The 288,358-nt window shown below is 39.6% G+C and overlaps 3 protein-coding genes, 3 non-coding genes and 4 pseudogenes across 8 annotated transcripts; 2 read left to right on the top strand and 8 right to left on the bottom strand.

The window, feature by feature from the left end:
- Nucleotides 1–50,303: 50,303 nt before the first annotated feature.
- On the bottom strand, nt 50,304–51,250 carry LOC129250870 (putative nuclease HARBI1). Its single transcript, XM_054890480.1, has 4 exons — nt 51,127–51,250; nt 50,980–51,074; nt 50,769–50,916; nt 50,304–50,705 (listed from the first exon to the last, which is right to left on the bottom strand). Exons 1-4 carry the CDS (start codon nt 51,221–51,223, stop codon nt 50,323–50,325), a joined length of 723 nt encoding a protein of 240 aa, XP_054746455.1. The 5' UTR covers nt 51,224–51,250; the 3' UTR covers nt 50,304–50,322.
- A 2,046-nt stretch (nt 51,251–53,296) lies between these two features.
- On the top strand, nt 53,297–205,287 carry LOC129249817 (TBC1 domain family member 10B-like). Of its 2 annotated transcripts, none has more exons than XM_054889478.1 (8): nt 53,297–53,419; nt 86,903–87,083; nt 87,145–87,306; nt 109,017–109,661; nt 109,720–109,822; nt 110,367–110,481; nt 124,272–124,321; nt 205,247–205,287. In XM_054889478.1, the coding sequence occupies exons 3-8, from the start codon at nt 87,229–87,231 to the stop codon at nt 205,270–205,272; spliced, it is 1,017 nt and encodes a 338-aa protein (XP_054745453.1). In that variant the 5' UTR covers nt 53,297–53,419; nt 86,903–87,083; nt 87,145–87,228; the 3' UTR covers nt 205,273–205,287. The 2 variants fall into 2 exon arrangements, with proteins under 2 accessions (XP_054745453.1, XP_054745450.1); XM_054889475.1 differs by lacking the exon at nt 205,247–205,287 and adding an exon at nt 149,305–149,378.
- On the bottom strand, nt 91,460–91,585 carry LOC129251023 (U2 spliceosomal RNA; annotated as a pseudogene).
- Nucleotides 94,285–94,480, bottom strand: LOC129250906 (U2 spliceosomal RNA). Its single transcript, XR_008582842.1, has one exon. It is a non-coding gene; the product is annotated as a U2 spliceosomal RNA (small nuclear RNA).
- LOC129250925 (U2 spliceosomal RNA) lies at nt 94,715–94,910 on the bottom strand. The gene has a single exon (XR_008582856.1). It is a non-coding gene; the product is annotated as a U2 spliceosomal RNA (small nuclear RNA).
- On the bottom strand, nt 127,955–128,139 carry LOC129250997 (U2 spliceosomal RNA; annotated as a pseudogene).
- Nucleotides 128,754–128,939, bottom strand: LOC129250891 (U2 spliceosomal RNA; annotated as a pseudogene).
- Nucleotides 129,180–129,372, bottom strand: LOC129250878 (U2 spliceosomal RNA). The gene has a single exon (XR_008582828.1). It is a non-coding gene; the product is annotated as a U2 spliceosomal RNA (small nuclear RNA).
- Nucleotides 205,288–205,302: 15 nt separating the features above from the next.
- LOC129249816 (eukaryotic translation initiation factor 4 gamma 3) lies at nt 205,303–266,801 on the top strand. 2 transcript variants are annotated; one of them, XM_054889473.1, is made up of 11 exons: nt 205,303–205,453; nt 254,899–256,425; nt 262,758–264,034; nt 264,102–264,339; nt 264,405–264,568; nt 264,625–265,099; nt 265,157–265,380; nt 265,455–265,601; nt 265,673–265,895; nt 265,948–266,049; nt 266,114–266,801. In XM_054889473.1, the coding sequence occupies exons 1-11, from the start codon at nt 205,318–205,320 to the stop codon at nt 266,185–266,187; spliced, it is 4,587 nt and encodes a 1,528-aa protein (XP_054745448.1). In that variant the 5' UTR covers nt 205,303–205,317; the 3' UTR covers nt 266,188–266,801. The 2 variants fall into 2 exon arrangements, with proteins under 2 accessions (XP_054745448.1, XP_054745449.1); XM_054889474.1 differs by lacking the exon at nt 205,303–205,453 and adding an exon at nt 205,645–205,664.
- Nucleotides 266,802–285,676: 18,875 nt separating this feature from the next.
- LOC129250684 (uncharacterized) lies at nt 285,677–286,901 on the bottom strand (annotated as a pseudogene).
- Nucleotides 286,902–288,358: the final 1,457 nt, after the last annotated feature.

Here is a 288,358-nt window from a genome sequence, read left to right as displayed (position 1 = left end):
GTAGTGCTGATATCCCCAACAGGTCGCCGTTGTTGTTGTTGTTGTTGTTTTAACAGTAATGGTAGCCCTGTCAGTGTAGGGTATATCAACGGTCATTTTCGTCTAGCTCATCTAGGGGTAGGCCCAGGAAACATGCTGTTTCGACAGGTTGGGTCCAGAGGGAGAGGGGTGGTGGATGAGTCGGTTTTAGGGGGCATGTGAAGAGGTGGTTAGTGTCGTGCGGGGTACCTTCACATGCCGGACATGTGTTTGGAATGTCGGGGTGAATTCTGGATATGTAGGAGTTTAACCAGTTACAGTATCCAGAACGTAGTTGTGCCAGTGTTACACGAGTCTCACTTGGAAGCTGGAGCTCTTCGTCTGCAATATGTGGTGGTTGGACTCCGATTACGGCATAACATTCCCATGGCAGCCGGTTCTACGTTACCGGAATGACTCGGGTTTTTCCCGACTAAGGGCTGCCGCCCCAGTATACTAGGCTTGTCTAGTGAACCGTATAACAGGTCGCCGTCCTGGGCACGGGTGTCAGCTGAGCCCTTCAAGCCGGAAGACCGCCACGTTGGTCTTGTCATCAAGCTCTTGTTGTTGTATCAGCATAAACATTCCACATTCTTACATACGGGGAATGCTGCTGGAGTGGCAATCCTTGGCCGGATATAAATACGGGTCGTTCCGGTAACGTAGAACCGACTGTCATCAAGCTCTCGAGGGCTGTGGTGTAGTAAGTAATCTTAAACTCTGTCAACTCTACCCATTGTGTGGGCATCTCTTTATCTTCAAACACTCAAGTCAGTCTTTATCGCTCGAACTAACAGTAGATGGACCATGGATCCAACTAGATTGATCCCTTAGGTTACACAGAACTAGATCTCTCATAAATTTAGACAGCCGCTCGTAAACGACCAAATTAAAGCAAAGATGTAAGTAAATTGTAAAAATATATAATTAAATATGGTTTTTATAATAAATGTATTATAGGACGAATTTTAATAAACTCAACCCCACCCAAAAAGATCTGATGGCGGAGTTTATGGCCTACAACCCCGGCTTGGCAAAAAACCAACTGCCGAATACCGCGCAAGGCAGATATACGACAGGTAGACTGTGGGAGGAGCTGGCAACGAAATTGAATGCTATTGGGCCCCCAGTTAACGATGCCAAGATGTGGAGAAAGGTGTGTATATAAATGATATACAATACTTTGAAAACTTATTATTAGTCTTGGGTTTTATAGGTTTTTGCTGATCAGAAGTATCAGGCAAAAAAAAAGCTTTCTTTCAACAAGGCTTCTAAACAGCGGACTGGTGGAGGACCTTTTACCGAAAAGGTGATTACTGCCAGTGAGGAGATACTAATCGAAGCAGCTGGACTTGAAGCTTGTGTAGAGAGAATCCAAAATGTTCCAGCATTTGGAAGTTTCCCAAGTGCGCGAACACCACACACTACCAGTGGTAGTGAATGCAATGATGATTTCAACGGTACATCCTAGTGCTTCCATAAGTTACAGCCTAAAAGATCTCTACAATCTCCATGAGGTCAATATAGCCGCATCTACAGAGGGGGTATACTTCATCCAAACATCACTAGTGTTCGAACCAATGAACAGCTTTCCGTTGTAAAGTAATTTTTACTAGTGATTCAATAGCTGCACTTAAAGTACAAACTTATCGCGAATTCCTGTGTCCGATAACGGACTTAGAATTGAGAACTATATTATCGCTATCAACAGATGAGATCGAGAAAAATCTTGAAGCTCATTAAGGACTTGCGAAACGTAAACAAAATCGATGATAGGGTTTGCGTTAGGACTATTGGTTTCGAGAACTTGTACATCGTCACTGGGCATAGCAAGATGACACACAGTTATTGAATTTTATTTAACGTTCGTATAGCTGTGGTGGTTCACAAAACAAAGATAGTGGAAAGTAAGTAGGTGGCATGTACGATTTAAATTAACCATTTCAAAAGTCCTTTGAGAATGTAGCCTCTGCTCGGCTCGGTAATGAGCCCTATACATTATTTTCTAACAGAAGTCAAAGGCAGGATAAAACTGTTACGATTGTATGGACCAGTATATTAGGCCTCTTTCCGAAGCGTTAGCGTTGGCGAACAAATGAAGCAACTGGTATAAATACACATATCTTGACGTTTTCTCTCTGTCTTAACATTTGATTTTCAAAAGGCCATAAAAAATTGAGTTGTCAAATTACGTGAATACAGCTGATGTTAAGAAAGTGATGGCGTATCATTTTATAGCTGATACGAACATATTTTATATACATATTTATTATATGGCCATATACAAAGCAGCAAATTTCGCGCAGAGTAATAAAGGAAATTTCTCATTTGTACGGATAGCATGTCGTCTATTAAAGCCATACAAAACATTTATAGTAGTAGCAAATTGGTTGACAAAATAAAAGACCTTTGTATTCGGAACTTAAAAAACATCAACATTATGTGGGTAACAGGCCATAAAGGCATCCGAGGCAACGAGCGAGCCGACGAAACGGCTCAACGTTTCCACGACAGTCGGTTCTACGTTACCGAAACGACCCGGATTTATATCCGGCCAAGGATTGTCACTCCAGCAGCATTCCCCGTATGTAAGTAAGGGGAATGTTTATGCTGCTACAACAACAACAAAAACGAAACAGCTCGACTTATGCCAGCAACAAACTCATTGTTTCCAGTTTATTGAGCGAATGATTTATATAAGCATATAAAAAAATAATATATATTGACTCGATTAAGCTGACAGAATGGTATACGTTTAGGCATCGGTATACTGAATTCAACGACAGGCGCAAACCATCTCTATACCCAAGCAATACACCTCGATATTTATCAAACCAGTTCGCCAGACTCAGAATCGGACATACTAAACTCACACACCAACACCTCCTCAACAACAATGTCCATTTTGTGATAATAACGCATCAGCTGACCATCTTTTAAACGATTGTCGTACCTCAGAAAGTTTCAGGAAAAAACACTTCGGATCCACCAAACCTTCTGCTCTGCTGGCTACGGTTTCTGCCACCAATTTACTGCTTTAAATAATTTTTTGAAAGATTGTAACTTAACTACTACATATGATTTAATATGATTTGCTAATAATAACACAGACTGTTCTATCTATCTATCGAGTTGTAGGCCCTGGCAGCTAGTACTCGTTCTTGTATTAGTTTTATTATTATATATTAATTCTAATAAATAAATCAATTTTTTAAATTGTAAATAAGTAAAACAAACAATACACTTAGTCAATCCATCAAATAATGATAAAGTTTGAAGTGCAGCTGGACTATCACTTAGAATGGTAATAAGATTTATCTCTGCGCGTATACCGCTCGTATATATGTACTTCCTCACAGAAGATGCTCAGAAAGCTGCCCATCGGCACCATTTAATGATACTAACACTGTGCAATTAGGAAAGCTGAAGCTGTACGCTCAGTGCTTTCGTATTTCTTCATGATAACTTTCCTTTTTGTGCAAAATCTTCCCTAGTTTTGTTTAACAGATTTCGTCTGACTGACTACTCTATACCGCGTATTACCTCAGTGGAAGATGCAGAGTACGTGCGCATTGAAGTCGTGCTCATGGAATTTTCAAGCAGCTACCCAAAGATTCATTTTTGATGTGTGTGTCCAAAAAATAAGTGGCTTTGCTCTGTCAATTGAAAATATGAATATACGAGAATGCATAATACAGTAGGTTCTGTTTTTATGCGGTATATACGTTCCGCAAGAAACAGCATAAACAAAGCTACCAGTTCTATAGTAAAACTATAGATACGTTTCAAAAGTGCTAAGAACCGCATAAATCTGAAATAATGTAATAAAATCGCATAAAAAAGGGTACTAGTCCCATATTATAACTATAGATACGTTCCATAGACCGCATGAATCTGAAATAATTAAATAAAATCGCATAAACAAAAAATTGTATTTTTGAAAATTATATCTTTATTTAAGAGACGTCAGAATTGAAAAATAAATTTACATCGTCAGAAATAGAATCAGACAATACCCGCTTGTTGCGCATTCGTTTAGGATTTGGCGTAAAATCACTTCCGTCACTTGAGCAAATGTACACGTCTGATCTGGTGATGCAGGCGGTTCATACTTGTACGGTTAGCATTTTTGATATGATGAGTTTTTGTTTAGCTGCTTTAGAATCTTGTTTATACATATGTACAATTCCCGATAGGTCGACATGCATTTTATAATTTAAAAAAAACCGCACTATTTCAAAACCGCATAAGAAAATACCGCATAAAAACAGAATCTACTGTATATTTAATATATGCCAAATTTATCTGATTTTGTGTATTTCTAATATATTTTTCATAAGGATTCATTTGACGAAGTGAAGGGGCAGACAAGTATACCGGCAAAAAAAGATAACTTTGTATCTAATCACAAAAATCCTACTATTTGCTCAGCAGATATAAAAAACATTGCAGATGCGGTAATTCGTGGTTGTACGTCATATAAACAAAACGAAGTGGCACAAAATTCTCTCACCAGAACTTTTACCAGAAAGAAAGTCGGTCAAATATTAAATACTTCACTAAACCCAAATGAGATTCCAAAAACGTCTGCACAATCATTTAAACTTAACGTTACTAGTGATGAAACAGATGAAAGTGATGATCGAAATATTTCAGCAGTTCCAGCAGATGTCACTAAAGTATGTGAGGACGAAATTAATGATATACAAGACTGTCACCAGAATCTATACCACAAAGATAACTCCTCCGTACATGACTACGAAGAATTTAGCGATTGTCCAAATTTTTCCCAATTGATTGATATATCAGACATGCTGCTTTCATCTGAGTGTGAGTCAACAGTTCTACCTGGTGAAATAACACACCCGTCCAATACTTTGAAGTCGTCTAATAAACAAAAATCCTCTGATTTACCTATTAAAATTTATGATTTTAACATGTTGAAGCCTCATAAATCTAGTATATACCGTTCACGGTCTGATAATAACAGTGATTGCGAACAATCAGTCAATTCAAGTGATAGATTCGAACCAACTACGCAGCCCTTGGAGCCACCACAAACCTTATTTGTTACGCCACAAGTGCCGTTAAAAAAATTGCAAACGACCACCAGCGTAACTAAAGGCCAAGTCACCACCACATCAACGTCGATAGTCACCCAGCAAAGCCCTGTTGTACAGCAAAAATGTGTCGTCAATTTACCAGCCTCATCGAACACACCCATAAACCTCTCAAAAAGCTGTTCGCGAGCCACTACAACAACTACAAAAACAATAGTACAGGAAAAAAAAGAATATAGTTTGAATAATTCCATCCAGAGGCCCGTGAAATTTATGACACTAACACCAGAAGCCTTAAGACAAGGTATTTTTGGTATAGGTATTATTCTTAAAGAATTTATTCAGTTATTGTAGTAACATTACTTAACCCCTGATCAAACTATCTATAAGGCCCGAAGGAAACGTTTAGTTTCGGAAGGGTCACACCAGAATGCAAATCATTGTTACATCTGCATTAAATTTTTTGACCTGCTTTTGACGGGAACAATCAATTTAATGGGCGTAGATAATTAGATGAGAAACACGCACGCGGACTTAAGAGGAAGCTCCATATTTTCACCTTCAATCATTAGTTAGTGGTCTGCCATGATTGCTCTCACAACGTTATATATTAAGCTCTTATTGTCATTGCCGATCCTGCCTCCTCTTTTTTGTTCTTGAAAGTTTTTTATTTTTTTATAAAAGCATAAGTCTTTGTCAAACAAAATCTATATAAGTAAATCCAAGTTTCAAACTTTGTACAAAAAGAAAAAAATTGGAAAAATTGTTCAAACTTTGCATCACACTCCCTAGCTTTTAACTTGATTCTAACAAATGTAGGAATAAAAATGACGGACACAATTCCAAATTAGCACTGTCCCGTAAAATGACTTAGTGGTCACTTACCACTGTCACTTATCCTGCTTTCGGATGATAACCTAAAACCAGGCAAAGAGCTGGAAAAACTAAATTAAGTAAATTGCTAAGATTGGTGTGCATCGACATTACTGGGGCGATGAGCACCTACACCACGAATGCCCTCATTACATTTATAGAAATACCCTATCATGATAGAGAAGGAGGCTACCTTAGGAGCACTAAGGCTTAACAATATTCCTGACCGAAAAACCTTAAGTTTCATTTTCGCAATAAAAGATAACCATTTTATATCGGGCACTCTGGGAGTCAGTAACCCATAATGAGTATAAAGATAGGTAGAAGATGGGTATAGAGATAGGTCAAAGCTAACGGATGGTGGGCTTAGTGCGGGTGTTTTTGGGATGAACTTTACAAGATCGATACCCATGGGCGGTCCGATACTATTTCAATGGTATAGAAATCTATCGCAAAGAATACCTTAAGAGACGTACTCCTTCGAGGTTTATTTGGATTTTATTGTATAGTCAAGCAGCCAAGCAAAGAACACCGTTTTGTTGGATTGAGTACGACGACGTGAAGGTTATAATCGTACCAAACAGGTGAACTACCTTGGAAAATACGCGCTACTTCAAAACTGCATGGACTAGGTCCCGTTTGTGGGCTTACCAAATTCGCACGACACTGAATGGAGAGTCCAGAACAGAGACAGATTAAACAGTTTCTCATTGGCTCCCTCAACTTAAACCTCGATAGAGTGGGCGTTGTAGTCCTCGTTATCATTTCAGGAAACTAGAATTAGTGGAATTAAGTGTGTACCGTTTTTGCAAAGTGGATGATGAAACTTCACTATTTGTTTAATTTAAATTTGCAAAAATTAAGAAGATATGTTGTGTTTATAATCTAAAGCACTATTTCGCAAAATGTGTGGGTATCAGACGGTTTTTCGAATAACCGGCGCCCCGCGGCAGGCAATGGCTAATCTCCGAGTGTATTTCTGTCATGAAAAAGCTCCTTGTAAAAAACGATCTGATCTGAACATCAGGCAGCCAATTATTTATATATTCTCCACAGCTAGATTTTAACCATGAAACTTTAATGTTTTTAAAAGAAAACCAAAGAGCCAACCAAAAAACTTGTATTGCTTTGTGGACATAGCAGCATCCAAAAGCTTTTAATTACATCCTAAAATGATTTTGGACTTTTGTCAAAGAGACTTTCTAATCCTGCTTACTTAAAAAATACCTTTAATGATGCATTAATTAAAATAAAAATTTTACTTGAAAAAAAATTACTTCCTTACAAAAATATTTATGTATGTATGTAAATAGGTTTGCTTAATTGTAATTTCGTTTACTTATTATCTTATTGCAGAATCCTAAATATGATCAGCACATATACATACGTGGCTAGGGATCCATAGAATCTTTATTTTGTTATTTTTTTTTTTTAATTTATCCCTGATTCGACAAACTAATTGATTATCATTAAAGATATTTTTTATCGCTAGACAGACTGACAAGCTGTCTGTACATATTAAGAATTTTCCCTTATTATTTGTTGCATGCTCTGACGCTTGAAGGATAGCCAATGCCTCGGCAGAAAAAATTTAGCTATTCGGAGCCAGCAAACCACTGGATATTAGGCTTCCGTCAGGAATTTAACTTAGATGCATTTCGCACTTTCAAAAAAACAAAAACAGCCTTCAAGCAATGCGCGGCAACTAAGAAAACTTCGAAATAGCATACAATTTATATATGTATGTACGCGTGTATGTGTAAGTGTGGATGTGTGGAAATTATTGAAGATTTAAAATTTCAAAGCCTACTAGAGCCAGTTTTATTTATTTGCTCAAATCTAACCGTGAGTTTGTACAGAAAAAAAATCAAAGGAACGGAATAAATTTGAAATGAAAAATTTCAAACTCAAAGGTTACTTGATTATTTAGATTATTTAAAAGTATTGAAATGCATATTTAACGATGTTCGAGCTGATATGGGTTCAAAATTTTTCAATTTCTTATCCTATTAAATTTTGTATTATTTTTTTCATTTATTAGAAAAAATTACAAACTTTTCCCATGGAAATAATTTTTTTTAATTTTGTATTTATTTATTCTTTTACTTTGAAAATAATTTTAAATTAAATTTAACTTAATTTTCAATTACCGGTTCTTTTGGATGAAATACACCCCCAAACCATCACATGCCCACTGCCGTTTTTGATCATCGGTTTCAGATGCTGCGGTTTCAGCACTTTATTGAGCTTCCGTCAAACCGTGACTTTCCCGTCATTACCGAATAAATTAGATTTGCTCTCATCCAAGAAAATGCAGAATTCACCCGATCTTAACCCTATAGAAAACTTGCGGGAAGAGTTGGAGCGAGGTGTGCGACAGACGCCAGTTTTGTCTAACTAAACTGTGAACTAAAAGAGAGGTTTAAGGAAGAATGGCCGAAAATTAGGGCAGTTTATACGCAAAGAATATTTCAAAACATGCCAAAAAATGTATCCGAAATGTATATTAGAAATGGAGTTAGTACTAAATATTAATTTAGTTAATTTCAAACATTTTCGTGTAATTAATTTGAATTGTTCACTTTTTGTGTTTTCTTGTCCTATTTTTTTAGAGCAATTAAATTTTTTACTCATCCCCAATTTAGTGAATTGAAATAAGTACATAAGTGTAATTTAAATTTACTGTTAGAACATATGGAGACAAATATAAATAGAAATTCTGCAAACGCATATATTAAAAAAATTTGCGATGTTGCCGAATGTATGATCAACGAGGTTGAACGGGAGCGTAAGTCATTATTAGAGCTGCTGAACGACTCGCGCGTCAATTAGATTGGCAATATGATGCTTATCGACGAAAAACACAACAGTTTGAATGGTACTTATTTCCATAATTCAAATTCAGTTGTTATGGTTATAATTCTTCTCTCTTTTACAGTTTTAAACAAAACATTGATACTCTTTTACGGGAAATAGATAATATCAATATATTGGAAGAAGTTGAAACGGATACGCAGAATAAAATTCAGCACCTTCAACAATCATCTCACTCCATAACTACGCAACAATGGCGTAATTTTATTAACGAAACCACAACGAATTTTCTCAAAGATATTGCCACGGTATCGGATTTGTAGTATAACAACATTTCATTTTTTTTTCATTTTCTTTTTCATAATGAAGTATTAATAATTAAAGATATGTTTATGGACTTCCATCACGAGTCGTGAACCAGGGTATCAACAACTGAAACTCGGTTCTACCGGGTATCTGTAAAACCTATAACACTATACTTAGGAAACCCATCTCCTCTTGGAGAAAGCTGTGTCCTGGGGAAAGCCTTGCGGCTATTCGTAGTGCTGATATCCCCAACAGGTCGCCGTTGTTGTTGTTGTTGTTGTTTTAACAGTAATGGTAGCCCTGTCAGTGTAGGGTATATCAACGGTCATTTTCGTCTAGCTCATCTAGGGGTAGGCCCAGGAAACATGCTGTTTCGACAGGTTGGGTCCAGAGGGAGAGGGGTGGTGGATGAGTCGGTTTTAGGCATGTGAAGAGGTGGTTAGTGTCGTGCGGGGTACCTTCACATGCCGGACATGTGTTTGGAATGTCGGGGTGAATTCTGGATATGTAGGAGTTTAACCAGTTACAGTATCCAGAACGTAGTTGTGCCAGTGTTACACGAGTCTCACTTGGAAGCTGGAGCTCTTCGTCTGCAATATGTGGTGGTTGGACTCCGATTACGGCATAACATTCCCATGGCAGCCGGTTCTACGTTACCGGAATGACTCGGGTTTTTCCCGACTAAGGGCTGCCGCCCCAGTATACTAGGCTTGTCTAGTGAACCGTATAACAGGTCGCCGTCCTGGGCACGGGTGTCAGCTGAGCTCTTCAATCCGGAAGACCGCCACGTTGGTCTTGTCATCAAGCTCTTGTTGTTGTATCAACATAAACATTCCACATTCTTACATACGGGGAATGCTGCTGGAGTGGCAATCCTTGGCCGGATATAAATACGGGTCGTTCCGGTAACGTAGAACCGACTGTCATCAAGCTCTCGAGGGCTGTGGTGTAGTAAGTAATCTTAAACTCTGTCAACTCTACCCATTGTGTGGGCATCTCTTTATCTTCAAACACTCAAGTCAGTCTTTATCGCTCGAACTAACAGTAGATGGACCATGGATCCAACTAGATTGATCCCTTAGGTTACACAGAACTAGATCTCTCATAAATTTAGACAGCCGCTCGTAAACGACCAAATTAAAGCAAAGATGTAAGTAAATTGTAAAAATATATAATTAAATATGGTTTTTATAATAAATGTATTATAGGACGAATTTTAATAAACTCAACCCCACCCAAAAAGATCTGATGGCGGAGTTTATGGCCTACAACCCCGGCTTGGCAAAAAACCAACTGCCGAATACCGCGCAAGGCAGATATACGACAGGTAGACTGTGGGAGGAGCTGGCAACGAAATTGAATGCTATTGGGCCCCCAGTTAAAGATGCCAAGATGTGGAGAAAGGTGTGTATATAAATGATATACAATACTTTGAAAGCTTATTATTAGTCTTGGGTTTTATAGGTTTTTGCTGATCAGAAGTATCAGGCAAAAAAAAAGCTTTCTTTCAACAAGGCTTCTAAACAGCGGACTGGTGGAGGACCTTTTACCGAAAAGGTGATTACTGCCAGTGAGGAGATACTAATCGAAGCAGCTGGACTTGAAACTTGTGGACTTGAAAATGTTCCAGCATTTGGAAGTTTCCCAAGTGCGCGAACACCACACAACACCAGTGGTAGTGAATGCAATGATGATTTCAACGGTACATCCTAGTGCTTCCATAAGTTACAGCCTAAAAGATCTCTACAATCTCCATGAGGTCAATATAGCCGCATCTACAGAGGGGGTATACTTCATCCAAACATCACTAGTGTTCGAACCAATGAACAGCTTTCCGTTGTAAAGTAATTTTTACTAGTGATTCAATAGCTGCACTTAAAGTACAAAAGTCGTAAAATTACTGCTTGATTTTGTAGCAGCAGTTCTTATAAGTCGACTACGAACTGCTGCTTAAACTTATGCTTCTGGAAATGCTTACTGCGACTGGTAGTTGAATCAAAACCATAACACGATCGCTGAAGAACTGCAAAGCCTTTCCGCGGTCGGCTACTTCGACAGCTTTTCGCAACCATCGAATATGTACTCATTGGCGAATATGAACTTATCGCGAATTCCTGTGTCCGATAACGGACTTAGAATTGAGAACTATATTATCGCTATCAACAGATGAGATCGAGAAAAATCTTGAAGCTCATTAAGGACTTGCGAAACGTAAACAAAATCGGTGATAGGGTTTGCGTTAGGACTATTGGTTTCGAGAACTTGTACATCGTCACTGGGCATAGCAAGATGACACACAGTTATTGAATTTTATTTAACGTTCGTATAGCTGTGGTGGTTCACAAAACAAAGATAGTGGAAAGTAAGTAGGTGGCATGTACGATTTAAATTAACCATTTCAAAAGTCCTTTGAGAATGTAGCCTCTGCTCGGCTCGGTAATGAGCCCTATACATTATTTTCTAACAGAAGTCAAAGGCAGGATAAAACTGTTACGATTGTATGGACCAGTATATTAGGCCTCTTTCCGAAGCGTTAGCGTTGGCGAACAAATGAAGCAACTGGTATAAATACACATATCTTGACGTTTTCTCTCTGTCTTAACATTTGATTTTCAAAAGGCCATAAAAAAATTGAGTTGTCAAATTACGTGAATACAGCTGATGTTAAGAAAGTGATGGCGTATCATTTTATAGCTGATACGAACATATTTTATATACATATTTATTATATGGCCATATACAAAGCAGCAAATTTCGCGCAGAGTAATAAAGGAAAATTCTCATTTGTACGGATAGCATGTCGTCTATTAAAGCCATACAAAACATTTATAGTAGTAGCAAATTGGTTGACAAAATAAAAGACCTTTGTATTCGGAACTTAAAAAACATCAACATTATGTGGGTAACAGGCCATAAAGGCATCCGAGGCAACGAGCGAGCCGACGAAACGGCTCAACGTTTCCACGACAGTCGGTTCTACGTTACCGAAACGACCCGGATTTATATCCGGCCAAGGATTGTCACTCCAGCAGCATTCCCCGTATGTAAGTAAGGGGAATGTTTATGCTGCTACAACAACAACAAAAACGAAACAGCTCGACTTATGCCAGCAACAAACTCATTGTTTCCAGTTTATTGAGAGAATGATTTACATAAGCATATACAAAAATAATATATATTGACTCGATTAAGCTGACAGAATGGTATACGTTTAGGCATCGGTATACTGAATTCAACGACAGGCGCAAACCATCTCTATACCCAAGCAATACACCTCGATATTTATCAAACCAGTTCGCCAGACTCAGAATCGGACATACTAAACTCACACACCAACACCTCCTCAACAACAATGTCCATTTTGTGATAATAACGCATCAGCTGACCATCTTTTAAACGATTGTCGTACCTCAGAAAGTTTCAGGAAAAAACACTTCGGATCCACCAAACCTTCTGCTCTGCTGGCTACGGTTTCTGCCACCAATTTACTGCTTTAAATAATTTTTTGAAAGATTGTAACTTAACTACATACTATGATTTAATATGATTTGCTAATAATAACACAGACTGTTCTATCTATCTATCGAGTTGTAGGCCCTGGCAGCTAGTACTCGTTCTTGTATTAGTTTTATTATTATATATTAATTCTAATAAATAAATCAATTTTTTAAATTGTAAATAAGTAAAACAAACAATACACTTAGTCAATCCATCAAATAATGATAAAGTTTGAAGTGCAGCTGGACTATCACTTAGAATGGTAATAAGATTTATCTCTGCGCGTATACCGCTCGTATACATGTACTTCCTCACAGAAGATGCTCAGAAAGCTGCCCATCGGCACCATTTAATGATACTAATACTGTGCAATTGGGAAAGCTGAAGCTGTACGCTCAGTGCTTTCGTATTTCTTCATGATAACTTTCCTTTTTGTGCAAAATCTTCCCTAGTTTTGTTTAACAGATTTCGTCTGACTGACTACTCTATACCGCGTATTACCTCAGTGGAAGATGCAGAGTACGTGCGCATTGAAGTCGTGCTCATGGAATTTTCAAGCAGCTACCCAAAGATTCATTTTTCCCATTACTTTGTCCTAGCAGCGACTGTGTTTTAAAAGCATATGATGTGTGTGTCCAAAAAATAAGTGGCTTTGCTCTGTCAATTGAAAATATGAATATACGAGAATGCATAATACAGTAGGTTCTGTTTTTATGCGGTATATACGTTCCGCAAGAAACAGCATAAACAAAGCTACCAGTTCTATAGTAAAACTATAGATACGTTTCAAAAGTGCTAAGAACCGCATAAATCTGAAATAATGTAATAAAATCGCATAAAAAAGGGTACTAGTCCCATATTATAACTATAGATACGTTCCATAGACCGCATGAATCTGAAATAATTAAATAAAATCGCATAAACAAAAAATTGTATTTTTGAAAATTATATCTTTATTTAAGAGACGTCAGAATTGAAAAATAAATTTACATCGTCAGAAATAGAATCAGACAATACCCGCTTGTTGCGCATTCGTTTAGGATTTGGCGTAAAATCACTTCCGTCACTTGAGCAAATGTACACGTCTGATCTGGTGATGCAGGCGGTTCATACTTGTACGGTTAGCATTTTTGATATGATGAGTTTTTGTTTAGCTGCTTTAGAATCTTGTTTATACATATGTACAATTCCCGATAGGTCGACATGCATTTTATAATTTAAAAAAAACCGCACTATTTCAAAACCGCATAAGAAAATACCGCATAAAAACAGAATCTACTGTATATTTAATATATGCCAAATTTATCTGATTTTGTGTATTTCTAATATATTTTTCATAAGGATTCATTTGACGAAGTGAAGGGGCAGACAAGTATACCGGCAAAAAAAGATAACTTTGTATCTAATCACAAAAATCTTACTATTTGCTCAGCAGATATAAAAAACATTGCAGATGCGGTAATTCGTGGTTGTACGTCATATAAACAAAACGAAGTGGCACAAAATTCTCTCACCAGAACTTTTACCAGAAAGAAAGTCGGTCAAATATTAAATACTTCACTAAACCCAAATGAGATTCCAAAAAGGTCTGCACAATCATTTAAACTTAACGTTACTAGTGATGAAACAGATGAAAGTGATGATCGAAATATTTCAGCAGTTCCAGCAGATGTCACTAAAGTATGTGAGGACGAAATTAATGATATACAAGACTGTCACCAGAATCTATACCACAAAGATAACTCCTCCGTACATGACTACGAAGAATTTAGCGATTGTCCAAATTTTTCCCAATTGATTGATATATCAGACATGCTGCTTTCATCTGAGTGTGAGTCAACAGTTCTACCTGGTGAAATAACACACCCGTCCAATACTTTGAAGTCGTCTAATAAACAAAAATCCTCTGATTTACCTATTAAAATTTATGATTTTAACATGTTGAAGCCTCATAAATCTAGTATATACCGTTCACGGTCTGATAATAACAGTGATTGCGAACAATCAGTCAATTCAAGTGATAGATTCGAACCAACTACGCAGCCCTTGGAGCCACCACAAACCTTATTTGTTACGCCACAAGTGCCGTTAAAAAAATTGCAAACGACCACCAGCGTAACTAAAGGCCAAGTCACCACCACATCAACGTCGATAGTCACCCAGCAAAGCCCTGTTGTACAGCAAAAATGTGTCGTCAATTTACCAGCCTCATCGAATACACCCATAAACCTCTCAAAAAGCTGTTCGCGAGCCACTACAACAACTACAAAAACAATAGTACAGGAAAAAAAAGAATATAGTTTGAATAGATCCATCCAGAGGCCCGTGAAATTTATGACACTAACACCAGAAGCCTTAAGACAAGGTATTTTTGGTATAGGTATTATTCTTAAAGAATTTATTCAGTTATTGTAGTAACATTACTTAACCCCTGATCAAACTATCTATAAGGCCCGAAGGAAACGTTTAGTTTCGGAAGGGTCACACCAGAATGCAAATCATTGTTACATCTGCATTAAATTTTTTGACCTGCTTTTGACGGGAACAATCAATTTAATGGGCGTAGATAATTAGATGAGAAACACGCACGCGGACTTAAGAGGAAGCTCCATATTTTCACCTTCAATCATTAGTTAGTGGTCTGCCATGATTGCTCTCACAACGTTATATATTAAGCTCTTATTGTCATTGCCGATCCTGCCTCCTCTTTTTTGTTCTTGAAAGTTTTTTATTTTTTTATAAAAGCATAAGTCTTTGTCAAACAAAATCTATATAAGTAAATCCAAGTTTCAAACTTTGTACAAAAAGAAAAAAATTGGAAAAATTGTTCAAACTTTGCATCACACTCCCTAGCTTTTAACTTGATTCTAACAAATGTAGGAATAAAAATGACGGACACAATTCCAAATTAGCACTGTCCCGTAAAATGACTTAGTGGTCACTTACCACTGTCACTTATTCTGCTTTCGGATGATAACCTAAAACCAGGCAAAGAGCTGGAAAAACTAAATTAAGTAAATTGCTAAGATTGGTGTGCATCGATATTACTGGGGCGATGAGCACCTACACCACGAATGCCCTCATTACATTTATAGAAATACCCTATCATGATAGAGAAGGAGGCTACCTTAGGAGCACTAAGGCTTAACAATATTCCTGACCGAAAAACCTTAAGTTTCATTTTCGCAATAAAAGATAACCATTTTATATCAGGCACTCTGGGAGTCAGTAACCCATAATGAGTATAAAGATAGGTAGAAGATGGGTATAGAGATAGGTCAAAGCTAACGGATGGTGGGCTTAGTGCGGGTGTTTTTGGGATGAACTTTACAAGATCGATACCCATGGGCGGTCCGATACTATTTCAATGGTATAGAAATCTATCGCAAAGAATACCTTAAGAGACGTACTCCTTCGAGGTTTATTTGGATTTTATTGTATAGTCAAGCAGCCAAGCAAAGAACACCGTTTTGTTGGATTGAGTACGACGACGTGAAGGTTATAATCGTACCAAACAGGTGAACTACCTTGGAAAATACGCGCTACTTCAAAACTGCATGGACTAAATTCGCACGACACTGAATGGAGAGTCCAGAACAGAGACAGATTAAACAGTTTCTCATTGGCTCCCTCAACTTAAACCTCGATAGAGTGGGCGTTGTAGTCCTCGTTATCATTTCAGGAAACTAGAATTAGTGGAATTAAGTGTGTACCGTTTTTGCAAAGTGGATGATGAAACTTCACTATTTGTTTAATTTAAATTTGCAAAAATTAAGAAGATATGTTGTGTTTATAATCTAAAGCACTATTTCGCAAAATGTGTGGGTATCAGACGGTTTTTCGAATAACCGGCGCCCCGCGGCAGGCAATGGCTAATCTCCGAGTGTATTTCTGTCATGAAAAAGCTCCTTGTAAAAAACGATCTGATCTGAACATCAGGCAGCCAATTATTTATATATTCTCCACAGCTAGATTTTAACCATGAAACTTTAATGTTTTTAAAAGAAAACCAAAGAGCCAACCAAAAAACTTGTATTGCTTTGTGGACATAGCAGCATCCAAAAGCTTTTAATTACATCCTAAAATGATTTTGGACTTTTGTCAAAGAGACTTTCTAATCCTGCTTACTTAAAAAAATACCTTTAATGATGCATTAATTAAAATAAAAATTTTACTTGAAAAAAAATTACTTCCTTACAAAAATATTTATGTATGTATGTAAATAGGTTTGCTTAATTGTAATTTCGTTTACTTATTATCTTATTGCAGAATCCTAAATATGATCAGCACATATACATATGTGGCTAGGGATCCATAGAATCTTTATTTTGTTATTTTTTTTTTTAATTTATCCCTGATTCGACAAACTAATTGATTATCATTAAAGATATTTTTTATCGCTAGACAGACTGACAAGCTGTCTGTACATATTAAGAATTTTCCCTTATTATTTGTTGCATGCTCTGACGCTTGAAGGATAGCCAATGCCTCGGCAGAAAAAATTTAGCTATTCGGAGCCAGCAAACCACTGGATATTAGGCTTCCGTCAGGAATTTAACTTAGATGCATTTCGCACTTTCAAAAAAACAAAAACAGCCTTCAAGCAATGCGCGGCAACTAAGAAAACTTCGAAATAGCATACAATTTATATATGTATGTACGCGTGTATGTGTAAGTGTGGATGTGTGGAAATTATTGAAGATTTAAAATTTCAAAGCCTACTAGAGCCAGTTTTATTTATTTGCTCAAATCTAACCGTGAGTTTGTACAGAAAAAAAATCAAAGGAACGGAATAAATTTGAAATGAAAAATTTCAAACTCAAAGGTTACTTGATTATTTAGATTATTTAAAAGTATTGAAATGCATATTTAACGATGTTCGAGCTGATATGGGTTCAAAATTTTTCAATTTCTTATCCTATTAAATTTTGTATTATTTTTTTCATTTATTAGAAAAAATTACAAACTTTTCCCATGGAAATAATTTTTTTTAATTTTGTATTTATTTATTCTTTTACTTTGAAAATAATTTTAAATTAAATTTAACTTAATTTTCAATTACCGGTTCTTTTGGATGAAATACACCCCCAAACCATCACATGCCCACTGCCGTTTTTGATCATCGGTTTCAGATGCTGCGGTTTCAGCACTTTATTGAGCTTCCGTCAAACCGTGACTTTCCCGTCATTACCGAATAAATTAGATTTGCTCTCATCCAAGAAAATGCAGAATTCACCCGATCTTAACCCTATAGAAAACTTGCGGGAAGAGTTGGAGCGAGGTGTGCGACAGACGCCAGTTTTGTCTAACTAAACTGTGAACTAAAAGAGAGGTTTAAGGAAGAATGGCCGAAAATTAGGGCAGTTTATACGCAAAGAATATTTCAAAACATGCCAAAAAATGTATCCGAAATGTATATTAGAAATGGAGTTAGTACTAAATATTAATTTAGTTAATTTCAAACATTTTCGTGTAATTAATTTGAATTGTTCACTTTTTGTGTTTTCTTGTCCTATTTTTTTAGAGCAATTAAATTTTTTACTCATCCCCAATTTAGTGAATTGAAATAAGTACATAAGTGTAATTTAAATTTACTGTTAGAACATATGGAGACAAATATAAATAGAAATTCTGCAAACGCATATATTAAAAAAATTTGCGATGTTGCCGAATGTATGATCAACGAGGTTGAACGGGAGCGTAAGTCATTATTAGAGCTGCTGAACGACTCGCGCGTCAATTAGATTGGCAATATGATGCTTATCGACGAAAAACACAACAGTTTGAATGGTACTTATTTCCATAATTCAAATTCAGTTGTTATGGTTATAATTCTTCTCTCTTTTACAGTTTTAAACAAAACATTGATACTCTTTTACGTGAAATAGATAATATCAATATATTGGAAGAAGTTGAAACGGATACGCAGAATAAAATTCAGCACCTTCAACAATCATCTCACTCCATAACTACGCAACAATGGCGTAATTTTATTAACGAAATCACAACGAATTTTCTCAAAGATATTGCCACGGTATCGGATTTGTAGTATAACAACATTTCATTTTTTTTTCATTTTCTTTTTCATAATGAAGTATTAATAATTAAAGATATGTTTATGGACTTCCATCACGAGTCGTGAACCAGGGTATCAACAACTGAAACTCGGTTCTACCGGGTATCTGTAAAACCTATAACACTATACTTAGGAAACCCATCTCTTCTTGGAGAAAGCTGTGTCCTGGGGAAAGCCTTGCGGCTATTCGTAGTGCTGATATCCCCAACAGGTCGCCGTTGTTGTTGTTGTTGTTGTTTTAACAGTAATGGTAGCCCTGTCAGTGTAGGGTATATCAACGGTCATTTTCGTCTAGCTCATCTAGGGGTAGGCCCAGGAAACATGCTGTTTCGACAGGTTGGGTCCAGAGGGAGAGGGGTGGTGGATGAGTCGGTTTTAGGGGGCATGTGAAGAGGTGGTTAGTGTCGTGCGGGGTACCTTCACATGCCGGACATGTGTTTGGAATGTCGGGGTGAATTCTGGATATGTAGGAGTTTAACCAGTTACAGTATCCAGAACGTAGTTGTGCCAGTGTTACACGAGTCTCACTTGGAAGCTGGAGCTCTTCGTCTGCAATATGTGGTGGTTGGACTCCGATTACGGCATAACATTCCCATGGCAGCCGGTTCTACGTTACCGGAATGACTCGGGTTTTTCCCGACTAAGGGCTGCCGCCCCAGTATACTAGGCTTGTCTAGTGAACCGTATAACAGGTCGCCGTCCTGGGCACGGGTGTCAGCTGAACCCTTCAAGCCGGAAGACCGCCACGTTGGTCTTGTCATCAAGCTCTTGTTGTTGTATCAGCATAAACATTCCACATTCTTACATACGGGGAATGCTGCTGGAGTAGCAATCCTTGGCCGGATATAAATACGGGTCGTTCCGGTAACGTAGAACCGACTGTCATCAAGCTCTCGAGGGCTGTGGTGTAGTAAGTAATCTTAAACTCTGTCAACTCTACCCATTGTGTGGGCATCTCTTTATCTTCAAACACTCAAGTCAGTCTTTATCGCTCGAACTAACAGTAGATGGACCATGGATCCAACTAGATTGATCCCTTAGGTTACACAGAACTAGATCTCTCATAAATTTAGACAGCCGCTCGTAAACGACCAAATTAAAGCAAAGATGTAAGTAAATTGTAAAAATATATAATTAAATATGGTTTTTATAATAAATGTATTATAGGACGAATTTTAATAAACTCAACCCCACCCAAAAAGATCTGATGGCGGAGTTTATGGCCTACAACCCCGGCTTGGCAAAAAACCAACTGCCGAATACCGCGCAAGGCAGATATACGACAGGTAGACTGTGGGAGGAGCTGGCAACGAAATTGAATGCTATTGGGCCCCCAGTTAACGATGCCAAGATGTGGATAAAGGTGTGTATATAAATGATATACAATACTTTGAAAACTTATTATTAGTCTTGGGTTTTATAGGTTTTTGCTGATCAGAAGTATCAGGCAAAAAAAAAGCTTTCTTTCAACAAGGCTTCTAAACAGCGGACTGGTGGAGGACCTTTTACCGAAAAGGTGATTACTGCCAGTGAGGAGATACTAATCGAAGCAGCTGGACTTGAAGCTTGTGTAGAGAGAATCCAAAATGTTCCAGCATTTGGAAGTTTCCCAAGTGCGCGAACACCACACAACACCAGTGGTAGTGAATGCAATGATGATTTCAACGGTACATCCTAGTGCTTCCATAAGTTACAGCCTAAAAGATCTCTACAATCTCCATGAGGTCAATATAGCCGCATCTACAGAGGGGGTATACTTCATCCAAACATCACTAGTGTTCGAACCAATGAACAGCTTTCCGTTGTAAAGTAATTTTTACTAGTGATTCAATAGCTGCACTTAAAGTACAAAAGTCGTAAAATTACTGCTTGATTTTGTAGCAGCAGTTCTTATAAGTCGACTACGAACTGCTGCTTAAACTTATGCTTCTGGAAATGCTTACTGCGACTGGTAGTTGAATCAAAACCATAACACGATCGCTGAAGAACTGCAAAGCCTTTCCGCGGTCGGCTACTTCGACAGCTTTTCGCAACCATCGAATATGTACTCATTGGCGAATATGAACTTATCGCGAATTCCTGTGTCCGATAACGGACTTAGAATTGAGAACTATATTATCGCTATCAATAGATGAGATCGAGAAAAATCTTGAAGCTCATTAAGGACTTGCGAAACGTAAACAAAATCGATGATAGGGTTTGCGTTAGGACTATTGGTTTCGAGAACTTGTACATCGTCACTGGGCATAGCAAGATGACACACAGTTATTGAATTTTATTTAACGTTCGTATAGCTGTGGTGGTTCACAAAACAAAGATAGTGGAAAGTAAGTAGGTGGCATGTACGATTTAAATTAACCATTTCAAAAGTCCTTTGAGAATGTAGCCTCTGCTCGGCTCGGTAATGAGCCCTATACATTATTTTCTAACAGAAGTCAAAGGCAGGATAAAACTGTTACGATTGTATGGACCAGTATATTAGGCCTCTTTCCGAAGCGTTAGCGTTGGCGAACAAATGAAGCAACTGGTATAAATACACATATCTTGACGTTTTCTCTCTGTCTTAACATTTGATTTTCAAAAGGCCATAAAAAAATTGAGTTGTCAAATTACGTGAATACAGCTGATGTTAAGAAAGTGATGGCGTATCATTTTATAGCTGATACGAACATATTTTATATACATATTTATTATATGGCCATATACAAAGCAGCAAATTTCGCGCAGAGTAATAAAGGAAATTTCTCATTTGTACGGATAGCATGTCGTCTATTAAAGCCATACAAAACATTTATAGTAGTAGCAAATTGGTTGACAAAATAAAAGACCTTTGTATTCGGAACTTAAAAAACATCAACATTATGTGGGTAACAGGCCATAAAGGCATCCGAGGCAACGAGCGAGCCGACGAAACGGCTCAACGTTTCCACGACAGTCGGTTCTGCGTTACCGAAACGACCCGGATTTATATCCGGCCAAGGATTGTCACTCCAGCAGCATTCCCCGTATGTAAGTAAGGGGAATGTTTATGCTGCTACAACAACAACAAAAACGAAACAGCTCGACTTATGCCAGCAACAAACTCATTGTTTCCAGTTTATTGAGAGAATGATTTATATAAGCATATAAAAAAATAATATATATTGACTCGATTAAGCTGACAGAATGGTATACGTTTAGGCATCGGTATACTGAATTCAACGACAGGCGCAAACCATCTCTATACCCAAGCAATACACCTCGATATTTATCAAACCAGTTCGCCAGACTCAGAATCGGACATACTAAACTCACACACCAACACCTCCTCAACAACAATGTCCATTTTGTGATAATAACGCATCAGCTGACCATCTTTTAAACGATTGTCGTACCTCAGAAAGTTTCAGGAAAAAACACTTCGGATCCACCAAACCTTCTGCTCTGCTGGCTACGGTTTCTGCCACCAATTTACTGCTTTAAATAATTTTTTGAAAGATTGTAACTTAACTACTACATATGATTTAATATGATTTGCTAATAATAACACAGACTGTTCTATCTATCTATCGAGTTGTAGGCCCTGGCAGCTAGTACTCGTTCTTGTATTAGTTTTATTATTATATATTAATTCTAATAAATAAATCAATTTTTTAAATTGTAAATAAGTAAAACAAACAATACACTTAGTCAATCCATCAAATAATGATAAAGTTTGAAGTGCAGCTGGACTATCACTTAGAATGGTAATAAGATTTATCTCTGCGCGTATACCGCTCGTATATATGTACTTCCTCAGAAAGCTGCCCATCGGCACCATTTAATGATACTAACACTGTGCAATTAGGAAAGCTGAAGCTGTACGCTCAGTGCTTTCGTATTTCTTCATGATAACTTTCCTTTTTGTGCAAAATCTTCCCTAGTTTTGTTTAACAGATTTCGTCTGACTGACTACTCTATACCGCGTATTACCTCAGTGGAAGATGCAGAGTACGTGCGCATTGAAGTCGTGCTCATGGAATTTTCAAGCAGCTACCCAAAGATTCATTTTTGATGTGTGTGTCCAAAAAATAAGTGGCTTTGCTCTGTCAATTGAAAATATGAATATACGAGAATGCATAATACAGTAGGTTCTGTTTTTATGCGGTATATACGTTCCGCAAGAAACAGCATAAACAAAGCTACCAGTTCTATAGTAAAACTATAGATACGTTTCAAAAGTGCTAAGAACCGCATAAATCTGAAATAATGTAATAAAATCGCATAAAAAAGGGTACTAGTCCCATATTATAACTATAGATACGTTCCATAGACCGCATGAATCTGAAATAATTAAATAAAATCGCATAAACAAAAAATTGTATTTTTGAAAATTATATCTTTATTTAAGAGACGTCAGAATTGAAAAATAAATTTACATCGTCAGAAATAGAATCAGACAATACCCGCTTGTTGCGCATTCGTTTAGGATTTGGCGTAAAATCACTTCCGTCACTTGAGCAAATGTACACGTCTGATCTGGTGATGCAGGCGGTTCATACTTGTACGGTTAGCATTTTTGATATGATGAGTTTTTGTTTAGCTGCTTTAGAATCTTGTTTATACATATGTACAATTCCCGATAGGTCGACATGCATTTTATAATTTAAAAAAAACCGCACTATTTCAAAACCGCATAAGAAAATACCGCATAAAAACAGAATCTACTGTATATTTAATATATGCCAAATTTATCTGATTTTGTGTATTTCTAATATATTTTTCATAAGGATTCATTTGACGAAGTGAAGGGGCAGACAAGTATACCGGCAAAAAAAGATAACTTTGTATCTAATCACAAAAATCCTACTATTTGCTCAGCAGATATAAAAAACATTGCAGATGCGGTAATTCGTGGTTGTACGTCATATAAACAAAACGAAGTGGCACAAAATTCTCTCACCAGAACTTTTACCAGAAAGAAAGTCGGTCAAATATTAAATACTTCACTAAACCCAAATGAGATTCCAAAAACGTCTGCACAATCATTTAAACTTAACGTTACTAGTGATGAAACAGATGAAAGTGATGATCGAAATATTTCAGCAGTTCCAGCAGATGTCACTAAAGTATGTGAGGACGAAATTAATGATATACAAGACTGTCACCAGAATCTATACCACAAAGATAACTCCTCCGTACATGACTACGAAGAATTTAGCGATTGTCCAAATTTTTCCCAATTGATTGATATATCAGACATGCTGCTTTCATCTGAGTGTGAGTCAACAGTTCTACCTGGTGAAATAACACACCCGTCCAATACTTTGAAGTCGTCTAATAAACAAAAATCCTCTGATTTACCTATTAAAATTTATGATTTTAACATGTTGAAGCCTCATAAATCTAGTATATACCGTTCACGGTCTGATAATAACAGTGATTGCGAACAATCAGTCAATTCAAGTGATAGATTCGAACCAACTACGCAGCCCTTGGAGCCACCACAAACCTTATTTGTTACGCCACAAGTGCCGTTAAAAAAATTGCAAACGACCACCAGCGTAACTAAAGGCCAAGTCACCACCACATCAACGTCGATAGTCACCCAGCAAAGCCCTGTTGTACAGCAAAAATGTGTCGTCAATTTACCAGCCTCATCGAACACACCCATAAACCTCTCAAAAAGCTGTTCGCGAGCCACTACAACAACTACAAAAACAATAGTACAGGAAAAAAAAGAATATAGTTTGAATAGATCCATCCAGAGGCCCGTGAAATTTATGACACTAACACCAGAAGCCTTAAGACAAGGTATTTTTGGTATAGGTATTATTCTTAAAGAATTTATTCAGTTATTGTAGTAACATTACTTAACCCCTGATCAAACTATCTATAAGGCCCGAAGGAAACGTTTAGTTTCGGAAGGGTCACACCAGAATGCAAATCATTGTTACATCTGCATTAAATTTTTTGACCTGCTTTTGACGGGAACAATCAATTTAATGGGCGTAGATAATTAGATGAGAAACACGCACGCGGACTTAAGAGGAAGCTCCATATTTTCACCTTCAATCATTAGTTAGTGGTCTGCCATGATTGCTCTCACAACGTTATATATTAAGCTCTTATTGTCATTGCCGATCCTGCCTCCTCTTTTTTGTTCTTGAAAGTTTTTTATTTTTTTATAAAAGCATAAGTCTTTGTCAAACAAAATCTATATAAGTAAATCCAAGTTTCAAACTTTGTACAAAAAGAAAAAAATTGGAAAAATTGTTCAAACTTTGCATCACACTCCCTAGCTTTTAACTTGATTCTAACAAATGTAGGAATAAAAATGACGGACACAATTCCAAATTAGCACTGTCCCGTAAAATGACTTAGTGGTCACTTACCACTGTCACTTATCCTGCTTTCGGATGATAACCTAAAACCAGGCAAAGAGCTGGAAAAACTAAATTAAGTAAATTGCTAAGATTGGTGTGCATCGACATTACTGGGGCGATGAGCACCTACACCACGAATGCCCTCATTACATTTATAGAAATACCCTATCACGATAGAGAAGGAGGCTACCTTAGGAGCACTAAGGCTTAACAATATTCCTGACCGAAAAACCTTAAGTTTCATTTTCGCAATAAAAGATAACCATTTTATATCGGGCACTCTGGGAGTCAGTAACCCATAATGAGTATAAAGATAGGTAGAAGATGGGTATAGAGATAGGTCAAAGCTAACGGATGGTGGGCTTAGTGCGGGTGTTTTTGGGATGAACTTTACAAGATCGATACCCATGGGCGGTCCGATACTATTTCAATGGTATAGAAATCTATCGCAAAGAATACCTTAAGAGACGTACTCCTTCGAGGTTTATTTGGATTTTATTGTATAGTCAAGCAGCCAAGCAAAGAACACCGTTTTGTTGGATTGAGTACGACGACGTGAAGGTTATAATCGTACCAAACAGGTGAACTACCTTGGAAAATACGCGCTACTTCAAAACTGCATGGACTAGGTCCCGTTTGTGGGCTTACCAAATTCGCACGACACTGAATGGAGAGTCCAGAACAGAGACAGATTAAACAGTTTCTCATTGGCTCCCTCAACTTAAACCTCGATAGAGTGGGCGTTGTAGTCCTCGTTATCATTTCAGGAAACTAGAATTAGTGGAATTAAGTGTGTACCGTTTTTGCAAAGTGGATGATGAAACTTCACTATTTGTTTAATTTAAATTTGCAAAAATTAAGAAGATATGTTGTGTTTATAATCTAAAGCACTATTTCGCAAAATGTGTGGGTATCAGACGGTTTTTCGAATAACCGGCGCCCCGCGGCAGGCAATGGCTAATCTCCGAGTGTATTTCTGTCATGAAAAAGCTCCTTGTAAAAAACGATCTGATCTGAACATCAGGCAGCCAATTATTTATATATTCTCCACAGCTAGATTTTAACCATGAAACTTTAATGTTTTTAAAAGAAAACCAAAGAGCCAACCAAAAAACTTGTATTGCTTTGTGGACATAGCAGCATCCAAAAGCTTTTAATTACATCCTAAAATGATTTTGGACTTTTGTCAAAGAGACTTTCTAATCCTGCTTACTTAAAAAATACCTTTAATGATGCATTAATTAAAATAAAAATTTTACTTGAAAAAAAATTACTTCCTTACAAAAATATTTATGTATGTATGTAAATAGGTTTGCTTAATTGTAATTTCGTTTACTTATTATCTTATTGCAGAATCCTAAATATGATCAGCACATATACATATGTGGCTAGGGATCCATAGAATCTTTATTTTGTTATTTTTTTTTTTAATTTATCCCTGATTCGACAAACTAATTGATTATCATTAAAGATATTTTTTATCGCTAGACAGACTGACAAGCTGTCTGTACATATTAAGAATTTTCCCTTATTATTTGTTGCATGCTCTGACGCTTGAAGGATAGCCAATGCCTCGGCAGAAAAAATTTAGCTATTCGGAGCCAGCAAACCACTGGATATTAGGCTTCCGTCAGGAATTTAACTTAGATGCATTTCGCACTTTCAAAAAAACAAAAACAGCCTTCAAGCAATGCGCGGCAACTAAGAAAACTTCGAAATAGCATACAATTTATATATGTATGTACGCGTGTATGTGTAAGTGTGGATGTGTGGAAATTATTGAAGATTTAAAATTTCAAAGCCTACTAGAGCCAGTTTTATTTATTTGCTCAAATCTAACCGTGAGTTTGTACAGAAAAAAAATCAAAGGAACGGAATAAATTTGAAATGAAAAATTTCAAACTCAAAGGTTACTTGATTATTTAGATTATTTAAAAGTATTGAAATGCATATTTAACGATGTTCGAGCTGATATGGGTTCAAAATTTTTCAATTTCTTATCCTATTAAATTTTGTATTATTTTTTTCATTTATTAGAAAAAATTACAAACTTTTCCCATGGAAATAATTTTTTTTAATTTTGTATTTATTTATTCTTTTACTTTGAAAATAATTTTAAATTAAATTTAACTTAATTTTCAATTACCGGTTCTTTTGGATGAAATACACCCCCAAACCATCACATGCCCACTGCCGTTTTTGATCATCGGTTTCAGATGCTGCGGTTTCAGCACTTTATTGAGCTTCCGTCAAACCGTGACTTTCCCGTCATTACCGAATAAATTAGATTTGCTCTCATCCAAGAAAATGCAGAATTCACCCGATCTTAACCCTATAGAAAACTTGCGGGAAGAGTTGGAGCGAGGTGTGCGACAGACGCCAGTTTTTTCTAACTAAACTGTGAACTAAAAGAGAGGTTTAAGGAAGAATGGCCGAAAATTAGGGCAGTTTATACGCAAAAAATAATTCAAAACATGCCAAAAAATGTATATTAGAAATGGAGTTAGTACTAAATATTAATTTAGTTAATTTCAAACATTTTCGTGTAATTAATTTGAATGTAAGTGTAATTTAAATTTTCTGTTAGAACATATGGAGACAAATATAAATAGAAATTCTGCAAACGCATATATTAAAAAAATTTGCGATGTTGCCGAACGTATGATCAACGAGGTTGAACGGGAGCGTAAGTCATTATTAGAGCTGCTGAACGACTCGCGCGTCAATTAGATTGGCAACATGATGCTTATCGACGAAAAACACAACAGTTTGAATGGTACTTATTTCCATAATTCAAATTCAGTTGTTATGGTTATAATTCTTCTCTCTTTTACAGTTTTAAACAAAACATTGATACTCTTTTACGTGAAATAGATAATATCAATATATTGGAAGAAGTTGAAACGGATACGCAGAATAAAATTCAGCACCTTCAACAATCATCTAACTCCATAACTACGCAACAATGGCGTAATTTTATTAACGAAACCACAACGAATTTTCTCAAAGATATTGCCACGGTATCGGATTTGTAGTATAACAACATTTCATTTTTTTTTTTTTTCATTTTCATTTTTTCATAATGAAGTATTAATAATTAAAGATATGTTTATGGACTTCCATCACGAGTGGTGAACCCTGTTTTTCACTGAGCATTGGCCTAGGAGGGTATCAACAACTGAAACTCGGTTCTACCGGGTATCTGTAAAACCTATAACACTATACTTAGGAAACCCATCTCCTCTTGGAGAAAGCTGTGTCCTGGGGAAAGCCTTGCGGCTATTCGTAGTGCTGATATCCCCAACAGGTCGCCGTTGTTGTTGTTGTTGTTGTTTTAACAGTAATGGTAGCCCTGTCAGTGTAGGGTATATCACCGGTAATTTTCGTCTAGCTCATCTAGGGGTAGGCCCAGGAAACATGCTGTTTCGACAGGTTGGGTCCAGAGGGAGAGGGGTGTTGGATGAGTCGGTTTTAGGGGGCATATGAAGAGGTGGTTAGTGTCGTGCGGGCTACCTTCACATGCCGGACATGTGTTTGGAATGTCGAGGTCGATTCTGGATATGTAGGAGTTTAACCTGCTACAGTATCCAGAACGTAGTTGTGCCAGTGTTACACGAGTCTCACTTGGAAGCTGGAGCTCTTCGTCTGCAATATGTGGTGGTTGGACTCCGATTACGGCATAACATTCCCATGGCAGCCGGTTCTACGTTACCGGAATGACTCGGGTTTTCCCCGACTAAGGGCTGCCGCCCCAGTATACTAGGCTTGTCTAGTGAACCGTATAACAGGTCGCCGTCCTGGGCACGGGTGTCAGCTGAGCCCTCCAAGCCGGAAGACCGCCACGTTGGTCTTGTCATCAAGCTCTTGTTGTTGTTTCAGCATAAACATTCCACATTCTTACATACGGGGAATGCTGCTGGAGTGGCAATCCTTGGCCGGATATAAATCCGGGTCGTTTTGGTAACGTAGAACCGACTGTCATAAAGCTCTCGAGGGCTGTGGTGTAGTAAATAATCTTAAACTCTGTCAACTCTACCCATTGTGTGGGCATCTCTTTATCTTCAAGCACTCAAGTCAGTCTATATCGCTCGAATTAACAGTAGATGGACCATGGATCCCACTAGATTGATCCCTTAGGTTACACAGAACTAGATCTCTCATAAATTTAGAACACGACAGTCCGTTCTACGTTACCGAAACGACCCGGATTTACATCCGGCCAAGGCATTCCCCGTATGTAAGTATGGGGATTCTTTATGCTGTTACAACAACAACCAGTATAGTGGTTGGTATCATCGCGCGACATCGCTGTCTAAACTCTTCTTTAGATGTCCGGCAGCCTTGAAATCAGAAACTATCAACAATATTTTATCGTCTATCAGAGAGACCAAGTGGTTTCAATACATTGAGATTTACAAGAGGATACGTTGAGTCTAAACATGTGATATCAAAATGTCCTCCAGGCCTAAGTGGGTCTCTCTACATTATTATGGCTAAAATATTTTGTGATTTTAGAAATACAAAATGCACGACAAAAGATAACGAAAAACGAACCCAACTTTAACGAGGACAGGAGCACAGGATTTTCTTTAGAGGGGTTTTGTAAAAAATCGTATCACTGTTTAAAAAAAATTGTATAATACAGCAACAAAAAAACATTTTTTACTCGCCACCTATGTGCAAATTAGCAAATTTTTATAAAATTCTTTCCCCCGTCGGACTTGAGTCTTATATATATAGATAAGCTGCCCCATTCAACCACTCTTGTGCCATCATACTTCTTCAGTGCACTCCATCAACGCCCGAAAATTCTAACAGAAAGTTTCGAGACTTGCAGAAGCTTTCAGGTTTGTAAGAACAAAGATGGCGGTCTGGTGACTGACATCCAGAGCAACCTTAAATTAAGGAAGAGACACTTCTCGAAGTTGTTAAATAGCGACAACTGTGTATATCACAGAGAATGTGAGGATTCCCGTCGTCAACGATTGGGAACTGTCGTTCCGATACCCGACCATGACGAGGTGAGAATAACGATAACGCTAAAGAACAACAAAGCCGCGGAAGCCAACAGACTGCCGATGCATGCATCAACTCCTATGCAAAATATGGTCGGATAAAAGCATGACTTCCGATTGGAATTTAAGTGTGCTCTGCCCAATCCATAAGAAGGGTGATCCTGCAATCTGTGCCAATTATCCCTGGATTAGTATTCTAAATATCGCCTATAAGGTTCTAGCGAGCATATTGTGTAAAAGGATGAAGCCACCACCATGGCTTTAAACCTGGGCTCGAATCATCACATTCGGAAACGTACCACTCGTCACTGAGAAATGCATATTTCGGAGTATGGCGTACATGAACGTACCTTCTTTCGTATCATGCCAATTGTGAACGAGTGCTGAACGTACTCGATTGATCGTACTGTCATTCGAGCACCGACAGCCGCTCGTAAACGACCAAATTAAAGCAAAGATGTAAGTAAATTGTAAAAATATATATTTAAATATGGTTTTTATAATAAATTTATTATAGGACGAATTTTAATAAACTCAACCCCACCCAAAAAGATCTTATGGCGGAGTTTATGGCCAACAATCCCGGCTTGGATGTGGAGGAAGGTGTGTATATAAATGATATACAATACTTTGAAAACTTATTATTACTCTTGGGTTTTATAGGTTTTTGCTGATCAGAAGTATCAGGCAAAAAAAAGCTTTCTTTCAACAAGGCTTCTAAACAGCGGACTGGTGGAGGACCTTTTACCGAAAAGGTGATTACTGCCAGTGAGGAGATACTAATCGAAGCAGCTGGACTTGAAGCTTGTGTAGAGAGAATCCAAAATGTTCCAGCATTTGGAAGTTTCCCAAGTGCGCGAACACCACACAACACCAGTGGCAGTGAATGCAATGATGATTTCAACGGTACATCCTAGTGCTTCCATAAGTTACAGTCTAAAAGATCTCTACAATCTCCATGAGGTCAATATAGCCGCATCTACAGAGGGGGTATACTTCATCCAAACATCACTAGTGTTCGAACCAATGCGCAGCTTTCCGTTGTAAAGTAATTTTTACTAGTGATTCAATAGCTGCAGTTAAAGTACAAAAGTCGTAAAACTACTGCTTGATTTTGTAGCAGCAGTTCTTATAAGTCGACTACGAACTGCTGCTTAAACTTATGCTTCTGGAAATGCTTACTGCGACTGGTAGTTGAATCAAAACCATAACACGATCGCTGAAGAACTGCAAAGCCTTTCCGCAGTCGGCTACTTCGACAGCTTTTCGCAACCATCGAATATGTACTCATTGGCGAATATGAACTTATCGCGAATTCCTGTGTCCGATAACGGACTTAGAATTGAGAACTATATTATCGCTATCAACAGATGAGATCGAGAAAAATCTTGAAGCTCATTAAGGACTTGCGAAACGTAAACAAAATCGGTGATAGGGTTTGCGTTAGGACTATTGGTTTCGAGAACTTGTACATCGTCACTGGGCATAGCAAGATGACACACAGTTATTGAATTTTATTTAACGTTCGTATAGCTGTGGTGGTTCACAAAACAAAGATAGTGGAAAGTAAGTAGGTGGCATGTACGATTTAAATTAACCATTTCAAAAGTCCTTTGAGAGTGTAGCCTCTGCTCGGCTCGGTAATGAGCCCTATACATTATTTTCTAACAGAAGTCAAAGGCAGGGTAAAACTGTTACGATTGTATGGACCAGTATATTAGGCCTCTTCCCGAAGCGTTAGCGTTGGCGAACAAATGAAGCAACTGGTATAAATACACATATCTTGACGTTTTCTCTCTGTCTTAACATTTGATTTTCAAAAGGCCATAAAAAAATTGAGTTGTCAAATTACGTGAATACAGCTGATGTTAAGAAAGTGATAGGGTATCATTTTATAGCTGATACGAACATATTTTATATACATATTTATTATATGGCCATATACAAAGCAGCAAATTTCGCGCAGTGTAATAAAGGAAAATTCTCATTTGTACGGATAGCATGTCGTCTATTAAAGCCATACAAAACATTTATAGTAGTAGCAAATTGGTTGACAAAATAAAAGATCTTTGTATTCGGAACTTAAAAAACATCAACATTATGTGGGTAACAGGCCATAAAGGCATCCGAGGCAACGAGCGAGCCGACGAAACAGCTCAACGTTTCCACGACAGTCGGTTCTACGTTACCGAAACGACCCGGATTTATATCCGGCCAAGGATTGTCACTCCAGCAGCATTCCCCGTATGTAAGTAAGGGGAATGTTTATGCTGCTACAACAACAACAAAAACGAAACAGCTCGACTTATGCCAGCAACAAACTCATTGTTTCCAGTTTATTGAGAGAATGATTTACATAAGCATATAAAAAAATAATATATATTGACTCGATTAAGCTGACAGAATGGTATACGTTTAGGCATCGGTATACTGAATTCAACGACAGGCGCAAACCATCTCTATACCCAAGCAATACAACTCGATATTTATCAAACCAGTTCGCCAGACTCAGAATCGGACATACTAAACTCACACACCAACACCTCCTCAACAACAATGTCCATTTTGTGATAATAACGCATCAGCTGACCATATTTTAAACGATTGTCGTACCTCAGAAAGTTTCAGGAAAAAACTCTTCGGATCCACCAAACCTTCTGCTCTGCTGGCTACGGTTTCTGCCACCAATTTACTGCTTTAAATAATTTTTTGAAAGATTGTAACTTAACTACTATGATTTAATATGATTTGCTAATAATAACACAGACTATTCTATCTATCTATCGAGTTGTAGGCCCTGGCAGCTAGTACTCGTTCTTGTATTAGTTTTATTATTATATATTAATTCTAATAAATAAATCAATTTTTTAAATTGTAAATAAGTAAAACAAACAATACACTTAGTCAATCCATCAAATAATGATAAAGTTTGAAGTGCAGCTGGACTATCACTTAGAATGGTAATAAGATTTATCTCTGCGCGTATACCGCTCGTATATATGTACTTCCTCACAGAAGATGCTCAGAAAGCTGGCCATTGGCACCATTTAATGATACTAACACTGTGCAATTGGGAAAGCTGAAGCTGTACGCTCAGTGCTTTCGTATTTCTTCATAATAACTTTCCTTTTTGTACAAAATCTTCCCTAGTTTTGTTTAACAGATTTCGTCTGACTGACTACTCTATACCGCGTATTACCTCAGTGGAAGATGCAGAGTACGTGCGCATTGAAGTCGTGCTCAAGGAATTTTCAAGCAGCTACCCAAAGATTCATTTTTCCCATTACTTTGTCCTAGCAGCGACTGTGTTTTAAAAGCATATGATGTGTGTGTCCAAAAAATAAGTGGCTTTGGTCTGTCAATTGAAAATATGAATATACGAGAATGCATAATACAGTAGGTTCTGTTTTTATGCGGTATATACGTTCCGCAAGAAACAGCATAAACAAAGCTACCAGTTCTATAGTAAAACTATAGATACGTTTCAAAAGTGCTAAGAACCGCATAAATCTGAAATAATGTAATAAAATCGCATAAAAAAGGGTACTAGTCCCATATTATAACTATAGATACGTTCCATAGACCGCATGAATCTGAAATAATTAAATAAAATCGCATAAACAAAAAATTGTATTTTTGAAAATTATATCTTTATTTAAGAGACGTCAGAATTGAAAAATAAATTTACATCGTCAGAAATAGAATCAGACAATACCCGCTTGTTGCGCATTCGTTTAGGATTTGGCGTAAAATCACTTCCGTCACTTGAGCAAATGTACACGTCTGATCTGGTGATGCAGGCGGTTCATACTTGTACGGTTAGCATTTTTGATATGATGAGTTTTTGTTTAGCTGCTTTAGAATCTTGTTTATATGTACAATTCCCGCACTATTTCAAAACCGCATAAGAAAATACCGCATAAAAACAGAATCTACTGTATATTTAATATATGCCAAATTTATCTGATTTTGTGTATTTCTAATATATTTTTCATAAGGATTCATTTGACGAAGTGAAGGGGCAGACAAGTATACCGGCAAAAAAAGATAACTTTGTATCTAATCACAAAAATCCTACTATTTGCTCAGCAGATATAAAAAACATTGCAGATGCGGTAATTCGTGGTTGTACGTCATATAAACAAAACGAAGTGGCACAAAATTCTCTCACCAGAACTTTTACCAGAAAGAAAGTCGGTCAAATATTAAATACTTCACTAAACCCAAATGAGATTCCAAAAACGTCTGCACAATCATTTAAACTTAACGTTACTAGTGATGAAACAGATGAAAGTGATGATCGAAATATTTCAGCAGTTCCAGCAGATGTCACTAAAGTATGTGAGGACGAAATTAATGATATACAAGACTGTCACCAGAATCTATACCACAAAGATAACTCCTCCGTACATGACTACGAAGAATTTAGCGATTGTCCAAATTTTTCCCAATTGATTGATATATCAGACATGCTGCTTTCATCTGAGTGTGAGTCAACAGTTCTACCTGGTGAAATAACACACCCGTCCAATACTTTGAAGTCGTCTAATAAACAAAAATCCTCTGATTTACCTATTAAAATTTATGATTTTAACATGTTGAAGCCTCATAAATCTAGTATATACCGTTCACGGTCTGATAATAACAGTGATTGCGAACAATCAGTCAATTCAAGTGATAGATTCGAACCAACTACGCAGCCTTTGGAGCCACCACAAACCTTATTTGTTACGCCACAAGTGCCGTTAAAAAAATAGCAAACGACCACCAGCGTAACTAAAGGCCAAGTCACCACCACATCAACGTCGATAGTCACCCAGCAAAGCCCTGTTGTACAGCAAAAATGTGTCGTCAATTTACCAGCCTCATCGAACACACCCATAAACCTCTCAAAAAGCTGTTCGCGAGCCACTACAACAACTACAAAAACAATAGTACAGGAAAAAAAAGAATATAGTTTGAATAATTCCATCCAGAGGCCCGTGAAATTTATGACACTAACACCAGAAGCCATAAGACAAGGTATTTTTGGTATAGGTATTATTCTTAAAGAATTTATTCAGTTATTGTAGTAACATTACTTAACCCCTGATCAAACTATCTATAAGGCCCGAAGGAAACGTTTAGTTTCGGAAGGGTCATTGTTACATCTGCATTAAATTTTTTGACCTGCTTTTGACGGGAACAATCAATTTAATGGGCGTAGATAATTAGATGAGAAACACGCACGCGGACTTAAGAGGAAGCTCCATATTTTCACCTTCAATCATTAGTTAGTGGTCTGCCATGATTGCTCTCACAACGTTATATATTAAGCTCTTATTGTCATTGCCGATCCTGCCTCCTCTTTTTTGATCTTGAAAGTTTTTTATTTTTTTATAAAAGCATAAGTCTTTGTCAAACAAAATCCATATAAGTAAATCCAAGTTTCAAACTTTGTACAAAAAGAAAAAAATTGGAAAAATTCCTCAAACTTTGCATCACAATCCCTAGCTTTTAACTTGATTCTAACAAATGCACGATTTTTTTTTAATAAAAAATTGACGGACACAATTCCAAATTAGCACTGTCCCTTAAAATGACTTAGTGGTCATTTACCACTGTCACTTATCCTGCTTTCGGATGATGACCTAAAACCAGGCAAAGAGCTGGAAAAACTAAATTAAGTAAATTGCTAAGATTGGTGTGCATCGACATTACTGGGGCGATGAGCACCTACTTCACGAATGCCCTCATTACATTTATAGAAATACCCTATCATGATAGAGAAGGAGGCTACCTTAGGAGCACTAAGGCTTAACAATATTCCTGACCGAAAAACCTTAAGTTTCATTTTCGCAATAAAAGATAACCATTTTATATCGGGCACTCTGGGAGTCAGTAACCCATAATGAGTATAGAGATAGGTAGAAGATGGGTATAGAGATAGGTCAAAGCTAACGGATGGTGGGCTTAGTGCGGGTGTTTTTGGGATGAACTTTACAAGATCGATACCCATGAACGGTCCGATACTATTTCAATGGCATAGAAATCTGTCGCAAAGAATACCTTAAGAGACGTACTCCTTCAAAGTTTATTTGGATTTTATTGTATAGTCAAGCAGCCAAGCAAAGAACACGACGACGTGAAGGTTACGATCGTACCAAACAGGTGAACTACCTTGGAAAATACGCGCTACTTCAAAACTGCATGGACTAGGTCCCGTTTGTGGGCTTACCAAATTCGCACGACACTGAATGGAGAGTCCAGAACAGAGACAGATTAAACAGTTTCTCATTGGCTCCCTCAACTTAAACCTCGATAGAGTGGGCGTTGTAGTCCTCGTTATCATTTCAGGAAACTAGAATTAGTGGAATTAAGTGTGTACCGTTTTTGCAAAGTGGATGATGAAACTTCACTATTTGTTTAATTTAAATTTGCAAAAATTAAGAAGATATGTTGTGTTTATAATCTAAAGCACTATTTCGCAAAATGTGTGGGTATCTGACGGTTTTTCGAATAACCGGCACCCCGCGGCAGGCAATGGCTAACCTCCGAGTGTATTTCTGTCATGAAAAAGCTCCTTGTATAAAACGATCTGATGTTCAGAGGCAGCCAATTATTTATATATTCCCCACAGCTAGATTTTAACCATGCAACTTTAATGTTTTTAAAAGAAAACCAAAGAGTCAACCAAAAAACTTGTATTGCTTTGTGGACATAGCAGCATCCAAAAGCTTTTAATTACATCCTAAAATGATTTTGGACTTTTGTCAAAGAGACCTTCTAATCCTGCTTACTTAAAAAAATACCTTTAATGATGCATTAATTAAAATAAAAATTTTACTTGAAAAATTACTTCCTTACAAAAATATTTATGTATGTATGTAAATAGGTTTGCTTAATTGTAATTTCGTTTACTTATTATCTTATTGCAGAATCCTCAAATATGATCAGCACATATACATATGTGGCTAGGGATCCATAGAATCTTAATTTTGTAATTTTTTTTTTTTAATTTATCCCTGATTCGACAAACTAATTGATTATCATTAAAGATATTTTTTATCGCTAGACAGACTGACAAGCGTTTTTCAATAGGTACGCTTCAACTTTTTTCCGATAGGGAGGGCGAACGACGCAATATTTTTTATTTTTCGCTTGTTATTTGTAAACTTCGTTAGTTTACATTTCATCATGGAACGCTACACACTTGAGCAACGATTGCAAATCGTGCAAATTTTTTATGAAAATAATCGTTCTGTTGCTGCTACTTTAATCCAGATTTTTTCCAAAAAATCATCTTCAGTGATGAAGCTCACTTTTGGCTCAATGGCTTTGTCAACAAGCAAAATATGCGTTACTGGGCAGAAAGCAATCCACACTTGATTCATGAGGCACCCTTGCATCCCGAAAAAATCACTGTTTGGTGCGGTTTACATACATGCCGGCGGCGTAATTGGCCCATATTTTTTCGTTGACGAGAACGATCGCCACGGTACTGTGAATGGAAATCGATACCGCGACATGATAAACGATTATTTTTGGCCGCAATTGAATGGTATGAACTTAGACGACATGTTGTTTCAACAGGACGGGGCCACAAGCCACACAGCACACACTACAATTTATTTGTTGAAGAGTAAGTTCGATGAGCGCATTATTTCCAGAAATGGACCGGTCGAATGACCGCCGCACTCGTGTGATTTGACGCCTCTAGACTATTTTCTATGGGGTTATATGAAGTCATTGGTCTACAGTAACAAGCCGGCGGCGATTTGTTAGCTCAGAGCCAATAAACACGAAATTGCTGGAATTTCGGCCGATTTATGCAAAAGAGTGGTCGAAAATTGGGTTCAACGACTGGACTTCCTAAAACGTGCACGCGGTGGTCATTCAAAAGAAATCGAATTTCATACTTAAATTTATATGTTCAAACTCGATAATAAAAAAAAAATTAGTTAAAAAAGTCAAACCGTTTGTGTTTTATTCAAAAAAAAAGTTGAAGCGCTCTTACTGAAATACGCTTTATTAAGAATTTTCCCTTATTATTTGTTGCATGCTCTGACGCTTGAAGGATAGCCAATGCCTCGGCAGAAAAAAATTAGCTATTCGGAGCCAGCAAACCACTGGATATTAGGCTTCCGTCAGGAATTTAACTTAGATGCATTTCGCACTTTCAAAAAAACAAAAACAGCCTTCATGCAATGCGCGGCAACTAAGAAAACTTCGAAATAGCATACAATTTATATATGTATGTACGCGTGTATGTGTAAGTGTGGATGTGTGGAAATTATTGAAGATTTAAAATTTCAAAGCCTACTAGAGCCAGTTTTATTTATTTGCTCAAATCTAACCGTGAGTTTGTACAGAAAAAAAAACAAAGGAACGGAATAAATTTGAAATGAAAAATTTCAAACTCAAAGGTTACTTGATTATTTAGATTATTTAAAAGTATTGAAATGCGTATTTAACGATGTTCGAGCTGATATGAGATCAAAATTTTTCAATTTCTTATCCTATTAAATTTTGTATTATTTTTTTCATTTATTAGAAAAAATTACAAACTTTTCCCATGGAAATAATTTTTGTTAATTTTGTATTTATTTATTCTTTTACTTTGAAAATAATTTTAAATTAATTTTAACTTCATTTTCAATTACCGGTTCTTTTGGATGAAATACACCCCCAAACCATCACATGCCCACTGCCGTTTTTGATCATCGGTTTCAGATGCTGCGGTTTCAGCACTTTATTGAGCTTCCGTCAAGCCGTGACTTTCCCGTCACTACTGAATAAATTAGATTTGCTCTCATCCAAGAAAATGCAGAATTCACCCGATCTTAACCCTATAGAAAACTTGCAGGAAGAGTTGGAGCGAGGTGTGCGACAGACGCCAGTTTTGTCTAACTAAACTGTGAACTAAAAGAGAGGTTTAAGGAAGAATGGCCGAAAATTAGGGCAGTTTATACGCAAAGAATATTTCAAAACATGCCAAAAAATGTATCCGAAATGTATATCAGAAATGGAGTTAGTACTAAATATTAATTTAGTTAATTTCAAACATTTTCGTGTAATTAATTTGAATTGTTCACTTTTTGTGTTTTCTTGTCCTATTTTTTTAGAGCAATTAAATTTTTTACTCATCCCCAATTTAGTGAATTGAAATAAGTACATAAGTGTAATTTAAATTTACTGTTAGAACATATGGAGACAAATATAAATAGAAATTCTGCAAACGCATATATTAAAAAAATTTGCGATGTTGCCGAATGTATGATCAACGAGGTTGAACGGGAGCGTAAGTCATTATTAGAGCTGCTGAACGACTCGCGCGTCAATTAGATTGGCAATATGATGCTTATCGACGAAAAACACAACAGTTTGAATGGTACTTATTTCCATAATTCAAATTCAGTTGTTATAGTTATAATTCTTCTCTCTTTTACAGTTTTAAAGAAAACATTGATACTCTTTTACGTGAAATAGATAATATCAATATATTGGAAGAAATTGAAACGGATACGCAGAATGAAATTCAGCACCTTCAACAATCATCTAACTCCATAACTACGCAACAATGGCGTAATTTTATTAACGAAACCACAACGAATTTTCTCAAAGATATTGCCACGGTATCGGATTTGTAGTATAACAACATTTCATTTTTTTTTTCATTTTCATTTTTTCATAATGAAGTATTAATAATTAAAGATATGTTTATGGAATTCCATCACGAGTGGTGAACCCGGTTTTTCACAGAGCATTGGCCTAGGAGGGTATCAACAATTGATACTCGGTTCTACCGGGTATCTGCAAAACCTATAACACTATACTTAGGAAACCCATCTCCTATTGTAGAAAGCTGTGTCCTGGGGAAAGCCTTGCGGCTATTCGTAGTGCTGATATCCCCAACAGGTCGCCGTTGTTGTTGTTGTTGTTTTAACAGTAATGGTATCCCTGTCAGTGTAGGGTAGGTTAGGTTAGGTTATGGTGGTAGTCGGTCTGCACGACCAACTCACTTAGACCTTACAGGTCCGTTGTGATACCACTGTGCTACACGGGAACCTCATTTATCTTCCTTCGTGGAACCATTTCGTGGCTCTTATGAAGCGTAGTATTGATGCCAACCCCACGCCAGACAGTTCTGTAAGAGAATTAAAAAAGTATTTACCTAGACAACCTGCTCTGATTTTAGCTAGGGCTGAACAATTGCAAAGGAAGTGCTCAACTGTTTCTTCCTCTTCCTCATCTCTACAACTTCTGCAATATTCATGGGAGAAAACTCCTAGTCTCGAGGAATGCCTGCCAAATAGCCAGTGACCGGTTAGACAAGCCACGACCTTCGAGATATTGTCTCTTGAGAGACTAAGCAATTCCTTTGTTCTTTTCTTGTTTATTTGCGGCCATAGTAGCCTAGCTGTTAGACACGTATCCTCATTTCTCCATGACCTATTGGCCTCTTGGATGAAGTGGTTTTTTATCATTAGTTTACTCGGGGCCATGGGTATTCCGATGGTACTTTTATCACTCAGCAGTTAGAGAGCAGTACCCTTTCTGGCTAGCTCATCTGCTTTACAGTTTCCCTCAATATCTCTATGTCCCGGAACCCAAATAAGGCTGACCTTGAATACGTCACTAATGTCATTTAGGGCTGCCCGGCATTCCTGTGCAACCTTCGATCTTAGTAAAGCCGCATTCATTGATTTGATGGCCGCCTGGCTATCCGAGAATATGTTTATAATCGTTTTTGTTACGGCGTGCGTATTTAGGTATATAGCCACTTCTTTTATAGCTAGTACCTCTGCCTGATAGACGCTGCAGTAGTCTGGTAGTCGAACGAATAGTTCCAGTCCTAATTCCTTCGAGAAAACTCCGTAGCCAACCTTATCGTCTAGCTTGGAGCCATCTGTGTAAAAGTTTAATTCCCCCCTTCTCCATGGCCTTGTTGTATGCCACTCACTTCTTGACGGTATACTCGTCTTGAAGAGCCTTTCAAAGGTGAGTCTAGGGATAGAGTAGTCTATTTCTTGTTTATTACTATTCAGAGAGTGCAAAATGGAAGCGTGGCCAAAGCACCGGTCTTTCCATAGCGCCATACTTTTTAGCCAGATTTAGGGCAGGTAAGTTGATTAGCACTTCCAGCGCTTTGTTTGGAGTAGTCCTTAAAGCGCCAGAGATGCATAAAAAAGCTGTTCTTTGAACCTTACTCATGATTTTAGCGTAAGTCGCCTTTTGAGCAGATGGCCACCATACAAGTATTCCGTACATTAGGATTGGCCTAACTACCGAAGTATAGAGCCAGTGCGTAATACGGGGTGTTAGTCCCCATTTGATACCGACCGCTTTTTTGCAAGTGTATAATGCAACGTTGGCCTTCTTTACTCTTTCCTCAATATTAGATTTCCACGTAAGTTTCCTGTCTAATATGAGTCCTAGGTACTTGACATTCTCTTTCAAAGGAATCTCCACACCCTTAAAAATTAGCGGGGAGATTGCAGGGAGCCTATGTTTCTTTGTAAAGAGAATTATTTGAGTTTTTGAGGGGTTTATATCGAGTCCCCTGTTCTCAGTCCAGCTTCTAAGCGTGGCCATGTTAGAGCGCAGAATATCCATAAGGGTATTAGGATATTTGCCTTTAACGGCGATTGCTACGTCATCTGCGTAAGCTGTGACGTGGCAACCCCCTCTTTCCAGGGTCAGCAACAGGGAGTTTACTGCCAGGATCCAAAGAAGAGGGGAGAGGACTCCACCTTGCGGTGTGCCTCTGCAGACCTGTCTGCTTAGAGTAGTGCTTCCTAATTTAGCCGTTACCTTTCTTTTGATGAGTATATCTTCTATCAGGGCTACGACGTGTGGTTCAACTCCAAAATCTTCTAATGAATCTACTATGGCGTTTGCATTTATATTGTTGAAGGCGCCTTCTATGTCTACGAAAGCAGCCAATGCAAACTCTTTGTCTGATAAGCTTTTTTCCACCAACCCGACGAGTGAGTGTAAGGCGGTTTCTGTGGACTTCCCTTTAGTATAGGCGTGTTCCGCCGAAGAGAGCCTATTTAAAGGCACGACACTCCGTATGTATTCATCTATTATTCTCTCCAGGATCTTGAGAAGAAAAGACGTTAGACTAATGGGTCTGAAGTCTTTAGGGTTAGTGTGTGAGGACCTACCTGCCTTGGGTATGAAGGAGACTTTCGTCTCCCTCCATCCTAGCGGGATGTAGCCCATGTTAAGACAGCTTCTAATGACAATTTTGATAAACGGTAGTACAATGCCCCGTGATTGCTGTAGTTCAGCGGGGTAGATACCGTCCATTCCTGGCGATTTATAAGGACCAAAAGTATTAATAGCCCAATCGATTTTTGAGTGTGTAACTAAGAGATTTCCTAGGTCGGATTGCCTTTCATTATTGGCGGAATGGTTTTGTTCCACCGGCGTGTTACCTGGAAAGTGTGTGTCTAGAAGAAGACCTAACGATTCCTCACTTGACGTAGTCCATGTATTCCCTTGACCTTGTAGGTAGCCTAGGTTGCATGGCGTCTTTGAGAGAATTTTTCTTAATCTGGCCGCTTCTGAAGTCTCTTCAATTTCTTTGCAATAATTTTGCCATGATTCACGCTGCGCAGTTCTAACTGCTTTTTTGTAGTTTTTCAATTCAGCCTTATAGGCTTGCCAGTCCTCTGACCTTCTCGTGGCCTTGGCCAGATTAAATAGTTTTCTATGGGATTCTCGTAGTGAGGTTAGCTGCTCGGACCACCAGGGTGGTTTAGACTTCCCTCTGGGTCGGACAACCGGACAGCTGGCTGCTAACGAGCTATTCATTGCTTTAGTTACCTGATTAACCAGTTTATCCAACTCCCCACGAGTAGTGGGGTTTTTGGGGGCTTTCTTTGGCAGTAAAGCTCTTAATTTTTTATTGTAAACTCCCCAGTCAGTTTTCCGTATATTCCTGAACTGGCTAACTTGGGGAGACCTAGTTTCGATTTCGAATTCAATATACCGATGGTTTGAGAACGAATTTTCGTTTGAAACTCGCCATCTTTTAATGTGATTAGAGAACATGTCGGAAGCCAGGGTGATGTCCAAAACTTCCTCTCTGTTCATAGTAACAAAAGTCGGCTCTGAGCCTAAATTCAAAACACTAATTTTATTTTCTAAGATAAAGTCCAGTAGTGACTCACCTCTAGAGTTAGTGTCGCTGCTCCCCCACAGGGTATTGTGGGCATTTGCGTCGCAGGAGACAACCAAATTTTTGTTCTTCCGGGCTGCCTCTTGCACCAGAGTGCGGACTTCGTCCGGCGGAGCTTCTCTGTCATAGGCCATGTAGGCGGAGGCTAGCCAAAAACCGGTTTTCCCGAGCTCGATGCTTGCCGTCACCATGTCGCCGCTACTAAGCTGTGGGAGCAAGAAGATATTTATATTATTTTTAGCGAGGATGCAGCTACGAATCTTACCTCTGTGTTGTACGGCAATCATTTTAAATCCCTTCACTCCGAGGCCGCAGATTTTATTGCCGTATATCCACGGCTCTTGAATGAGGGCTATGTCAAGTCCACCGGCAGCCAAGCGGACGGAGAGATGCGCGGACGCAAGTTTGGAGTGGTGGAGATTAATTTGGATCAGCTTCATGAGAATCTGTCCGTTTCATCTCCACCATCGTGACCTCGACGTCCTCCTCTGAGATCTCCCCACCCTCAATGTCAGCGAGGAGATCATCTTCGTTAAAAAGCGGCCCCACACCGGTCAGCCTCTCCGAGTCGGTTGAGCATTGGCTGTTGGCCAACCCTTCTTCAGTATCGCTCCGCAAGCTGGCTTTGTCACTCTCCTCGTCTGAGTTCAAAGCTGGCTCGTCGCTGCGATAGATTCGAATGGTTGCATCAACGAACCCGAACCTCACGACATTGTTTTTCTGCGCCAGTGGGCCGAGCGATTCTCCATTGAGGATGAGCATCACCTGTCGCCTACCTTCTACTGGCTCCTCTATTCTCCCTACCTTCCAATTATGTGTTGGCAGGTCTCTGTTGCAAGACTTGAACATCTCTTCAATTTTGTTTGGCTCTGCCGGCTTGGCCGGAATCCAAACTCGTGCTCGAGGCCTGCTTGGAATTTCATCCTTGCTGACCGCATCGAGTTTGGCACCCGGCCAAACCTCTCCTATCTTGTTTACGGCCAACCTGTAGAGCGTGGCTGACCTAGTGTCTTCGCAGGCGATGAGTTTTGCTCTACCTTGATACCAGCCTGCGTCATGACAAAGGGGAGGGGGTCCGGGGTGTTCCTCTAGGATCTGAAGGTACACTTCGGCGATAGCCTCCTCGATCCACCTCCATTTTTCCTTAGGAATCACTCCTTCCTCCTCTCCTTTGTCGATGACGGCCAGTATCTCACCGCCGCCTTTTGTAGGGTATATCCCCGGTCATTTTCGTCTAGCTCATCTAGGTTGGGTCCAGAGGGAGAGGAGTGTTAGATGAGTCGGTTTTAGGGGGCATGTGAAGAGGTGGTTAGTGTCGTGCGGGGTACCTTCACATGCCGGACATGTGTTTGGAATGTCGGGGTGAATTCTGGATATGTAGGAGTTTAACCTGCTACAGTATCCAGAACATAGTTGTGCCAGTGTTACACGAGTCTCACGGGGAAGCTGGAGCTCTTCGTCTGCAATATGTGGTGGTTGGACTCCGATTACGGCATAACATTCCCACGGCAGCCGGTTCTACGTTACCGGAATGACTCGGGTTTTTCCCGACTAAGGGCTGCCGCCCCAGTATACTAGGCTTGTCTAGTGAACCGTATAACAGGTCGCCGTCCTGGGCACGGGTATCAGCTGAGCCCTCCAAGCCGGAAGACCGCCACGTTGGTCTTGTCATCAAGCTCTTGTTGTTGTATCAGCATAAACATTCCACATTCTTACATACGGGGAATGCTGCTGGAGTGGCAATCCTTGGCCGGATATAAATACGGGTCGTTCCGGTAACGTAGAACCGACTGTCATCAAGCTCTCGAGGGCTGTGGTGTAGTAAGTAATCTTAAACTCTGTCAACTCTACCCATTGTGTAGGCATCTCTTTATCTTCAAGCACTCAAGTCAGTCTATATCGCTCGAACTAACAGTAGATGGACCATGGACCCCACTAGATTGATCCCTTAGGTTACACAGAACTAGATCTCTCATAAATTTAGAACACCACAGTCCGTTCTACGTTACCGAAACGACCCGGATTTACATCCGGCCAAGGCATTCCCCGTATATAAGTATGGGGATTCTTTATGCTGCTACAACAACAACCAGTATAGTGGTTGGTATCTTCGCGCGACATCGCTGTCTAAACTCTTCTTTAGATGTCCGGCAGCCTTGAAATCAGAAACTATCAACAATATTTTATCGTGTATCAGAGGACCAAGTGGTTTCAATACATTGAGTTTTACAAGAGGATACGTTGAGTCTAAACATGTGATATCAAAATGTCCTCCAGGCCTAAGTGGGTCTCTCTACATTATTATGGCTAAAATATTTTGTGATTTTAGAAATACAAAATGCACGACAAAAGATAACGAAAAACGAACCCAACTTTAACGATTTCAGCAGACACAGGATTTTCTTTAGAGGGGTTTTGTAAAAAATCTTATCAGTGCTTAAAAAAAATTGTATAATACAGCAACAAAAAAAACATTTTTTACTCGGCACCTATGTGCAAATTAGCAAATTTTTATAAAATTCTTTCCCCCGTCGGACTTGAGTCTTATATATAAAGATAAGCTGCCCCATTCAACCACTCTTGTGCCATCGTACTTCTTCAGTGCACGCCATCAACGCCCGAAAATTTTAACAGAAAGTTTCGAGACTTGCAGAAGGTTTCAAGACCGGGGCGCTTACCTGTAAGAACAAAGATGGCGGTCTGGTGACTGACATCTAGAGCAACCTTAAATTAAGGAAGAGACACTTCTCGAAGTTGTTAAATAGCGACAACTGTGTATATCACAGAGAATGTGAGGATTCCCGTCGTTAAACTCAGACCATTCGGCAATAGTATTAACACTAAGCGAAACTATAATTTCTAAGCCAACAAATCCAACTTTAGTCAACAAAAAAACGGACTGGGAAAGCTTTAGAATAACATTGGAAAATAGAATTGAACTAGCGGTTCCACTACAAACCGAAGAACAACTGGACCTTGAGGTGGAAAAACTAGTCAACGATATACAGTACTCAGCATGGGAAAATACACCTGAAGTCAAAAGAAAACTGAAAGGCAATTGCTATCCTAAAGAAATAGTAGAGCTTATTTCAGAAAAAAGAAAAGCGAGAAAAAAATGGCATCAAACCAGAAACCCGCGGGATAAAACAATACTGAATAATTTAACATCACAATTAACAAATGAAATTAGGCAGTTAAAAAATGACTCTATAAGTGACTTTCTTCGTGAGCTTACTAACGACTCCAGTACTGAATATTCGCTTTGGAAGACTACAAAAAATCTAAAGAGACCAATCATACAAACACCTCCAATTAAAAATGTGGATGGAAGCTGGGCCAGAAATAATGAGCAAAAAGCAACAATATTTGCAAATCATCTTGAAAACATATTTCAACCAAATGCAGCTAATGACATTAATCCCTTACCATACATTGCAGAACAAATGGACGGGATAATACCATTCGTCACTCCGGCTGAAGTCAAAAAAGAGATCAAGAGTAATATCAACCCTAAGAAAGCACCTGGCTTTGATCTTATCACTGGCCAAATACTAAAAGAACTTCCAAAAAAAGCGTTAATGAAAATAACCAACATAATTAATGCATCACTTCGGTTACAATATGTTCCACAACTTTGGAAAGTTGCCGAAGTTATAATTATACCAAAGCCAGGGAAGCCGCCACATGAAACAACCTCATATCGACCAATATCATTGCTGCCGATTATGTCAAAGTTGTTCGAGAAACTTCTCTTGAAAAGGTTAAAACCAATTATCGAAGAGAAACACCTCATTCCTGATCATCAGTTTGGTTTCCGAAATCAGCACTCTACAATTGATCAGATACACCGAATCACCGACATAATTGAAAAGGCGACAGAAGAGAAAAAAGTTTGTTCGACAATATTTCTGGATGTTGCACAAGCTTTTGACAAGGTTTGGCATGAAGGATTAAATCATAAATTACAAATACTTCTTCCTGCTCAATACTCAAAAATTTTAAAATCATACATAAAAGAACGTTACTTCAGAATAAAACAAGAAGACACCTATTCTGACCTGAAAAAAATTCAAGCGGGAGTACCACAAGGAAGTGTACTAGGACCAATCCTATATCTCCTATACACTAGTGATATCCCTACATTTACAAATAATACCGTTGCTACGTTTGCTGATGACACTGCAATAATGGCCACTGGTGAAAACAACATTGAATCAACAGAAAAATTACAAACAGCCATTACTGAGATACAGCGCTGGACAGTCAAATGGCGTATAAAACTCAACGAAACCAAATCTGTGCACGTCGACTTCACTAATAAAAGAATCGACCATAAACCAGTATACATCAATCAACAAATCATTCCGTACGAGAATTCAGCGAAATATCTTGGCATGACCCTTGACGCAAAACTCAGGTGGAAACCGCATGTCAAGAAAAAACAAGAAGAGTTGAAAATGAAGTACAGAAAGATGTACTGGCTATTGGGTAGACATTCTGCCTTGTCAACATACAACAAGCTGCTCTTGTATCAGCAAGTCCTTAAGCCAATCTGGACTTATGGTATTCAGCTCTGGGGATGTACCAGTCAAAGCAACAGAATGAACATTCAACGATTTCAAAATAAAGTGCTCCGTGCTATTGTTAATGCTCCGTGGTACATCAGAAATGACAATTTACATAAGGATTTGGATGTTGAAATTGCCGACAACGTTATCAAAAAGTTTGCGCAAAGTCATGAACAACGACTTCAACAACATGTCAACATTGAGGCCCTCCAGCTCCTCGAAAACGATGACTTAACCAGAAGATTAAAACGAGTGAAAAACAAAACAAAAGTAGTGACCAAAACATTTACAGAAACAAAAAGTGCATATATCATAGGATAAGTACTTTGCAATTTTAACCGTATCAAATTAAGTCAAATTCAAATAGCTTATTAGTATTTGTGCTAGATTGCTATATAATAAATACACCAATAGGTGTTTTACAAAACAAAAAAAAAAAAGTTCCCGTCGTCAACGATTGAGCTATTCAAACATGGCGTCCAGGAGCTGGTAAGGTGCATGCATCAATTCCTATGCAAAATATGGTCGGATAAAAGCATGACTTCCGATTGGAATTTAAGTGTGATCTGCCCAATCCATAAGAAGGGTGATCCTGCAATCTGTGCCAATTATCCCTGGATTAGTATTCTAAATATCGCCTATAAGGTTCTAGCGAGCATATTGTGTAAAAGGATGAAGCCACCATCAACCAACTGATTGGACTTTATAAGCGTGGCTTTAGACCTGGGCTTGAATCATCACATTCGGAAACGTACCACTCGTCACTGAGAAATGCATATTTCGGAGTATGGCGTACGTGAACGTACCTTCTTTCGTATCATGACAATTGTGAACAAGTGCTGAACGTACTCGATTGATCGTACTGTCATTCGAACACCGACCGCCGCTCGTAAACGACCAAATTAAAGCAAAGATGTAAGTAAATGCTCATCGATCGAGAATTTCACAGCATTGCTGATCGGAGGTGGCGAGTGGAAACTACTTGCGTTACGACCAGACAAATCTGGCCATCCTACAATCTGAAACAGACAAAAACCCTTATAAGTCTTTCGAAACACGAACTAAGGCATATAACATCTCTTATCACCGGCCACTGCCTTTTGGGCACTCACGCACGTCGGCTCGGGGTTCCTCAACACGACCTGTGCAGATACTGCGAGGACGAAGATGAGGAAGTATCGAGCAGACATTTGCTGTGCAGTTGTCCGGGTCTAGCCAGAAGTCGACTCGCTCTTCTAGGCTCTCCAACAAGTGACAATCTTTCAGTACTCTCGGACCTGAAAATCGAATCTCTCATCAAATTTTCGAAACGAATTAATATCTTTGACCAAAATCTACAATAAAAATCTCGGTTAGGTGGGGAAATCATTTAAAATAATGAGCTCTAGGGCAACACAACGGACCCAACTTGCGGTCTATGTGGCACTCCGATGCGGGGTCACCCTTAAACCAACCAACCAAGTAAATTGTAAAAATATCTATATAATTAAATATGGTTTTTATAATAAATTTATTATAGGACGAATTTTTATAAACTCAACTCCACCCGAAAAGATCTGATGGCGGAGTTTATGGCCAACAACCCCGGCTTCGCAAAAAACCAACTGCCGAATACCGCACAAGGCAGATATACGACAGGTAGACTGTGGGAGGAGCTGGCAACGAAATTGAATGCTATTGGGCCCCCAGTTAAAGATGCCAAGATGTGGAGGAAGGTGTGTATATAAATGATATACAATATTTTGAAAACTTATTATTATGTATTATGTATTATTATATTATGATTTTATAGGTTTTTGCTGATCAGAAGTATCAGGCAAAAAAAAAGCTTTCTTTCAACAAGGCTTCTAAACAGCGGACTGGTGGAGGACCTTTTACCGAAAAGGTGATTACTGCCAGTGAGGAGATACTAATCGAAGCAGCTGGACTTGAAGCTTGTGTAGAGAGAATCCAAAATGTTCCAGCATTTGGAAGTTTCCCAAGTGCGCGAACACCACACAACATCAGTGGCAGTGAATGCAATGAGGAGGAGGCAAACTCTTGTCACAGCTCCTTACCAGGCCTACCAATATACACTCCTATCTGCACCAAAACTCCGCGAAGCAGAACACCGGGGAAAAAGAGTGCAAGTGACGAGAAGCTGGCGTTGCTCCAAGAAAATTTTAAATTTATGCATGAATTCCAAAGGTGTTTGGACTCAAAATTGGACAGACTGGTGCTAGCGCAAGAGAGAATGCTGGCAATAAAAGAGGAGAAACATCGCATCCAGCAAGCAACGCGCGAGATTGACCTTGAAATTAAAAGACTGCAACTAGAAGCCCTACGCGACAGATTAGGGAAATAAGTACCTGTTATTTTATATTTTAGTTTTAAGTATTCATTGGAGTTTTTTTTTATTTTATAAGGTTTTGGATTTTATGTGATTTACTTTTGTATTCTTTAGTATTTAAGTATTTACGACTGACGAACATTTTTATGTGATGAATTAAGTATGTGATAAAAATAAATAAAAAATTAATTTGCATATGTTTATATTTCACTTTAAGTATAGTACAAAGGCATATGTATGTGTACATATATTTTTAATTTCGAGAAAAATTTAGTAAGGAATATCTTATTTGGTCTCTAATTGTTTGGCCTATTGTAGTGAGATGATTTGCTTCACCGGCGTCGATTTCAAGTGAATGGTCAGAGTCATAATTCTGAGGATTGTTAATTTTAAATTTAATGCAGACGTTGTGTAATGCAGCACATACGTTAGCAAATCTTGCCACTTTTGTAGGATAGTATCGTGCTCTCTTGCCATATCCTAAAATTCTCCAGCGCCCTTTTAGAATTCCAATGCTTCTTTCAATAATGCATCTTGCCTTGGAGTGAATGTCATTGAAAATTGCTTCACTTGAACCATCGAAAGCGTTTCTATAAGGGGTTATGCACCATGGTTCAAAGGGGTAGCCAGAATCCCCTGTTACAAAGTAAAAAATCAGTGGAATACACGTTGCGAAGATTTGAAGGATTGGGAACATACCTAAAAGACATGAGTTATCCTGCCTATTGTCCTGAAATCCTTCTTCCAAAACTCTTCTCTGGTCTGAATGTTTCCAAATGAAGGAGTCGTGAGCTGCACCACCGTATTGGCAATTGATTGCCAAAATTTTGTAGGTGTGGTCACATACCTGGTAAAAAGATTGTAACAAATATCACATTTATTCAAGCAATATATTGTAATAGCTACTTACTACCATTGCGTTGATGCTTTTCCTATTCAAGAACATGTGCTCGTTTGCTGTAGGCTTTTGCAAGCCGATGTGAGTGCCATCAACGCACCCTATAACTAAAACTTTACTATAATTAATAAAAATATAATTTAAGTTGTCTGTATTTACCTCCAGGTATTTTGTACTGCTCCACGTACCACTCCTTGCAGCTAAGTGAATCTTCTGGCGCAAATCGTATTAACTGCGGGCATAACATCCTTTCCATTTCTTTCAGTACGTGGGATGTTATCTTCGAAACAGTGCTCTGGCCCATACCTATCAAATAGTCGCTGCCAACATTGTGTTGGTACCCACCGCTAGCCAAAAGTGAAAGTGGTGCTGCCAATTGTAGCACTGGAGGCACCGCTTTGGTGTCTGATTTTGTTAAATTTATTTCCTGTACAACAAATTCGAAGGCCTCTTTGGTCAGACGGAATCGTTTAAGGAACCTGCAACGAAAAGTTCCTAATTGAGCTAGGATAATTAACTATTTACATACTTACGCTATGTTTGGGAGTGCCAAAGGATTGCGCTTTTCTCTAAGCTGCCTCTGCCTCAGCACTCTTCTCCATCACTTTCACTGGAACTCACATATAAAAAAAAAGTCGGATCCATGGTTATATTTTATTTGTTATATTATATTTGTATTTCATTTGCAATTTTATAGTTCTTCAGCAGTTTTGACAGTTCCACATCTATTGTGACCTAAAAATACGATCCAAAGCAATGTGGAACTCGTAAATTATTGTGAATTGAAAATAAACTACGACCCGTCTGCATTCGTTTATTTCAATGCGATTCAGCTTATACGATTGACGTGTCGCGTAATTTTCTTTCGTATGGTTGTTGATCGGTGCACGAATGTTATGATTCGAGCCCTGTGTTTTTTGTGTTATCGATAATTATTATTGCGAATGTAAAGAGAAACATCAAAATAAAAACTGAATGAAATGTATGCCGGCAAAGAAAACAGGTCTGTAAACATAATTCTAATAAAATTTTTGGTAAATATTATTAATTAGGGACTCATTTTACAGAAAAAGGCATGTGTACATTAACGTTTTGTCCTCTTATTACCTATTATAAAATGTAATATAGAATTTCCCATGCGCATTACTGTCATAATGTTTTGCAACCTCAGTAAACGTCGCATACGGATTTCCTCCAACTGTTTATTATCATATTAGCAGCCATAAATAAATATTATTAATTAGGAATTCATTTTACAGAAAACGGCATGTGTCCATAAATTTTGTCCTCTTATTACTTATTATCAAATGTAATATAGAATTTCACATGCGCATTGCTGCCATAATTTTTTGCAACCTCAGTAAACGTCGCATACGGATTTCCTCCAACTTTTTATTGTCATATTAGAAGCCATTTAATTGCGCAATGAAATTAGCCTTTCCTTCTCCTTGTATTTTCTTCACATCGTTAATAATAATTAAAGAACCCAAAAACACTGAAATATTCCAACAAAATAATTTCTATAAAGAAAAACCTCTCAAAGCAGTATTGACAGCTGATTGTCAATGTTGGGCAATACTGCTGTTTCCGTGGCGCCGCAATTTAATGGCGGATTCTTATAGAACTCGACAAAAGAAAACGAAATGACGGAGTAAAATTTTTTGATATCTCGCTTAGTTTTCGAAATATTAACAAAAAAAGAAATAATAAATAATAATAATTTTTTATTCAGTTTCGATAAAATTCGGCGAGATAAGACAAAATATAGGAGTAAAATTTTTCGATATCCCGCGTTTCAAAAAAATAACCCTCATCAGTCCGACTCCGGCTACGCAATCCACCGTATTTTTGCGTAGTACTTCTTTTCGCGTGGGCCGCCTTCGGCCGCGCTTCAAAAAAATAACCCTCATCAGTCCAACTCCGGCTACGCAACCCACAGTAGAACTCCTTTTCGCGTGGGCGGCCTTCGGCCGCGCTTCAAAAAAATAACCCTCATCAGTCCAACTCCGGCTACGCAATCCACAGTATTTTTATTCAATATCTCGAAAACTAAGCGAGGTATCAAAAAATTTTACTCACTGAATTCGTTTTCTTTTGTCGAGTTCTATAAGAATCCGCCATAAGATTGCGGCGCCACGGAAACAGCAGAATCCCCCAATGTTGCAGGTAATCTATCATATGTGAACGGGTAGATTAATTTGGTGGTTTTATAGATGATTAATGCATATGTGAACGTATTATTATATAGTGTTAAAGTTTGTGATACATGTGATACTTTTATGCATCGATACCATACTATATCGATACTTTTTGCTTGTTTCCACGAATCAGTAGTTGTGGTAACTTCGCATGAAACCACGGAGGCAATGGAATTCTAAAGTTGTTTTACATAAAAAGAATTTAAAGTTTTGTATATATTCTTTCCACAAAGTTTCGAGCTAAAAATCCTTGTGTAAGTGTCATGCATTATTTGCTTTAAAAGATTTTGATTTCAAGAAACGAAGGAAAGTGTTAGTTAGATTCTGCACCACAGCCTCAAATAATTTTTGTGACAATAGTTTAAGTTTTTTAGCGCACTTGAAGAATGAAAAGCAAACATAAGACCTTTTCTGTTCCACGCCTTTCTTATTGGGTGGTTGCGGGGCAAGGCGCAATGTTAGTTGCTGATAATGCAACATATGTATATATGTTACTTATGCCGAAATTCTACACAAGTTCGATATTTTGTAAGCCAATTTTCATTAGTTATAAATATACAGGTTTTGGTAGAATGCAAATATGTTTCTATATTGCAATAAAATTTTCAACTGTATAAAGGACGGAGATTTTTCACGATATAAACGTCGGTTCCGGAAATAAAAAATAGAATTTTATAAAATACCATAGATACGGGTTTGAATAAAATCTATACATATGTGCAAAATCTAATAATTGTAGAATTTGTTCGTCCCATCAAGTAGCATATACATTAATATTATTTTTTTGTCTTCACAAACTTTATAACGTACAGTAACTCGTATACACGTGTCATGAAACAAATCTTAGCAACGCCCGTTTTTCGTGACGTCGCCGTTACTTTGGTAAACTTTCTAAGTAAAATTCATCTATATTATTAATTGCAAATAAACTTGATTATTTTTTTTTTTTTTTTCAAATTCAATTAATTTATGTTTTTGAATCTTCAAGAGATTTTTCTACCAGAGAATGACAAATCTTTGATTAAGTTTTTGCGACTAAAACATCTGCGAACTGAATTGGAGGCGGCATAAAAGCATCAAAATATACTTGTTCCACAGTTAAGAGCTGTCTCCATCTGAATCTTGTTGATGCTCAGCGGGTTACAAACAAAATTAGTTAAAAGAAAAGCTTATGCGAGGACAAATAGACGCATTCTGAGACTCAGTACGAAAGGGGGGAAAATAGTGCTTTTAACCGTTCAAAGTTTATTAAATTAAAACACTTCGAAAATACCGAAGTTCAATACTTTAGTTTTCAGAATTTTATGTAATTAAGAAATTGGCGTCAAAATTTGTATGCCTACATTTTACGTTAAAGTTTACCAGATTATATATTAATCTTTTTCTAGCATGTTCACAATTTCGGGTAATTTTTGCGTGTTAAGAAAAAGTGGAATAATTTATCATATAAATCTTAATAAATTTTAGTTGCCGAAAATGGTTACAACTTCTAATACCACAAATCTGGTGCACTGGTATAATATAAAACCGGCATAAACAATTTCGTTCTGTGGTGAAAATAAACTCGGAAACAACTCTGATTTTAATTCGATTGAATGCGATGCCAATATTTTAAGTCTGGGCATTGTTATGTTATGTTATCGTCATTTCGAAAATAATATACATTGTGCCCGAGCTCTTGAGTGTTTGAAAGCATTGTTTGATGTATACAACGAAGAGGAAAACGGACACCGAAATTCTGGGTTAATCCTTTTTTTCCAAAAAAAGGAAATGCACAGTCTGTGCTCAATTAGCAGTTTGCATGCTTCTTTCAACTTGAGAAAATGTTGTATATAGGTGAAGTTTATTCGTAAATACACATAGTTAATACAAGCAGAGTCCATACTGCGGGATATTTTTGCAGCCAATGCAGTAAATAAGTTGCTGCTGCAAAACAGTGAAGCCAAGATGTAAGAGTCAATCAAGCAGTAAAACTAAAATACTGCTTTTACGGAAAAGTCCATGTTCCTGGGTAAATTAAAAGGATCACTACTGTCCCGAATATGTCACAATTACCGTCTCGCAGATGTTTTTTTTTATCTTCATAAATTAGCAACAACAAAAGCCATGTACTTGACATTATGATAATGTATAAACTTAAACAAATATTTTGAATTGTCTTAAGGGGTTAGGTGGGTTTGAAAATTTCAAAAAATCGATTTTTTTTTTTTTGTCTTATTAAATAGTATAATATGTTTAAAATATTCTCCTAAAATTTCAAATTGATCCGAGTAAAATTCTACGAGATAGACCCTTCAGAAGTTCCGCCCATCAGGCCATGTCAGTGCAGCGTTTCGCAGGTATACGCGTTTATCTCAAAACTCGATTTTTTAAGTCGGTGGACACGATTTCTCGAAAAGTTATGAAGCGATTTTGTTCAAATTTTGCACACATCTTTGGAATAACATTATCAAGTTAGTGAACGAAGGATTTTTTTTTATTTTTATTACAACTAATTTTTTCGAGCCAACACATGACGAAAATTTGACCAAAAAATGTGTTTTTTTGTTCAAAGTCTGTCAAAAATTCAAATTAAATTTTATTTTTTTTTCCTTCGTCCAGTAACGAGATTTATCCATGTACTAACGAAATATTTTTGGTTTTTTGATTTTAAATGAACCAATAATGAGTTATGCTGTCCACGGCAAGAGCATTTTTTTGTGAGACGTTAAGGGAGATGAGGTACCAACGGCTGAGTTTTCGGAATTTTTAAATAAAAATTTCACAAAATACTGTTTAAATATGTATCTTTGATATGCTGAATTGTTTAAATAAAATATATGATTGTATATATTAAAAAAAAAATAGTAAAAATACCCTTTTTTTGAACCTCTGTAACCCACCTAACCCCTTAACTGAAATTCTTTTTATTTTCGAAAAGTAAGTAAATGCCAGCTGTTCTCGGTACAACGTAATATACCGCTAAAGCTGCGCACAGACGGAAAACAAATCCAAACAATCTGTTCAAACTCACTTTGCTACACACGTGTGCATTTGTTGACAATTTTAGTTTCACCCTTATCGTCGATGAGTAAACATGGAATGCGAAAAAAAAAATTTTATAATGTATGGTATTTATTTGTGCATGAAAAGAAGAGAGGGGAAAAAATGCGATCAATTTAGGTGCAGGACTACTTAATGTTGTCATTTATTTGCTTATAAACATGTGAAAAATCGTCAACTTCGCAACACATATGCAACAATTGCAAGTTGTCAAAAATATTTTGTCAATTTTGGATCGGTTTGCTAGCTGCGCCACACGCATACATATATAAGTTAAGAACTTGTAAAATATAAGTTCTAAAAAAATAAATTTTTTTATTACCGGTCCAACTGACCGCACTTTATTCACTTACTTCCAAAACCAAAAAAGCCGCTTAAACAAGTAAACTACTTAATTTATATTAATAAAAATTGTGGCGAGACTTAATTCTAGGAACTTAAATAAGCAACTTTATAATACTTGCATTATTGCAGAAATCAATATGAAAATTGAGTAAGCAATTTTATTAAAAAGAATATAAGAAGCAAAGAGTTCGTTAACTTGGTTTGGGTTAACTTATATATACAGTGCTGGACTTAAGTATAGGAACAATCCGCTTTATAAAAGGAACTGCAGTTTTATTTGTATTCAGAAAAACGATATATTTATTTTGTAGGTATATTATAGGTGTAGAGTTTATACATTAAAAAATAGCTATGAAAACTAAATACATTTTCTTTGCAAATAAAGTTCAAAAATAAAAAAATTAAAATTAATTCGATATTTTTCTGGACAAAAGTATAGGTACAACTACTTGCATAATTTTTTGTGCGCGTCTGTTTCAGTATCTGTTTCAATTATCTGGCAACACTTTTTTATATTCAGCACATTCCTATGTGTACCGTTATTATTTTTTATTGATTCAAACAAGCGAAAAGTTGATAATATTTTTGAAAATAATTATTTTGTTTGTAAACTCTTTATAATGACCCCAAAAAAAACTGAAACAACAGTATCGGAGCGTGAAATCATTTTACACTTGCATAGCCAAGGAAAATCGTTTGCAGAGATCGGGGAATTAATGGATCGTAGTCGTTTTCCCATACGGACCATTGTAAATCGCTTCAAAGGTGAAACAAACTTTGAAAGTGCAAGTCGCTGTGGTCGTCCGCGCAAATTAACAGAGAGAGAACGTGCTCAGGTCATACGAAAAGTGAAACGTGATCCAAAAATTACATCTTCACAGGTTGCTGCAGAGGTAAAGGCAGAAATTAGCAAAGATGTACACTTTAAAACTGTACAAAGAGTGTTGCATGAGGCTGGTTATAACTCTCGTGTGGCTAGACGAAAGCCCTTGACATCTGCCATCAATCAGAAGAAGCGATTGGAGTATGCCAAAGAGTTTGAAAACAAGCCAAGCGATTTCTGGGATCAAGTATTGTTTTTTGATGAAAGCAAGTTCAACATTTTCCGGCCTGATGAACACACAAGGGTATGGCGAAAACGTAACACTGCAATGGAATCTCGAAATCTTTTGCCAACGGTTAAGTATGGTGGTGGGGGGATGTTGGTATGGGGCTGTATGTCATCTGCGGGTGTGGGAGAGCTTGTTTTCATTAATGAGATTATGGACAAGACAGTTTACTTAAACATCTTAAAGGAAAATGTGAAGAAAAGCGCTGAAAAACTGAACTTACCCGGGTCGTTCACATTTCAACATGACAACGACCGGAAGCATACAGCCCATGACGTCAAGATGTGGCTCGCTTATAACGTTTCACACGTCTTACCACACCCCCCGCAGTCACCAGACTTAAATCCGATAGAACATTTGTGGGAGGAATTGGAGAGAAGAATTCGAAAACGCACAATTTCATATAAGGTTGAGCTAAAAGCAGCTTTAATGGAAGAGTGGCTAAATATTGGCGAAAATGTAACAAAAAAACTTGTCCACTCAATGCCAAATAGACTTAAGGCCGTCATAAAACAGAAAGGGTTACCAACCAAATATTAAATTAAAATTTCAACGCATTTTGGTTATCGTTTAAGTAGTTGTGCCTATACTTTTGTCCAGTAAAATATTGAATGAATTTTAATTTTTTTATTTTTGAACTTTATTTGCAAAGAAAATGTATTTAGTTTTCATAGCTATTTTTTAATGTATAAGCTCTACACCTATAATATACCCCAAACAATTTCACAGGTTGAGAGAGTACAGACGTGTTTAATAGTCGCACCGTATTCTTTTATTTAAAAACTAAATAAGCAATTATTAATTGTTAAAAAGTGAACTGCGAGGGTAAAACAACAAAACTGAACTGAACCACAAATCGAAATCTGTAAAATTCTTAATAAATATTTCCTATATCTCGCTTTATATATATATATATATACAGTGGTTCAAACGTCTAATCGTACATGCAGAGAGCTCATCTTAAATATTAGTTTTAAAAGAGAAAATTTGTTTAATTTAAAATAATATACACTGATTTTATTTCATAATAACTTAATTTATTTCGTCATATACAAAAGTTTTAAGTTTTCACAACATTTTCTTAAAAAAAAACAAAAACAAATAAAACAAAAGAAATTCATGTCCAAACGAATAATCGTACAATACTGAATTTATGCTCTCAAACTAAATATTTTTAAAATTAATACTTAGTAGAGAGTCCTTTAGCTTTAAGCACAGCAATCAAACGTTTTGGCACCGATTATACTAAGTTTTTACATACTTCTGGTGAAATATTATACCACTCAGTTCGTAGAGTTTCTTTTAACTCATTAACATTTCGAAAGACTTTGTTCTTTAATCTTTTAGACAATTCCTCCCATACATGCTCAATTATGTTAGGATCAGGTGATTGTGCGGGGGTTTGGAGTAGTTTTGGACAATTATAAATAAGCCACATCCTCGCAACCATTGATGTATGTTTCGGATCGTTGTCCTGGTAGAAAGCAAAATTGTCTATTATCCCCAAACGCTCGGCAATTTGCTTCACATTATTTTTTAAAATATCTAAATACTTGTATTTATCCATATTGCCTTCAATAAATTCAATATTTCCAACACCTCAACTCGAAATACACCCCCACACCATCACTGATCCACCACCGTGTTTCACAGTAGGCTTTGTATTTTTACAATCAAATTCTGCATTGGGTTTTCGTCATACGTAGCACTTCCCATCGGACCCTTTTAAATTAAATTTACTTTCGTCTGTGAATAATACCTGTCAAAAAAGAAATTTAGTGCCAATAATTTAAATTTTATTTTGTTTTTACCGTTTTCCAGAAGTTAATATATTTTGTAATATAGTCTGTAGCAAATTTCATGCGAGCGTTTTTGTTTTTAGGACTTATGTATGGCTTTTTTCGTGCTATTTTGCCATGATAATTGTTTCTTTTCAAAACATTTCGGATTGTCTCATCACAAACTATCTTATCAGTCTTTTTTTAATGTTCTGTTAATTTCTACTGCTGTTACAAAAGAATTTTTTTCACTTCCCTTAAAATCAAACGTTCATCGCGCTTCTTGCCTTGGCCAACACGACTTTTATTTACAATAGAGAGGTCATTTTTATATCTTTTAATGATATATTGCACGGTAGAATGAGCTCTATTACTAAAACTGCGATTTCCCTAAAAGTTTTTCCGGATTCGTGCAATTTAATTATTAATTTTCGTTCTTCTACCGTTGTCTGTTTTTCTGAAGGTGCCATTACGTACCGATTAAGTTTATCACTTAAAGCAATCTGGATAACTAAATAAGTATTTATTTATAGTCCAGTGCAAAACACAATTTGAAAAAAATGCTTATAGGCTAACTGTATCCAGTCGACGTCTACTTATGTACGATTATTCGTTTGGACATGAATTTCTTTTGTTTTGTTTGTTTTTGTTTTTTTTTTAAGAAAATGTTGTGAAAACTTAAAACTTTTGTATATGACGAAATAAATTAAGTTATTATTAAATAAAATGAGTGTATATTATTTTAAATTAAACAAATTTTCTCTTTTAAAACTAATATTTAAGATGAGCCCTCTGCATGTACGATTAGGCGTTTGAACCACTGTATATATATATATAGCGAGATGAGTGTGTGCGCTAAATGCAAATCCTCGATTAGAGGAGAAAGCGGTATTAGATGTGAAGGTGTATGTGGCAAAAATTACCATGAAAGCAAAACCTGCTCAGGAGTGGATAAATACAGCACAAAAATTTTGGGAGAGAATAATATGATTCGTTTTATGTGTGATGAGTGCATTACCTATGTTCAAAATGTTGATCTTGTATTACAAGACATGCATATGAGTGTTAAAAAGAACAACTCGATTTTGAATGAGTATAAAAATGAATTTAATGGAGTAATAAAAAATAGCCAAGATGAGTTAAAACTACTATTAGAGGCCATTGAAGTTCGTTACGCTCAGCGCATGTTGATGATGGAAAAATCTCAAGAGTTATTCGAGAAGAAAATTGGTGAAGTTAAGAGTTTATATGAAATGATAGAAGAGGTAAAAATTAGAACGGAAAAAATTGGAAAAGAGAGCGAAAAAGTACAAAATGAAATGAAGCGTCCTATAAACACATTGCAATGTGATGAAAAAATAATTGAAACAATAGCCAAAGACCAACTGCTACAGTATCTTGATGACCATCAAATTATAATACAGGAACAATCTGGGTTTAGATCTAAGCACTCGTGTGAATCGGCAATAAACTTGGTAATTACAGAGTGGAAAGAAAATTTGTCAAAGAAGGAGATCACAATATCAGTTTTTTTAGACTTGAAAAGAGCTTTTGAAACCGTAGACAGAGACAATTTAATAAAGAAGCTACACAATGTTGGCGTACAAAACCAATCTTTAAATTGGTTTGAAAGTTATCTAAGCGGTAGAAGACAAAAAACGATAATAGGAGATGCGGTCTCTTCAGAAATAGATGTTCCAATAGGATTACACCAATATTATTCATAGTATACATCAATGATGTTATTAAATACCTAAAATTTTGTAAAATTCGTCTATTCGCGGATGATGCCTTATTAACTCTGAGTGCTCCAACAATGGAAGAAGCTATATCTAAAGTGCAAACAGATTTAAATATGATATACATATGGCTGTGCCGTAACAAACTGAAAATTAACATCGATAAGACAAAATATATGCTGATGACAAGAAGAACAGTGGATCCAGACATTATAACGCTGAATATTGCAAATAATCCCTTGCAAAGAGTTGATAAAATAAAGTATTTGGGAATAATAATTGATGATAAGCTAAAATTCGATGAGCACTTGAAATATACAGAGGCGAAACTAGGTAAAAAGATAGGTACTATGTTCCGCTCATGTAAATTTATCAGCAAGAAATACAAAATTATGGTGTATAGATCAATGATTGAGCCTCACTTCATTTACTGTCCGACAATTCTATTTACGTTCACCGACACTCAAATCTCGAATCTACAAAAGAAACAAAATAAAGCGATGCGTTTTATTTTAAGAAAACGATACGACACGCCAATTCTAGAAATGCTCAGAGAATTGAATTGGCTCAGTGTGAAACAACTAGTGACATACTACACTTTGAAATTCATACATAATATAAAATTAGGCAATCTACCTGGATATCTAAGTAATAGAATGATATACAACAGTGAAATTCACAACTACCAAACAAGGAACAGAAATAATTTTCACGTCCCAATAGCCAGAAATGAATTGGACAGGAGGAGCTTATACTGTAGAGGAGTTAGAGCATATAATGAATTACCTGTACACTTAAAAAACTGTGAGAGTCCAGAAATATTTAAGAAACTTTTATATGAGTATTCTAAGCTTTCCATAGCATTTAGATAGTTAGAAATATATAATTGAAATTTATTGTGCCAATAATACCCACCTTATATACTTGAAGTTTGTTCAGTATATACTTTATATCTTTTAGTAGTTTTAATGTAATTTTGCCAATAATACCTAGGTCTATAAGACCGTAATAAATAAATAAAAAAAAAAAATAAATACATAAATATATCGTTTTTCTGAATACAAATAAAACTGCAGTTCTTTTTATAAAGCGGATTGTGCCTATACTTAAGTCCAGCACTGTATACAATTTGGCGCGTGCACCCTTTTTGGGTGTTTGGCCGAGCTCCTCCTCCTATTTGTGGTGTGCGTCTTGATGTTGTTCCACAAATGGAGGGACCTACAGTTTCAAGCCGACTCCGAACGGCAAATATGTTTATGAGAAGGTTTTTCATAGCAGAAATAAACTCGGAGGTTTACCATTGTCTGCCGAGGGGCGACCGCTATTAGAAAAATGTTTTTCTTAACTTGTTGTTTCACCGACACTCGAACCTACGTTCTCTCTCTGCATTCCGAATGGTAATCACGCACCAACCCATTCGGCTACGGCGGCCTCCACACGCATCAATCTGTGGAAATTTCAACCGATTGTTTGGATTTTTTTTCCGTCTGTGTCCAGGGGATTATAATGTCGCGATAAAAGAATACTGAAGATATCATCTTCCCAAAACAGTTAAGGGGGAAGTCTACTGTGACAAGGGAAAAAACAGGCTTATTTTCCGGATTTTATTTCTAACAAAATATTGCTCGTACATAAAATCTATTTAAACTCTTATCTTTATTATATATTTAAGTTTTTGAAAAAAAAAGTTCAAGTCAAAATTTTCAAAATGGCCGCTGTGGCACTTCTGCAAGCGCAGGTCCGCTTTTCTTAGGTGCCTAAACGGTGTACATGAAATCTTACGTTTCGGTGATCTAAAACAAAAAAACAAAATATTGTTATCATATACATAGTATTGACTCTCGTCTGACGTAGGATTATGTCAATAAAAAATTTTGGCGTTGAAAAAAAAATTCTTGAAATTTTTTTCTTTTTTTTTTGTTTTTTGCCTAAAATTGATGTTACTATTGTTTATAACAATTTAACAAATAACGATATCAAAAAAATCCTATGTCAGACGAGAGACACTATTACAGAGAATATATAATTAAATTTTTAAGCTGATTCATATATCAGAACTCGAGATATCGTGTACACCGTATAGAAAAGCGGACCTGTGCTTGCAGAAGTGCCACAGCGGCCATTTTGAATATTTTGACTTAAAATTTTTTTTTTCAAAAACTTAAATATATAATAAAGATAAGAGTTTAAATAGATTTTATGTACGAGCAATATTTTGTTAGAAATAAAATCCGGAAAATAAGCCTGTTTTTCCCCTTGTCACAGTAGACTTCCCCCTTAATTTAATTTCAGCTATTTTGAAAAGTCTGACATCAAGCTTCTTACCAATACAAAACCAACAAAAGGAAGAGAGCTTGCATTTTTGTGAAAATTCAGTGATTGACTTGGTAGTATTGTGATTTGTGACATTTAAACTAAACAAACTAATGAGATCGAAGTGCCGCGTGTTAAATTGTGAAGCTCAAATTAATATAAAACCTCAAAATGCTATTATTTTCGCGTTTTGTGGGCATGACGCCGTAGCACGAATGTGTATGTGAGTGTATATATCATTTCGTATGCTTGATAGATTTTATTGCTTTCGCCTACTCTTCCTCTTCACAAACAAGTAGTTCCCCTTCCCTATAGTAAATTCGGAATCCGCGATCTTGTATTCTAAGATTATCGCAATAGATGGGCCTGTTGTTGTAGCAGTAATAGAAGCCCCGTCAGTGTATCATCTAAAAGTAGGCCCATCAAACATGCTGTTTCGACAGGTTGGATCCAGAGGGAGAGAGGTGTTAGATGAGTAGGTTTGATGGGCATGTGAAAAGGTGGTTAGTGTCATGCGGGGTGCCTTCACATGCCGGACATATGTTTAGTATGTCGGGGTCAATAGAAGGACTCTTCGTTATGCTGTTCTAACAGCACAAGCATTCCCCATAAATGTTTGGGAAATTCTGCTGGAGCGACAATTCAGATGTAAACCCGGGGCGTTCCGGTAGCGTAGAACTGACAGTCGTGCTGGCATAACATTTTCTTCTGACACCCTAACGTTTAAGACGAAAGAAAAAAATATCAGACGCTCTATTCATATCACCTCATATAGATTCGCCCTGACCAAAACGGCGTAACAGTTGCCTGTATATTTAATTACCGGTAACAAAATATTCATCAGCTCAGAAGAGACTCTTAAGAGCTATATTCTTTAAATTCAGTTTAAGTCTGCTAAATTTACTTTACCTGGCTTTACCTGGAAAACATAGCTATACTAGCACTGTAAAACTTGTGTATTTATATTCGTGAAATTACTGATAGGAGAAATATTTCGAAAAATGATTGTTATGGTCTAAGTAAATTGCAACTGGGGTGACGCGTCAACCCACAACTTTTTACGATTTAAACAATATTGTACAGAAAATTCCATCTTATTTATTATGAGTTCGTTTGCCTGATTCAATACAAATCTAAAAACATTTTTTTATATATATAATATAACAATCTTAGTACAAAGGTCTAAAATTTTGTGTACAACTATATTAAAGGTAGTTTTCAAAGTTCTTGTGTTGCAATAAGATACAGAAATAGTTGCCGCCTGTTTTCTCAAATCGTTCATAAAAAGTTTATTGCATATACTTCAGAGAGTAAATTACTAACAATGCCCTGTTTGGAAGCAACTTCGATTATCATTAATGAAATAGATATTCTGTCTCATATTTGTCATAAATTTGGACTTGTAATATAAATACATTGTATGTATATATGATTTTGAAGTTGGCAAAAATCGATCCGTACAAAGCCTTAATGATGGTCGTGATTAACCATTTGATTTTTCTTTAATTTTACAACAGCTTTATGAAAAATGTTTTATAATTACATCAAAATTAAAATATGAATGAATAATAACTAATGCATAAACAACAACATAACGTACAAAAATTTGTGCAGCGTTCTAATAAGGCGTTAATTTATTTTAAATGGCAACTCTAGTTGTGCTATTGAAAGAGAGCTAACAGAAAAACTTGTAATCATAGATGACTAGATGTGAAACTCTTTCTCGTGAGAGCGCTGAAAAATGTGCATTTTTTATAATAGGACTATGAATAAGTTCGTGCGGTTTTACAATAGATGGCGTAACTTGATTATTATTCCATCGATCCACATTTCCAAACATTCATTGGAGAGCTACTGTCGTAAGGCACAAACGTCAGTATAAGTTTTTTATTTCAAGCGTAAACAACAATATTTTTACCACACTTGAAAATGTCGAATTTCGTGCCAAATAATGTGTTTTTGCGGGGAATTGTTTAATATGAAGAAAAAAGCAGCCGAAAGTCATCGTATCTTGGTGGAAGTTTATGGTGAGCATGCTCTAGCTGAGCGAACGTGCCAGAAGTGGTTTGCACGCTTTAAAAGTGGTGATTTTGGCTTGGAAGACGAAGAACGCGAGGGTGCGCCGCCAAAGTTCATGGATACCGAATTGGAGGAATTGCTCGATCAAGATCCGGCTCAAACGCAAGAAGAGGTTGCAAAAACTTTGGGAGTTGATCAATCAACCATTTCCAAACGTTTAAAAGCCATGGGAATGATCCGAAAGGTAGGCCATTGGGTGCCGTATGAATTGAAGCCAAGAGACGTTGAACGCCGTTTTATGGCATGCGAACAACTGCTTCAACGGCACAAAAGAAAGGGTTTTTTGCATCGAATTGTGACTGGCGATGAAAAGTGGGTCCATTACGACAATCCAAAACGTCGGGCAACGTATGGATACCCTGGCCATGCTTCAACATCGACGTCGGCGCAGAATATTCATGGCCTGAAGGTTATGCTGTGTATCTGGTAGGACCAGCTGGGTGTTGTGTATTATGAGCTACTGAAACCGAATGAAACGATTACGGGGGATGTCTACCGACGACAATTGATGCGTTTGAGCCGAGCACTGCGAGAAAAACGGCCGCAATACGCCGATAGACACGACAAAGTTATTTTGCAACATGACAATGCTCGGCCACATGTTGCACAAGTGGTCAAAACATACTTAGAAACGCTCAAATGGGATGTCCTACCCCACCCGCCGTATAGTCCAGACCTTGCGCCATCCGATTACTATCTCTTCCGATCGATGCAACATGGCCTGGCTGACCAGCACTTCCGTAATTACGATGAAGTCAAAAAATGGATCGATTCGTGGATTGCGGCAAAACCGACCGAATTTTTCACAAAGGGAATCCGTGAATTGCCAGAAAGATGGGAAAAAGTAGTAGTAAGCGATGGACAATACTTTGAATATTAAATTTGTAACCATTTTACGTCAATAAAGTTTCAAATTTCGAAAAAAAACCGCACGAACTTATTCATAGTCCTATTAACATTTTCCAATATTGCCACACCGGTAGAAACATGAATTTGGTACTTTTTTTACCAAAAATTGGAAAATTTTAGTTTCCACACCACCATTGAGGTTAGTATTTAGTGTGCGGTTGCCCAATAGTATATTACTCGTAAACACCTACATATGTATACTAAAAATAAGCAAAATCCGTATGAAATATGTACATAAATAAGCAAAAAATGTATATGTAAATGAAATTATTTAAAACTGAAATACAAAAGTAATTTAATAATAATAAAGTAATGAACACGAAAAACATAAGTTATAATTAAAAACATGACATATTGCGATTGTTTAATAAAACACAGAAAGTGGGTAACAAAAAAAACATTCTCAAACAACGAACAGAATAAGTTAAAGCACATTACGTTTAATTTTTGTAAAATATCTCAAAACTCAAATTCAATTCCCTTGCCTACGCTTTTCAACCATAGAATATTTACGTATATACAAATTTACATAAACCAACACACAGTTTTCAATAAAATTACATTATGTACATAAGACTAATTAAAAGTAAAAGTCGAAAAGGATATAACGAGCTTTGAATTCTACAAACTCATTTCAATTCAAATTATTACATTTCAATTTAATTAATTTTAAGACAAATAATTATAAACATTTAAACACGCAATTTCTCCATTAAGCAAAAACGAACTGTTTTCGTCTGTTATTTTTGGCGCGTTTCTTCTGGCAGTCTGCCATTTCGCCTATCAGCTGTTCAAAATCCCATAATGTGTGAGTGCTGCCAAGTTTTTAAACGTCCTCATAGGCGCGCTCTCTCTCAAAATGAAGAAGTTTCACATCTTATTATCTATGCAACGTCGCTTCTTAATGTAAACGAATGTCGAGTGTTTCTGATATTTGAGGCTACGTTTAGATTGTGTTTCAATCATTTTAAATTATAAACATGGTTTTTGATTTCACGTTTGTATTTTTTTTCGAAAAGGACGTACACATTTCTTTTGATAACGACCAGCCCTAGCATGTAAGTATTCCAGTAATTTAAACAATCTACAAAGTTTGTGAATTTGTGATCCGATTGGGAAAAAGTATAACATAAAAAACAAATAATTATAAACTGTGTGCTTTTCGTTTGTTCACTACTCGTTTCCCTGCCACGTGTAATATGTGCATCTTTGCATACATTCCGCAAAGAAGTGTCTGTAGTAAGAGTAACCGCTATGTTGGCTCAATACAAACGGAGCCTGTCAGCACGTCGCCGGTCAGTTGTTCTCATTTGCACCTGTGTCATAATATACCTGGAAGCCTAGTTGTTGTTGTAGCAGTATCTTCGCCCTGTCAGTGTAGTGTAATCACCGGTCGTCTTCGTCTAGCTCATCTAACGGTACGCCTAGGAAACATGCTGTTTCGATGGGTTGGGTCCAGAGGGAGAGAGGTGTTAGGTCAGTGGGTTTGATGGGGCGTGTGAAAAGGTGGTTAGTGTCGTGCGGGGTACCTTCACATCCCGGACATATCGCACTTGTTACGTTAAAGCGTAACAACTCAAAATCTGAACATTTTCAGTAGAGACGAAAAACTGTTTCCGTAAATATTAATAATATAGGTATTACAAGGGGAAAAATATGTAATTGCACGAAAATATCATTAAAAACAATATAACGGTTGTTTCATTCTTATTTGTTTAGTAGTTGCGCTAAAATAACAAATTTTTGAGTGGTTACTCTTTTGCTTTTCTTTTTGAGTTGTTACGCTTTAACGTAACAAGTGCGATATGTTTAGTATGTCTGGGTCGATTCTGCATAAGTAGGAGTTTAACCTGCTACAGTATCCAGAACGTAATTGTGCCAAGGTTTTGCGGGACTCTCGGGGAAGCTGGAGCTCTTCGTCTGCAATAGGTGGTGGTTGGACTCCGATAACGGCATTCGGGGGTCGGGAGCTTAACACGGTGGTAAGGGTCTCCCGATGAATGTCGTTTATGGCCTGTCTGTACACTGTCTGATCCTGGAGTGGTCTGTCCGTTTAAGGAAGTGTTATTGTTGTTGTTGTTTTAACAGCATAGGTAGACCTGTCTGTGTAGGCATATCATCGGTCGTCTTCATCTAGCTCATCTCGGGGTAGGCCCAGGAAACATGCTGTTTCGACAGGTTGGGTCCAGAGGTAGAGGCGTGTTAGGTGAGTGGGTTTGATGGGGCATGTGAAAAGCCATGGGGCCGTGAGGCTCATCATCCGGCTACGCCATCCACAGTACTTTTGTATAGAACTTCCGTGTTGAAACATTTCGAATCCAAGTATAAAAACGTTAAAAACACGTGTGTAAGTGTATGTTTAGTGAAGTGTGGAAAAAAATATATATTATAATGGGCCAAACTATAATGAAGTTCCCCGGGGGCAGCACTACAATATTATTTCCGGAATAATTGGGCGTTATAAAGTCCACCAAGCTTCATTAAATAAGTCATTATAGTTTGCCTAAAATTGCACATGTTACATTATAGGCAAAACAGATTGCAAACGTGAACGGTCGTAGTTTTGATTGCTCCGCTATCGAAGTTATTAAATATGGTCATAAACCATCAACTATTAGAAATTGTGTAATTTTCTTTATGAGGCAGTGACTCTATTACATTTATTCTTTTTGGCTATTGTATATTATACCGAACTAACAATGGCGTGTCTATGTGCCAACAAAGTTGAGCGTACACAAGAGAAAGTGCAGTGCGACAAGTGCAATGATATTTTTCACTTAAATTGTGTCAACCTAAAACTTGTTGACTTAGAATTTTTGCTTAAAACGGGTAAGCAATTTATCTGTGATAAGTGTGCCGCTGTTCGACGTCAATCCCTTCGAGCACCATCAGCTCCCATCAACCTGGATGATGAAATTGCCATTGCTGATAGTGTACCAGTGAATCTCGCTAACCTAAGTGCACAGTTAACACTACATCAACAAGTGCCGAAATCAACATCAGCCGATGATGTAAACAAATCAGATATCAGTCTGAAAACAATTATCAGAAAAATTGCTGCTCTGAAATCAGAAAATGCTCGTGGGATAGCTGCAATTAGCTCTCTTAAAGAGGATAAGCAGTTGCTGATTTCGCAAATAATTGAACTGTGTGCAGAAGTAAAGGAATTACGAAAACATCAAACGGTTGATGTCTCCTCTGCTCTTGTACAGCTAACCGCTAAGGTGAAGAACCTTCGTGCTTGTGTCCTTGCATGTGAGTGTCATGCAAGGAACACAAAAAATGCGAAAAGCAAATCTAAGAGACAGGAGCCACTCTACCAGTGACTGCTGCTACGTCGCATGTAAACGTGTCTATTGTTGCTGCTCCGCATGGTGAGACTAACTCGTTTTCCTCTGCTTCGCACTCTCATGCAACGGCGATGCGCCGCTCTCTTATAGCGCTGCTGTTACTAATACAGCTTAAGTGAAGCTGACGCCAATTCCTGCTGCTGCTGCTACTACGTCCGTTCTCCCATCAACATCAACTTACAAAAAGGCGTCGGCAATGCCGACTTCTCAAATCGCATTCAACTGGAAGTGCCAGCTCAATTAGCCATGACTGATGGGTCGAATGTTCTCTCTAATCGCACACGTGATAGAAAAAAGGTTAAACAACCTTTAGTTATCGGTTCAAGCGAAAATAATGAATTAAGTATAGTTCCTAACATGAAGCGGCTGCACATATCGTCATTATCAGCAGCCGATATTGTGGACTATGTTGCGAAACATGCAGAAATTTACCGCAAACTTCTTTCCTGATATATGCTTATCAGAAAGGATACCCTCGTAAAGGATTTCAAGAAAATCAACTTTAAGCTAGGCGTTTCTGAGTTTTCTTATGACAAGCTTTTAAATGCGGATATGTGGCCTACGAACGTAAAAATTCGGCCATTCACTCGAAAGTCACTCCACCTCTATTTCCGTAACTGCTGCAGCTAACTCCATCGTTAGTAATAAATTACTAAAATTGTATTTTTAAAATATATTTGGACTTCGGACTAAATGCTCGACGGTGTATATGAAAAGTTCTTTCTTAGACTTTGCTAATTTTGTATTCGTTGAATCTTGGCTGAATGAAAATTTTTTCGACTGTGAAATTTTTGACCTCAATTTGTACGATGTTTTCCGTAAAGACCGTGACCCTGTCAAATCTGGATGTTTCAGAGGAGGTGGTCTTCTCGTTGCTGTTCGAAGAAAATTTCGGGCATCATTGGTAACACTTACCAATTCTGACACACTCATCGATCAGCTTTGTGTACGTGTTTATGGCTCATCTGGAACAGTTTATGTGTGTGCATCCTACATTCCGCCGAAAAGTCCGGATTATTTATACTTTGCACATGCTGAAAATGTTGTGTCATTAGCATCAAGCATAGCTGGTGACAGTCATCTTTGTATCCTGGGTGATTTTAATTTATGTCGCTTGAGGTTGGTCCACACTTAGAAAATCGGGTGCTTTTATGGCTTCTAACGTAAATTCTTCAGCCGAAATTCATGTCATTGATATCTTTTAAAGCATTGATTTATCACAAATTAATAGTTTTTATAATAGCCTTAATAGAATCCTAGATCTAGTGGAAAAAAGGCACATTTTTATGATTGTTTTTTGATGACACAGTTAAAATTTATTCGTCAAATCTTTTACTACATAAAACTATAGCATTTGAAGTATATTTTGTGAAATTTTCATCCAAAAATATTTAAAAATACGGCAATGGCAGAAATTATTCGGACGCATCTCAAAAAAAGTAGTTTTGCGGTGCCCCTCATAACTCGGTGTTAAATCATCTGAAATCAAAAAACCAAAGTTATTTCGTTAGATAATCGTTTTCTCCGGGTAACGCCGAGAGGGTTTTTTGAAATAAATAATTTTTCGATTTTTGCGAACACGTTAAAGTCAAAAACACGATTTTCGTGTAAAAAATCGGTTAATTAGTTACCGTAAAAACAAAAGTATCAACAAATTCGAAAAAAACTCTTCGGCGTTACCTTGTAAAACATGTACAGAAAAAGTGTTCAAAATTTCAAAAGGATCGGTGCAGTGGTTTCAAAGTTATGAGGGGCACCGACTTTGAAAACGTAAGTTGTGGGAAAAACGCTTTAAAGTTTTAAATACAAACAAAATCAGAGTAAACCGTTTATAAGCGGATTTTATTGGCTTACCTCACACTGAATCGTCGATACCAGGTCCATAAAGGATATCGCTGTCATCCAAGCTGTCTGATGCAGCTTTTTGATCCTGTCTTCGCCGAATCCTGCCTTCCTTAATTTGTTTCTCAGCTTCCTGCTCCGCTCGATCTATACGCATCGCGTCAGTTGACCTCGCCCATTCATGAGCACTTGGCCCACTACTGATTCCCATATTTTGCATGATTGTTAACAAAGCAAAACATCCTTCATTGAAGACACAGGCTGCCACATAAGATGCAATCTCAACGATGACAGAACCTCCACTCAAATGCTTTGGTGAAATTTTCCAAATAAGTTGGTTCAAACTTTCGTTGTTGTTTTGCGTAAAGCCTCCGACACATCGCTCCAGGAGGGCATCTTTGCTCTGATCTTCATAGATAGGCTTGATGGCATCCAAAACATCCTCGGGAAGAGCACTGTACGTGTGTTTAAACGATTTCAATGTATTAGCAGCTGCAGCTTTTTGCCATTCGCACCACGAGTCCGCACCACCCGGGCATTTTTCGTGCTGAGGATTCTCATCCGTTGAACTGTAGTGAAAAAACATTGCCCAAATAGCATTTCGCATATTTTCCACGGAATCAGAGTAACGTCTAATAGCCAAACCGTAGTATACCGTCAGTTTATCAATCATTTTAGCCGTAAGCTTCCCTTTACCAGATAAACTCTTTCTTTTGATCTTTTTTCCAGCCTTAGTCTCGGTATCTACAACGGTCCTACACATTATTTTTTCATTATTGAAAAATCATCACCATACGGCTTGGAATTCACTAACCCAGAGTAAGCTTTAGAGTCGCCGTCGCCGATGTAGTTGCGATATCGCACGCCATTATTTATCGAGCGTTGAAACATGGCCCTTATCGACTTTATCGCCTTCGACCTCCATATTTCCAGCTGCACCAGTATGATTTGCCTGACACTTTCCAGCATCTACATGGGCTTCATGCCACTCTTCGTATTCGGCGGAGTCTAATTTACTTTCCCAAGTTTTACATTGGTGACAGTATGAACTTTTCACGAAAATGTCAAGAACTTTACCTGTGAAGTAACCGATTAACGAGGTGACGCCGAATAAAGATGAGAAGCCTCTTTTCTTCCATGTTCCGTCGCCTGAGACAGTGAGTTCGTCGGCATCGTCAGTGTTTTTTTCTGTGGCTGTCGCTGCTTTTTCTTCTTTTGTAGCAGATGAAAAAAAGCGATTCGCTACTTCTCTTACAGTCGAGCACATTTTTTTCATGTATTCATTGTACCTTGGTCTTGATATAAAGCTAGTAGACAAATCCATCAAGCCGCAAAATTTTTCGGAGCCAGCTAATCCAAGGCCTAATCACGAAAGCAAACCGATAATTAACTTCGTAAACACCAGAGTTTATTCTTGCACTAGACGGAACGTTTGAAGTCTGTTTACAGCTATCGCACGATACTTTGATCGTAAATCCAAGGCCTTCTTTCTTAGTCGATGAAAATTTTACCCTTCCATCACATTTTACTAGCGTAGCAATTGTCGAAAATACTAATAAAAAATCCATTACCCGATAGTTTTTTTCAAGATCTTCCGTAACTTGCTCTTCAACGGTCACTTTTATTTTTTTAGCTGACGCGCTACTTGCTGACACGTCTTCACTTGGACGTTTTATCGGAGGAACAATTTTTCTAGGAACACTTACATGGCTGTATCTTTGTAAGTTTTGCTCCGATTCATCTAAAATTTTCACAGAATATTCTTGAAAGGTTCTTCATTTAAAAAATCAAATAAAAAAAATGCAAAAAAAAAAAATTTAAAAACGTTTTGTTCTTTGGTCTGACGTTAACACAAACAAAGCAGATGGTTTCCCAACTCGTGAACACGCAACGTATAGCTGCCCATGTGAAAAACAAGGATTTTCTAAATTTATCTCGCAAACACTAAGTGATTGGCCGTGCGACTTGTTAATTGTCATTGCGAACGCAAGCGAACCGGAAATTGCAATCGTTTGAAGTCAAACGAAAGATCAGTCGGAATACATACATTTTCATGGTTGCCTTAATCAAATTCGGCATAAGTCTTTTCACCGCAAGTCGAGTACCGTTGCAAAGTCGCGGTGGATTCAAATTACGCAATATCATAATAACTGAACCAACTTTGAGTTGCAAGTTATGTGGTGGAAATCCTGGTAACTCCAGAGAGTTCAAAAACTCCGTTGAATAATTTACTACATCATCGGGATTTTTTATGGAATCAACGGATTTGTATGTCACTAAATCGCCATCGATTTTTGATTAAATGGTGAAATTCAGTGCGTGTACATCATTATTCTTTGCGGCGAGAATTGCTCGTTTACTTAACTGAGCATAATTCTGATAATTCTCACTAATGTTTGGGAATACATCTTCAATAGGAGCTAATTGAGAGTCTAGGAATCGACCAAAGTCGTTGGTAAGAGTAATTAATCCAGCTGTCGCATCACTGGGACTTTTCCATTTCCAGCAGCTAAAAATTGTTTGGAAAATTGTGCAGCACTTCGTTCATTTTGAAGTTGAACTCTCATATTAGTGGTTACCAATAATGTTTTTACGTTATTCCATAAAGGTGATGCCTTCAGGCAAGCATTAAATTCATCTGTTAAGTGCTTCAAGTGATTTCTTATGTGCCATTGTGCACTCATCCCAAATAATGAGCTTGCATTGCATCAACAATTTTCCCATTGCACTGGATCGGGAAATATTGCATGTTGGAGTAACAATTGTGTTTAAATTGAGTGGCAACTTAAGTGCCGAATGTGCAGTACGACCGCCATCTATTATCTTATTGTCCACCGCTTGCATTAATGTTTCGTATACTTGTTTTTGCTGTTCATTCAGATACGGCACATTATTTCGAACGAATTCCTGCAATGTATCCACAATGTATTGCAGCTCTCGATTTAATTCTTGGTTGAATGCATCGTGCATCGATCCATTTGGCGCAATCCTTCCTACTTCAACCAGTAGCTTGTTTGCAATAGTCAAGCATTGATCCTCAATCAGAATCAATCCGTCATTGTAGATTTCATCGGCTATTTGCATGTCGGGATTATTCGTTCGAATGCGCAAGCGATGCAAGATATCTTTACATGTGTCGTCTTTGTACTTGTTCCATAACTGAATTGGTTGTTAAGGGAAACATGTGGTGATGATAATTGCGAACAGCGTTCGCATTTGGTACGCATTTGATGAAACAACTGAATCAACAAGTGTTAAATCCCAATGAGAATCGTTCTCCAGCAAGCCCAATAGTTGACATTATTCTCGATATGTTTGGCATTGGTGGCCATTCACAGTTTTCAAATGCGCAAATGATTTTGGTCCACGTACATTTACCAACAGCAGTCGCAAATAAAAACATTCATCATTTCTAGGACGAACAGGATACATGCGACCTAGCGCATCAGTGGAAAACACCTGTGGCCAACCTGAAGCTGGGGTTCCTTGTTTGCGACGTTGGAATTTCTTTGTTGATTGATTCCAAGTGTAATACTTGGGCATTTCAACGTACATCAGCGTTGTTGTTGTTGTAGCAGCATAAACATTCCCCATATGTACATACGGGGAATGCTGCTGGAGTGATAGTCCTTGGCCGGATATAAATCCGTGTCGTTCCGGTAACTTAGAACCGACTGTCGTGGAATCGAACGTACACCAGCGCTTTGAATTGATCTGCTTCCCACATTGCAAAGAAGCTAGTTGTTGTTGTTGTTTTAATAGTAATAGTAGCCCTGTCAGTGTAAGGCATATCACCAGTCGTCTTCGTCGAGCTCATCTAGGGGTAGGCCCAGGAAACATGCTGTTTCGACAGGTTGGGTCCAGAGGGAGAGGGGTGTTAGATGAGTCGGTTTTAGGGGGCATGTGAAGAGGTGGTTAGTGTCGTGCGGGGTACCTTCACATGCCGGACATGTGTTTGGTATGTCGGGGTCGATTCTGGATATGTAGGAGTTTAACCTGCTACAGTATCCAGAACGTAGTTGTGCCAGTGTTACACGAGTCTCACGGGGAAGCTGAAGCTCTTCGTCTGCAACAGGTGGTGGTTGGACTCCGATTACGGCATTCACAGAACGGGAGTTCATGAAGGTGGTAACGGTCTCCCGGTGGATGTCGTTTATTGACTGTCTAAATACTGTCCGGTCCAGTAGGTTGCGGTCAGTTTTGTCCTGGATTTCGTCAGCGTAGTCTAAGAGGTGTCTCCTGACGTGCCTAGGAGGCGGCTCAGGCTCAAGCAGGTATCTGCAGGGGTGAAACCTGCGGTAACATCCCAGCAGGAACTGCTTGCTGAGCAGTTTGTTGTGCTCCGCTACTGGGAGCATATGTGCCTCGTTATGTAGATGTTGAATGGGAGACATCAGGAGGCACCCAGTCGCTGTCCGAATGGCGGTATTTTGACATGTCTGTAGCTTTGTCCACTGCGAATCACCAGTTCCAGGCGACCAGACAGGCGCAGCATAGTTTAGAACCGGCCGGCCAATTGCCTTAAATGTCGAAAGCAACAGTTTTTGTCTTTGCCCCAAGTGCTGCCGGCCAGCAATTTGAGGACCTTGTTGCGATTTTGGACTTTAGTGGCAATTGCGGTTTTTTGCGCAGAGAAGGAGAGCAAGCTGTCAAAGGTTACACCCAAAATTTTGGGGTTGTTTACCGTCGGATTTGGTGTGTCGTCGACGTTTACCTTAAGGGACAGCTTGACCTCCTTTGTCCAGGTGGTGAAGAGGGTCGCCGTGGACTTGGCGGGGGGAAGTTGAAGATTCATCGCAGTGGAAAAGCGAGAAAGGTCGGTGGTGGTGCTGTGCAGTCGTCGGAATCCGTGGTGATGTGGGGCTGTGGCCAGGTGTGTCGTGTAGAGTGGGAGTAGGAGGGCTTCAAGTGTCTTCAGTACTGGGGAAATGAGAGTTATCGGCCGATAAGACTCCCCTTGGTGGGCGGGTTTCCCAGGTTTCAGTAGTGGGACCACTCTCCCTGCTTTCCACTTGTCAGGGATGATAAGAGTGGCCAGGGACAAATTGAAGACCCTTGTGAGGAATCCGACTCCCAGGGGTCCCAGATGCTTCAGCATCAGCGCGTTTAATCCGTCAGGGCCAATGGCTTTCGATGATTTCGACTTGTTGATGGCTCCCCTGAACCTCATCACCGGAGAAAGTAAGTGGCGCACTGTCGTTCGTCAGTTTGTGCAGCCTTCTGCTAACACGACGTTTGGTTCTGTCGCCCGGAGGATGCAGTGTAAAAAGTCGGCTAAAATAGCTCGCGCATCTCTTCGGGTTCGCTTACTCACACCAGTGGTGCAATTGCAGGCCTTCAGGTGCTCAACCCATTTGGTCCGCTTATGTTGATTTACCAGTTGGCGGATCTCCAAATTGAGATCCCCGGGATCGGCCTGCTGTAGGTGGTCACGCTCGTTTGCTAAACTGGCTGCTTCGGCTGGGAAATGAGGACGAATGTCCTTATAACTTCCAGCTGGAATGAAGCGAGCCGCAGCAGCTGTGAGCACCTTGCGGAATGCGCGTTCGCCTACGCGCACATCAGTGGGGATGGGAAGAGCGGCGAAGGTGTCCTCGGTGAATTCCATGAAGCCGGCCCAATTAGCTTGTTTAAAGTTAAAATAGGACCCGTGATTCGCCGAAACGAAGTCGGCAGGTGTCTCAATCGAGACGATAATGGGCAAGTGGTCTAATGCAAGCGATAGCATAGGTCGGGCGGGTTTATCAGACCCGTGCTAGCTATTGTTAGGTCAGGCGAGCTGCTGCAATTGCCCACTACTACCCTGGTGGGGGCGTCGTCGTTCACAGTGCTGAATGTCGAATCGTCTATCTGCTCTGCCAGTTGCTGTCCTCTGATGAGCGCACCAATTTCAGGGAGAAATCCTGCCGGGCAGCAGGTGACAGGGGGTATATAAATATTGTATATTTCGAGCTCGGCATTACCTGACCGGACAGCTATACCTTGACATTCTAAAGTGCTTTCCCTGCGATCGATGCCTTCATCGATGAGACGATACTGCACTGAATAGTGGACTATGAACGCTAGGCCACTACCGTTGTCTCGCTCGCGGTCCTTTCTATGCACATTGTAGCCGTCCCTGGTAATCAGGGGGGAGCTAGCGTGCAGTTTTGTCTCCTGGACCGCAGTTATCTTAATTCCAAACCGGGTCATGAAGTCGATTATTTCGTCAATCTTGCTCGTGAGTCTGTTGCTGTTCAGTTGCAATAGCTTGAAGCTTCGCGGGAGTATTGTCGTAACTCGGGGGGTGAGGGATGCGCGATGTTGTCTGCGTTGGTCCTGCTGTGCGTTCCGCAAAATTGGTTGTGGCCTGATGTTGACTGGTGGCCGCGCCACTGGGGGTGGTTGCGGGTGCAGATCTCTGCAGCAGGGGGCAACGTAGGCAGTTGTCCACTCACGGGTGGTGTGCAGGCCGGAGCATCTCCGAAAATGGCACCAGCCACTCCAAGAATTGCATTGGACAGTTGTCAAGTTCCGAGGAACTACGGTTTGACCCACTGAGCAGACTGTGCGGGGGACCAGGAGCTGCTGGTTTGTCCCCGCACTGGGGTAGGAGCAGGAGGGTTGTGGGTCAGTGAGGGAGTTGTGTTGCTCGTGGGGGCTCCTTACCGTTGAGGTGTTGTTGGTGGCGGCAGTGTGATGTGCCGGCAGTGAGGGCAGTGTCGCCGTTGAGGCAGGGGGCGCCTGATGGCGGGAGCAACACGTGGCCACATACCTTGTGGACCACTCCCTGTGTGTCTTAAGGCCTGAGCAGGTCTTAAGATGGCACCACCCGTTGCACTAATTACACCTAACCAAGGTGGAGTTCGGGTGGATCCGTTTGTGGCAGATGCAGCACTAGAATACTTCAGGTCCGGGGTTGGGTTCGACGCCAGCCCGGAAGAGAAGTATTTGGAGCAAACTGGCTGCAATGAGTTGCTCCTGTGACGAAAGATTTGGGGTAAAATACGGTACACTAGACAGGGCTAGTATACTGGGGCGGCAGCCCTTGGTCGGGAAAGACCCGAGTCATTCCGGTAACGTAGAAGCGGCTGCCATGGGAATGGCAGTGATACGTTGTGGAAGCCTAGTGATACGTACTGATGTAGAAAAAAGTTTGTGTTACCTGTGCTACTATATATTCAAATATTATTTTTAGGTTTCCAGTTGTCAATCCAGGTACAAAAACTTAGAAGGTAGAAAAACAAGTTCTATTTCTTAAATGTTGACTAGTTTGACAGGCAAAGTTGTGCTTACAGGGATAAAACTACTTTCTTCAAAATGTCTGGAAAATGTTACAGTTGGGAAGGGTTAACAGCAAAGGTACATAATCCATAATATAAAAATAAGTCGGGTTTTCCATCCTGACGTTATAACTCCAGAACGCACGAACTGATTTCCACGGTTTTGCATTCGTTGGAATGGTCTCGGGCTCCGTGAGGTTCATAGCATGTACTCAGCTCAGTTAATTTCATGTGACATTTATTATGCGCAGGTTCTTTCAAACGCTATTGTGTTCACTGTGAAATTGTGAAATTGAGGATAAAGTTATTTGTTTCCTAACAGTTCAATTGGAAACCATCAAATCAATCACGCGTATTATGCAACTATTTATTCAACTTCAACAGCAGGCATTTGTCCTTATGGGTTGAGCAGCTGAAGACCTGTAACCTCTGGGGTGAGTAAGCTCTGGTCCACCGTTAGATCCCTGTCGAAGCCGACGAAGCGCAACGACAAGGTGGCTATCACCTTCAACGGTTGCACTTCGTCGGACCCGAAGAGATGCGCGAGCTATTTTAGCCGGCTCTTCATACTGCATCCTCCGGTCGACAGAACCAAACGTTGTGCTACCAGAAGGCTGCACAAACTGACGAACGACAGTGCGCCACTTACTTTCTCCGGTGATGAGGTTCAGGGGGCCATCAACAAATCGAAATCATCAAAATCCATTGGCCCTGACGGACTAAACGCGCTGATGCTGAAGCATCTGGGACCCCTGGGAGTAGGATTCCTCACAAGGGTCTTCAATCTGTCCCTGGCCACTCTCATCATCCCTGACAAGTGAAAAGCAGGGAGAGTGGTCCCACTACTGAAACCTGGGAAACCCGCCAACCAAGGGGAGTCTTATCGGCCGATAACTCTCCTTTCCCCAGTAGTGAAGACACTTAAAGCCCTCCTACTCCCACTCTTCACGAACCACCTGGCCCCAGCTCCACATCAGCACGGATCCCGACGAGTGCATAGCACCACCACTGCACTCACCGCCATAAACGGCCAGATAAACAGCGGGCTTAACCAAAACCGCCCCTACGAAAGGACTGTCTTAGTAGCGTTGGACCTGAAGAAGGCTTTCGATACAGTCAGCCATTCCACGCTACTAGATGATATTTATCAGTCAACACTCCCGCCAGGGCTGAAGAGGTGGTCCGCAAACTACCTGAGCTGTCGGCACTCGTCAGTGATTTTTCGAGATCAAACATCAAAGCAGAGGAAGACTAAGCAAGGTGTTCCGCAGGGTGGTGCCCTTTGTCCCTTGCTTTTCAACTTCTACATCTCGAAACTCCCCCAAACACCAGAGGGAGTCTCCCTGGCCTCATAAACTGACGACTAGAGAATAATGGCGACGGTAATGACATCGATGGCTTGTGCTCCAAAGTGAGCAACTATCTCACCGACTTTTCTCGCTTTTTCATTGGGAGGAATCTCCAACTTTCCCCCCTAAATCCACGGCGACCCTCTTTACCACCTGGAAAAAGGAGGTCAAACTGCCCCTCAAGGTAAAAGTCGATGACAACTATTCCGACGGTAAACAATCCCAAAATTTTGAGTGTAATCTTCGACAGTTCTCGTTCTCTGCGCACATAACCGCAATTGCCACTTAAGTCCAAAATCGCAACTAGGTCCTCAAATCGCTTGCCGGCAACACTTGGGGCAAAGAATTGTTGCTATCGACATTTAAGGTAATTGGTCGGCCGGTTCTAAACTATACTGCGCCTGTCTGGCGCATAATAAGAGCTGTTGCCGGGTTACCTTCTGATGTCCCAAATACAACACCTACATGACGAGGCCCATATGCTACCTGTTAAGTAGCAAAACAAACGGCTCAGGAAGCAGTTCCTGTTAGGTTCATCAGGAGACATCTTTTAAACTACGCCGACGAGACCCAGGACAAAACTAACAGACATGAGCGCAGCTTTGCTTTCGTTGCAGACATAGACAGGTAGGCCTCCATCTGTTTTCCACAACAAAGTTCATCGCTTTTTGAATAGCATACACCTCCCCTTCAAATACAGATGCCTACATTCCAAGAGTAAGATGTAGTATTGTCTCACTTGGTTTCACGTAGAAACCAGAGCCGGAACCGTGCTCGGTCCTTTAGCCATCCGTGAAAGTGCGAGAACAGTGTTTGCCGGGCCCATTTTCAGAGGTTGACCACAACTGAGCCTCTGGCAGGACTACACGGTATCTCTTGTCAAGTGCGACTCTTGATGGCATGGAGTCAAGTCCATGCCTGCCTACTATGTTGTCCAATGCCGGACAGGGGCGGTACCAATTCCCATTGCGTTTCAGCCTGCAGATGAGCTTCAAGACCTCTCCTTGTATGAAAATAACAAATGGTGGTAGACTAACGAGAGCATCTAATGCCTTGCCTAAAGTAATCGAAAAAGCTCCGGTACAACAGATGGCCGCAGTGCGGTGTAGTCTCGATAAGGTCATCCTGACTTCCACGAGAAAAAGTCTACTCATCCAGACTACTGATGCATGAGTGATAATAGGTCTTTTCGTGGCCGGGTAGATCCAAAGACATCCAAAGCACTGACAGCTTTCAACGTGTGACTTCCAAAGAAGTTTAATGTCGAGGATTATTCCAAGATATTTGATTTGTTTGGATAGCTGAATTGTGACTCCTTTTAGCTTAGGCAGAACGAGTCCATGAATCTTCCTCCTTCTGTCAAAGAGGGCAACACCAGTCTTGATAGGGTTTGCCGATAGCCCATTCACACAGCACCAAGTGTCAATCATATCCAGAGTTTTCTGCACTTTTCTACAGATGTTCATAAGCGAAAGGCCGTACAGGCAAAGTCGTCCACTTATGCGTGTGTGTAGACTCCAGCATCATTTAAGGTGGTGAGTAGAGGATCGATTAACATGCACCAGACCAATGGAAACAGCACACCGCCTTGGGGGCAGCCTCTATTAGCCCCGGATGACACCAGCAGATCTTCCTCTGCTCGCACCGTGATGATTCTTTGGGCGTGGCACTAGCACCCTATCTACGCCGTTCCTACTAGCAGAGCTGCACTTACCATCAAAAGTGGCATTATCAAACTCCCCCTCTATGTCCGAAAAGATGCCCATTGCGTAGTCCCTCCTGTTGATGGCGAGCTCTACCCTAGCAACATTTTCTTGCTGACTCGCAGGATTTTTCACTTTTATAGGTATGCTGAAATGGATATATGCCATCTGGTCCGGGCTACTTGTAGCCGCCAAAAGATTTGATGGCAAATCGGATGTCGGCCTCATTCGCCACAGATCTGGCAACGTACCAGTCATGCCGAGAGGGCGTAGCAGCTCTGAAAACAGCCCCTTTTAATAAGGGCTGTTGCCGGCTGATGTTTATCTGGCTACCTGGAAGTGAGTGCCTACCTTTGCTTCTCCGATGGCTCCCCATCGCAAAGATTTCCTAATCGACCCCAGCTTTGCGGTTGGATCCATTTTCAGGATCCTAACCAATTTCGCCGTGTCACTCAGAGCCTGAATACCACTGCAGAATTCCTTATAAGACTCTCTTTTCGTTTACCGAATAAGCCTGTTGCAGTTTTTTCTGAACATTACGGTATCGCTGCCAGTGCTCAGCAAGATTAGTTTTAAGGGCCCGATTTAAAAGTTTTCTCGACTCACACCTCAACATCTGGAGCTCTCGATTCCACCAAGGAACAGGAGTACGGTCAAGGAGAGGTCGAATTGGACACGCTGACTCAAAACATTCTGCTGAGGCAGTGTTGAGTTTCCCAAATGCCGCTTCAATGCCCTGTTCTTTCCGAAGTCTTGGTGGCGCCACGTCCAGGTCCCGCAGAAATGAATTTGGAAGTTTTGTTTTCTTAAATATCGAAAATGGTATTTTTGACGAATATGTTAAAACTTTGTTCTTGTGTATAAATCGTGTTAAGTATCAGGTGCAGTGTTGCCAGAACCAATCGCAGCAGCGTACTAAAGCGATGATCAAAAAAGTAATAGATTGCTGTACTCCGTAATAGGGTGTACTCTAGCGGATAAAGTTGAAATTTTTACATGCGCAATAAGTGGCGGCTCATAGAGTTCTATCAGGCGCTTAGGTTTAAATACGTATTCGTCATTCACAGTTAAACTTAATCAAAATATGTAATGAAAGCAAAACAAATTATTTAAAGCGAATTTTTAGAGTATCATATATTTTTTAATAACCGTTGAAAATACATAAATATATGTATAAATAAATACATATTTATATATATATATATATTTTATATATTATTTTGAGATCGAATTTTTTGATTAGATAGTTTTCCTACGTGAGTAAGTTATTCGTAAAGTGGCTTTCTTTTAAGCAATGAAGCACTTGGTTTCCATGAATAACAATTACCATCATGTGTCTCATCGTGCAAAAGTTGTTTCGCATGCAATATACTATCAATTGTTTTTATTTGTAGTCTATTTCTTTGTTTCGTTTTTAACAATGTTAATTGAGAAAATATTCGTTCGGCGGCTGCAGAAGAGTGCGGTAAAGATATAAGAGCATTCACTAAACCAGAAAGATTCAGAAAAAGTGTCTGATCCATGAAGTTTTTACAAACAATAACTTTTGTCCAAAAGTCAACGAAGTTATCATTCGCCCACTGTTTGCATTCAGTCGTATCAGGCAATAGACGCCATTCAGCGTCTAATTTCTCGACATCTTCAACTAAATGAGGAAATAATTTCATGCTACCAACAGCTATGCTTTGTATTTCACCGTTCAAAGCCTCTTTAGGATCGAAGTAACTAACAAATGTCGTAACAAATAGCGTAATAAACTGAGAACAAATGATCAGGTGTATCTGTTTATAAACTATTGACTGTACGAATAAATTGTGTGATCAGTGTACATCCGTATGTACTAAATCTAGCAAATTCTTTGGTCTGCTTTCATCTGTATTTGGGAACGGTTGTGTATGAATTTTGGATACCATACATGTCCTGCATACCGACTTTCCCGAGAAATTTACCTTCTCAATTCCATGCACTAAAGATTTGTGTGAAAGTTCGTTCAAGCTGGTATAATTCAGGTGCCCGTACCTGTTATGCCACATGATAGCATTACTTTGCATGGTACCAAAACAACTGCTGCGTTTATCTTCAAACATAAATTGTTGTGACTTTTTTTGTTGTAAAATATCATCACCGTTCTCTTTTACCGTCGCATACTTTTTGTTGAAGCTTACTGCGCAACCCATTTCGACTGCACGACCGGAACATATAAAACATCGTTCAAAGTCAAAGCACACAACCCCGTATATACAGGGTGAATGATATGAAGTGTTGCCTATTCAAAACACCATAACTTCTTTGTGTGAAATTAGTTTTTATTGATTCCAAAGACAAAATTGTTCAAAAATTATTACAATTTTAACATATATTCACTTTAGTTCGATATGACCACCTTTTGCCTTGACTATAGACTTACGGTCAAAAAATGAGTTGCATGCTGCACGAATGTGATCTTGAGGTATTTTGGCCCATTCTCGTATAATCGCGATTTTCAGAGCATCCATACTGCCATATTTTTTAGTCTTCACGTTACTCTCCAAAATGGACCAGATGGAATAGTCCATCGGATTTGCGTCTGGCGAATTCGAAAGCCATTGTGTGGACGAAATGAAGTGTGGGACATTATTTTTTAACCATTCTTGGTTCACACGAGCTTTATGAGACGGTGCCGAGTCCGGTTGGAACGTCCATGGTCTAAAGCTCTAAGTCCATGGCTCTAAAGCAGCTTCTAAAACATTTTCCCGATAATAAGTCGCATTCACTTTGACACCAGGCTCGATAAAAATGATTGGAGAGCGTCCATCAGCGGTCACTGCGGACCAAACCATTACTTGCGATGGGAAATTGCTTCAAGTGGCCATACGTAGGCTCAAATTCTCGTATGAGCGTTCGGTCAAGAAAACACGATCGTTTTGAGTGTTTATGAACTGCTCAAATGGGAAAGTTTTTTCATCAGAAAACACAATGTTAGGAAATTCACCACTTTCGTGCAAGCGCAACAACTCCTTTGCTCTTTCGCACCGAACTTTTTTTTGCTGGGGGGAAAGATCGTGTGCTGTTTGGAACTTGTAAGCCTTGACCTTGAGCTCATTTTTCAATATGCGTCGAATGCTGTCTTGCGATGTTTTCAGTTCTTTGGCCATTTTTCTTCCACTTCGACGTGGATTTCGTTCAAGTCGAGTTTTCACTTTCCGAACCTTTTCTGGCGTTGTTGCGGTTTTTTTAGGTCCACCTCCATAGCGTTTTGCAATCCTACCAGTATCATTGTAACGTTTTATAGTGCGATTCACAAACATTTTATTCACTTTGAGGTGACTGAGCTCACGAACAAGGGCTGGTTGAGATTTTCCAGCCAAATATAACGCTATCACACTATTACATTTGAATTCCATCACAGAAAAAAAATTCAACAAAACTGAGACGCAAATGCTTTTGGTGGCTTATAAACAATATATTGAACTGTCATTAGAACAATTTTGACGTTGATGTCATGAGCTATTTTACAGATACAAGCAGTGTGAAATTGGTAACACTTCATATCGTTCACCCTGTATATTCACGCTGACTTTGCCTTCTGCATGAATGATATTGTCATAGGCCAATGCAATCACCTCAGTATGTTGTTCGAAGTTGGTATGTTGTTCAACTGTTAGCAAGTTGTCTCTCGTCTCCATTGCTATGACGAAATTTTCGAATTCCTTTTGAAGACTTAACAACAGGATGATCAAAAAGCATAATGCCCACCTTGCTCTCCATGACTGTTGAAAATACATTCAAACATGCCGCCATTTTCTTATTTTTCTGTTGTTGTTCTAGCAGCATAAACGTTCCATATACATGCACTGGGAGCGTTCCTGAAGTGACAGTCCTTGGCCGGATATAAATCCGGGTCGTTCCGGTAAGGTAGAATCGACTGTCGCGTGAACGTGAATAAGCCATGTGTAGTGCGCTGATCTTTACCCATCGTCTATCGTCAATGGAACAGCTCTGTGCAGCAAGGTTTCTCCGAGCGTACCTCGCGCCTCAAAATGCGATCCTTCTTCTAGAAGTTGACTGTAACGGACTCTCGAGCAAGATTGACCGTCTTATCGATACATATATCGACGGCAGGGAAAACGTCTTAGAATATCAAAGAATAGATGTACGGACAGGCGATGTTCCCTGCTGCCCGGCTGGATATCACCCTGAGATTGGTGCGCTTATCAGAGGTGAAAATCGATTGGTAGTTGGTGACTTCAACGCGCGTCACTATTTTTGGCATTCAAAACAGGAAAACTGTTATATCAGAAAATGTTATCGCATCAAAGATTTGTCGGCTAGCATGTAGATGTACTGATTGCGGAAACAAAGTAGTCCGTTCATTTCATTTATACGAATCTTAATTTCATCATCGATTCGAAAATTATAATAGAAATGTCACTCCAAGCATCGCAATATATTTTAAATTAAACAAAAGTTTATAAACATTATTGACTTAAAAAATACATTTTAATTCCCACAGTAATGCTAACAGTTTTTCAGTAGTCCATATTGAGGTGCTCAGAAATTTATAACTTGGCTTTGACTTTTAAACTTGATACATTATTTCTTTAGTTTAGTACAGTTAAACATTCCATAACGTTTCCTCTTTTCTCAGTGTTTGTGCAAAATAAAGTTGTTTTTTTTTATATCTAGTATTCCGAAGTTTCAGTAGGAGACGAAGAACCATTTGTTACCCATGAAAGCACGTTTAATTATGGAGTTGAAATTAAAGTACAGCGCCGAACACCAAGGTGGCCCTCATACTCTCTGTTTAGGAGCATAGGTCAATGCTCAGTGCTTCTCTCAACCTAGTAATTGTTACTGTAATATAGGAGTTTCTAAAGAATGTGTTAAACTGATATACCGTTTCCAAATTACAATATTAACAAATATATATATTTTTAGGTAACACTGCATTAAGTTTAATCAATGCGTTTGTAACTGCACAGAGAAGGATATACATTCTAAAAATCAATCCCGGTCTTAATAAAACAAAATAGAAAGTTGCAGTTGATAACCATTTGTAAATCCAAATCATACTCTTATAGAGAAAGAAGCACAATCAAACTTTCGTTTTGTTATTAAGGTAAGAATTGTTTGAAAAAATTATTCACAAGGATTATTTCTACGGAATCTTTTTACGTTAGGCGGTTATGTAGCTACATCAAAAGGGAATTATCCTTCACTCCTGAAAGTGGGACGCCACACAATCTGTACTAATAATACGCGGTATGCAAACAACGGCTTCACTCACGTCAGTACAACCAAATATTTTGAAAGCGATGCAGCCACAACCCGCACAAAACATGGTAAGATTAGAATTAAAAGTATACGTATAACTGTCGAACATTCGAAATATACTATTTATTGATTGATTGGCTATTTCCTAAATTGTGGTTTCCTTATTATATCTCATTTAGTATGAAATAAATATATTAGCAATCCCTAGTAATTTTAATTTCCGTTTAATTGTAAACATCATAAAATAATCATCAGATAACACAAAATGAGAAAAGGACAATGTGGTTTTTGTAGTTTCGGTTAACACATCGGCATGGGGCTATTTTTCCTTAAATTTTCATAGAAATCGGGGTAATTTAGCAATGTAAAAATGTTTATACACACATATATGTAAAAAACTGCGATAATTATTTTTGTAACTATTATATTATATAGAAAGTTTCAGAAGTTGTACATAAGAAGTTTATGTATAGTTGAGTCCATTTCAACATCTATATCTGTTTCATCGCTATACGTACATATGGCATTATCATTATTCTTATTCTTTTACGTGTACATACTACCTTATCATTACTCATATACTTTTGCTTGTTGTTCGCCGCTCGTTCACTTACGCTGTACGAGATTTTCTGGATTGTAGAATTTTTATCTAAATAATTGATTGTATTAATAAATAAGTTTTTCAACGAGTTTAATTGTGAAACTTAAGTGCTTTATTAAACAGCGAAACCGCCGCAACTTATTTTTGGTTCTTCGCGCAAGATCTGTAATAATTTAAGGCCATATAGTCTACACCGCATTATTTAAAACAACAATTTTACAGTACCCGCAAAATGTCCGCATTCGTAAAAACACGTGATTCCGCGCTAAATGCTATAAAAAGGTACATGATCGAGAGCAACGGCGAAGCATTTGTTTGAGATTTGGATAATGTCGAAAGTTATCTGCAGTTATTAAATGAACAGTGGGTACGATTTAACACAGCCCAAGATGAAGTCGAGCTTTCTTGTGGTGTAGATAACATCGCGGTCGAAAAGAACGCGCGCATCCAGGCAAAGACCTGGTACGCTACAGCGCTATTACAATTCAGGCGCGTACAGAATTGTAGAGCCGAATCAATTGCGAATTCCCAAACACACATGCCACTGTGTCTGCATCAATAAAACTCTCTAAAATGGTACTTCCATCCTTCGCAGGCAAATACACCGAGTGGGTCGTTTTCTACGACGCCTTTTGTACTGTCGTAGATTCTAATTCTTCATTGCCAGGTGATCAAAAGCTACACTATTGACGTAGCTGCTTAAAGGGTGATGCTCTTAGCATTATCAGCGGTTTCTAAATTTGCGATACCAACTATGCGAGTTATTGTCGAAGCGCTCTTTCGGGAAAGTGCAGATATACGTAAGGACGAGTGGCATTGCTGACCCTATTGAGAACGTGTTAGATGCATTCCAACAACACCTAAGGGAGCTTAGGGCTTTGAGGCGACCAGTAGATTTTTGGGACGATTGGTTAGTCCATGAAATTGTAACCAGACTCTCGAGGATCGTTCGTCTTTCTTGGAAATAAGGTGTCGCTCATTAGCGATAGGAAAGCCGATGAAGCCAGTCATCGATAGGAAAGCCGAACAATCAAAAATTAGTCGGAAAATCAGCAAAAGTTTTTCATGCCACCGAGAATCAATCATATTGAACGCAAATCGCAAAATCTATTCTTGTGAAAAATTCCATAGCTTAGATTCAAATGCTAGATTAAAATTTGTCAAAGATTCCAAGACGTGCTTAAACTGTCTAAGTACCGGGCATTTTAAGGAACGCTGCAATAGCGCATCTTCCTGCCGAATATGTACGTGAATGAATACATGAAGAAGGTACGTGATTCTGCTGATCGATGGCAGAATGCTCGCTTATTATTCGATTCAGGTTCTCACGCCCATTCATAATTGAGGCATGCGTACAACGTCTAGGACTAGCTCGCAAATCTTCGTCCTTATTTGTAACGGGAATTGGTGCTTCTCTTCATTACTGCTTTCTTCGCGACATTCGAGTGAATGCTACACCATCAACGCATTAATTCTACAAAAGACTTCGGGCGATTTGCAGAGTTTAATCGTTCCTGAATGGTCTTACATCAAGGGACTGTTCTTAGCTGGCCAACACTTCATGGAACCCGGCCGTGTAGCCATCTTAGTGGGCATGGACTATATGGATCGACTCATTTTAACTGAGCTGCGTAAAGACCCACCAGGTGCGCCAATAATACAGAAAACAGTCTTTGGCTGGAGGTTGTGTGGAAACGTAGACAAATCCGTTCCACCCGCAAACCATATACAATCGTTACACTGTGATATACATTTAGATAGAACATTGGCTAGATTGTGGGAACTTGAAAAAGCGCCGCTAACTCGATATTACCCACGACAAACGGGTAAAGCAGGGAGGGTAGATTCGCCCGTGATCAGGATCTGTCGACACGCTATATCGAATTCATGCAGGAATTAATTGAAATGGGTCATATGGAGGTCGCGACAGAAACGAATATGCCTATTATATGCCACACTATGCTGTTGTAAAGGAGTCTAGCGTCACGACAAAATTGTGACTTGTGTCTGCCAAAACCACAATGGGGAGTTCCCTCAACGATACGCTTTATGTTGATCCTCAAGTACAAGAAGACTTGTACTCAATACTTTTGCGCTTTAGAATACACAAATGCCCAGTAACTGCAGACATTGCAAAAATGTATCGGCAAGTCTGTGTTTCGGCTAAACATACCGACTTACATCGAATTGTTTGGCGCTCTAACACATCTCTACCCATAACGGATTACCGCATGCTACGCGAAAGTTGAAGTTGGAGTTGCGTCCGCTTAGCATTTGGCTGTCAAATCGATGCAACAAACTAGAAAGCAGTCAACGTATCCTTAAGGACCTTTACATGGACGATCTTCTCACTGGTGCGTCTAGCAAGTCAGAACTTAAAGCATTGCAGCGAAATGTGTCCGATATTCTACTGGAAGGTGGGTTCGAGTTAAGAAAGTGGGCTCGAATTGTAGATGGCAACAATGTACATGCTCTGAGACTAATTTGGTATATGGAAGAGGACTATTTTACATATTCCATTTCTCAGAGCATTTCAACCGTTGGGTCGGGGTCGGAACGGTAGGCTCATTTATTGACTTGCACGTGTTCGCCGACGCTTCCGAGCGCGCCTATGCCGCAGCCATATATGCGCGCACTGCACATAGGGATGGTCACATAACAATCGGCCTAATTTCAGCAAAGACCAAACTTGCCCCGCCAAAAACAACAACGCTACCTCGCCTCGAGTTGTGTGCTGTACATCTCGCCGCAAAATTGGTGAAGGCCGTCATGCAAAGGTGGGAGGATTTTCGCTGTACATCAGTAGCATGGACAGATTCCAAAATTACGTTGGCGTGGCAGCAAGCACATCCTAATAAATGAGAAACATTCGTCGCAAACCATGTCGCCTATATTCACGAGGTCCTACCCCTTGAGTGCTGGAACCATATACGCTCTGAAAGCAATCCTGCGGACTGCGCGTCCAATGACATACCTCCGCTTCAACTTACACATCATGAGTTATGGTGGTTCGGACCTGACTTCTTACGCGAAGATGAACGGTTCTGGAAGCAGCCCGCGCAAATAATGCATAAAACCGAAATAGGCTTACGAAAAGTTTAGGCTTGTATTGCAGCTACTGACGTTTACTGGTCGGTCATCACAAAATACTCATCCTATTCGAAATTAAGAAGAATTATTGCTTATGTATTGAGATTTATACACAATATCCGCTCTAGCTCGCTTGGTATCAATAACAAAAAAAAAATACCAGTCTAACGGTTAGACTCGATAGAAGTGAAACCTTCCGTAAAACAAACTGAGAGAGAATAAGACGAAAGCAGCATTAGGAGCGGGATAATTATAGGTTCATTATAATATTGCTATAAAGTTCATATTTTATTTTCTTCATTTTATCATTATTCATCCTCAATGTTTTCAATTTCAACAAATGTACGAGTGGCTTATGATAGATAAAATATGATACAAATGCTTTGGTTTCGATGTTGTCAAAAAAAATACCCAAACGGACCGAAGAAACAGACTTACAAATTTCTTCCATTTTCGTCTACTTGTATTCATATAAAAATTTATGTCTCTTCCCACCAAAGCTAAATGTATTAGTATATTTCTTCTTGTATTTATTCAAGGCCGAAATCCCGGCGGTACTGCAATACCGGGCCAACCCGTGGCAGAGGTGGAGCAAGCTCCTAAAACACTCCGCCCATTTGATCACTTTGATCTTAGCCATAAGGCCGAGAAGCGATAACCATACACAACCAACAAACTACCTTGTCATTACATTTTCTAATAAACCTTTTGAGAATTACACGCTCACAAAAATTAATGTACGAAATATTTATACCGATTCACTTAAACACGGCGAGCTGTTTGATTTCATGTTCGTGCCTGTGTATGTGCATTTGTGCGTTCATATCGCCACAGTGCATGACTACCAGCCTTGGCTGAGCACAGTAAGAAAATGTATTCGAGCGTATATATGTATGTATGTACGTTAGTTTTTTTTTTTTTTTTTTTTTTTACGAGGAGGAAGCATCGAAAGCCTGTACCCCGTCAGTGTAGGACTTTAACCCAAACTAAACCTCCTACTGTCCATGTACCGATCCCCTCCCGGTACAACCGTTAAGTAAATCGTCGGGAAGGCGGTTGAACTCTAGGCTCTACGTCAGTTACACTTCACATGCAGTCCGTCAAAAGTTGCATGTATATTACTTTAATCCTCCCCCAGTTTTGTTTGTTACCGAAGCAAACCACCCCAGTTGGGCCTGTCCACCCCCTCCCACCATACTTGTCACACGTCGACTTAAGAGTTCGTTTCTTTGTCACGTATCGTCTGTTTATCTGCCGCTGACCTGGGATATGTCTGCGAGCTTTAATGCATAAATTATTTGGCTAATTGCGGCCGAGATCTTATCCCACGCATACTTTGAAGACATCGTGATGTCCACTATGTTTTCTGGTACTATCGGATCATCTGATAGTGAAGCTAAATCCTCTCTGATAGTCACAAATCGCGGGCATACAAAAAATACATGTCTTGCATCTTCCTCTTCATGGCATATTCGACATAAAGGCGAATCACGTATCCTAAGGCGATGTAGATACTTCTGGTAGCAACCATGGCCTGTCAAAAATTGCGTTAGCTGGAAATTAGGCTCACCATAGCTTCTATTTAGCCATTTTTCGATTTTTTGGGATTAGTGTATAAGTCCACCTTCCCTTTGTCGCGTTTTCCCAACGCTCCTGCCATTTCAGCATGGATGTAGCCTTCTCTCTTTTTATGATCGCGGATATGTTACTGTGGTCCTGTTCTTTCTGCACGAACACTCTCGCTCTTTCTTCCGCCAATATATCTATCGGAATCATGCCTGCGATCACCATTGCCGCTTCGTCAGAGGTGGTTTTATATGCGGTTATCACCCTCAGTGCGCAAAGTCTGTACATGGCTTCGTACGGTCTTCTATATGCTTTTACCTTCAGGGATTTTGCCCATACTGGTGCTGCATATAGCAGGGTGCATGCGATGACGCTAGATAATAGCCTGCGTTTGCTGCTTCTCGGCCCACCCACATTCGGGAGCATTCTAGAGAGCGCACTGAACATTCTTGATGCTTTGTGGGTTATATATTCCGCATGTGGGCCAAAACTGAGCCGGTCGTCAATTATAACACCCAGATATTTGAGCTGACGAGACGATTTAAATTTATGTGTGCCTATGCTGAAAGAGGCTATCTCTGGTTTCTTGCGGGTACTGATGAGGACCGCTTCCGTTTTCTCCGCTGCAATGGATAAACCTACGCTATCCAGCCAATTTGTTACGGTAGCAATTGCAGTGTTTGCTTTGACTTCGATATCGCTCACCAGTTTAGCTACAATTACGAGAGCTATGCCATCCGCAAAGCCAACGATGTGTACATCTGTTGGAAATGGGAGTCGGAACACTTCATCATACATAATATTCCAAAGCGTGGGGCCTAGCACTGAGCCCTGTGGCACACCTGCTGTAATCTTATACTTTTTTATTCCACCTTCTGTGTCGTATTCTAAAACTCGATCGCTCAGATAGTTTCTGACAATATTATATATGTATGCCGGAACAGATAGCTTTTTAAGTGCCTTCAGAAGGTGCCCCCAGTCTGCTGAGTTGAAGGCGTTTTTCACATCTAAAGTCACTACTGCGCAATATTGCTTATCACCGCCTCTCCATCGTTTGCCTGCGATCGCGTCTGTAGCAATCGTGACCACCTTTTGTATTGCCGCTGTAGTAGACCTTCGCTTTCGGAAACCATACTGGTACGGGGATAGTCCCGCCTCGCATTCAGTGTACGGCTGTATTCTGTTGTTAATAAGCCGCTCTAAAAGCTTGCCCATCGTGTCAAGGAGGCATAGGGGACGGTAGGATCCTGGTATACCTGGTGGCTTCCCTGGCTTCGGGAGCAGCACTAGTCTTTGCTATGTACGTTAGTGTGTTTGTACGATTGTGCTCTGCGCTCAGCTTTGTGTCGATTTTACTGTGCGCTGCGCAGGTTAGGGTATTCTTGCAGAATTTAAAGATGATTCACACACTGTCGACCGACTGGGTACAGTTGTCACAAGTGATGATATTTATAATTTTTATATGAAAAATCAAGGCGAATCTTTTGGAGGTGGTAGCAATAACACAGCTGATTTGTTATTTTTTTCTTCCGCCGTGTACATTTGGATGTCAACATAAAATTGAATTACGAAACGTTTTACTTAGCTTAGTGTATGAATTCACCTTGGACAAAATTCAATTTTCTTCTATAATCAATTTTAATAAAAAAAAACTGTTTTCAATAAATAATCAGAAATGTCCTGCAATGCAAATTAAAAAAAAAAATCCATTTTCGTCTACTTGTATTCATATAAAAATTTATGTCTCTTCCCACCAAAGCTAAATGTATTAATATATTTCTTCTTGTATTTATTCAAGGCCGAAATCCCAGCGGTACTGCAATACCGCGCCAACCCGTGGCAGAGGTGGAGAGCAAGCCCCTAAAACACTCCGCCCATTTCCAAAAATCAGTTTAACATTTGTTGTCCTCCGATGGAGGATCTATCAGATGTTAAGCTGATAAAAACAGATACCACACTACCTAGTCAATAGATTTTCTAATAAACCTTTTGAGAATTACACGCTCACAAAAATTAATGTACGAAATATTTATACCGATTCACTTAAACTGACTTTCAGTAGCTAAACCAAAAAACTGTTTTCAATAAATAATCAGAAATGTCCTACAATGCAAATTTCAAAAAAACAAAAAAATTCCATTTTCGTCTACTTGTATTCATATAAAAATTTATGCCTCTTCCCACCAAAGCTAAATGGATTAGTATATTTCTTCTTGTATTTATTCAAGGCCGAAATCCCGGCGGTACTGCAATACCGGACCAACCCGTGGCAGAGGTGGAGAGCAAGTCCCTAAAACACTCCGCCCATTTCCAAAAATCCGTTTAACATTTGTTGTCCTCCGATGGAGGATCTATCAGATGTTAAGCTGAAAAGAACAGATACCACACTACCTAGTCAATAGATTTTCTAATAAACCTTTTGAGAATTACACGCTCACAAAAATTATTTATATCAACATATAATATTTATATCAACATATAATATAACGCTTCGTAACTAAATAACTTTCAGGCCAGCGACGACAGCATGGCGCGGTAGCCGAGCGACTAGCAATGTGAGCTTCCAATCCAAAATCCTTGGTTTGAATCACAAGAAAAAATAAAAGTTATTTTTATTTAGTTCGTCGCTACGTTTATATTAACATATAATATAACGCTTCGTAGCCAAGAGGGTCGCTTTTTCGTTTCACTTTTCCTCAAATCACTCCCAACGATTCTAAAGGAGTTTTCACTTCAAAAAACCTGGTTTTCTAATTGTCAGAATTTTCTCGAATCAGAGCGAAGATTAATCAGGTATATACAAAGTTTCTATTTATCTAATGAAATACGTTGTTGCAGGGAAAAAAGGCCGATTAAATTGCGTAGTAGGTTGCTGCGTTTACAACCATTTCTCGATTCGTTTAGAATTCTTCGTGTTGGAAGTCGGTTGAAATCCGCAGATGTTGCAAATTATGTCAGACACCCTGTTATACTGCTAAAAAACTCTCCGCTTTCAAAACTCGTTGCTTTGGACATCACTATACGCTACATGCAGGCCCCCGTAAAATGCAAGTGATCCTTCAACGCCGCAACCTAATTCGCAATATCTATGGCAAATGTGTCAAATGTACCGCTTTAAATCGCAAGCTCGCAACGCAATCATTGAATGATCTTCCTTCGTCTCGCATAACATACGCTCGCAGCTTCGTTCGTACAGCAGTAGACTTTGCTGGGCCTTATATGTTCAAATTTACGCATGGAAGAGGAGCACAGGTGCAATGCACCTCGAGTTCGTTGGAGATCTCTCAAGTTCTTCGTTTCTAAACGCCTTTAAACGATTCATCAACCGCAGAGTTAATTGTAAAGGAATGTTTTCGGATAACGGGACGAATTTCGTTAGTGCAGAAAAGGAACTCCACTCCGCGATTGAGTGGCGTTTCAATCCACCGTCCGCACCTCACATGGGAGGATATTCGGAAACTGGAATCAAACTCATAAAATATCATCTTAAACGCTCCCTCGGAGAAACTCTTTTAAGCTATGAGGAGTTTAATACGCTCTTAACGGAGGTGGAGGCTTGTGTCAATTCCCGCGAACCATTGCGGGCAATTCCAGAACTTGAGGTCAAGGGTTTTCTGGAACCCTGACACAAAGGTGGCAGTTGGTCTCTGATATTCGTCAACACTTTTGGCGCCGTTGGAGAGACGAAAACCTCGTTAGCTTGCAACGACGTGCTAAGTGGTTTCGTCCATCACGAAATTTTCTAGAAAGGGACGTCGTCGCCGTCATTAATGAATCCTGGTACATCGTGTCGTAACGATGAAAACGGAGAATTCATTTAAACCCCAATACCTAAGCTGTGTCTTCTACCAACAAAAGGGGACGCATTTTCTGAAGAAAACTAAATGTAGTTATTAAACTTATCTAAGTTTGAAATTTCTAGTTTTGCTTAAGTTTTGTATACGAATTTATTTCCTTTGTGATTTACATTGAACATATCAAGGCGTTCAAGGGTGGCGGTATGCTGAGCCCATGTCAACATCTATATCTTTTTCATTGCTGTATGTACATATGGCATTATCATTATTCTTATAATTTTAAGTGTACAAACTGCATTATCATTACTCATATGCTTTTGCTTGTTGTTCGCCGCTCGTCCACTTACGCTGTACGAGATTTTCTGGATTGTCGAATTTTTATCTAAATAAATGATTGTATTAATAAGTAAGTTTTTCAACGAGTTTAATTGTGAAACTTAAGTGCTTTATTAAACAGCGAAACCGCCGCAACAAGCATTTTTATTAGTATGATAGTCGGTGAAACAGCTTCCTTTGTGTAACGGTACTTCACAGAATTTGCATACATATAGTTAATTAAATCAATGCGAAGTCGTCTTCAAGCGGTAATTGATGGTAATTGTGAATAAAGTAAACTTCTGTTTTTGTTGTTCTTGTAATGTCTATTTTTATTTAATAACTGTTGACGCCTAATAGTCGTAGACAAGTACAGTAATAGAATGTGTGTATAAGTTTTTTCTTTGATTTTTTATGTGTTGTTGGAATTCTCAATCAAAGCTAAAATTTTAAATTTTTCTTCACTATGCAAAGATATTCTTGAACAACTCTATATATAATATATATATATATATATATATATATATATATTTACATATTTATATATATATTAGGCGGGTCGATTTAAAAATCGCTCATTGCTCTGTGAAAATCGACCCAAATTGGGGGACATCAGAATTCGTTTTAGAGGTATGGTTCCTTCGGCAAAGTTTCATATTTTGATCCCTAGAATATGATTTTCACAGAGCAATGGGCGGTATTTTGGCTCCCCACAAATCGACCCGGCCTAATATATATATAGGAAAAAAACCTGAAGTGAGATATTCGAAGTAAACAGTTAACATGTGTCGACCTAAACGAGAGCCAAAGGAGATCGGGATGTAAATATCCTTGGAGAAAGTATTTCCGTTCAGTCCAGGAAAGCAGACTTCTCACAAAACGAGAATTCGTGTTTCCTGACGACAACGTTTTTTTTTTGTAAACGAGAATTCTCGTTTCCTGATGCGAATGTTTTAATAGTGCGTTTCACTGAAGTCGTTCTAATGGAGTTTAATATATCTACAGGGTGCGCCATCTCGAGCTTCGGTATGGAAATATTGAATAACTTTGTTATCCATTGTCAGAAGGACTTGAGAAAAAATAATTTGGAAACGTCAATTCAGTACAATTTTAACGATGAATAACTTTACACCTAAAGAACGCGCGGAAATTGTGACCATGTTTTTGGAAAATGGTCGTTCAATTGTGCTTGCTCAACGTGCATACCGTCGAAAATACCGCGGTCGTAAAGTGCCTTCTGATAACACCATACGCAATCTGACTAAAAATTTTGAAGAATCGGGGTCTGTAGCAAATAATCAACGTGTTTCAGTTCGTAAAAGACGCTCCAATGTAATGGTTGAAACTGTCAACCAGAGTGTTTTGAAAAGCCCAAATCTGCCATATCGTCACCGTGCCCAGCAGCTAAACGTAAAAGGAACCACTCTTAGAAGGATTTTAAAAGAGGATCTTCCCATCTTCCTTACAAAGTGCAAATAACTCAACGATTATTGCCCACTACATTGGAAGCGCTCAGGACCAACATTAGATCTGAAATAGAGGCAATATCACCCGAAATGCTAGCAAAAGTAATGGAAAATTCGAAAAAAAGAGCACAATATTGTGTGGCTCGTAAAGGTGGTCATTTGTTGGATATTGTGTTCTAAGTGCAGTTGAAACAGATTGTAAAGGACAAAATCAAATAAAAAACACCAACAAACATTCAATTTTGCTAGTTGCTAAAGTTATTCAATATTTTCATACCGAAGCTCGAGATGGTGCACACTGTATATTGTACATTTTGTTTTCCTTTATTCAATACGTAAGCTCAATGACCGGTTACCTACTTTTTGGCAAGTAGCACTTAAATTATAAAGCTCTTAATAACCAAGGTTGGATTTACGAAATATCATGCAGACTTATAATATAATCACAATGAATATATGAAATTTGTATAGCCATCTGCTGCTCGATGGCAGCATACAACTTGTGTTTGTGGAACAACTTCAAGACACACACTGCAAGAAAATTGATCTATTGTGCAGCACTAAGTGCTTAATTGTAATTATTTAGTATTGCGGAGAATCGAACCAGCTACTTAAGAGAGAGCATTTCTAAGTCTTCATCCTCTCGTAGGTTCGAGCCTAATGCTTCACAACTGGTGATTAAGTGTTTCATGGACTCCTCTTCATCACAACAGAACCTGCATGAACTAGTGATAGAAGTCCTAATGTATTGAAATGTTCCGTAGAGTAATCTGATACCAATTTTGTCTGATGTTAGAGCAAATTTTGTTCTGTTGGTATTAAAGTTCAGGAACTTTTTGGAGTGATCAAAGCCGTTTGTGCCGTTCCAGTATTCTTTGGCTTTTATTTGGGTTAAAATCTCCGCATGGAAAATTGTAGCATCTGTACTCAGTGTTAAAGATTTGTGTGCTCTATGTTCATTATTCCAACTTCTACTCCCTGGAGTATTTTGGATCCATCTGTATAACAGGTTTGCGAGTCATCATGTAGGCATGTTGGACTAGTGTTTCACAATTCTCTAGTTGGAAAGATAACCTTATATTCTCTTAGTAAAATGGAGTACGGGTTCCGTGTGGTCAATCGTATGGGTCATACATGCTGCATGTTCAACCCTGTTGGGGATATTGAGGCGTTCAGTAAGATCTCCTGGCTTAAATTTTTGTTTTATATGAAAGGAGAGTGCTTGCATAACAGCTTCCTCTTGTTCTGCTACGCGCAGCCGTGGTAGATTTAGAATCGCTTCCATCCCAGCAGTTAGGGTAGTTCTCATAGCCCCTGTTATGCTGAGGCACGCCAGCCTTTGTCTACACAGTTTTTATATAGTTGTAATTTTATTGGGTTTTATCCCCCATACCAATGCCCCTTTTGGTATGATAGTCCCTACCATTTGGGTGTATATCAATTCCTCATTATTTGTTGTATATCATTTTAGGGCTTAGGTCCCAGGATTTACCTGAAAGTCATTTTGTTGTCCAATGTTTTTTGTTGCCTTTTTCACTGAATTGACGTGGTCCTCCCAAGTGAGTTTTTTTATCCAGGATAATTCCTAGATACGAGTATTTAACCTCTCCCTTTAGAAGTGTCTCTATTCTATTCATTTCCTTCTTTTGTTCAACAATCCCAGTTTGTATTTAAGGCGTCTTGCCCTGTCGTGATGGCCTTTAATTATTATAGAAATGCCATCTGCATATGCTACAGGGTTCGATTGAAAACTAATGAGCCTTATTTCTTTTTAAGCAGTTTTATTAAACCTTTTGGCTTATACAACTAATATTCTTCAAAATAGGACCCTTGAACGTCAATACACCGCTGGTAGCGGTCCTTCCACTGCAGGAAACATTTTTTAAACTCATCCGCCGGAATCGCGTTCAATTCGGCTGTCACAGTTTTTTGGATCGCCTTGATGGAGTCGAAAGGCCTCCCCTTCAGCTTTCTTTTCAGGCGCGGGAACAAGAAGAAGTCCGAAGGGGACAGGTCTGGTCTGTAGGGAGGGTGGGGACGCACCGGAACCCCCATCTTGGCCAATGCAGAGATGCGGAGGAAGGCGGTGTGCGCCGGCGCATTGTTGTGATGAAGGGTCCAATTGTTGACGAGGTCGGGCCGGACGACGCGGTTTTTCAGCCGAAGGAGCACTTCTTTGTAAAATTCCGCGTTTACAGTGCTTCCTGGAGGTACAAACTCCTTGTGGACGATGCCTCGAGAGTCGAAAAAGATGATCAGCATGGTTTTGATCTTAGACGCCACTGCAAAATCCTAACACACTTTTAAAACAGCTTTCACGCGCGGAGCGGTGTTGACTACACCGTGGTTGCCAGCGAACTGGGACCGGTTTCTAGCGGAAGGGGAAGGTCCAACAATCATTTTCCCCCACCAGCAGATTCGGTCGATCGCTTGGCAGACGCTCCGCGCGGGAAGGCTCATTACTTTTTAATCAAACCCTGTATTACTTTGTACCCTTTACTGTTTGTTTGTAGTAGGTTGTCTGCCAGGATGAATCAAATAAATCCTTGGGCATCCCTTAGTGGCGGTTACACTTACGGTAATTTGCTCCAGAGAGGCTGTGGTTGTCATTCTCATAACAGCCGGTTGTACGTTACCGGAGTGACTTGGGTTTTTTCCCGACCAAGGGCTGCCGCCTCAGTAAACTAGCCCTGTCTAGTGAACAGTTCATCACCACACTTCTTAGGTCACAGGAGCAACTCCTCGCAGCAATCTTGCTCTAAATACTTCTTCTCAGGGCTGGTATCGAATCCATCCCTGGTAGTCTAATGCTGCGTATGCCATAAATGGCTCCACCTGAACTCCACCTCGGTTAGGTGCAACATGTGCAACGGAAGGAGCCCACTTATGACCTGTTCAGGCCTTAAGTCTCATAAGGAGTAGTCCACACAGTATGTGGTCACGTGTTGCTCCCGCCAGCAGGCGTCTGATGCCTCAACGGCTACTACCCCTGACAGGCCAGCACTTCCAACCGCAACCACAACTCATTCCTCCACGGAAAGAAGCCTATCGGAGCAACATAACTCCCCCAACACATCCTATCCTCTTACCTTCAGGTCCAACCCCAGTGCGGGGACAACCCAGCAGCTCTTGGTCCCCCGCAAAGTCAGAATCTCGCAACAGTCAAATGCAATTTTTGCAATGGCTGGTGTCATTTTCGGAGATGTTCCAGCCTGCGCAGCCCCTGTGAATGGACAACTAACTACGTTACCTGCTGTTGCAAAGCTCTGCACACGCAACCGCCACCCGTGGCGCGGATGCCCAGCATCATCAGGCCGCAACAACAAGAGTGGGAGTAGGAGGGCTTCAAGTGTCTTCACTACTGAGGAAAGGAGAGTTATCGGCCGATAAGATTCCCCTTGGTTGGCGGGTTTCCCAGATTTCAGTAGTGGGACCACTCTCCCTATGTTCCACTTGTTAGGGATGATGAGAGTGGCCACGGACATATTGAAGACCCTTGTGAGAAATCCTACTCCCAGGGGTCCCAGATGCTTCAGCATCAGCGCGTTTAATCCGTCAGGGCCGATGGCTTTTGATGATTTCGTTTTGTTGATGGCCCCCTGAACCTCATCACCGGAGAAAGTAAGTGGCGCACTGTCGTTCGTCAGTTTGTGCAGCCTTCTGGTAGCACAACGTTTGGTTCTGTCGACCGGAGGATGCAGTATGAAGAGCCGGCTAAAATAGCTCGCGCATCTCTTCGGGTCCGACGAAGTGCAACCGTTGAAGGTGATAGCCACCTTGTCGTTGTGCTTCATCGGGTTCGACAGGGACCTAACGGTGGACCAGAGCTTACTCACCCCAGAGGTGAAGTTACAGGTCTTCAGGTGCTCAACCCATTCGGTCCGCTTATGTTGATTTACCAGTTGCCGGATCCCCAAATTTTGAGATCCCGTGTGCGGGGATCCCCGGGATCGGCCTGCCGTAGGTGATCACGCTCGTTTGCTAACCTGCCTGCTTCGGCTGGGAAATGGGGACGAATGTCGTTAAAACTTCCAGCTGGAATGAAGCGAGCCGCAGCACCTTGCGGAATGCGCGTTCACCTTCGCTCACACCAATGGAGATGGGAAGAGCGGCGAAGGTGTCCTCGGTGAATTCCGTGAAGCCGGCCCAATTAGGTTTTTTTGAAGTTAAAAGGGACCGGTGATTCGCGGAAACAAAGTCGGCAGGTCTCTCAATCGAGACGATAATGGGCAAGTGGTCTGATGCAAGCGATAGCATAGGTCGGGCGGGTTTATCAGACCCGTGCTAGCTATTGTTAGGTCAGGCGAGCTGCTGCAATTGCCCACTACTACCCTGGTGGGGGCGTCGTCGTTCACAGTGCTGAATGTCGAGTTGTCTATCTGCTCTGCCAGTTGCTGTCCCCTACGATCATTTGGCAGGCTTGAATGCCAAAGATCGTGATGCGCATTGAAGTCACCTACAACCAATCGGTTTTCACCTCTGATGAGCGCACCGATATCAGGGTGATATCCTGCCGGGCAGCAGGTGACAGGGGGTATATATATGTTAAATATTCCGAGCTCGGAATCGCCTGTCCGGACAGCTATGCCTTGACATTCTATGGTGCTGTCCCTGCGGTCGATTCGTTCATCGATGAGACGATACTGCACTGTGTGGTGGACTATAAACGCTAGGCCACCACCTTTGTCTCGCTCGCGATCATGTCTGTGCACGTTATAGCCATCCCTGGTGATCAGAGATGACCTATCTTGCAGCTTTGTTTCTTGGACCGCAGCTATTTTAATACTGTGCCGGCTCATAAAGTCAACTATCTCGTCGACCTTGCTCGTGAATCCGTTACAGTTAAATTGAAGAAGCTTAAAGCTTCTGGGAGATGTCGTAGTAACTCGGGAGGTGAGGGGCGCATGGTGTTGTCTACGTTGGACCTGCTATGTAATCCGCTGTTGTTGTTGCGGCTTGATGATGGTGGGCGGGCGCGCCACGGGTGGCGGTTGCGGGTTAAGTCAGGGGAATAGTGTTGCTCCGATAGGCTCCTTACCGTAGAGGTACTAGTTGGGGTGGCGCTTGGTACTGCCGGCCTATCAGGGGGTCTAGTAGCCCTGGAGGCATTAGACGCCTGCTGCGGGAGCAACACGAGGCCACATACCATGTGGTCAACTCCCTATGTGTCTTAAGGCCTGAACAGGTCTTAAGGTGGCTTCACCCGTTGCACTTGTTACACCTAACCGAGGTGGAGTTCGGGTGGAGCCGTTTATGGCAGACGCAGCAATTCCATGGCAGCCGGTTCTACGATACCGGAATGACTCGGGTTTTTCGCGACCAAGGGCTGCCGCCCCAGTAAACTAGCCCTGTCTAGTGAACAGTATATCGCATATGATCGTCTAATGACGTGGTTGACATGGCTAGTGAAATTCAGCTTAGAATCGAAAATAACGCCTAAATCTTTAATTTTTTCATCGGATTGCAAAGGTAAGCCAGCAATATTATACGAAGTATGCAAAGTATTGTTTGATTTGGGTTGGGTACGTAATGCTGTATGATACAATATTCTGTTTACAAAATGCTGTATACAAAATTCTGTATTTCAGAATTCTGTATTATAGAATTCTGTATACGAAATTCTGTTTTTCAAAATTCTTTAAAAAATGTTCTGTATTGCCGAAATGCTGTATTGACGAAATGCTGTAAGTAAATGATAAGAAATTCAACAAATTAAAAAAAAAGTGCGCACTTTGTTTCTTCAGTTTCGATAGAATCCACCGTAGTTTTGCGTAGAACTCCTCTTTGCGTGGGCGGCCTTCGGTCGCGCTTCAGAAAAATAACCTTCATCAGTCCAACTCCGGCTACGCAATCCACCATATTTTTGCGTAGAACTCCTTTTCGCGTGGGTGGTCTTCGGCCGCGCTTAAAAAAAAAAACCCTCATCAGTCCAACTCCGGCTACACAATCCACCGTATTTTTGCGTAGAACTCCTTTTCACGTGGGCGGCCGTGGGCCGCGCTTCATAAAAAGTAACTCTCATCAGTCCAACTTCGGCTACGCAATCCACCGTATTTTTGCGTAGAACTCCTTTTGGCGTGGGCGACCTTGGGCCGCGCTTCAAAAAAATAACCCTCATCAGTCCAACTCCGGCTACACAATCCACCGTATTTTTGCGTAGAACTCCTTTTCGCGTGGGCGGCCTTCGGCCGCGCTTCAAAAAAATAACCCTCATCAGTCCAACTCCGGCTACGTAATCCACCGTATTTTTGCGTAGAACTCTTTTTCGCGTGGGCGGCCTTCGGCCGCGCTTCAAAAAAATAACCCTCATCAATCCGACTCCGGCTACGCAATCCACCGTATTTTTGCGTAGAACTCCTTTTTTCGTTGACTTTTGTCAACACACAATTTTTTCAATACAGAATTTTGTTAATACAGAATTTCGTTAGTACAGAATTTCGTCAGTACAGAATTTCGTCAATACACAATTTTGTCAATACAGAATTTTTTTAAGACAGTACAGAATTTTGTAAATACAGAATTCTGTTAATACAGAATTTTGTCACTGCAGAATTTTGTTACGTTAATTTACAGTATTTCGTACGAAAAGAATTTTGATATACAGCATTTTGTAGGGATCCCGTTTGATTTAGCATATTTTGTGTGGAAGTATTTGCTTATATTTAGGGACAAACACTTTAAATAGCACCAGTTCCGGACTTTGTGCGAGTCGGTTTGCAACTTTTCAGAGTCACTAACACTGTTAATCACCGCAAATATTTTAAGATCATCAGCATACAAGAACGTGTTCAGCAAAAGAAAAGCAAGAACCAATATCGTTAATAAAGAGTCTAAAGAGGAGGGGTCCTAGAATACTTCCCTGTGGGACACCAGAGAACGCAATAAATGCACAGGATGTCGTATTATCAACGGCTACAACGCAGTGCCTGTTGGACAAATATGATTTAATCCACGACAAAAACGTGGAGTGTACACCCAATGACGCAAGCTTCGAAAAGAGTATTCGGTGCGAGACTTTGTCAAACGCTTTAGAGCAGTCTGTATATATTGTATCAACTTGAGATCTGTTCTGGAAGGCTAAAATGCAGTAATCATTGAAAATAGACAAATTAGTGACAGTGGAGCGACTTGCGACGAAACCATGCTTGTTGGTAGATATTAGGCCTTTGACAGCAAAATATAACTTATCATTCACAGTTATCTCAAAAAGTTTTGAGACAGACGAAAGTTTCGAAATGGGTCTGCAATTGCTAACATCGTTTTTATTTCCACTCTGAAATATAGGCGTAACGGAAGTAAATTACCAGTCGTCAACAGTCGTCGTTGCAGTAAATAGTAGCGATACTAACACAGAAGACAATGGCTCTTATTATGAGCAACATTCGACTGTAGTCGAAAGTGCTGATCGAACGAATTTTCATTTGGTATTATGGTGCTCATTCGTTGAAGAATAGGACTATTGTGAATTTCGATCGCTCGACGCATTTACAATAGATAATTTTTCTCAGCTGATACAGCAAATCAAAATAAAAGAAAAACCGATTGTGTTGAAATTCTTTGCTAACAACATTTTTAAAAGTTAAAAAAAGTATTTTTTGTGAAAATGAGTACAACGGAGTTGTGGTTCGACGATTCATCGGACGATGAAAGATTAGTGAACTAGCTAGAAGTAGAAAACAGTTGAGGGGCGCATCCAACTCCCTAGAAATGGCTTCCACTGAGTAAGTTTAGAATTTTCAAAATGTGTTGACGTACTTAATATTACAGAAATTTCCTTACAGATTTTGAAAGAACTTTAGATTATCTAAAGAGGCGTTTATGAACCTACTGTCCAGTACAGAAAACCAGTTGCAGCAGTGCAATCGAGCCAAATCCATTCCAAATATGTTAAAGCTAGCCACAGTTCTGCGATTTTGTGCTCAGGGATCGTACCAATTGAGTATTGGTAATGAAGGTATGCTAGGACTTGCTCAACCCACTGTGTACGATGATACTGAAGATATTGAAGTGGAGTCAAATAACGGAGAAGTAGAAAACATAAGAAATGAAATTTTTAGAATATTATAGAAAAATCTAAAAAGTATTAAATAGAAACCTTTACGCCACAGTTTCTGTTTTATTTTTGTTATAAATTTTCTTTATTCAATTATTCGACATTCCAAAAAAATAAAATATAAGGTTGGCCAAAAAGTCTTGCGGTATTTCCGCAAGCTTGTCTTTGCAAGCGCATAGTTCTAGTTGTATTCGTCGCATCGGTTCACGCTAGAGGTTTTTGGAAAGCTCTTTTCACGTGCTAACACATGTTTGATTAATTGTTGTTTGCTTTTAGTCGTTCGTGAGTTATAGCGTCGCAAACATGGAGCAAAATAAAGAGAAAATACGGCATATTTTACAGTACTACTACGATAAAGGCAAAAATGCATCTCATGCTGCCAATAAAATTTGTGCAGTTTATGGACCCGATACAGTTTCCATTTCCACCGCACAACGAGGGTTTCAACCTTTTCGTTCTGGTGCAGAGGTGATCAAAGATGCGCCACGGTCCGGAAGGCCTGTCGTCGAAAATTGCGATAAAATCGCTGAATTGATTGAAAGAGACCGGCATAGTAGCATCCGTAGGATCGGCCAAGAGCTGGGCATGAGTCATCAAACCGTTATAAACCATTTGAAGAAGCTTGGATTCAAAAAGAAACTCGATGTATGGGTGCCACACGACTTGACGCAAAAAACATTTTTGCCCGTATGGATGCATGCGAATCGCTTCCGAATCGCAACAAAATCGACCCGTTTTTGAAGCGGATGGTGACTGGCGATGAAAAGTGAGTCACTTACGACAACGTGAAGCGCAAACGGTCATAGTCGAAAAGCGGTGAAGCTGCCCAGACGGTGGCCAAGCCTGGATTGACGGCCAGGAAGGTTCTTCTGTGTGTTTGGTGGGATTGGCAGGGAATCATCCACTATGAGCGGCTCCCGGATGGCCAAACGCTCAATTCGGACGTGTACTGCCAACAACTGGACCGCTTGAATGCAGCACTCATGCAGAAGAGGCCATCTTTGATCAACAGAGGCCGAATTGTCTTCCATCAGGAGAACGTCAGGCCACACACATCTTTGGTGACGCGCCAGAAGCTCCGGGAGCTCGGATGAGAGGTTCTTTTGCATCCACCGTATAGTCCGTATCTCGCACCAAGTGATTACCACCAATTTCTGTCCATGGCGAACGAGCTTGGTAGTCGGAAGTTGTCCACAAGAGAGTCCTGTGAAAATTGGCTCTCCGAGTTTTTAGACGATAGGGAAGCGAGCTTCTATAAGAGGGGCATTATGAAGTTGGCATCTCGTTGGGAACTCGTCATCGAACAAAACGGCGCATATTTGACTTAAATCGCATTATTATAACCAATTTTATGAACAATTGAAAATTCAATAAAAATACCGAAAGACTTTTTTGACAACCTTATATGTATTTCAGTTCCTCTACGTATTTCAGCCCATACCTACCAAGGGAAAAAATGTATTTCTATAAACATCACAAAAACAAAACCATTATTAAGTTTAATCCATTTTGTTGCCGTTCTCACTGGTGCTCCCAAGCAATTCAGCTCCGTTGTAAATTCCTCCCATTTTTTTGCTGCTTGAACTTTGGTGCAAATCCCTTTTGCGAATTGTGGATTCGCCTTTCTAATTATTGTTTGGTACTCACGACTTTCGACCTGCATAAAATTAACAAAATTAGTATATATTTATTATTTGGTTACTATAAAACCATAAATAATCGCAAACAACTTACACTTTAACAAGTTTTCCCACAATACGCTACACGATCGAAAGCAAAATTGCATTCGACTCTAAATTCGGTAAACAACGAAAATTTCGATAGGGTTGCACGCACCGCTCATAATACCAAATTGACATTCGTTTTTTGATCTTCGACAACCAACGAATATCGAAGATCGAATGCAACTCATAATAGGGGCCAATGTAAATGCTAAAGTTGTATATAGCATGAACCATCATGGCGCTAGTAGTTGTAATGAAAACAATAACTTGATTGAAGTTGCAAATGCGCAACTATCAAATGTGCAATCGGTAGCATCGAAATCAGTATAACTGGTGGCAGAAATATTAATGGCAGAGGTGATAATGGTACTGGTGGGGGGAGTGCTGGTGGCGGTTTGGTTTCATTAACAAGTTTTAAAACTACTCACTGTAATAACTTAGGTATAATAGTAGGTGGAACGGGTGATCAGACGAAACTGCATACACACATAATAGGAAATACGATTATAAAAATAAGTTTCTACCTAACAATAAATTTCAATCGATGCAAGAGGTATAAGAGGTATTATTTATAAATGAAGTTGTTGCCATTATATTACCATCTCATGTACCTATACGTACATATATAATATATGTAGTATATTAGTCGTATAATGTATACGTATATATATTCTACCGAAATTATTGAGAAGGCACTACACTAAGGCACTAAAAAGTCTTACAGATACCGCCCCATTTCTGAGATAAATAAATAACAATAGAAAGCAAACAAAGACCAAATAATCCTAGTTTCAAATATTTTTTGGTCATATAATTAACAAATTTACGACATTTCGTTTCGCAGATCGTCAAAAAAACTAAAAAATCCACGAAAATTTTTAGCGAATTCAAACTTGCACTTTGTTATACTACGATGCATTGGGCTATAAAACTGCGTACTCAAATTTTCTTTTTTTTATTTCGATTACAAATTCCTAAATTTAAATGAAAACTCGTCGAATTTTTATAAATCTACAATTTGCGTCAAAACTTCATTAATATTTGCCTTATATTTATAAATCTGTAATTAGATGTATGTTAATTTTTATATATTAATTTATTTTGTTTTCACTTAAGTATTTCAAAATATTATTTATATATATTGTTTGTATTTTATATTTGGGTAGTATGTTCAACCGGCAGTCGCCAGCAGTTCCAGCCAAGTGCGTAGTAATCAAGCGGGCAGTTTATATCGAGGACCTTCCGCAAGTCCAGCGCCTCGTAATGGCGCACGTCATGTACCAATGCAAGCCATGTATCAACAAACCATGCATCAAGGAGTTCAAAGCGTAGTAGTGCAACCTTTCCCACAATATCAGCGTCAAGCGTTTCAAGCGCCACCCTATGCACAATATACACAACCAATGCAGCCAAATTATCCATATCCATATCCCTCGTACTATTCTGTTCCTGCGCAACGAGGTGCTGTAGGTGTTAATACTGGTGTTGGTGTAGGTAGCACGATGTCAGTGCAACCAGGCCCAAATGGTCCAATGACAGGTCCACCTGGTGCTACACAAACACAATTGCCGTTAACGCCTGGAACGGTGCTTACTGCAAGTCCCGTACCGCCTGGCTCGAATCCTGCGGTTTTGGGTGTAGCATCTGCCCCTAGCGGACAACAAGTTGCCGTTCAGTCCATGGTCGGCGTCGTGCAAACTACAGTTCCTGCACAGCAAGGCCAAAAGTCGACACGTCGACGTGCTCATGCTCTCGAAATCATAGATCCAAGTACAAATAAGAATATTTTGGAAGATTTCGATAGGGCGAAGGTATGATATATTTACACTATTTGAAATCTTCGATAAAACATCTAATTGTTTTCTGTAGACATCTGCAAGATCAGATATTGAATATCCTGAACAAAACATGTTTGTTCAGCAACCGATTGTTATGACTGATCAACTGCGTAATTTACCATATGACATGATGGGTAGGTATTGATAAGGCGTTAGGCCACTGTGTTGTCGGAAAAACTAAGGAAATTTTTTAACCTCATGCAGCAGGGCAATGAAATAAATCAAATCAAATAAATTGAGATTAAAAAGCCGTGCTTCATTGTCTGTACCAAAAGCTCTATAAATAATTTGTTTAAATGGCCGGACCAATTTCACTTATAATTTTAGAGGAATCAAATTGTTCTTTTATTTATGTGAATTGCTTAGAAGTAGTTAGCGTATTTTTGAAATAACGGTTTTGGAAAACACGCCCCGTTCTAATAAAAACTTCACAATTTTCAACAAAAAAAAGTTCGAAATTTTTTTATAAAAACTGATACTGAATGTTATTGTGAATATACAGCTCGATAAAGACGTGTTTAATCTTTTCGGTACGGTATGCTGCGTCAGATTAAAATTTTGACAGTAATTTTATTAGGATATCTTTAAAAAAACGTGAATTTTTCGAAATTTTTTCAGTGGCCTAGCGTCTTAAAATTAACTAGATAGCATTCATATTTTAATTACTGCTATTTTCAGACATACACCAAATGGGTCGTGAAGTAACACTTGGCCAGACCCCAGTTGTTTCAGCAATAACAGATGGCCCCTCAGTAGAAATTTTACCGCCATTACAAAAGCCCAGATGTAAAAAGTACGTATCAAATAATTGTTTATCGAATTTTATCTCTCATATTGTATGCAAGGAGAATATATACGAGGTGGTATTGTTTCATGAGCTGATTAGTGCCTGATTGTCAAAGTAAAAATATAATATTTCTATTTTCTTTTCCCTTTTCCTTCATTTGAAATTAGGCAATAGCCCACAACGTTTTTATTTTTGTAGGATCGATTTCATCTTGCATGAATTTGCCTTGCTTCTCCTTCTCGAGGTTTACAAAAACATGAATTGGATACATTTTCGCTACCTATGTAAAGCCATACGCTCAGACTGTTTTCCAAAAACAAAAAAATAAGTGACTCACCCGGTTGCGCCAGGTATAAAACACGAAAGTTGACGCCGCAGATTTTATCTGTTGCTCTTTCCGCTTACTGCTAATTTAATATTAAATCGTTAAAACCCGATATTAAGACAAAATGTGCGACTAAAATGTTACAATAAATTAACCATAACCTTACCAATAACTGCCTGTTTTCGCGTTCGTTCGGTCTACACAGTGAAAGTGCCGCTTTAGCATAACAGAATGTTATATCAAATAACTTAGAATTCACTAGTGCCACTTAAAATGAAACTTATGATCATTCAATTGAGGTTGAGTCGGTGAGTTAACTCGCTCTATATAGTAGCGGACTCTGAAATCCGGAAATCAACAAAACTTTAGTCTCGAAATTATTTTAATAAAGGGTTTCTAATAAGAGGTGTTATTCCCGTAAAAGATCAAAGGTTTCGTTGCTTGTGTGGCTCGGAGTGCCGTCTTGTTGAAAGTAAACGTTTTCCCGACCAATACCATCCAATTCGAGCCATAAAAAATCATTAATCATCTCTCGATAGCGCAATCCATTCAGGGTAACTGTTACTCCAGCTTCATTTTCGAAAAAGTAAGGCCCAATGACTCCGCCGGACCATAAACCGCACCAAACAATCACGCGTTGGAGATATAGAGAGTGAGGCTTTTCAGCAATTTTGCTTCTTGACAAAGCCATCGAGGTGGAAATAGGCCTCATCACTCAAGATGATGTTTCGATAGAATTCCGGATCATTTTCATGCATTTCAACGACCCAATCAGCAAAGACCCGACGTTGTTGATGATCGGCCGGCTTGAGTTCTTGTCTTAACTGGACTTCATAAGCCTTAAGATCTTTATGCAAAATACGGTCTAATGTCGTTTGTGGAATTCCTAATCCCAAAGAACGACGAGGTATGGACAAACCTGTCCTGTTTTACGAACCATCTCTGCCAAATTTTCACCATTTTTATACTGAATTTTAATAATTCCGATAGCGGGCTATTCAAAATAAATCCTGTTATTGGAAAACCCTTTATAGACCATGTTCTATATTTATTTATTTATTTAATTTAATATTTAATTATAAAAGGACAATTGGCGCTTCTCCAGTCGTTAAATCAAGTTAGTTGTGTTGCATCAAAGTAACACTATTTCCTCGTTCTGTTCGTTAACATTATTGGTCAGTAGTGTCACTGCATCACAGCTCTTCCAGAGGTAGCGTCTGGGAAAGGGAACCCTCACCATCGATTTCACTGTTGATGGATAACTGCTATTTCATGTTGTTGTTGTTGTAGCAGTACCTTTGCCCTGTCAGTGTAGCGTAATGACCGGTCATCTTCGTCTAGCTCATCTAACGGTAGGCCCAGGAAACTAGCAGTTGCTACGGGTTGGGTCCAGAGGGAGAGAGGTGTTAGATGAGTGGGTTTGTTGGGGCATGTGAAAATGTGCTTTGTGTCGTGCGGTGTGCCTTCACATGCTGGACATATGTTTAGTATGTCGGGGTCGATTCTGGACAAGTAGGAGTTTAACCTGCTACAATAAGCGGAACGTAATTGTGCCAAGGTTACGCGGGACTCTCGGAGAGGTTGGAGCTCTTCGTCTGCGATTGGTGGTGGTTGGACTCCGATAACGGCATTCGGGGGTCGAGAGCAACATTTCCTTGTCTTTGCCCCAAGAGCTGCGAGCGAGAGGGGGGCAGAGTTGTAAATTCCTCGCAGTGAAGAAGCGAGAAAGGCTGGCGAGGTAGTCGTTTACCTTGGAGCATAGGCCATCAATGTCATTGCCCGATGCCGTTATCGTGCAATTGTCGGCGTATGAGACCAGGGAGACTCCCTCTGGTGGCTCGGGGAGTTCACCGTTGAAGGTGATATCCACCTTGTCATTGTGCTTCGTCGGGTTCGACAGGGACCTTACGGTAGATCAGAGCTAGCTCACACCAGAGGGGAAGCTACAGGACTTCAAATGCTCTTCCCATTTGTTCCGCTTGTGTAGGGTTACCAGTTGCCGTATCTCGGAATTGAAGTCCTTTATCCGAGGATCCCCTGGATCGGCCTGGCGTAGGCGATCACGCTCGTTTGCCAGAACAGCTGCTTCAGCTGGGAAATTAGGACGTATGTCCCTGATCCTTCCAGCGGGTATGAAGCGAGCAGCGACAGCTTTAATCGCCTTGCGGAATGCACGTTCGTCTGCCCGCACATCAGTAGGAATTGGGCGAAGATGTCTTTAGTAAATTCCGCGAATCTGGTCCAATCAGCTTTGTTGAAGTTGATGTATGACCGGTGATCCGCGGAAATAAAGTCGGCAGGTCTCTCGATCGAGATGATAATGGGCGAGTGGTCTGATGCAAGCGATAGCATAGGTCGCCAGGTTATGCCATTTATCAGGCGAGCTGCTACAATTGCCCACTACCGTGGTTGGGGCGTCGTCGTTTACAGTGCTGAATGTCGAGTCGTCTATCTGCTCTGCCAGTAGGTGTGTCCTAGTATATATTTCGAGCTCGGAATCGCCTGTCCGGGCAGTTCTTCTTCTTCTTAATTGGCGCTAGAACCGCTTACGCGATTTTGGCCGAGTTTAACAAAGCACGCCAGTCGTTTCTTTCTCGTGCTAACCGGCGCCAGTTGGACACACCAAGTGAAGCCAAGTCCTTCTCCACCTGATCTTTCCAACGCAGAGGAGGCCGCCCTCTTCCTCTGCTACCACCAGCTGGTATCGCATCGAATACTTTCAAAGCCGGAGCGTTTGTATCCATTCGGACGACATGACCCAGCCAACGTAGCCGCTGGATCTTTATTCGCTGCGCTATGTCTATGTCGTCGTAAAGCTCATACAGCTCATCGTTCCATCGTCTGCGATATTCGCCGGGGCAGTTACCCCTTGATATTTAAAGGTGGTGTCCCTGCGGTCGATTCCTTCATCGATAAGACGATACTGCACTGTATGGTGGACTATCAACGCAAAGCCTCCATCATTGTCTCGCTCGCGATCGTGTCTATGCACGTTATAGCCATCCCTGGTGATCAGAGATGACCTAGCGTGCGGCTTTCTTTCTTGGACCGCAGCTATCTTGATACCATGTCGGCTCATAAAGTCTACTATCTCGTCAATCTTACTCGAAAGTCCGTTGCAGTTTAGTTGTAGGAGTTTAAAACTCCTCGGGAGTGTGAGCATAACTCGGGAGGTGAGGGACGCATGGTGTTGTCCGCGTTGGTCCTGCTGTGCGTTCCGCAAGGTTTGTTGTGGCCTGACGTTGGCGGACGGCCGCGCCGCAGAGGACGGTTACAGGTCCACTCACGGGTGGTGCGCAGGCCAGAGCACCCCCGAAAGTGGCACCAGCCATTGCAGGAATTGCATTGGACTGTTGTCAGGTGCCGAGGGACTCTGGTGTGACTCACTGAGCAGACTGTGCGGGGGACCAAGAGGTGCTGGTTTGTCCCCGCAGGATAGGAACAGAAGGGTTGTGGGTCTTTGAGGGAGTTGTGTTGCGCATGAGGGCTCCTTACCGTTAAGGTTTTATTGGTGGCGGCAGTTTGAAGTGCTAGACAGGGCTAGTTTACTGGGGCGGCAGCCCTTGGTCGGGAAAAACCCAAATCATTCGGGTAACGTAGAACCGGCTGCCATTGGAATGACTGCTATTTCATCAAATATCTTGACTTAATTAAGCCTATCAATGGAAACTGTAACTGGTATGGTATATGTTGACAACCAGTTACTTCTTATGTATCGCGTCATTTCGTTAAAAAGTGGCTGCAAAATCGGTCCTTCGGTATAAAAACAGCTGGTGAGGTTTGCATTGATCTAGTGGTATTATTGTTGTAATTCTCGTAGGGAACTTTGTTCGTCTACCCGAGTACTTTTCGTCTGGCAATTCTCTGAAAAAAGTGGATCGGTTGGCCGTATAAAGCAACTCTGCCACATATACACCCAAGTCTTCCTTTACGACTGCTCTTAAAACAAGGAAAACGATGGGTAGGATATCGAGTCCGTGTGTGTCTGCCGAGTGACATCTGATTGAGGCCTTTAACCCTCGGTGCCACCTTTTCGCAATAGTGAGCTCCGAAGAGCCGTGGAGGTTCCTTTATTGGTGCTTGACGGAAACACGGGTGTAGTATGTGAAGTAGTACAAGCCGTGGAGGATAGGTTAGGTTAGCCATGTTGTTTGTTTAAGACAAGACACTTAGTGGCCCTAAGGATCATGTAATACCTGCATTTGATTTCTAACAAAGTTGCTTAAACTACTTAGATCTTTTTAAGCTATGTAGTAACTACTTGGGAACCAGATAGTGTTCGATGCGTCTATCAAGTGCTCCACAGATAATATGACTGATGCATGACCGTATGTGCTTTCTTTTAGCATGCCTCCCGCTTTAATACTGGAAATAGATTTGGCCGCCATCCCTTTAACTTGTATATCAATGGGTGGAATATTTAGGATCACTTCCAGGGGCGTCGATCAGAGCGCACCTGTTATTTTCCTACCTACACAAGCTAATCGTTGCACTTTTATAAAATTCTTTAGGTACAAGTGTGTGTGCACCGCCTCCCACCACACGAAACCTCCATAAGTCAAATTGGGTCTGATGTTCGTTTTGTATGCCCAGTGGTTGATATACAGTTTCAACCCTCATATATTGCCAAGTGGCCTCTTACAGATAAAGAAGGCATTAAATGCTTTTTCCACCCTTTCGTCAGTGTTGCTTTGAATCCAATATTATTCCAACATACTTGGCTTTGTTTGATAGGGTTAGTGTTACTCCATCCAAAGACGGTAAAAGAAAACTATATATCTTATATATATTAGTGAACAGAACTAGTTCTGATAGTTAAGTTTGAGGTGATTACTCTGTAAGATAGCTTATGGTCCACCCGCGAATAATCCCTTCGTTCCTACCTATGTTGAACTCTCCTTCGTTATCCAGAAAAGCCGCCATAGTGAATTCCTTATTTTTAAAAAATTTCTCTATTATTCCCACAACGTTGTATGGTGCTGAAGCTCTCAATAATTCTTCTAATGTTCCGCAGTGTTATGGCCCGGTTTCCTGCCTGAATAAAGACCACCCTGACCTTTGTCCATGAGTTGGGGATGGGTCCATGGGATATACACTGAAAATAGGGATTCCCTGAAGATCATAACTAACCACAAATTAATCGTTCCCATTGACTGCTGTAACATCATTGGTAAAATTCCGTCCGGTCGTCTTGACTTGTAGGGAAGTGTGTTTGTATGAGATATTCAAGTGTTTCCTGTCCTGTGAAGCTGCCTTTCGGTCATCGCAAAAAGCTTGAAAAAAGATTTACGAAAAGCTGTTCTTTTCGAAGCGGAAGAAGTTAGTTGATTCTTCCTCTTCACGGGGATCTAACTTAGCTATAACCTTAGAGAACTTTATCTAATTTGCCTTTCTAGGATTCCTATTGCCGTTTAGATTGTTCTAGGTTGACTGTGAACGCGATTTGATAGTGATCCGAAAAGGCACAGGTGAAACATGCCAGTTTTCTCAACCCTTCTTGAGCCTGAATTTGATACTAGAATTATATCAATAATCATATATTTAGATTAGTATCCAGTATATTCAGTCCGCTTCCGCTGGCCGATTGGATCAGGTCTCTTAAGTACCTGCGATGGCGAGTCTTCTTCTTCAAACGGCAGATATGCTGATGTAAGGTGGAGGTTAGAGCCTCCGCTCTGCTCACGTACTGCTGTCCTCAGATCTGCGCTACAAAACTGCGGCAAGAGAAATATCATAATGAATTTGCCGTAAAAGTTTTTCCTTACCAAGGTGCAACTTTTTATCTTACCTTAAGTGGTAGGAACCAGTAGCGCGTAATTGGGCTTGCCAATTCCAGCGATTTTGTCCTAAATGAGCCATGTATAAGAGTCACCACCACTCTATCCTCCTCTTTAAAAAGTAGTAAGTAATCTGTTGCCTCCCTACAGTCATGCAAATTAATTGCAGCGGCTTTGGTTTTATCGCTGCTTTTATTCTTTTCTTCGGGTAAGACCACCTTTGGATGCCCTATCCCGTATCTCAATTGACCGTGCAAGTCTGTGAGGATTTGTCCCGATCGGTGTCTGATTTACGGCCAGAGTGGCGTTTCCCTTATCCCTTGCATGGCCTCTTACTATGATCCAATCATCGGGATGCACCTCTTCGTTTTGACCTTGTATTAATGAGAGGGTGGTTTCATCCTCAATTAGTGGAGGTGGAATTCACACCCTCGCAGTCGTTCGAAAGGGTACATCCTTTAATGGTACCACATCTAACTTACATCCCGGCCATAGTTCTCCAAGGCTGCGAATGCAAGCTGTAAGAGGCTCCAAGGATTCGTTTCTGCATTCCACCACCATGACTCCCTTGTGTCACGTTTGCTCAGCTTTTCAAGAAATTTGATTGAGCCTTTGTAACCCAATTTCATCTTTTGCTCGCGGGCGTTGTCCACAGCAGGCCTCTGTGATGGAGTATCATCCGATTTGCTCTTTGGATCAGCGAGAGGTTGTTTTACCTCAGTCGTTTCCCGATTGTAAAGACCTGTAGTGACCATTTGAAAAACCAGGGCTTCAGTAGCATGACTATCACTCGCGCCTGATTCCTGCACAGGAACGACTAGCTCTCTAGAGATTTTAGAATGAGACTGAGACTGGTGGAGGAGAAAGATAGATTGCATTTTATCTCTTCTGCGAGGTGTGGATAAAACTGCCGCCCCACTGGGATCAGGCGTAGGGCAGGGAGCCGCTCTGGATTTACGGACGTTGATGACCTACCTGGAAGTTGCTTAGGAAGTGAGGCAAAGCTTTTGGTTTAAAACACGGACGGACTTGTACTTGTCTTTGTCTAACATTTCCAGCTAGCCTGTTGTTGTTGTAGCAGTAACTTTGCCTTGTCAGTGTACTGTAAATCACCGGTTGTCTAGCCCAACTAACGGTATGCCCACCAGGAAACTTGCTGTTTCGGCAGGTTGGGTCCAGAGGGAGAGGCGTATTAGTTGAGTGGGTTTGATGGGGCATGTGAAAAGGTGGTTAGTGTCGTGCGGGGTGCCTTCACATGTCGGACATATGTATGTTTAATATGTCGGGGTCGATTCTGGATAGGTAGGAGTTTAACCTGCTACAATAAGCGGAACGTAATTGTGCCAAGGTTACGCGGGACTCTCGAGGAAGTTGGAACTCTTCGTCTGCAATGGGTGGTGGTTGGACTCTGTTGACGGCATTCGGGGGTCGGGAGCTTAAGAAGGTGGTAAGAGTCTCCCGATGAATGTTGTTGATTGTATGTCTGTACACTGTCCGATCCAGTAGTTGTCGGTCTGTTTTGTCTGAGATGTCGTCCGCGTAGTTGAGGAGGTGACTCCTGACATGCCTGGGAGGTGGCTCAGGCTCAAGCAGGAGTCTGCATTGGTGGTACCTGCAGTAACACCGTAACAAGAATTACTTCCTGAACAGTTTGTTATGCTGCTTTACAGGGAGCATATGGGCCAGTTAAGCGCAGCATAGTTTACAACTGGCCAGCGTATTGCCTTAAATGTCGATAGAAACATCTCTTTGTTCCCAAGTGCGGCCGGCAAGCGATTTGAGGACCTTGTTGCGATTCTGGACTTTAGTGGCAATAGCGATTGTATGCGCTGAAAAAGAGAGCAAACTGTCGTAAGTAACTTCCAAGCTTTTTGTGTTGTTAACAGTCGGAATTGGTGTGCCATCGACTTTTACCTTAAGCTGTAGCGTGACCTCCTTTGTCCAGGTGCTGAAGACGGTCGCAGTGGACTTCGTGATGTTAAGATATAGGTTCCTCGCAGTAAAGAACCGAGAAAGGCAGTAATCGTTTACCGTGGCGCACAGGCCATCAATGTCATTGCCCGACGCCATTATCGTGCAGTCGTAGTTGTCGGCGTAGGAGACCAGGGAGACTCTCTCTGGCGGCGAGGGGCGTTCCAAGATATAGTCGTTAAGAAGCAAGGGTGAAAGGGCAGTATTCTGCGGAACTCCTTGCTTTATTTTCCTCTGTTTTGAAATTTTATCTCGGAATAGCACCGACGAATGACGACTGCTCAGATAGTTCGGGTTCCACCTCTTGAACCCTGGCGGGAGTGTTGACTGTAAAATATCATCTGCTAGCGTGGCATGGCTGACTGTGTCGAAAGCATTGTTTAGGTCCAACGCTACTAAATCAGTACTCTCGCAGGGGCGGTTTTGGTTGAGCCTGCGGTTCACCTGAGTGTTAATGACGGTGAGTGCTGTGGTGGTACTGTGCACTCTTCGGAAGCCATGCTGGTGTGAGGCTGGGGTCAGATGTTTGTGTAGAGTGTGAGTAGAAGGGAAAGGAGAGTTATCGGACGATAAGACTCCCCTTCGTTAGCGGGTTTCCCAGATTTCAGTAGTGGGGCCACTCTCTCTGATTTCCACTTATCAAGAATAATGAGAGTGGCCAAGAACATATTGAAAACTCTTGTTAGGTACTCTACTCTCAATGGACCCAGCTTTTTCAACATCAGCATGTTTAGTCTGTCAGGGCCATAGGCTTTAGAATATTTCATATGGTTGATGGCCCCCTGGACCTCACCGCTGGAGAAAGCAAGTGGCGCACTGTTGTATGTCAGTTTGTGCAGCCGTCCGGTGGCACTACGCTTGCATCTGTCGGCCGGAGGATGCAGTATTAATTGCCAGCTAAAATAGCACCTTGTCGTTGTGATTCGTCTGGTTCGACAGGGACCTTACGGTGGACCAGAGCTTACTCACACCAGAAGTGAAGTTGAAGGACTTCAGGTTCTCTTCCCATTTAGTCCGCTTGCGTTGAGTTACAAGTTGTCGGATCTCCAAATTGAGATCCTTTATGCGAGAATCCCTGGGATCGTTTGCCTGAACAGCGGCATCAGCTGGGAAATTAGGACGTGTGTCCCAAATCCTTTCAGCGGGTATTAAGAGAGCCGCAGCAGCTGTGAGCACCTTGTGGGATGCTCGTTCGCCTATGCGCACATCGGTGGGAATAGGTGTGCTCGGTAAATTCCCCGAGCCGGCCCAACTAGCTTTGTTAAAATTAATGTGTCCGCGGTAACAAAGTCGGCAGGTCTCTGGATCGGGATGATAATGGGCAAGTGCTCGGATGCAAGCGATAGCATAGGTCGGCAAGTTATGCTATTTATGAGAACAAGGCTATCAATTGTTTATGGCAAGCGAGCCCACTACCCTGGTGGGGGCTTCGTCGTTCACGGTGCTGAATGCCGAATCGTCTATGTCCTCTGCTAACTGCTGTTCCCTACGATCGTTTGGTAGACTTGAGTGCCAAAGATCGTGATGCGCATTAAAGCCACCTATTACCAATCGGTTTTCATCTCTGATGAAGGCACCAATTTCAGCGTGATATCCTGCCGAGCAGCAGTTTATGTTAGTCTTGTGAGGCTATCTGGTGGTTTACTAACCGTTTGACCTATCCATCGCCACTTGTTGTTGTTGTTGTAGCAGTATCTTCGCCCTGTCAGTGTACTGTAATTACCGGTCATCTTCGTCTAGCTCATCTAACGGTAGGCCCAGGAAACTGGCTGTTTCGACGGGTTGGGTCTAGATGGAGAGGGGTGTTAGATGAGTGGGTTTGATGGGGCATGTGAAAAGGTGGTTAGTGTCGTGCGGGGTGCCTTCACATGCTGGACATATGTTTAGTATGTCGGAGGTTGATTCTGGATAGGTAGGAGTTTAACCTGCTACAGTATCCAGAACGTAATTGTGCCAAGGTTACGCGGGACTCTCGGGGAATTCGGAGCTCTTCGTCTGCGATTGGTGGTGGGTGGACTCCGATAACGGCATTCGGGGGTCGGGACCTTAAGAAGGTGGTAAGAGTCTCCCGATGAATGTCGTTAATGGCCTGTCTGTACCCTGTCTGATCCTGGAGTGGTCTGTCTGTTGTGTCCAGGATCTCGTCCACGTAGTTGAGGAAATGTCTCCTGATGTGCCTGGGAGGTGGCTCAGGCTCGAGCAGGTGTCTGCATGTGTGAGGCCTACGGTGACACCCTAGCAGAAACTGCTTGCCGAGCATTTTGTTGTGCATGTTAGCCTCGTCGTGTAAGTGTTGAATTGGGGACATCAGGAGACATCCTGTCGCGGTCCTAATGGCAGTATTTTTGCAGGTCTGGAACTTCGTCCACTGCGTATCACTGGTTCCAGGCGACCAGACAGGCGCGGCATAGTTTAGAACCGGCCGGCCTATTGCTTTGAAAGTCGACAGCTACATTTCTTTGTCTTTGCCCCAAGTGCTGCCGGCGAGCGACTTGAGGACCTTGTTGCGATTCTGTACTCTCGTTGCAATAGCGGTTGTGTGCGCTGAGAAGGAGAGCAAGCTGTCGAAGGTGACTCCCAAAAGTCTGGGGTTATTAACCGTCGGTATTGGGGGTATCATCGACGTGCACCTGAAGTGGCAGCTTGACCTCCTTTGTCCAGGTGGTAAAAAGGGTCGCCGTGGATTTAGTAGGAGAAAGTTTTAAGTTTCTCGCAGTGAAGAAGCGAGAAATGCGGGCGAGGTAGTCGTTTACTGTAGAGCATTGGCCATTAATGTCATTGCCTGACGCCATTATTGCGCAGTCGTCGACGTATGAGACCAGTAAGACTCCCTCCATCACCACTCTATGCGTTTGATTTGCCATAAGATGGGCTCCTCAAAGATTGTGGCCGCTGTGTTATGGTGTTGGAGACCAGCCATGTTTCGCTTCCGTACAACAATACAGACTTCACGTATGAGCCGAATATACGTAGTTTAGTGCGCCTGGAGATTTGCGAACTCCCCCAAACTGTATGCATTCTTCCGAATGCCGCCTTTACTTTGTTTAGCTTGCAGTTGACATCTTCATCTACTCCACCATCTGCCGTTATAGTGCAGCTGAGGTAGCAGAAGATTGGGATAAATTCCACCGGGCACCCCTCAACAATTATATGTCTTTTTTTAGTGTTTACATTTGAGTCTGCTTTGTATGATCGAGCTAGAATGTTGTGGATGTTGTTGAGCAGGGTTATTTCGCGCCAGTTGCCACAGTCATGCAAATCGTCTCTTGGGGACAGCTTGACGATAATGCTTCTTGTCGAGGGACGGCGATCAATAGTTCGGATTGTATGCCATTTTCGCCCGCGGCTTTGCTGAGCTTCAGCTTATTGACTGCATCCGTTAGGCTAGGGCAAGATGTTGTTATTTTGCTGCTTGTTTTTGCGCTGCCCACTTCAAAGCTAGATTCATTGCTAAGAGCAATGTTGCTTCAAAATATTCTTTCCATGTATGGGTCTGGTCATCATTTGAGGTCAGAAAGTATTCAGATCTCTTATTGGCTGGCTACTACTACTCTGCTGGTTGGTTAGGCGGCACTGTACAGCTGCCTCATACTGACCGAAGGGAGCCATCGCTGATGAGTTGCCTTTTGAGTTCCTTTCTGCGCTGTATGATGCCCCAAACAGTGCTAGAGATCCTTGGCCATCAGTATCAAGGCTTTTACTATGCAGATTTTCTCTGGAGCGGTTTGCTTGAGCGTGACATTTACAGCACCCCAATTGTTCTGGTTAATGGGGAGCTTCTCGCGAAAGGCGCTTGCCATTTCCTTTCTGGTATATCTACGTAGTGTGTTGGTTTACTTCCTGCATTCCAGCTTGATCTTGACGTGGTCGGTAATTAATTAGCTCGTGATCACTATCTATGTGGCTTCCCGCCTATTCCTTATATCAAGTAGCTAGCCTCTCCACGACTCACGTAAATGTGGTATTATTGGTTATGAGTCGTCCCACTGTGTGAAGTCCAGGTGTATTTAGGGATTTCCTTGTGGAGTAAGATTGAGCTGCCAATCGCAAACTGAAACGTCTGGCACACATCAATTAGTCAGCTACCGTTGCTGTTGCGTGATCCGCAGTCATGTGCGCCCATGATTTGTTTTTGGTGAGTTGTGCTTATTTTCGCATTGAATCCGCCCATGCGAGTAGAACTCGTCTTTGGCAGAAGAGGAAGCGTCCTCTGTCGGCTTGTAGCATTGTGCGATGGTAACGTGGCGATGAGCGTTAATGCAGAAGCGTTCTAGGATTATGCGGTGTGAGATTGGCTTTCAAGAATGCAAGGTGTTACGAATTTCCCTGGAAATTATTGGAGAGTTCTAAAGTTTCATTGGAACTCATTGAACGCGCAATCACATCCGGCCAATTTGAGTCCCAGGGCACAGGGGTATAACTGGGAACGAAATAGCGGACGTATTGGCGAGAGAAGCTGCGGCCTCGCCCTTAATAGGACCCGAGTGTTCCTTGCTTTAAGATAACACACCATCAAGGCAAAGCTTAAGAGTGAAAAGTTAGGGCTAAGGAGGTTAGCTGCCTCCAAACTATGACACTACGCCATTCGAAATCTTTACTAGGATGGTAAAACCAAAAGACGTTTAATAAACTCATAACCCTCCCCAAGGATAAACTGAGAACTCTCACGGGCATTCTCACAGGCCGCTGCAGACTGCGTAGTCATCTGCACATGATCGGGATTTGGTCTACGGACTCTTGTCGTTTCTGCGACTAATCTCAGCAGACTAGAATGCACCTTCTCCGAGAATGCAGCGCTGTAGCGCGGAGAAAGTTTAGACATCTTGGTCAACTGCAGCCGGAAGAAAGGCATATACGCTCAACCAAACCCAGCGCTATCCTGAGTTCAATAAGGAAACTGGGTCCGGATGAGTTGCTGTGCTGAGTAGTAGACACAAAAGGCCATAAAGTCGAGGTGCAAACCTTAGAAAGTATCTATCTATCTAACGTTCCATTGTGTTATTCGTGTCCTGGTACGTGCACCAAATGTCGTCTCGAATATACGAGGCTTTGTCTTGTGTTGGTTACGTTGATCAGATAGATTGCAGCCAGGGTAGGTGATAAGCCTCCCGCTACCAATCCTAAGTGCTGTCCAATTGTCACTACTTAGGAACAACGCTTTCCGCTTACCGCCATCTGTGTCTGTCTGCGAGAAGAATCGCACAGACGGCTGAGGACTTCACTAAAGTTGATTTATTCTGGTCTGTTTATCGCTACTGCCCGCTTCCTCTTGCAGGTGCCGTTGGTGCATTGCGCCTTTTAGCAGCCACAATGCCCGCTGACTATTGTGCGGGAGTGAGATTGGATAGGATCATTTTCTTTTTTGGGTTTCGGAAGTGAGTTGATAGATGTTTTTGGGGTTGGAAAATTTTTTGAAACAAGGAAAAGTAGGCTAATTTGGAAAAGTGCATGGGTCGTGGTTCACGTTGCGTCCCAGAACCTCTCGGAGGCCAGGATAGTGCACTTACGCTAGTCTACCAAGGTCGCTATGGACAAAATAGGGAACATAAATTGTGTTTCCAAGAATCTATTATATGACAATTGCAATATAATTTCTAATGAAAACAAAATACAAATGTGATTTTGGACTTAATTCCACTTAATTCCACGGCAGAGTCCAATTACGTTTATGCATAAATTGAAGGATTAGCCGTTTTATATATATACATTTTTTTTTTTTTCAGAATACTTCCAATTGTAAATCCTAAGGATGGAAATTCTGTTCAAAGTACAGGTATGTGCATTTTTTATAATATACATAAAAGATTGTTATTTTAAGCTGTAAATTTAATAAAAACAAATTGAGTTTTACACTAACGATAGAGTTAATTGTCCCTAACGGAACTGTCAGTCATATTTTAAATTTGTCGTTCCGGTAATGATGTAGAACTGATTGCATTGCATATGCATTCTAGATGAAAGCCATCGTCTGGAGGTATGTATTCATGCTGCACTCTCAGCGCTAAGGTTGTTATGCGTACAAAAACAAAACTTTTTAATCTTTTCCACTTTAGCTTTTGCTAGTATATGTATTTTGTTTGACTATCTTCAAGCGTTCTGTTATCCTGTTATAATCAAGTAAAAATGGTGCTTACACCCTTTCTTCGGTGTTCGGCCTATGTTGTGGTTGTTGTTGTAGCAGTTCGGCCTATCTTCTCTTCCTTGTGCTGTGTGCCTTGAAGTCAATTCACAAATGGAGGGACCTTCAGTTTTATGCCGCCTCCGAACGACAGATAATTTCTTCTTCTGTCTTTTCTATCATTTTGGAGCTCGGGCACTACCGAATGCTAGTCACACACCAATCCATTCTGCTATACCGGCCGGTATTTAAAATGCACTTGAACACTTTTTGTCGTGAAAGCTTAGAAAGCATTGTCGATAATCCTTGGTATAAGAATTGATCTGAACATACTAAACATATGTACATCTTGTGGAAGAATCAAGCATGACACTAACCATCTTTTCACATAGTCACTCAAATGTAATTAACACCCCTATATTGGTCTCATCCTATCGAAACAGATTGCTTCCAGGGCCTACCGTTAAGTCAAACCGACGACGACGATTGACTAACGTCACAGCAGGACCAACGTAGACAACCTCATGCGTCTCTCACACCGCCCGTTACAGCAGTCCTGCCGAAGAGCTTCAAGCTTCTTCAATTCAACTGTAATGGACTCACGCACAAGATAGATGAGATAATTGACTTCAATGCCGTCATGGAATCCCAATAGGTGCGGTGCAAAAGACAAAACAGCACGCTAGCTAATCCTTGATAACCAGGGATGGCAATAACGTGCACAGACAAGATCGCCAGGTAGACGGTGGAGGTGGCCTAACGTTTATAGTCCACCACACAGCGCAGTATCGCCTGATCAACGAAGGCATCGACCATTGGGACAGCATCTTAGAATGGCAAGGTATAGCTGTCCGGTCAGCCCATACCGAGCTCGAAATTTATAATATACTTGTATATATACCCCCTGTCACCTGCTGCCTGGCAGCATATCACCCTGAAATTGGTGCGCTCATCAGAGGGGAAAACCGATTGGGAAAAGGTGACTTTAATGCTCATCACGATCTTTGGCATGCAAACCTACCAAAGGATTGTAGGGGTCAGGTCAACCGTTGGCAGAGCAGATAGACTATTCGACATTCAGCACAGTGAACAACGACGCCCCACCAGGGTCGTGGGCAATAGCAGCAGCAGTTGGTGGGTTTGCGCGTAGGCGAACGCGCATTCCACAAGGTTCTCATAGCTGCTGCGGGTCGCTTCATACCCGCTGGAAGGATCTGGGATATGCGTCCAAATTTCCCAGTTGAAGCAGCTGTTCTAGCAAACGAGCGTGATCTCCTACGCCAGGTCGATCCCTGGGATACTCGCATAAAGGATCTCAATTTGGAGATCTGGCAACTGGTAATCCAACGCAAGTGGACTAAATGGGAAGAACATTTCAAGTCCTGTAACTTCACCGCTGGTGTGAGTAAGCTCTGGTCCACCGTACGGCCCCTATCGAACGCGAAGTAGAACAACGATAAGGGGGCTATCACCTTCACCGGTTGCACTTTGTCAAACCCGAAGAGATGCGCGAGCTGCTTTAGCCGGAAATTTATATTGTATCCTCAGGCCGACAGATCCAAGCGTCGTGCCACCACTACCGAACAACAGTGCGCCATTTACTTTTTCCAGTGATGTCGTTCAGGCGGCCATCAACAAAATAAAAGTACCAAAATTCATCGGCCCTGACGGACTTAACATACTGATGCTGATCTACTCCATTGGGAGGAGAGTACTCCACAAGAGTATTCAACTTGTCCATGGCCCCACTCATAATTCCTGATAAGTGGAAAGCAGGGAGAGTGGCCTTTCTACTAAACTCTGGGAAACCTGCCAACGAAGGGGAATATTATCGGCCTGTAACTCTCCTTTCCCCAGTAGTGCAGACTCTTGAAGCCCTACTACTCCCACTCTACTCGAAACATCTGGCCCCATCCTAACATCAGCGTGGCTTCCGAAGAGTGCACAGTACCACCACAGCATTCACCTCCATAAACACCCAGATAAGCCGCGGGCTTAACCGAAACCGCCCCTGCGAGAGGACTGTTATAGTATCGCTGGACCTGAGGAAGGCTTACGACACAGTTAGCCACTCCACGATACTCGATGATATTATACAGTCGACACTCCCGCCAGGGCTGAAGAGGAGATCCGCGAATTATTGTATCTGAGTGGTCGTCACTCGTCAGTAATTTTTCGAAACCAAATTTCTAAACAGAGGAAGATAAAGTAATGTGCTCCCCAGGATGGTGCTCTTTCACCCTTGCTTTTCAACTTCTACATACCGAAATCCTCGTTTCTTATGCTGACGATTGTACGATAATGGCGTCGGGCAATGAAAGTGATGGCTGTGTGTCAAATACGCTTCAAGGGCACCCCACTGCTACCACTTCGGATACTCTAGAGGCAGCTATCTGTCTTACCACCAGCTTTCTCATATCCTTCTATACTCCTATGGCTAGGTACCAAGATGAGAGTGATGTCTGTTTTGCATGCTAAAGCATTTTATTTTTCTTATGATTATCTGACGATTTTTGTATTGGTTGGTAACTTTATAGCTAAGATGGCTACTTGACTATCTGCTTCTAATAGTTGTTGTGGATGATTTCTGCTTAGTCTGCAAACTTTTTTTTATCCCGAGAACCACTGCTCGAAAGATGTTAGTCCAATTCCCCATTGCTTTCGCGTGAGAAACATTACTTAAATTCCAGATCTTAATCCATTGGACTACAGTTTGTAGTCAGAATTGGAGATCATGGCCTGTCGAAAACCTCACAGAAATTTGGAGAGTCTCAAACAATTTTTGGACCAACGACGTCAATATCCATGGAAACCTTGTGTGCTGCAATAGCTGAACGGTCTTATCGTTTGAGGCCTTGTGTAAAAGCAATTGGTGACCATTTCGTGACCAAAACTAACTACATTAAAAAAAAAATACCAGTCTAACGGTTAGACTTGATAGAAGTGAAACCTTCCGTAAAACAAACTGAGAGAGAATAAGACGAAAGCAGCATTAGGAGCGGGATAATTATAGGTTCATTATAATATTGCTATAAAGTTCATATTTTATTTTCTTCATTTTATCATTATTCATCCTCAATGTTTTCAATTTCAACAAATGATACGAGTGGCTTATGATAGATAAAATATGATACAAATGCTTTGGTTTCGATGTTGTCAAAAAAAATACCCAAACGGACCGAAGAAACAGACTTACAAATTTCTTCCATTTTCGTCTACTTGTATTCATATAAAAATTTATGTCTCTTCCCACCAAAGCTAAATGTATTAGTATATTTCTTCTTGTATTTATTCAAGGCTGAAATCCCGGCGGTACTGCAATAGCGGGTCAACCCGTGGCAGAGGTGGAGAGCAAGCCCCTAAAACACTCCGCCCATTTCCAAAAATCAGTTTAACATTTGTTGTCTTCCGATGGAGGATCTATCAGATGTTAAGCTGATAACCACACTACCTAGTCAATAGATTTAAATAATAAACCTAATAAACCTTTTGAGAATTACACTCTCACAAAAATTAATGTACGAAATGTTTATACCGATTCACTTAAACTGACTTTCAGTATCTAAACCAGTGCTGTCCAAAATGAAAAATGTGAGTGTATAAGTGAGAACGAGAGAATGGGAGCAGCCCAGTGGGAAATTTAAACCAAAATAAATAAATATTGGATTGGAGTAGAAAATTTTTGTGGGAGGAATCGAAATGCCTTTTGATATTATATCTATAGCTTCCTTTGAACGACTTGTAACATAAAAGGCATTGCAAGTCGCCAAAGGCATTTTCTAGCATAAAAAAGTTCTCACAGGGCATTGTATTGCATACATTAAGCGTCGCGGACAAACGTGGTGTTTATTCGTTGCTGGTTTGCTAACGACTGAACGATGGAGAGTAAGAATACGTGTCATCAATTGATGTATGGGATGGACTGCACTGATCTAAACCAAAAAACTGTTTTCAATAAATAATCAGAAATGTCCTACAATGCAAATTTCAAAAAAAAAAAAAATCCATTTTCGTCTACATGTATTCATATAAAAATTTATGGCTCTTCCCACCAAAGCTAAATGTATTAGTATATTTTTTCTTGTATTTATTCAAAGCCGAAATCCCGGCGGTACTGCAATACCGGGTCAACCCGTGGCAGAGAAGGAGCAAGCCCCTAAAACTCTCCGCCCATTTCCAAAAATCAGTTTAACATTTGTTGTCCTCCGATGGAGGATCTATCAGATGTTAAGCTGATAGGAACAAATACCACACTACCTACTTCAATAGATTTTCTAATAAACCTTTTGAGAATTTACACGCTCACTAAAATTAATGTACGAAATATTTATACCGATTCACTTAAACTGACTTTCAGTATCTAAACCAAAAAACTGTTTTCAATAAATAATCAGAAATGTCCTACAATGCAAATTTCAAAAAAAAAAATTCCATTTTCGTCTACATGTATTCATATAAAAATTTATGGCTCTTCCCACCAAAGCTAAATGTATTAGTATATTTTTTCTTGTATTTATTCAAAGCCGAAATCCCGGCGGTACTGCAATACCGGGTCAACCCGTGGCAGAGAAGGAGCAAGCCCCTAAAACACTCCGCCCATTTCCAAAAATCAGTTTACCATTTGTTGTCCTCCGATGGAGGATCTATCAGATGTTAAGCTGATAAGAACAGATATCACACTACCTAGTCAATACATTTTAAATAATAAACCTAATAAAACTTTTGAGAATTACACGCTCACAAAAATTATTTATATCAACATATAATATAACGCTTCGTAACTAAATAACTTTTAGGCCAGCGACGACAGCATGGCGCGGTAGGCGAGCGACTAGCAATGTGAGCTTCCGATCCAAAATCCTTGGTTCGAATCACAAAAAAAAATAAAAGTTATTTTTATTTAGTTCGTCGCTACTTTTATATCAACATATAATATAACGCTTCGTAGCCAAGTTGGTCGCTTTTTTCGTTTCACTTTTCCTCAAATCACTCCCAACGATTCTAAAGAAGTTTTCACTTCAAAAAGTATTATAATCTCACATCTATAACGGACGTAACTTGTAACAGAACGTTTGGCTGAAGTAAGTACAGTGAGTCAAATAAGTATTGGCACTCTCGAAAAATCAATGTTCTCAGTGCTATAACTTTTCTTCTAATGAAAGTATAAGAAAATATTGAATAAGGCAGAAATTCACATCAAAAAAGTATTAGCCCATTATTTATGTTAGCTTATGCTTTTGGCGTCGTAACGGTAGGAAGGTAAGTATAGTGGGAACTTTTTCCTAAAATATTGAACCTTCTTCTATCCAGGGCCATGCATATTATTTCTGTTTACTTTCAACAGTCGGTTTGTGCGGCCTATATTCCATTCCGGCCACATCATTCTGCTAGTTGCACAGGTCAGGGACTCAGACCATAGCCTGTTGGCAGCACTGATAGTGTGTTTATCTATAAGCATTTTACGAATTGCTAAAGGTATAGGTATGTTCGCTTTGTCTGGTTGGATCGGTAATGTGGTACCCAATCTCGCAAGTTCATCTGCTTTTCAGTTGCCTTCTATGTCTCTATGATCCGCCACTCTGAGCAGGTTTATTACAAAGCACTGTGACAGTTCTGCCAGAACGTCGATACATTCTTTTACTGTCTTCGAGTTAATATTAGGCGATTTTAAAGCTTTCAGAGCCGATTGACTATCTGAATATATATTTATATCTCTTGTAGTGAGGACACTTTCATCTAGGGCTAGTCGGCCTTCCCTGATAGCCAAAATTTCAGCTTGAAATATACTGCAGCGATCCGGTAACCGGAATGAGATTTTGGCATTCATTCCTTCACAATGAAGGCCTACGCCTACTTGATCATTTAGCTTGGAACCATCAGTATAGATGCTGATTCCGCTTCTATTGTCCATTACCCCATTGTCCCAATCTTCTCTCGTTGGGAAAGTTGTCGTAAAGGATGTGTTTAAATGCTACCCTACTGAGCTACGAAAGTCTGTCGTTTGATGTAGGAAGGGGTATTCGTCTAGTATTCCAGCCTTCTGACGCCTTCTGTTAATGGCTAAGTTAAAAGATTTTCTTAACCCAAGTGCTGATTTCGCCGCCAGCTGTTTGCTGTAGACCTCAATCGGTAATAAGTGCAGCATGAAATTCATCGCTGCCGTGGGCGTAGTCTTTAGTGCCCCGCTTATGCAGAGACTAGCACCACTTTGAATACTTTCTAGGCGTTTTACTGTTGTTCTTTTCTTAAATTTGGCCACCAGACTAAGACACCGTATGTCATGATAGGCCGTACCACTGCTGTATATAGCCAGTGTACTATTTTTGAGGTTAGGCTCCATTTTCTTTTGCATGTATAGAGTGTTGTGGCTGCTTTTTTTACTCTATCATTAATCGGTTGTTTCGACGAGAGCTTCCTATCTAATACTAGTGCTAGGTAGCTCGCCTCTTCCCCAATTGACAGTGTGATTCCCTCAATGGTAGGGGGTTTAGAACAGGTATCCTGTATTTCCTGGTGAACATGATTAGTTCTGTTTTGTTGGGATTTACCCCAAGACCACTCGATGCAGCCCAGCGGCTCACATCGTTCAAAGCATTTTGTATTATGTAGCAGATGGTATCTGGGGATTTCCCTCTTATTAATATTGCAACATCATCTGCGTAGGCCACTACGTGAATCCTTCTTTCCTCTAGATTCCAATTGATTTATTGCAAGAGTCCACAGCAGAAGAGAAAGTACACCGCCCTGAGGGGTGCCCCTCTTAATGAATCTGCGTATTGTCAAGGGCACAATTTTTTATAAGAGCGTACAATTGTTGGCGTATGCCGATGATATTGACATCATCGGCCTTAACAACCGCGCTGTTAGTTCTGCCTTCTCCAAACTGGATAAAGAGGCAAAGCGAATGGGTTTGGTGGTGAACGAGGACAAAACGAAGTACCTCCTGTCTTCAAACAAACAGTCGGCGCACTCGCGTATCGGCACCCACGTCACTGTAGACAGTTATAATTTCGAGGTTGTAAAAGACTTCGTTTATTTAGGAACCAGCATTAACACCGATAACAATGTCAGCCTTGAAATCCAACGTAGAATCTCTCTTGCCAACAAGTGCTACTTTGGACTAAGTAGGCAACTGAGTAGTAAAGTCCTCTCTCGACGAACAAAACTAACACTCTACAAGACTCTCATCATGCCCGTCTTAACGTATGGCGCAGAAGCTTGGACGATGACAACATCCGATGAAGCGACGCTTGGAGTGTTCGAGAGAAAGATTCTGCGTAAGATTTTTGGACCTTTGCGCACGTTGGCAACGGCGAATATCGTAGACGATGGAACGATGAGCTGTATGAGCTTTACGACGACATAGACATAGCGCAGCGAATAAAGATCCAGCGGCTACGTTGGCTGGGTCATGTCGTCCGAATGGATACAAACGCTCCGGCTTTGAAACTATTCGATGCGGTACCAGCTGGTGGTAGCAGAGGAAGAGGGCGGCCTCCACTGCGTTGGAAAGATCAGGTGGAGAAGAACTTGGCTTCACTTGGTGTGTCCAACTGGCGCCGGTTAGCACGAGAAAGAAACGACTGGCGCGCTTTGTTAAACTCGGCCAAAATCGCGTAAGCGGTTATAGCGCCAATTAAGAAGAAGAAGATTGTCAAGGGGCTCAACGTCGAAATTGAGAACCTGCCTAGTAACGGCTGTTCCGTAAATTTCACAAGGCCCTCGGCGATACCCAAATCGGTCATCGCGCTTGTTATTGCCTCCGGTAGGATGTTGTTGAAAGCGCCCTCTTTGTCTAGGAAGGCTACCATAGAATACTCTTTATTCTCTATTGATTTCTCTATCTCTGAAACAAGTGAATTTAATGCTGTCTCTATGGATTTATCTTTAGAGTAGGCATGTTGTGATCTCGTGAGTAGCGACGGTGTCAAGTTTTCCCTTATAAAGGCGAATGAGGAAAGGCTAATAGGTTTGAAATCTTTAGGTTTCGTATGCGAGCTCCTACCAGCCTTTGGTATGAAAACCATCCTGACTTCCCTCCACCTTAGGGGGGGGACATAATTTAGTCGTAATGTTGCTCTGAATATGGTTATCAGCCATTTCATAATGTTGCCCGATGTTTGTTGCACTTGCGCAGGGATTATCTCATCTGGTCCCGGTGTTTTATATGGTTGGAGGTTTTCTACAGCCGAAGTTATCTTGGCTTATGTGACAATGTTGAGGATGTTGGAACCTAGTACGGCATCCGAAGTTGAAATATTGGCGGTTATCGCTAACTCGAAATTACCTGGGAAGTGGGTATTTAATAGTAAGTGTAATGATTCTTCGCTGGATTCTGTCCAGGTGGAGTCTGGCTTCTGAAGATACCCTATGGGTTGAGCAGACTTGGTTATGATTTTTCTCAGTCGAGATGACTCTACCGTAGTTTCGATCTCACCACAAAATGTTCTCCATGAAGACCTTTTTGCTTTCCTTATTTCTTTCTTATATATTTTTAGATTGTCATAATACATGTGCCATTCGTTCTTGCTTTGGGAGAGTTTAACTCTGTTGAATTGTTTCCTGCAATTCTTTTGTAGCTTTTTCAGTCCGGGTGACCAGCAGAGTAGCTTATTCTTCCCTCTATGCTTATCTGCTGGACAAGCCTTATGCAGGGTTTGGTTGCAGCAATTAGTCAGTCTATTGACCATGTAATCTAATGCCTCTATGCTAGAAGGGTTGAAAGGACGTTTTGCTAGCTCTTGAGAATATCTTAGCCAGTTTGTTTTCCTACGGTTCCTGAATTTTAGTGCTTTATGATGAATGACCTCTTCCTGGAGCATGCATTCTATATATCTGTGATCAGAGAATGAATGGGCATTGATAGAGTCTGAAACTAACGTAATGTCAAGAACTTCCTGACGATTACGTGCAATAAAGGTAAGGCTCATTACCGCGATTGCAGAGCAATAATTTGGTTCCCATAATAAAATTAAAGAGTGACTCGCCTCGCTCGTTAATATCTGAACTACCCAGGTAGTGTGATGGGCGTTTGCGTCGCCTCCCATTAGTAATTTGTTGCTGCAAGCTTCGCTGTCCAGTATCAGCTCTTTTAGCAGCCACGACGGTACTGAATCTCCGTGTACCATATAAAGAGACGATAGCCGGTACCTGTTACCATCTGTCTCCCAGCTTATCTTAGTTGTGTCTGTATTGCTATACTTGTGGATCATAAATGTAGTTAGTTCTGTTTTTGCCATAATACAAGACCTTGAATTACCTTCACAGTCCACTGTGTATAGCTTATATTCCGGTATCCTCAATCCGCAGATGCGCCCTCCATTGATCCATGGCTCCTGAATGAGGACAAAATCAGGGTTGTCTGCTGCAGTGCGATCAATTAGGGCTTCCGATGCTAGCTTACTATGATGAAGATTTATTTGAAGAAGACGCATTATTTGTATTCTCATCCTCTTGCGACTCGCTCAAGAGCTTTCTTTCTGAGTATGTTGTACTCGAACCAGCTGTAAGCCCAGTTGTCGTACTTGTATTCATTTTCTTAAGTCTAGCTGTGAGCTCAGACCCTGATGAACAGTACCCTTCCAAGTCGATGCTCTCGACGTCGCTTGAGGACTCCATAGGACCTTTCTCAGCGTCATTAGTTTCAATGTCTGAGGCTAATTGGTCAATAGCATCAGCATCTGTTTTAAAGGTTTTGACTCTCACCTTGCCAAAACCGTAGTTTATGATACTTTCGCTTTTCTCCAAAGGTTCTAGCGAGTCGTTCGTTAGCAACAGCATTACCTGCGTTGTGGCACGTTTCGTCACCACACCGCCTACTGTTATAGTAATGTTAAAAGCCTTGACAAATTTCCAGCCCGCCGGAGGGTGTAGGGACGTAAACTCGTGCCCTCGGTCGAGACGGGATATATTTCTTTTCTACTACCACGAGCTTCGCACCAGGGTAGACTTCCCTATCTTCGCTATTGCTGCTTTATATAGCTCTACCGACCTTACGTCGTCGCAGGCTATAACTTTAATTTGGCCTTGATGCCAGCCAGCGTCAGTACATGATGGTGGCGGACCTGTATTGCTTAGTAGCACTTCCAGCGTCACATTGGTCAGAGCAGCCTGCAGCCATTTCCAATGGGCCCTGGGAATTCTTCCTTCGGGATTACCCTCATCCAGGACACCAATGACGATGCGATTGCGGGCCACCTCCGCGAACGTTTTTAGGCGCTATACCTCGATTTTTCGGTCTTTTCGCTGACGATTTGATCTCTTCAGTAGACTTCTGCCTTTTGATGGCAGCTGACGATGTGGTTGGTCTTTCGAGGGTGAAGTTAGGTAGTACCTTCTTCGCCCACTCTATCGACTCGTTTACCTCCTTCGTCAGCTCCTCCGTTGCTGGTGGTGTTTCGTGGAGCCTTTTGAGTATCTTGACGGCATTACGCCTCTCCAAGTACCTTGCTTTGGTTGGATCAGTGATCCTTACTGTCGGCCATCTTCTGGCGAGAGCACTGGCCTCGGTGCTACCTGTGGCAGTATCTTCCCCATTTCTCCGAATAGTCACAGGATGTCGACTATTTGGTTTGGTTCCGACGACTGCCGCAGGAAGTGCCGATGTACTGGAGCTAGGCTTAACCTCTTCCAGTGCCAGGGCCTGCCGCCGTTCCACTCTGACTAAGTTTGACTTCAGTCATCGTGGTGATAGATAAAAAGCTCGTTTTAAACGCTACCCGCTTCTCGGAGCTTTCTGGTTTGTTTATTTGTTTTGATTTTTGTTTTTGTTTGATGATGCATTCATAGTTGGCCCCACGAGTGTCGGAGAAGAGATGTCCCACGTATGCATAGCTCCGAACTACACAGACAAGGCTAGTTATTACGGAGGGCGCCAGGTATCCGTAAGCACACTTTAACGACTGGGCTTTATCTGAAAAAGGGCCCCCAGCCAGGCTGATCCTCGGCGTGGGTCGCATGACACCTTGATCCGGCCTTTTACCTCACACCATAGTAAAACTCCATTTACAAATGCTGTACTATTAAGGAGTAACGAACACTTGTCCGTGAAGTCTTACCTTAGAGCTGTGGTACCTATTACCAGTCGGCACCCTCGGGTAGGGTTCAGTGGATGGGTTTTTGCCAACCCCCGTCCCTAAGTTGAAAATAATTCTTTTTTTGTTCAGATACGTTTTAAAGAAATACATTCAGAAAATGCCGTTTTCTAGTTTTTTATACTTTCATTAGAAGAAAAGTTATAGCACTGAGAGCTTGATTTTTCGATTGTGCCAATACGTTTTGGACTCACTTTATATTGTTAAAGACACTTATTATGGCTAGGAAGGCCGTTATGGAGTATTGTTTCTGATACAGGGATTTTTTAACGTGCCCAATCATATCCTGAAGATTTGTTTCCATGGATTTACCCTTCATGTAAGCGTGCCGCCCTTTAGAAAGTAGGTCCCCCTTCGCCAGAGATCAAATGTGTATATCTAAGATTCGTTTCGTGTTTTAAGAAGGAAGGTAAGACTAATCGGTCGGAAATCCGTCGCTACCTCGAGTTTCTTCTTACACACTTTTGGTAAGAACCCCTTTCCCTCTTGACCCAACCTGTCAAAACACCAAGTTTCCCGGGCCTACCGATAGATGAAAATGACCGGTAACCAGACTGCACTGACTGGGTTTAGCATGCTGTTATAACAACAACAACGACGATTGATAGCCGACCTGGTTTTAGGCTGTTTGGCTCGTAAATTTATACACCTTCGCAATCCGATCGTGCAATATCACACTGTGGCTTTTATCGACCGTTATATTAGTCGACGTCACATTTAATTTTATTTAATCAATGGTAAAGAATCCGGGTACTACCTTTTAAGCTTTAATTCGATTTGCGTGATGGATTGAAGATGTTGATGTATATTCAGCAAAATTTCCCAAATATGTGGCTTTGCTACTGGCTTGGTCATCCTGGCGAGAAATATGAATCTTCTAAAAGAAGTATGCCAAGCACCCTAAATAAAAGCAAAATTCTTTGGATTAAAGGTCAATGAAAGCAAACGAAATACCTTGTAAGAAAAGCGTCAGACGTTCCAACTGGTGATCAAAAATTTGAAAGAGTGGATCACATTAAGTATCTGCTTTTCAGTAGAACGGATGGTACAACGATGGCTGTTCTAGACTGTGTGCAGGCTGCAAACAGCATATTCTGTCCATGTTAAACTGTTGAAAAGTAAGCTCTTGAGTAGACAAACAAAAATCAAAATATATAAAACACTGATTCGATCAGTGGCAACATATGGATGTGAAACGTGGAACTGAAAGCAGATCCTACCTACTATCAGGTAGGTGGAAGTGGCAGTCGGCATCTAGATCCACTCACTTAGACCGATAAATACCATTTTTATACCACAGTAGCAGTTTTTCTGCCACTATTCCCTAACCATTTTGTTTAAAGTGTACATCCATTGATCTGGCTGACACGTATATCCTTAAGGTCATCAGTATCATTTAGAAACAATAAGCCAAAATATTTAAACCTAGCGGCATGCCATGCGGGACAGTTACAGTAACGAAGATGTCTAACGGACTCTTCCTCCTTATTCTTACAGCTTCTGCAATAGTTGAAATGACGTATGTTCAATCTTTGAGCCAGTCGACCGATGAGACAGTGGCCTGTTATTAAAGCAACTAACATAGACCGTTTTTCCTTGAATGATTAATTAACGCCGATGAGCGACTACCGTCCCATTTTGGTAAAATTCTTTTTGTAGTATTACATTTCAGACTATCAACCCTTGTCATGTTGGCTGAAGTAACAATGCCACTTGCACCACTCAGTTTTTAGGTTGGGAGAGGTATACCTACAATCTCATTTCAATGGTGGTAGTACCCTCTCTCGCTAATTTGTCTGCCTTACCATTCCCTGGTATGTCCCTATGGCCTGGCACCTATATCAAAGACGCCATTTCCGAGCAGTGATGGAATTGTGATAACCCCATCAAGAGGTTTAATCGCAGCGATGATGATTTGCGCGAAAAATTGTGTCTAATGAGGACAATTTCATTTTTACCATTTCGTTGAACGTTGCTGCTGCTTTTCGTGGAACGTAGGCGGATCAATTAATCGTATTGATAATATGGAAGGGGTCAAGTACGTTCAGATACTTCAACATGTAATGCTACCATATTCGGAAAAAAAATTTCAGGTGATTTGAAAATTTCAACAAGACAATGATCCAAAAAACAGTTTTCGTGTTGCAAAAAAGTTTTTTGACGACAATTTGATCATTGTTCTGGGTTGGGCATCTTCGAATGCTGACTTAAATCCAACAGAACACGTTTGGAACGACGTAAAAAATGCACTCCGTACTCAGAATATCACAAGTTTGGATCAGTTATTTGAAAAATACAGCATGGGAATCAGTTCCTGCTAAACATTGTTGATATTATTAAACTGTCGGCGCTGTGCAGCAATAAAGAATTTTCAACAAAATATTTACGTATACTATTACTTTTCTTCTCTTTTACGTTTTTCTTAGATAAAAATACAGATTGGAAACATTTTAAATTTATAAAACCAAATCTAAGTGATTTTATTGAAAAAAGTCTCATATGGGAATAACTGGATATCGTTCTTCAGTATTTTTCAACGGCTGTTTATATACATACACATAAAGTCTGCGCACACCTGACAAATTTTTTCAACTTATTAATAATTTATTTATTTATTATTTTATTATATTCTAAAGTTATAAAAGCCAAAGAAAATAACAAGATTCCTCACTTCATTTTTTATATAACGGTAAATAATTGCAGCAACATGTAAATATATCAACCAGAAAGTTTACGTACAGTTTCAAAGCATATGGATAAAGCTTTATAAATAATATACAAAAACGAAGATTAATATTTTTTTGGAAAGCCTCGATTCCTTAGGACTGTACTCAATCTGCTTGGCATTGAGTTTACTAACTTCTCTGTTTCCTCAGTTGTAAACTTCGCCCATTTTGTCCGCATAACACTTTGCAAAGTCTCCTTACATACTATTACATGCTGTCGAATTCATTTTTCTAATAGATCCGACAAATGCTTAATAAGATTAGATCCAGCGCCTCATGGAATGTTTTGAGCTGTTTTGTAGCGTTTTACAAGAGCCAAAGCTTAACGATCTCGGCTGGGTTTTGAGGTGATTATCATGTTAGAACCAAAACGTTCGTGATAAGCCTCAATTTGCGGCACTTTCTGTCAAATTCCTCTTTAAAATTATCAAATATCCGCATTTATTAATTGTCGATTCAATAGGTTTCAACAACTGACCCACGCCACGTGCCGTCATGCATTCCCACAACATAAGTCCACCAATGCCGTGCTTTGCTGTACCAACAAGATTTTGTTTCTCAAGAGTAATTCCTGATTTGCGCCAACAATTCGACGACCACCTATTCAAAAAATACAAAATTTACATATCTAAAAAATGACTTGTTTCCAAAACTCGATTCTTGTTTATATAATTATTTACAAATCCAAAAAACAATCAAATTCGTTTTTTTATGTTCACAAGTGAAATAAACTTTCTTTCTTCGAACGACTCTACCATGATATATAGTTTATGTAAAACTTTTCTAGCAGTTTCCGCACAAATTTTTTTAAATGTTTGACTTAGGTTTTCGACAATGTTTACTTATGTAAATCGAGGGTTGAATTTTGCCACATTGATTATGTAGCGCTCTTCTCGGACGATAGTGTTCTTGGGCGCCCAGACATGGGCTTAGATGTTACAATCTCGGTTTGCTTGTGCGTGTTTACTACGCGTTGAACAGAGGAAGCCATTCTCCCAATAGCTTTGCCAATATTTCGGAAAATATTTCCATTTTTCCACAATTTTATAATTATTTTTTCTTTCTGATACACTAATTTCTTTGGTTCGCTAACCGATCAATTATAATAAATATTATAAATCTGGTTTTTTTCTTTTGATTTTGTAACTTAAGAATCTAGTGAAATATGTTTTCAACTCTACGAGTTGAAGATCGTATAATTCGTAAATTTATATTCCGTTTTTAATCAAATTAAAAATATTTGTAAGATGTCCGCATACTTCATGGGCTATGTATGTATATGTTACCATAGAAGGTGAAGTCCAAAATAAACAAGACTGGCGTCATAAAAATGTTTTTGATGACTCCATTTTTTTAATGAGTTAGTGCGTTGGAAGTTACATCCCTAGCTGACTTCCAGTGAAAGCTTCGGTTCAGTGCAAGCGAAGTTATTGCGTCCAAAGTGCCACTATGTTTGTGTCATCGGTATAAAAATGAGCTTCGAACGAAGAGCTATATTAATATCAAATTTTCTTTCAAAATCAATAAAACGTTTACCGAAACATTTGAATTGATGAAAAAAGTTTATGGCGTTGTTTACACGTTTCAGAGATGGTTGTGAGGACATAAATTACAATGAACATACGAACCGCCCTAAATCAGTAATCACAGAAAACTCCATCGAAACTGTTCGTAAATTTATCAAAAACGAACCGAAATCATCGTTGAAATTCATAGAATCGGAGTGGAATATCTCCAAAATATCGATTTATCGCACTTTAACTGATTGTTGTTCTTGTTGTAGCAGTACCTTTGCCCTGTCAGTGTAGCGCATTCACCGGTCGTATTCGTCTAGCTCATCTAACGGTAGGCCCAGGAAACTAGTTGTTTCGGCGGGTTGGGTCCAGAGGGAGAGGGGTGTTATATGAGTGGGTTTAATGGGGCATGTGAAAGGGTGGTTAGTGTCGTGCGGGGTGCCTTCACATGCTGGATATATTGGGTGTGCAACTAAGTTTTAAAGGTTTTTTTTCGATTTAAAAAATTTATTGTTAAAAATTGGTACAATTATTATCACCTTTTCCGTGGACTTCAATCCCATATGAGTAACAAGAACTACTCCTCAAAAGATATATATATATCAAAGCGTGTTTTGGCTCCAAGGACAACAAATTTTTTGAGGAAGGAATTAAAAATTTGTCCAAACGTTAGGAAAAAATTGTAAATAATGAAGGAAAATATATTATTGATTAGAAAATACTTTAAACGTCTTTTTTATTAATTCTAAAACCACCTTTAAAAAGCGCACGAACTTATGGACTGACCTGATATTAGTTAACCCATTAATCTGAGTTAGACCCATGCCCAGTAAATTAATTATCAATAAAAAAAGATGACGTTTGAAGGCGTTGGATATACTAGTCCGGGAGCCAGGGGTCGATTTTGGACTGCGTTTTTATACCGTTAAATTCTTGATTATACTTGTGATTTAGCTTTCATGTATAACGAAAGTGAACGTCGGCTGGCGCACCCGCGGTGGGTGTGATTGTGGAAGGGTACGAAACGTGTCGAAAAAAAATTTATACCAGCTCATTTTATAACGGCTGAAAATTTTTTGATGTATTGTTGACATTTAGTAGAATAAAAAAAAATAGTCAGCTGCGCGGTAGAGGGGGGAACACACGTCATTAAACAGGTGAACTTGTAAAAAAATTGAAAAGTAAAACTACTTTATGCCGATTGAAATTTTTTTACATAATTTTGGGCACATATGAAAATATAATAATGATGGTCAGCTGCGTTTATAGCGGTGGAAAGACCGTCAGTCGCAGCAAGAATGTATCATTGCGTTCATAAATTTCGGCGGCGCGCGGAATTTTCAATGCTTCGACTGACGTCTTTTCCCCCAACGGCCAATCAGCTGACGATTATTTTTCCATTTTCATATATTAATACTATAATATTTTAAAATTTCAAGCGGTCTTTTATCAATTTACCAGAGATATGTTTATAAGTAAAGTAACATTTCGTCACGTCCAATGTTTGATAGAACTTGGTGACGTTGATAAATTTCTGATTGTTGCAGGTCCCATCGTGCATCGAGATATTTAAATTGCTTTTGATGTTATTCATGTTCCTTAACAAAAAAATTAAAATGTCTGTGTCTGAACACCGTATTGTTACATGAGCATCATAAGTCAACTGACAAACAGGGAAAATTAATTATTTTTATATCAGCTTCTTCGTGACCTGGACATGCCAACAATGGCTCTGATACTCTTTGTACTTTGCCTTGCTGTACTTGATATTTATGACATTCCAAATAATTTACATAAATGATTTTATTGCCAATAAATGGTGCCATGTGATCATTTGCCCAATCTTCAATTGAAAAGTCGATAAATGCTTCTTTGAAGTAAATATTTTTCAATGCCTCCGCGAAATTTTATGTTTACATCTTTTCGCTCTATCGGACGGCAGCGATTGCAGGTCATGAAACGAAATTTGTTCGTAAGGGTAGTCGTTTAGGGCATCTCATCTCATAGGTACCGTCTAATAAAGTACCATTGGTGTTACGCGCTACCAGATGATGCAATCTTGTGCGGGCCACCGGTGGTACACGCCGCCCCATGAAGCAATCTTGTGCGGGCCACCGGTGGTACACCCCGCCCCATGAAGCAATCTTGTGCGGGCCACCGGTGGTACGCGCCGGCGTGAACGTGTTAATCAATTGCTCATCTTCCATTTCATTAGCAATAATGAGTAATGTGTTAACAACGTCTGCGGTAACACATGTCTGCAGTTGTTGCTCGCGGCCAATGTATTTTTTGCTTTTTTTTGGCAAAAAATGCATGTATATTCTCTCGACGTTTCGGCAGAATCAGAATCTTCTAGACTTGATACCTCAGTTACTTCAGTGTCAGCTTCATGTGCTTCTTCGCGAGGAGCACATGTAGCTTCAGCAATTATAGCTTCACCGCTACATCCACTTGTTCCCTGAAGGGCTAACACGTTGTTCACATGCGACTTATACAAGTACTCATTACTTAAGGGTCAGTCTCATGTAATTGAATGAGTGATGCGTGACGATTACAGCGAACCGCAATCATGACTCCGCATCCTCTGCTACATCCAATTTTAACAGCATCTCTGTCTTTACGAAAGAGAACGTGAAGGTTTGGATCGAAAAATTCAGCATCAAAAAAGTTTGAGTTGAGCCAGTTATAACCACCACATCATACTCACAACATGAACAAAGCAATCGCACTTCATCTGACTTACTTCTTAGTCCGGACGCATTTTCATAATAAATTTTAATTCGATTATTAGGCCTGGCACAGGCAGCTAATTCTGCGGCGGTTGATTTACTTGCTTACTTAGTACGCATTCCACTCACATTTTGATAGTACAGCGAATAGCTTGTTAACAAATCATTGGCAGGGGACAGAACGTAAGGTACAGTTCCTAAGTAGTCACTTCTTTGTTTACTCCCTCTTGAAAAAACTTGAAGGGGCATACTTTTACGCCAGGTGGCCAGAACTCTGAATTTAGTAAGCTGTCATAATGATTTGAGAAGACCCCCAGTTTAAAGTTCACTCGCTTTAGAGATTAAACAGCCACATCCTTCTTTACAAGGCTATAGCAAGATATCATTTCGGAACTAATAGATGAATGCTTAGCGACGTAAGCGATAATATTATTTGTTGTTAAAGATGACTTAAATGAAGATAAGTGTAACCATTTCATTCTATGCACAACATTTAGTTCATCATTTGAGCTCGACCCAACAACGATTTTACGAGTAAGCGCTTTAACTTTGGGTTATTCAAAGTACCGATAGAATGAGCAGGCGCAGAGTTAGAGGCAGCCGCTGCAGAGGCATTTTGTTTGGGATGTGAAGTTAATTTAGCTACGTCGGCGTAGGATGCAGTCACAGCCGCAGCAGAATCCACCACCGTTGCTGCACACGACACTCTGTTGGAATTGCGTTGCTCGATTGGCTGAGCTGCTTGTAAGAGATGATTAGATTTATTTCTGTCTTCGACAGCTGGGAGAGGGTTTATTTGAAGAGAAATCGGAGAAGCGGTAGATTGCAAATTAACGGCAGACTTAGGAGACACTTGTTTTGATGCACTTTTCACATTTTTATTAGCACACTTGCAAGAGCATGCAATGCGTCGGAGTTCTTTAACTTCTTTTGTGAGCATGGAAATAGCAGATACCACATCTTCGGCGTAATAGCTTTAATCTCGGAATGCATATGTTCCGTTTTTTTCTACTAATGCTGAAAACAGTGAAAAACGTACGCAGTCCCTTACCGCAGCCACTAACGAGCACAAAAACTCATCCGCTGAGAACAACTGCGTTCTCTTAATTACATATTTACACAATACATCGGTTTGTGTGTGTATGTGTTTCTTTGTATCTACACAATGTTGTCATTGATATTTTCCTTACACACTTTTTCACACACCTGCGTTATCAGTTAAAATTTTTCATTGTTTAGATCCAAATACTTCATTTATCTATAATTAACATTATTCAACAGTGTTTTCAAGTTATTTTAATAAAAATTATAATTTTTCTAAGTTTATTTCGTAAATGATTTCAAAATGTACTGCTTGGCGACACTGTTTGGTGAGCGAGCGATCAGCAGACAGGGTATTAGGGGAATTTTTAAATATCGTTTACATGCGGTTCTCATTAGTTTGATCGTAACAGCTGACAGGGGACTGCGTTTACGTCGTTTACTGTTTTCAGCATAAGTGCCGCTTTTCTGTTTGTAAAATATTTAGCATTGTCACCGCGCTCTTGTATTCTATTTTAAGAGCAGAAATTTCATTTAGAACGGTTAACAAAGAAACTTGCTAGTAGGTAGGTAGGTAGGTAGGGTGGTTGTCGCAAGACACACTTAGACCTTCAGCAGGTCCATTGTGATACCACTGGAGCTTATCCTTACTCTACGTGTTCCTTTTCAAACCATCCGGTTGCTTTAATAAACGAGCAGAGCTTCGTTAGTTTTAGATGGGCTATGTCCGCTACATCGGTTAGAAATGCTGTATCGAGAGTGCGCAGCCTTCTCATAGCTAGGCTTTCACACTCACATAAAAGGTGTCTAACTGTTTCCTCTTCTTCTGTATTAAGACAGCTTCTACAGAAATCGAAGTAAGGTAGTCCTAACCTTCTAGCGTGGCTGCCTATTAAGCAATGACCAGTTAAAACACCTATCATTTTTCTTATAGATTCTCTGTTGAATCGTAGCAAGATCTTCGATCGACCGCTGTTCCAGTTCGGCCATGTCTGTCTGCTTAGTTCGCATTTGTGAGGTTTTGCCAGATTGTATTTACCTTTTTGATGGTTTCCCTGTCTATAAGTAATTTACAAGTGGCTATGGGCATGGGTATCAGCGCCTTATCCGGTTCGAGACCGAGCGTTGTACCGGTTCTTGCGAGTTCATCCGCCTTACAATTTCCTGCAATGTTTCTGTGGCCTGGTACCCAGATAAGGTGCACCTTGTAGCACTTAGATACGTCATCTAGTAGTTTAAAACATTCTAGAACTGTTTTTCACGAGTGTGTTTTTGATTCCAGCGCTTTTATTGCTGCTTGACTGTCCGAGTAAATGAAGACTTCATTTGCGGATAATACTCTCGTTTTTATCTCTTTAAGCCCTTCTTTTATGGCAGTGACTTCCGCCTGAAATACACTGCAATGATCAGGCAAGCGAAATGATTGGCATACTCCGAGTTTGTCGGAGTAGACCCCTCCGCCTACTTGATTGTCTAGTTTTGAGCCATCTGTGTAGATGTTTAAGTCATTTATCTTGACAATGAGCCCGTTATCCCATTCCTCTTTGGAAGGAAATACTGTGACAAAGGATTTATCGAAATTGATGTCCTTGGTCTTACAGAAATCCGTTGTGCTGGGAATGCAGGGGAATTGTTCCAAAATTGAGGAGTGCCCTCTTTGGTACGTTCTGAGTAGGCCGATTTCTCTTAGTCTGAGAGTTGCTTTGGCAGCTGTTTGCTTACCGTACTGCTCTATTGGTAAAATGCTAAGAATAATATTTAGTGCATCTGTGGGTGTGGTTCTGAGGGCCCCGCAGATGCAAAGACTGGCCATTCTTTGTACGTGTGCCATGGTTCTTTTGACGTACAATTTATCTAAAGCTGTCCACCATACTAATATGCCGTATGTTAGGATTGGTCTGACAATTGCCGTGTAAAGCCAGTATACGATAGATGGGGAGAGACCCCAACTTAGTCCTATTAGCTGTTTACAAGAGTATAGTGCTATTGTCGCCCTTTTTACTCTATCTTCGACATTTGCCTTCCATGTTAGCTTTCGGTCTAGTATTAGACCTAGGTAGCGGGCCTCATCACTGAATGACAGTGCCGTTCCACCTAGAGTCGGAGGAATTATATTTGGAATTTTGTGTTTCCTGGTAAATAGGATGAGTTCAGTTTTATTGGGGTTGACGCTTAGCCCGTTTGCTTTTGACCAGTTTTCAACCATGTTTAGTAAATCCTGCATGACTTCTATGAGTGTATTGGGGAATTTCCCCCTTACTACCAATGCAACATCGTCCGCAACTTGCTAGTTATTGTCGTTTATATTTTGATTTGACTGTTTAGTCGGCAACGGTTGTTGCTTTGAGATATTCACATTTTTGTGTATTAGATAAACACGAACTTTTCGTTTTATTTATTATGCCCTCACTTAGAGAAGGGCATAGGGGAGGGGAGCAAATAGACGCCCGACAGTCCTTGCACAAATATTTGTTGTTAGAGCTAAGCAAAAGTTCTAAATCGCATTGCAAAATCCCAACACAATCTAAATTGACAAATTCGCCGCACTTAGCGTTTGGCGTTAACTTTGTTGCGATCAACTCTCTGCCCACAAACACACGGCATTTTACAGCAAATATGCAATTTATGCTTGTTATTTTAATAAAGAAGTCACTGTCTCTATAACATTTGTGTTGGAAGAAAAATTGCAGCGAATCGAATCAGTATTTAATAATGTATGCTCTTATTTATGGCAAGTAGTTTAAAGCGCGTGCAGAACAAAGCTCGGTTGAATACACACTGTATATAGTAGTTATAATACAATAGTATGAGTTGATGCTAAAGCATTGCCAGACCTGTTACATTTTAAGCTTACCATTATAATTTTAACACTTCTTCTTAAGCTAATATGTACGTGAGCTAAGAATACATTTCAATTTGAATCAAGTAGTCTGCAATGCTTTTGTATACATAACTTTTTAGGTACATTTTAATTTAAACCAAGTAATTTTACGAAGCAACAATGCTTTTGGTTACATAAGTTCTTAGTTAATACATCTGCAACATTTTTATTTGTGGAAACGTATTTTAATTCAATTTCGTTATTTGCAACTTTTTCTCTTATAGAATGATACTTAATATCTATATGCTTTGTACGTTTATGGTGAACAGGATTTGTAGAAATATGCTGTGCACTTATGTTGTCGCCACAGAGGACCATTGGCTCTTCTTGTGACCATCTTATTTCAGCTAACAATCTGCGTAGGTACACCGCTTCTTTTGCGGCTACGGAAAGGGCAACGTATTCTGCTTCTGTGCTGCTCAATGCAACAACACTCTGCTTTGCTGAAGACCAGGAAAATGCGCTGCCTCCAAGAAAAAAGGCGTAGCCAGAGTAGGATTTTCTATCCAACTGATCATTTGCCCAATCGGCGTCTGCGAAACTCGCACTGGTTCGCCTGTTTTGCAATAAACGATGTTCAGATGTATAGTACCGGAGAGGTATCGCAAGATGTGTTTCGCTGCAGCCTCTTGCTCAGCGTGCAGATTTGTGTTACGCTGCGACAATTTGCTAACTGCGTGCAAAATGTCAGGTCGACTCAAAATTGCTAAATAGATGAGAGAACCGATTAATGTATGCACCTTTTGAAGCCTATGCTTTGCAAAACTTCATCTAGAGTGCTGTTCTACGCGCGGCCAGATTGCTTAAGCCCATAAATGGCTTTGTTTAGTTTAAGAACCTTATTAGGATGTACCGCACTGATAAAATTTTGTGGTTGCTTCATGTAGACGTCTTCAACTAGTCTGCTGTTCAAATATGCGTTAGAGATGTCAATCTGGTGCATGTACATATAACTGTTTTTCTGCATCTATAGCAAACAGCATTCGGATGGTTTCATAGCGTATGACAGGAGAGAATGTTTCCCAGTAGTTCACACCTAATTGTTGCCCGCAACCTTTTGCGACCAATCTAGACTTAAATTTTTCGATTTCACCAACCTGGCTTCTCTTGATTCGAAATACCCATTTTGAACCAATTGCTTTTTCCCCGGCAGGTAGGTCGACTAAATCCCATGTGTCGTTTGCTAGAAGTGCGTTGTACTCCAACTGCATCGATTCTTGCCAATTGTTCGAATATTGGCTCTGCAATGCTTCTGCTAATGTTTGCGGTGTCTCTATGTCATCTGCACAGTTTAGATTGTTTAACATATTGTACACCTTTTTGGGTCTGCCTAGTGTACCCTTACGCAATATTTTAGGTCGCCCTGGACCACGTCGACCAACATTATTTTGATCATCATCGTTCGCGCTAGCAAACTCCTCCCCCTCTTCGTCGGAGTCGCCGTACTCGTTATGTGTCTCAACACTCAGCTCATCTTCGGGTGTATCTTCAATGGATGTTGTTTGCTCTTCTGAAGGCGTTTGTGACTCAAGACGAATAATGTTTGTCACGAAATCATCATTTCTGTCTAATATGTTGCATTTTTTAGTAGTTATATATTCAAACTCACCTTCAACAAATTTGACATCGCTGCGCTCTATCACTAGACGTTTTTCTCGATCGTACAAGCGATAAGCTTTTGCTGCAATGGAGTAGCCTACGAAAATATACTCCTTTCCCTTAGCATTGAATTTGCCCGTTCTGTTTTTATCTAGGGCAAACACACGTGAACCAAAAACTCGAAGATGCTTCACCGACGCTTTGCGACCGTTCCACTTTTCGAAAGGTGTGCACTGTTGGACACCTGTTGCGTATATATGCGGCTGTAAGTACGGCTGCAGTCCATAAAAACTCTTCCAGTTTAGCATGAATTAGTAAACTTTTAGCCATTTCCACTATGGTACGATTTGCGCGTTCAGCAACACCGTTTTGCTGAGGAGTGTACGGAACAGTGTTCTGCTTCTATATTCCACAATTGTTTAAAAAAATTTTAAAATCATTGTTCATGTATTCGGTGCCATTATCACTACGCAAAAATTTTATTTTTTGGCCCGTTTGCAGTTCAACATAGCTTTTGAAAAGTTTGAATTTTTCGAACACTTCACTCTTGGCACGCATAAAATAAACCTAAATTTTTCGTGAATAGTTATCAATGAATGTGACGAAATAGCGATTTCCACCTATTGACGTAACATTCATTGGACCACAAACATCACTATGTACAAGTTAACGTACACTTTTTGTCACACGCTTTGCTTTATTAGGAAATGGTAACGCACAGATTTTTGCCTGATTGCACGTGTCACAGTTAATCCACTCCACAGGCACACTCTCAATTTCCATACCTTCTACACGTTTTTTCTCACTTAATTGTTTTAAACTTTAAAATTTAAGTGTCCAAACCGATTATGCCATTTTTTTACGTTTGATAAGTCCTTTAACATATGAACCGCACTATTTTCTAAGTGATTTGTAAACGAATACAAATTTCCTTCCTGCGTTACCCGTAACACAATTTTGCCGTATTTGTTTTTTATTCGCGCTTCTTTATCACCAAATGTAATAAAATAATCTTTTTGTGCTGCTTTACTGACCGACACGAAATTTATTTTCAGCGAAGGCACATACAAAACGCCATGCATTTCGACTTTTGCATTATTTGTCTTTAATATAACCGTACCTACACCGGGTGATTCGACATATTTATCAGCTGCCAATTTAACCAAAGTATATTTTTCACTAAATGATGCGAATAAGTCTTTGTCACAACACATATGCATCGTTGCGCCACTATCGATACACCAGGTATGTTTTCTTATTTTCGCGACACTCACATGCATCAAACAATTTGACTGTTCTATTTTTCTGGAATGTTCAACTTGCGCTGTCGCTTTTTTGCGATACTCACTTGCGCGATGCCCTACCCTGTTACAACAAAAGCACTTGCCCTTGAAATGTTGCTTACTGTACCGTTTCTCACATTCGTTATAAGAACCGTTTGCTTTTCGAAGCTTGCTTTGCTGCTTTCTCGTTTGCGCTGGCGTATGTGCGTATACCGAAGCGACCGAACTTTCGCGTTCATATTTTTCTGCTTTTCGCACCCCTTCTTCTATCAATTTAAATTTTACCGTTTCGAATAGCGGCAAACTGTCGCGTGTTTCAATAGCAACAACAAAATTTTCAAAGGAATTTGGTAGGCTAGACAAAAGCATATTTACTTTGAGTTCATCATTTATTTTAATATCCAACTTAGCCAATTTGTCTACTATATCGACAAATGTTTCGACGTACTGCGTCACGTCATCTCCTTCCTGCATCCTTACCCGTAGAAACTTTTGGTAAAGCTGTACTTTTCGCACTGGTCCCGTTGGCAAATGGACCTCACGAAATTTTTTCCATGCGTCGGCTGCAGTTGTACACGCTTTTATGTGCATCAACTGCGTCGGTTTTATGTTCAAAATAAGGCACGCTAACGCCTTTTGGACTGTCGTGTCCCACTTCGCGGATTCTGCATCAGTTGCTGTCACAGGCTTTGCCTCGGTGATCACTTGCCACAAATCAGCCGTTATCAGCACACTGCGCATGGTCATGCACCTCATGTCGTAATTGTCTTCACCAAGCTTCTCAATTTGGTGGACGACACTCATTTTGCTTTGCAAAATTTAAAAAAATATAGCACAAATTTAATTTTAGTCACTTGTCACTTTCAACTTTCGAATTTTTTCACACGGGCGTTTTCTAGTTCCCAAGCAATTATTAAAACCGATCGCGATGGGCTGGACCCATAACCATTTGTTCGAAGAAAAATTGCAGCGAATCGAATCAGTATTTAATAATGTACGCTTTTATTTATGGCAAGTCGTTTAAAGCGCGTGCAGAACAAAGCACGGTTGAATAGACACTGACTGTGTATAGTAGTTACAATACAATAGTATGAGTTGATGCTAAAGCATTGCCAGACCTGTTACATTTTAAGCTTACCACTATAATTTTAACAATTTGTTTATTATTTAGATTACGTATTTTTAAACAAAGTATATTACACAATAAGAACTAAAAAGCACGGAGCTCGATGAAAACACGTCAATACCGAATGAACGTTGGTATGGTTTTAAGCACTATGTGCTCATTAAAACAAATATATAAGGGGTTTTCCAATAAGGGGTGTTATTTTGATAAAAGATCAATGGTTTCGTTGTTTATGTGGCTCGTTGCGCCGTCTTGTTGAAAATAAACGTTGTCCAGATCAATACCATCCAATTCCAGTTATAAAAAATCGTTAATAATCTCTCGATAACGCAATCCATTCACCGTAACTGTTGCTCCAGCCAGCCCCAGGAAATGGGCCTCATCACTCAAGATGATTTTTCGATGGAATTCCGGATCATTTTCATGAATTTCAACGACCCAATCAGCAAAGAAGTGTAGAAGTCCACGCAAGTGGGGAAAGTCCATGTGTAGAAGTCCACGCAAGTGGGGAAAGTTACTGATCGCCATTCACTTGGGAATGGCCAGGACGATTCTTCTGCATATGGTTCAAGCAGCTCACAACGGCCGGGATTAGCCCACGTATTCTCTGGGTAGCTTCCGAACATCCGTTCGGGAGTGAGCTAACGTGAGAAGGCGAAACATTCCAGCATAGCTGGTTGTGCGTTGGGTTTGGGACCCGCCACTTAAAAATCGCCCCCAATGAAAAGTGTAAAAAAGCCTCGGATGAGACCTCCCTATACTGATGACGACCCCTGCAAACGAACTAAGGATTATGATTTGAGGGCATGCACCTGGAATGTCCGATCCCTTAATGGGGAAGGTGCCTCTGCCCGGCTGGTTGATGTCCTCGTGAGAGTAAAGGCTGACATCACTGCCATCCAAGAGATGCGATGGACGGGGCAAGGTAAGAAAACCATAGGACCTTGCGACGTCTACTACAGCTGCCATGTAAAGGAGCGCAAATTCGGTGTCGGATTTGTTGTGGGAGAGAGACTTCGTCGCCAAGTACTGTCGTTCACTCCGGTGGACGAGCGTCTCGCAACAATCCGCATCAAAGCCCGTTTTTTCAACATATCGCTAATTTGCGCCCACGCCCCGACGGAAGAGAAGGACGATGCGACCAAAGATTCCTTCTATGAGCGCCTGGAACGTTCCTATGAGCGCTGCCCCCGCCACGACATAAAAGTCGTGCTTGGCGACTTCAACGCCAGGGTGGGCAAGGAGGGAATTTTTGGTCCCACAGTCGGAAAATTCAGCCTGCACAACGAAACATCCGGTAACGGACAGAGGCTGATCGACTTCGCCGGGGCCCGAAACATGGTAGTCTGCAGCACCAGATTCCAGCATAAAAAGATACACCAAGCTACCTGGCTGTCTCCTGATCGAAAAACGCGAAACCAGATCGATCATGTTGTGATAGATGGAAGACACGCTTCTAGTGTATTAGATGTACGCACGATCCGAGGACCCAACATCGACTCGGATCATTACCTTGTTGCAGCCAAGCTGCGCACACGCCTCTGTGCAGCAAAAAACGTACATCTACCTACGCAAAGAATGTTCGACATCGAAAAGCTGCAATCACAACAGACAGCCAGAAGATTCGCCACTCGACTCTCACTCCTGCTCTCCGAAAGCACTGCCCAACAAATCGGCATGCGCGAGCAATGGAGCAACATTTCTCGTTCCCTACGTACCGCCGCCGAAGAAGAAATCGGATTCCGGCGAGCCCGAAAAAACAATTGGTACGACGAGGAATGTCATGCTGCCGCAGAAAGAAAAGATGCCGCTTATAGAGCCACGCTGCGATCGGGCGCAACGCGAGCCATGTGGGATCGCTACAGAGAGCTGAAAAAGGAAGAGAGACGTATTATCCGAAAGAAGAAACGAGAGGCCGAAATACGTGAGTGCGAAGAGCTTGAGATGCTGGCCAACAGGAACAACGCCCGAAAATTCTACCAGAAAGTTCGGCGGCTTACAGAAGGTTTCAAGACCGGGGCGTTTTCCTGTAAGAACAAAGACGGCGAACTGGTGACTGACGTACAGAGCAATCTTAGATTATGGAGGGAACACTTCTCGAACCTATTAAACAGTGACAACTGCGCATGTCAAAGAGAATGTGAAGATCCCGATACCCCAATCGTTGACGACGGAATTGTCGTTCCGTTACCCGACCATGACGAGGTGAGAATAGCAATATCACGGCTAAAGAACAACAAAGCCGCGGGCGCCGACGGACTGCCGGCTGAGCTATTCAAACATGGCGGCGAGGAGCTGGTAAGGTGCATGCATCAGCTCCTATGCAGAATATGGTCGGATGAAAGCATGCCTGCCGATTGGAATTTAAGTGTGCTCTGCCCAATCCATAAGAAGGGCGATCCTGCAATTTGTGCCAATTACCGCGGGATTAGTCTTCTAAATATCGCCTATAAGGTTCTAGCGAGCGTATTGTGTGAAAGGCTGAAGCCCACCGTCAACCAACTGATTGGACCTTATCAGTGTGGCTTCAGACCTGGAAAGTCTACCATCGACCAAATATTCTCAATACGCCAAATCTTGGAAAAGACCCATGAAAGGAGAATCGACACACACCACCTTTTCGTCGACTTCAAAGCTGCATTCGACAGTACGGAAAGGAGTTACCTGTATGCCGCGATGTCTGAATTTGGTATCCCCGCAAAACTAATACGGCTATGTAAGATGACGTTGCTCAACACCAGCAGCGCCGTCAGAATTGGGAAGGACCTCTCCGAGCCGTTTGATACCAAACGAGGTTTCAGACAGGGTGACTGGCTGTCGTGTGACTTCTTTAACCTGATGTTGGAGAGCATCGTACGAGCCGCAGAACTTAATCGCTCAGGCACAATTTTTTATAAGAGCGTACAATTGTTGGCGTATGCCGATGATATTGACATCATTGGCCTTAACAACCGCGCTGTTAGTTCTGCCTTCTCCAAACTGGATAAAGAGGCAAAGCGAATGGGTCTGGTGGTGAACGAGGACAAAACGAAGTACCTCCTGTCTTCAAACAAACAGTCGGCGCACTCGCGTATCGGCACCCACGTCACTGTTGACAGTTATAATTTTGAGGTTGTAAAGGACTTCGTCTATTTAGGAACCAGCATTAACACCGATAACAATGTCAGCCTTGAAATCCAACGTAGAATCTCTCTTGCCAACAAGTGCTACTTCGGACTAAGTAGGCAACTGAGCAGTAAAGTCCTCTCTCGACGAACAAAACTAACACTCTACAAGACTCTCATCATGCCCGTCCTGACGTATGGCGCAGAAGCTTGGACGATGACAACATCCGATGAAGCGACGCTTGGAGTGTTCGAGAGAAAGATTCTGCGTAAGATTTTTGGACCTTTGCACGTTGGCAACGGCGAATATCGCAGACGATGGAACGATGAGCTGTATGAGCTTTACGACGACATAGACATAGCGCAGCGAATAAAGATCCAGCGGCTACGTTGGCTGGGTCATGTCGTCCGAATGGATACAAACGCTCCGGCTTTGAAAGTATTCGATGCGGTACCAGCTGGTGGTAGTAGAGGAAGAGGAAGGCCTCCTCTGCGTTGGAAAGATCAGGTGGAGAAGGACTTGGCTTCACTTGGTGTGTCCAATTGGCGCCGGTTAGCACGAGAAAGAAACGACTGGCGCGCTTTGTTAAACTCGGCCAAAATCGCGTAAGCGGTTATCGCGCCAATTAAGAAGAAGAAGAATCAGCAAAGACACGACGTTGTTGATGATCGACCGGCTTGAGTTCTTGTGTTAACTGGACTTTATATAGTAAGCCTCAAGACCCAAATCTTTGTGCAAAATACGGTGTAATGACGTTTGTCTAATTCCAAAGAACGACGAGGAATGGACAAACCTGGGTTTTCTTCAACACTTTCGGCTCTTATTCTTCCTATCACTAACTTGTCCCAACAGCTCGAATTTTTTCACAAAATTCTGTATTGCGGTCCGACAAGGTGCTTCACGATGACCCAAAAATGTTCGAGTTTTACGAACCGACTCTGCCAAACGTTCACCAATTTTATAGTGAATTTTCATAATTTCAATGCGTTGTTTAAGCGTGTATCGTTCCAGTTTTATAAATGGCTAGTTTCTACTTGTCAAATATCAAAAAGTGACATCTACCGAAATAGCGGGCTATTCAAAATAACACCTGTTATATATATTTTTTTTAGCTCTATACGCTGTTATTAATTTTATGAGCTAATTACAACTAAAACTGAAAAATATTTTAACCCAATCATTTTTCCCTAAGCGTCGTACAATTTCAGTGTTGCTGTTGTTGTGGAAGCTCGCGCTGGCGTTGGTTTTGTAGCATTCGCCGGTAAGCTTGGATAGGAATACGCTGACGCGAGCAATTCTCGTACTTGCACTCTGACGGAATTGCTATGCCATCGTGTGCCATGTGGCGTCGTGGGGTTTCATGTGTTAACTTATTTGGCGTGGGAACACGCTAACTCGAGCAGTTCTCGCGCTTATACTCTGGCAGAATTTCTAAGCCATCGTCTGCCATGTGGTGTCGTGGTGGCGAGGAGCTTCATGTGTTAACTTACACAAGAAAAAAATGTAGTTAACTCCATGGCGCGTAGATTTCAGATTAAAATTTAAAAAATTTGAAATAAATAGTTGATCCTTTTTAACTGTATCATTTAAGCAGTGGCGGGAAATCTCAATATGTTTTTTTTTGTTGTTCTTTGCGTAACTATGAAATGACTGAACACTTTTTTGTATTTTATGTTGAGAAATTAAATAAAACAAAATAAATAATCTGCGTACCCTGTTTTTCCATTTGCGCAAAATATTAAGAAATAACAAAAAAATCGTGTCTGTACTAAATAAGCTGTTAGGGTCTGTGTATGGATGCAAACACTCGCCACTACGATTTAATTTACGATTCACCATATATATACAGTTGCGGTCAGAATCTTAGTAGTGCTTATGGCTCATTATATTTAAGTTTTTTTTATCACAACAATTTTTCGCCATCCACTGTTAAATCCGTTAGAGTAAGAAGTCGGCTTCAAGTTATGCAATCACTTGTTAAACTTAACCTGATGGTTTCGTTAATTTTGCATGAAATTTTAGTTGCAACGGCTTTAAGTCAGTCAAAATTTTAGAAATGCGTGAAAAAGTGTGTGAAAAATTAATATTATCGCGACTATCTTTGTGAAAATTAAAAAAAAAACGGTGGGATAAGTTTATTTAATTGATATTCTGTAGCTAATGGCCAAATTTTTATTATCCCTCATTCAGTAATGTCCAGAAGGAAAAATTGCACACCCGAGAAATGCGCCCTCATAAAAGAATTGAATGCTGATGGAAAAACGTATGTATGTGGAAATGCAAAATATCACCACCAATGGTACGTGATGAGATCAAGTACAAACTAAGTGGCAAAAAGCGTGGAAGAAAGCTACTCAAAGCAATTTCCACTTGCGGCGTCTACTGAGATAAAAGATGCCTTAAAAGTGTCTTCGAGTGTTAAGACTGTTCGTCGGCGTTTGCGTGAGCACGACCTGGGTGCCCACAGTCCAAGAAAAGTACCGTTATTAAGAAAAACGCATGTAGAAAAGAGGCTTCAATTCGCCAAAGAACATATAAATTGGCCTTCGACAAATGGCGCAACATTTTATGGTCCAACGAGTCGAAGGTTGTCTTGTATGGTGGAAAGGGATCGCGCCAATGTGTAAGACGAACCCAATACCAGCCAGAGTATACAACAAAAAGAATAAAGCATGGTGGTTCTAGGATTATGGTCTGGGCATGCTTTTCCTGGCTAGGCGTGGGACCCATTCATTGGGTTAAGGAAATGGTGACTGGCGCTTCATATTATATGTTGATATACACAAGGACATCATGCTGCCATATGCCAGAGATGAAATGCCGCTCGTTTGGAAGTTCCACCAAGACAACGACCCCAAACACACGTACAAAGTTGCTAAAGGATGGTTTGAGGAGAGCCAGATCAACGTAATAAAATGACCGCCACAGTCACCAGACATAAACCCCATTGAAAATGTGTGGGTTGATATCAAGGAGGCAGTAGCCCAACTCAAGCCAACATCTAATACGCAACTATGAAAAGCTGTAAGGAGTGCATGGGAGTCGTTTTCGATTGAAAGATGCCAAAAACTTGTTGACTAAATGCAACGCCGTTGTGCTGCAATTCTAAAGAATAAGGGTCACGCAACAAAATACTAATTTAAATATAAGGTTGTCAGAAAAGTCTTGCGGTATTTTTATTGAATTTTCAATTGTTCATAAAATTGGTTATAATAATGCGATTTAAGTCAAATATGCGCCGTTTTGTTCGATGACGAGTTCCCAACGAGATGCCAACTTCATAATGCCCCTCTTATAGAAGCTCGCTTCCCTATTGTCAAAAAACTCGGAGAGCCAATTTTCACAGGACTCTCTTGTGGACAACTTCCGACTACCAAGCTCGTTCGCCATGGACAGAAATAGGTGGTAATCACTTGGTGCGAGATCCGGACTATACGGTGGATGCAAAAGAACCTCCCATCCGAGCTCCCGGAGCTTCTGGCGCGTCACCAAAGATGTGTGTGGCCTGACGTTCTCCTGATGGAAGACAATTCGGCCTCTGTTGATCAAAGATGGCCTCTTCTGCATGAGTGCTGCATTCAAGCGGTCCAGTTGTTGGCAGTACAGGTCCGAATTGAGCGTTTGGCCATAGGGGAGCAGCTCATAGTGGATGATTCCCTGCCAATCCCACCAAACACACAGAAGAACCTTCCTGGCCGTCAATCCAGGCTTGGCCACCTTCTGGGCAGCTTCACCGGTTTTCGACCACGACCGTTTGCGCTTCACGTTGTCGTAAGTGAACCACTTTTCATCACCAGTCACCATCCGCTTCAAAAACGGGTCGATTTTGTTGCGATTCGGAAGCAATTCGCATGCATCCATACGGGCAAAAATGTTTTTTTGCGTCAAGTGGTGTGGCACCCATTAATCGAGCTTCTTTTTGAATCCAAGCTTCTTCAAATGGTTTATAACGGTTTGATGACTCATGCCCAGCTCTTGGCCGATCCTACGGATGCTACTATGCCGGTCTCTTTCAATCAATTCAGCGATTTTATCGCAATTTTCGACGACAGGCCTTCCGGACCGTGGCGCATCTTTGATCACCTCTGCACCAGAACGAAAAGGTTGAAACCCTCGTTGTGCGGTGGAAATGGAAACTGTATCGGGTCCATAAACTGCACAAATTTTATTGGCAGCATGAGATGCATTTTTGCCTTTATCGTAGTAGTACTGTAAAATATGCCGTATTTTCTCTTTATTTTGCTCCATGTTTGCGACGCTATAACTCACGAACGACTAAAAGCAAACAACAATTAATCAAACATGTGTTAGCACGTGAAAAGAGCTTTCCAAAAAGCTCTAGCGTGAACCGATGCGACGAATACAACTAGAACTACGCGCTTGCAAAGACAAGCTTGCGGAAATACCGCAAGACTTTTCTGACAACCTTATATTACACAAAATCCCATGTAAAAATAAAAATAAAATCACCATCATATAAAAGTTTTGTTAACATTTTTCTTACAATTTGTTACACTACTAAGTTTTTGACCATTTTGAGCGGTTCGCTGCAGTTTTTCTAAACATAATTTTACCTTATTGAAATAAGATAAACTTTGGATTTTTTTGGGATTTGTTTTGTCTGACATTTGGGCTATAAAAGGGAAAAAACTAAATTTTTTACAAAAGCGATTACACGCACTTTTTTAACCCATTCCATTTTACGTATGTGCACTACTAAGATTTTGACCGCAGCTGTATGTAGATATATATATCTTCTTCTTAATTGGCCCGATAACCGCTTACGCGATTACATATATATATAATTGGCGAGTACACCCTTCGGGGTGTTTGGCCGAGCTCCTCCTCCTATTTGTGGTGTGCGTCTTGATGTTGTTCCACAAATGGAGGGACCTACAGTTTCAAGCCGATTCCGAACGGCAGATATTTTTTATGAGGAGCTTTTTCATGGCAGAAATACACTCGGAGGTTTACCATTGCCTGCCGAGGGGCGACCGCTATTGGAAAAAACATTTTCTTCACTTTGATGTTTCACCGAGATTCACCATATATTGGCAAATATTTATAAATATAAGATATATTCCAATATTGACTATTTTCGAACGGTCCTCAGTGATTTCCTCTAACTTAGTTTTAAATTTTTGTCATAGTTGAAAAAAATTACATATGGGCGGCTTAAGCGCGTGTCCAATACATTCGTTTTATGTTCTTCATGAGCTCAAGCTTCTGAATGAATTTGTTTTTGTTGTTCGGAAGAAATTCGTTCACTAGTATAATAATGTCTACCTCGAAATCTATCTAAGAATCTCTCTTACCAACAAGTGCTACTTGGACTAAATAGGCAATTAGGTAGTGAAGTTTTTTTCTCGACGAACAAAACTAACACGTTATGAGACTCTCACGTTCGTCCTATCGTGTGGCGCAGAAGCTTGAACAATGACAACATCCGATGAGACGTCCTTTGGAGTGAGGATGAGACGTAACTTTGTACGCTAGAGACGGCGAGTATCGCAGGCGATGGAGCAATGAGTTGTATGAATTTTATGACGACATAGACATAGTGCAGCGAATAAAGATCCTCCAGTGGTTTTGTTAGCTAGGTCATGTTGTTCTATTGTATACAAACGCTCCAGTCTGAAAGTACTAGATGCGGTACCAGCTGGTGGTAGCAGAAGAAGAGGAAGATCTCCTCTGCGTTGGAAAGATAAGGTGGAGGAGGACTCGGCTTGTCGTTATCATGTTGGAACCAAAACGTTCTTGATAAATCAAGGTTTTCGGCACTGTTTCAAATTCCTTTTTTAAATATTTAGATATCACCATTTATCCATTGTCGATTCAATAAATCCTAACTGACCCACATCAGGTGCCGCCAAGTATCCCTTCACCATAACATCACCACCTGATTCGCGCCAAACAATGTGACAACTTCTTATCCCAAACATACATGTTTACAATGCCTGTGGGGCGCTCTCCTCCCAAAGTGAGGCTCCGCTCACCAGCACAAAAGCAACTAACAAGTGCTAACTCCAGTTACAATGTTCCGTTCTCGGCAAGTGAAATAAAGAGTAAGTCATCAGCTGTACAACCTCGCCTCGCAACCGCCGCTCTATACCCACAAATCCTCTCTCATGGCATGAGCAATGCCAAACTCCAATTGATCTAATCAGCATTTCTCATGCCACCACTTGTTTGGTAGCTTTCACAAGCGCAACAACAATCACAACATCAGCATCAACAAACAGAACCGCTACTACAAACTCTTCAATTTTCTCATACTAGCCAATCATTTCTACATGGTGAGAACAACAAAGAACTTTCTCTTCCAAAGGGAACACGTAATTCTCCAGATAAGAATACAGAAACAACAAAAACCACCAAAAAACATAAAACATTAGCAAACCAAAAAACTATTACAACCTACTGGTTAAGTAAACCAACAAATAGCAAATCAATCCCGCATACTCTGACATCAAACAGATTTGATATACTCTCTCTTGATGATGAAATAGAAAAAGTAACACAAAACAGTTCGACAAATAACACTAATGAGCAGCAAAAATCTCAAACTCCAAAACCACGTATATTTGTACAGAATGTTGAATACATCAAATATTTAACCGATGCGCTAAACAAACTTCCGAATTGCGTTTGTGAACTGAAAGTCCTGCAAAACAATGAAGTAACAATTCAACCCAAAGAGTCATACCACTATACACAAATCTGTTTAAAGTTATTAAAAGAAAAAAATACTCAGTGTTATACATATAAGCCCAAAGAGCAAAGGAGATTTAAATTGATACTGAGCAACTTGCACAACTCCACAGATAAAGGTGAAATTGTAAAAGAATTAGGTGAACTTCGACATGAGGTTACAAATATTCATAATATCTTACACGCTACTACCAAAGCACTTTTGCCACTGTTTACACTTGAATTAAAAACCAAACCAAACAACAAAGATATATACACTATTACACATCATTGCAAAATTAAATTTGAGCGTCCACATCAAAAAAGCACTTCGCCTAAATGCACAAACTGCGAAAAATACGGTCACACAAAAAATTTTTGTTTTAAAACACCTGTGTGTGTCAAATGTGCTGGAAGCCATAAAGCCATAGAATGTCCAGTAAAGCACATTAACGAAATAAAATGTGCTGTCTATGGTAAAAACCACACAGCCAATTACAAGGGCTGTATGATTTATAAATCATTAAAAATACAATTACAAACACAGAAGAAAAAGTTGCATAACAAACTACACTAGACAATGTGACATCCCAACACAGTACTACAACTCCAAATTTATCTTACGCCCAAGTAACAGCCAAAAACGCTAAAAACGATGCTCAATCTATTGGAGCAACTATAACGGAAAACAAAGAAATTTCAGAGTTTAAAGATATGATGAAACAATTAATCTCACAAATGTCTGCAATGATAAACATGATCACGTTACTTTTCGTTAAATTTTACGAACAAACAATATAAATTAAGTACTGTCCTGTGGAACGCTAATGGTCTAAGGCAACATGCACTGGAACTAAAAACATTCCTAAAAAACAATAACATAGACGCGACTCTAATATCTGAAACACATTTCATAGATAGAAATTATTTAAACATTCCTAACTATAATATTTATTACACCAATCACTGTGATGACAAGACACATGGTGAAACGGCAGTAATTATAAACAAAGACATTAAATGCATTGATGTGATCCATTATAGATAGGACTACTTGCAAGCGACATCTATACAAATTGGGGACTTTAGTGAACATATAACCCTTTCTGCCATATACTGCTCTCCTAAACATAAAAATTCTAAGACACTATACTTTGACTTTCTTAAAACTCTTGAAGGCCGTTTTATATCAGGCGGAGATTTCAATGCAAAGAATACCTTATGCGGATACAGAATAACAAAAACACGAAAGGAAAAAATCTTTACGATGCAATAAAAGAAAATAAAAGTAACTTTTTAAGCTCTGGAGAACCAACTTATTGGCCAACTGATATTATTAAGCTATGAAACCAGTCCCATCCCAAACTACAAGACACATAAATTTTGCAATAATTATACTAACTGGAACTATTTTCGTGAAATTAGTGGCAAAACAATTCATGTAGTTTATTCTATCAAGAAAGTAGGACACTCGAATCTGACAATAAACAATTCACAAATCCCGATAGACACCAAAGCAAGACACCTTGGAATGACTATTGACTCCGAACTTCTCTGGAAAGAACATATTACGTTAAAAAGAAATGAGGTAAAAAACACATTCCGACAACTATATTGGCTACTTGGCAAGCGCTCGAAGCTGTCATTGCCGAATAAAACCCTTATATACAAAACTGTGATTGTACCAATCTGGGCATACGGCATAGAAATCTGGGGAACTGCAAATAAAAGTAACATTAATATTATTCAACGACTACAATCAAAAATACTCAGATCTATAACCAATGCACCTTGGTACGTCCCAAACGAAGATATTCATCGCGACCTCAACATCGATATAGTAGCAGAAATCATCCGCAAACACAGCTCAAATCATATTGTCCGTTTAATGAACCATACAAATCTGACATGCGACATCTCCCATCAGCAGAAAGGGCAAACTCCAGGCGGCTCAAACGACCAACCCCAACTCAGCTAATAATAATTTAAAGCTCTGCACATAAACTTGTAAACTCACACAAAAACTTAACCAAAATAAAATATTGATAATGAGTAATGTTATGAAATCCTGTAGAAAGAATTACTTAGTGTCATACGACAGGTGTAATTAATAAAGGAAGCAAAACAAAAAAAAAAACAAAAAGGTGCCCAGACCTAGGCGTATAATTGTTGACTACGCCTTAAACAGAGGAACCCTATCTTCCAATAGCTTTGCCAATATTTCGGAAACTATTTCCATTTTTCCACAATTTTGTATTGCAAATACATGGAGGAATCTTCACTGAATCTTTGGCAAGCTCCGCCAAGTCCCTTGTGGGCGCCGTAGTTGTTATCTGCGTTGGAGGTTGGGAAGTTGTTCTACCGGCGAGACTTTAGTGGATCCGCTTAACTCGCTTATCATTTTTAGCTTTTTATTAGGTTAAATTAGTTGAATAAATCGCGCATATCTCGATAGAAGAAGAATTGCGTTTGTGATACTCCACATATTGGTCTCTTATATTTTTTCATTTCCTGGCATGTATCGCATTGGTTAACAACTATTTGTATTGATTACAATAGTTTCGGATAGTAAATTTTTCGTTACATTGAGTATGAGAATATGTTTCCGTTATTTCTTAGCCAAACTTAAGAACTATTTAAACAATTAAATAATATGTAATATTATGTAAAGCATGTGCCATTGGAAGCTACAACTGTACTCCATCTTTCAGGTAGCATACGGATTCCTCTGACGAAAAATTCGACTTATTTGGACTTGACCCATTCATTGAACCACTCATTGAGCCAGTTTGCGATGCTCTCGTAAGAAGTAAACCGCTTTCCAATAAGAGCTGACTGCATTGATCGGGACAGATGGTAATCCGGAGGTGCAATATCTGGGGAGTACGGAGGGTAGGGCAAGATTTCCCAATTCAGTCCCTCTAAATATTTCTGGACCGATTTAGCAATGTGTGGCCTGGCGTTTTTATACAGCAAAATCAGTTTATCATGTTTTTTGAGATCTCGATTCAAACGAATTAGCTGCTGTCGGTAACGATCGCCAGTGATGGTTTCAGATGGTTTAAGGAGTTCATAATAGATGACTTCCTTCTGATCCCACCAGATGCACAACTTAACCTTTGAAACATGAATATTTGTTTTCTATCACTTTCGACGCTTAGGGTCATTATAATGTTAGGTGCGCAACTAAGTTCTCGCTGTTTTGTTTTTTTTTTTTGTGAAAATACAACTTTATTCTGCAAACATGGTTACAAGTGAATCATTGAAAGGGTTTCCCTATCGCTGGCTACTACTTTTTCCCATCTTTCCGGTAGATCTCGTATACCATCGCGGTAAAACTTTTCATTTTTCCACGATCAAGCCATTTTTTGATGTCTTCATATGAATGGAACTGCTGGTCGGTCAGCTAGACAATGTGCCATCGATCGTAGGATTTCCCATTTTAGGTAGGTTTTAACGGATTTGGCAACGTGAGGCCGAGTGTTGTCATGCTGTAGAATCACTTTTTCATGATGTGATGGTTTCGCTTGGTTTTAACAGTTCATAATAAATAACACCAACTTGGTCCCACCAAATACATAGCATAACCTACGCAGCGTGAATATTCGGCCGAGGCGACGACGTAGAAGCATGACCGGGGAGTCCCCATGACTTTCTTTTCTTTGGATTGCTCTAATAAATCCATTTCTCATCACCCGTCACGATGCCATGAAGAACACCCTTCCTTTTTTCCCGCTGGAGCAGTTGTTCACAGGCGAAAAAACAACGTTCAACATCCCTTGGTTTTAACTCATAAGAAACCCAAGTCCCCTGTTTCTCAATTATTCCCAAAGCATGCAATCGCTTGGAAGTGGATTAGCGGGTAACTCCTAATACTGAAGCAAGCTCTTCTTCTGCGTTTGACACGGATCCTCATTGAGCAATGCGTCCAGTTCAGCGTCTTCGAAGGTTTTTGGCCTTCCTTCACGCGGACGGTCGTCAACATTAAAATCACCGTCTTTGAAGTGGCGGAACCATTCTCGGCACGTTGTTTTACTTAAAGCAGCACTTCCCGCAAATGACGATTATTCGGCACAAAATCAGACATTTTCACAAAACCAAAAGTATACGATACCAAAACAAAATCACTAATGTGTCGAAACAGTTTTTTTACCATATGTCTAAGCTTGCTTTTTATGACGTTTAGGTTATGTTAGAATCAACTAGCACACGCTGCTGGCGGCATCTATAGACAAACAGCGGGAACTTAGTTGCGCACCTAATAATATCAGTGACGATGCGATGCAGAAAACCTTTTCTTTTCAGCCGTTCAAGAAGCATCTCGCACGTCACCAAAAGTTTCTCGATATCCCTATCAAGGGATGTGACACCCTGTTATCGACTTTCTGGATCATTCCCATCGCTTGCAAACATTTACCGACGGTTGATGTGTCAACATCCAACTCTTTAGATATATCATCAAAGGTTCGACATGCGTCTTCATCCAATAATTGTTGTAGTTGAGTATCTTCGAATTTTTTCGGTGCCCCTTCGCGATCTTTATCACTCATTTCGAAATTGCCACTTTGGAAGAGTTGAAACCACTCTTTACAAGTTGAATTTGATGGAGCGTGATTACCGTAAATATTGATCAATATACGACGCGTTTCAGCTGCACTTTTCTTTAAAAGGTAATAATGAAGCATGACTTCCCACAAATGCTGTTTCTTCGGGACGAACGTATACATTTTTGATGTCAGATAAAAAAGGATGTTTACGCTTCAAACGAATGGCAACTACTGTGATCCAGACCTCACATATATTCCTTCAAATCACTAGTATATTACTAGAGCGAACACATAAATAGTATCAGCAACGACACCTCTTTTACGATGGCTGAAACTTCTTCCCATATCCAATATACAGGGTGGCTGATGAATTTTGCTACATTAAGAAACTCAAATAACTTTTTTTTTAGTGTATGGAATTCATTTATTTTTTTTTTTTCAAGTTGAAGGTCATTAAATTTTATTAAATGTAGCTTAACTAGTTTTAAAAATAATTGAATTTAAATGCCCCCCATGCTCGTTGACACAAGTGCGGCATCTTAGTAAAAAGTTGTTCATTGCTGCTTTGAGAGTTGCGACAGGAATAGCCGCAATTGTTGCCCGAATGGATTGTTTTAGTTCACCCAAATTTGTTGGCTTTGTTTTATAAACTTCTTGTTTACATAAACCCCACAAGAAAAAGTCAGGTGCAGTAAGGTCAGGCGACCTGGGGGGCCAACGAAATTCGGAGTTTCTTGAAATCAGTTTATTGGGAAATTTTCGTCGCAACTCTGTCATAACAGTCTGGGTTATGTGAGACGTTGCCCCATCTTGTTGAAACCACACAAAGTTGAAAGGAATTCTCTTTCGGCGTAGTTCTGGATAGAAAAATTCTTTCAGCATTTTCAAATAACGGTCTCCAGTAACCGTAACGGTGTGACCATTTTCTTCAAAAAAATAAGGCCCGACAATACAGCGTGAAGAAACCGCACACCACACTGTCACGCGGAGAGGATGCAATTCCGTCTCGTGGAGTATCTGTGGGTTAGAAGTACTCCATATTCGACAATTTTGTTTGTTCACATTGCCGTTTAAATCGAAATGGGCCTCATCAGACATGAAAAGGCAGTTTAACATGTTTTGGTCTTCTTCCACCATTAGCAGGATCTTCTGGCAAAATTCCAAGCGAATCGGCAAGTCTGCTGCATTCAGTTTGTTAACCATTTGAATTTTGTAGGGAAATAAGTCTAAATCTTTGTGCATTATTGTTTGCAAAGACTGTCGGCTGACACCAAGTTGAGCAGATAAGCTTCTTGTTGAAACCCTTGGATTGCTTTGTATAGCTGCAGCTACAGCAGCGATCGTTTCCTCCGTCCGAACTGGTGGGTTTCTATGATAAGGCCTTCTTGCGACTGCTCCTTGCTCAGCAAAATTATTCACCAGTCTCATTATGGTCCATCTGCTCGGGGGATCGCCGCCAAACATCCGCCTGTACTCTCTCTGTACCAAAACTACGGACTCCAGTGCGTGATAGCGGCGGACTATCCAAATTCTTGTTTGCGTGTCCCAGTTATCCATTTTAATAAATTTTAAAGATGAATCTGCAAATTAAAACAAAAATGGAACAGATAACTTAAAAAGAAAAAAAAGTTATTCAATTTTGTTTTGGTAGCGGCTTTCATCAGCCACCCTGTATTTCTTGGATACCAGAATGCATGCTTTCCCTGACATGATCTAGCAAAATTTGTTAAACTGCTTCAACCTCCGTTTCGATATTTTATGCTCTTGTTTTGCGATGTATAAACTCTTTTTGTTTAACGTTGGAAAACATAACTATTGAATCGTTCTGGAACATATTATAATTCCCTTCAGATATTTCCGAAAATACTCATACTTTTCCGTTTGTTAATATATGTATTTTCTGAAGATATCACTCTTTGTATCGAAAACATATTCGGATACAAAAATGATTATTTTTCCTTGTAACCTTTTTAGTTCCTCTGCCTTGTTATATGTTAGAATTATTTGCTTGTTATATTTGTTGACTATATCGTCCCTGATATGGAAATGATCATATAAATTTTCTTCAGCTGACATGACACTGTGTCCTTGTCTTTAATAACGTCCTCGTTATTCTGTATTCTGCTTAGAAAATCTGCTACTCTGTTTTTCTTTTTCTATTTCTATTATTCCTATTTTATTTTAAATTCATATTCGCTCAGTTTTAGATTATTTTCTACATATGTCGATTTTATTTTAATTTAATTTTTCTACTCCTTTATTTTCATCTGCATTTAAGTGCTCGATACTAATTCCTCTAACAATATAGGGCCTAATTAAAAAATCCCTTTCGTTCTGATTTAATATTATTCATTTTTGTTCCATACATATTTTTGAATTTAAGAATGTTAGTTAAGTAAATCAATTCTTATTATAAATTATGTAATTTCTTCTTTTAAAAGATGTTACTGTTCATCATACTCTTGTTTTTCTGGTACGTTGAACTCTTCTGGAGCTTTTGTGTGTACTTCCTGATTATATCTTGGTTCTTGTTATTCCGCCTTGCTTTGCCTGAATGATTGTGTCTAAATTTTTGTATTGTGTTAAATTTTTATTATTCCCCAATTGTGTGGAATATTGAGCTCCAGCTCCTTTGGCCGGAGTAATTGTCTCTATGAGCTTCGTGGGAATATTTTTGTTTTGGTTTATTTTTGTAATGTATTTTATTCTGTTCAACTGTTCCTCTGTTCTTTAATTTTTTCTTTTAATTTTGCCCTGATACAACTGTCCTCATATCGTCGTTTTGTTATTATTTGTAACATTAGCTAAGTTGTGCAGTGTTGCCAACCATTTGCTAATTTAGTGCTTTTTTATACCAAAATGCGAAAATTTTTATGTTTGGTGTTTGTTTCTTATTTTAATTTAACGCTACCAAAATTGTACGTAAAAAAAAAACTATTATTAAACAAAAGATGGTTAAAAAGGGTCACTCTGAGAAGATTTTAGTGCTAATGATCATTTGTTGATTCTTATAAAATTTGATATTTTGAAAGTGCAAATTTAATTTTTTCTTCTTTTAAGGTTATGCGAGAATATTAAATCTTCTCTCAACTCTTCTTAACACTGAACACTTTTTTACACATTTTAAAAGGCGTTTGAATTTACTGAATGCGAGTTAAAACCATAGAAGTGTAATCATTTCTTCCGGTCCACAATCATGAGTGGGACATAGGGCATCTATAGGTGTATTCATAGTAAAAATAAACAAAAATACCAGAAAATTCTAAAGAAGCTATAACGACATTTTTACAAAAGAGTATCTTATCTAGTTACATAACCTCAAATATAGCAAAACAGTCGATCTCTTAACAAGAGAGTTTCTCTTAACAGAAAACTCATAAATAAATTGTAAATAACCATAACACATTGATTTAAGAAAACGCACATTTTAAAGACAACTTGTCTCGCATACAAAGTTATTTAAGTATGAAAAATGTGGTGTTTTATTTTCTTGCATTTTAGTGCGTTTTTATATCCAAAGCTAGGCAACACTCCAGTAGAGAGAGATTTGACTGCTGGCGGCCGCCGTAGGCGAATAGCTTGGTGCGTGACTACCATTCAGAGTTCAGAGAGAACGTAGCTTCGAATCTCGGTGAAACACCAACATTAAGAAAAATTTTTTTCTAATAGCGGTCGCTCCTCGGCAGGGGCCTCCGAGTGCATTTCTGCCATGAAAAAGCTCCTCATAAAAAAGATCTGCCGTTCGGAGTCGGCTTGAAACTGTAGCTCCTTCCATTTGTGGAACATCAAGACGTACACCACAAATAGGAGGAGGACCTCGGCCAAACACCGAAAAAGGGTGTACGTGCCAATTATATATATATACTAGCTCACCCGGAGAACTTTGTTCCGCCCCAGAGGCAATAAAAAAGCAGATTTTTGATTTTATTAAATTAATTTTTTTATTAATCAAGTATTTCAATGAAGCTTTAATAGATTGCGCTCTTCAGTTAAGCACCTTGTGATACAGCACATTTTTTGTTTTATTATCATGTGCATGAACAAACAACGCAGATGGTTTTCCGACCCGTGAACATGCCACATATAATTGACCATGTGAGAACATTGATTTTCTAGTTCCAGACCACAAACTTTCAAGGATTGGCCTTGTGATTTGTTAATGGTCATGGCGAATGCAAGACGGATCGGAAATTGAAGTCTTTTAAACTCAAAGGGAAGACCGGTTGCTATCATCGGGATCCTCGGAATGAGAACTTCTCCTTCGAATTTTTCTTTGAGTATCGTCGCGTAATTCACATTTTTCATCAATTTATTTACCTCTAAACGCGTACCGTTGCACAGTTTTGGTGGGCTTATGTTTCGAGGCATGATTACTACGGATCCAACTTTTAGGCGTAAATTGTGCGGTGGTAAGCCAGGCACATCCAAGGAGTTTAAAAATTCAATTGGATAGTTGGTGGCTTCATCTTCATTTGTTACACAGTCAATGGATTTAAATGAAATCATTGTTCCAATGATATCATTTTCAGTTATGCAGTTTAGGTCATCTTCATCTTAAGGGGGTATTCTAGTCTAGAAATTTGAAAAAATCGAAAATTTTTTTTTTTCAAAATTTGATAGTTTAACTATTCAAAAATATCTCCCTAAAAGGATTTTTCAAAATTCGAATTATTTTCGAAGCTACAACTATTTTAGTGACGCGACAGCTGGACTGGTTTGAGCGGTCGGCGAACTTTAAACGTGTTTTTCTCACACTTGCCTTTTTTACGGTCGGTGTCCACTGTAGATTCATATCTACTGCACCGATTCTTTTCAAATTTGGTTTTTTTGTTTCTTTACTTTATTCACGAGGTAATGACGTCGAGTTTTTTTTTTTTTTTTAATTTTGTCATATTTTAAAACAACAAAGTTCGACGTTGTTACCTGCGAAACTTTATTAGCTGATGAAATCAACTTGGTTTTTTGATTTTAGTTGATCCAGTAATGAGTTCTGAGGGACACCGCAATAAAACTTTTTTATGAGACGTCCGCGAAGATTCGCTGCCACCAACTCATTTCTTCATAAAAATCAATGAAAATTTCACACAATATTCTTTAAATATGACTTTATAATGAAGTAATTTTAAAATTTTGAATAAATCAACTGTGTCGACAAAAAAAATTTCGAAAAATATGCTTGTTTTACACCGAATTAACCATACTACCCCCTTAATTCTTAGCCCTAAAATTGCTCGCTCACTCAACCAATAATTATTTTTGTAGTTATTAATGATGTTTGATAATACTTTATTGATAAGTTCGTCTTTCGATGAGACAAAGTTACAGAAATTCTGAGGAAATGAAATCAATCCGCTCGATTCGTCGACAGGTACTCGACCATTACCGATAGTCAGTAATTGCTTAGAGAAATCTTCAGTAGATGTATCATTAAGTAATGCAACTCTCATGTTTGTTGTCAGCTGAAGTTTTTTTCACATAGCGCCATAGATTCGATGATTTGAGGCAAGCGTTTATTTCGCCAGCAGCCGTTGATCTTGGAATTACTGGCAGTGTTTGGCGAAAGTCGCCAGACAGTAAAATCATTGCGCCTCCAAAAAAGTCAATAATGACAATTTCACTCTTCCACTAAGGCAGCACAATCCGAGAATTTCTCCGGAAAACTTGAATGCGCCACAATACTCGCAAACAACGTTCATTGGCCCAATGTAAACGCTAGGATGCAAGCAGTAATGAGTGTTGCAATCATATCGAAACGCTGCTCGGTTCAAATCAGCACTTGATATTTCTCTTCTTGTGCGTCGAAAATGATCTACTTGTTGATCTCTGTTATTCGCTCGACGATTTCGCATTGCCAACCGAGCCGTTTCACGGGCTGCCTCGCTTTGCTCTTGTGGTTGAGCAGCACGAAGTCGAGCCATACTAACCCGGCGCTCTTCATGGGCAATTCCTTGTGCTTCTTCAGTCGTTTCATTCGCAATGTTTCATATCCTTGCATTACGGCTTTGTCCGGAAAAGGTTCAATCGTCTTGGTCGCGGCATTGATAATGATGATTCAAAGAGAATACAAATTACTGTGATTATATATTTCTGACAAAATTTATATTATCAAATTTTCTACTTAACCATAGACAAAATTACGTTTAGCTGTCATTTGCGTTTTGCTATACATTTTATAGTGACTTCACGGAAACGCGTTCGAATGGGATAAAAAGTATCCTATATCCGTCTCCTGGTCCTAAACTACCTCTCCACCGATTTTCAGCCAAATCGGCTCAGCCGTTCCCGAGTTATAAATAGTGTAACTAACATGACTTTCTTTTATATATATAGATATACATCTATATATGGAGATAAACATCAAGAATAACCGCAATCGCGGGCAATGTGCAGATGTTAAAAAAAGTAAAGCTAAATAAAACTGAGTGGATTATTGAATTAATTTTTAGAAAATTTAGATTTTACAAATTCCTCATTAATAAATAAAAATTCATTATAAGATTAAAGTTTTCAAAATTTATGAGAATGTATCACCCAGTTATTTTAATTTAGTTATATACATAAAAAAATCATAAATTTCCTTAAAACTATTGTAGTATATTGTCGGATAGCCTGTTTGATTTATTACCGATTTCAACCTATGGATGGATTCCACCAATTTCTTTGTAAATTCTGGAGATATTTTTTCCGACTCCTCCATTAGGGCAGTCTTGAGGTCGTTTATATTTGATATTGCGCACTTCCGCATTTTAACTTCCAATTTTTGCCATAACTTCTCTATTGTATTGAAATCGGGAGCCTGCGGAGGTGTTTTCATGACTTTAGGGCAATTATACAATAACCATTCTTTGATGTGGGCAGAATGCTTTGGACCGTTATCTTGATACAAGTGAAATGTGTTCTCTATTCCCGGGTTTTCTGCATCTTGTTTTAGATTTTCTCGCAAAATTTGCAAATATTGAAATTTATCCATATTCCCCTGCACGAAGAACAAATTTCCAACACCTGAAGCCAAGCAGCCATCACGTTCCCACCATCATGTTTTACTGTAGGTCGAAAACGCTTTGGATCCAGCTCTTCATTCATTTCTTACCAGGCTGTTTTGGCTTGTTTATGATTCGTTTTTCGTCATTATAACGTTTTATTAAATTTTTTATAATACTGCGGGTCCTATTAACCATAACAGCTATACTTCTCTTTGGCTTTTACCACTTTTATAATGCTGTATTATCAAATTTCGTATTTCTATTGTGGTTTGAGGAGCTATTTTCGGAAAATACGCAATATCTCACACTCTTAAATTCGCATGCGCAACTAATAAGTCGATTACATGAACAATGTATTCAAACCAACTAAACAGACAAATATTTACAAACAATTTTTGTGAAATACCCTTATACTAGTATGAGTTGTTTTAAATGAGTGGGTCATTTTGAGTGACGCGTCATTTTTCATGTGTTTTGTTACTTTTCTCGTAAATTTTGAAAACTTTTATTTTATTAATGAAATATGTTTACGTTTTTTTGTTGGCTATTATCTGTAATTTAAGAAAAATAAAAAAGTTGAAAAAGGAAATATAAGTTCTTGGAATTATACCAAGTTTTGTAAACTTTTTACATGTGGGCCATTTTGAGTGTCACTCGCTGCAAGTAATATATGGGCTCTTTTTGCCAAATCACTCACCGTGTTAACTCGCAGACTGCAGATCTTCCTATACATTTCATGTGGTTCCATATCTGGCTCGTATCGGAAGTTTCAAAACCTTATTGATCTACATCCAGTCAGGTTAGCGGATGTTAATAGGAACGTTCTTTGAGTCGCCTCTCTTTAAATTTCTTCATCTTAAACTTTTGATAACATATACTCGCCACCGCTCATAAATGAATTGATCGCCACTTCGCCTTTTCCAGTGAATGTCAGAAGATGAGTAATATTCTTTACCATCATTGGTTGGGTGTTATTGTTTTTGTAGCTCGATGTCGGCCTGCCTGAGTTGTTCCAGTTGTTGTTCTTTCCTCGCCAGTTGTTCCACCGACTGGCGATATTCCTCCATATTCCTCTGCTCCATATTTTAGCATCAAAACTCTGTTGTCTTTTCCAGATCTAGAAATTACGATAGTTATCAAACATACGTTATATAAGCCTAGGTGCCGAAAAGTAATAGAGTGGTTCAGTCTTAAGCTGAACGTGTACATTTAAAGTAAAGTGTTAAAAATAAAGTAAGATCGCCGATTCAGTGATCGAAATCAGAGAGTTATTGTAAAAGATTTATTTAAATTTTAACGTTAGAAAATTCGTAATAATATTATTCTTAGTCCTGCCATAAGTTCTTTTAGGCGTTAAGTCCGTTAGAGATATGTATGAAATTATAATACTTTTTTTTAATGAATGAATGCAATCGTGTAAATATTAAAAGGAAAAATTTTAGTTTTTTTCATTCACAAGCCCTTGAACGATTAGACCATTCAGCTCTTACAGTATGCACGGTTTCCATTGACGACGCTGCTCGAACCAAAGATTGTTTGAGACCCTTCAAATTTCTGCGAGGTCTTCGACAGGCCATGCTCTTCAATTCTGACCATAAACTGTACTCTAATTTATTCAGATCTGGATTTCCAGATGGTCAATCTTTTACAGCTATGAACCCGAGAATATTGTTTTTAGACGCTACTGTGGGCTTTAGTGGAATCTTGCTGGAAGATCCAGCGCATCCATTGAAAAGAGTAGTGCTTAACTGCTTCAACATGCTTTCTAATGAAGAAATGTAATGTCTTTACAAGACACTCCTCACCAAAACATTACGGAGGCTGGATGGTGGCTAGTCTGCGCCCTTGAAACAGGAGGTTTTTGAAGTTTTAGCATAGATTTTGTCGTTTTGTTTACTAAAAACATCTTCAGCAGCGAACATTTTCTCATCTGAGAAAACAATATTTTCATGGTCGTTAACCGCGTGCCACCGAAGAATCTGTTTGCATCTGTCGAGTCTAATCTTCTTGAAGCGCGTTGTCAAGATTACCAGTTGAGCGACGGAAGGCTTTCATGTGGAGATCATTCTACCATGCCTAATTAGCCTTGACATGGATCTGATCGATACATTCATCACCCTGGGCATGATTTTCTACGTTCTGAGGTCGCTTTCTTTCTCGAACGGCTTTTATGGCTGCACTGGTTCGAAGCACGCAAAGACGACCACTGCAAGACGATTTTCTTAGCTCCCCACTCCATTGTTAACAAGCGAAATTTGCGAACAAAAATTATGGAACATTTTTCTACGAATTTGTTATCGCCGTATGCATTGTAAATTTTTCACAGAGTATATGGTGAGATTAAGTATAACATTACAGTAAGGAAACCCTTCCTGCATTTATTTCTGTTGAAAGCAAGATGCAGGCATTTGGACACGCATTTGCACGGAATTTTTCTTAAATTTTGTATTAAAACCTCTTAGAATTGTTAAAAAATACGCTCAGTAATTTTATCCGGCATAGCTGGTATTTTAATTTAACTTTAATTTTGCCAACTTAAGGGGGGTCCTTTAGACTGAATAACGGCCTGCAAACGTCTCTTCATACTATTTACCAGATTTGAAGTTTCGGAAGGTGTTATTTTATTCCATTCAGCATTTATTGACTATCTCCAAATCTTTTGTGCTCCATCTGATACAAATAAATTGAATTTTGATTCATCACTAAATATGGTGGAGTTCCAAAAAGGGGTTGAAATGAAGGGTTTGCGTCGAGAATGCTGGCCATGATGCCCAGCCTTATAGGGTATTCTGAACAGTTTGGGGGTTGAAATTGATTTCAAATAAATTTCGCAAGGTCTCGCACAATTTGACAGCCGAAGTTTTTGAATTTTGTGCTACCGTGGACACCACAATTCGCTCCTGTCGTTCGGTTAATTTTTTGGGCGGCCAGATCTGCTTTCCGGAGCTATTTTGCCAGTATTGCAATAATGCATAACAATGTTTCGAACGCTGGACCATGATTTATCGACAAGTTCGATAGGATTTTTTTTCTAAATACAGTTTTATCATTAATTGACTTGGTTCTAGGGAAATTTGAGATCCGCTGCCCATTTTGGTCTATGTCCGTTGAAATCGCGATCACAAGTGATTGTGACCGTATGCACTCCCTTAAACGTACGAATAATTAAAAAGCAAGAGGGAAAATAACGGGATCTTACCGTTACGACGCCAAAAGCGTAAGCTAACATAAAGAATGTACCAATACTTTTTTAATGTGAATTTGTGCCTTATTTTACCTCTCAAGTTTGAGCTTGTAAACCCATGTCGATATTAATATATTTTTTTGTTCAGATACGTAATAAATAAATTCATTAAGAAAATACCGTTTTATATATTTTTATACTTTCATTAGAAGAAAAGTTTTAGCACTCAGAACTTTGATTTTTCGAGTGTGCCAATACTTTTTTGACTCACTGTATGTTCATGTGCCTAACAACTATCGTAATTTCTAGATCTGGAAGCTCATATCTTCTGACGAGCTCTGTCCCCCATCTGTTCTCGCCATCAAAGCAAATTCTTGCTTTTGTTTTGGCATTTCATTCGCTTGGTATTGTTTCCAGTCGGTTCGCGAAGTCTTTCGTTCGCAATGTTGCTATAAAACTTGAAATAAATCGGACTCAACCTACTGACGCGAACGAATATTAAAATAGAGTTAACATTAAAAGGCACATACAGGTTTGATAGATTTGTGCTTGATGCGAAAAACTCACCATAAATTCTATCTTAAACAACTATTGCAAAATATGTGCAGTGCTTTCATCAAACAATAATTTATCAGAAACTATTACATATCGTCACGTGTCACGTAACATATGGTATGATGCAATAATGGTTTGCTTATTACTCGTAATAAAACTTTCAGAAGTTTTTCGAATCTCTGAAGGCTATACCATATGCCATAACGTTGCGTTGATGTTGTTCCACAAATGGAGGAACCTACAGTTTTAAGCCGAACCGAACGGCAGATATTTTTAGTGTTATTCGGCAATTTCGGTAAAATGTGATACTTATTATAATTAGTGTCACGTTTCTTCTTATTATTATTAGCGAATACACTAAAGATTTTGCTGCTACTACTCGTACTTGGGATTGAGGTCGGCGAATTTCGCTCATGTTTGTAAATGTTAACTAGAGCACTGCTGCTGGTGCTACTCCTATGGAGGAACTCGGTACGCATACGATTTATGAAAGAACATAGCAGACAGTTATGGTCTGTTAGTTGGGTATTAATGTTGGGGTCAACACAGCTTGGAAGCCACTAAGATGCTAGAGTATCATTTGTAAAAATTTTGTATTTGAAAATTTAAAAGTTCTTCCAGAAAAGGTATCCGTACACAAAGAAATGAAAGCAGCATATTCAGAAATTAATTGTAAAGAAAAAACTAAAACATTTTAAACTTCTATGAGAAATAATAAGTCAGTAATTTTTCTACAATTTCTATACATTTTTTCCTAAGTACATCTTTAAAAATTAAATATTGGGTAGTCGAAAAAGTCTTTTCTTATTTCTAATCAAACTTCAAATCATTTTTTTATATTTCTCTTCAAGCCAACTTTACTCCATTAAGGGAGTTCTGCATTGACCGAAACAAATGGTAGTTCGATGGTGCAAGGTTAGGGCTATATGCTGGATGCATCAAAACTTCCCAGCTAAGCTCTCCCAGTTTTTGCCGAGTCATCAAAGATGTGTGTGGCCTAGCGTTGTCCTGATGGAAGACTACGCCCTTTCTGCTAATCAGTTTTGGCCGTTTTTTTCGATTGCTTGCTTCAATCTCATCAGTTGTTGACAGTAAAGTGCATAATCAATCGTTCCAGCAGGCTGGAGCAGCTCATAGTGAATGATTCCTTTCCAATCCCACCAAACACACAGCATAACCTTTCGAGGCGTCAATCCTGGCTTTGCGACCATTTGTTGAGCTTCACCACCCTTGCACCATGATCTTTTTCGCACATTATTGTCGTATTTGATCCACTTTTCGTCTCCTGTTACCATTCTCTTCATAAATGGTTCGATTTCATTTCGTTTCAGCAAAGAATCGCAGATCTTAATTCGGTCCATTAAATTGTTCACAGACAATTCATGTGGTACCCAAACATGGCAGTTTATGTGACGGTCCTGGTCAATCTTTTCCATAATTTCATCGACTTTTTCGAACATAGGTCCACCGGAGCGAGGTGCATCTTTCACATCGAAATTTCCAGAACGGAAGCGAGCGAACCATTGTTGTGCTACACGAACTGATACAGCATCGTCTCCGTAAACTTCACAAATTTCATTGGTGGCTTGCGTGGCATTCTTCCCTTTTTTATACAAAAATTTCAAAATATAGCGAATTTCTTCATTATTTTCACTCATTTTTGAACAGCTATAACTTTTTTTCAACTTCTCCGAATTTAATTTTTTTTGGTTAAATGAAGCTTAAAATGTCACCTTTCTAACACCATATGATATGACACAATGTGAATGGTAGCACTGTCTCCAACGACATCTATTGACATCCATAAAAACTTAACTTCAACGAAGCAGAAAAAGTTTCCCTACACATGAAAACAGGAATTCCCCGCAGTATGCAGTGGGATATTCATACCTAATAACGGTTTTATTTTAGTTTTTAATTGATTTTGCTATGACTACATTAATTTGGAGTTATTTTAAAATTTGTGTGTACGAGAAATATAGATGTCCCTCAAAACTAAGGAAATTAGTGTTGGCCAGAGGAAAATTCTCCTGAAACTTAAAAATAAAGGAAAACCTTTCCGCAAAATTGGGCAAATCATAGGAAGAAGTCACTCTTCTATGCACTATATAGTGCAAACATACAATACAACTGCTCCAATTGTGTCAAAGCCACATTCTGGTCGACCTAGCAAGCTGACCGTACGTGAAAAACGTACCATATTGCAGTCAGTGAAAAATAATCCTCGAATTACGGCTTCCCAAATATGTAGTAGCACGTAGAAAACCGTACATGTACATACCTGTATTTGAAATCAACAGAAAAAAATGCATTCTTATTTATATAAATGTTTTAAAGACTAACACGATGCAAAGCGTTCAACAGTTGGAGCTTGGTGATGATTTCTGGTTTCAGATGATAATGATCCCAAGCATTCGGCATATAATGCTAAGCTCTGTTTGCTATATAACACAATCACCAACCTTTTCTGCTTCGTTGAAGTCAAGTTTTTTGTTTTGTAAAATTTAATTTTTAAAGATGTACTTAGAAAAAATTTAAAGGCTTTGTAATGCTCATAAAAATTTAAAATGTTTTAGTTTTTTAGAAGGAATTTCTAAATATGTTGCTTTGAAGTTTTTTGTGTACGGATACTTTTTCTGGCAAGTGTATGTGCATACCCAAAACCGGTATTGAAGCGCACCAGTCATTAAAACAAATCGTACTTTCCTTAACGCTTTTGACGCCGCATTGTTCGAACTTTATATAATATTATCGTTATTAATAAACAATTTCACAAGGTATAATAATGTTCTTTTTTTTTCATTGAAAAAGTTTTAAATTTGCGAGACATCTTTTAAATTTTTTTATTCGATTTTTTATCAGTTTTTATGCAACCATGTTACAGAAAAGAGTGGAATCAGGTGATCTCAACTGTGGAGTGTATATATGCGCGTTTTCTGATTCACATAGCTTTTTCATGGCAGAAATACACTCGGAGGTTTGCCCATGCCTGCCGAGCGGCGACCGCTATTAGAAAAAGGTTTTTCTTAAAAGGTTTTTTTTCTGGGTTTATCACTGAGAATACACCAAATGTGAAATTTTACCAAGATAACGATCCAATGCATAAGGAGTATAATGTGCAGATGTGGTTTCCCTACAATTACGATAAAAGACATTCAAAGAATGCAGTAGCATTAAAATATATGTAATATACATATAATATACCGAACGTGTCGTATACGTTTTGGTCCATTCCAAGTTAGTCCATTCGATGAAAAAGCGGCTGCAAAATGTTATTGGAGCTAATATCAAATTGAAGCTCATACCAAAGAATTAGGTATTTAATAAAAAAAAACCTGTGTTAAAGTTTGTAAAAACATTTTATTGGCAGTGTTCTTTTACGGTACGCTTGCTCAGTGCTTAGGCAAAGACAAATCGAAACCGCACTTGCTTCGGGTATAGTATACGAGCAAAGACATCGTTCTCGCCAATGACAACTTGTCTCGATGTTTTCAATTATTCCTTTCACCCAACGTAATCAATATGCCGTTTTGTCCAAAATTTAGTGATTGTGACTCTATCTTATTACTTACTGAATGGATAAAAAAGCAAGTTTTCGGTGAACGACTATTTCTTGCTATTCCAATATTTAATAAAGTCGGGGTCAATACTGATTCGCTTCTATTTATAGGAATGAATTTCGTAAAAAGTGTTTTAGATTTCATCCGTAAGCTGGCTGAGGATGATGAAAACTTTGCCAACTGAAGTTAGAGTAAACCGTTTGTTAAAAGGGAAGATGAAGATTCGTCAACTGAAAATGACAAATATGCACTGCGTGGATTGATTTGAGAGAATGTAGCGCGATTTCTTATAATGGATGACCGATATATTTTATATGAAAGAGTGCACCTATTAACCTCAGCAATCAAATGTCATTTAATCACCACGATTTTCGAGCCTCTTCCAGCTGGCTTAATTATTCCGAAATTTAATATGGTGTAGAACTGCAAATTCGAAATTTTTCTGAAAATTACGATTAGATAAGAGAATAAACTGCCACAACTTGTTAGAAAGTCGTTTGGATATATGTATGTAGGTCTTAAACGCATCGAATAAGGTAGATAGTTTCTAGTTTATATTTGCCAAGACAAATCGATTGTTACCAAATTCACTTAAATTATACTGAAGATTTTCTTTGTTATTTAGCCTATCTTTCTATATTGGCTTGAAAAAATAAGAGTTAAATTTTAACCGGTATCATTTCTTGAAAGAAAATAGACGTCAATTTTTATATACTGGAAAAATAAGGAAAACTTGGAGGATTCTTATAATGGAGGTCCGGTGAACCTCAAGGACATCGAAAATTTTTATCTACAACAAAATTTCGTGCTTGACTTTTGTGAAACTGTGATAACTGTTTTTGGGGCCCTTCTGTAAAATATACCAAATGTTTGTTTAATTTAGTATAGCGTTATCGTCAAGAATCGAGGTATGATCAAAACAGAGTGGTTGAAAGCCAAAAGGTAAATATGTAGAGTAGAATGGGGTAAGATAGGTATGGGGCACAATAGGTAGATGGGGGTTTCGTCGCACTGTTTTTGCAGAGGTCACTCGTCTTATGTGAATTGAATACGTGGTGGGGAACAACGTTCGTGACTGTCATTTCGGCCGTCACCATTGATTAGTTATCCTAGTTCTGGCGTCGTTTAGTTTTTTGTGAATTTTTCTCCGACATAGCATTTTTTTTATTCTACGGTGCAGTGCATTTAATGTATGTAAATATTTGTCAGGTGAGTTTTATTTTACGTAGAAAATAATGCTAAACACGAATAATGTGTTATTTTTTTGGTATTTTTGGTTTTAAAAAAAATATCGACACTAACATAAAACATGTGCTTGGGGGCACTATAGGTATAGCCGTCTGGGGGCATTATAGGTCACTACTTTTAATTGAATAAAATAAATTTTAATTGTTTTTGCAGCAAAATGGTGCGTAATTATGTGCGAAAAACGCCGAAATGAAGTGAAGAGGACGTAAAAAACACAATCGCGGCAGTCCGAGATGGCACTAGTGTTCGATCAGCCTCTAAACAATTTAAAATTCCGTTCGAAACATTACGTGCTCGCTGAAGCACTTCAAAAATTATGCGATTCGATCCAGTACTGAAAAAACTTTGCTCATCATGGATAACCACGAATCTCACATGACAATTGCTGGATTAGACTTTTGTAAGAATAATAATATTGAAGTATTAACTCTACCTCCGCACACCAGCCATCGTTTGCAGCCTCTCGATAGAGGAGTATTTGGGCCGCTCAAAACTTATTTTGACCATTCCTGCAAGGCGTGGATGTTAAATCATTCCGGCATTCCTATTACCATCGACCGAATAGCTGAACTGGTAGCTGAACCCTTGTTGAAAGGTGCTTCCAGCATGAATATCATCGCTGGATTCAGATCAACTAGCATTTGGCCATTTAATCGCGAAATTTTTTCGGAAGATGATTTCACGCCAGCATTCGTAACTGATAGTCCGTACGAGGACGAACCAGATCAAGAGGTTGGTCCATCGAATGCCCATGAAGAGCCTGTTTTATCGAATGCCGATCAAGAGCCAGATCGATCGAATCTCGACCTATTAATTCGAATTGAGGACATTCGGCCGTTTCCTAAAGCTCCACTGCGCAAACCATCAAATCGAGGCCGGAAGCGACGTAAAGCTGCACTTCTCACAGATGCAGTGATGCTAGAGTCATTACGCGCTGAGCAAGCAGCTGCAGCTCAGAAGAAATCGGACACGGAAGCAAAAAATCAATTTGCCGCCGAAAGAAAAAAAGAAAGAGAGGCTGCAAAGAGGCAGAAGCTCATACAAAAACGCCAAAAATTGACCAAAGAAAAGAAGAAAAATGAATTAAAGAAAAATTCCTAACTTTTATAACATGTGCAGTGTTCATACTCTATAAATAAAAGTTAAAACGTTAATTTCCAAGCCATGTACATTGTTCTTTTCCCCTCACATATAGTGACCTATCGTGCCCCCCGATTTTGAAAATATCGAAAAAAAGTACCTTTGTCTTATTGAATACAGCTTCCAAAATATTTAGCCAAACATAAGTCAGTATAACCAAAATGTTAGCAGATAAATAACCTTTCAAAATCTTGCTTATTTTTCAAAATCAATGCAAAAACACCGTAGCAAGAGCTCTCCAAAAAAAATGACCTATCTTACCCCATTCTACTCTAATTATGCACATGACCCATAAAGACTGCGCACACCTTACAAATGTTTTTAAATTTATAAAAACACAATATAAAGTTGTAACTAAACACAAAAAAAAACAACATTCCTCATTTCATTTTCACATACCGGTAAGTAATTGCAGCAAGATGTAAATATGGTAACAAAAATATTTGTAAGGTGTACGCAGACTTCATGGGCTATGTGTATTTATGTTTTAAAACTCTATCATTTGGATTGCGAATAAATAAATCTTATAATACGTTCACATATGCATTAATCACCTATAAATCCACCAAATTAATCTAATGATGTTTCTCCGAACATTCGTAATAATAATTATTGACAACAAAGAAAACACAGGGTTGTATGTCAAAAAGTATCGTTATTATCTAGGATTATTTTATAATCTCAGATTTTGGGAGAGAAATTTTGCATGAGAAATCGCGCTTTTTAGTTACGGATTTTGAGTTAAGTGCGAAAAAGTAGATCATCTACTTATAAAATATGTGAACTTATTATTAGAATGGTATACATAGGTATATGTCACTTGCCCTAACACACTATTAATTGGTACCCGTACGATTTGTTCTCATACGCACCCACTTCGTTATACAACTATAGTTCATACTACAAGAAGAACTATGTAATGAAATGTTTCAAACTTTTTACGAAATTTTCCAGAACTGTTTAGTATTGCGTGGAGTTTTGGTATAACAAAGTGGAAGTTTTAAGTGACGACTAATTGTCAATTGACAAAAAACAATGGCATACATAACACATGTGATGAAAAGTCATTTTCTGTTGGTGTGATTGTTAATGGTATTCAAAGTATATCCCTACAAGACAGCTGACTATCATATGAGCACTCACTTTATCATCATCACTGTCCTCATCCAACTACACATTTTTGTTCTAGCCATGAGAAAGTTCTGATAGTTTCCCCTTATCGGTGTGATATTCTATCTCTCTTTTACCAATAGCAATTTCTTATAACTGAAAAATATATCTATACCTATATATACAGCCGTGGACAGAGAAATATCACACAAGACTAACTTCACCTCTAACTTCATTTTCTTCATTATAGAACATATAAATAACATTTTATTCTTTGCAAAAATAATCAATTTATTTATAACATAAAATTTAATTTCATAAAATAAATTTTTGTCCGTCCGCTTATTCCTTTCTAATCATTATTGTTGCAATTCCATTATATCAGCTGGACACCGAAATAGCACACGCTGTAATTATATAGAAATTTTAATTAAAAAATTTGTAGAATCGAATCAGATTCATAAGTTACCTCAATATTTAGTTGATTGGCTACAACTTTTTACAGTTGCATCACATCTTCGGGACATACTCTCTACTAATGCCCTGCATCTGCTCACCTGTATCGAATTCCACTCTTTTTTGATACCTTCCCATAATTCATCTTCATTTTTGAAATTTTTCCCCCGATCTTATCCTTGAGATCATTCCAATGGTTTTCTATAGGATTAAGATCGGGGCTTTGAGCCGACCAACTCAAAACTTCTACACGTTCTTTATTGAACCTCTCTTTCACCACCTTTGATGAATTTTTAGGATAATTATCCTGCATGAATATCCACTTCACAGGCATATTTTCAAAAGCAAATGGCTCCATTATACTTTTAAGTATATTTAATAAATATGTTTGTCCATTTTGCTATTAATTCGCACCAATGGACCAACGCCATATCACGAAAACGCACCCCAAGCCAAAATACTTCCTCCACCATGCTTAACTGTTTTCTTAGTGTACCTTGAGTTGTACGCTTGATTTTTTGGGCGATGAACGAATGATTTTCCATCAGGTCCGATCCTATTAATCTTAGTTTCATCGCTCCATACTAATATATTATTATTTATCACTTGCACAAAATACCTCAACAAATTGACTGATTAATATTTGATTTAAGAATGAATGCAGAAACAAAACTGAAAATCGATAACGGTAAATTTCAAACGGGATCAAGAGAGTATTGATATGACTAACAACACTTGACCAAATAATTGATTTACTCCTGTGTATAAAAACATTACAGTAATAAGCATTTTAAAATAAGAAGTGTGCTATTTCTCTGTCCATGGCTGTATATATAATTGCCGCGTACACCCTTTTTGGGTGTTTGGCCGAGCTTCTCCTCCTATTTGTGGTGTGCGTCTTGATGCTGTTCCACAAATGGGGGCACTTACAGTTTCAAGCCGACTCCGAACGGCAGATATTTTTATGAGGAGCTTTTTCATGGCAGAAATACACTCGGAGGTTTGCCATTGTCTGCCGAGGGGCGACCGCTATTAGAAAAATGTTTTTCTTAATTTCTAAATCTACTCTGCTCTAAAGGCAAGGCAACTTCTCATTTTTGCTCTCAACAAGTAATCAGCACTGATGGGCCAAACTAGTCATTTTCGTCATCAAAAAGTAATCAGCACAAAATCCTCAATAACTCCTCATTTTCGTTAGAAATTATAAAATTTATATATTTTTGTTTTCATTAAAAAAACTTTTACACCCCGATTCGGTGTTTCACCCACTGGAATTCGAACTCACGAATTTTCAAGTTTTAGCCAAGCATCTACTCATTCGGCTATGGCGACCTTACAACAAATGCAGGTTAATTTCACACTAGTATTCTTTTCAGAGCACCACATTATTTCGTTAAAATTAATCAATACTGATGACAATAACTCTTCATTTTCCTTAAAAAGTAAGCAGACTTAGGAGTTTCGGTAAAAAGTTTTATTTAGAAATTATAAAATTTATATTTTACGGAGATCCGAACTCACGGATTTTTCAACTTTTAGCCAAGCATCTACTCATTCGGCTATGGCGATCTTACAACAACAGCAGCCAAATTTCACACTAGAACTTTTTTCAGGGCAGCCACAAATGAGTTGCCTTGGCGTTTAAAGTACAGTCGATATATTTTTCACTTATATGAAATTGCTATTGGTAAAAGAGAGATAGAATTCACACCGAACAGGGGAAAGGAATATCAAATGAGATACTTGATTTTCCCATTAAAAAATGTTGTATATGCTATTCTGATAATGCGCATGTATTAGAGACTAATAAAATACTTGTAAATGTGTTGGAGTTTTTGTCGAAAGTGCTCAGCATAACAATGTTATAGTGTATACATATGTGGGTATGAGTTCGATTCTAAATTAAAGGACATGATGGTGCTGCATGGTTATGTAGGATCAATAGATGAGAGGTGTTGTTTCATCAATCTCCGCATTCCACAAAATATATAAGGAGGTAATGAAGAAATTAACAACGAATAGCGAAACCACACAAACGCCACTGATAAGACACGCTAAGGCCAATGCGAAGAGATCGGCTCTCTATAGCGGGAATTCCACTACGGAAAATTCCCTGCAGCCAATAGAAAAGCATACGAGAAACATTCCCTTAGTGTGCAAGCGTCACATTTGGAGGTCGCTTACGTGTAATCAAGCCTTTCGCATCTCGGCGATATGAATACAAAAATTAGGAAGACTCTAAAAGGTGAAATATTATTCCAACTGAAAACGAGGGGCGAAATTAACAGCGCGCAGTACCAGGGCTTGGTAGAAAAAGTTCTGGAAAATAAAGCCGAATTCGGAGTCCTGACGCATGAGTTAACAATGAAGTGTAGCGATCTCGCGCAATGGAAACCTGACATCAAATATCCTTCCAAATGAAACTATGGGTATCAGGTCGTATTTAGGTGCCAAAAAGATTGGATACTGCTCAGATAGCATCTTAAAGTTTTTTCTGTGTCCCGAAGTTTCGCCTTCTTGCCAGACACCATGCTTATGGAGTCTACACATTGCTTTTATTGCTTTCTGTTGCATCTTAAGATCCAAGGGGATCAAATCAAGCATAACATTTAGAGTATCGTCGGAGGTTGTACTAAAGCCATCCGTAATGCATAAACATACACTTTTTTGCAGCTGGTATAGTTCCCGGAGTGTGGACTTAAACATGGCCCGACGCCACCAAACCACAGAGGCGTAAGTGATGACTGGTATGATAAGTGCTGTGTATATCCATAGGACCACTGTAGGTTTCAGACTCCAGGTTTTACCAAAGGCTCCGCGGCATTGTTGAAAAATCCTTAATGCGCGTTTTACCTTCAGTGAAACATATGTCTGCCAAGTCAGCTTCTTATCCAAAACTATTCCTAGATATTTAACTTCATCGGAAAGACCAAGTATCACACCTTTCAGTACTGGAAGACTAAGTCCATCCAATTTCGGTTTTCTCGTGAACAAGACTATGGTGATTTTAATCGGATTGACGGAAAGACTTGTCTCATGCACCAATCATCGATTTTGTCCAGAATCCTCTGCATTTTCGTGCAAAGCCTTCTTAGGGATTCATCCGATGTTAGCGCACAGACATCGTCCGCATATGCTTGGACATGAAAACCGAGTTCCTGCATCTCCGCTAGTAGAGAGTCTATGACCAAGCACCACCACAGCAGAGAAAGAACACCTCCCATGGGGACATTCTTGCTTGGCCGTGACGGTGATTAGTTCGTCACTGTTCTCATCAGCGGTTAAGAGCCTCTCACAGAGCATGGAATATACATCTACTTTACAATGGTTTGATTAACTCTATGTCATTCGGCAGAGAAACATATTGTGCCCAAGGTGGTATTATCAGAAGCCCCGTCAATGTTCACGAACACGCCCATTGTGTATTCATCAGATCGTGTAAGGCTGATTCACATGATTTTCCACTCTGGTAAGCGTGTTGATTTCTCCTAAGGGGACTTCCCGGGCTTACCGCTACTCGAATATATTTCTCCACTACGCGTTTTAGACTTGATCAACACGAACGATGTCAAACTGATTGGTCTAAAACCTTTTGCTAGGGAATAATCATCTTTTTCTGGTTTCGGAATAAATATTATTACCCGTCGCCATTGGGATGGTATATGACCAAGTGCAAGAAAGGCTGTGGAGATCCCTTTCAGGGCCTCAATAAGCCTGTCTCCTCCTTTTTTAAGGATTGCTGGATATATTCCGTCAGGACTTAAAGCTCTCAAAGCAAGACAAGGAAAACCTTATCGATTCTCTTGTCACTATCCGACTAGCAATATACCGCTGTACCTAGAGGTTCCACCGTTGCTACTGTTATTGTTCATGTCACTCTCTACTTCAGAGAGAGTTCTACTATCCGGAAAATAGGTTTCGAGTAGAGCATTAAACGTTTCCAATTTGGAAATGTTGTATGAACCATCAGCTTTTCGAATGGAATTCAGCCTTACTGAGCGATCTAGATGCAGGACCTTTTAAAGTCTCGCTGTTTCCCTCATTTCTTCGACGTTACTGCAAAAATTTATATAGGATTCAAGTTTGGCTTTCTTTACTTTTTCTTATATTCTCTCTGTGTAAGTCGATGATTAGCCCAGTCCGCTTCTGTTTGGGTCTTTATGGCCTTATTTAGAAGTTTTGTGGGCCGTACACGAAGCTTCGACAGTTCAGGGTTCCACCAAGGAACCGCTTTCCCCTGTCTACTTTGCCTGAGTGGGCACAGTTCCTCAAAGTTTTAATCAATCGCCTTACCTTCTTATTTCTCAGTAGCATCTTGAATCATTTGTACTGATTTGAGTTTTTTCAGGTTTGGTAATCGCTCTGTTACAAGCTCACCATACCTGTCCCAGTCCACATTTCGAGGATTCCTACCGGAAAAAATTGATATTGCATCAATTCCCAGTCGGAATTCGATAAGACGATGATTAGAAAGAGAGTCCTCTTCCTAAACTCGCCATCGGTTGAATTGATTTCCAACTGACCTATTGGTAGGTGTTAAATCAATCACCTCTTATCGCTTTCTGGTAACAAAAGTTGGTTGGTTACCAGGATTTTCAATGACCAAATCAGATGAAATAAATAAAATCCACTAACTTGAGACCTCTGCGGTTGCATTTGCTGCTTCCCCATACAATATTCTGTGAATTTGCATCAGAGCCCACTATTAGCCCCAGATTATTGGATTCTGCATACTTGGCCACTTCTTTTAGCCCCCCCAAAGGAGGTGGCTGTAAAGAGTCGTAGGGTAGGTAGGCCGAAACTATGATAACTTCGACACTGTTCCCATTCTTCAAGTACTTCATCTTTGCAGCAACGATATCTCCGGAGCATAGCTCTTTTAACATCGTGTGTTCGATCAACCGCGGCATTATAATACATGCTCGCGGTCTCACATTCCCTTCACAATGAAGTATTTGTCCCCATGACATAGCACCTAGACCACAGATACGTTTGTGTCATCCCCATGGTTCTTGTAATAGTATTATGTATGGGTTTGTTTGCAGTTTTGATTACTTACGGCTCAGGAGAGCCGTTGACGCTATGCTGCAGGTATATCTGCGTGAATTTTACTTGAGCCATGGGACTGAGTATATTTACGCTTTGTCCTCCACCTTATCCTGGACTCGGAAGTGGATTCGCCCCAGATGTAGGTCAGGACGGCACCCGTACTTCGACTTCAGCACCTTGAGGGACTCAAGATCGATACCCAGCACCAGGTGGTCGCGGATTTCTGCCTAGCGCACGAGTATACTCTCCAGAGAGTCGTGTCAAGATCTTTGTTCTAAACACGGATGCGTGTGTGGAGTTCTGCTGAACTGCAGGAAGGTCCCGGAATCTAGACACTTGCTCGTACCAGGCTTTCTCTGTAGGTCTCGACAACAATGAACTTGCTGTTCTCGCAGGCTGGATTTTTGCTAACTCCTCTTCCAAGCATTATCGTGGAAAGGCATTGGAACAGTGCACCTTTGCGATGCTATCCACCACGTTTTTACCCCCCAAAGTTGGTGGGTCTTTCGACTGACCGATAGCTTGCCAAAGATAGCTGCCAAGAGAGTATTGTTGCCCTTTGGACAATAGACCGTCTTGTTTGTCGGTATATGTATATCTCTACCGTCATTGCCTTCGCTGCCACTCTCGCGAATTATTCGCCAGACGTTGACGGAAGAGTGTCATTCGACATTTGAGGTCCCTTAGCATTTGCCATGTCAGGCAAAGGTTTATCTACCTCAGATTGGGTCGGGGATGCAGGCATTTCTCATTTCTGTCTCTCGGCTTTCCTCTTCTTTGCCTTTCTCCTCTTCCGGGTCGTTGGCACAGACTCGGTTTTCGTTTCGTTTCCGGCAGAGTGCAACATTGCAGAGGAATCCTCTGTTCTGTAGCGCTTTCTCGTTTCCATTACAGGGGTCGAAGTTGACGGAGCTTAAGTACTTGCCTTACCTAATGCTTTGTCTTTCTTCGCCTTCTATCTTCTCCGTTTGATCTGCCTTGCGGATGGACCAACACCTGCGTTTGAATTTCTAATAACTTCAGTTTTTTACCGGTACTTTCCTGATTCGCAACTTATTCAGTTGCCTCGGATCGTGTCGACCTCGGTGCGTCGCTCACACTCAATCGCCTCTCCAATGAGCCTTGTTTCACCACTAGTAGTGCGCTTCCTCCGGAACCCTGGGTGTTAGTTCCGGTCGTCAGGGAATGTGGTTTCGGGCCTGCACGAGCCGCAGATTACTCGATGGGAGGATTTCCAAAAAGTGGGTTACCTCGTGCAGCAATATCCCATGTTAACCTCCACATTGCAGGAAAGAAATGCTTGATATACCTCCTGCCAGGTCTTCGGTACGGTAATTTCCGCATAGTACTTGGATGGCGACCAATTCCGCCGTTCCGCGGATGGCTGGATACCCAATATATTGAGTTGTTAAACCACCACTTAAGCCTTATCCCCTCGGCAATGAGACTGACACGATAAAAAAGCTTAGGAATACTTCGGAGCACGAAATTAGACTGGCAAATTTGAAGAATCTTAGCAGCTAGAAAAGTGGAGCCGGTGAAGTAGTAAAGACTCATTTATCAGCTTGCGACAAAGCAGACAAAAATATATGGGGTAACGCATACAGAGTAGTGATGTCGAAAGTTGCTAAGGTACCGGAAGTAAAATGCCCAAACGTGCTTCTTCTTCTTCTTCTTAATTGGCGCGATAACCGCTTACGCGATTTTGGCCGAGATTAACGAAGCGCGCCAGTCGTTTCTTTCTCGTGCTAACTAGCGCCAATTGGACACACCTAGTGAAGTCAAGTCCTTCTCCACCTGATCTTTCCAACGCAGAGGAGGCCTTCCTCTTCCTCTACTACCACCAGCTGATACCGCATCGAATACTTTCAAAGCCGGAGCGTTTGTATCCATTCGGACGACATGACCCAGCCAACGAAGCCGCTGGATCTTTATTCGCTGCGCTATGTCTATGTCGTCGAAAAGCTCATACAGCTCATCGTTCCATCGTCTACGATATTCGCCGTTGCCAACGTGCAAAGGTCCAAAAATCTTACGCAGAATCTTTCTCTCGAACACTCCAAGCGTCGCTTCATCGGATGTTGTCATCGTCCAAACTTCTGCGCCATACGTTAGGACGGGCATGATGAGAGTCTTGTAGAGTGTTAGTTTTGTTCGACGAGAGAGGACTTTACTGCTCAATTGCCTACTTAGTCCAAAGTAGCACTTGTTGGCAAGAGAGATTCTACGTTGGATTTCAAGGCTGACATTGTTATCGGTGTTAATGCTGGTTCCTAAATACACGAAGTCTTTTATAACCTCAAAATTATAACTGTCAACAGTGACGTGGGTGCCGATACGCGAGTGCGCCGACTGTTTGTTTGAAGACAGGAGGTACTTCGTTTTGTCCTCGTTCACCACCAAATCCATTCGTTTTGCCTCTTTATCCAGTTTGGAGAAGGCAGAACTAACAGCGCGGTTGTTAAGGCCGATGATGTCAATATCATCGGCATACGCCAGCAATTGTACGCTCTTATAAAAAATTGTGCCTGAGCGATTAAGTTCTGCGGCTCGTACGATGCTCTCCAACATCAGGTTAAAGAAGTCACACGACAGCGAGTCACCCTGTCTGAAACCTCGTTTGGTATCAAACGGCTCGGAGAGGTCCTTCCCAATTTTGACGGCGCTGCTTGTGTTCAGCTTAGCCGTATTAGTTTTGTGGAGATACCAAATTCAGACATCGCGGCATACCGGAAACTCCTTTTCGTACTGTCGAATGCAGCTTTGAAGTCGACGAAAAGATGGTGTGTGTCGATTCTCCTTGCATGGGTCTTTTCCAAGATTTGGCGTATTGTGAATATTTGGTCGATGGTAGACTTTCCAGGTCTGAAGCCACACTGATAAGGTCCAATCAGTTGGTTGACGGTGGGCTTCAGCCTTTCACACAATACGCTCGCTAGAACCTTATAGGCGATATTTAGAAGACTAATCCCGCGGTAATTGGCACAAATTGCAGGATCGCCTTTCTTATGGATTGGGCAGAGCACACTTAAATTCCAATCGGCAGGCATGCTTTCATCCGACCATATTCTGCATAGGAGCTGATGTATGCACCTTACCAGCTCCTCGCCGCCATGTTTGAATAGCTCAGCCGGCAGTCCGTCGGCGCCCGCGGCTTTGTTGTTCCTTAGCCTTGATATTGCTATTCTCACCTCGTCATGGTCGGGTAACGGAACGACAATTCCGTCGTCAACGATTGGGGTATCGAGATCTTCACATTCTCTATGACATGCGCAGCTGTCACCGTTTAACAGGTTCGAGAAGTGTTCCCTCCATAATTTAAGATTGCTCTGTACGTCAGTCACCAGATCGCCGTCTTTGTTCTTACAGGAAAACGCCCCGGTCTTAAAACCTTCTGTAAGCCGCCGAACTTTCTGGTAGAATTTTCGGGCGTTGTTCCTATTGGCCAGCATCTCAAGCTCCTCGCACTCACGTATTTCGGCCTCTCGTTTCTTCTGTCGGATAATACATCTCTCTTCCTTTTTCAGCTCTCTGTAGCGATCCCACATGGCTCGCGTTGCGCCCGATCGCAGCGTGGCTCTATAGGCGGCATCCTTTCTTTCTGCGGCAGCATGACACTCCTCGTCGTACCAATTGTTTTTTCGGGCTCGCCGGAATCCGATTTCTTCTTCGGCGGCGGTACGTAGGGAACGAGAAATGTTGCTCCATTGCTCGCGCATGCCGGTGTGTTGGGCAGTGCTCTCTGAGAGCAGGAGTGAGAGTCGAGTGACGAATCTTCTAGCTGTCTGTTGTGATTGCAGCTTTTCGATGTCGGACATTCTTTGCGCAGGTAGATGTACGTTTTTTGCTGCACAGAGGCGGGTGCGCAGCTTGGCTGCAACAAGGTAATGATCCGAGTCGATGTTGGGTCCTCGGATCATGCGTACATCTAATACACTAGAAGCGTGTCTTCCATCTATCACAACATGATCGATCTGGTTTCGCGTTTTTCGATCAGGAGACAGCCAGGTAGCTTGGTGTATCTTTTTATGCTGGAATCTGGTGCTGCAGACTACCATGTTTCGGGCCCCGGCGAAGTCGATCAGCCTCTGTCCGTTACCGGATGTTTCGTTGTGCAGGCTGAATTTTCCGACTGTGGGACCAAAAATTCCCCCCTTGCCCACCTTGGCGTTGAAGTCGCCAAGCACGATTTTTATGTCGTGGCGGGGGCAGCGCTCATAGGAACGTTCCAAGCGCTCATAGAAAGAATCTTTGGTCGCATCGTCCTTCTCTTCCGTCGGGGCGTGGGCGCAAATTAGCGAGATGTTAATAAATTGCGCTTTGATGCGGATTATTGCGAGACGCTCGTCCACCGGAGTGAACGACAGTACTTGGCGACGAAGTCTCTCTCCCACAACAAATCCGACACCGAATTTGCGCTCCTTTACATGGCAGCTGTAGTAGACGTCGCAAGGTCCTATGGTTTGCTTACCTTGCCCCGTCCATCGCATCTCTTGGATGGCAGTGATGTCAGCCTTTACTCTCACGAGGACATCAACCAGCCGGGCAGAGGCACCTTCCCCATTAAGGGACCGGAGATTCCAGGTGCATGCCCTCAAATCATATTTTTTATTTCGTTTGCAGGGGTCGTCATCATTAAAGGCAGTTCTCATCCGAGGCTTGTTAATTCTTTTCATTGGGGGGGATTTTTAAGTGACGGGTCCCAAACCCAGCGCTCAACCAGCTATCCTGGAATGCTTCGCCTTCTCACGTTAACTCACTCCCGAACGGGTGTTCGGAAGCTACCCAGAGGATACGTGGTCTAATCCCGGCCGTTGTGAGCTGCTTGAACCATATGTAGAAGAATCGTCCTGGCCACTCCCAAGTGAATGGCGATCAGTAACTTTACCCACTTGCGTGGACTTCTACACATGGAACCATCCTCCAAAATTTGCGCTCCTTTACATGGCAGCTGTAGTAGACGTCGCAAGGTCCTATGTTTTTCTTACCTTGCCCCGTCCATCGCATCTCTTGGATGGCAGTGATGTCCGCCTTTACTCTCACGAGGACATCAACCAGCCGGGCAGAGGCACCTTCCCCATAAGGGACCGGACATTCCAGGTGCATGCCCTCAAATCATATTAATTCGGAACATGCAAGCATCTAGTAATGAAGAAAATTAGCAAACAAAAATTATTCGAGATCGCAAAGCTTCCGGTCAGGATGGTATTCCGAACATAGCATTAAAAACAGCCATCCTAGAAAAGCAAGAGTAGGCGCATAAAATTGCTAGGGTGATGCAATTGTGTTTTGAGTAAAGTGTCCCGAATATTTGGAAGAGACTTGTGCTGCGCCTGAGGCCAGGGAAGCCATCGGGTACACCAGGATCCTACCATCCTCTATGTCTCTTTGACACGATGGGCAAACTTTTGGAACGGCTTTTGAACAATAGAATACAACCGTACACTGAATGCGAGGCGGGACTATCCCCGTACCAGTATGGTTTCCGCAAACGAAGGTCTACTGCAGCGGCAATACTAAATATTGTCAAAATTGCTAACGACGGCGATAAACTATACTGTGCAGTCGTGCCTTCAACTCAGCGGTCTGGGGACACTTTCTTACCGGACTTAAAAAGCTAGCAGTCCTAGCCTACATTTACAATATGGTCAGAAACTATCGGAGCAGTCGGCAATTGGAATATGACACAGAAGATGGAATACAGAAGTATGAGGTTAGAGCAGGTGTGCCGCAGGGCTCAGTGCTCGGTCCCACGCTATGGAATATTATGTACGACGAAGTATTTCGCCTCCCATTCCCCACATATGTACATATCATAGGCTTTGCGACTGACATAGCTCTGGTAATTGTAGCCAAACTGGTGAGCGATGTTGAATCCAAAGCAAACCGTAACAAACGTGCTGGATATATACATATACATATATAATTGACGCGTACACTTTTTTTGGGTGTTTGGCCGAGCTCCTCGTTCTATTTGTGATGTTTGTTTTGATGTTGTTCCACAATTGGAGGGACCTACAGTTTCAAGCCGACTCCGAACGGCAGATATTTTTATGAGGAACTTTTTAATTGCAGAAATACACTCGGAGGTTTGCTATTACCTGCCGAGCGGCGACCGCTATTAGAAAAATGTATTTTTCTTAATTTTGGTCTTTCAACGAGATTCGAACCTACGTTCTCTCTGTGAATTCCGAATGGTAGTTACGCACCAACCCGTCCGGCTACGGCGGCCGCGTGCATAGCGTTGGTATATTTATGGACAGAAACCAGAGATAACCCCCTTCAGAATAGGCACACATGAATTTAAATCGTCTCGGCAGCTTAAATATCTGGGTGTTATAATTGACGATCGGTTCAGTTTTAGGCCACATGCGAAATATATAACTCCACGAAGCATCAAGAATGTTCGGTGCTTTTCGGCTGAGAAGCAACAACTCAGGCTACTAAGTAGGGTCATCACACGCACTATGTTAAATGCAGTACCAGTATGGGCATAATCCTTGGAGGTAAAAACATATAGAAAATCATACGAGGCCTTGAACAGATTTTGTGCACTGAGGGTGATAAGCGCATACTAAACGACCTCGGACGATGCTGCAATGTAGGGATGACACCCATCGATATATTGGTGGAAGAGCGAGCAAATGGGGAGCTTAACTTCCACCTAACACAATTCTTGATAGGTCGTGGTTGCTACCAGTAGTACCTACATCGCCTTAGAACACGTGACTCGCCTTTAGTTCCAGTATACATGAAGAGGAAGATGCAAGGCATGTCTTTTTTTGGGACTATCAGAGGTAATTTAGTTACACTATCAGAAGATCCGATAGTACCAGGAAGCATAGTCGACATCATGATGTATCCAAAGTATTCGTGGGATAAAATTTTGTCGACAATCAGATAGGAGGTCAGCGGCAGCTAAACAGACGATACTTGACAATGAAACAGACTCTTAAGTCGAAGTGTAACAAGTATGGCTTCCTGAGGAATTAAACGAACTGTAAAAAAAAGTAAAGGGTACAGCATATGGCCTCTGGTGACGGTCAAGCATTGTTTGACAAGAACTTTATATGTGTGCGTGTCGGGTGCTTGACGCTAATATCTAAAATTTTTGATTTTTACCGACAACAAGTATGTGTGACACGACGCCACCCGACTGCACTAACACATACAAAGCGCAGTCAAGCATGCTGTATCGTTACCAGAGGCCAATACATTGTGTTGTGTAGCGTCATGTACAACGCCTTGAGAGTTTTGCTTCATTATGCTTTATTGTGAACATGCTGCCAGAAAGCAGCAAAAATGAACGATAGAGTTACGTTGGTGATAATAAATTAAATTTCAGTCATTGACTAACATTCATAGCGTACCTGTTGTGTTTAGTAGCGATATCGGTGATTTTCTTTTGCGTTTCATTCGCGTTCTTTTTCAACTTTGTTTCAAATTTGTTTTACTCATTATCTTTAACTTAATAAGACGTCCAATTTTTTCTGGTGCTCTTATAAGGTTTTAAGGTAAAATGTCCCCTGGGGGACCTTCCCTTGGAGATAACAGGTTTGCCCTGTTGTCCTCAAGTCCCAAACCAAAACGAAAAAAAGTACAAAATATTACAAAAGAAATATTTCCGGCTCTACCTTCGGTGAAGAAAGATAACCCTAAATATATTGTAAGAAGTGCTATTAATTCCAACAAACCACTAAACAAATATTCTTGCTTTGCTGTCCACAAAGCTCTAAAGAATATTTCCTCAGAAAATATCGAAATATCTAACCTAAGAGATGGCAGCTTATTGCTTTTTGTGAAGAACGCTTCAGTTGCGAAGAAATTTTTAGCTACTACTAAACTGATTGGAATTTGCGATGTAAAGTTCGAAATGCACCATAACCTCAATCATTCCAAGGGTACAATATTTGCACCTTGTCTCAACGACATTCCAGAGGCTGAGATAGTTGAGAATATGAGCGGTCAAGGGGTAGTTTCAGCGCATAAATTTGTCAAGCATATTGAAGGTCAATCTATTGCCAGTGGTGTTGTTTTACTTACATTCGATTTATACACATTACCAGAAAAAGTTGAGGTCTCCTGGTATACCACCAAGGTAAGGCCGTATTACCCCAACCCAAAGAGGTGCCGAAACTGTCAAATTCTTGGCCATACCACCAAGCGCTGCAATAATACACCTGTTTGCGACACATGCGCTCTCCCCCCTCACACCCCCTCGCCATGCTCCCGTACTATCTGTGTAAATTGTTCGGGCAACCATGCTGCCTCTAATAGAACATGCCCGAAATATGTGCAAATGAAACAAATAATAGTCTTTAAGGCCGGATTCACACTATGATGCCGATCACGGTCCGCTCTCGGTCCAGTCTCGGTCCGGTAAAATATTCGCAAACGAAAAACAATGACTGTATTCACACTATCCGTGCTGTTCAAGTTTCGGTACAGTCACACTCCAGCATCGATCAAGTTCGAAGAATATTTTGCTGGAGCGTGATCGCACTTGCCGCGACTTGTACTGATAGTGTGAATAACGTTGCGTTCTCGGTTCAGTCTTTCGACAATAGCAAAGGAGTGCAGATCGAAGTTTTTACAATGACAGCTGAAAAATCTTGGTTTTTTGAAAAAGGTAAGTAATTGCATACATGATTTATTATAAATTTTGAAGTTTTATTCAAATGGTGAATAACTAAAAAATAACGATCAATATCAGTATTCAAGATAATAACGACGAACGATGAATCGCGACTTTACCGATGTAAGAACACAAATGTAGATGTCGAAAGATTTTACCGAACCGAGACTAGACCGAGAACGAACCGTGATCGGCACCATAGTGTGAATCTACCCTAAAACGGACAAGAAGTGTAGCATGCGTGAAGCAATAAAAATACATCGAATGAAAATTCCTCCTGCTCTTAATGAGCATTCTCTCTCCTTTTCAACAGCAATAAAAAATTCAACTTCCAACCAACAAATAAATCCCAACAACGAAATTACCACTACCAATCTCCAAAATAACTCTACTCATAACAGTAATGAAAAGATATTTAAGAGAAACTCTTCCAACAAAAATATTCCAAACACACCAACTACATCATTCAAGTCAACATCAGCCTTATCCCCCAACAACAATTATAATATTCACCTAGAAACCGGTTTCCTCTCCTCTAGCAGCAACAACGATAATATCCTGTAACATAAACGCGAAAGAAAACAATGAAAACACCGATAGAACTATTGATCTCGCAGCTATTAATGCAGTTGATAACTACACTACTAATACCAAGATTACTTCCTTACTCTCACAGCTCTCTTCCTCCGACACTTCTTCACCTCCCCCTCCATTATCTGTCTATAGCAATGATATCCATTCACATAACATAGAGTAAGTGATGCGAATATTACAGTGGAACATAAATGGTCTTTTTAATAACTATGTCGACCTAAATATCTTAATTAACGAATTGCAACCAGAAATAATCACATTACAAGAAACTCACATTCCATTTAATAAAACTGCATACCCTCCAAATAAATACATCAGCTACTTTCATAATTTCCCTCAGAACACCAGTTGTAAGCAAGGTATTGCATTCTTCATTAGAAGAACAATTAACCATAAACTAATAACTATTAACTCTAATATATCATGTTTAGCTATACAAATAGACATTGGTTTCGAAATTACCATACTTAATTGCTACATCCCTCCCCATCAAAACTTTAACTGCAAGGAATTAATTGATTTAATTAATATATCAACCCCATTAGTAGTTTTGGGAGACTTTAATGTTTGGAGCCCTTTATGGGGCTCTAAAACCACTAATGGTAGAGAAAAAATCATTGAAGACCTCATTTTATCTCAAAATCTTATTGTTTTAAACGATGGCCAACCAACGCACTTTTCAACCCACAAATCTTTCACCCATCCTGATGTAATCCTTGTTTCCGCATCCATTTCTCTCAAATTTTCCTCTCGCACTCTAAGCGAACTACATGGCAGCGATCACTTTCCTCTGATAACGTCCATTTCCATTCCAAAGTGGTACGAAGTCAAGCCAATATCAAAGTTTATTACAGATAAGGCAGACTTGGTTAGGTTCCAAAGCATTGCTGTTGATTTAACGAATAAAAAACTAGTATCACACAACATCAACAGGGAAGCAGCTAATATGAAATCAATAATCCGTTCTTCTGCCCACATATCAATACCACAAACAAGCACTAAACAGTTTTCCGCAAAGTTACCTTATTGGTCTAATTTGCTTACCTCTATTCAAATTCTTCCCCTTCACCCAAAGCCTCCTTAATTGAAATGTCAATTTCAACTTACGAATTTGACTCCACGATTTTTAAAATGTCAGGAAAAACACCTGGGGCAGATAAAATTTCCTACACAATATTGAAAAATCTACCCTACGCCTTAAAGAATAGACTAGTAAATCTTTATAATGATATATTCACTTCAGGTGTTTTCCCTCAAGCGTGGAAATCAGCCTTAATTATCCCCATCCCAACACCAAATAAACCTTCCAACCTCACTGCTAACTTCCGTCCAATATCCCTACTTCCATGTATATCCAAAATATTAGAAAAAATTATAGCGGTACGAATAATGTGGTTTGCAAAAATAAACGGATTTATCTCTTCCCACCAATTTGGTTTCCAAAAAGGCGTGGGTGTTATTGAACCGCTTTTATATTTTGAGCATTTTTTTAACACAGCTCTAGCATCAAGTAATCATGTCTCAGTATTGAAGTTAGACTTTGAGAAAGCGTTTGATAGGATTGGCATACATGTGGTACTCAGGCAACTTAAACGCTGGAAAGTTGGCACCAAAATATTTAACTTCGTTAAATCCTTCTTAAGCAACCGGAAACTCTCAGTCAGCGTGAGGAACTACAGATCGCAGACTTATAAACTAACAAATGGTATTCCCCAAGGCTCACCGCTTTCGGTGACGTTGTTCACAATAGCATTTAACGAAATCAGTTCAATCATTACCTCTAACTCACTTGTAGCACATTTCACATACGCAGATGACGTTTTGATTTTCTCAAAAATAAAAGACTTTACAGAAGTTAACAATATTTTCTCTAGTATACTAAGTAATATATGTAAATGGTCCGAATCATCGGGAGCTATTATCTCAACGAACAAATGCTCTACCTTTCATTTGTGTAGAAAACATGTCTGTCACTTTCCTACATTAACCTTCTCAAATGCACTAATTCCTCATTGCAACTCACTCAAAATACTAGGTTTAATATTCGATAAAAAACTTACTTACAAAGAGCATTGTAAAGCTACTAGACTAAGTTTATTTGCTAGACTAAATATAATTAAATTTTTGTCATCAAAACATTGTCATATACATCCACAAGTACTTGTAAATATCACAAAGGCATTATTGCTATCAAAAATCGATTTTGGGCTTTGTATTTATGGAAATTGTTCAAAAGTAAATCTAAACCTACTATATACTCCCTACGAAGTATTCGTGCTTTTCCGACGTCCCCAACGAAAGTTGTTCTCACTGAAGCTGGATTACCGGATATAACCCTCAGAGCTATGCGTAATACAACGATTCTCTTGCCAAAGCTTCTGCTCTGTAGAAATGAAATTCTTTTCTCACAAGTCAACTCAGCTCTGCTTACGTCAGGAAAAAAAAAACAATAAGCCTTCCGCCATTCAACGCTGCGTTGAATTATACCAGCAATTGAGTATAATTTCAAAACCGAGGTTGATACCAATTCCAGCTTTTCCTCCAAACATTGATCTTGATGAGTTCCTGTTAACAGACCTGTCTAACTTACCAAAGGAATCTACTTCTTCAGAAGTATATCTTCAGCACTTCAACCAAACATTAGCTCAATTGGAGAGTGATGGGGAGACTATTTATACAGACGGATCTAAAACGGACACCAATACTACGTTTGCAGTAACAAATCATCTTGGTGTCATTGCTGTCGGTTCATTGCCAATATACTGCTCGGTATTCACAGCCGAAGCAGCTGCATTACTTGTAGCAGTTAAATACGCTTCCCAGAAAAGGAGAAAATTTATAATTTGCAGCGATAGCAAATCTACTTTGGATGCTATTAAGAACCAGAGAAACGAAACACCACTAGTTACAACCATTCGAAACATATTACTTCTCAATAAAAACACTATAAGAATCATGTGGGTTCCTGGCCATTCTAGGATACCAGGAAATGTGTATGCTGACAACAGGGCTAAAGAAGCCGGCCATGAACCATTACATTTTAGTGATGATATTACTAACAAAGACATTCGAAAGCTGGTACAAGAGCATTTGCATAAATTTTACGCAAGTAATTGGAATACCTTTCAGCACCCTTATAAGAAATACAATCCCACCGGAGCGAAACCTTTATATCCCTCCAATATAGCCTTTCAAACTTTAAAAAAATTCACACGACTCAGGATTGGCCATTCAATATCTACTCACGCTCATTTGCTAAATGGTTCGCCCAAACCACTCTGTCCTCACTGCAACTCCATCGATTTCTCAACCCTACATACTCTTGACTACTGCCAAAAATGGGAGGAATGTAGAAATGCGATGTTTCCTAACTGCAAGCCCACTGATTTATTAAAAAACACAGATATTAATAGTATTTCCTTAATTTGTAAATTCATTTCACAAACTAGATTAAGTATATAGATCATTAAGCTCTGAACAAGCCATATAATCCATAACAGCTATTCCTAACACTCACCCCAAAAACTATCCTTCCTCTCCACCATAGTTCCTCCTCCCTTAACTTTAACCTCACCCAAAAAAACAAATTAGTATATTAGTATGTATGTATAGTATATAGATACTTAAGTTTATATATTATAATATTATCATAAGCCGAAGGCCCTGGCAGCCAGCGCTTAGTACTTACGTGTGACAGTTATTTATAATTGTTACTCTTGTAAAAAATATTATAAATAAATAAATAAATAAAATTAAATTTATGCACTTCCTTTAGTACCAAAGCACTGAACACGATAAACAAATTCATAAAACATGATTCGCTGTAGCAGCTGGTTTGAATGTCAAAATTTATTGGGTAACTATATAGTGCATGTACATGGCTCATGCCATTGGGCCTGGCTTTTGATAGTTTTTTTTGGGTAATTTCGTTGAAATATGAACTTTATTGTCCGGAATGTTTTGTTTTTTGTTTTCAACATATACAATTTCAGACATTGTTTAAATTAGTATTGGGGGAGTAGTAGAGAACAGTAGCTACATCTAATTTTAGTATAATATTTTTAGAATAATTTAATTTAGAACATCGCATTGGTTTGGTTGAGTTTTTATTCTAACCCATCTATAAAATTTGGAAGCTAATAAAACTAAAATACTGGGCATATCCTTCACATTTTTGCAGGGATTGAAATTGCTCCACTACTTTCTAGTTTTCATTTTTATTCTCCCTTCTGTTGAAAGCACTCTCACTCCTGTGAGCAGTGTGCGGTTTTGTTTTGTTAGAAGCATTTAGTGTACGGTTTTGCGGCGACAAATTAGGTATGTCCGTATAATGCAGGTTGTAGGTATGGTTGAATACAACCTAAAATTATATTTTACAATAAACCTAATAAATGAATGATATCTATGATATCTCGGCTATTTTTTAAACGACTTATTATTTATATATGTATGTCGATTGGTAATATTGCTGCTACGAAGTAGTTAATGCAAACCCTGCTTTTTTGCGTTTTTGATTTTACCTATAGAAAAAGTTCTTTTAAAGATACGAGCTAAGTGAATGCCAATACCAATAGTATGTCATTTGTTTTTCAAAATATTACGTTTTGGTAATTAATAAACATTGCGAAAGTGACTATAAATACAGAATTTCTAATATAATATCTCGGGCCCAGCATTGAGTGTTAAGTACAGTATTTTTAATTTCGTGTAGAAATTACATTTCGCTATTTTTACAAGAATATCACCCATCATGCTCCCATTAGGCAGGTTAATGAAAATGTATTCTACGGCGATGGTTCGGTCATATACACATAGTAGAAAAAGTCTGCGTTCACCTATGCAAATATTCTTTGCATTAGAAAAAGTTCAAAACAAGAAATATTTCAGAAATTTTTTTTTAATGAGTTTTATTTATTTCACTTAAACGTAACTATCACACATATTTCGCTACCAATAACAAAATCAAATTTAAAATGAGATCACATAAAATTAAAAAGGCCATTCAAACTAAACGGAAAAAGTTTGCGTTCACTTCAATAATAATAAAATAAAAGGCTTAAGATCATAGAAATGTTTTAAAATTAAAAGCTAGTTGGATATCCACGCCTTTTTATGACTTCTAGAAGACGTCTTTTCATTGATCCAACTAGTTTGGCTGTTATTTCTGGACTTATGGCTTCCCATTCCTCTTTAAGCGCGTTCTTAAGCATTTCCTTGCTAGTTATTGTACGCTCTCGTATTTTTTGTTCTAGAACGTCCCGTAAGTGCTCAATGGGGTTAAGGTCAGGTGATTGTGGGGGTGTGCGAAGTTGTTTTGGAACATTATACAACAACCACAACCTAACAATCTCTGCTGTGTGTTTCGGGTCGTTGTCCTGTTGGAAAACAAATCTTTCACCGAGTCCCAGTTTGATTGCACTTTCTCTCAAATTCGTTTTTAAAATATCGAGATAATCATGTCTGTTCATTATCGTCTCAATAAACTGTATATTTCCAACGCCCGAACTAGCGATACACCCCCATATCATGGCACTATGTTGCGTTCTTCTCTTTCCGTCAGTTTTTTTGGACGCCCAGAACGAGGCTTAGACTCCAAACAATTCGTTTGCTTGAAGTTGTTTATCACTCTTTGGACCGAGGAGTATTGCCTCCCAACAATTTTCGCGATTTCCCGATAGCTCTTACTATTTTGCCACAAACTTACAATGATTTTCCTTTCACCAATATCTATTTATTTTCGCCTTTGATCCATAGTAACAAAAAATGTATTTCTAATATCAATTTTTCCCCCTTTAGATTTGTTCTTAACCTCGTCAACTACATGAACGATTTAGAATTAAATTTAACGTAATTGCCATGCAAATAATCGTCACTATTCGAAATGAACGCACACTTTTTCTGCTCAGCCTATTTAAGTAACTGTACTACAATTCCGTTATCTGAACACGACGCAGCTCAAACTCCAAAAAATTTTGTTCATACCCTCTACGAATAATTTTCTTTGAAATAAGTGAGAAGAAATAACTGAGAGTTTTAAGATAAACACGTTAAATTATTTTAATACTTTATAACAGTGGGTGAACGCAGACTTTTTCTACCATGTGTATGTTTTCGCGGTTGCCAAACACATGCGTGCATAATTGACAAAGGGCCTAATTTTGTTTTTCTCTATTTGCTTAACAATTTCGTGCTCTGGTTATAGACAGTCGTTTCACTGCTGTGCTTAGTGCCTTCTCAATTGTTGCCTAAAAATTGTTTCGGCTTCGATAGTATAGGCGCTGTGTTGCTGATTTTCCTTTCAACATCAATACAATATGTAACCTGGTATGTGTCATTCCAAAGAATATAAATAATAATTTCTACATACATATAATATATATGTCGTTTGAAATTTTGAAAGAATCAGCTATAAAATAACACTCTGATTATGCAATATATTTTATTAAATTAATAAGATAGATATCGATTGGATAAATATCACTATTTGGAATTATTCTTAGTGAAAGCATGATGTAGGGAATTATTGGCGAATTTAACATTTGAGTGACTTCAGCCTAGAAAACAAACAAAGCTTTGAGTGCTAAGTTACTTGTTTGTGAACAGATGAGTTATATATTGATTTTTAAATTAAACTAAATAATGAAAATGAAGTTCCGCGTTTAAATTGTGGAAACACAAATGATAATAAAGTCCTTCAAATGCAATTTTTTTCCTTACTTTCCACCACGATGTATTTTATTATTCTTTCCACTTTCCCTTATTCTTCCATTTTATTATTTTCGTTTGTTTATTTTCCGTTCTGACGTCGCGGCCTGGGATCGCTTATTCTTGTATTCTAAAGGTGTTATTTTGATATTCAAAGAAAAATGCTATTTTTTAATATAAATGATCGGATGTTTATTTCATTATAAAGAGGAAGATATGCCGTTTATAGTGGAAAATTACATAAGGCAAATGACCACCACGACCACGCTTACAGAACAATATCCTTTTCATGAAATTTTCCATAACCGAATTGCAAAGTGGCTGCTCTATGTCCTCGATAGCCTCACGAAATCCACCTTTGAGGTCTTGAATCGGCCCTGGGCTGTTGGCGTAGACTTTCTCTTTCACGTGATCCCAAAGAAAAAAGTCACAAGGTGTTAAATCACAAGATCTCGGTGGCCAATTTTGATCACCTCTTCGAGAGATAACACGGTCCGGAAACTTTTCCCGTAAAGATCGTTGCTTTTGTGGCACGTAGCGCCGTCTTGTTAAAAATAAACGTTGTTCAGATCAATACCATCCAATTCCGGCCATAAAAAATCGCTAGTTATCTCTTCTGTTTAACACCTAACACATGCTATTGGAAAACCCTTTACCATTTGTATCGCCTTTGCCAACTGAATTATTATGTCATCGCGTAGTGGCACCGTCTGTCTATTGATGTGTGTGCACACACACACACGTATGTTCATATGCATATGAGGTTTTAATTGTATGTTGTATTTATTTGGTAAATACTATTTTACATATTGTAGACGTTGTATCAATAACAATATAATTTGCATTTAATTGTACTCTAATTTCACAAATGATGTGCAAATTATTGGACCTTCTGAAATTTTAAAGTGTGCCAAAAACCAACCTTACCGCTTATTTCGAAAATTTTTTTCTGCGCTAATGCCCACTTTTTATACATAAGGTCCATTACTGCATATAAAATAAGACTCACAGATTCATGAATTTTCAGAATATGTTGTTGTTGTACCACGATGATTGCTGACTTGCCAAAATTATTAAAAATTATGTTATTGTAAATAAATGGCAACGCTTATACCTCACTACACTCACGTGAGCACTCACATACTGTCGGACATACCAATACAAATGATGTCGTCGGCCGGTAATGTTCCGGGTGCATTTACACTTACATATTTATGCAGAAGAGGAAGAAGAGGTATGATGAAATAGCGTGATAAATAAGAAACGCCAAAATATAAAAATAATCAACATATGTCGAAACTGAGAAAAAAAAAATGTACAAAGCTAGCATTAGTGGTGCCTCATTTCGTCCGGGTGGTGCTATATCCCAGTTTATTAAATTGAATTATTTTATTCTGTGTTTTCTATGCTGATTTTAAATTATTTGACGATTGTGGAATCAATGTGTGTGTATTAGTGTATTTTATAGTTTCGTAAAACTATCTTACGTTTCATATGAAATTATTTCATTTATTTAAATAGTGAGAGCACTTATATTCTCCAATTATTTAAGTGTAAACAATGTTATACTGGTGCGTACATAGTAGGCTGAATGAAGTGTGTACGCTTTTACCGGAATTTATGCAATCATCCGCATATAGTATTCTATATACATATAATTATGTATGATAGTAAAGGTCGAAGTCAACAAGTGAGCTCTATATTGTGTAAGGGTGTTATCATATACCACTTATACATTGATTTTCGTAATCAAACGTCAAAGTTCTAAACTTTCATATGCATGCAATGAAGATATTAAGATATTAAATTTCGCAGCATGTAAAGGAATTACAAAAGTAAATTTTCCCAAAAGTCTGCACATGTTCTTTCCGTTTCTGTTTGTATTGATATTTTTATTTATGTATGTATTCGTATGCATAATTTTATTCCCTCCTGCATTTTATGTGTTTATATTACAGTCGTTGAAAAATTCTTAAGAACGTTGGCAACCATATATTATATGCGCATGTTTTATAGAGTACGGTGCCATAACAATACTTTTTGTGCCTGAATATATAATATTTGATGTGATCAAAATCATTGAAATGCGTTCATTTATCTATTTCTCTTGAAGGCATAGATGACTAGAAGCGAAACTTTTTTTGTAAGGGCGCTGTAAAAATGTGCATTTTTATAACATTCGTCAGTAATGAGGCACCGGAATAAACATTGAATGGGTATTTTTTAATCAAAAATTGGGAGTTTTTGAGTTTCTACACCACCATTGAGGTTAGTATTTAGTGTGCGGTTACTCAGTAGGCTTATATCACCCGTATACACCTACATATAATAAAAATAGGCACAATCAGTATAAAATACATAAATAAGCAAAAAATTCAACAATTGATATTAAAATGAAATTATTAAAAATTGAAATACAAATGAAATATAATAGTAATAAAGTAATGAATACGAAAAACATAAGTATAAATAAATACATAAAATTTTGTAATTTTTTAATATTGTATAATATAAAAAATGGGTAACAAAAAAAGTTGTGAAATAACTTAAAAATAGTTAACAAAAGTATGTTTGTAAAATATCGCAAACTCAAACTTAATTCCCTTACCTAGACTTTTAACCATAAAATATTTACAGATATACAAATTTACAGACACCCATTTCTCAATAAAATTACATTGTGTAATATGTATTCATATATGTACACAAGATGAATTAAAAGTGGAAGCCGAAAAGAAGAAGCTTTGAAAAAATCTAAGAACACACTTTAATTTGATTTATTATATTCCAATTCAATTTACTTTTAAAACAAATAATTATAAGTATTTAAATCGCTTCCATTCTTGCAAAAAAACAAACTGTTTTCGTCAGTTATTTTTGTTGGCTTATTGTACTTTTGGCAGCTCGCCTTTTGACTATCAGCTGTTCATCACCCCATGGAGTGTGAATGCTGCCAAGTTTTGAAAAGAGCTCCTGGGCGCGCTCTCAGACAAAATGAAAGAGTTCCGCATCTTATTATCTATGCTTGAAGGGCTCGCATTGTTTTTTTGCGTTTTAGTAGGAGAACTTATATTTTGGTGAGAAATATACTTAACACGTTCCCGCCGGCGCTGTTATTCATGGTCTTCGCCCACAGACGGCAACGTTTACATCTTTTCGCTCTATCGGAAGCGATTGCAGGTTATATAAAACGAAATTTTTTCATAGGGTAGTCGTTTATGGCTTCTCATCTCATAGGTACCGTCTAATAAAGTACCATTGGTGGTACACGCCGTCCCATGAAGCAATCTTGTGCGGGCCACCGCTGGTACACGCCGCCTCATGAAGCAATCTTGTTCGAACCACCGGTGGTACGCGCCGCCCCATGAAGCAGACTCGTGCGAGCCACCGGTGGTACGCGCCGGCGTGAACGTGTTAAGAACGATCTCGTCTTCATCCAAAATTGTGTGAATTGTTTTCTGTTTTATATTATAACTGGTAAGTAATAATAAAAATAAAGTATCTGGAGTGTTCCTACAGCACTTTACTTTAGTTGAAGCGATTCAATAATGTCGAAAGGGAAAAATGGCACCCCGGATCTTCGAATAGCAGTCATAGAGTTGCGGTTTTATATGATGATCATTCGATTGTCCAAACAGGATCTCAGGAAGAGTGCTGCTGACATCCATCAAGAAATTTTTCTTCACCTGGAAAAGCCAATAACGAATAGAACAGTTACACTTCGATTGAAAGAAGCAAGGATTCACGGTCGACTGGCACTGAAGAAGCCATTGATAATAGCATCGCAACAACAACGCCGACTTAAGTTTGCTCCTCCTCCTATTTGTGGTGTGCGTCTTGATGTTGTTCCACGAAATAGAGGGACCTACTGTTTTAAGCCGACTCCGAACGGCAGATAATATAGTTTTTATGAGGAGCTTTTTCATGGCAGAAATACCCTCGGAGGTTTGCTATTGCCTGCCGAGGGCGACCGCTATTAGAAAAATGTTTTTCTTAATTTTGGTGTTTCACCGAGATTCGAACCTACGTTCTCTCTGAATTCCGAATGGTAGTCACGCACCAACTTATTCGGCTACGGCGGCTACCATATGCGCAAAAGAATTTTCAGGTGATTTGAAAATTTCAACAAGACAATGATCCAAAGCACACTTTTCCTATTGCAAACAATTTTTTCGACGACAATTTGATCAGGATTGGACATCTTCGAATGCTGACGAAGATTTTTGGAAGGACGTACAAAATGCACTAAATAAGCAGAATATCATAAATTTAGGAAAGTTATTTGAAAATGACAAGGCAGCATGGGAATCCATTCCTGTTAAACATTTAAATGTTTTTGTGGCTTTGTTCTAGCACTAACTTTGCCCTGTCAGTGTAGTGTAATCACCGGTCGTCTTCGTCTAGCTCATCTCACGGTAGGCCCAGGAAACTAGCTGTTTCGACGGGTTTGGTCCAGAGGGAGAGGGGTATTAGATGAATGGGTTTGTCGGGGCATGTGAAAACGTAGTTAATGTCGTGCGGGGTGCCTTCACATACCGGACACATTTTTAGTATGTTGGGGTCAATTCTGGATAAGTAGGAGTTTAACCTGCTACATAATCCAGAACGTAGTTGTGTCAACTTTACGCGGGACTCTCGGGGAAGTTGGAGCTCTTCATCTGCCGTGGGTGGTGGTTAGACTTCGATAACGGAATTCGGGGATCTGGAGCTTAAGGAGGTAAGGGTCTCCCGATGAATGTCGTTTATGGGCTGTCTGTACACCGTCCGATCCAGTAGCTGTCGGTCTGTTTTGTCCTGGATCTCGTCCACGTAATGGAGGAAGTGCCGCCTGACATGGTATTGTAGCGGGGACATCTTGATACATCCTGTCGCGCTCCTGAACACTGGTTCAAGGCGACCAGACAGGCGCAGCATAATTTAGAACTGATCGGCCTAGTGGGATGATGGTCGACACCAACATTTCTTTGTCTTTGCCCCAAGTGCTGCCGGCAAGCGACTTTATGACCTTGTTGCGATTCTGTACTTAAGTTACAATAGCGGTTGTATGCGCTGAGAAGAAGAGCAATCTGTCAAAGGTAGCTGCCAATCTTCTGGGGTTGTTTACATTCGGAATTGGTGTATCATCGACTTTTACCTTAATTTGCAGCTTGAACTCCTTTGTCCAGGTGCTGAAGAGGGTCGCCGTGTATTTAGTGGGGGAAGTTTTTAGTTCCTCGCAGTGAAGAAGCTAGAAAGGCAGGCGAGGTAGTCGTTTACCTTGTAGCATAGGCCATAATGTCATTGCCCGACGCAATTATCGTGCAGTCGTCGGCGTAGGAGACTAGGGAGACCCATTGCAAGATTTGCAATTGACTGTTGTCAGGTTCCGATGATTTCTGGTCTGACACATTGAACAGACTGTACGGCGGACCAAGAACTACTGGTTTGTCCCCGCACTGGGATAAGAGCTGGAGGGTTGAAGATCAATGTAGGAATTGTGTTGCGCACTGTGCAGTAATAAAAGATAACGGATTTTCAACAAAATATGTTTTTCCTTGTTCACTCTTCTCGTCAGCAAAGGCCCTCGACAAGACTAAGTCGAGCGTGGTTTCGTTAATCTATTTTGCTAGGGTAGGTGATTAACTTGCCGCTACCAGTCCTAAGTAGTGAGAATGGCCCTCTGTCGTTGCCTTCTTACTGTTTTGAGCGCAGAAGAATCACACAGATGGTTGAGGATTTCGTTAAATTTGGTCTGTCTGCGCTATTATTGCACTTGCCCGGTTGTTCTTGCTGGCGCCACTGGTGCATTGTGTAACTATGTTCTTGAGTATTTTTCAACGGCTGTTTATAGATATGTACATAGTCCATAAAGTCTGCCTTAGATTTACGACACAATATAAATTTATAGTTGAAAACATATTTTATTTACTTATTATTTCATTACATTCTTAAGTTACAAACGCAAAAAAACAAAATAATAAGATTCCTCATTCATTGTTTACATAACGGTAAGTAATTGCAGCAACATGTAAATATAGCAACTAAAGTGGTGCACAAGTCGACATATATGTGCTTTCAAGTCATTTGCTAAATTCACACAACAATGCAGTGTTTTGTTCTCAACTAACAGTAACAGGCAATAGCAGCTAGAGAGAAAACCAAATCATGCTTTTGTATGACTTGTTTCTCTCTCAGCATTATCACAAAACACATATTTCGGCAAGATAGCAAGAAAAGCAATGACACTGAAAGGCAATGAAAAACAATTCAATTCAAACAAGTGAATTGTGTCAAATGTGGATTATTTACTTACATGAATTCCTGATATTTTAAAATCAAATAGGCAGTTAATGTTTGGTATGATGGTTTTGTAGAATAAAAATTAAATTCTGATTAATATTTGAATGTAACTTACACTTTGCCTGCTAATATACACTACGTACATACATACATATGACACCAATTCACACATTGTACTTGATGTCTTTCGGCAAAGCTTGTATGATAATGTTTTTCTACCATTGCCATGCAAGCATATAAGCAGCGTCGTGCAATTCGTGCACTGTCGATAGAGCCGAAGTAGTATTGCTTGTTGAAGACAGTTTTTCTTCGTTGCTGTTCAAGTTGTGTGCCTACATTGCTTTTTGTCTTCACAAACAGTGTCACATGCAATGTGTGACTTGTTGCTTTGTAATAAGCAAGTCATTTGTGCACCACTTTAATAGCAACCATAACGTCTGCTTGCATTTTTATAGCATATGGGAAATGCTTTATAAATAACTAGCTGACCCGGCGACCTTTGTTCCGCCCTAGCGGCAGTAAAAAAGCAGATTTTTTATGTTATTAAGTTAAATTTTTTATAAATAAAGTATTTCAATGAAGCTTTAAAAGATTGCACTCTTCAGTTAAGCACCTTGTGATATACGACATTTTTTGTGTTATTATCAGGTGCAAGAACAAACAACGCAGATGGTTTTCCGACCCGTGAACATGCCACATATAATTGACCATGTGAGAAACATTGATTTTCTAGTTTCAGACCACAAACTTTCAAGGATTGGCCTTGTGATTTTTTAATGGTCATGGCGAATGCAAGACGGATCGGAAATTGAAGTCTATTAAACTCTAACGGAAGATCGGTTGGGATCATCGGGATCCTCGGAATGAGAACTTCTTCACCTTCGAATTTTCTTTGAGTATCGTCGGGTAAATCACATTGTTCATCAATTTTTTTGTTGCAAAGTTTTGGTGGGCTTATGTTTCGAGGCATGATTACTACGGAGCCAACTTTTAGGCGTAAATTGTGCGGTGGTAAGCCAGAAACGTCCAAGGAGTTTAAAAATTCAATTGGATAGTTGGTGGCTTCATCTTCATTTGTTACACAGTCAATGGATATGAATGAATGCATTGTTCCTACGATATCATTTTGAATTATGCAGTTTAGGTCATCTACATCTTTATTCTTACCCGTTAAAATTGCTCGCTCAGTCAACCATTCATTAATCATAAGTTCGTCGTGCGATGAGACAAAGTTACAGAAATTCTGAGGAAATGAAATCAATCCGCTCCATTCGTCGACAGGTACTCGACCATTACCGATAGTCAGTAATTGCTCAGAGAAATCTTCAGTAGATGTATTATTAAGTAATGCAACTCTCATGTTTGTTGTCAGCTGAAGTTTCTTCACATAGCGCCATAGATTCGATGATTTGAGGTAAGCGTTTATTTTGTCAGCAGCCGTTCATCTTGGAATTACTGGCAGTGTTTGGCGAAAGTCGCCAGACAGTAAAATCATTGCGCCTCCAAAAAAGTCAATAATGACAATTTCACTCTTCCACTAAAGCAGCACAATCCGAGAATTTCTCCGGAAAACTTGAATGCGCCACAATACTCGCAAACAACGTTCATTGGCCCAATGTAAACGCTAGGATGCAAGCAGTAATGAGTGTTGCAATCATATCGAAACGCTGCTCGGTTCAAATCAGCACTTGATATTTCTCTTCTTGTGCGTCGAAAATGATCTACTTGTTGATCTCTGTTATTCGCTCGACGATTTCGCATTGCCAACCGAGCCGTTTCACGGGCTGCCTCGCTTTGCTCTTGTGGTTGAGAAGCACGAAGTCGAGCCATACTAACCCGGCGCTCTTCATGGGCAATTCCTTGTGCTTCTTCAGTCGTTTCATTCGCAATGTTTCGTATCCTTCTTGCATTACGGCTTTGTTGGGAAAGATTCGATCGTCTTGGTCGCGGCACTGATAATGATGATTCAAAGAGAATACAAATTACTGTGATTATATATTTCTGACAAAATTTATATTATCAAATTTTCTATTTGACCATAGATAAAGTTACGTTTAACTGCCATTTGCGTTATGTTACTCCATATCAGATGCGTTTTTGTTATATCACATTTTATAGTGACTTCACGGAAACGCGTTCGAATGGGATAAAAAGTATCTTATGTCCGTCTCCTGGTTCTAAACTACCTCTACACCAATTTTCAGTCAAATCGGTTCAGCCGTTCTCGAGTTATAAATAGTGTAACTAACATGACTTTCTTTTATATATTATATATAGATATATAAAAACGAAGATTAATATTTTGTTGGAGAGCCCCGATATTTTAGGGTTTCACGTAATGTATTTGGTATTGAGTTTACAAAATTCTCTGTTTCCCCAGCAGTAAACTTTGCCCATTTTGTCCGTATAACACTTTGCAAAGTCAGTCACCTTATATACTATTACATGCTGTCGAATTCATTTTTCTAATAGATTCCACAAATGGTCAATAGGATTCAGATGCACCGGCTCATGGGGTGGTTTGAGCTGTTTTGTCGCGTTTTACAATAGCCAAAGCTTAACGATCTCGGCTGGGTTTTGAGGTGATTATCTCTTTGGAACCAGAACGATCTAGATAAGCCACAATTTGCGGCACTTTGTGTCAAATTCCTCTTTAAAATGTTCAAATATCTGTATTTATCCATTGTCGATTGAATAAGTTCCAACTGACTCAACGCACGTGACGTCATGCATTTCCAAAACATAACTCCACCACTGCCGTGGTTGACTGTACCAACAAGATTTTGTTTCTAAAAGGCAATTCCTGATATGCGCCAAACAATTTGACCCCCTCTTATCCCAAATATACAAAACTTACTTGCGTCTAAAAAATGACTTGTTTTATATAATTATTACTAAATTCAATGCGCTTTCTTCTGTTGACAAGTGAAATAAACTTCTTTCCCTCAACGACTCTACCATCATACCTAGATTTATGTTAATTTTGTCTAGCAGTTTCCGCACAAATACTTTTTTTAGTAGTTTGGTTTAAATTTTCTAAGCTTTTTGATGATGTATTGTAACAAATCGAAACAATCGGTTGAAACGACGTATAGCGGATGTGTCTGTTTTTAGAGGTGTAAAACTTTTTTTTTTAAATAGACTGTAAAAGAAGGAATGCAATAGTTAATACCTGTTCTGGTCTACTTTTGGACCATTTTTGCAGAAAAACCGGCCATATCGTGCGTCTAGGGCCGGATATCACTAATCGTAGCTGGCTTATCAGCTCAAAATACCTCTGGCGTGCAAACACACTATACAGTAACGCTAAAGACTGAAGTCTCAAACAATTTTACTATGACGGTCATTTGAAATAGACGCGTAGGAATATTTTCGTAAAAATGGAAAAAATGAAATTCTTCTCATTAAACAGAATTTTTTGCGCGAATCACCATCGTCATCATGCCTAGATATACAGCTTGGTTGTGAGCCTTAGCTTCCAAAACAATTTTTTCCATGCATCTCGGTCCATAACCGTACTAGGGTAGTTGGTTGCTCCTATGCTTCTTGGATCGTGCTGAACATCTTCTAACCATCTTTTCCGCGGCCTCTCTTTGCGAGGTATTCTCTCATCTAGCATTCTGCAAACGTGTTCAGGCCATCGGATTCCTCTAGCTTGTTATTAAATCTAATGTGATAGAGACCATTTTCTCCTCGTACTGGAACCAGTATTCTTTCCAATTCTTCTTCACAATTAGGCATTGTGTAATTGTATCTGATTTCAGTGTCCACGTTTCACATCCATGTGTGACCACTGGTCGAATCAGTGTTTTACAGGGTCAGGCACTCGAAGTGTAAGCTGATGCACGAACATCAGCATTTGCCGAGAGGAAACGCGAAAAAAGAAAATCAGTAATGGACTTCAAAGTTTTTTCTAATAGCGGCCGCCCCTTGGCAGGGAATGGCAAACCTCCGAGTGTATTTCTGCCATGACAAAACCCCTCATAAAAAATATCTGCCGTTTGGAGTCGGCTTCAAATTGTAGCTCCCTTCATTTGTGGAACAACAGCAAGACGCACGGCACAAGAGGAGGAGGAGCTCGGCCAAACACCCAAACGGGGTGTACGCGCCAATTATATATGTATATATACAGCGTTTTTCAATAGGTGCGCTTCAACTTTTTTCCAATAGGGAGGGCGAACGACGCAATATTTTTTATTTTTCGCTTGTCATTTGTAAACTTCATTAGTATACATTTCATCATGGAACGCTACACACTTGAGCAACGATTGCAAATCGTGCAAATTTTTTATGAAAATAATCGTTCTGTTGCTGCTACTTTAAGAGCATTTTTTCCAAAAAATCATCTTCAGTGATGAAGCTCACTTTTGGCTCAATGGCTTTGTCAACAAGCAAAATATGCGTTACTGGGCAGAAAGCAATCCACACGTGATTCATGATTCCCGAAAAAATCACTGTTTGGTGCGGTTTACATGCCGGCGGCGTAATTGGCCCATATTTTTTCGTTGACGAGAACGATCGCCACGTTACTGTGAATGGAAATCGATACCGCGGCATGATAAACGATTATTTTTGGCCGGAATTGAATGGTATGGACTTAGACGACATGTGGTTTCAACAGGACGGGGCCACAAGCCACACAGCACACGCTACAATTTATTTGTTGAAGAGTAAGTTCGATGAGCGCATTATTTCCAGAAATGGACCGGTCGAATGGCCGCCGCGCTCGTGTGATTTGACGCCTCTAGACTATTTTCTTTGGGGTTATGTGAAGTCATTGGTCTACAGTAACAAGCCGGCGACGATTTGTGAGCTCAGAGCCAATATTGAACGCGAAATTGCAAGAATTTCGGCCGATTTATGCAAAAGAGTGGTCGGAAATTGGGTTCAACGATTGGACTTCGTTAAACGTCCACGCGGTAGTCATGCGAAAGAAATCGAATTTCATACTTAAATGTATATGTTCAAACTCGATAATGAAAAGAAAAATTATTTAAAAAAGTCAAACCGTTTGTGTTTTGTTCAAATAAAAAATAGTTTAAAAAAACTAAAAAACACGCTTTTATTGCTAATCGAACTAAAAAGTAGAAAATAAATTTTAATGACAAAGGGACCTATAATGAAGTAATAGCAAATCGAACGATCAGTCATAGTCAACTACCTCAGAACAGAATTATAACAAAAATTAAGATACAAATAGAGTAATTCAAATTAGAGTTAAAAGCGTGGGATGCATTTTGCTTCACTTTCATAACATTCTGTACATAGGTAGTTGCCAATAGAATGATTGTAATATTTACTATATCAAGCATCCCACGCTTTTAACTCTAATTTGAATTACTCTATTTGTATCTTAATTTTTGCTATAATTCTGTTCTGAGGTAGTTGACTATGACTGATCGTTCGATTTGCTATTACTTCATTATAGGTCCCTTTGTCATTAAAATTTATTTTCTACTTTTTAGTTCGATTAGCAATAAAAGCGTGTTTTTTAGTTTTTTTAAACTATTTTTTATTTTCTACTTTTTAGTTCGATTAGCAATAAAACCGTGTTTTTTAGTTTTTTTTAACTATTTTTTATTCTTAATTTCTCCCGATCTAAAGCATACAAAAGGAATGTAATGATGCAATTTTTGTCTAAGTCTAATTATTTAACAGTCTAACAAATGTAAAAAAAAAATTATTTTCAGTAGTTACTTTAAAAGTTATTCACGAAAAACCAAAAAAATGCCCTGACAAAGGTGTACATACGTTATATTAGGACACTTATTTTGCTCTTATTTTCTGCGAATACTTAACTGTAAAGTACCGTTTATTTTATTTTGTGGTTCTACTTTTCATTCTTCTTAAAATTTATGGCATTTTGTCTCTTGTGTACGATCGGAAAAATGTCGCTCCGCAAAGAAATCTCTACTGATTTGAGAAAATTAGTTGTTGAGTACAGAAGTAATAAGACATCCTTTGGTTAAATAGCTGATTTATTGCATTTAAGCAAGTCTACGGTACAGACTGTTTGTAAAAACTTTGAAACAACCAATTCTCTGGAGATTAAGCCGCGTAGTGGCCGGTCCAAGAAGCTCAACCGGAGAGATGTATTCTTTATTCGCAAAGCAGTGAATTAGAATCCGAAAATACATGCTACTGATTTGGCCCAGGAGGTAGCCGAGAGGTATCAAATTGTTGTCCACCCACGTACAATAAGCAGTACCCTTAATAATGAAGGTAACATCTGCAGAACTCCTCGCAAGAAGCCCCTTATAAGCGAGAAAAACTGAAAGCTTCGTATGGAGTTTGCAAAAAAGTACCTTATAAGGGAATAGAATTTTGGAAACTAGTTTTATTCACTGATAAGTCCAAATACAACATATTTGGATACGACGGCAAAGCCAAAGTTTGGAGAAAACCAAATACTGCCATGGATCCTAGGAATATGATTCCGACTGTAAAGCATGGTGGTGGCAGTGTCATGGTTTGGGGAGCAGTTGCAGCCACAGGAGCTGGAGACCTCGTTTTCATTGAAGGAAATATATCTAATACAAGCACATTTTGGAACAAAACCTGATGCCATCCGTGGACAAATGAGACCTAGGCTCGAGCTGGATCTTCCAGCAAGATAATGACCTGAAGCATTCTGCGCAAATCGTCAAGGACTAGCTGCTGTATTACATTTTATAATAAGTAATAAGAGGACAAAACGTTCATGGACACACGCTTTTTTCTGTAAAATGAATCCCTATTTAATAATATTTGACAAAAATTTTATTAGAATTATGTTTACAGACCTGTTTTCTTTCCCGGCATCCATTTCATTTAGTTTTTATTTTGCTGTTTCTCCTTACATTCGTAATAATAATTATCGATAACACAGAAAACACAGGGTTGTATGCCAAAAAATATCGTTATTATCTAGGATTATTTTATAATCTCAGATTTTGGGAGACAAATTTTGTATGGGAAATCGCGCTTTTTAATTACAGATTTTGAGTTAAGCGCGAAAAAGTAGATCATTTACTTATATGTGAACGTATTATAAGACACATTTAGTAGAAACGGTAGATGTTGGGGTTAAATACGCATAAAAGACGGATTTCATTAGAAATAAAGATTTTTCATTTTACAACCAAATTCACCTTACTTTTTGCCCACAGGTAAAAAAAGAAAATATTAATCCTGGCAATCCTAATAAGGATAATGGAAAACTTTTATCAAATTATTGCATTGTCATCGGTCCTTGATAGGTGTGCAAAATTTCAAGTCCATCAGATTTTTAGAAGCCAGTGAAAATTAAGCTCAAAGATTCCGTTACATACATACATACATACATACAACCCGAGCTAATAAAAGTGTGTTAAAAAAAGTCGAAGCGCTCTTACTGAAAAACGCTTTATAATGGATTTCAAACGTAATAGTGTGATTGCATTATACAGGGTGGCTGATGAATTTTGCTACATTAAGAAACTCAAATAACTTTTTTTTTAGTGTATGGAATTCATTTATTTTTTTTTTCAAGTTGAAGGTCATTACATTTTATTAAATGTAGCTTAACTAGTTTTAAAAATAATTGAATTTAAATGCCCCCCATGCTCGTTGACACAAGTGCGGCATCTTAGTAAAAAATTGTTCATTGCTGCTTTGAGAGTTGCGACAGGAATAGCCGCAATTGTTGCCCGAATGGATTGTTTTAGTTCATCCAAATTTGTTGGCTTTGTTTTATAAACTTCTTGTTTACATAAACCCCACAAGAAAAAGTCAGGTGCAGTAAGGTCAGGCGACCTGGGGGGCCAACGAAATTCGGAGTTTCTTGAAATCAGTTTATTGGGAAATTTTCGTCGCAACTCTGTCATAACAGTCTGGGCTATGTGAGACGTTGCCCCATCTTGTTGAAACCACACAGAGTTGAAAGGAATTCTCTTTCGGCGTAGTTCTGGATAGAAAAATTCTTTCAGCATTTTCAAATAACGGTCTCCAGTAACCGTAACGGTGTGACCATTTTCTTCAAAAAAATAAGGCCCGACAACACAGCGTGAAGAAACCGCACACCACACTGTCACGCGAAGAGGATGCAATTCCGTCTCGTGGAGTATCTGTGGGTTAGAAGTACTCCATATTCGACAATTTTGTTTGTTCACATTGCCGTTTAAATCGAAATGGGCCTCATCAGACATGAAAAGGCAGTTTAACATGTTTTGGTCTTCTTCCATCATTTGCAGGATTTTCTGGCAAAATTCCAAGCGAATCTTCAAGTCTGCTGCATTCAGTTTGTTAACCATTTGAATTTTGTAGGGAAATAAGTCTAAATCTTTGTGCATTATTGTTTGCAAAGACTGTCGGCTGACACCAAGTTGAGCAGATAAGCTTCTTGTTGAAACCCTTGGATTGCTTTGTATAGCTGCAGCTACAGCAGCGATCGTTTCCTCCGTCCGAACTGGTGGGTTTCTATGATAAGGCCTTCTTGCGACTGCTCGGGGGATCGCCGCCAAACATCCGCCTGTACTCTCTCTGTACCAAAACTACGGACTCCAGTGCGTGATAGCGGCGGACTATCCAAATTCTTGTTTGCGTGTCCCAGTTATCCATTTTAATAAATTTTAAAGATGAATCTGCAAATTAAAACAAAAATGGAACAGATAACTTAAAAAGAAAAAAAGTTATTCAATTTTGTTTTGGTAGCGGCTTTCATCAGCCACCCTGTATTTGGCTGGAAAATCACAACCAGCAATGGTTCGTGAGCTCGAGCACCTTAAAGTAAATAAAGTTATTGTTTATCGCACCATTACTCGTTAGAATGATACTGATAGCGTCAGGAAACATCATAGAGGTGGCCAGTAAAAGACTGCAGCGTCACGTGAAATGGTTCACAAAGTGAAGAAGTGACTAGAGCGAAGTCCCCGACGAAGTGCCAATCAAATGGCGAAAGAACTGAAAAAATCTGACCATACTGAAAAATTATCTCAAAGTCAAGCCTACAAGATCCAAAACACGCGAAGGGAGGGAGGGAAGGAGTTGCTTCGCTTGGGCGAAAGGACCAAATTTCCGAACATTGTGTTTTCTGACAAGAAAATTTTTCAAATTGAGCAATACGTAAACTTCCAAAACGATAGGGATTATTTAACCGACCGTTCATATGAGAACTTGAGCCATCGATTGGTCACCAGGAGACGACACAGGTAGTGGTGTGGGCCGCTGTAACCGCAGATGGGTGCTCTCCAATCGTTTTCATAGAGCCTGGCGTCAAGGTAAATACGAAATATCGCCAAAGTATTCTGGAGGTTGCTTTGAAGCCGTGGGCAGACAAACATTTCGGTGGCAAACCATGGACGCTTCGACAGAACTCACCACCGTCTCACAAAGCTCGAGTGAACCAAGGATGGCTAAAAAAAAAAATTCATAACGTCCACACAATGTTTCTCAAATTCACCAGACGCAAATCCGATGGACTATTCTCCTTGAGCCATTTGGAGGGCAAGGTCCGAACAAAAAGGTTCACCAGTCTCAAGACGGTGCAAAGAAGCCATTATCCGGGAGTTGGCCAAAATATCTGCAAGTCACATTCGGGCAGCTTGCGATTCGTTTCTGGACCTTCTTTAGGCCATAGTCAAGGCAAAAGGTGGTCATATCGACCAAAAGTAAATTTATTCTTAATTTTGTTCTATTTACACAATTTTTTTACTTTTAGTTGAATAAAAGTAATTTTCCAAACTAAGCTTATGGCCTTTTTAATTGGTTACACTTCGAGTGCCGGACCCTGTATATATGTATTTTGATTTTCATTCTTCTACTCAAGAGATTGCTTTTCAACAATTTGACGTGGACAAATATGCTCTGTTTTCAGCCGACGCACGGTCTTGAATAGCACCGCCATATATAATTTGATCCACTCTTTCAAATTTATGATTATCAATTGTAAGGTCTGGCGCTTTTCTCAGCGTGTTAGGTCTTACAAGGAATTTCGTCATTGATCTTTAATCCAAAGAATTTTGCTTTTGTTTGAAGTGCTTGGGAGGTGTGTAAATTTAAGAGCCTAAAAGCCTACAAGCAGGTTAGCTATCGATCGTCGTCGTCGATTTCACTTAACGGTAGGCCCTGGAAGCATTCCGTTTCGATAGGATGAGACCACTATAGGGGTTTTACTTACATTTGAGTGGCTATGTGAAAAGATGGTTAGTATCATGCTCGGTTCCTTCCGTTACTATCACACACGGAATTTCTGTTGCTTTCAAAAGCAATTTAATTTTGAGCATTGAGTAAGTAATAACATAGGGTCACATTCTCGAACAAATATTATTTCCATTCAAACATGTTGCGTGACTCATTTTTGCGAAGTTTGACAATAATTCGGTATCATGTGGAATGAGTAAGAAATTTAAAAATATGGCATGCTGTGGTGCATAATCAGCATATGTTTTAGAGGTCAGTGGATGTGTGAGTTTGATACATGATTTTGATACGTAATTTCGTTATAATATTTGTAGTACGTTTGTGACTACAATGCTTTATTGCTTTTACAAGATCCGTAGATGCTGGACACCGGGTTCAAACCCTGGGACCGGCATCTCTATACATATATTCACTTTTTACTTTTCATTTTTATTTAATTAATTTATTTTTTTTTGATAGAAAATATAAACGTAACTTTAAAATTAAATTAAATTACTAAATTAAAGTATTCAATTATTTATTAAAATATTTGCACATATGTAGATCACGTATATATACATTTGTATGCACATACATACATATATTGCAATATAGACTAAAAATAAATTGTTTATATTTCTGGTTCTAGTAATTGAATCGAAATACTTTTTTCACAAAAGATTTACGATTTTTTACGGTCTTTAATTTGCTGTTATTAGATCGGTACATTAGGATGGTGGTAACTGAGATATGGTGGGTAGGTACCACAACGGAGCGCCTGTGATCAATGGCCTTTTTTTAGGAAAAACCCACTCCTTGAGACAAAAAAATTGGTGTATCACACTTTAAAATCCGACAGTAAATGTCGAAGATATGAAGAAAATTGCAATTGGGCGACATCTAGGGTTGCCAGAAAAAAAATTTTTTTTTTAAATGTTTTTCAAAAACACTTCATATGAGGGGAGGTACGGGCGACCTTTCTTTGGTGATACGCTCTAATGAACATACTCGTACGTATGGATTATTTTTTATATTGGTACAAGCCAAGGGATAGGTTGTCGCAGCGAATAATGGTTGTTTAGCTGAAGTGACAAGTGCGCGTGGTGTATGTACGTATGCATTTGTTCATGTCGAGGATCAAAGTAATTTCAAGGCGCATACATACTTACAGTGCATACAGTGCATTGATACCCTACAACTTCGCAAATGTTTTATAAGAAGTATCACAAAAAGTTTTTGACTGTTTTAATATTTTATTTAAAATTAAATAAATTCAATTATTCCCGTGTTAAATATAAGAAAATATAAAATATAAACTATCTTATTCTGAAATAAGAAGGAAAAAACCGTGGATATGCTGAGAATTCACACAACCAAAGTGTTGATGCAATAAAGTTTTATGTGTAAAAAAGTTTAATAACAATTTAAGAAAAAATACATTTAATATCTAGTAGGATACCCTCGTAATCGAATAACCACTTTTAATCGGTCAGGCATTGAGTAAATCAAGTTTTTTGTATAATCAGAATTTATGCCATACGACCTAGAGCAAGCTTTTAAGTTGATTTTTGCTCTATAGAGTTCATATCTGGGCTGTGTGGAGGCGTTGATAACAAGTGAGGTACTTTATATATCATCCATATCTTCACTAAGTGCGCGGTGTATTTCAGATCGTTGGCCTGCTGAAAATAAAATCCACCAGACAACAAAAGTATTTTTAGATATACTTATTTTCTCAGTACTTCATCAATAAAAACAGGATTGATAACACCTAATGTGGACATGCAGTGACGTATTTTTTAGATTTAATTCTTCATTTCGCTTCCTCCACATTTTAACCCTTTCGATCCGAAAAAGCCGCTGAGGTAAAGGGAACTTATTTTACGTGTTCAATCGTTACAATAGGGAAAATAAAAGCATTCCATCACTTCAGGATTTGAATCGGGTAAAAAGAGTTGGTGGGAGGGGCTAGGACATATATGTCCCGTCAGTGTTTTTCAATGGGACTTATATGTCCCGATTAGTTATTTATGATCCGGTACCTCATATATAATTGCACTTCTGTTTGATTAGAAATTAACTTTATTTGGAATTCAATTAATTGTTTCGGTGAAGAATATATAGAAAATAATACAAAAGCAATATATTTAACATAAATAAGTTTGGTCTTTATTTATGGTACGGAGCGAAGCAATCTTTGCAGAGAGGAGTCTGACATTCTTCGCAAATCGTTTTTCTTCTCCTCTCTTTTTTGGATCTGCACAGCCTGTGCAACGACTTCGATTGGGAATTGAAACGCGTAGGTGACCTGCGACTAGCTTCCTTTTCCTTCCTGACGTGCCACTGCGTTGAACAGCTGCTCTTTCCTTCCCTTCAGCAATCATGTGTTCTGCCAGCTCTATCATAAAATCTATAAGTGGTTTTTGTTTCCGTGAAAGTTGCCAACTGATTACCCAACAATTTCCTACTGATATCATTAACAATCGGTAAAAAACTTTTTCCCACCATTTATTAGACTTCCGATCCAACTCATATTGCCCTGCAATTTGATCAGCTCGGTCAACTCTCCCCATTATCTTTTTGACCATTTTTTTAATTTCTTTTCTATTTTGGAGATTTCAGAGGAGTGACAATTGTTTACAACTACTACTTCCTTGGTATCTTGCCATTTAGCATACATTATACCAGTGTTGCTCTCTCGGAAAACGAATGACCTCTGTGTAGCTTTGTGCTGATGACTGGAAATTTTTTGCGATTCGATATAATAGTTCCTAACGCTGCGTAATTAATAGTCTCTAGAAGATTGATACTTGTGAAGAACCGATCGAGACACAGAGCTGCATTCGTTTCTCGAAATTCTCGCGCTCGCCTAGAGTTCCTTCGACAATTCCATAGTCTCTCCCACAATAGATATTAAAAACGTAAGTATAGCCAGTAAGAGCATCACATCTGAGCCAAATTTAGTTTAGTGGGCTTCAATTGTATTGTTTCATAGAGGGGCGTCCTTTGAATTTCGTCATGCTTTTATCGATACTTTTGTAAGCACTTTCGTTCCGTGCACTTGCAAATCGAGACTTTAGGCACTCAATCATATCTTCCACGTGATAAAGTTTGGATGCTCCCTCAGGCTTTTCAGGTGAAGCAAAGTACATTTCCGATGATAGTAACTGAAATCTATCCCGCTTTATAGCCGATTTTACTGCATCGTTTCCCATAGAATTATGTTTTGACCAATAGTGTCTTACAGATGGCAAATGGTTATATGGCATACAATTATCATGCAACCAAAAATGATTTTAATTTCTCCAGTATCTGTTAGCTTTATATTTTTGTACGCTGGTTTTGAGTTTCGCATTATCTCAATACGTTCGTTCGTGCACTGGGTAATACGCATAAAAAGGCTTTCAGGGAAAACTTTCATAAATATATTGTAAGGATTGTCAGTCTCAAAGCTATGAGCAATATCGGGAAGTCGATAGCTGGTTATTGTTTTTATTGGTACAAACTCCTCACCTGCAGAATCAGCTGTAGAACGTGTTACTGCCAATATATTTTCTGCATCCTCCTCATTACTATCATCCATATCTTTTTCATGAGCAGATGAAACCTCACTATAAGAAGGCTCGTAATTATCACTGCTACCGTTTGAAAAGTCGTCATTCTCATTAGATGATTCCAAAATATTAGCAATGGCATCTTTATCAAGCTTTTTAGGCATTATGAGTCTGTACAAACAATGTGAGTTTATAAATGAAAAATATTATCGGTACCTACATTTTAATACATTTCCAAGAATGTTCAATACTGACTGGGACACCATGAAAAATGGTGTGACACATACGTCCCAGTAAAATGAATATGCTAATGATTTTTAAAATAAACAAAGGAACGAATACTTACTTACCTAAGTATATAACGAAACCTGTAACACAATAAATTACTATACTTTTGGTTGGTTTTAAAACTCAAAAACCACGAATAATTGCAAAAAACAGTGCCACTTACGGAATTCGCGTCCAAACTTGCGATCTTTTTTCAGATTATGAGCACGTGTTTACCATTAAATATCAAATAACAGAAGGAAATACCGCTAAGAATACCATAAACTACGAAACGAGATAAGGTAAACCCATTTTAGTCTCTTAATTTCCAGGCTATGCATCCTCGAACATATGCCGGAACACATAGGTCCCGTTCGGATCGAAAGGGTTAAGTCGCCCATCATATCCGAAAATATCATATTTCGACTCGTCGGAGAAAATTACTTTCTCCCAGAAGTAAAATTCTTTGAGTCGATAAATTCTGTCAAATTCGAGCCTTTTATTTCTATTAGTAGAGATTTTTTCTGGCAATATATGCCTTAATCCATTTCTTTTGATTAACCTTCGGATGAAGCAATGGTGTTAAGGGGGAAGTCTACTGTGACAAGGGGAAAAACAGGCTTATTTTCCGGATTTTTTTTCTAACAAAATATTGCTCGTACATAAAATCTATTTAAACTCTTATCTTTATTATATATTTAAGTTTTTGAAAAAAAAATTTTAAGTCAAAATATTCAAAATGGCCGCTGTGGCACTTCTGCAAGCGCAGGTCCGCTTTTCTATACGGTGTACACGATATCTCGAGTTCTGATAAATGAATCAGCTTAAAAATTTAATTATATATTCTCTGTAATAGTGTCTCTCGTCTGACATAGGATTTTTTTGATATCGCTATTTGTTAAATTGTTATAAGCAATAGTAACATCAATTTTAGGCAAAAAAAAAGAAAAAAATTTCAAGAATTTTTTTTTCAACGCCAAAATTTTTTATCGACATAATTCTACGTCAGACGAGAGTATATGATAACAATATTTTTTTTTTTTGTTTTAGATCACCGAAACGTAAGATTTCATGTACACCGTTTAGGCACCTAAGAAAAGCGGACCTGCGCTTGCAGAAGTGCCACAGCGGCCATTTTGAATATTTTGACTTAAAATTTTTTTTTTCAAAAACTTAAATATATAATAAAGATAAGAGTTTAAATAGATTTTATGTACGAGCAATATTTTGTTAGAAATAAAATCCGGAAAATAAGCCTGTTTTTTCCCTTGTCACAGTAGACTTCCCCCTTAAGAGATGTTTGCAATACAATAGCTATATTCGGAGCATTTTCGAAAGGATTTTTTTTATTGTTCTCTGGATAAGGCGTTAGTGCTCAAAAATCGTCGGTTGACTGTTAAAGACCTTACTGATATGATCGGAATATCAGAAGGATCTGTGAAAACCATTTTGAAAGACCATTTCGGCCTACGAAAAGTCAAATCTCGTTTCGTACTGAAAACCCTCAATTTCTTGGAAAAAAGTCGTCGCGTTGATGTGTGTGAAACAATGCTTTCAGACTATCAGGACAAGCTCAAATGCATCATTACGGGAGATGAGACTTGGATTTATGCTTACGACCCTGAAACAACCGACCAATCAAGCGAATATCGTGCTAAAGGCTAGGCCAGACCGAAAAGAGCACGTCAAAGTCGTTCAAAAACAAAGGTCATGATCACAGTTTTTCTCGATTTTCGTAGTATGGTGCACTATGAATTCCTTCCACCTGGCCAAACTGTTAATAAGGAATATTATTTGAGCGTTATGCGTCGTTTACGTGAAGCAATTCGTCTAAAAAGACCAGAATTATGGGCCAACAACTCTTGGTTTTTGCATCACGATAATGCACCGTCTCACACTGCACTCGTTCTTCGTGACCATTTCGCCAAAAATTCCACGCATATCGTTCCGCAACCACCGTATTCGCCTGATTTGGCTCCGTGTGACTTCTGGCTATTCCCAAAACTCAAGAGACCACTCCGGGGAACGCGTTTCGAGTTGATTGAGGAGATAAAAGCTGAATCGAAGAAGGTGCTGATGGCTATACCGGATATGGACTATTTGGCATGTTTCGGGGATTGGAAAAATCGTTGGCATAAGTGTATTTCATCGAGAGGGGATTATTTTGAAGTAATTGAAATTGATTTACAAGAATAAATAAAGATTTTCCATTTTACAACCAAATTCACCTTACTTTTTGCCCACAGTAGTATTTTGATATTCAAAGAAAAATGCTATTTTTTTTATATATGTAGGTAAATGATCGGATGTTTATTTCATTATAAAGAGGAAGTTATGCCGTTAATAGTGGAAAATAACATGATGCACCACCACGACCACGCTTACCGGACAATATCCTTTTCATGAAATTTTCCATAACCCAATTGCAAATTGACTGCCCTATGTTCTCGATAGCCTCACGAATTCCATCTTTGAGGTCTTGAATCGACCCTGGGCTGATGGCGTAGACTTTCTCTTTCACATGACCCCAAAGAAAAAAGTCACAAGTGGTTAAATCACAAGATCTCGGTGGCCAATTTTGATCACCTCTTCGAGAGATAACACGGTCCGGAAACTTTTCCCGTAAACGTTGTCCAGATCAATACCATCCAATTCCGGCCATAAAAACTCCTTTATCATTTCTCGAAATAGCACCTGTTATTCAAAATAACACCTGTTATTGGAAAACCCTTTAATAAAATATAATATAATTTAAAATAGTATCTCATAATAAAATCGAATGAATGCTGCAAAGTCGCAATTCCACCTCCGCGTAGTGGTAGCTGGGAAACGCTAGTGATTTCTATTGAAAATACTTCATATTTTTTATTTAACTCTCCGCCGGCACACGGGGTCTTTTAGGGTCGGCCGAAAATTTCAATGACGCATATTTTCGAAATGAAGGGAGAAAATGGTTAACCTGGTCTTTTTAGTACCCAGTATGCAATTAAGTTAATACGTAAGGCGCATTTGTTGATATATAATAAATTCGTTTTTTTCTCTTAGTATAATGTATTTATGATAAATAAATAATATTTTAGTGTAGCCTTGTTAAAAATCGCGGAACGAACAGCCGAAGAACTCGCATACTCTATTCAATTATTCATGCCTTTTCTCCCATGTTACTATCTCGAATTTTACCGCATTTCAATAATTATATTTTTTTGATGAATGCAAAATTTCTTTGCCAGTTTCCAAAAGGCCATACCTTAAAGTGTCATAATTCACAAGAATTAATTTTTTTTATCAATTTATGTTAAAAGGCCACATTTATAAAAAATTTGAGTTTTTTCACGAAATGGCTCTTAATTTTTATATATATTCGAACATTATTTAAACAAAAAAACTTAACCGCGGTTGTATTTAACTTTTGAGACATCAGTAAATGCAATATAATTTTTTCAACAAATATTAATAAAAAACATGAGTCGGACTTTAAAGACCCAGTGTGGCGACCGTGCCGGCCAACGAAATGGCCAAACCAGCTCATACATCCGTGTACATTATTTTATTATCTGTAAATGTACAAATGCACATACACACGTATGAACGATAACATGTGCAAGTATAAGAATTCGTTTGATCATAAGTTTTTCAAATACATTAAGATGTAAAATATGTAATATTTATTTATGTGGCGTATATGTAAATATTTAGATAAAAAGTTAAAGTAAAAGAAAATACTCTAAAATAGTTCATATGAAATAAAACTTCAATCAAAATAAACAAAAAATGCCCGCATACAGTGAGTCACAGTCAAAGTGAGCCACACCTCCTAGTCATCAGATTTAGTAGAAATTTGTTTAAAAATACCACAGATTGGAAAAAAGGTTTATGTGTTTTTATTGTTTGAATATTAGCTTGAATAATTCATCGCTTACATGAAGAACTTTCTTTGTCTATTAATATATAAAAAAATGAACAAAAACTAAAATAATTCACAAATCTATCTCACAGTGAAAGTGAGCCACCTTAGCTCAACTGAACTTAAATAACAAATTAATACTTTGTTGGGCCACCTTTGGCGGAAATAACAGCTTTTAGACGTCGGGGCATTGATTCTAATAACTTACAGGTATGTGGAAGGAATTGCACGCCACTCGTCTTGTAAGGCATCTAAAAGACTTTGTTTTGAAGAAATGCTATGTTTCCGCAGGTTTTGGTCAAGACAGAACCATAAGTTTTCAATTATATTTATATCTGGAGACTGCGGTGGTACTTCCAATACGTGGGGGCAGTTATATAATAGATATTCCCGCGCAACAAACGACTTGTGCTTAGGATCATTGTCCTGGTAAAAATAGAAGTCGCTTTCGATCTCTAGTTTTTCGACACTTGGCTTAAGATTTTGCTTCAAAACGTCTATATAAACGTATTTATCCATTATGCCTGGAATATGTTGAAGATTTCCAGTTCCACCACCTGCCATGCAGCCCCAAACCATGACGGAGCCACCGCCGTGCTTCATACTGGGAGTTAGGTTTTTCGGCTGAAACTCAGTGTTTTTTTGTCGCCATACCATCTTCTTACCGTCAGAGCCAAATAAGTTAAATTTACTTTCGTCTGTAAAGATAACCTACAAAAATATTATTATAGCCTCTACGTTGCATTATACCGTTATGAACCTTTTGCCAGGAACTCATATCCTTGTAGACATATTTCAGCGCAAACTCCAACCTTTTCTTTCGATTTTTGCTGCTAATAAATGGCTTGTTTCTGGCCGTACGACCATTATAACCACTCTTTCTGAGAACTCTTCTTACAGTTTCGGGGTTAACGTGGATATTTAGCTGCTCTTCAACCATCTTCGTCAATTTTGGAGCACTAAGATGAGGATTTTTCTTCACTTCCCGCAAAATAAATGCCTCGTCCCTTTCTGAAAAGGCCTTTTTTTTGCTCTCTTTCTGCTTGTTTCCTACTCTTCCTTCTCTAGTAAAGCGATGTATGATGTGCTGGACAGTTCCTCGACTTTTATTCACATATTCCGCAATTTTTCTTTGGGATTTTCCTTTTTTAAAAAGATCAATTACTAACTGTCTAATTACAACACTTGTTTGTCGACCCACTTTATAACCCGCTTGATAATAAACAACTAAAACACTAAGAACAAGATGCAAGCGAAAATTAATATCCAAAAATACATATCCCGTTATTTTAAAAGAAACAATGTTAGGTGGCTCACTTTGAGTGTGACGTTAGTTTGTGCGTTTGTTTTTGTTCTTCATTATTACTCTTACTTCGGCAGCAAACAAACAGAAAAAATACAGTTAGATTACACAAGCATGCTCACTTGATAAAGTTGACAAAAAATAATGGGTGTTTGAAAGTATTTACAAAAGTTGTTTAAACAAATATCTTCAAGGAATTGGTGGCTCACTTTGACTGTGACTCACTGTAAATAGTAATTCATTCCTTAAATTCGAAATATTGTCAAAGCTTCAAAGATTCTAAAGAACAAAATATATCCTTATATAGGTCTCTTCTATTCGCCATTTCCCCGCTCACTATCTCTATGCTCGATTAACTTAACGAAAAATTTACATGTGAAAGCAACAACAAAGTTATCGAGTAAGATTCGCCGCTAGCGAGTATGTATAGTATATAGCTCATTTGGCCGGACTGCAGATGAAATTAAAGGCCGCTCTCTTCCTGCGTTGCCGACATATGTTCATTTGTTCCAGTTGCTTCATCTATTCGCCACTTGCTAAGTCTTGGCGAAAAAAAGATGCTTTATATTACATATGTACAAGTTAACAAATAACACTTAATATAGGATATTTCATAAGTTTATAATCAACCCTCGCTATCGCGTGCTTCATAAGTTAAGAAACAGCCCTCGCAATTGCGACATTACATAAGTTGTATCAGCGCGCTATAGCTGCAATGGTCAGCGACGGTAACCGGACACTTTTGTTTTGCTGCAAGAGTTTCCGTTATCGCCAAAGATTTTGCTGAGTCGGCTTGCCGACCATGACATTGTGGCGTGATGCGAGTTTTGGCTTAGCTTAAGTGAAATATTCTATGTATTAAGAAATCAGTTTGGAATACAGCGCTCTTTCAATAAGTCGCTTAAGGAAATATCCACTCCGGCACTTGGCCGTTAAATAATTTGTTTTATTGTCTGAGCCCGAGGCCAGCAATAAGAGGCACAGTTCGCCTCTCAACCTAATCTTCACCCTCAACAGAACTGGAGAATATTAATCGAACCCGAGGCTAGCAATAAGAGGCACAGTTCGCCTCTCAACCTAATCTTCACCCTCAACAGGACTGGAGAATATTAATCGAGCCCGAGGCTAGCAATAAGAGGCACAGTTCGCCTCTTAACCTAATCTTCACTCTCAACACTCTCTAACATGTTATGTACGTTTACCGTACGCATGTTCATTGTTTGGGCAAAGACAAATCGACAGTGCATTTGCTTCGCGTGGATTTCTTTTTGTGTTTACTAGCAAAGACATCGTTTCTTGCCTCTAGAACTTATTGCAGCGGTTCGCCCTTCCTCTTTTTTTTCACCCGACCGATCGCATTAATATTTCCGTTTGCCAAAAATTTAGTGATTGTGAATCTATGTTATTAGTTACTCATTGTTGTAAGGTAGTTCCAGGAGGCCTTGGGACTCGATTTGATGTCCGATTGCACTTTAAAGAGATTTTTTAGTTACGAGTTGACGCACAAAGAGATGTCGTTACTGAACGCAGGCTAACGAAATGAAATCAAACCATTAGAAAGAAGAATAGACCATGCTACTTAATTTCTGATTGTATCTTATCCTCATCTTATTTCCATCTTTTAGGGAAAGGGAATTCACATTATCACCTTATGCAGTAGGACATCTGATTTGATTTTTGAATTCGTCTGCTTCAATGCACACGTAATAGCTTCTAAACTAACCTAAAAGCTAATAAGCTTTTAATTTCTAACCTAATTTATGGATATACAGTCTGTGTTAGAAGAAAAGAACCGGTTTTTTCTTGTAACTTCAAGATATACATATTTCGGTCTGCTTTTTGTTGCATAATAGTCTCACTTAAGGGCTACGACGCCAGTGCTAAGTCAGGTTAGTGTCGTTCAAAACTTTCCCGTAAACGCAATCAAACAAAAATGAGTGAGAAGTACGCGAAAAGTTTCGAGGCGGCATTTTTATGCACGCATTCGAAAGGGCCGAAATTATCTTACGCCACGGCTGCAAAAGTAATTAAAAAATCAAAAAACTTTGTTCTGATGTGGAATCAGCGGTATAGGGTGTACAAAAATGTTGATGAATTTTCCGAGCCCGGCTTGAAGCGAGTGACGACAAAAAAGCAGCATAAAGTGATCGTCCAACTTTTTAAGCGGGACCCTTTTTGTGACTAAACCAAGCACGATCAGTTCTTGCTAAAACGTGAATAGATGTGAGTATCAACACCATCGAACGTCGACTGAAGGAGGCGAACATATCTTATCGTCCCACATCATCAAAACCACTGCTCTCAGAAAAACACATTGAGAAACAACAAAACAAGAAAATAGCGTCACAGTATTGGATCGGCCTTCCCAGTCCCCAGACGCGAAACCCCGCGGAAGGCCGGCCAGTCCATGACTTAAAGTAACTCGTGCGTCGAGTTCGCAAAATCTAGTCCTGTTTGTCGACGAGCTACGCAGAAAAGCTGGTTCAAAACATGAAGAAGATGCCAGGCTATACTCGACAACGATGAATACTACACGGCTTACGGAGTAATTGCGACTCGTAGTTTTATACATACTTTAATGTAAAATTTTTTTAAATATACATATATCTTTCGCGGTTCCTTTTTTCTGACACAGACTGTAACTGAATCTCTTAATGCTTTGCCGAACAAATTGGGTGAGTACGTAGTACTCACATCTACACACATTTTTCTTTTGAATCATTTTCTTCTTCTTAATTGGCGCGATAACCGCTTACGCGATTTTGGCCGAGTTTAACAAAGCACGCCAGTCGTTTCTTTCTCGTGCTAACCGGCGCCAATTGGACACACCAAGTGAAGCCAAGTCCTTCTCCACCTGATCTTTCCAACGCAGAGGAGGCCTTCCTCTTCCTCTGGTACCACCAGCTGGTACCGCATCGAATACTTTCAAAGCCGGAGCGTTTGTATCCATTCGGACGACAGGACCCAGCCAACGAAGCCGCTGGATCTTTATTCGCTGCGCTATGTCTATGTCGTCGTAAAGCTCATCGTTCCATCGTCTGCGATATTCGCCGTTGCACACGTGCAAAGGTCCAAAAATCTTACGCAGAATCTTTCTCTCGAACACTCCAAGCGTCGCTTCATCGGATGTTTTCATCGTCCAAACTTCTGCGCCATACGTTAGGACGGGCATGATGAGAGTCTTGTAGAGTGTTGGTTTTGTTCGTCGAGAGAGGACTTTACTGCTCAGTTGCCTACTTAGTCCAAAGTAGCACTTGTTGGCAAGAGAGATTCTACGTTGGATTTCAAGGCTGACATTGTTATCGGTGTTAATGCTGGTTCCTAAATAAACGAAGTCTTTTACAACCTCGAAATTATAACTGTCTACAGTGACGTGAGTGCCGATACGCGAGTGCGCCGACTGTTTGTTTGAAGACAGGAGGTACTTCGTTTTGTCCTCGTTCACCACCAAACCCATACGCTTTGCCTCTTTATCCAGTTTGGAGAAGGCAGAACTAACAGCGCGGTTGTTAAGGCCGATGATGTCAATATCATCGGCATACGCCAACAATTGTACGCTCTTATAAAATATTGTGCCTGAGCGATTAAGTTCTGCGGCAAAAGATGGTGTGTGTCGATTCTCCTTTCATTTGTCTTTTCCAAGATTTGGCGTTTGAAGTCGACGAAAAGATGGTGTGTGTCGATTCTCCTTTCATTTGTCTTTTCCAAGATTTGGCGTATTGTGAATATTTGGTCGATGGTAGACTTTCCAGGTCTGAAGCCACACTGATAAGGTCCAATCAGTTGGTTGACGGTGGGCTTCAGCCTTTCACACAATACGCTCGCTAGAACCTTATAGGCGATATTTAGAATACTAATCCCGCGGTAATTGGCACAAATTGCAGGGTCGCCCTTCTTATGGATTGGGCAGCGCACACTTAAATTCCAATCGGCAGGCATGCTTTCCTCCGACCATATTTTGCATAGGAGCTGATGCATGCACCTTACCAGCTCCTCGCCGCCATGTTTGAATAGCTCAGCCGGCAGTCCGTCGGCGCCCGCGGCTTTGTTGTTCTTTAGCCGTGATATTGCTATTCTCACCTCGTCGTGGTCGGGTAACGGAACGACAATTCCGTCGTCAACGATTGGGGTATCGGGATCTTCACATTCTCTATGACATGCGCAGCTGTCACCGTTTAACAGGTTCGAGAAGTGTTCCCTCCATAATTTAAGATTGCTCTGTACGTCAGTCACCAGATCGCCGTCTTTGTTCTTACAGGAAAACGCCCCGGTCTTAAAACCTTCTGTAAGCCGCCGAACTTTCTGGTAGAATTTTCGGGCGTTGTTCCTATTGGCCAGCATCTCAAGCTCCTCGCACTCACGTATTTCGGCCTCTCGTTTCTTCTGTCGGATAATACGTCTCTCTTCCTTTTTTAGCTCTCTGTAGCGATCCCACATGGCTCGCGTTGCGCCCGATCGCAGCGTGGCTCTATAGGCGGCATCTTTTCTTTCGGCGGCAGCATGACATTCCTCGTCGTACCAATTGTTTTTTTGGGCTCGCCGGAATCCGATTTCTTCTTCGGCGGCGGTACGTAGGGAACGAGAAATGTTGCTCCATTGCTCGCGCATGCCGGTGTGTTGGGCAGTGCTCTCCGAGAGCAGGAGTGAGAGTCGAGTGGCGAATCTTCTGTCTGTCTGTTGTGATTGCAGCTTTTCGATGTCGAACATTCTTTGCGCAGGTTGATGTACGTTTTTTTCTGCACAGAGGCGGGTGCGCAGATTGGCTGCAACAAGGTAATGATCCGAGTCGATGTTGGGTCCTCGGATCGTACGTACATCTAATACACTAGAAGCGTGTCTTCCATCTATCACAACATGATCGATCTGGTTTCGCGTTTTTCGATCAGGAGACAGCCAGGTCGCTTGGTGGATTTTTTTATGCTGGAATCTGGTGCTGCAGACTACCACGTTTCGGGCCCCGGCGAAGTCGATCAGCCTCTGTCCGTTACCGGATGTTTCGTTGTGCAGGCTGAATTTTCCGACTGTGGGACCAAAAATTCCCTCCTTGCCCACCCTGGCGTTGAAGTCGCCAAGCACGATTTTTATGTCGTGGCGGGGGCAGCGCTCATAGGAACGTTCCAAGCGCTCATAGAAGGAATCTTTGGTCGCATCGTCCTTCTCTTCCGTCGGGGCGTGGGCGCAAATTAGCGAGATGTTAATAAATCGCGCTTTGATGCGGATTATTGCGAGACGCTCGTCCACCGGAGTGAACGACAGTACTTGGCGACGAAGTCTCTCTCCCACAACAAATCCGACACCGAATTTGCGCTCCTTTACATGGCAGCTGTAGTAGACGTCGCAAGGTCCTATGGTTTGCTTACCTTGCCCCGTCCATCGCATCTCTTGGATGGCAGTGATGTCAGCCTTTACTCTCACGAGGACATCAACTAGCCGGACAGAGGCACCTTCCCCATTAAGGGACCGGAGATTCCAGGTGCATGCCCTCAAATCATATTTTTTATTTCGTTTGCAGGGGTCGTCATCATTAAAGGCAGTTCTCATCCGAGGCTTGTTAATTCTTTTCATTGGGGGGGATTTTTAAGTGACGGGTCCCAAACCCAGCGCACAACCAGCTATCCTGGAATGCTTCGCCTTCTCACGTTAGCTCACTCCCGAACGGGTGTTCGGAAGCTACCCAGAGGATACGTGGGCTAATCCCGGCCGTTGTGAGCTGCTTGAACCATATGTAGAAGAATCGTCCTGGCCACTCCCAAGTGAATGGCGATTAGTAACTTTCCCCACTTGCGTGGACTTCTACACATGGAACCATCCTTTGAATCATTTTACGTAGAATTAATTCATGTGGGGTTAGTGGCTTTGAATTTATGCAGAGAAGCTAACAAGTTTTTCAATAACCCATTTCTTTTCAGCTGTACTAATTATGAAGAGGGCGTATTGTTTTACCCAATTCCATATAAAGTGTTAAATTAAATAAAGGAGTCATTTTCGAACATTTTTTAGGCACCGGAGACTTATCGCCAGTATTTAACAATGAAAACTTATAATACTAACAATCATCAATAAATCTCTTAAACAAGATGCTAAATGCCTAGGTACTCCACTGAATTCGGTGGGCTTTCGTAATAAGTAATTGTAATAATTTTTTAAATACGCCAAAATGTAATAAATGCATTTTCTCAAGGGAACATTCCAAAAATTACCTTTATTATAATAAAGCGTTTTTCAGTAAGAGCGCTTCAACTTTTTTTTTGAATAAAACACGGTTTGATTTTTTTAACTAATTTTTTTTTTTATTATCGAGTTTGAACATATACATTTAAGTATGAAATTCGATTTCTTTTGCATGACCACCGCGTGCACGTTTTACGAAGTCCAATCGTTGAACCCAATTTCCGACCACTCTTTTGCATAAATCGGCCGAAATTCCTGCAATTTCGCGTTCAATATTGGCTCTGAGCTCACAAATCGTCGCCGGCTTGTTAATGTAGACCAATGACTTCACATAACCCCAAAGAAAATAGTCTAGAGGCGTCAAATCACACGAGCGCGGTGGCCATTCGACCGGTCCATTTCTGGAAATAATGCGTGTGCTGTTGTGTGGCTTGTGGCCCCGTCCTGTTGAAACGACATGTCGTCTAAGTCCATACCATTCAATTCTTCTTCTTAATTGGCGCGAAAACCGCTTACGCGATTTTGGCCGAGATTAACAAAGCGCGCCAGTCGTTTCTTTCTCGTGCTAACCGGCGCCAATTGGACACACCAAGTGAAGCCAAATCCTTCTCCACCTGATCTTTCCAACGCAGAGGAGGCCCTCCTCTTCCTCTGCTACCACCAGCTGGTACCGCATCGAATACTTTCAAAGCCGGAGCGTTTGTATCCATTCGGACGACATGACCCAGCCAACGAAGCCGCTGGATCTTTATTCGCTGCGCTATGTCCATGTCGTCGTAGAGCTCATACAGCTCATCGTTCCATCGTCTGCGATATTCGCCGTTGCCAACGTGCAAAGGTCCAAAAATCTTACGCAGAATCTTTCTCTCGAACACTCCAAGCGTCGCTTCATCGGATGTTGTCATCGTCCAAGCTTCTGCGCCATACGTTAGGACGGGCATGATGAGAGTCTTGTAGAGTGTTAATTTTGTTCGTCGAGAGAGGACTTTACTGCTCAATTGCCTACTTAGTCCAAAGTAGCACTTGTTGGCAAGAGAGATTCTACGTTGGATTTCAAGGCTGACATTGTTATCGGTGTTAATGCTGATTCCTAAATAAACGAAGTCTTTTACAACCTCGAAATTATAACTGTCTACAGTGACGTGGGTGCCGATACGCGAGTGCGCCGACTGTTTGTTTGAAGACAGGAGGTACTTCGTTTTGTCCTCGTTCACCACCAAACCCATTCGCTTTGCCTCTTTATCCAGTTTGGAGAAGGCAGAACTAACAGCGCGGTTGTTAAGGCCGATGATGTCAATATCATCGGCATACGCCAACAATTGTACGCTCTTATAAAAAATTGTGCCTGAGCGATTAAGTTCTGCGGCTCGTACGATGCTCTCCAACATCAGGTTAAAGAAGTCACACGACAGCGAGTCACCCTGTCTGAAACCTCGTTTGGTATCAAACGGCTCGGAGAGGTCCTTCCCAATTCTGACGGCGCTGCTGGTGTTGAGCAACGTCATCTTACATAGCCGTATTAGTTTTGCGGGGATACCAAATTCAGACATCGCGGCATACAGGTAACTCCTTTCCGTACTGTCGAATGCAGCTTTGAAGTCGACGAAAAGATGGTGTGTGTCGATTCTCCTTTCATGGGTCTTTTCCAAGATTTGGCGTATTGTGAATAGTTGGTCGATGGTAGACTTTCCAGGTCTGAAGCCACACTGATAAGGTCCAATCAGTTGGTTGACGGTGGGCTTCAGCCTTTCACACAATACGCTCGCTAGAACCTTATAGGCGATATTTAGAAGACTAATCCCGCGGTAATTGGCACAAATTGCAGGATCACCCTTCTTATGGATTGGGCAGAGCACACTTAAATTCCAATCGGCAGGCATGCTTTCATCCGACCATATTCTGCATAGGAGCTGATGCATGCACCTTACCAGCTCCTCGCCGCCATGTTTGAATAGCTCAGCCGGCAGTCCGTCGGCGCCCACGGCTTTGTTGTTCTTTAGCCGTGATATTGCTATTCTCACCTCGTCATGGTCGGGTAACGGAACGACAACTCCGTCGTCAACGATTGGGGTATCGGGATCTTCACATTCTCTATGACATGCGCAGCTGTCACCGTTTAACAGGTTCGAGAAGTGTTCCCTCCATAATTTAAGATTGCTCTGTACGTCAGTCACCAGATCGCCGTCTTTGTTCTTACAGGACAACGCCCCGGTCTTAAAACCTTCTGTAAGCCGCCGAACTTTCTGGTAGAATTTTCGGGCGTTGTTCCTATTGGCCAGCATCTCAAGCTCCTCGCACTCACGTATTTCGGCCTCTCGTTTCTTCTGTCGGATAATACGTCTCTCTTCCTTTTTTAGCTCTCTGTAGCGATCCCACATGGCTCGCGTTGCGCCCGATCGCAGCGTGGCTCTATAGGCGGCATCTTTTCTTTCGGCGGCAGCATGACATTCCTCGTCGTACCAATTGTTTTTTTGGGCTCGCCGGAATCCGATTTCTTCTTCGGCGGCGGTACGTAGGGAACGAGAAATGTTGCTCCATTGCTCGCGCATGCCGGTGTGTTGGGCAGTGCTCTCCGAGAGCAGGAGTGAGAGTCGAGTGGCGAATCTTCTGTCTGTCTGTTGTGATTGCAGCTTTTCGATGTCGAACATTCTTTGCGTAGGTAGATGTACGTTTTTTGCTGCACAGAGGCGTGTGCGCAGTTTGGCTGCAACAAGGTAATGATCCGAGTCGATATTGGGTCCTCGGATCGTACGTACATCTAATACACTAGAAGCGTGTCTTCCATCTATCACAACATGATCGATCTGGTTTCGCGTTTTTCGATCAGGAGACAGCCAGGTAGCTTGGTGTATCTTTGTATGCTGGAATCTGGTGCTACAGACTACCATGTTTCGGGCCCCGGCGAAGTCGATCAGCCTCTGTCCGTTACCGGATGTTTCGTTGTGCAGGCTGAATTTTCCGACTGTGGGACCAAAAATTCCCTCCTTGCCCACCCTGGCGTTGAAGTCGCCAAGCACGATTTTTATGTCGTGGCGGGGGCAGCGCTCATAGGAACGTTCCAAGCGCTCATAGAAAGAATCCTTGGTCGCATCGTCCTTCTCTTCCGTCGGGGCGTGGGCGCAAATTAGCGAGATGTTGAAAAATCGCGCTTTGATGCGGATTGTTGCGAGACGCTCGTCCACCGGAGTGAATGACAGTACTTGGCGACGAAGTCTCTCTCCCACAACAAATCCGACACCGAATTTGCGCTCCTTTACATGGCAGCTGTAGTAGACGTCGCAAGGTCCTATGTTTTTCTTACCTTGCCCCGTCCATCGCATCTCTTGGCTGGCAGTGATGTCAGCCTTTACTCTCACGAGGACATCAACCAGCCGGGCAGAGGCACCTTCCCCATTAAGGGACCGGACATTCCAGGTGCATGCCCTCAAATCGTATTCCTTATTTCGTTTGCAGGGGTCGTCATCAGTGTTGGAAGTTCTCATCCGAGGCTTTGTTGCTGTTTTCATTGGGGGGGGCTTTTTAAGTGGCGGGTCCCAAACCCAGCGCACAACCAGCTATGCTGGGATGCTTCGCCTTCTCACTTTAGCTCACTCCCGAACGGGTGTTCGGAAGCTAACCAGAGGATACGTGGGCTAATCCCGGACGTTGTGAGCTGCTTGAACCATATGTAGAAGAATCGTCCTGGCCACTCCCAAGTGAATGGCGATCAGTAACTTTCCCCACTTGCGTGGACTTCTACACATGGAACCATCCTCCATCAATTGCGGCCAAAAAAATCGTTTATCATGTCGCGGTATCGGTTTCCATTCACAGTAACGTGGCGATCGTTCTCGTCAACGAAAAAATATGGGCCAATTACACCGCCGGCATGTAAACCGCACCAAGTGATTTTTTCGAGATGCAACGGTGCCTCATGAATCACGTGTGGATTGCTTTCTGCCCAGTAACGCATATTTTGCTTGTTGACAAAGCCATTGAGCCAAAAGTGAGCTTCATCGTAAAATAGTCGTAATGCTCTTAAAGTAGCAGCAACAGAACGATTATTTTCATAAAAAATTTGCACGATTTGCAATCGTTGCTCAAGTGTGTAGCGTTCCATAATGAAATGTATACTAATGAAGTTTACAAATGACAAGCTAAAAATAAAAAATATTGCGTCGTTCGCCCTCCCTATCGGAAAAAAGTTGAAGCGTACCTATTGAAAAACGCTTTATAATGTTTTTCTGTTCTTTGACTTCAAGACCGTGATGTGCGATTGAATAAATCATAAATGATGTTAGCGCATATTTTAAACCATTATAGAAATATTTTTCATAAAACTCTGATATACTCGGGTTTTTTTTAAACCCAGCGAAAAGTATATTAATAAACAAGATCATCACAGCTTTCAATCCAACCATTTGGCTTGCGATAGGATCAGTACCACTCTGTTTGAGTTATTAAATAATGAAATATCCAAACGAGTTCGAAAGAGAATGTGTTGAATACCCATATATAAAAACTCGCTATTTGGAATATAACTTATTTCAATCGCTTCACCCTTTTCGTTTCAAAGTTTGAAATAAATTATCTACAGTATTTTAGGATGTTATGTCTTACGGTCCATGCCTTTAGTTCTACATTTTACCTTGGTATTATTCCATATTTTGTGGACTTTAACACGGAGTCCACACAATTTGTCTCCATGGCGGCATTATTTCTTATTCCCACATACCTGTGCTTGAGCAACTATTTTTTATACTCATATATTCTTAACAAGGACTATCATCCACTCTTACACAGAATGGCAAATGAGACCCTGGGCCAATTTTTTGTTATTTTTTTACTGGAACTTTGCGGCGTGCAATGTGAATACTCTTGTACTCCTGCCATTTCAGAATAAGATTCTTACATTTCGTGTTATTGCCAATACAAATACATATGTAGATAAAAAAATAAAATAAATAATTGGCGCGTACACTTCTGTTAGGTGTTTGGCCGAGCTCCTCCTCCTATTTGTGGTGTGCGTCTTGATGTTGTTCCACAAGCCGACTCCGAACGGCAGATATTTTTATGAGGAGCTTTTTCATGGCAGAAATACACTCGGAGGTTTGCCTTTGCCTGCCGAGGGGCGACCGCTATTAGAAATTTTTTTTTTTTTTTTATTAATTTTGCTTTCACCGAGATTCGAACCAACGACCTATCTGTGAATTCCGAATGGTAATCACGCACCAACCCATTCGGCTACGGCGGCCGCCGATACTTGGTAGATACTTGGCTAATTTATGTCACATATGATTTAGTCACCACGTGTAGTAATACTTATCTGGTCATATCAATTCATCACTTTTATGTTATCTACAGGATGTTCCATATAGTAGTTTCTCTTAAGAAATTCAAAAAAAATTAGCAAACATAAAGTTTTTTCGGTGTACTCGGTTTATGTTGTTATTTATTCAAATAATAATTTATAAACAGAACATTTCTTACAGGTTATGAATGTAGAATTATAGTGTGTCTTACAGTTAATATTGGGTGATCAGATTGGAGACACTCTTTCCAATAGGGTTGTTTACAGATCACGCGGGACAACTGTCAAACTAAATACATAACTTTTTTCAGTATTCAGTGACATTTGATCAAGGTAAGACTTACGCCGATTTCTCGAAACTCTGGAAAACTTCCAGGAAACTTCTTAACAGAGCTCTTAAAACTCAGTTGGAAGAAGATTGGACTGCCTACCGAAAGCTGGGGAAGGAATATAAAAAGAAAATTAGATCATCTAAATTGGACTTATAGAACCTTCTGCAGTGAACTTGAGGAACGGAAGAGTTCAGTGAGGTTATGCAAAGCCCTCCAAAGAGTTCGGACGGCTAGGCTGGACTCACTGCTCAAACCAGATGGTACTTATACGGACTAAAAATCAGAAGTGTACGATGTTCTCTTTTTAAAACATTTCCCTGGCTCCAGGAATGTTGTTGGTCAAAGCTCTGTCGATCAATCTGATCATGCCAATATTATTACCAGCAGATGTGAATGGTTTATTGCATCCAGGATAGTTTACGAGGAAACGATAAGGTTCGCCTTCTCGTCATTCGAAAACTTTAAGTCCCCAGAACCCGATGGCATTTATCCAATCATGCTCAAGCGGGGCGGAGAACAACTAATAAAGGCTTTGAAAATAATCTTTACGGCATGTCTTGCGCTCGCTTATGTTCCACAATTGTGACGTTTGGTGAAAGTTGTATTTGTCCCAAAGCCAGGCAAGGACAGCTACGCTTTTCCAAAAAGTTTCAGACCTATAAGCCTGACATCATTTATGCTTAAGGGTCTGGAACGTATGGTGGAGAAACACTTTATGACCCTTATAACCCTCTCAACGTCAGACAACATGCTTATCAAAGTGGGAAATCTTGCGAATCGGCTCTGCACGAGTGCGTTAGCATAATCGAAAAAGGGCGGGAAACAAGAGAGTACACTCTTGGTGTGTTTGTGGACATTGAAGGAGCTTTCGGCAATGCTACCTTTGACTCTATGTGCTCTTCTATCAGAAGTTATGGAGTAGAAGAAATTATTGTCAGGTGGATCCACTCTATGCCATCCAAACTGCTTACCATGACTGCTTACCATGGATAGAGAAAGCGATAAAGGAGTCAGCGTTAAGGTTAAGAAGGGTTGCCCACAAGGCGGTGTACTTTCTCCCTTACTTTGGTACTTCTTGGTGGACTCTCTTTTTAATGATCTGCAGGAAATTGGACACATCCAAGCCTTCGCAGACGATGTGTGCGTATTAATCTCAGGACGATCACTTGAAGTTATATGCAATAAAATGCAGGTAGCTCTAAATAAGATTGAGAATTGGTGCGAATTGCATGTTCTTTCGGTGAATCCTACAAAAAGTACCTTAGTGCTTTTCACTAGGAAACGCAATATGGAAGGCCTGTTACTACCCACATTGAAAGGGATAACACTGCAACTGTCTTCTGAGATTAAATATTTAGGAGTACTCCTAGATAGTAGACTTACCTGGAAGAAGCACGTCGAGCAGAAGGTCTCTCGAACACTAAAAGTCTTCTAGCAGTGTAAAAGAACCTTTGGCAAGACATGGAGTCTAAGAGCGGCGATAGTACACTGGTTGTACATCACCCTGATTAGACCCATTATTACATACGCCTCTGTAGTATGGTGGAAAGCCACAATGGTTAATTCCAGAGTAAAACCCCTAAACAGGCTACAGGGAAGTGTGTACTTGGGTATCACAGGTGCCATGAGTACGACATCTGGTGATGCCCTTAATGCCATTCTGAACTTGCAACCCCTAGATCTTCAAATTCGAAAGGAAGCAATGAAGGTGGCATACAGGCTCAAGTTAAACGAAGTCTGGGAAATGAGAATGTCAGATATATCACCAGTTGTCGGAGCGGTGCACACTGTTCTCGATGCCGGTGGACAATCGGGTGCCTGTCATTAGCTCCGGTAGAAGGTATGATGTTTTGATCCCAGATAGAGATCAATGGTTAAGTCCAGAGAACCTATTAACGGGATATCACCACTTTTTCTGCACGAACGGATCCGAAACCAGTGATGGAAGCGGATCTTGATGGTACTTAGATGAAGACACTAAGTACTCCTATACCACAGGACAGATGGCGACAGTATTCCTTACGGAAGTCTATGCCATCTTGAATGTGGCGTACTGGCTAATTGAGCAAAGGAGGCGGGGTAACAGTATTGGAATTTGTAGTGACAGTCAAAAATGTGAATGTAAGACAAAACTGAACAGTGTTGCAAAACACAACAAAGTTGGGCTTAATTGGGTGCCTGGACATTGTGGTATTACAGGGAACGAGTTTGCCGATAAATTGGCAAATGAAGGCTCTGCAAGTATGCCACTAGGCCCTGATTGAGCACTTTATGAGGTCTACCCACAGAGGTCGTTGGTCTGAGTTAGTGTCTGAGTCGTGCAGAGTAGCCAAGTGCTTTGTGAAAGAACCAAACAGGAAAACAGCGACCTTGCTCCTAAAACTCAGCAGAAAGAACCTGAGAGTACCGGTGGGTGTAATCACAGGGCACAACGTCTGTGGTCAGCCCGATATGCTTATCCTGTCTTGAGAATGACGACACTGCAGATCATTTTCTCTGTAGCTGTGCTGCATTTTCCAGAATCAGACTTATACCATTGGGTTGCGATATACTGAGTATGGGTAAAGTTCATACTCTTCATCTTCCGGATCTCTTAAAATTCATCAATGTATCCAAAAGATTTGTGGAAGAGTGACCTCAAGCTAATTTATCCGTCTTACCATTCACTTTTTATCTCTCCTATCTCAATTCTTTCTACTGATATCTATCCGGGTGTAGTACAATGGTCTACTGACTGAGTGCTTGGACTTGTCCAACCCCCCACAAATCTAATCTAATCTACAGACTTACGCCTCAACAACGTTTGCAAGTCGTACAATGGTATACAAAAATCGACGCTCTGTGAAAAGTGTTCAAGAATATAGCGGCTGTAAATGCGAGTTTTGCCGAAGACCCGGAAGAATCGATTCGGCGCCGATTTCAACAAGTTGGCCTATCTTATGACACTACTTGGGAGGTAAAGCGTATAAAATACAACTAGTCTAATATTTAAAGCCGGTCAATCTTCTAAAGCGTCATAATTTCAGTCGTTGACCTCTTGAAAAACTCGCCGACGATCCGCATTTTGACGCATCATGACATCCATTTTTGGTTTAATATATGTAGCTACATCACAGCAGCCATTCGAGAACAGCTATTACATGCATTGAAAATAACCGTTTGGTGCGGCCTACATTTGGTTTCAACAAGACGGAGCTACTTTACTACGTCGTCGTTTCGGTGAGCAACCAGTGGATTGGCCACCAAGATCGTATGATATCACACCTTTGGACTTTTATTTGTGGGGACTTCGATTGAGGCATTGGAAGCCAACATTAATAAAGTTCATTCAAACTTGATGTTTACGGATGGCCGAATAACGCCGCAGTTGTGGCCAACATTTGAAAAGAATTATCTATAAAAAATAAATGTCATGAATGGTTCTACACAATAATAGTAAAGATTGCCCAATCAATTTAAATTTTCGTTGTTTTATGTCGGTTCAAAATCAGAGACCTCTAAGTTGATCACCCTTTAGTTATGCAAGCATTTAATTTAATGGCAATTTAAAACTAAGTTTGATAGATTAAAAATCCAAAGAGCAGGCATTTCCATTATTTATTCAACACGCTTTCATTCAATTGGCTGCCTCGGCTGGCTTCGCAGTAGCTGATCCTGTTAACCCGGTCCTTCATGACATTCCATAAAGAAAGTCTAATGGCGTCAAATCGCAGCTCCATGGTGACTAATTGCTATCGCCGAGTCGGAGGATAATACGATCATCAAACTGTGCGAGCAAAAGATTGATTGTTGCGTAGCGCACCTTCCTGTTAAAGCCAAAGATCGGCCAAGTCAATATCCGGTCACGTAAAACCGTTGATCGTGCCTCTGTAGCGCTTACTAGCAGCATTTAAAAAAAAAATGGACCAACGATGCCGCGCGGAACTGTCACTCTCTGTGGATGCATTGGTTTCTCGAGCAGCACGTGTTGGTCTTCCGATTCGCAGATGTAGCAGTTTTGCTAGTTAAATAAGACGCCGAGATGAAAATGAGCTTCGTCAGAAAAAATGATCTTGATTTATTTTCAATAAATGCATTTCAATATTGACTTTGGAAATAAGCGTTGTTCAAGCGTAAAGCTAATTACTTCATTTTGCGGATTCTGTTTTTTCCCTTTCTACGTTGTTCACGGAACTGGACAAGGCTGTACTTCAGAGTTATATAGGGTGGGCCATGTAAAATTTGCTTTTTGAATTGGCTATAAAAAAACGAATCAATATTTTTTCAAACTTGTGACGTGATAACGTCTTATAATTCGATTTAGCCGACTGCACGCACAAAAAAATGTGTCGTTATCTTGCTCAATCGTCATTACCTTGCTCAATCGTCGTTACCTTGCTCATTGTCGTTACTTTGCTTGAACTGCAAGCGAAAGCGCGGAACGAACGGCAAAGAGCACAATCGGCCCCCGCATTCGGCAACGTTCGACATCTGCACACCTACTTGAGTGAGCATATAGGTATGTACATATGTACATACATATATAAATTCACATATTTGTATTTGCATATGCCTTCTTATTGATTATTATTAATTTGATTTACTTGAAGAAATTAAAATAAAACCAAGTGTATCATCATCATCCTTATTTATAATTAGTGACTAGTTGTTAATAATACCTGTTGTTTTAATGTGCACATTCTTTATTCAAGCGCTTTAGCATAAACAATTTTTTTTTTCTATTTGTTTTTGAGTAAATATATAATGTTGTTGGCTTCCCAACACGTGAACAGCCAACGTATAGTTGACCATGGGTGAATACTGGTTCTTCTAAATTCATCCCGCATATTTCTAAAGTTTGCCCTTGTGATTTATTGATATTTATTGCAAATGCTTTCTTGGTATTAGAAAGTCTTCATTCTTGAATTTGCCAATTAAAATAGTTGCTTGGATAACATTATTCATCAATCGTTTGACTACTTCATTTTGTTCTTGACGTTCTTCTGATGTCGCGTTATTCCGGGCATTTCTCATGCGCCTATTATTATTTGTCGAACGACTAATATGATTACGTGATTGTCTTGGCATTTGTACTGTAATAAACATGATTGTAATTATGGTATTCTGAGATTTTAAAACATGTTTTTTTTTCAATTTTGTGGATTATATTTTCGATGCATATGTGTTTAAAAGCCCAAGTCCACATGGTCAGGGTTATTTTATTTTGTTGTGATTTTCTTAAATCATCTCTTTTCTTCTGAAAATTGTTGACAATTTGCATGATAAGACTATTAATTTTTTCATCAAAGTTACGCATTTTTCGTGCTCTTCTTTTGCATCCTTTAACAATTTCTTTTGTTTTTTTTATTTTTTTTTACCATTTTTTTCACTGTATCGTAGCTTATCGCATATGAACCGAAAAAATAAATCCACAAAACATAATTTCATTTGAACATTCGGATTTCACATTAAATTCTCAAATTTCGTAAGAAATTATTCACTGTTCCAAAACCCACTCCAAAAAGTTCACAAAAAATGTTTACACTTTGCACTTACGTCTTCTCCTTATGGCGTCCAAATCAGAAAGAAATATTGACACATTGTAACTCACACTGTCTATTTGACAGTTCAGTTCCGCCCCAAGCATTAAAAAAGTACACGACATTATGGCTGGTTCAAAAGAACGCTGTACGCGTCGCTAGTGTTCCGAATTACAACCAAACTTTACGAAACCAAAGTTTGGTTAAAATCGGTTGAGCCATTCTCCGTAAAGTTCATCACAACGCGAAAAACAGCTGAATTTTTATACAGGGTGGCTGATGAAAGCCGCTACCAAAAAAAAAATTGAATAACTTTTTTTCTTTTTGAGTTATCTGTTCCATTTTTGTTTTAATTTGCAGATTGATCTTTAAAATTTATTAAAATGGATAACTGGGACACGCAAACAAGAATTTGGATAGTCCGCCGCTGTCACGCACTGGAGTCCGTAGTTTTGGTACAGAGAGAGTACAGGCGGATGTTTGGCGGCGATCCCCCGAGCAGATGGACCATAATGAGACTGGTGAATAATTTTGCTGAGCAAGGAACAGTCGCAAGAAGGCCTTATCATCGAAACCCACCAGTTCGGACGGTTTCGGACCTGTTCGCTGCTGTAGCTGTAGCTATACAAAGCAATCCAAGGGTTTCAACAAGAAGCTTATCTGCTCAACTTGGTGTCAGCCGACACTCTTTGCAAACAATAATGCACAAAGATTTAGACTTATTTCCCTACAAAATTCAAATGGTTAACAAACTGAATGCAGCAGACTTGAAGATTCGCTTGGAATTTTGCCAGAAAATCCTGCAAATGGTGGAAGAAGACCAAAACATGTTAAACTGCCTTTTCATGTCTGATGAGGCCCATTTCGATTTAAACGACAATGTGAACAAACAAAATTGTCGAATATGGAGTACTTCTAACCCACAGATACTCCACGAGACGGAATTGCATCCTCTTCGCGTGACAGTGTGGTGTGCGGTTTCTTCACGCTGTATTGTCGGGCCTTATTTTTTTGAAGAAAATGGTCACACCGTTACGGTTACTGGAGACCGTTATTTGAAAATGCTGAAAGAATTTTTCTATCCAGAACTACGCCGAAAGAGAATTCCTTTCAACTCTGTGTGGTTTCAACAAGATGGGGCAACGTCTCACATAGCCCAGACTGTTATGACAGAGTTGCGACGAAAATTTCCCAATAAACTGATTTCAAGAAACTCCGAATTTCGTTGGCCCCCCAGGTCGCCTGACCTTACTGCACCTGACTTTTTCTTGTGGGGTTTATGTAAACAAGAAGTTTATAAAACAAAGCCAACAAATTTGGATGAACTAAAACAATCCATTCGGGCAACAATTGCGGCTATTCCTGTCGCAACTCTCAAAGCAGCAATGAACAATTTTTTACTAAGATGCCGCACTTGTGTCAACGAGCATGGGGGGCATTTAAATTCAATTATTTTTAAAACTAGTTAAGCTACATTTAATAAAATTTAATGACCTTCAACTTGAAAAAAAATAAATGAATTCCATACACCAAAAAAAAAGTTATTTGAGTTTCTTAATGTAGCAAAATTCATCAGCCACCCTGTATATGTATAGATAGATGAAGGAAAAAATGTATGGTAATATTTACCACATATCTGTGTGAATTTATATCAGTGCCAAGGTGGATTTATTAAGGTGACAGCATTCACCCAGCTGAATTTTTCGCCGTAGGTATGGCTTACGTCAAAATGATATGCTTTGTTTGTATGTATTGGTATGTTCACATTCGTATGTTTACATTTGATTACTGATTTTGACGTGATGCTTGGACCAAACGCAACAACAAATACATGTAGGGTTTCACTTATATGTGATTGCTGTCACCTGTAATAAATTCGCCTTGATCAGTGCTGTCCAGAATGAAAAATGTGAGTGTATAAGTGAGAACGAGAGAATGGGAGCAGTCCAGTAGGAAATTTGAACCAAAATAAATAAATATTGGATTGGAGTAGAAAATTTTTGTGGGAGGAATCGAAATGCCTTTTGATATTACATTTATAGCCTCCTTTGAACGACTTGTAACATAAAAGGCATTGCAAGTCGCCAAAGGCATTTTCTAGCATAAAAAATTTCTCACATTGCATGCACTAAATGTCGCGGACAAGCTTGGTGTTTATTCGTTGCTGGTTTGCTAACGACTGAACGATGGAGAGTAAGAATACTTGTGATCAATTGATCTATGGGATGGACAGCACTGGTTTAAAATGAGTTTCAGCTGCCATTTATGCTATTAAAATTTGTTTCAATTATAGCGGTGCCGGGTTTTTGCTCCCTAAGTTTTCCGTTTTAGTTATTTTTTCATGTTTTTCTTCACAAAAGTTAGTACGGTAAGTTCCTTCTTCGTAATTTTGAAATTTTTCGACTGGGAGGTAGTTTTCTTTTGAAACTCAATTAAAAGCAGTTATTTCTGGGTCTTCAAATGAGTTATCGTTTGAAATTATGCTTAACTGCAAAGTTTTGATTTGATATATTTCTATACGATTTAAATTCTTGTGAACACTTAAATAAATCAAGAAGTTCGAATAGAACAAGAATCGTTTGGATTCAGTAATTGATAATGTGGCAAAACCAAGGGAAAGGTAAAAATAAGGAAGGTATTATATAATATATAACACCAATCGTGCAAACAAGAATTGTGAGTGATTTAAACTTACCCCAGTGTGTAATCGTCGCATGCAATAGATTTCAGTCAGTGATAATAGTTAGTCTGGAAAGAAAATAAGTCAAAACCTGTTTCGATGGAACCACATAAACATGGCAGACAAGAATTTGTAAACCAGCACATTTCGCGGAACTATGAGTAGAAGAATGTGATATTTAACCTCGATGATCCTTATAGTTTTAATTACCACTGGTATGATTTGCAGGATCCCGAGTGTTTTTCTACCAAACCTTGGAGGGAGTTCTTTGATGGTTTGGGTTGATTTGAGTTAACATAGCGGAACACTCATGTGCTAAATTTCCGGACGTATTAACTCAGATGACTACACAGATTTGTTGGTTAAATTCTGATTAGCTTTATTGAGGACCTATTGGCTTCAGGAAAAGCAGATTAAAGAATTAATGGGCCATCATCCCCCGCACTTAAATCCAATGGGAAACATTTGTGGCCATCTTTGTCGTATATGCATACACTGGAGTTTATACTGAAAGGCTCTAGTTTTAAATCTTAGAAGAGCTACTAAATAAACATTATGAAAAAAGGGTCTATACGAAACCCACTTTCGGAGTTTCTAAATTTCGGTGCCAAACTGGACTTTAAACAGAACGGATGAACAGATTTGTCATGAGTTTTACAAGTAATTTTTGAAGTGAAAACTTCTTTAGAATCGTTGGGAGTGATTTGAGAAAAAGTGAAACGAAAAAAGCGACCCTCTTGGCTACGAAGCGTTATATTATATGTTGATATAAACGTAGCGACGAACTAAATAACTTTATTTTTTCTTGTGATTCGAACCAAGGATTTTGGATCGGAAGCTCACATTGCTAGTCGCTCGGCTACCGCGCCATGCTGTCGGCGCTGGCCTAAAAGTTATTTAGTTACGAAGCGTTATATTATAAGTTGATATAAACGTAGCGACGAACTAAATAACTTTTAGGCCAGCGCCGACAGCATGGCGCGGTAGCCGAGCGACTAGCAATGTGAGCTTCCGATCCAAAATCCTTGGTTCGAATCACAGAAAAAAATTTTTTTTATACAGTTATTTTATTTTATTTTATTTTATGATATGTTTATGAGGAGCTTTTTTTCATGGCAGAAATACACTCGGTGTTTTGCCATTGCCTGCTGAGGGGTGAGCGCTATTAGAAAAATAGTTTTCCTTAATTTTGGTGTTTTCACCGAGATTCGAACTGACGTTCTCTCTGTGAATTCTGAATAGTAGTCACGCACCAACCCATTCGGCTACGGCGTTTGTTTAATTTTACTGATGCAAAAATGAGGGAAAATATTTGAATAAAGTTTGCTTACTGTTTAAACATTTTCCAAAGGTGACGGAGAACCAAAAAAAAAGTCGATTTTCAAACAAATACGAGTGCATATGTGTAATTGTGTTAGAGTTTCGGTCACGCCCCAGCAAAACCTGCGTGCATATGTGTTTGTAACATTCAAAAAAATGTAATTGTGTTAGAGTTTCGGTCACGCAGGTTTTGCTGGGGACGCTCATAATAGCAACCGCGTGTGTATTTTTATTTTTATATTCGTAAATATTTTCATTTTTAAATATTTACCGCAATTATGCCGAAAAATAATGCAGAAAAGTGTCGTGAATATCGACAGAAAAAAAATCAATAAATAGCATCACGGAATTCATTCACGAAAATTTAATAAAGTATACACCAGAAGTATCGCGGATACTTAGAAAAGATTACGATAAAGTTCCAATGATTTTAAGTGGCGATTTTAACGTAAATTTTGCATTGGACACAGCGGTTCCTTCAATTGACTTTCTCAATACAACATTCAATTTAAAAATGTGTAACAATCGCACTGAATCGACAACACGATCAAAAACAACATTTGACGCGGTATTTCAAGGATATGCTGACAACATCGAAACCAAAGCATTTGTATCATATTTTAGCTATCAAAAGCCACTCGTATCATTTGTTGAAATTGAAAACATTGAGGATGAGTAATAATAAAATGAAGAAAATAAAATATGAACTTTATAGCAATATTATAATGAACCTATAATTATCCCGCCCCTAATGCTGCTTTCGTCTCATTCTCTCTCAGTTTGTTTTACGGAAGGTTTCACTTCTATCGCGTCTAACCGTTAGACTGGTATTTTTTTTGTTTAAGAAGTACTCCATCAATCGGATTTCGCATTTTAGTTTGATTAAAAAAAAACCCAAAAAAATTTATTTTTCAAATTTGTGTTGCGTTTAGTTGAAAGGCTTTCGACTCCTAGTAACAATCTACACAATGTAGAAAAATTAGATGTTTTAGAGTTTTCAAAATTTCTTAACCTCTTAACCGGGGAATTGCCTTTTTAAGTACGCAGCATACAACGGGCGCGAACTCTTACGCTAGGACTTATCAGTACGTCACGCCCGGAGTAACCAGACTTCATAGTATTTTTTTATTTATGCTTAAAATAAATGAGAAGGCTATGTATATATACGTTTTCGTTTATTTATATACAGGGTGGGCCATATAGCGTTTGCTTTTTGAACCACTTATTTTTTTGATAATGGTAACACAAATGACATGTTAAATGTGTTGATAATTTACTTAAAGGTTTGACATTTATGAAATGGGACGCTATACGCTTGAACAAAATTGTGAAATATTGAAAACCTATTTCCAAAGTGGTGAGTCTTCTTCTTCCGCGGTTACAGTAAATGGCGAGCGTTACCGTGACATGCTCAACGAGTTTTTGTTTTCAAAAATTGAAGAGGATGACATGACCGACATTTGGTTTCAACAGGACGGTGCAACTTTTCACACTGCCAAAGTTACACTCGAACTTTTGGGTACCGTTTTTGAATTCTGATATCAATTGGCCGCCTCGGAGCTGTGATTTAAGCCCCTATAGTAATGCTTTTTGGTAAATTTTATTGATCAAAACTGGAGTCGGCGGTGAACACAAATAAACCGCCAAATCCTTTTTCGATGAAGCAACCCCAAACATGAATTTTGACTGGATGCTTATCAGTACGTTAATGCTCTCAATTATCAGCCCAAAAGGAAGATTTATCCGTAAATATTAAGTTTGCCCAATTCCAAGTTTTTTTTCATTGTGTGATAATGAGCGGTTTTTTCAATGTGTTCTGGAGTTTGAGACGTCTTCGAATCGTGTCTGTGGATACATTAGCCCACTTTCCCTGAAAACTGCATTTAAATTGGTGGCCAAATCCTTTTTCGAAGAAGCGGCCCCAAGCATGAAGTTTAACTGGATGTTTAACAGCTCGTTGAAGCTGTCGATTTTTACCCAAAAGAAGGATTCATCCCTGAATATTACGTTTGCCCAATTCCGTTTTGAATTTGCTTTAGGCCATTCAAATCTTTTTTTAAATGTATGATAATGAGAGCAGCGGTTTTTGCAATGTGCTCCGGAACTTGCGGTTTTCTGTACGTAAATGTCCTCGAAGCGTGTCTTATTCACACCACTTTTCCTTAAAACTGTTTCAGCTTCACGCAACGATGAATTCAGTTTTGTCGCAAACAAATCAATGATCTTCTGATCTTGCTTTGGAGAGGTATTTATTTAAGCCTTGTCCGGGGGAGTCGCTAACGTGTTTAACTTGGGCGTACCGTTGCACCCAAGTATTTATGAATGTCTTCGACTTCTTCAAATATTTTGCTACAGATGCACGTGACATTTTTGGACCTTTAGGATTTGTAGATAGGAACACTGCTTGGAATCGTGTTTTCGTTTCACTTGAGATACAAAATTTTTTTGAAGATCAAATTTCTCGACCTTTCCAACCTTTGAAAGCTGCGTTGTTCTTTAAGCAATTCTTAATAGGTTTATTTGCAAGTATTACATCCGAATTTCTATATAGATACAACATATAGGTCCGCTATTTATATTTCTGGCCTAACTATGGAAAAATTAAAATTGGTGGCTGAAAATGGTTTCATTGCTTTTCAAAATATTATCAGCGATGATCACTATACTTATGCATTCGTTTTAACCAATTTTCGAGGCACTTTGGCTGATATCGTTTCCAGGGCGGTTTTCAAGTTCATATAAAATCTTATTGATGCTCATCATATAAATGTCCAAGGCTGCCCCAATCTCACGATATGTGACATGACAACCTTGCTCTATCATTTCGCGCATAACATCGATATTTTCTCTCACAACAAATGATGTTGGACTACTTTCCCGGAATTCGTGAGTGAAGCAACAGCGGCCACGAGAACATTTATCGTACAAATTTTTACAGTGCTAAATGATAGTGACAATTATAGCTCCTTGAAAACAAAATATGTTGTTGTCCTACCGAAGCCATCTTGTATGGATTCGCCTTGGTTGCCATATAGCAAATACGGCACAAAGTACCTATACCACCGAGTACCAATATCGAAAAAAGGATTGAGTGAAGAAATTACTTACAAGTACTTACTGTACGGATGTAGGCCAAGATCTTTTCCCAAAATTCGCCACAATGACGACACAGAAAGGCCCAATTGTTGAGAACGTCGTGTGAGCGACACATTTGCGTCTTCTTGAACTGAAGCCCTGGCGGCAGCAATATTTTCAACACTTCGTGCACTTCTTGCTCTCACTGGCACCGGAACATTATGTAGCGAAAACGTAGATACAAATTTTTTCACTAGACGGTCGATTGTCGAACGGGATGGCTTGTTAAATGGACCGTAAAATGGCCGTAATGCTCTTAAAGTAGCAGCAACAGAACGATTATTTTCATAAAAAATGTGCACGATTTGCAATCGTTGCTCAAGTGTGTAGCGTTTCATGATGAAATGTATACTAATGAAGTTTACAAATGACAAGCGAAAAATAAAAAATATTGCGTCGTTCGCCCTCCCTATCGGAAAAAAGTTGAAGCGCACCTATTGAAAAACGCCTTACAGGTATAGAAGAGGCAGTAGTTGTGCGCAGTTTGCTGTGATGGTCACTGCGGTATCAATCAAGTATAAAAAATTGTCTTCCTCTTAACATGGAAGTAAGAGTTTCGTTCACCACATCCTGCTGTGAATGGTAACAAATGTAGTAAACAAAATTTTTTTTGTATTTGTCTTAAATGCCGCCGAAGGTTTGAGAATTTTCTCGTTCTGTTTTGTATGTTTTGTTTTTCAGCTGTCAAAATGATTAAAATTAGTTTATTGCCAAAATGTTCTTCAGAAAATTTTACATTTGACTTAATATTATAAAACTAACTACAAAAAGTGAAATTTTTATTGTAGGTACTCAAGGTGATAATTTGGCCAACAAACCTTTGCAACAGCATCAGAATCAGCCACTACAGCCATTAATTACACTTGTAGAAGAAGCCGTACATGGTAAAAAGTCCGACTGTATTCAACAGCAACTAGCTGTTTCACAACAATCCCAGCAACAACAACCATACCAACAGCCCCATCGAGTGCCACAAATCACTTCCAAGCAACCGCAAGTGCAAGGAACTGCAACCGCAAATTTAGTTATTAGCGACAACATTAATAGTAACATATCCAAAGAACGTGCTGCTGGAGAAAGTAATAAGCGACAACAAAAACAAAACTACAGTGCTAATACCGCAATTAACCCGCCGATTAATATTTCGGGATCGACAGCAGCTTCGGAAACTATTCAAAATCCCAATATTGCGCCGACACAATTTCAACAAGATTTCCCGTCTAATGAAATTCCGGGGTCACAAGCACCCGTAATCGTGGAGGCAGCCGGAGCATCTGAATTGTCTACAAATTTGGGAACACAGATGCTAGTGACTGAATTAAATGCGCATAATATGCAACTTACAGAAGTAATACATACTGACGATAAACAAAATGATGCACATGGTGCTGTGATCAAAGAAGTGAAACAAACTACTAATGGCATAGAACAATCGGAAGCGAGAAATAGTGCTGCCATCACACAATGTGCTGAGATTTTGTTAACGTCGACGACTGAAAACAAAAATAATAATAATTCGATAGATGAAGCTGTGGTCAATCATGTTGACAATAATGTAAGCAGAAGTAGCCAGTCCTCGTTGATTGACACTAAACCTGCCCAAGATCAAGCCCCACCCCAATTGCAGCAGACGCATAGTTCCATATGTAGAAGTAGTACAACGCCGGTAATTGAATACCATGAGACTGATCGTGCCCTCCATCAACAACAGCAAATATCAAATAATATAGAAGAAAATTCAAAGCAAAGTAGTACATCCACAATTTCAGGTGATATTACGGCTTCTGCAATGACAGAAAACATAACTACACTACCAACAAGTGAAATAACAGACTCAGCAGATGCGAGTAGTTGTGTTAAAAATGGTAACAGTGACACCGAGAATAATGCCAATGCAAATGCTGACGCTTCTGGTAATAATCCAACCATTAACAGGCCATCCGAATCAGGCGGCAGCAATACTCCAGGTGGTAACGATCAGTCATTCTCGCAACAATATTTGATAAACTACTATGAGGGCCAATGGTCACCTAGAAACCCAACAGGGAAAAAGCAGTACGGCAGAGAGCAACTTTTGCAGTTACGGGAGTCGAAGGCCTCGCGCCGGCAGCCTGAAGTGAATAATATATCTATATTACCGACACCCAATTTGATGCCATCCTTCGTCCGTAATCCCAAACGTGTGCAATCTATGGTAGGTTCATTGAGCAGTAATCGCGGTGCGGCTGGGGGCGTTTCTGGAGTAGATGGCGGCGCTAACTATGGAAACAAGCAGACTTCAATGTCAGGAGTTCATGGCCGGGGAAGCATGAAAGGTAACATACACAATATATATACATTTTTTACATTATAAAGGGTTTTCTAATAAGAAGTGTTTTTTTTGATATTCAAAGAAAAATGCTATTTTTTAATAGAAATGATCGGATGTTTATTTCATTATAAAGAGGAAGGTATGCCGTTAATAGTGGAAAATAGCATCAGGCAAATTACCACCACACGACCACGCTTACAGCACAATATCTTTTTCATGAAATTTACCATAACCGAATTGCAAAGGGGCTGCCTTATGTCCTCGATAGCCTCACGAATTCCGTCTTTGAGGTCTTGAATCGTCCCTGGGCTGTTGGCGTAGACCTTATCTTTCACGTGTCCCTGAAGAAAAAAGTCACAAGATGTTAAATCACAATACCTCGGTCGCCAATTGTGATCACCTCTTCGAGATATAAAACGGCCCGGAAACTTTTCCCGTACAGATCGTTGCTTTTGTGGCACGCAGCGCCTTCTTGTAGGAAATAAACGTTGTCCAGATCAATACCATCCAATTCCAGCCATAAAAATCATTAATCAATTCTCCATAGCTTTTTATGTATTTAAATACACCTGTTATGGAAAAACCCTTTTATACATTTTTTACATTATATATACATTTCTTTACATCACTGTACGTAGTTTATCAATTAATTTGCCGAACAGCTCTGACGCGGCATTAAGCCTTTTCCATAAGAGCGAAAGCGGGAACGTTTAATAAATTCGTACCACCTTGATGTGCGCTAACACATTTGATCTTTTCGGTGTCCACACTCTAAGCTAATCACATACATTTGTATATATTTTTCTAAACTTTTTCTGATAACAATTGTTCTTGTGCGTTGTTACTTCGGCAAACAGGTCGTTTCAATACTCTGTTGCACCAAAACTAGACCCGTGTCTTTAGTTCGGAATGGTGGAAGCCCGATTCGCGCTGCCAGATATCACTACCGACCACACGAAATATTTTACGATAGTTGCTGAAATTGACTTAGCAGTGTTGTCACACTCTACGGGTACAAATGCAGCTGTATCCGTTGTCGGCAAGTACGACAAATTAACTGCACGCCAGTTTCTCACATCGCAAGAGAGACAGTGGTGCTGTCCTAGCGTTCATAGTTCACCATATCGAACAATATGGACTTATCGATGTAGACCTTATAACCTATTCAGCTATCCGGTCAGACGATGTCGATATTGAAATATTCAATTTGCCGGAACTGAAGAGTTAGTTCCTGAAACTACTTGTGCGGACGACACTTCGAGATAAAAAGGAAGATGAAATAATGGGTGCCCTTCGTCCTTGCTTTTCAACTTCTATATCGCCTGGTATTAGTTATTCGCAGTGAAGTAAGCTTCAAAACTGTCACAATACAGTCATCAGGACTGCGACGGGGTGTTTCCTGATGATTACCCTAAAACATCCCCCCAAGAAGGCTATGATGCTCCCGGTTAATGTTGCTCAGCAAACTCTTCCCGCTGGGTTGCTACCGCAAAAACCGCCCCTGCAGGCACTTGCTAGAGGCTGAACCACATCCCCGGCGAGTCAGGAGGCATATATTCAACTACACTGACAACCACCAACCTATTCAATTACCCTCTTAAACCCACTCACTTAGCACCTCTCTTTTTTTGGATGATGACGGCTGGTGACTACACTGTACTGGCAGACCTTGATGAAAGTAATTGGGCAAAGCTACTGTACTGTACCAGCAGACCTTGATGAAAGTAATTGGCTAATTGGCTACGACACGTGCAACAAACATATCTTGACAACGCTGGAGGGCCATATTGAAAAGTTAGCTAAGAAGGCCAACAACATAATGGAAGTTTAGGCAATGAATAGCAAAGTGAATGTCGTCAGCACTCTCGATGATACTATATATCAACTGCAATCTCTGATTTGATGATCAGATTAGTTAGACTGGAGCTTAATAACCATCGTAGCGCATTGCAAAACGAATACAATCGTGACGGTGATACTGCACGCCTGCAGTCACCTCGAAAGAACGTGGTAAACGCAATTTTCTGACGATACCATCGTCCAATTGGGGAAAGTGCAACACGATGTCTCCAGTCATGCGCTATGGCAAAACACTTTCGGAAAACTTGTCACTCCTCCATCTAGAGCGGCTACCATGGAGGTTGACACTAGTTCCAGTCGCCATTACGTCGGGATAAAATATATTCCCAAAAATTTCTCATCGATGCGGGAGCTGAGATTTTAGTGATAACCAAACTTTCGCAAGGCAGTGATGGTACAATAAGTAAGAAATTAATATGCACATACGGCGTGAAACGCAGTATGCTAGACTTGGATTTACGCCGAGCATTTTCCTGGACTTTTTGCAATACTTCGACATTTCAGTAGAGTAAACAATTAATTAATCATCGACATGCCGTTACACGAAAGCGTGCCACCTAATCTGGTGCATTCAGCAGATATTCCTAAAACCATTTGGTTTATTTGCGTTTAAGTAAATGTCGTTTGGTCTTAGGAACACTGCGCAAACTTTCTAGAGATTTCTCGATGGAACTGTAAAAGGACTATTGTTGTTCGACGTAGTACTCGTCGCTTCCATGACTCCGGAAAAGCTTGCAATACACCTCGTGCGGCAGTTTAATCGCTTCAATGAGAGAGAAAGGTCAACTACGCCAGGATGAGATTTTTTGGCCATCTCGGGTCGGCTAAAGGTATGAAGCCGTTGCCACGGAAGTTGTGTTCTATGCCAACCACAGTTTACCCTATCCGAGAGCAAAAGCAACTATTAAATGAATCTCAAAAGGTTTCGGTTGAAAAGCAATGTTCAGAGACTTGCGAAAACGAGTACGTAGTTTTCCCGCATGTCAGTGATGCAATACTCTACGCTCTATGAAAGGAAAGCTTCACCTTTTTTCTATTCCTGCCCGACGCTTTGAGAATATAAATGTAGATACCGTCGAACCTTTCAGGCCACATACCGCTCAACCTGTGAATCTGTTTCTAAAGATGGTTGGAAATCATTACGTTATGGCAGCCAAAATTGAAACATGCTAAGGGCTGCTGAAGGCCTGGATAGAGCTGTTGGACACGTGTATCACTTCAGATCAAGGATGACAATTTGAAAGCTCATTCATATTACTTACTCGCTACCCGTAGGCGAACGAAATGGTAGAAAGGTGGTACCGTGTGTTAAAGGCCTCACTTAGATGTCTCTCGACGGACACCGTTTTGGTGGGTTTAAGATAAGAATAATCGTAAGGGAAGACTAGAGAATTATCTGTGGTACAGATGCTATGCGGCCAGTGCGCTTACCCAGCAGTTTGCTGGACATCGACAAAGTCATCCGGTAGACGAACAAAGTTTTTACGTCAATTATGACATTAACATTACTTACATTTCCCAACCACTAGACTAACGCAAATCTCATAGCGCGGGAAGCCGAAGGAGCTTGCGTTGGTTGTCAACAGGTATCCAAGAACGTATACGATACTTATTTGATCGAAACGAGTCAAAGTTTTCATCGGTAGGCTTAAGCCAGCTTATATTTTGAAATAATAATAATAAAATATCGATCAGCAACGAAATCAATGGCAAGGGTTGCGAACAAGGGAAACCAATCTATCGTCACAGGAGCAAACTTATGTAGCAAGGCTTAAAGACACATAGGGAGCGGTCCACACGCCACCAGGCAGCCCCTGCCTCAACGACTCCGTCGTCAAATGCGTCGGCACTTTAAACTGCGCAACTTCACAACTCCCTCCCAGGCCCTCAACCCTCCTGCTCCATCCCCAGGGCGGGGACAAACCAGCAGCTTTTAGAGGTGCTCTGGCCTGCGCACCACCCGTGAGTGGACACGCGACTATGTTGCCCCTGCTGCAGAGCTCTGCACCCACAACCGCCCCCCGTGGCGCGACCACCCGACACCATCAGGCTGCAACAACAACTGCGGAACGCACAGCAGGGCCAACTCAGACAACCTCACGCGTCCCTCACACCCCAAGTTACGACTACACTCCCGAGGAGCTTCAGGCTGTTTCACCTTAACTACAACGGACTCATGAGTAAGATTGATGAGATAGTCGACTTCATGAGTCGACATGTAATCAAGATAGCTTTTTTCTGACTACAAAGGATGGCTATTACGTGCACAGAAAGGATCGCGAGCGAGGCAACGGTGACCTAGCGTTTATAGTTAACCACACATTGCAGTATCTTCTAATCGATGAAGGCATCGGCCCGAGCGATAGCACCTACATAGAATGTCAGGGTATAGCTGTGCGATCAGGTGATGCCGAGCTCAAAATATTTTACAATTGTATACCCTCTGTCACCTGTTGCCCGGCAGGATATCACCCTGATATTGGTGCGCTCATTAGAGGTGCAAACCGTTTGGTAATAGGTGACTTTGATGCGCATCACCATCTTTGGCATTCAAGCCTACCAAACTATTGTAGGGGGCAGCACTTAGCAGAGCCGATAGACGACTCGACATTCAGCACAGGAAACGATGACGCCCCTTCCTTGACCACTCTCATCATCCCTGACAAGTGGAAAGCAGGGAGAGTGGTCCCACTACTGAAACCTGGGAAACCCGCCAACCAAGGGGAATCTTATCGTGCGATAACTCGCGTTTCCCCAGTAGTAAAGACACTTGAAGCCCTCCTACTCCCACTCTACACGAAACATCTGACCCCAGCCCCACACCAGTAGAGCTTCCGATGAGTGCATAGTACCACAACATTACTCACCGCCATAAACACCCAGATCAACCGCGGGCTTAACCAAAACCGCGCCTGCAAGAGGACTGTCCTAATAGCGCTGGACCTGGACCTAAAGATGACTTTTGGCACTGTCAGCCACTTCACGCCAATAGATGACATTTTACAATCGACACTGCCGCCAGGGCTGAAGAGGTGATCCGCGTACTATATGAGTGGTCGACATCCGTCGGTGATATTTCGAGACCAAACCTGGAAACAGAGGAAGATAAAAAAGGGTGTTCCGCAGAATGGTGTTATTTCACCCATGCTTTTCAACTACTATATCTCGAAACTCGCCCACCCATCAGAAGGAGTCTCTCTGGTCTCCTACGCCGTAGACTGCACGATAATGGTGTCGTGCAATGACATTGATGGCCTGTGCGCCAAAGTGAACGATTATCTCACTTGCCTTTCTCGCTTCTTCACTGCGAGGAATGTTCAACTTTCGCGCAAGAAGTCCACGGCGACCCTGTTCAGCACCTGGACAAAGGAGGTCAAACTGTAACTTAAGGTAAAAGTCGACGACACACCAATACCGACTGTCAACAACCCCTTGGGAGTTACCTTCGAAATCTTGGGAGTTACCTTCGAAAGTTTACTGTTCTCTGTACATACAACCGTTATTGCCACTAAAGCTTCAAATCGCAACAAGGTCCTCAAATCGCTTGCCCGTAACACTTGGGGAAAGACAAAGAAATGTTGCTATCTACATATAAGGCAGTTGATCGGCCGTTTCTAAACTACGATGCGCCTCTCTTGTCGCCTGAAACTAGTGATCCGCTCTGGAGAAAGCTCCAGACTTGTCAAAATATTGCCATTCGGACAGCGGCGGTATGCCTTCTGATGTCCTCACTACAACACCTACACTACGAGGCTCAGATGCTCCCTGTGAAGGAGCTACCGTAGGTCCCACCCATGTAGACATCTGTCACCTCTCAGATACCTCCTCAATTATGCCGACTTAATCCAGGACAAAATAAATCGGCAAATACTTGACCGGCCAGTGTACAGACAGACTATAAACAACATTCACCGGGAGAGACTTACCACCTTCTTAAGCTCCCGACCCCCGAATGCTGTTATCGGAGTCCAACCACCACTACTAACACCACTCAACTTGTCGAAGCAACAAGTTTTCCTGGCCTATGAATAGATGAGCTAGACGAAGACGACCGGCGATTTTTACAACACTGACAGGGTTAAGTATACCGCTACAACAACAACAAGAAGCGAACGCGCCGTATAGTTTTGCCTATTATTCTGTATCTCTTTACATTTAGTATTAAATTAAATAAATATTGTAAATTTAGAAGATAACATCTACTATATATATGTATATGTATGTATATATATTTTATTTCTTCTCATGCCAAAACTTGCCATGTTTACCACAAGCTCTGATTGCGTTTTGCTCCTGTTATTGTACATTATTCTAATTTGGATAACTTCACTACGCAAGCAATAAGCTCATAAATGTTTACTCTCCCTTTCCGTAGTAAAATTGTGTTTGTTGACAAATTGCTAACTAGTCATAAGTCGGAACTCTAGAAATTTCATGTTTAACACTTGTATTAATTTGCTTTCTATAAAAAAATAGGAATGATACACGTGAATCTTTCACTAAACCAGGATGTTAAACTGAATGAAACTGACAACGCCTGGCGACCTAGAGTATTGGTTAAAGGCACCGAGGCCGAAGCCGATCCCGAGGCTAAAGCGAAACGTGAAAAAGAGGATCTGATACGTAGATTGCGAGGCATATTAAATAAGCTAACGCCCGAGAAGTTTGATGCTTTGGTTGAAGAAATTATTAAGCTCAAAATCGATACACCTGATAAAATGGAAGACGTAATGGTCCTTGTGTTCGAAAAAGCTATAGATGAGCCGAACTTTTCCGTTTCATATGCTCGTCTGTGTCATCGTTTGATTACTGAAGTGAAAGCGCGAGACGAACGCATGGAAAGTGGTACAAAGACTAACTTGGCTCAATTCCGTGCAGCTCTATTAGATAAAACAGAACGGGAATTCACACAAAACGTTACAAAGAGTAAAGCAAAGGAAAAGAAGCTGCAACCAATTATTGAAAAAATCGCTAAATGTACTGATGGAACCGAAAAGGCTGAATTAGAAGCGCAGCTGGAAGAAGAGGAACGAAAAATTCGCCGACGTTCCGGTGGAACAGTTCGTTTTATAGGAGAACTTTTTAAAATCTCTATGCTTACCGGAAAGATTATAAACTCATGCATTGAAGCCTTGTTAAATCCCAATTCGGAAGACCAGCTTGAATGTTTGTGTAAACTTTTAACGACCGTTGGTGCAAAATTTGAGCAGACACCTATTAACACGAAGGAATCCTCTCGTTGCTATTCTTTGGATAAAACAATAGGTCGCATGCAAGCGATAGCTTCTAAATCAGACAAAGAAGGAGCGAAGGTGAGCTCACGTGTTCGTTTCATGCTTCAAGATGTGATTGACTTACGGCGTGACAAATGGCAATCTAAACGCAACGAAGCTCCAAAGACAATGGGCCAGGTGGAAAAAGAGATGAAAACTGAGCAATTGTCTTCACAATATTACAATTATGCTGGATCCGTTTCGGGCGGTAGTGGAGGTGGTTCCAATGGAACATCATCTTTAGGTTCTGGGGGCAAACGGGATGAACGTGGTCGATATGCCGACTCACGTTCAAATTATGGTGGTAGTCACAGTCAGAGAGGCGATACTGGTAGCCTAAGGAGGCAGCAGGGTGGTGGGAGTAGTGGTAATAATGGTGGGAGCGGAGGCCACTCAAATTCCAATAATGACGACAGCACATGGATTGTTCAAACTAGTAAGGGAAGTCGTTGTTTAGATACGAACAAATTGGAGGGTTTGGTTAGTATCTTAATTGTATCTAAATTTGAGGGAACTCTTTTTTAGTTTCCTAATTCTCTCTACGTAGACAACCGCCAATAACTTCGACACTAAGAAAATGGGCGGAGTTTCTCAGTTTATATGGTCACATGGATCACGACAATCTTCTACACCCACGTCGACTCCTACGAATTCCTTTGCAGCTCTATCTGCACTCAGTGATACTAATAGAAGTAATGACAGGGACCGTGATCGTGACAGGGACCGAAGTGGGCCTCGCAGCAAAGGATCATACACTAAAGGATCCATCGAGCGCGAACGCTATGGTAAACACGACCTAACTATATATATTTTTATAACTTAATTTATCCAATATAAATGCTTTAAATAGGTCTGCACCCGCGATCTGGTTCCTCTCAGGCATCTCGAGAAAGCTCTTCTTCACGGGGACCCCAAACATCACGCTCAGCGATGAGTACAGCTGTAATGCAGAAGTCTATGAGCCACTCTAAATATACACAGCAGCAATTGCCATCATCGAATAGAATAACAAAAGTATCTCAAAAGTTTTTAAGGAAAGACATAAAATGGCATAATACTTTTTATTTTAGGCGACGCTTTCGTCGACAGGGTCATCATTACATCCTCAACGTGGAATTGATACATATTCCCATTCAAATCAACTAGGTGAAAGCAGCAGTAGCGGGACACCTACTGAGCCGCCAACTGCAGTTTTTGAAGTATCTAGCTCTGGTGATATCAGAGTATTAAAGTCGATTGTTTCAGAGATGATAGAAGTAGCATCAAACTCTAAAACATTGAAGAACTTTGTAGAGCCATGTATACTTCGAATTCGGGAAAGTCAACGTAGCGCTCTTTTGTATTATATTATGACAGATTACTTGCATTTGCAACATGTAGGAAAACTGCAAAGACGTTATTTGGGCAATATAGTGGTTTATTTAATTAACAATAATTTTATATCCCGCGAACATTTTCTATTAGCTTACAAGCAATTCTGTGAAATAGCCAGTGATTTAGCGCTCGACATTCCTGATCTCTGGAAATATATCATCGAATTTACGGGTAATACAATACTAATACTAATAATAAAAAAGATACTAATGTTATATAATATTATAGGGCCATTGGTAAGCAAAAGATATATAACAGTCTACGATCTTTGGAATAAGGAAGTGAAAGGGGATAATGCTCCGAGCTTTGGAAAGAAGTTCCTGAAAATATTTTTGGACTACTGTTTAAGTGAAATTGGTCCTAATTTTACCCGTACCATGTGGAAAAAGACGAATATAAAATGGACAGATTTTATGGATGAGAGTGAGGTCAAAACTTTTATACAAACAAATGTAGGCCATTAATTATTAATAATTTTTGAGAATTTATTACCATAATTTATTGTTTTCGTACAATCGTTTTATAGAAGTTGGAATATATTGACAACGAATTAATACAGCCTACAATAGTCATTATTGAACCGAAGGAAGATTATATAAATAGAGTTGCTGAGAAGGTGGAACGCTTGTTAAAAGAGGAAACTTCGGCAGGTTGTATAATAGATTACATTAATGTACGTAATTCTTGCTTTTTCAGATATGCTGTGATATTTTCTATAATATATTTTCATGTATTCATATTCAGGGAAATGTTGTTGATATTGATAAGCACTTTATCAGAAGTTTAGCTACTAAATTGTGTGATTTTGCAATTTCATACAAGGAAAATAGTTATAAGTTGGATACGGAGTGCTTCCAAAAAATTTGCATACCTGTTTTACATCGGTATATTGATTCAAAAGAAGAATATGAACTAGAATGCTTATACTCAATGCAGCTATTAGTAGCACGCCTGGAACATCCCAGAGGTAGTCACTGCAATTTTATTTCATTGCTTTGATTTAAAATCTTTCCTAATAGGGTTGCTGAGCGATCTGTTTGGAGAACTTTATGATGCTGATGTAATACCACAAGATTCTTTTATTAAGTGGCGGGACTCGAAGGATCAATCAGCTGGCAAAGGTGTGCTACTTATTACTATTATTTTTTATCGCCAATTAATCTAAGTTTGTTAAACATTTTTTAGGTGTCGCTGTCAAAGGACTTAATCCGTTTTTCAACCATGTACTTAGCAGCGAGACTAGCGATGAAAATAATTAACGGAACTTTAATCAACAACACATGCCTTTAAGGAAAGACTACATCCATAATATATGTTTTAAAGTGTATGCAATTAGGAAGGTCTTATAAATATTATTGTAAATCTTTTATCGCATATAAATATATACATGCGTATAATGATAGAAGCAAGCTGAAAATGATATATACTTTTTTTATAACAGTAAGGAATATTTACGAAAGTTCAAGTGAAAATATATTAATATAACTATTAAAGAAATGAAATCAATAGATAATGGAAAATTGGTATAAAAATGAATATAGGATAAGATAATCTTATAAAAATATTAGGGACTTTCTTTATGTTCAGAATGGCTTAAAATTTGTGAGAACATTTATCTATGTAAAAAGTGAATAAAAACTAAGGAACAAGTTGTTGTATGAATTGTAATAGAAAATGATATTATTCCGATGTATGAGTACTATGGAAATCATACATGAAATTAATACCTTTCAGATCTATCTATCACGAGCGGTCATGATTACATCTCTGAGAGATTAACGTATGTAAAATATAATAGTTAAGCTTATTGTAAACAAGTTTTTAAACCTATACATCAACTGAAACGAAAAAAAAACAAATGCTTTTAAATTAATATTGTTTGTTTGTTAACAGTAATAGAAGCCCCGATAGTGTAGGGTATATCACCAGCCGTCTTCGTCTGGCTCATCTAAAGGTAGGCCCAGGAAACATGCTGTTGGGTTGGTTGGGGTCCAGAGGGAGAGGGTTGTTATATGAGTAGGTTTAAGGGGGCATGTGAAAAGATGGTTAGTGTCACATGCCGGACATATGTTTGGTATGCCGGGGTCAATTCTGGATAAGTAGCAGTTTAACCTGCTACAGCATTCAGAACATAGTTGTGCCAGTGTTACGCGTGCCTCACGGGAATGCTGTAGCTCTTCATCTGCAATAGGTGGGGGTTGGTCTCCGATTACGGCATTCACAGGGCGGGAGCTTAAGAAGGTGGTGACGGTCTCCAGGCGAATTTCGTTTATTAAATGTCTAAATACTGTCTGGTCCAGTAGATTTCTGTCAGTTTTGTCTTGGATCTCGTCGGTATAGTTTAAGAGGTGTCTCCTGACGCGCCTAGGAGGCGGCTCTGACTCAAGCAGGTGTGTGCAAGTGTGAAACCTGCGGCAGCACCCCAGCAGGAACTGCTTGCTGAGCAGATTATTGAGCTCCACTACATGGAGCATTTGTGTCTGCGAAGGTGTTGAATAGGGGACATCAGGAGGCAACCGGTCGCTGTCAGAATAGCAGTATTTTAGTATGTCTGTAGCTTTTTCCACTGCGTGTCACTAGTTCCAGCCGACCAGACAGGCGCAGCATAGTTCAGAACCGGCCGACCAATTGCCTTAAATGTCAATAGCAACAGTACCGGACCGGCGCTAGCTATTGTTAGGTCAGGCAAGCTGCTGCAATCGCCCACTACCCTGGTGGGGGCGTCGTCGCTCACAGTACTGAATGTCGAATCGTCTATTTGCTCTGCCAATTGCTGTCTGCTACGATCGTTTGTCAGGCTTGAACTCCAAACATCGTGATGCGCATTTAAGTCACGTGCAACCAATCGGTTTTCACCTCTGATGGGCGCACCTATATCACGGTGATATCCTGCCGGGGGGGCGGCCCCCGTAGCCGAATGGGTTGGTGCGTGATTACCATTCGGAATTCACAAAGAGAACGTTGGTTCGAATCTCGGTGAACCACTAAAATTAAGAAAAAGATTTTTCTAACAGGGGTCGCCCCACGGCAGGCAATGGCAAACCTCCGAGTGTATTTCTGCCATGAAAAAGCTCCTCACAAAAATATCTGCCGTTCGGAGTCGGCTTGAAACTGTAGGTCCCTCGATTTGTGGAACAACATCAAGACGCACACCACAAATAGGAGGAGGAGCTCGGCCAAACACCCAAAAAGGGTGTACGCGCCAATTATGTATATATATGGGTATATTCAGAAACGCATTATAAATGCGCAGTAATTGCAGCGCTGGCAACACTGCCAATGTGACAAGTGATGCAATTGATAGATTTGTTAACGATTTGCAAAAAGATTTGTTGCATTTATGAACGCGTTTTACACTAAATTGGAAGTATTATTGAGTTTAGTTGTTGACGATATATTTGAATTAAAAAGTGACAGTTTTTTCCTAAATTAAAGAAAAAAAAGACGTGTAAAGCTAAAAAGAAGATCACATATAGTAAGATGTTCATTAAAACGAAAAATTCCCAAAAATAAATCATTTTGTCCTAGTCGCTAATGCTTTTTTATTGTGATTGTAATTCATTACTTTTCCAATTTTCAAAAAAAAAAAGATCTTTTTTTGAAACAATTAGAAAATTTTCGCTGTGCGATTTGCCCGTCTATTTTCAAATCTTTATTCACTTTTTTTTTTTTCTTCCGCCACCGTATTCCACAAAACACTCCTTCCTCCTCCCTGAAGCAAATTCACTTTCCATGCTCAGTCGGACTCTGAGAAGCAACTTTACTTCCGATGTACTTAGATAATCGCTAAAATCAAGAAAAATGTAATAAAATATTGTTTTAATAACGTATATTTAATATATCTTTGCATTAAAAGCTAAAAAAATTAGTTTTATACTCACTTTTCATCAGACATCATATTAGCGTAATCAGCGGCAGTATTAAAATTTTTCCTGCAAATAATGCGTGACGTTTGATACAAAAATGGCGTTTTGGAACGCGATGCATTTGCGGTACTGCCATATTTGCATATCTGAACGCATTGCCAACACTGCAAAAGTACGTTGCGCATTATAATGCGTTTCTGAATATACCCTATATCCTGCCGGGGAGCAGGATTGGAGCTCGGAATCGCCTGTCCCGACAGCTATGCCTTGACATTCTAAGGTCCTGTCCCTGCGGTCGATACCTTCATAAATGAGACGATACTGCACAGTGTGGTGGACTATAAACGCTGAGCCACCACCATTGCCTCGCTCGCGATCGTGTCTGTGCACGTTATAGCCATCCCTGGTGATCAGAGAGGACCTAGCGGGCAGCTTGGTTTCCTGGACCGCGGTTATTGTGATACTGTGTCCGCTCATGAAGTCAACTATCTTGTCGATCTTGCTCGTGAGTCCGTTGCAGTTCAATTGAAGAAGCTTGAAGCTTCTTGGTAAGGTCGTAGTAACTCGGGGGGTGAGGGACACGTGGTGTTGCCTACGTTGCGCCTGCTGTGCAATCCGCTGTAGTTGTTGCGGCCTGATGATGGTGGGCGGCCGCGCACCGGGGGGCGGTTGCGGGTGCAGAGCTCTGCAGCAGGGGGCAACGTAGTAAATTGTCCACTCACGGGTGGTGCGCAGGCCGGAATATCTCCGGAAATGGCACCAGCCATTGCAGGGATTGCATTTGACGATACCAGATTCCGAGTATTCCGCTCTGAAACACGCAACAGACTGTGCGGAGGACCAAGAGCTGCTGGTTTGTCTCCGCACTGTGGTTGGAGCAGGAGGGAAGGGGATGGGCTAAGTCAGGGGAGTTTTGTTGCTATGATAGGCTCCTTACCGTGGAGGTGTGGGTTGTGGTGGCGGTTGGTGGTGCCGGCCTATCAGGGTGAGTAGTAGCCATGGAAGGCTATGTTCAGAAACGCATTATAATGCGCAGTACTTGCAGCGCTGGCAGCACTGTCAATGTGACAATTCATGCAACTGATAGATTTGTTGAAAAATTGCAAATAGATTTGTTGCATTTATGAACGCGCTGTGCAGTAAAATGGAATTGTTACTAAGTTTGGTCATGGACGATGTATGTGAGGAAAAAACCAATAGTCTTTTATTAAATTTAAGAAAAAAAAACCGTGTAAAGCTTAAAAGAAGGACATATCTTGTCAAAAGTTTAATATCTTTTTTTTATTCGCTTATATGTGATGAGTAAATTTCGCTGGGCGATGTTTCTATCTATTTTTAAGTCTTTATTAACTTTTTTTACTTCATCTACGACCTTAGCCCAGAGCACGCTCTTTTTCCTCCTTCCGGATGTGAACTCGTTCTCCATGCTCAGTCGGACTCTGAGCAGTAATTTTATCTCCGATGTACTAAAGTAATCACTAAAACCAAGAAAAGTATAATAAAATAAAGTTTAAATATCGTATTTTTCATCAATTTTTGTATTAAAAGCTAAAATAAATAATTAAATACCCACTTTTCATCAGACATTGTACTAGCGTATTTATTGGCAGTGTGAAAATTTTTGCTGCAAATAATGCACGACTTTTGATACAAAAATGACGTTTAAGAACGTGTTGCATTTGCAGTACTGCCATATTTGCATTTTTGAACGCACTGCTCACTCTGAAATGGTATGTTGCGCATTATAATGCATTGTTGAATATACCCGAAGCATCAGACGCCTGCTCGCGGGAGCAACACGTGGGCACATACCGTGTGGACCACTCCCTATGGGTCTTAAGGCCTGAACAGGTCTTAAGATGGCTCCTCCCGTTGCTGTTATTGCACCTAAACACTTGTTGACTCCATAAAAACAAGTTAGCCAACTCTTTCCGCCGCCATACACCCCCAGACCATCACACCTAACTTCGCCATGCCTCACAGTTGGTACTTTTGCGAGCGCTGTACCGCTCTTACGCCACACTAGTTTTCTTCCTTTATTGGCAAATATGCAATATTTGCTTTCATACGAAAATAGAATACGCTCCAAAAATTAGCAACTTTGTTAAAATATTCGTTTGCAAAATCCATGGGTTTCTTTCTGTTGATTTCAGGTATGTACATGAACGGTTTTCTACGTGCTACACATCCGCGATACTCATATTTTTTAAGTATTTTACTTACAGTATCGTCGTGAACATGCTTGTCAAAGGAGTTTGAAAACTTTTTAAGTATTTGAGAAGCCGTAATTCGAGGACTGTTTTTCACTGATTGCAATATGGTTCGTTTCACACGTACAGTCAGCTAGCTAGGTCGACCAGAATGTGGCTTTGACACAATTGAACCAGTTGTATTGTATGTTTGCACGACATACTGCACAGAAGAGTGACTTCTTCCTATGATTTGCCCAATTTCGCAGAAACGTTTTCCTTTATTTTTAAGTTTCAGGATAATTTTCCTCTGGCCAACACTAATTTCCTTAGTTTTGAGGGACATCGCTATTTCTTGTACACAATAACTTTAAAATAACTCCAAATTGATGTAATCACAGGAAAATCAATTACAAACTAAAATAAAACCTTTATAAGGTATGAATGTCCCACTGCATACTGCGGGAAATTCCTGTTTTTATGTGTACGGACACTTTTTCTGCTTTGTTGAACTGAAGTTTTTTGGTTTGTAATATTTCCTTTTTAAAAATGTACTTAGAAAAAATTTTATGGAAATTGTAGAAAAATAACTGACTAAATTTTTCTAATAAAAGTTTAAAATGTTTAAGTGTTTTTTACAATGAATTTCTTAGTATGTTGCTTTCATTTCTTTGTGTACGGATACTTTTCCTGGCAAGTGTATATGTTACACAATATGTAATATTTTCTTTATAGCTAGATACTGTAATTTAAATAAATTGTTTATCACATTAAATTAAAGGGTTAGGGGTAGTCGGATGCCAGAAAAATTGACGATTTTCAATCGTGTTTTTTTGCTAGTCAATTACTTTATTTTACAAAAATAAAAACATATTAATAATGCATCATGTTCTGACCTGACTTTAGGAAAATTTCAAAAAAAATTAATAATTGTAAAAGTTACGCTTGTTTGTGTGGAGCCCGTTTCTCCAGAAGTCCCTTGCTGTGATCATCACAAGTCCTTGGAGATTAATCAATAACACTAGTTTACGAATTTTCTCTTTCAAAAATGGTCCTCGACCAAAAAGCGTTTTTTAGACTAACTTGAGGTCGCCGAAACCAAAAATGAATTTTATTTTTTTTTTTTCAAAGAACGATTTCCGAAATATTCCCAAAAACCTGTTTTTTGGGCAATAGTGCAGTTATTACCTGCAATCTCGAACACAGTGCACGCCATTTCTTTGAAGTGCATAAATTTCGAAAGGCATATAACCTACATGGCAATATATAATTCGTATCAATGGAAGTCGTAGTTTTCGCAAAACAGCTGTTGAAAGTTAAAAAAAGTCATTTTTGACGCTTTTTAATAAATTATCAAAGTTTATTAACTTTTTTCTGGAACAAAAAATTTTTTTATATCGACATAATATAGGTTTTCTGAAAGACAATTTGGTCACCTACATTTTAAGCCTAAGTTTGTCTGAATCGAAAATTTTAGAAGTTATAACGTATTATGTGAATGAAGACAATTTCATCGTCTGTCATGCCAGTCTGCGTATTGAGCCACGCAAAATAACTGTTCTTAGTCTCACTATAACTAAGAGCAATATTTATTTCATACAAATAAATAAATAAATATATAAATAAATAAATATATATATGGGGCATTCTTCGCCAACCGGACACCCCCATCTGCCCAGAACAGTTTTTATAAAAAAAATTTTTCCTTATGCCGAAATAAAAGCTTATGTCCTGTACTTTAATTTGTCATGTGGCACTTTTTAAATATTCAAGATGGACGACGAATATTGACAAATATGTTGGAAAACACCAAAAAAATGAAGTAGTTTGTTAAGAAAAGTAGAGAGAGAGATTCTGGTGCAACGTTCAACTGTTTCATAAACATCACTAGTTCTTGATGTATTTCACATGTCAAACGGTACAGAAATAATTTGAACAAATTATAGAAAAGTCTAAACGAATAAACTATTAAAAATAAATCTGTCAAACAGTTCTTTTTAGAACTATTATCGCATCTGTTGTCGATATCGCTAAACTTCGTAAAACATTGTTTAACAGTTTTATTGACAGCACAAGTTCTGTATATGTCTTAATCGTTAAACTGTCTGGAGATTATTATAAAAAATTCTGAAAGAATAAATTAATATCTAATACCTGTCAAACAGTTCTTTTCAGAACTACTATCGCCTAAAAAATGTCGGGAAAATCGAATGCATTAATCCCTTTAGAAAAGTAGGTCCATCTTGAATATTTAAAAAGTGCCACATGACAAATTAAAGTACATGACATAAGCTTTTATTTCGGCATAGGGAAAAATTTTTTTTATAAAAACTGTTCTGGGCAGATGGGGGTGTCCGGTTGGCGAAGAATGCCCCATATATATATATATATATACATATATGTATAACGTAGAACCACCGAAAAATATTCACAGACGGTCAATGGTCATACCTAGCTCTTATTTAGCTGGAATTGGAACAATGGGCAAATAAGCCTATTCTGCGACATATATGTACAGTGAGTCACAGTCAAAGTGAGCCACACTTCCTAGTCATCAAATTTAGTAGAAATTTGTTTAAAAATACCACAGATTGGAAAAAAGGTTTATGTGTTTTTATTGTTTAAATATTAGCTTGAATAATTCATCGCTTACATGAAGAACTTTCTTTGTTTATTATAAAAAAATGAACAAAAACTAAAATAATTCAGAAATCTATCTCACAGTGAAAGTGAGCCACCTTAGCTCAACTGAACTTAAATAACAAATTAATACTTTGTTGGGCCACCTTTGGCGGAAATAACAGCTTTTAGACGTCGGGGCATTGATTCTAATAACTTACAGGTATGTGGAAGGAATTGCACGCCACTCGTCTTGTAAGGCATCTAAAAGACTTTGTTTTGAAGAAATGCTATGTTTTTGCAGGTTTTGGTCAAGACAGAACCATAAGTTTTCAATTATATTTATATCTGGAGACTGCGGTGGTACTTCCAATACGTGGGGACAGTTATATAATAGATATTCCCGCGCAACAAACGACTTGTGCTTAGGATCATTGTCCTGGTAAAAATAGAAGTCGCTTTCGATCTCTAGTTTTTCGACACTTGGCTTAAGATTTTGCTTCAAAACGTCTATATAAACGTATTTATCCATTATGCCTGGAATATGTTGAAGATTTCCAGTTCCACCACCTGCCATGCAGCCCCAAACCATGACGGAGCCACCGCCGTGCTTCATACTGGGAGTTAGGTTTTTCGGCTGAAACTCAGTGTTTTTTTGTCGCCATACCATCTTCTTACCGTCAGAGCCAAATAAGTTAAATTTACTTTCGTCTGTAAAGATAACCTACAAAAATATTATTATAGCCTCTACGTTGCATTATACCGTTATGAACCTTTTGCCAGGAACTCATATCCTTGTAGACATATTTCAGCGCAAACTCCAACCTTTTCTTTCGATTTTTGCTGCTAATAAATGGCTTGTTTCTGGCCGTACGACCATTATAACCACTCTTTCTGAGAACTCTTCTTACAGTTTCGGGGTTAACGTGGATATTTAGCTGCTCTTCAACCATCTTCGTCAATTTTGGAGCACTAAGATGAGGATTTTTCTTCACTTCCCGCAAAATAAATGCCTCGTCCCTTTCTGAAAAGGCCTTTTTTTTGCTCTCTTTCTGCTTGTTTCCTACTCTTCCTTCTCTAGTAAAGCGATGTATGATGTGCTGGACAGTTCCTCGACTTTTATTCACATATTCCGCAATTTTTCTTTGGGATTTTCCTTTTTTAAAAAGATCAATTACTAACTGTCTAATTACAACACTTGTTTGTCGACCCACTTTATAACCCGCTTGATAATAAACAACTAAAACACTAAGAACAAGATGCAAGCGAAAATTAATATCCAAAAATACATATCCCGTTATTTTAAAAGAAACAATGTTAGGTGGCTCACTTTGAGTGTGACGTTAGTTTGTGCGTTTGTTTTTGTTCTTCATTATTACTCTTACTTCGGCAGCAAACAAACAGAAAAAATACAGTTAGATTACACAAGCATGCTCACTTGATAAAGTTGACAAAAAATAATGGGTGTTTGAAAGTATTTACAAAAGTTGTTTAAACAAATATCTTCAAGGAATTGGTGGCTCACTTTGACTGTGACTCACTGTATATATACATATATATTTATCATATAAATTGATTGGAAAATTATTGGAAAATTTACAATTAACTTTGTTTTTGGTTAACAGGTGCTCGCATGTCGTTAAAAATGCACCTACTTCACAGTCATTTGGATTTTTTTTCACTGAATTTTGGGGGCTGAAAGTGATGAACAAGGCGAGCGATTTCATCAAGATATTGCTACGATTGAAAAGCGTTATGAGGGCTTTTGGGATCAAGGAATGATAAGCGACTACTGCTGGATGCAACTTCGTGAAGATTCCGTGCAACATAAAAGAAGAAGTTTGAGAGTACTATAAAAGCGTATTTTCGACCTCAAACATAGCCAAGTCAAAAGCTGCAAAATCACACGTGTTGACTTTATGGGCCATAACTTCTACAATTTTTCGTCGATTCAGACAAAGTTAGGCTTAAAATGTAGGTGACAAAATTGTCTTTCAGAAAACCTACCTTATGTCCATATAAAAAAATTTTTTGTTCCAGAAAAGTTGATAAACTTTGATAATTTAGTAAAAAACGTCAAAAATGACTTTTTTTAACTTTCAACAGCTGTTTTTCGAAAACTACGACTTCCATTGACACGAGTTATATATTGCTATGTAGGTTATATGTGTGCCTTTCGAAATTTATGCACTTCAAAGAAATGGCGTGCACTGTGTTCGAGATTGCAGGTAATAACTGCACTATTGCCCAAAAAACAGGAAACCGTTCTTTGAAAAAAAAAAAATTTCATTTTTGGTTTTAGCGACCTCAAATTAGTTTAAAAACGCCTTTTGGTTGAGAACCATTTTTGGTGTAAACTAGTGTAGTGCCAGTAAATCAAACCTACAAATCATTTAGAGAAGTCAATCTAAGATGCTAAGGACAATCACAAACGCAAATTGGTACATAAAAAATTACGACATTCACCCTGACCTCGGCATGGACACTGTCACTGAAGCAGTAGAAAGAAGCAGCAGTAAGCACATCTTGCGACTATTAGAGCACAAAACCATGAGATGAGACTGATACCGGAAATGGAACTTAAACCAAGAAGACTAAAGCGCAAAACACCCACAGATCTTGCTCGTACTGTAATATAAAATAAAATATAATAATATAAAGTTATAGAAAACTAAGTATTAGTAAAATTGTAACTAAATACCACCAAAGACAATAATGTTCTCTTTCAAAGGGATTTTTAATTCCAAACCCTAACACCAATTACTTATTGTTAATATTAACAGATCGTAATTTATAATGGAAATAAAAAAAAAAACAAAAAAAAAAAGCTATGCGCGGTTTTTGTTTCTTAAATTTAATAAAAAAATATCAGTTTTTGACTCATATGCATCGTCGCCTACTAAACTTAGTAATAATTCCATTTTACTGCAGAGCGCGTAAATGCAGCAAATTTTTTTGCAAATCGTCAGCAAATCTATCAATTGCATGAATTGTCACATTGGCGGTGCAGCCAACACTGCAATTACTGCGCATTTATAATGCGTTTCTGAATATACCCATAGACCGCATGAAATGGTCTCCAAACAAAAACGCGTATTTAGTCCACTTTATTAATATTAAAACATCGGGAAATATTGTGGCTCAACTGTAATTCGAGATATTTTTTGATCATAAGTTTATCAATCAATTTTACACAAATTTTGTCAGTGTTCAACATCCTCTGAGGATAAAATGGAAGCCAGAGATATGTATAAGAATAATTTTAGGCCAAAGATGGAGAAAGAGGAAAGAGAAAGACAAAGACAAAGACAAAGACAAAGACAAAATATAAAGTATAAACAGTTAGAAAAAGTAAATAAAGTTTCAATACATTTACTTAATTTATTATTTGGACTGACATCAGCTCTGCTTGCTGTCTACTGGAATCGCTTCTGCATTGTTGTAGATTTCCGAGAGCTAAATGTAGATGACACAGATGACAAGTTTCGCTTTTCGGGTTGCATGGTACATTATTTCCCTATTTTCCTTTGTAAGACTCCCATGTACGTTTATCTTTCTTTTACTGCCCAGGCCAATATCAGACAACAATAACTCTTATTGAGGTTGTAGAAACCAGCAATCTATTTACATATTGGGTATGGGAATAAGTTTCCCTAGAGGGCGGAGTACTGGTGATTTGAAGGTATATAAGTGAGGTCTCGATCGCAGTAGTTGACATTCGTCAAAAATGTCTACGTTCGTCCGGAAAAACAGCATTAACGGCATAAAGGGTATATTCAGAAACGCAGTATAAATGCGCAGTAATTGCAGCGCTGGCAACACTGCCAATGTGACAAGTGATGCAATTGATAGATTTGTTGACGATTTGCAAAAAAATTTGTTGCATTTATGAACGCGTTTTACACTAAAATGGAAGTATTATTGAGTTAAGTTGTTGACGATATATTTGAAGTAAAAAGTGATAGTTTTTTGCTAAATTTAAGAAAAAAAAGACGTGTAAAGCTAAAAAGAAGATTACATATAGTAAAATGTTCATTAAAACGAAAAATTCCCAAAAATAAATCTTTTTTTTGAAACAATAAAATTGTTTCCCGAGGACGTATTTTATTCTCATTTTCGAATGAATTGGTCCACTTTTGAGGTAGTTTTTTTTTTTTGATTTTCATTGAATCAGCATTTTTTGATAAAGTTTTTTTTTTAATTGAGTGTTTGAGAGCCGATTTAACCCCATTTTGGTCAACCGCAAGGACTAGTCGTTGCGGAAAATCTTTGGATAAATGTTTGTACGTAACATTATGGAAATTATGTAATAGCAGGGTCACTTTCCGACAGCTTTCGGATCGGTTTGGTATTGCGAACGGAGCTGCACATTACCTGTTCAAAAAACAATTAAAGTCCTCTGTGAATTGAAGAGCGAAATAAAATGGCCATCTGTTGAACAGCAGCAAACAATCATGACGAAGTTCGAAAACAGCAGAGAGAATCCGTTTCCCTTCATAATTGGTTGTTTAGATGGAACGCACTTCAATATACCCACGCCTAGTGAAGATGCTATTTGCTACTATGACCGCAAAGGGAAACATTCTGTCCAAATGCAGGTAAATTCTTCGAATATACTACTTTTAAGACTCACTTATTATTTAATACTTTATAGGCCATATGTGATAGTCAATTTCGTTTTTTGAATGTCTTTATTGGTTATCCAGGCAGGCAGTTACAGCTAGCACCAGGTGCAATAATATTGGGTGATTCCGCGTATCCTATATCGAAATCCGTAATGGTTCCTTACAGAGACAACGAACACCTCACCAGGGAAGAAAAAAATTCAACACACGTCTAAGTTCAACACGCGTCTTTATTGAGCAAGCATTTGGAATATTAAAGAAAAAATTTAAGATTTTAAATCATATATAATAGATATTTCAAGCCTTAAGGGCATATCTGATGTGATACTTGCTTGTGCCATTTTGCATAATTTTATTTTAAGGAAAGACAATCCCTTAGAACATATTGATGAAATGGCACCACAGCAGCATGGCAACATAGAAGCTGCAAGTGAGTTGGAGACACTTCAAGATTCCCCTTTATGGTCCGCTGAGACGGATGATGAAAATGGAGTTGATAGAAGAAATTATTTAAAAACTATTTTCTCCTCATAAGTAATGATTTAAAATCATGAACCTACTTTAATTTAATCGTAAATAGAATACTTTTTTATTTTTTGTACTGAATTCATAATTTAAATTTTTTAATTATATTTTATTCAATAAAATAAATAAAGTTCATATCACATAATTTTAATTCACTATAATATAAAAATAAGGTACATTTCACAGCTTCGCTTCGTTTTGTTTGTGTTAAAAAAAAAATTACTTTTGCAGGCACTGGCTCAAAATCGATTTTATGTCCACAAGCGTTTTTAATCGTTCTTTTTCCAAAGCAAGCTTCTCCTTCTCAACAGCCAATACCTCATCGTGTCGGGCCTGCTCTTTCATCGCCTCGTCTTCTAAAAAATGCATCAGTTCGTTGTTGGCATTCTTCCTGGATTGGGTGGCTCTTCGACTTGAAGTTGGTGGAGAATTTGGCGGTTCGTTATCATTTCGTTCCAATAATGGTGACGATGGCAGCTCAAGCGAACTCTGCAAGTTTTCTATGGGCACATTAATGGAATGTCTGGTACCATACACCTCGTCGAAGTCTTCAAAGTGAAGCCACGATGTAGCTTCCCTACCGGATGAGTTGTTGCGTTTTTTTCTCCGCTTATAGGTTACCAGCAAGTTAGAAAATTTTCGCTGCGCGATATGCCCGTCTATTTTTAAATCATTATTCACTTTTTTAATTTCCTCCGCCACCTTATTCCACAAAACACTCTTTTTCCTCCTCCCTGAAGCAAATTCACACTCCATGCTCAGTCGGACTCTGAGAAGCAACTTTACTTCCGATGTACTTAGATAATCGCTAAAATCAAGAAAAATGTAATAAAATATTGTTTTAATAACGTATATTTAATACTAGCAAACCCGGCCCGCTTCGCTGGGCAAAGACACGGTGGGTCCACGTTTTGGCATATATTTCGAGACCCTAGTCATCAATAGGTATGAAAATTACCCCACATTAAAGCACTTATCGACAGCTTTCATTTGATGCCCATATTGCACATCCACAACCAAAGGTTACCCGGCAGGTCACGGAGCGGCATGAGAAATACTCTGTACTAAAGCATTCACCAACAGCTTCCAATTGATATCCATATTGTACAAACACATTCTAGGGTCCACGTGTTGGTCTCTATCTTGGGACCCCAGTCACGGAGCGGCATGAGAAATACTCTGTACTAAAGCATTCACGAACAGCTTCCAATTGATATCCATATTGTACAAACACATTCTAGGGTCCACGTGTTGGTCTCTATCTCGGGACCCTAGTCACGGAGCGGCATGAAAAATACTCTGAACTAAAGCATTCCCCAACAGCTTCCATTTGATACCCATATTGTATATACACATCCGAAGGTTAACCGGGCCCACGTTTTGACCTATATCTCGAGACCCCAGTCTCGGAGCGGCATGAAAAATACTCTGTACTAAAGCATTCACCAACAGCTTCAATTTGATATTCATATTGTACAAACACATTCTAGGGTCCTCGTTTTGGTCTCTATCTCGAGACCCTAGTCACGGAGCGGCATGAAAAATACTCTGAACTAAAGCATTCACGAACAGCTTCCAATTGATATCCATATTGTACAAACACATTCTAGGGTCCACGTGTTGGTCTCTATCTCGGGACCCTAGTCACGGAGCGGCATGAAAAATACTCTGAACTAAAGCATTCCCCAACAGCTTCCATTTGATACCCATATTGTATATACACATCCGAAGGTTAACCGGGCCCACGTTTTGACCTATATCTCGAGACCCCAGTCTCGGAGCGGCATGAAAAATACTCTGTACTAAAGCATTCACCAACAGCTTCAATTTGATATTCATATTGTACAAACACATTCTAGGGTCCTCGTTTTGGTCTCTATCTCGAGACCCTAGTCACGGAGCGGCATGAAAAATACTCTGAACTAAAGCATTCACCAACAGCTTTCATTTGATACCCATATTGTATATAAACATCCGAAGGTTACCCGGGTCCACGTTTTGACCATTTTCCCGGCAATTATTCGAATTTTTCTCACCTTTAAAACCTTCCCTAGACCTCCACGAATAATTCAAGACCAAGATAAGATAAATCCGTTCAGCCATTCTCGAGTTATAAGCGAACATAGGGACAGATTTTCACATTTATATATATAGATATCTTTGCATTAAAAGCTAAAAAAATTAGTTTTATACTCACTTTTCATCAGACATCATACTAGCGTAGTCAGCGGCAATTTTTGATGCAAATAATGCACGACTTTTGATACAAAAATGGCGTTTTGGAACGCGCTGCATTTGCAGTACTGCCATATTTGCATTTCTGAACGCATTGCCAACACTGCAAAAGTACGTTGCGCATTATAATGCGTTTCTGAATATACCCAAAAGTCATGCTTTAGTATGACCTTTTAAAGAAAGGTGGAGATGAAACGTGTCGTATATTGATCAACATTAACGGTAATCACGCTCCATCAAATTCAACTTGGAAAGAGAGTTTTCGACTCTTCAAAAGTGGAAATTATGAAATGAGTTATAAAAATAGCGAAGGGGCACCGAAAAAGTCGAAGATATTCAACTACAACAATTATTGGATGAAGACGCAGTCGACCCCTTGATGATGCATCTAAAGAGTTGGATGTTGACAGATCAACCGTCGGTAAATGTTTGCACGCGATGAGAATGGTCCAGAAAGCAGGTAACTGGGTGCCACATCAATTGAAGGAGAAGGATATCGAAAGGCGTCTGGAGACGGGTGAGATGCTTCTTGAACGGTAGAAAAGAAAAGGGTTTCTGCATCGCATCGTTGGAGTCTGCCAGGTGAACCAAGTCCATCGACAGCGAATATTCATGCTTTAAAGGTTATGTTGTGCATCATTGGTGAAGTCGAAAGGTATTTTCGACGAAAAAATCACAAGTCTATATTTTTCGTGAATTTCATGGCTGGTTGATATCCTCGCGAGAATAAAGGCTGACATCACTGGCACTCAAGAGGTGTGATGGACGGGGCAAGGCAAGAAGAGCATTGAAGTTTACGACGCCTACTACAGCTGCCATGTAAAGGAAGAGAAGGACGATGCGAAAGATTCCTTCTATGACCGCCTGGAACGCTCCTAGGAGCGCTGCCACCGCAACGACATAAACAACAGTGCTTGGCGACTAAAAGGCCAGGATGAGCAAGGAGTGAAATTTTGGTCCCTTAGAAAATTCAGTTCACGGAAAATTCAGCCTGCAGAACGAAACACCCGGTAACAGAGGCTGGATGACTTCGCCGGGACTCGAAACATGGTAGTCTTCAGCACCAGATTCTGCACTCTACGCAATTCTGCAACTACGCAAAAAATGATCGTGCGCGTTGTGAACCGTGTGGGATGCTCAAAAAGGAAGAGAGACGTATTATCAGAATGAGGAAACGAGAGACCGAAATACGTGAGTTTGAGGAGCTTGAAATGTTGGTCAATAGGAGAAATGCCGGAAATTATACCAGGAAGTTCGGCGGCTTACAGAAGGTTTTAAGATCGAGGCGTTTTCCTGTAAGAACACTGAAATCCAAAGCATACTTAAATTATGGAGGTAACACTTCTCGAACCTGCTTCATAGTGATAGCTGCGCTTGTCACACAGAATGTGAAGATCTCGATACCCCAATCGTCGACGACGGAATTGTCGTTCCGCTACCCGACCACGACGAGGTGAGAATAGTGATAACGCGGCTAAAGAACAACAAAACCGCGGGCGCCGACGGACTGCCGGCTGAGCTATTCAAACATGGCGGCGAGGAGCTGGTAAGGTGAATGCATCAGCTCCTATGCAAAATATGGTCGGATGAAAGCATGCCTGCTGATTGGAACTGTAGTGTGCTCTGCCCAATCCATAAGAAGGGCGATCCTGCAATCTGTGCCAATAATCGCGGGATTAGTCTTCTAAATATCGCCTATAAGGCTCTTTCGAGGGTATTGTGTGAAAGGCTGAAGCCCACCATCAACCAACTGATTGGACCTTATAAGTGTGGTTTTAGACCTGGAAAGTCTACCATCGACTAAATAGTCCCAATACGTCAAATCTTGGAAACACCCATGAAAAGAGAATCCTCACACACCATCTTTTCGTCGATTTCAAAGCTGCATTCGACAATACGAAAAGAAGTTACCTATATGCCACAATGTCTCAATTTAGTATCCCCTTGAAATTAACACGGCTATGCAAGATGACGTTGCTCAGTGCATGCAGCGCCATCAGAATTGGGAAGGACCTCTTCGAGCCGTTTGATACCAACCGAGGTATCGGCCTTATCAACCGCGCTGTTAGTTCTGCTTTCTCCAAACTCGAAAAAGAGGCAAAATGAATGGGTCAAGTGGTGAACGAGGACAAACCGAAGTACCTCCTGTCATCAAGCAAACAGTCTGCGCTTTCGCGTATTGGCACCCACGTAAATGTTGACAATTATAATAACGAGGTTGGAAAAGACTTCGTATATTTAGGAACCAGCATCAACACCGATAACAATGTCAGCCTTAAAATTCAACGTAGAATCTCTCTTGCCACCAAGTGCTACTTTGGACTAAGTAGGCAATTGAGTATTAATGTCCTCTCTCGACGAATAAAACTAATGCTCCCAAGACTGTCATCATGCCTTTCCTATTGTATGATACATAGGGTGTATGACACATTCGAGCTGTGAATATTGCGGCAGTGTTGCTTTTTATGACAGAGCATCATGTTCTAAGGAAAGAATTCGGCAACACTGGCAACAACACGCGTTCGTTGAACAACATGTTGACAATCTGTTGCTCGTCATATGCAATATAAAAATTCTGACTGCGCACTTGAGATGGAGGGGGAAAAGTAAGTTAGTTTTGCAAAAAAGGTTATTTTTATGTTCTAATATTGTTTATTACTTCTTTTTTAGCATAAAACTAACTGTTACCGAAACCAAGTTGTTGGTCAGGTGTCGATTGGACATGGAATATGAGTTTGTAAGTGGAAGGAAAAAATATCTGTTCTTTGGGGCAAAGTTCTGGATAAAATGAAAACTGATGCTCCAGATCTCAGCCCTACAAAAAGTCAATGACAGAGGAGATTTTTAAATATGGTCGTAACATACAAAAGAATTAAAAAGAGAATCAAGTGTACAGGACGAGATGCCACAACTTGGGAATTTTTTAATTAATTTTACGAAGTTTATGGCAGTAGACACTCCATTTCTCCTCCATCTCAAAATCTGCAGAGTTCCCTCGACATTCCTTGCAACGAAGTTATACAAGATGATGGAGAAGTTCATGAATGTCCAGGCAACAATCATCAATCCAACATTGATTCTTATGGGGAAACTGCTCACAGTTCCCTAAATAATGAAAAAGAGAACGATGTAAATGGTCGTAATAAAAATGGCATTGGAAAAAGAAAAACTCCAAATTGAAAAGGAAAAAGTGTTCTCAATGATGAAGCTCAGGGAAGTTCTAAATAAATTAATGAGAAAGTGATTTACCATTTGAAAAAACTGATCTCAGTCCTTTTCAAAGACTTATTGGTATTGAATACTTATTTTTTGAATGAAGTAATGATCCCAATTATGAGTTACATTCGATCTTCGATATTCGCTGGTTGTCGAAGATCGAAAACCGAATGTCAATTTGGTATTATGAGCGGTGCAACCCTATCGAAATTTTCGTTGTTTACCGAATTTAGAGTCGAATGCAATTTTGCTTTCGATCGTGTAGCGTATTGTGGGAAAACTTGTTAAAGTGTAAGTTGTTTGCGATTATTTATGGTTTTATAGTAACCAAATAATAAATATATACTAATTTTGTTAATTTTATGCAGGTCGAAAGTCGTGAGTACCAAACAATAATTAGAAAGGCGAATCCACAATTCGCAAAAGGGATTTGCACCAAAGTTCAAGCAGCAAAAAAATGGGAGGAATTTACAACGGAGCTGAATTGCTTGGGAGCACCAGTGAGAACGGCAACAAAATGGATTAAGCTTAATAATGGTTTTGTTTTTGTGATGTTTATAGAAATACATTTTTTCCCTTGGTAGGTATGGGCTGAAATACGTAGAGGAACTGAAATACGTATTTTTTTCGAATGTCGAATAATTGAATAAAGAAAATTTATAACAAAAATAAAACAGAAACTGTGGCGTAAAGGTTTCTATTTAATACTTTTTAGATTTTTCTATAATATTCTCAAAATTTCATTTCTTATGTTTTCTACTTCTCCGTTATTTGACTCCACTTCAATATCTTCAGCATCATCGTACACAGTGGGTTGAGCAAGTCCTAGCATACCTTCATTACCAATACTTAATTGGTACGATCCCTGAGCACAAAATCGCAGAACTGTGGCTAGCTTTAACATATTTGGAATGGATTTGGCTCGATTGCACTGCTGCAACTGGTTTTCTGTACTGGACAGTAGGTTCATAAACGCCTCTTTAGATAATCTAAAGTTCTTTCAAAATCTGTAAGGAAATTTCTGTAATATTAAGTACGTCAACACATTTTGAAAATTTTAAACTTACTCAGTGGAAGCCATTTCTAGGGAGTTGGATGCGCCCCTCAACTGTTTTCTACTTCTAGCTAGTTCACTAATCTTTCATCGTCCGATGAATCGTCGAACCACAACTCCGTTGTACTCATTCTCACAAAAAATACTTTTTTTAACTTTTAAAAATGTTGTTAGCAAAGGATTTCAACACAATCGGTTTTTCTTTTATTTTGATTTGCTGTATCAGCTGAGAAAAATTGTCTATTGTAAATGCGTCGAGCGATCGAAATTCACAATAGTCCTATTCTTCAACGAATAAGCACTATAATACCAAATGAAAATTCGTTCGATCAGCACTTTCGACTACAGTTCATAATAAGGGCCAATGTTTTTTGTTTTAGTATTTTATTTACATGAAATAAAGTTTTCAAAATGAATTCTTATGAATTAAACAAGATTTTATACTCACTTTGTCTAGAAATTCTTTCATTGGTGTCATTAATATTGTCTGTAATTTCCGCTTCAGGATTATTCTCGCAATCGCCAATAGAATTTCGTGTCGTTCCAATACCTTCGAAACTGTTTTCATCTTAACAATTATTAATTATAAAATTATGCAATATAGCGCACGCTAATACCACTTGTGATACCACCGCTCTTTAGAGATAATATATCCATATGATTAAGTATTTTGAATTTTTGCCTTAAAATGCCGAATGCTTGCTCTATTAAAACTCGGGTAGAGCTAAGGTGATAATTAAACTGTTTGTCAGCAGTAGTGAGATGCCCGTTATGTCTATAAGGTACCATTAAATATTTCGACAATGGATGAGCGGAATCAGCTAAAATTATAGCTCCACTTGCAATTTCAACCTGACCAGTTGTAATGCCTTTGTAAATTGGACTATTGCTCCAAACGTTAGCGTCGTGGCAGCTTCCAGGAAACTCGATAAAAACGTCTAAGAAACGAAGCTTACTGTCGCATATAAGTAGCCTAAAATATCACAATAGAGACAAAATTGTATTAGTGTATACATGTGCATTTCTGGCATCCAAGGAATATGCCACCAACCTGCATGATTATTGAATGATTTTCCTTACGGTGATAATAGCTTATAGCGTCACTCTTTGGTGTGTTAATCTGAAAGTGAATACCGTTCACGCTTCCAATAACGAATGGAAAACAGTTCGTTCTAATAGTTTGACAACTTTCTATTTTTAAGTTCTAATTTCTACTGTTGAATAATGCTCGGCTAAGAAATTTCGGTTTTGAGTCACATTGTCTTGATGGTTTTGAAAAATAGTTTATGTGCGTTTCCTTTTCCAACATAAAAGCGATCGGAGATTTCCCTATAAGTAACCTTACTGTTGCCAAGTTTCCTTAAGGTGATGTACAACGATTGCTCCAGCGAATACTTGGTGTCAGCTGTGCACCAGAAAGGGCTTAGAGCCCCACGTAACTTCTAAATAAAATAACTTCGATTATACTAAATGCATAATATCTTATAATCCAAATTGATTATTTACAAGAAATGTGTGTCGAGTCGTCCGAAAATGGGTAAAAAAGATATCTTCAGGGTAAAGTGCAATAGTTTCAAAAAAGGATCTCATTTTCCTCACTTTTCTTTGTTTGGAACAATGGTTAAACAATAAGCATTTTATCATATGTCTTCTCCTCCTGTTTTTGTCCATGTTTATTAAAAAATTATCACAACTCCTTTCGATCACCTCATCTGCTATCAAATAAGTTAAAATTTCCATTTTTTTAAGCAAGACGTTCGACGAAAAATAAACATTGCAGTATTGTTACACAGTATCACCGGAGTATCAGCTACAGAGCACCAGTAAAGTAACAGGGTTGCAATATTATTTATTGTAATTATTTATTATTATAACTAGCAAACCCGGCCCGCTTCGCTGGGCAAAGACACGGTGGGTCCACGTTTTGGCATATATTTCGAGACCCTAGTCATCAATAGGTATGAAAATTACCCCACATTAAAGCACTTATCGACAGCTTTCATTTGATGCCCATATTGCACATCCACAACCAAAGGTTACCCGGCAGGTCACGGAGCGGCATGAGAAATACTCTGTACTAAAGCATTCACCAACAGCTTCCAATTGATATCCATATTGTACAAACACATTCTAGGGTCCACGTGTTGGTCTCTATCTTGGGACCCCAGTCACGGAGCGGCATGAGAAATACTCTGTACTAAAGCATTCACGAACAGCTTCCAATTGATATCCATATTGTACAAACACATTCTAGGGTCCACGTGTTGGTCTCTATCTCGGGACCCTAGTCACGGAGCGGCATGAAAAATACTCTGAACTAAAGCATTCCCCAACAGCTTCCATTTGATACCCATATTGTATATACACATCCGAAGGTTAACCGGGCCCACGTTTTGACCTATATCTCGAGACCCCAGTCTCGGAGCGGCATGAAAAATACTCTGTACTAAAGCATTCACCAACAGCTTCAATTTGATATTCATATTGTACAAACACATTCTAGGGTCCTCGTTTTGGTCTCTATCTCGAGACCCTAGTCACGGAGCGGCATGAAAAATACTCTGAACTAAAGCATTCACCAACAGCTTTCATTTGATACCCATATTGTATATAAACATCCGAAGGTTACCCGGGTCCACGCTTTGACCATTTTCCCGGCAATTATTCGAATTTTTCTCACCTTTAAAACCTTCCCTAGACCTCCACGAATAATTCAAGACCAAGATAAGATAAATCCGTTCAGCCATTCTCGAGTTATAAGCGAACATAGGGACAGATTTTCACATTTATATATATAGATAAAAAAAAAGCTCCTCATAAAAAATATCTGCCGGAGTCGGCTTGAAACTGTAGGTCCCTCCTTTTGTGGAACAATATCAAGACGTACACCGCAAATAGGACGAGGAGCTCGGCCAAACGCGCCAATTATGTATAGTATATACATATATATAACTATTTAGCGGCTCGAACACACTCATAAGCTTGGACGATGGCATCATCCGATCGGGCGTCACTTGGAGTGTGTGAGAGAAATATTCTGCGGAAGAATTTTGTACCTTTGCACGTTGGTGAGGACGAATATCGCAGGCCATGGAACAATC

Source organism: Anastrepha obliqua, chromosome 6 (assembly GCF_027943255.1).
Source record: "Anastrepha obliqua isolate idAnaObli1 chromosome 6, idAnaObli1_1.0, whole genome shotgun sequence".
NCBI classification, from domain to species: domain Eukaryota; kingdom Metazoa; phylum Arthropoda; class Insecta; order Diptera; family Tephritidae; genus Anastrepha; species Anastrepha obliqua.
Note: the sequence above shows the minus strand (reverse complement) of the source record. Positions and strands in the feature narration are given on the sequence as shown.

What these genes read in the sequence shown, in the direction of transcription:
- LOC129250870 (XM_054890480.1), bottom strand. Translation starts at nt 51,223, where the DNA reads ATGGAAAGGATGTTATGCCCGCAGTTAATACGATTTGCGCCAGAAGAT. An exon ending in GCAGTACAAAATACCTGGAG is followed by an intron (nt 51,075 to 51,126) that starts GTAAATACAGAC and finishes GTAAAGTTTTAG; the next exon opens with TTATAGGGTGCGTTGATGGC. An exon ending in AAAGCATCAACGCAATGGTA is followed by an intron (nt 50,917 to 50,979) that starts GTAAGTAGCTAT and finishes TCTTTTTACCAG; the next exon opens with GTATGTGACCACACCTACAA.
- LOC129249817 (XM_054889475.1), top strand. Translation starts at nt 87,229, where the DNA reads ATGCAAACAACGGCTTCACTCACGTCAGTACAACCAAATATTTTGAAA. An exon ending in CACAACCCGCACAAAACATG is followed by an intron (nt 87,307 to 109,016) that starts GTAAGATTAGAA and finishes ATATTTGGGTAG; the next exon opens with TATGTTCAACCGGCAGTCGC. An exon ending in AAGATTTCGATAGGGCGAAG is followed by an intron (nt 109,662 to 109,719) that starts GTATGATATATT and finishes TGTTTTCTGTAG; the next exon opens with ACATCTGCAAGATCAGATAT.
- LOC129249816 (XM_054889473.1), top strand. Translation starts at nt 205,318, where the DNA reads ATGGCAACGCTTATACCTCACTACACTCACGTGAGCACTCACATACTG. An exon ending in TGGCCGGGGAAGCATGAAAG is followed by an intron (nt 256,426 to 262,757) that starts GTAACATACACA and finishes ATAAAAAAATAG; the next exon opens with GAATGATACACGTGAATCTT. An exon ending in CGAACAAATTGGAGGGTTTG is followed by an intron (nt 264,035 to 264,101) that starts GTTAGTATCTTA and finishes CTCTCTACGTAG; the next exon opens with ACAACCGCCAATAACTTCGA.